Source organism: Pithys albifrons, chromosome 9 (assembly GCF_047495875.1).
Source record: "Pithys albifrons albifrons isolate INPA30051 chromosome 9, PitAlb_v1, whole genome shotgun sequence".
Taxonomy (NCBI): Eukaryota; Metazoa; Chordata; class Aves; order Passeriformes; family Thamnophilidae; genus Pithys; species Pithys albifrons.
In genome coordinates this window covers 35,158,851-35,435,523 of record NC_092466.1, presented here as the reverse complement: position 1 = coordinate 35,435,523, position 276,673 = coordinate 35,158,851, and the positions used below count along the sequence as shown (strand labels likewise).

At 51.4% G+C, this 276,673-nt stretch overlaps 16 protein-coding genes, 1 long non-coding RNA gene and 1 other non-coding gene across 34 annotated transcripts; 8 read left to right on the top strand and 10 right to left on the bottom strand.

Moving 5' to 3' along the window:
• Positions 1-43,206: 43,206 nt before the first annotated feature.
• RNLS (renalase, FAD dependent amine oxidase) lies at positions 43,207-108,894 on the bottom strand. 5 transcript variants are annotated; one of them, XM_071564138.1, is made up of 8 exons: positions 108,726-108,894; positions 108,535-108,631; positions 107,508-107,650; positions 106,006-106,164; positions 57,444-57,617; positions 51,567-51,661; positions 47,117-47,199; positions 43,444-43,529 (listed from the first exon to the last, which is right to left on the bottom strand). In XM_071564138.1, the coding sequence occupies exons 1-7, from the start codon at positions 108,835-108,837 to the stop codon at positions 47,155-47,157; spliced, it is 825 nt and encodes a 274-aa protein (XP_071420239.1). In that variant the 5' UTR covers positions 108,838-108,894; the 3' UTR covers positions 43,444-43,529; positions 47,117-47,154. The 5 variants fall into 5 exon arrangements, with proteins under 5 accessions (XP_071420234.1, XP_071420236.1, XP_071420237.1 ...); XM_071564133.1 differs by lacking the exon at positions 51,567-51,661 and having other exon boundaries at positions 43,207-43,529; positions 47,024-47,199; XM_071564135.1 differs by lacking the exon at positions 51,567-51,661 and having other exon boundaries at positions 43,207-43,529.
• Positions 108,895-114,601: 5,707 nt separating this feature from the next.
• LOC139675625 (lipase member K-like) lies at positions 114,602-123,624 on the top strand. The gene is made up of 10 exons (XM_071563556.1): positions 114,602-114,750; positions 116,885-117,000; positions 117,127-117,244; positions 117,940-118,138; positions 118,410-118,519; positions 118,710-118,846; positions 119,274-119,411; positions 119,514-119,585; positions 121,267-121,335; positions 122,217-123,624. The coding sequence occupies exons 2-10, from the start codon at positions 116,896-116,898 to the stop codon at positions 122,448-122,450; spliced, it is 1,182 nt and encodes a 393-aa protein (XP_071419657.1). The 5' UTR covers positions 114,602-114,750; positions 116,885-116,895; the 3' UTR covers positions 122,451-123,624.
• Positions 123,625-131,823: 8,199 nt separating this feature from the next.
• Positions 131,824-142,887, bottom strand: LOC139675890 (lipase member M-like). Of its 4 annotated transcripts, none has more exons than XM_071564085.1 (10): positions 142,730-142,887; positions 136,091-136,207; positions 135,640-135,757; positions 134,994-135,192; positions 134,776-134,885; positions 134,373-134,479; positions 134,048-134,194; positions 133,530-133,601; positions 133,199-133,264; positions 131,824-132,287 (listed from the first exon to the last, which is right to left on the bottom strand). In XM_071564085.1, the coding sequence occupies exons 1-10, from the start codon at positions 142,733-142,735 to the stop codon at positions 132,054-132,056; spliced, it is 1,176 nt and encodes a 391-aa protein (XP_071420186.1). In that variant the 5' UTR covers positions 142,736-142,887; the 3' UTR covers positions 131,824-132,053. The 4 variants fall into 4 exon arrangements, with proteins under 4 accessions (XP_071420186.1, XP_071420187.1, XP_071420185.1 ...); XM_071564086.1 differs by having other exon boundaries at positions 134,343-134,479; positions 134,994-135,087; XM_071564084.1 differs by having other exon boundaries at positions 134,343-134,479; positions 142,730-142,886.
• Positions 133,689-134,044, bottom strand: LOC139675891 (uncharacterized). Of its 2 annotated transcripts, none has more exons than XR_011698559.1 (2): positions 133,956-134,044; positions 133,689-133,845 (listed from the first exon to the last, which is right to left on the bottom strand). It is a non-coding gene; the product is annotated as an uncharacterized lncRNA (long non-coding RNA). The 2 variants fall into 2 exon arrangements; XR_011698558.1 differs by having other exon boundaries at positions 133,930-134,041.
• A 3,735-nt stretch (positions 142,888-146,622) lies between the features above and the next one.
• On the top strand, positions 146,623-154,963 carry LOC139675823 (lysosomal acid lipase/cholesteryl ester hydrolase-like). Its single transcript, XM_071563957.1, has 10 exons — positions 146,623-146,799; positions 148,695-148,784; positions 149,318-149,483; positions 149,825-150,023; positions 150,265-150,374; positions 150,829-150,965; positions 151,360-151,503; positions 152,460-152,531; positions 153,216-153,281; positions 153,750-154,963. Exons 1-10 carry the CDS (start codon positions 146,647-146,649, stop codon positions 153,981-153,983), a joined length of 1,371 nt encoding a protein of 456 aa, XP_071420058.1. The 5' UTR covers positions 146,623-146,646; the 3' UTR covers positions 153,984-154,963.
• Positions 154,964-162,572: 7,609 nt separating this feature from the next.
• On the top strand, positions 162,573-170,864 carry LOC139675533 (lipase member M-like). 2 transcript variants are annotated; one of them, XM_071563319.1, is made up of 10 exons: positions 162,573-162,676; positions 163,622-163,733; positions 164,700-164,817; positions 165,105-165,303; positions 166,177-166,286; positions 166,657-166,730; positions 167,235-167,381; positions 168,446-168,517; positions 169,495-169,560; positions 169,680-170,864. In XM_071563319.1, exons 2-10 carry the CDS (start codon positions 163,629-163,631, stop codon positions 169,911-169,913), a joined length of 1,125 nt encoding a protein of 374 aa, XP_071419420.1. In that variant the 5' UTR covers positions 162,573-162,676; positions 163,622-163,628; the 3' UTR covers positions 169,914-170,864. The 2 variants fall into 2 exon arrangements, with proteins under 2 accessions (XP_071419420.1, XP_071419419.1); XM_071563318.1 differs by having other exon boundaries at positions 166,585-166,730.
• Positions 170,865-170,928: 64 nt separating this feature from the next.
• PAOX (polyamine oxidase) lies at positions 170,929-174,565 on the top strand. 3 transcript variants are annotated; one of them, XM_071563315.1, is made up of 7 exons: positions 170,929-171,855; positions 172,176-172,668; positions 172,747-172,946; positions 173,182-173,437; positions 173,563-173,675; positions 173,750-173,907; positions 174,169-174,345. In XM_071563315.1, exons 1-7 carry the CDS (start codon positions 171,117-171,119, stop codon positions 174,313-174,315), a joined length of 2,106 nt encoding a protein of 701 aa, XP_071419416.1. In that variant the 5' UTR covers positions 170,929-171,116; the 3' UTR covers positions 174,316-174,345. The 3 variants fall into 3 exon arrangements, with proteins under 3 accessions (XP_071419416.1, XP_071419417.1, XP_071419415.1); XM_071563316.1 differs by having other exon boundaries at positions 173,714-173,907; XM_071563314.1 differs by having other exon boundaries at positions 173,563-173,907; positions 174,169-174,565.
• Positions 174,566-174,646: 81 nt separating this feature from the next.
• MTG1 (mitochondrial ribosome associated GTPase 1) lies at positions 174,647-178,296 on the top strand. Of its 3 annotated transcripts, none has more exons than XM_071564079.1 (11): positions 174,647-174,875; positions 174,961-175,027; positions 175,582-175,684; positions 175,772-175,852; positions 176,043-176,099; positions 176,716-176,806; positions 176,891-176,952; positions 177,142-177,217; positions 177,413-177,494; positions 177,582-177,694; positions 177,792-178,296. In XM_071564079.1, exons 1-11 carry the CDS (start codon positions 174,764-174,766, stop codon positions 177,887-177,889), a joined length of 942 nt encoding a protein of 313 aa, XP_071420180.1. In that variant the 5' UTR covers positions 174,647-174,763; the 3' UTR covers positions 177,890-178,296. The 3 variants fall into 3 exon arrangements, with proteins under 3 accessions (XP_071420180.1, XP_071420179.1, XP_071420178.1); XM_071564078.1 differs by having other exon boundaries at positions 177,142-177,238; XM_071564077.1 differs by having other exon boundaries at positions 176,716-176,952; positions 177,142-177,238.
• SPRN (shadow of prion protein) lies at positions 178,294-179,672 on the bottom strand. Its single transcript, XM_071564080.1, has 2 exons — positions 179,468-179,672; positions 178,294-178,974 (listed from the first exon to the last, which is right to left on the bottom strand). Exon 2 carries the CDS (start codon positions 178,965-178,967, stop codon positions 178,557-178,559), a length of 411 nt encoding a protein of 136 aa, XP_071420181.1. The 5' UTR covers positions 178,968-178,974; positions 179,468-179,672; the 3' UTR covers positions 178,294-178,556.
• Positions 179,673-179,822: 150 nt separating this feature from the next.
• Positions 179,823-182,505, top strand: ECHS1 (enoyl-CoA hydratase, short chain 1). Its single transcript, XM_071563642.1, has 8 exons — positions 179,823-179,966; positions 180,684-180,881; positions 180,968-181,095; positions 181,438-181,537; positions 181,636-181,740; positions 181,818-181,937; positions 182,025-182,092; positions 182,218-182,505. Exons 1-8 carry the CDS (start codon positions 179,861-179,863, stop codon positions 182,281-182,283), a joined length of 891 nt encoding a protein of 296 aa, XP_071419743.1. The 5' UTR covers positions 179,823-179,860; the 3' UTR covers positions 182,284-182,505.
• A 301-nt stretch (positions 182,506-182,806) lies between these two features.
• Positions 182,807-185,779, bottom strand: PRAP1 (proline rich acidic protein 1). 4 transcript variants are annotated; one of them, XM_071563646.1, is made up of 5 exons: positions 185,727-185,779; positions 183,884-184,096; positions 183,691-183,769; positions 183,532-183,590; positions 182,807-183,160 (listed from the first exon to the last, which is right to left on the bottom strand). In XM_071563646.1, exons 2-5 carry the CDS (start codon positions 184,072-184,074, stop codon positions 182,914-182,916), a joined length of 576 nt encoding a protein of 191 aa, XP_071419747.1. In that variant the 5' UTR covers positions 184,075-184,096; positions 185,727-185,779; the 3' UTR covers positions 182,807-182,913. The 4 variants fall into 4 exon arrangements, with proteins under 4 accessions (XP_071419747.1, XP_071419748.1, XP_071419746.1 ...); XM_071563647.1 differs by having other exon boundaries at positions 183,884-184,093; positions 185,727-185,765; XM_071563645.1 differs by lacking the exon at positions 185,727-185,779 and adding an exon at positions 185,228-185,308.
• On the bottom strand, positions 185,199-189,045 carry ZNF511 (zinc finger protein 511). The gene is made up of 6 exons (XM_071563643.1): positions 188,851-189,045; positions 188,700-188,773; positions 187,828-188,029; positions 187,613-187,737; positions 186,329-186,514; positions 185,199-185,798 (listed from the first exon to the last, which is right to left on the bottom strand). Exons 1-6 carry the CDS (start codon positions 189,043-189,045, stop codon positions 185,729-185,731), a joined length of 852 nt encoding a protein of 283 aa, XP_071419744.1. The 3' UTR covers positions 185,199-185,728.
• A 40-nt stretch (positions 189,046-189,085) lies between these two features.
• On the top strand, positions 189,086-215,356 carry TUBGCP2 (tubulin gamma complex component 2). Its single transcript, XM_071563631.1, has 18 exons — positions 189,086-189,147; positions 191,884-192,056; positions 193,710-193,838; positions 194,120-194,296; positions 196,700-196,859; positions 197,809-198,016; positions 199,077-199,276; positions 200,209-200,398; positions 200,913-201,058; positions 201,680-201,860; positions 202,782-202,962; positions 203,165-203,337; positions 205,005-205,133; positions 205,599-205,719; positions 208,126-208,269; positions 208,800-208,928; positions 209,676-209,839; positions 215,027-215,356. The coding sequence occupies exons 2-18, from the start codon at positions 191,907-191,909 to the stop codon at positions 215,130-215,132; spliced, it is 2,688 nt and encodes an 895-aa protein (XP_071419732.1). The 5' UTR covers positions 189,086-189,147; positions 191,884-191,906; the 3' UTR covers positions 215,133-215,356.
• Positions 215,357-216,392: 1,036 nt separating this feature from the next.
• ADAM8 (ADAM metallopeptidase domain 8) lies at positions 216,393-229,410 on the top strand. Its single transcript, XM_071563632.1, has 21 exons — positions 216,393-216,550; positions 217,782-217,891; positions 220,996-221,072; positions 221,316-221,394; positions 221,498-221,574; positions 222,292-222,478; positions 222,894-222,959; positions 223,061-223,129; positions 224,012-224,181; positions 224,268-224,349; positions 224,959-225,107; positions 225,672-225,849; positions 226,548-226,637; positions 227,341-227,536; positions 227,729-227,828; positions 227,909-228,086; positions 228,201-228,278; positions 228,366-228,450; positions 228,586-228,691; positions 228,795-229,041; positions 229,160-229,410. The coding sequence occupies exons 1-21, from the start codon at positions 216,478-216,480 to the stop codon at positions 229,322-229,324; spliced, it is 2,562 nt and encodes an 853-aa protein (XP_071419733.1). The 5' UTR covers positions 216,393-216,477; the 3' UTR covers positions 229,325-229,410.
• A 983-nt stretch (positions 229,411-230,393) lies between these two features.
• ERLIN1 (ER lipid raft associated 1) lies at positions 230,394-247,095 on the bottom strand. Its single transcript, XM_071563637.1, is given in 13 exon segments — positions 230,394-233,359; positions 233,361-233,504; positions 233,682-233,761; positions 234,046-234,135; positions 234,566-234,657; positions 235,174-235,232; positions 236,778-236,851; positions 237,644-237,769; positions 239,179-239,240; positions 243,635-243,681; positions 244,133-244,214; positions 245,696-245,832; positions 247,042-247,095. Coding segments are annotated over 12 exon segments (1,068 nt in total). The 5' UTR covers positions 245,809-245,832; positions 247,042-247,095; the 3' UTR covers positions 230,394-233,260.
• Positions 247,096-247,230: 135 nt separating this feature from the next.
• On the bottom strand, positions 247,231-264,169 carry CHUK (component of inhibitor of nuclear factor kappa B kinase complex). Its single transcript, XM_071563630.1, has 21 exons — positions 264,002-264,169; positions 263,840-263,934; positions 262,356-262,470; positions 261,052-261,121; positions 260,307-260,395; positions 259,948-260,037; positions 259,447-259,571; positions 258,970-259,077; positions 258,347-258,482; positions 257,428-257,622; positions 256,978-257,080; positions 255,103-255,226; positions 254,487-254,638; positions 253,577-253,638; positions 252,620-252,729; positions 251,198-251,247; positions 250,992-251,088; positions 250,399-250,546; positions 249,927-250,066; positions 248,231-248,327; positions 247,231-247,535 (listed from the first exon to the last, which is right to left on the bottom strand). Exons 1-21 carry the CDS (start codon positions 264,149-264,151, stop codon positions 247,509-247,511), a joined length of 2,283 nt encoding a protein of 760 aa, XP_071419731.1. The 5' UTR covers positions 264,152-264,169; the 3' UTR covers positions 247,231-247,508.
• A 25-nt stretch (positions 264,170-264,194) lies between these two features.
• CWF19L1 (CWF19 like cell cycle control factor 1) lies at positions 264,195-276,468 on the bottom strand. Its single transcript, XM_071563636.1, has 14 exons — positions 276,425-276,468; positions 276,236-276,320; positions 276,033-276,111; positions 274,854-274,955; positions 272,097-272,311; positions 271,100-271,218; positions 270,901-270,985; positions 270,133-270,261; positions 268,092-268,203; positions 267,305-267,384; positions 266,266-266,475; positions 265,757-265,876; positions 264,447-264,544; positions 264,195-264,372 (listed from the first exon to the last, which is right to left on the bottom strand). The coding sequence occupies exons 1-14, from the start codon at positions 276,442-276,444 to the stop codon at positions 264,228-264,230; spliced, it is 1,599 nt and encodes a 532-aa protein (XP_071419737.1). The 5' UTR covers positions 276,445-276,468; the 3' UTR covers positions 264,195-264,227.
• LOC139676049 (small nucleolar RNA SNORA12) lies at positions 266,042-266,181 on the bottom strand. The gene has a single exon (XR_011698580.1). It is a non-coding gene; the product is annotated as a small nucleolar RNA SNORA12 (small nucleolar RNA).
• Positions 276,469-276,673: the final 205 nt, after the last annotated feature.

Below are 276,673 nucleotides of genomic sequence, written 5' to 3'. Positions count from 1 at the left end.
GGTTTGTTAGCCCAGGGTGGGAGTTCAGACTCGCAGAGCAGCTCCAGCCCGGCTCTTGCCCACAGTTCCCTCAGAAGGCTGCCCACTTTGGGTTGATCCTAAGCAAGGTCAGTGTCTGGGTATAGAGTTTAAGAGTAAAAATCAAATTATTTTGGTGCTGTAGAGAATAAAGTAAGTAAAGCTAAGAAAATGGAGCGAAGGTTAGGGTTACCTGCAGCCCACCTCTTTTAGCTTAGTGCCTAAATACCTAAAGTGGGGGGAAACACATCCACTGGTCACACAACAGGACTGAAAATCATGACTTGCTTAGTCGTGGGATCCGGGCCTTTTCCTCGCTCCTCCTCTTTTGGCTTTGTGTGCGCTTTTAGGAAAACGTGCTACTGGGCTGCGCTGCGAACGCAGGCTGCGGGTGTGCGGGGCTCTGCTGGAGCTCTCCCCGCGGGAAGCAGAGCGGGAGGACCCGGCCCCGCAGGGATGCGCAGAGCCGAGCGTGTGTCCATCTCCCCGCGGGAAGCAGAGCGGGAGGACCCGGCCCCGCAGGGATTCCCAGAGCCGAGCGTGTGTCCATCTCCCCGCGGGGAGCAGAGCGGGAGGACCCGGCCCCGCAGGGATGCGCAGGGCCGAGAGTGTGTCCATCTCCCCGCGGGGAGCAGAGCGGGAGGACCCGGCCCCGCAGGGATTCCCAGAGCCGAGCGTGTGTCCATCTCCCCGCGGGAAGCAGAGCGGGAGGACCCGGCCCCGCAGGGATTCCCAGAGCCGAGCGTGTGTCCATCTCCCTGCGAGGAGCAGAGCGGGAGGACCCGGCCCCGCAGGGATGCGCAGGACCGAGTGTGTGTCCATCTCCCCGCGGGGAGCAGAGCGGGAGGACCCGGCCCCGCAGGGATGCGCAGAGCCCAGCGTGTGTCCATCTCCCCGCGGGGAGCAGAGCGGGAGGACCCGGCCCCGCAGGGATGCGCAGGGCCGAGCGTGTGTCCATCTCCCCGCGGGAAGCAGAGCGGGAGGACCCGGCCCCGCAGGGATGCGCAGGGCCGAGCGTGTGTCCATCTCCCCGCGGGAAGCAGAGCGGGAGGACCGGCCCCGCAGGGATGCGCAGGGCCGAGCGTGTGTCCATCTCCCCGCGGGGAGCAGAGCGGGAGGACCCGGCCCCGCAGGGATGCGCAGGACCGAGTGTGTCCGTCCCTGCGAGGCTGCTCCTTCCCTCTGGAGCTGCGTCCCGAGGCGAAACTGGAGACGAGTCCCACCACAGCTCCGTGGCACCTCCCGATCCTCCTTTCTCCGCCTGCATCAGCACCACTCCTGCCACCTCTCCAGCGGCTGGAGCCACATCTACTTTGCCCATCAGTGAATGTTCCCTCCCGCCTCCAGCCCGCGCCGCCGCTGCCATCGATTAGCGCCCATTCTCTTCCCCAGGCTGGAAGCGAGAGCGGAATGGGCTGTGTTGGGAGTCCTGGCAACTCTGTGCTCGCCTTGAAGCTGGGATTGCCTTCCCACCCCTTTCCCTCTGAACAGAACCTATTTAATGCCCCTCCGCCTCTGACCCCTAAACGCCGCTCTCTCCTCGCTCCCCATCTCGCTTCACCAGTGACTTCTCTTCCCCGGAGCCACCTCCCCACGCAGCAAAGGCCCTGGAAGAGCCAGGATGTCCCCGCCAGGCTGCTGGACGCAGAGTGTGGTTATTCCTGGAGCCACAAATCCTCGCAGCTCGTTCCGCGCGCGGGGAGCCGGGGCGTGGGGCTGGTGTTAATGACCCTCTGGAAACGGAGTGCTGGAGGCATCTCCTGGCTTAGACACAGCAACCAAACGGATGGTTAGGCGAGAGCTCTGGGGTGGAATGTGCCATCTTTCTCTCTGTTAAGGGCTGCTCTTGAAACCTCTTTTGGGGGTGAAAATCGATGCTGCTCTTGCAAGCATCAATGGACCCTCCTGTGCGGGACTGTGGATGGGCTCCAGCCAAAGCACTGCAGGGTTGGGGGGGGGAAAGGGCAAGAAGATGAAATACCTTGTAGCTGATCACCTGGTAAAAGCCATCACTGCTGCTTCTGCAATCTTTGAACTTGCTATTTCTTACCATTAATTATTAATTATCATTGCTGTGCTGTTTGTATTTTGCAGGAGCCTTCACTGGTATGCCCTGCCATGGAAAACTAATGTTGGTTACACTTCGTGAAACACTTATTTGTCTTTCTGGAAAGAAAGTGAAGTTGTTAAAGTGTAACTGTGGTTGTTCTGGTTTTTTTTTACATAAACAATCTCTTGCACCTTTAAAAATGTTTTTTTTTTTTACCCAGTGTCCCAGATCTGTGACCCCCTAAGTCTCTAGAAAGCCAGTTGTGTTCAGCTGGTTTTTAAATGAGCAAGGAGCCTTGGCACAACCCCTGTGAGGGCTGGAGGGGTGCAGGTCCACAGGCAGGGATGAAGTTTATTCCTCTCTCTGTCTCGGGACTCAACTCCCAGCTCTCCTTAAGGCAGGGATGATGTTGGTCGCTGCTGCTTTTCTTATCACCTGCAGCTGAGCCCTGATGGGATGGGAGGGATGGAGCAGCTCCAGCAGCATCTTGTGCTTCCTTGTCCTCGAGTGCCAACACTCCTGTGATGTTGGCACCTCGTCCATCACTGCAGGGAATGTGTAGGTGAAGATACTCAGGGGGAAGATGGGGCGCAAGGAAGGAGGGAACTGCTCTTGGGGGAAATGATGTGCCTGGAGAGTGTGGGGGTGTGGGATGTCAGCTGGTCTGCTCCTGGACTGACATACAAGGTGTGGCTGTGTGAGGCTGTCTCCAAAACAGGAGCTGAAGAGGAAGCCTCAGTGTAGCAGAGCATTGTGATGTGGAGCCCAAGAGAAGCACCAGAAAACAAGAAGGAATAATCTGGTGGAGTGTGTCGTGGAGGAGAGAGGATGGGGCTTGGGCTCAGAGGAGCCTTCTGGGGATCTCCAGTTCAATCTTTACCCATGCCATGCCAGTTGGGAAGCTACTTCATGCCAGTGCTGCAAGCTTGTGCTTTCCAGTGGCATAATTGGAATCAGGTGGGATGGCTTTCCTGGGATGTCAGACCACTGAGTTCAAAGACCTGCCTAGAAAGGCCCTTGACCTCCAGGATCCTGCCCCTTGCAGACAGTGCCTGTCCCCAAGCCACTGAAAATGTGGAGAGGGAGGGGGAAAATCCCCTTGAGTGCCTGCAGGTCAGTGTCCTTCCAGGAAAAAGAGAGAGGGGGGAATAATAGTGTTTGGCTTAGGCTGGAGAACAAACACAAAACCTCCCCAACTAAACTGCCATCTGCAAGAGAGGGAAAGGGGAGAGCATGTTTACCATGGCAGGCTCAAGGCTGATGCAGGCTGTCAGAATTATAAAATATTCTTGGAATTGCTAAATGTTACAGACAGTAATTCCACCTCGGAAAGTCTCCCAGTGCAAATGAAACCCATTAAACAGCGGCTCGACACCAAGTGAAACTGGGCATGGCTGTAGGAATTAGCTGCTCTTTGGTCCCAGTTTATGGGGAATTGCTCAAGGATGTTCTGCTGGATGGTCCAAAGCCTGGTCAGGAAGGCTGTGCTGGCAAAAAAAAAGGCTGGGCTGGCATGGAGGGGAAGTCAAGAGAGCTTGACTTCCCTTCAAAGTGGAAACCACACGAAGCCTTCAAACAATCTGCAAGGGATGGAAATAGCAAAGAGGGAGCCACGGATGTCAGTGGGAGGCTGGGAGCTGTTCAAAACTGGCAAGGAAGTGGAAGGAAATGAGAAGGAATGTTGGGCCACTGGGATTAAAGGGAGAAGAGAAATACCACCCTCTCCCCTTCCTGCTGCCAGGACAGCTGAGCCTGCAGGCAGGTGGAGCTGGTTCATGCTGGGTGGGGTTAAATAGTTGGGGTTAGACCTTAGAAGACAAACTGCATTGGGAAGAAATTCCTCCCTGGGAGGGTGGGCAGGCCCTGGCATAGGTTGCCCAGAGAAGCTGTGGCTGCCCCATCCCTGGGAGTGTCCCAGGCCAGGTTGGACAGGGCTTGGAGCCACCTGGGCTGGTGGGAGGTGTCCCTGCCCATGGCAGGGGTGGCACTGGATGAGATTTAAGGTCCCTTCCAGCTCAAACCATTCTGGGATTCTGTGAGATAAATTGACCAGGAAGGTGTTAGAGGTTCTTAAAGTCAGAAAAATCTCCCTTGGGACCCTGTGCAAGTAGGAGAGAGGCAAAGCACTGTAATTCCCTCCCATGTCATTATTTGAATGTAAAACTGCCTTAGGCTTTGGATAAGTAGCTCCTGGCAGCTTTGAGGAAGACTGAGGAGCTCTGAGAGCTACCAAGCCCCACTGTGGGGATGTGGCAGCTTCCAGAGAGGCTGCAGCAAGACAGCTCAAGATGCAGAGAGACCCAAGCCCTGGCAGCAACGAGGGGGGATATTAATCCTGCTTGATGGGCAATAATGGGAAAATATCCTCTCTGCTCATGACTGGCAGGTTTTAAGCATTGAGTCTCGTGTGGAGGGGATGTTTGGCACCTATGAAGGCACTACATGTCTCCTTCAAGGCAGTCTGAATGTGGGACACCCAAATGTGTACATGGCATGTATTAACAGGCTGAAAACTGGCTGGTGAGTCAGGACATCCCTCTAACTGAAATGGCCAGAGGGTGTGACTCCCATAGAGAGAGTCTGGCCTGGACTGATTCTTGGCCATGTGCTTTTCTTTTTTTTTTTTTTTAAGAAAAGTACTAAAAGTTTTGGTGGTATTTGCATTGCACTTCTGTGCTGCTCTGGGGGGAGGGAGGAAAGCCTTGCCAGCATCATTTTCAGGCTTTTATGAACTCTCTTTGTGCTGATGAGCTTTTTCCAGTGCTGGCCCCGTGGCAGAAGTGCTGGTTGGTCTCAGTGCTGGGGTTGGCCAGGCTGTGTCCAGCCTTGTGTTGCACAATGGCCACGGGTCCTTGGTCACTGCTCAGGCTCCCTGTCCCCAGGCACAACTTCTTCCCATATCCACACACCACTGGTGGTTGTTGTCACTTCTGTTTCACCCCACTCTGGCAAAGAGTCCTTTGGAAATTGAAAAAAGTGGTAATGTAAATAAGAGGTTCCACAGGAATAAAATTTCAATAGTGCTTGGAAAAGGTGTGGGGGGCAGAATTGGTGTAAACGCTGCTGGGGCTGCCTGGTTTGTCAGCTGCCACTGCTGAGGGCAGCTGTGGAGCTGAATAACAACCCTGGGAGTGAGCCAACCAGATGCTGTTCTTAAAGAAAAAAGTAAAAATGAAAAGAGCAAGAGCAGCCCTGCCAGGGTGCAAAGGGTCCAACATGTGCTGATGGCTGAGGCTGTGACATGGGGAGGAGCAAAGCACAGGCTGCTGCTGTCACAGATACCACCTTGGCTGCTGGAAGCCCATTCTGTGGCCAACCTTGGGGTCCAGCCACAGAATGTCATAAAATTCCAGAATATGCTGAGCTGGAAGGGACCCACAAGGATCATCCAGTCCAACCCTCAGCCCTGCACAGGCCCGTCCCCAAGAGTCACACCCTGTGCCTGAGAGTACCAGGTAAAAAAGCACCCAGGTAATAATAAATCCCGCAGCACAACCATCAACACTTAAATTTGTGGTTTATATTCCATGAAGAGTTTGGAAGTCTTGCTTAAATCTGTTCTCCCTTTGAAAAATCAAATCCTGCTCAGAGGGCGACAGAGTCTGACCTTTCTGAACTGTGACTCCCTATGAGCAATCAAACCACTAATGATGGACACATGGCTATTTTTGGATGTGGAGTTCCTCTTCCTTGGTTTGTTGTCAGTTTTTCTTGGGTGAGTTTGGCCCTGGAGATCTGTGGGGTGTTTTTTTTTTTTCTGAATTTGGTAACGGGGATCAGATTGGGGCACTCCAAATATCAGCCTGGTTTGCTGCCGGATTCAACAGAACACAGAAATGTTTTCTCTCAGAGGGAATTTGGGGCAAAGTAAGGGTTTGCCTTTCAAATATAGTAATGAAAGAGGGTGAAAAGTAACAAAGAGCAACAGGCATACAGATAAAAAGCCCAAAATATTCAGAAAATTTGTAGTAAATCGTGTGCTGGCTGCAGAATTATTTTCTTGCTCAACCCTCTGGTTTGGTTTTGGCAGTGAGGGTGTAGACTGGACTTGCTCTCTGGGAGGCTGTCAGGTCTAAATCCCACAGAGATGCTTCCAAAAAGAGTTTCTCTTTAGTGGGAAAGCTGATGCCACTTCCTGAAGACATGCTGTGGTGATGTGGATAGCCCAGAGGTGGGATAAGCTCATGTGACAAATTTGAGGCATGGGATCCATTTGGGAAGTATGGAAAGGGAAAAAGGGGTGGGACAGGGGTATAAGGAGAACAACGCTGGAAAAGGGATCTGAGGTCCCCCAGTGCAGGGAACTGGTCTGGAGGCAGCAGGGAAGGTCAGCCCTGCCCAAGGCAGGGGAGGGCAGACTCCTGGAGTCACAATGGTTGGGGTTGGGGTTGACCTTAAGGATCATCTCCTTCCACCCTCCTGCCATGGGCAGGGACACCTTCTGTGCTTGTCACTGGGGATCCACCTCTGGCTACTGGGAGCAGTTTGGTGCCCCCAGTACAAGAGAGGCCCCTGCACACTGGAGAGAGTCCAGGGCAGAGTCCCATGGAGACTGGGGAGGGGGAAAGCAGCCCAGGGTCTTCTTTCAAGGGAAGAGTAAATGTCTGGGGGCTTAATTTTCAGGTGGCAGCTTTAAGGTTTTGAAGTGGGCATAAGGCAATCCTCCCTGCAGTGCATGTTTCTCTTCCCCCAAATCTAAAGAAAGCTTTTATCCCCCTTGGCACATCTGCCAGAGGTGCTTGCAAGCATTTGTGCACAGCTGAGGAGCTGAGGTGCTGACTCCAAGCCTGAAGGACTGATTTGATTTGGAAACTTTCAAAGCCACTTACTTTCCAACTGTGCCAGTTGTGCTCATTTATTAACTTCCTTCTCCCCCTCATTTACTGTGTCTCAGATGTTCACACCCAGGAAATGTTTGCTTGCATAACTGAAGCTTTTGCAACTTCAGTGCTCAGTGGTAACTTTGGCTTCTAGTTATTTTATTTTAATTTTTTTTAAAGGTGTGCTCTGCAGCCTCTGCTGTGTGTGGAAACCTATAGTAATAATGTGCTGTTCATTCCTGAGTAAAACAGATCCCTTCTCTTCATCCAACAGTTCTGTGTAGCTTGTCTGGGGTTTTTTTAGCGGGCTGACAAAGCATTTGGAGCAAAAATATGAAGAAATGACTTGGAGCTGGGCTGCTCCATGTTGTTTTCTTGAATTCACCTGTTTCATTTGGGCCATCAGCATTGATTAAAAGCCACAGATAAAATCTGTGGTAGCCAAGTGCTCATTTCAAGATCATTTGCTGCAGGCCATAGGAGAAAAAAGTAATGATCAGGGATTTATACTCAGGGAATTATCCTGCCATGTTCACATAACTTCAGTATGAGGTTTGGAGGGTGCCAAGTGAAGGCTGCAAATGGCATCCTGTAAAAGAAACCCCTCAGTGCTCCCTGTGCAGACAGTGGGACATGAGGGGTCTTGTCTGAGCACTCCGAGGCAAACATTGTCTTTGCATCCAAGTGGGGACACCCAAATTTTGAGCCGATTTGAAGTGCAAATCCCAGAGGCTGGAGGGTCAGGGGGCTCTGCTTCCACCTCTTGGTGAACACGGAGAACAGCCACGGAGCCACAGGTCCGTCAGGCAGATGCTCACCTGGACACGGACAAAAGAGGCTGAGGGAGGTCTTTGTCCCCCTTCAGTGCTGCAGTGGGTGGAAAATGCCACGCCTGCTCTGGTCCTTGGCAGGAGCAGACTCTGGTCATGGGGAGGTTGCCCAAGCCCATCTCAGAGCTCCCAGGCTGGAATTTGCTGCTGCCTGTCCAAGCGGGATTAGCAAGTTGTGGGGGAAGGTGTCATTTCCCAGTGGATCAAGGGAAAGAAGAAATGCCCTGTTGTCTGAACAATGAACACACCGTGGGAGCCACAGAGAGCCACCAGGCAGGACAGCCTCTGCTCCAGAGTGAGCCTGGGGAGCACCAGTGGTCTTCTAATGGAGCCCTGATGTTGTGTTGTCTTGGGCAGCACATGGAGAGAGGGAGATAGGCTGTTGGACTGGTGCTGTCACCATCTGCTACAAGGCTGCCAGCGTGGTTGGCTCCTGAACCCTCTCTAATCCAGGGAGCAGGGCAGATGCTCCACTGTGGGCCTAACTCATTTTGAGACAGTTACAGCTCTTGCAAAATGTTAGAGGAAAATGCCTTCAGGATTGAACAGATCTGAGGTGTCACCCAAAGCACGCAGCTCTTTGCTTTCTGGTTGATTGCAATCTCAAAAGAATTGATGGTACAAAGATATGAGGTGAGTCAGGGGAGATTGGGATCTAATGAGGTGGTGGAACTGATGCACTGCTGAGAGAGTTACTTGGGCTTTGCTGGCTCCTGGTTTAATAGTTGTATTAAACTTACCACCATGTAGTGTGTGGGCAGGCCCTGGCACAGGGTGCCCAGAGAAGCTGTGGCTGCCCCAGCCCTGGAAGGGACCTTAAAACTCATCCAGTGCCACCTCCTGACATGGGCAGGTACATCTCCCACCAGCCCAGGGTGCTCCAAGCCCTGTCCAGCCTGGCCTGGGACACTTCAGGGATGGGGCAGCCACAGCTTCTCTGGGCACCTGTGCCAGGGCCTGCCCACCCTCCCAGGAAACAATTCCTTCCCAGAGTATCCCATCTAACCTTACTGAACCTGGAGGGTCTGGAGCACAAGTCTCATGAGGAGCATCTGAGGGAGCTGGGGGGGCTCAGCCTGGAGAAAAGGAGGCTCAGGGGGCACCTTCTGGCTCTGCAATCCCTGCCAGGAGGGGGGAGCTGGGGAGGGTCGGGCTCTGCTCCAGGGCACAGGGACAGGATGAGAGGAAACAGCCTCAGGCTGGGCCAGGGCAGGGGTAGGTGACAATGTCTGCCTGGAAAGGGTGGTCAGGCCTTGGCAGGGGCTGCCCAGGGAGGTTTGGAGTGCCCAGCCCTGGAGGTGCCCAAGGCAGGACTGGCTGTGGCACTCAGTGCTCTGGGCTGGGGGACAAGGTGGGCATCGGGCTCAGGGGGGGCTCAATCTTGGAGGGCTTTCCCAGCCTTAATGATTCTGTGATTCTTATTTGGTACCTTTTTAAATTTTTAACTTCCCCCTCCTTCCCCCTCCAACCCTTTTCTTTTTATTTGGAAGGAGTCTGGGTTTTTTTCTTTTTCCAGTATCCCTTGGTGTCCACAGCAGAAGGAGCAGCCTCTGTGGCAGCTGCCGAGGGAGCAAGACGTGCAGCCAGAGGAACGCCGTGTCCTTCCTGAGGAACAAAGCTTGGCTCTCGTGGGGCTTCTTTCAGGTGGCTACATGTGTGGTGGAGGTGCCATGAATGACTCACAGATGACTGCAATCCTTAAGGCTTCTTACACGGGGTTGATCTGAGGTGAAAGGAGAGAGAGAGAGAGAGAGAGAGAGAACTCTTACATGACTCTGTGGGCTGGTTCTTGGAGGGTGATAGAGAAGTCACTTGCCTGTGAAATTCTCCCTCTGGCAAAGCTTAGGCTAACAGCAGATTATTCTCAGGAGTTCTTCAGTTCTTAGTGACCAGGGACAGCACCCAGGGAAGGGCTGGAGCTGTGCCAGGGCAGGGACAGCACCCAGGGAAGGGCTGGAGCTGTGCCAGGGCAGGGTCAGGTTGGATCTCAATGAAAGGCTCTTCCCCCAGTGGGTGGTGGGCACTGACCAGGCTCCCCAGGGCAGTGGGCACAGCCCCAAGGCTGCCAGAGCTCCAGGAGGGTTTGGACAACACTCTCAGGAACAGGGTGAGATTGTTGGAGTGTCCTGGGCAGGGCCAGGAGTTGGACTGGATGATCCTTGTGGGCCCCTTCCAACTTCTGTGATTCTAAACCTGAGAAAGCCAAGATGACCAACACACCCAGCCAACTGCACATTTCCTGATGTGTGTTTGAAAGCAACCAAAACCTTTATTTAATGTGCCAAACTGTTGTGGAAACACCTCCAAAACTCCAATGTGGCTTGTGTATCCAGGCCATCCTTCAGCTGCTTCCACAGGAACTTTATGTCTACAGGAGCTCTGTCTTCTAGCTTGCCCTTGTCTGTTGTTCATATTTCTTTTGGAGGACCAGAAGAGTTTCAGAAGAGCTGGCTGTGGTTCCTGTAGTTGTTCGAATCATGGAATCATGGAATGGTTTGAGTTGGAAGGGACCTTAAAGCTCATCCTGTTCCAAACCCACTGCCCTGGGCAGAGACACCTCCCACCAGCCCAGGGTGCTCCAAGCCCTGTCCAACCTGGGCTTGGACACTTCCAGGGTTGGGGCAGCCACAGCTTCTCTGCCCAACCTGTGCCAGGGCCTGCCCACCCTCACAGGTTTCCTTCCCAATATCACCTCTAATCCTCCATCTATCCCAACAATTCCTTCCAAATATCCCATCTAATCCTCCATCTATCCCAACAATTCCTTCCCAAAATCCCATCTAACCCTGCCCTCTGGCAGTGGGAAGCCATTTCCCTTGTCCTGTCTCTCCAGGCCCTTGGAAATAGTCTCTCCCCATCTTTCTTGTGGGCTCCCTTCAGGCACTGCAAGGCCACAGCTGGGTCACCTCTCAGCCTTCTCTTTTTCCAGGCTGAACAATCTCAATTCTCTCAGCTTTCTTTGCAAAACCAGAGTGAAGAAAATGATGCATCAGCTCAAGATTCCTCCGTGTCCTGGGGCAGGAGCTTTGGAGATTCCCAAGGTTTGAGTCTTCCTGAGTTTCCCGAGGTCTAAAATTCACAGCTGCCTTCAGTGACTTGGACTTCACTTTGGTGTGTGATGCCAAAGCTCACTCTGGGTGATGTTGCAATGTCCTTTGGGCTGTGGGAGAAGAGAGCCCTGGAAATAGGCGTGTTTGAGCAAGTCCAGCTTTGCAGCTTGCCTTTGCTGGAGCCTGACTTCCTTCCTTGGACAAAGCCAGAGGTTTGTGGGCTCTCGGAACATGGCAAGGAACCAACTTGGCACACGGGAAGGAGAAGGGCACGTCCCTGCTCCAGTTGCATAAAAAATGTCAGAGCATGTGGAGAGGAGATGGAGGGAGAAGGAAGACACAGTTTATTTGCTTTCCTCCCAAGCGCCTTTTGTTTCTGGTTTCTGAGAATGATTCCAAAACTGCAAGCACGTGGGGGAAATTTCTGGGGTCCAGTGGAGAGTTGGGGTCTGAACCTGTGACATCTGGGGCATGGAGATCTTCTGGTGGCCAAATTTCTTGGTGCTTTAACACAAGGAGCAAAGGCAGTGGGTGTTGGTTGTGGTCATTGGCATTGCTGGTTTCCAGGGTGAAGGAAGTGCCTTTCCTCAGGCAGAGCTGTGCTCACCTGTGCTCATGTGCTGAGGTGCCACAGAGCTGGTGTGTGATGGGTCTTCATCACTGCCAGCCACGTGATGACCTGGCACAAAACTAGTCCAGCGTGGGCTCTGTGTTTTCCAGGTTCTGGCATACTCAGGGTGGTGCTTTTGAGCCGTCACGTGGAGTGGATGTTCCCTTCCAACAGCAAGCATGGAGATTGGTGTAAGCACTGATCTCCAGGAGCAGAGGCTTTAGAACAAATCATCAGAAGCCACAAAATCTGTTGTAAGATGGAGGCTTCATGTTTTCCTTATCCCTGTCATTCCAAATGTGGAAGAGGAGTGATGTCATTGTCATAGAATCATAGAATCATAGAATTAATTGGGTTGGAAAAGACCTCCAAGATCATCGAGTCCAACCCTTGGTCCAACTCCAGTCCCTTTACCAGATCATGGCACTCAGTGCCACGGCCAAGCTCAGTTGAAAAACCTCCAAGGATGGGGAATCCACCCCCTCTCTGGGCAGCCCATTCCAATGCCTCAGCACTCTCTCTGCAAAGAAGTTTTTTCTGCTCTCCAACTTCAATTTCCCCTGGCAGAGCTTGAGCCCATCGTGCCCCCTTGTCCTATTGCTGAGTGCCTGGAAGAATAGACCAACCCCCACCTGGCCAGAACTTCCCTTCAGGCAGTTCCAGACAGTGCTGAGGTCACCTCTGAGCCTCCTCTTCTCCAGGCTGAACACCCCCAGCTCCCTCAGCCTCTCCCCACAGCACTTGTGCTCCAGTCCCTTCTCCAGCCTCGTTGCTCTTCTCTGGCCCCGCTCCAGCCCCTCAATCTCTTGCCTCAACTGAGGGGCCCAGAACTGAACACAACACTCAAGGTGTGGCCTCCCCAAGGCAGAGTCCAGGGGAAGGGTCACTGCCCTGGGCCTGCTGGCCACGCTAGTTTGGATCCAGGCCAGGATCCCATTGTCCTTCTTGGCCACCTGGGCACACTGGTGGCTCCTGTTGAGCTTCCTGTCCCTCAGTCCCCCAGGTCCCTCTGCCTGGCTGCTCTCCAGCCACTCTGTGCCCAGCCTGGAGCACTGCAGGGGTTGGGGTGGCCAAAGGGCAGGACCTGCACTTGGCCTTGTTGAACTTCATCCCATTGCAATCAGCCCATCTCTCCAGTCTCTCCAGATCCCTCTGCAGAGCCCTCCTGCCTTCCAGCAGGTCGACACTCCCTCCCAACTTGGTGTCATCAGTAAATTTGCTGATGATGGACTCAATCCCCTCATCTAAATCATCAATAAAGATGTTAAACAGGACTGGACCCAACACAGACCCCTGGGGAACACCACTGGTGACTGGCCCCCAGCTGGATGCAGCTCCATTCACCAGCACTCTCTGGGCCTGACCCTCCAGCCAGCTCCTAATCCAGGAGAGGGTACACTTGTCTAGGCCATGGGCTACCAGCTTTTCCAGGAGTATATTATGGGAGACAGTGTCACTGTGCTCTTCCCCATGAGGAAGAAACGCCTTCTGTCTGCTGGGAATGGCAAACAATGCTGGCAAAGGGAACATCAACAAGGCTGAAATCCCAACACTTGTGTTTCTAGTTGACTTTACCAAGGCTCCCCTTGCAGATGCAGGGCTCTGCAGGCTCAGGTGCTCTGCAGAAACAGAGCAGAGTAAAACCCCAGCCCCCAAAAGGTTGGAGCCATGTAAGACTCTTGGAGATCATGTCACAGACATGCTGCTTTGAATGGAAAACAAGAAATGTAGAGGCCTCTTTTTCAGCTGCAAATTGAATTTCTTCTGTCTTGTCAACGGCTTCTGGATGGCCACCATGGGAGGATCCCTTTGGTGAGGCAAAAAGGCTGCAAAAGTAATAGGAATGAGCGTCAGCAGCTGAAAGGCTTGACTGAGGCTGGACAAGTTTGCTTTGGGTGGGAGCCAGGTCCTGCTGAGGTCTGCAGGAGTTTTGCTCTTGGCCTTCAGTGGGGCCAAGCCTTCACCCTGGGAGATCATGTCCTGAGGAAGAATTTAGTCTAAAATAATTTTCAAAACTTGTCTTGTTTGACTCACATCCAAGTGGGGTTTTTTGGAGACTGAGCAGCTTTGTGTTTCTGATCGACTCGGGTTGCTCCCCTTGACATCTCCTAAGGATAAGCTCTCAATGGAGGGCCAATGGGAACAGGCCTGAGCCTGAGTTCCTAAACCAACCCATTCTTCGATCATGTGAGTGTAGGACTTGTTGGGTGTGCTCTTAAGTTGTACATTTTTGAAGGGAGCTGTGCCTTGGAACAGCCACATCGGAGCCATGGCCAGGATCTGGAGCATCTTTGGGGGATCCTTCCCTCCCCTCTGCTGGTGTCCTCTCAAGCAGCTTTTTGAAAGAGAAAGAAGAGAATGATGAAGAAGAGTTTGGTTCCTACTGACTGTTCTTACTCTTTGGGATGATTTTCCCCTCTTTTTCCAGAACATGGTGGCAGGAAAAGCAACTTGTTCAATTCACAACCCTAAAACCCCTGGAGATGCAAGGCTGAGTTTTCCCCTTGTTTTTAAGACCTGCTGTGGAATCACACTTAAAGAGTAGATAATTACCAAGATTTAAGGCCTCCAGAAGTCCATTAGTTCCACAGCAGAGCCTGAGAAATTAGATTCATTTTTTCACTAAAAAGAGTGTGAAATCACTTTAACAGGTTCCTTTTGGAAAACTTTGAAAACTGTCTAAGAAATAGATTTTAAAGGTGTGATTTCTGTTGCACTTGGGGCTGTCCAGCATGGAGTGCATGACTGAGAGCTGGAAAATAAATTAATCTGTGAATCAGTGAGTGCAATGCAGGGACTATCAACCACCAAGAGGATCCTTTAAACCTCTTGAACTGGGCTCTCTAAAAATGTGGGTTTGTGTGGGGAAGAATAAGAAAAATAAAAGGAAATCTTGAGAATTTTTTTTTTTAATTTTTAGAAAAATAATTCCTTTTTTCCTAGGAGAACTTTCATTTTCTCTGCCCTAAAATAAAGCAATGATATGGTCCTACTGTGCCTCAGGCTGTCCATTTGCAATAAAGGAAGAGCTAAAAAGCTGGATCATCTGGAAGCCTGTGCAGAAGGAGCATGCCAGGGCACTTTGATGGGGAAGAGCATCCTTTGGATGTATTTCTGAATGCTGGTCAATCCACTGAGAGCTTTTATTTTTATTATTATTATTTTTGGGAGGAGTTGATGGCACCTTCTCAGAGGCTTTTCCTGCGTTCCCCACTCCTGGTTGCTTCCTTCCTGTTTCATTACAGGCTGAAAGGGAGCCCTGGGATCTGGCATTTCTCCCTGGAGTAGCCCATGAGTAGCACCAAAGCCAACTCTGGAGAGCAGAGCGGGGGTTTATTTCAGTGTTGATTCCCTGTCTGGTTTCGGTCTCACCTTCCCCTCGCTCAGCCTGGCAGGGGTGGTGATGGGCTCTGCTGTGGCAGATGATTGCCCAGAGTTTTGGAGCTGAAATTGCAGCTGGGATTGGTATTTATAAATTATATCCATGTGTTACTGCAATTCTAATATTTCTTCCTGCTACCCAACGGATCTCGTGTGTCCCACTTTGGAATTGCTGCTCCGGGCAATGAAAGCACAAAGGCTGATGGCACAACCTTGACCCCACGTGGTTTTTATCAAATCACAGTAAGTTCTTCCTCCTCTTTCCAGTCTCTTGTTTTGAGAGTCCTGGTTCCTGTGATTCCAAAGCATGGAGTGAGAAGTTTTCCATTTTGTTGGAATCTGAAGGCTTTTTTTCAGTGCTGCCTCTGTGATGAGCAGAAATTTGCCTCCCTTACTTGGAAAAGGGATGAATTTCCAGCACATGCAGCATTTCTCTTCTGAGGTTGTGTGCTCAGATGTTCCAATTCCAACCCTGGATGTGCTGATGCATCCACAGGGAAACAAGGCAGCAAATTTTATTCAAGAAATGTTGGAAAAATCCATTTATGTTTTCCTTTTTAATTGTGGTGGTGTTGTCAGTTGGACTTGATGATCTTAAAGCTCTTTTCCAATCTTAAGGATTCTGTTTCTATAATTTTTTGGTGGGAATTTTCATGCCACAAGCAAGACCAACCCCACCTCCTCAAAGACTCTCAATGCTCCATGCAAACTCCATGAGGAGACGATTCTTGAGGCATTTTGGGAGGGTGGTGGAGAGGGACATTCAAAAGCTGTTACAGCTCTTTGAAAAGGGCAAGTGCCATCACTTTTTCTCCTCTCAACATGGCCCATTTAGAAAGTGCTGAAAGACTAATGGGCATCCCAGTGTGGTGGATATTTGTGCTGCTGCTCTCTCCAGCCATACCTTTTTACAGTGCTGCATAAGGCACAATCATCATGGAATTTTGCATGATAATTGATCTGACCTGTATCACTCTGTTCACTTTAGCAGAGCTCGTTCGAACAGCTTGAGATCAGGACTTCAAACATGGTCCAGTCAGCAGAGGGGCCATAGAGAGCCTGACTTCACAGTGGGGGTGAGGCACAGTCTGTCTTGCCCAGTCCAGTTTGTACTATTTATATGCAGCACATGCTCAAGGCTGATACTGGTTTTGTTTCCCTTTGTCTTCCATCAGATGTGATGCAGGGAAAGCAGGTGGCTGTCTCTGTCCACATCAGCATCCTTGTTCCCTCCAGCAAGGCCAGCAGGCCTGGAATGCTGTGGTTAGTGGCTCTGTCCATGTTGTATGGGACTGGAGCTGGACAAGTGGATGCTGAAGGTTTTATGTCATTGGCTGGTCGTGTGCAGGGCTAAGGGTTGGACTCAATGATCCTTGTGGGTCCCTTCCAGCTCAGCACACTCTGTGACTCTGTGATCACCTGCTTAGACTCATACAGAAAACTGTGGCAAACCCTAGTGAAGAAAAACCTGGAACTGCTGTGCTAAGCCTGCTCCTGTATTTAGAGGGGAGAAATCCCCCTTTGTTGGTCTCCAAATCTCCCCTTGTTGAAGCCAGAGCTTTGCTCTTCAGTTCAGGCTCTCCAAGGAAGGCACAGCAGTGACAGGCTGTGGACAATTTGAGAAGATTAGAAACTGTCCTACAAGATTAGGAAGCTGCACAAATGGGCTGTAGCTACTTTCTCTCCCAGTGCTCTCAGCTGCAGCTGAGAATCTAGACCAGACTTTATTTTTGGCAAGGGGGAAAAATAAATCTTCTTTGATACTGTTCAAAAAAAAAAAAAAGAGGAAGAAAAAGAAAGTAAATGTTAAGCCCTGAGCCTTGAGCAAGGATCTTTTCTGCTGTAGAGCAGCAGTGTTTTTAGAGCGGAAATCCACTTGCTTTGATTGCTGATGGGGGAAAAAAAAACAAACCTAAAAGGGATTTATTGTGAAATAATGGATTTGATCCCTGGTAATCCTTTCTTTGGGATTAAACTTGGAATATTATTTTTGTGATCTCTGGAATTAGACGGTGCTGGCGTAACAAACCAAAGCATGTGAGTCTCGCTGCAGGAGGAGGCTGAGCTGTGAACAGAGCCCAGCGAGTGCCTTGCATGGGACAAAGCAGCTGATGAGTTTACAGCTCTATTTTTGATTGCACAAGGCCTACAGGCAAACACAAAACCCAGCAAAAAACCAACCCCAAAGCAGAGAAGACCCCAGACCCTCTCTTCTTTGAAGCTGAAAGCTTGGCCAAGGCATTGGGACCTCTGAGGGCTGTTGGGTACAGCTGCTTACCTGAGTATTTCTCACCCATGGGATTTCAGGAGTTTGTACCCACTCCTGTGGGTGTGACCATGGACTTGAGATGTCAAATATTGGTGCAGATTTGCTTGGTGCAGATCCTCGTGTGTGGCCACAGGAAAGAGATTTGGCAAGCCTGGGTTTCTGTGCCCAGATGGTGCCCACATTCCCAAGCTCAAGGTCTCCCAACACATGGTTCATTTGGCCCAACATGGGCTGAGAAATCTTCCTGGGCACATCATTCCTGGGCCTATTAAAACTGGAGAAGTATGAAATGTGCTGTAAAACCTTGGTATGGAACTTTGAAGTCCCAAACCTTTCGCAGAAAGCTGCTCCAGGGAGATTCTCTCAGTTCCCCTGCCAAATTTCAGTGTTCTGCACTCATGGTGGGGCATGGATGGCTTTGAAATGGGGGGAAAGTTCTTCTGTGTTGTGGTTTGAACCAGGTGATGTTCACAAAAAACCCAGAACACCCCAACAAAAGCTGTGGGAGGGAGAGCAAGCTGTAAGAAGGGGAAAACATTCATTGCTGCCCCTTTCCTGCATTTACTGCTGGACTTCTGGTCCCTTCTGGTTGCAAAGGTCACTGAGCTTTGACCAGGCTCTCAGCCTCACCCTCAGCTGTCACCCTGGAGCAGCACCAAAAGTGGGGGTGAAGAAGCAGCAGGGAAAGGAGCCCTGGAAAGCCCCTCGGGAGCAGGGGCCACATGGGTGTGATGCCCTGTGCCAGCTGCTTCTCCAGGGTCTTGGCAGCCACCTGTGGTGATTGCACTGCTGTGCCAGGGGCAGCCCCTCCTCTGGGAGCTGTGGAGACCCCCAAGACAAACAAGGAGCTTCCCAGGCCTTGTCTTTTCTGGAAAAAAAAATGTTCCTCCTGGAAGCTGTGATGGCTGTGTCTGCTCTCCACATTCAGAAACACAGAGTGCTTGGATTCCCATTAAAGCTCCTGCTGCTGGCTTGGGGATCCTGCCAAAAACCCACTGGTATGGACTTCTTGAACCTGTAATCCTCTAGGAAGCACTCAGTGACCACAGCTCATTTTCCAAAGGCAAAACAGCCTCGTGGTTTTTTGGGGGAAAAAAATTGAAAGGTGAAAAACGTGTTAATCCTTTCCATTTTCGGTGCAGGGAGAGCGAACTACCTTTCCCAGCAGCAGTGTGATATTGAAGGGATACAAGGAACTTGGAATAAATCCTTCTTGGCTGACGTTCGGGAGCTTTTCTGGAGTCCACTGTGTGTGATTGTGGCTGCTGACAGAGCCGTGCATGGGCACAGCGCTCCGGGATGGCACCGCTCCGGGATGGCACCACAGCGGGATGGAACCGCTACGGGATGGCACCACTCCGGGATGGCACCACAGCGGGATGGAACCGCTCTGGGATGGCACCACAGCGGGATGGAACGGCTCCGGGATGGCACCACGCTGGGATGGAACCGTTCCGGGATGGAACTGCTCCGGGATGGTACCACGCTGGGATGGAACCGCTCCGGGATGGCACCACAGCAGGATGGAACTGCTCCGGGATGGCACCGCTCCGGAATGGCACCACAGCGGGATGGCACCGCTCTGGGATGGAACTGCTCTGGGATGGCACCACAGCGGGATGGAACCGCTCTGGGATGCCACCCCTCCGGGAGGGAACTGCTCCAGGATGGCACCGCTCCGGGATGGCACCGCTCCGGGATGGCACCGCTCTGGGATGGAACCGCTCCGGGACGGCACCACTCCAGGATGGCACCACGCTGGGATGGAACCGCTCTGGGATGGCACCACTTCGGGATGGAACCGCTCCGGGATGGCACCGCTCTGGGATGGAACCGCTCCGGGATGGAGCCGCTCCAGGATGGCACCGCTCCGGGATGGCACCACTTCGGGACGAAACCGCTCCGGGATGGCACCGCTCTGGGATGCCACCACTCCAGGATGGAACCGCTCCGAGATGGCACCACTCCAGGATGGCACCACGCTGGGATGGAACCGCTCCGGGATGGCACCGCTCTGGGATGGCACCGCTCCGGGATGGCACCGCTCCGGGATGGAACCGCTCTGGGATGGCACCACTCTGGGATGGAACTGCTCTGGGACGGCACCACTCTGGGATAGAACTGCTCCAGGATGGCACTGCTCCGGGATGGCACCGCTCCGGAATGGCACCGCTCTGGGATGGCACCACTCTGGGATGGCACCGCTCCGGAATGGCACCGCTCTGGGATGGCACCACTCTGGGATGGCACCGCTCCGGGATGGAACCGTTCCAGGATGGAACTGCTCCGGGATGGCACCACTCTGGGATGGCACCACTCTGGGATGGAACCGCTCCGGGATGTCACCACTCCGGGATGGAACCGCTCCGTACCCCTCGGGCACAGCCTCGGCCGGGAGCTCCCGAGAGTCACCGACCGACCGACGGGGTGGTGTCTCCCTTGAAACCCTCGGGAAAGGGCAGGAAGGGAGGCTCAGGTGTCCCCTGCTCTGGGTTGTGTTGGGGCACGGCTTTGCTGAGGTTTGGGCAGAGCTGGTGGCTTTGCTGGTGGTGGGCGCTCAGCAGGACCCCCAGCTCCAGACCCTTCAGCTTTCATCCACTGGCACCTCCCGCTGCTTCCTTCCCTTTCAGCCATGCTGTGGACTTTTTCTGCTGGAAAACGCTGCCGTCGGATATTCCCTGGCCCTGCCTCGCTCCCGCTGCCTTTCCCCGTTCCTCCCACGCGTGCCCTTGGCCGCAGCGCACCCTCGGCAGCTCTGTGGGCAGCGCGGAGCCGAGGGGGAGTGGCTGACGTGCTGGAGAGCAGCGCATCGGCCCCGAGGGACCTGCAGAAACTCGGGGACTCTGCCAACAGAAACTTCCTGGAGCTCGGCAGCGAGACCAGTAGAGCCTGGGGGTGGGAAAACCCCATTCCATAGGTCCAGGCTGGAACCCAACTGGCTGAGCAGCCCTCCCGGGGAAGACCCGGGGGTCACTGCAGATGCTGTGGTGAACATAACCCAAGGTTTGTGCCTACCACAAAGAAGGCAAATCACACCCCGGGCTACCTTTGTCACAGCAGGGGTGGGAGATCAAAGGATATTGTCATTCGCTCTATCCAGTACCGTGGAGGTCACATCTGGATACTGTATCCTGTCTTGGGCATCACCCACTGAGGTGGTGCTGGCAGTAAATCTGCAGAGGCAGAAGGTGCCAAAGGTGCTGATGGTTCCCATGGGCTCAGAAAGAGAGAGGATGAAACCACAGAGGATGGATCTGCTGGGAATACATTCATGGAAGATAAGTCTGCATGGAAAACCTCTAATTATACTGGGATGACCTCAAATTTGGCTAAGGACCTGAGCTCCAAGCTGCTGGAGCTTTCTGGGGATGTACAGCCACCTGCTTGAGATGTTCATCAACCACCAGTACCCCATGGCAGGGGATGGAACTGGCTGATCCTTAAGGATCATCCAAACCATTCTGTTATTTTTTGAAAAAGAAAGAAAAGAGTGTCCTGTGCTTCAGCCAAGTGGCCATTGACTTCTGGTTTTGGAAGCATGGTGGGTGGAAGTATCTTCTCAGTTCAGAAAAGTTAGTTCCTTTCATTCGACTACAAATTAGTCCCAGAGCATTCCTTGCCCAATATTTACTCAATGTGACTAAGCTGGGATGGTATTAAAGAGAGGAACAGGCTGGGGGGTTGAGGCCAGTTGCTGCTGCAAATTGCTTTTCCAATTCCCAGCAGATGTCCAAGTCACTTGGATGTCTGTGAGACGCTTCCATGTGCTCTTATGTGTCCAGGGCCTTCACGTGAGTGTCTCCATGTTCTGGGCATGAGATGCTGAGACACAGGAGGAAGGACTGGAGGTGACCTGGAGTCAAAGCGAGCACAGGTGGGACCCTGACTGATCCCACTCTGGACTGGGATGAGACATTTCTTAAGCCACAGTGGAAGCATCTCAGGTGGAGCTCTGGAAAAGGCCCAAGCTGAAGACCACAACCACTGCCAAGTCCCCACCTCAAACACAGCCCCCTCTGCTTGTTTTTCCCAGCAGAAGAGAATCAGCCCAGTTTGGTTGGCTGAGTATCAGGCAGAACCTTCTTCCTGCTTGTTTAGCCTGCTGAGCATCCATCAGGTTTTGGTAGAGGGATAGTGGGAAGGAGGCCCTCACATGGTAAAGACACAAGAAGACATTTTTAGTTGGGGAAAAATGAGAATATCTCCGTGTTTTTTTCCAGCTCTCTTTCCCCAGTAAGGATTCCTCCTCTCCTTGTGTGCTTTGACTTCAGTGCATAAAAACTGATCCTTTCTATCTTCCTGAGTCTTCCTCAAAGTGTGGCTGTAAGTTTGACTCTATCACCATAAGGAATCACCCCTGAACTGAGGGGAAGACCAGAGGGGCTGTCCTGTCCCTCCTCCAGTGGATCCCTACCATAGAGGTCACTGATCCCACACCCCACCGCCATAAATCAGGAGGTGCCCATGGACATCAGCTGCATGTGCCAACCTGGGTGTGAGGTTTGTGTCTGGAGTTCTTTCCCACCCTAGGCACAGTGTTGGTCTTGAGGTTGGCCCCAGCTTGCAGGAAGGGCTGGATGCTGGGTTTGCCAACAGAAGACCAGGAAACTGGCTGGATGCCAGTTTTGCCAGCTGGCTGTGAGGGCTGAACTCTGAGAGCCTCTTTGGATGGGCTCCCTGCTTCCTTATGGCATGGGAGAGGTGCCAGTGGGAATATCTGTACTCCAAGGGATGTATGTGTTTGGGCTGTTGGTAGACACAGCCTTGCTGAAACCAACCTGTCTCTTGTGCTTTGAGCTCTGGAAAAGTTTTGAGAGCCAAAATCTAGAGAAATATTACTTTGGTTTCCAGAGAAACCTTTATCTTTGGCCTGTATTTCTACCTTCACTTGTTTGGCCCCTCCCACATGAGGCAGTGGTTGTTTGGTCCAGCTTGATGAAAGGAGGAGGAGAAGCAAAATCTCAGTGTTGTTCAAGGAGAAATAACACTTCAGCATCATTATTAGCCCCCTATTGTCTCTGTTTCCCTTTCACTACATCCAGGACAAATAAAATACTATGAGCAGTTGCTTTGCATTCTTTCCATTCTTTTTTCCCCCCTTCATTGTGAGTCAGAGTGCTGAGGTTCTTGGAGAGGCTGGAAAGAGGAGAGTGCCTGATTTCCACGGGCACAAAGAGCATCTGGACAGAGTTACAACAAGCAAAAATTATATGTAGTGTTTATGGTTATGAAGAATCTCCATTTCTTGACCATATGAGGCATTCACAGATTCTGTAAGAGAGAAAAAGGGCTCAGCTTTTTTATTGGATGTGACTGTGATAGAAGAAGAGAACCAGACCAGCAGCTGGAAACATGTCCCCAGTGTTACCATGAGCTCCCTGCCTCAGGCATGTGGACACGTGTCCGGGGCCAGGCATGTCATCTCACATTTCACCTGCCCTGGAAATCACAGGAAAACATGACATTTGGGTGACAGGAGGGGAGCAAAAGCACGGGGATGAAAGGATGACCCTTGGTGGTGGATTATCTCTCCCTCTCAGCTCAGGCTGGAAGAAGATCCCAGGAACAACATGCCTGAGTAAATTGCCTTCCTGGGAGCACTGAGACTCTGCCTGTAAAACTGGGTTTAAACTCCAGCTGGAGATGCCATTGCCACCAGCTAAGGGGAAGGGCACTTCTGTTTTCCAAAGGGAAGGCTCCGTTTCATCCAAGGAAAGACATTTATGGCTCCAACCAAGTGATCTGAGGGGTGCCAACCTTTACCATCTCAGCAAATCTGCTCATGGGCCAGGTCCCAGGGCTCTGTGTGACTGTGATTGGGTGAGCACTACGAAGGCAAATGAATTACGTTGTGAGATGATCATCCTCCTGTTTTATATCCCTCCATCCTGCCAAACAAGGTGCATCAGCCCAGCCAGTGAGAGCCACAACCACTTCCAGCTCAGTCCTTTTTGCCCTGTTCTTGCTGCACACACCAACAGGGAGAGGCCACTGCTGCTCCATCCATGATTCATTTCTTCTGCTATTTGGTGTGAAGGTGCATGGTCTGTCTACAGAAACAGGACTGACCTGTTCCCTTCACTGCTTGAAGGGATCCTTTTGCCCCTTTCTGTGATCAATTACAAAATATCCATTTATTTATTTCCTTTTTCCCACTGCTTATCTGAGTTAGTGCAGTGTTGAGTATTATCCTGTTTCCAGTAGAGGTAGGTGTGGTTTCTACTCTGGAAACACCTAAAAGGAATTGTTTTTAATTAAAAATGACCTAATAGAAAAGGAGTGTGGGCACTGTCCCACCAGCACATCGATGACTGTCCTGATCCTTTGAATGTCTCAAAGCACAGATACCACATCTAAAAATAATAGAGGGAAGCCAAAAAATCCCTGTCAGGAAAACTACATGGCCTTAAGCCAGGGGGGCTCTTGATTTAGAGTCTTTTTTAGCATCAGTTGAAGAAAACACAGGAGAAGAAAACAGGTACTTTCATTGAACTGGTGAGTGGCCCAAACTGTAAGATCCATCTCTAAATTATAAAAAACCCCCAGGGCTGATGGTGTCAGGCTGCAAAATGGCATCAGCTTCTGCAGTGGAGCAGCCAGGAGGAGACCTCCTCCAGTCTCCACAGGCTTTTGGGAAACTGGACCTGAGCCTGCTGACCTCGAGGTGTGTTGTAATCACTGATGTTGTAAACCCTCCATGGAAAGCAGCAGGTGTTGGAAAGCATTTCTTCATTCTCCCAAATTGTCCTCCCTTTTTACAAAGAGTGAGAACCCAAAGAGTCAAGGTTTAGTTTCCATTACTTGTTATTTGAGGTTTACTTAGTCATTTTTCTTGCCTAAATGGAGCTTCTGCTTAACATTGCCTGATAGAGCTCATTTCTTGCTGTGGCCCCCTCACCTTGGAGGCAAGGTCACAACTTGCTGACTCTGCTCTTTCCCCCACCCTCAATCACACATAAAAGAGTTTCTCCAACATACCTGCATCATGAGCTGATTCTGATCATCAGGCTGATTAAAGAGGCTTCACAGAGAGAAGGAGGCAGCCACAGGGAGGTTCTGCTCTTTTCAGCCCCATTAGCACAGGAACAGAACAAACCACAACCTGCCAAGCACTGCAGGCAACCCGAGGGGTGATGTGGAACCCTCAGCCCGTGAAATGTGAAGATACAAACATGGGATAATGGCACAGGGGGAGTAAAACTTCATTTTGAAATGAGCTCCTCCCTTTGGGCTGCAATGGAAGGAACATCGACCTGCCAGGGTAGACCTTGGCATTAAAACAAGCATTCTGGGATGTTTCATGAGTTTGGTAAGGCCAAGTGCTGGTGCTGCACCTGCGTCATTGCAAACTCCAGGATCAGTCCAGGCTGGGATGAGCAGATGGAGCAGCCCTGGGAGAAGGACTTGGGGGGCTTGTGGGGGAAAGGCTGGACATGGCCCAGCCCAGAAACCCCCCGTGCCCTGGGCTGGTCCCACAGCGTGGGCAGCAGGGCAGGACAGGGGGATTCTGCCCCTCTGCCCCCCCAGGTGAGACCCCACCTGCAGAGCTGCTCCAGCCCTGGGGCCAGCACAGCAAGGACATGGAGCTGCTGGAGAGAGTCAAGAGCTGGCACCAGGATGGGCAGAGGCTGGAGCAGCTCTGCTGGGAGGGAAGGCTGGGAGAGCTGGGATTGTTCAGCCTGGAGAGGAGAAGGGTCTGGAGAGATCTTAGAACCCCTTCCAGTGCCTAAAGGGGCTCCAGGAGAGCTGGAGAGGGACTTTGGACAAGGGATGGAGGGACAGGACAGGGGGGAATGGCTTTCCACTGCCAGAGGGCAGGGTTAAATGGGATATTGGGAAGGAATTCTCCCCTGTGAGGGTGGGCAGGCCCTGGCACAGGTTGGGCAGAGAAGCTGTGGCTGCCCCATCCCTGGGAGTGTCCAAGGCCAGGTTGGAGGAACCTGCAATAGTGGAAGGTGTCCCTGAGACCAAACTGCCCCAACACAAAATAGAAGAAACTTGCACAAATGAGGATATTTACCTTATTTGCATTTTAGCTTATTAACTAGAGTAAACCCCTGTGTGTGTATATATATGTATATACATATATGCATGTATACATATATACATATATATACCCATATATATATACAAACACACATACATGTGTATGTCTATGTATATATGTGACCTACAGATTTATTTAACCAGTGTCTCAGAGCATGGTTTCTTCATCATTTCATTCCCTAAATAATTTTTAGGAGTGGTTTCCACTGCAGAAATTTGTCATTATCATTGGATTAGAGCTCACTAATAAATAACATAAGCATCAGAGTGGGACTATCTGGTAAAAACCAACTAATTGTCCTGATGAGTAGATCTAAAGGCTAAAGATGAGTCAGGTCTTGCTACATCCTTGTGCCTGTTTCCAGATACATCCCTCCCTCCTTCCTGGGGCTGGTCTGCCAGCTCATCCCAATGACTAAATTCCCAGGCAAGCCAGTGGTTTCCAAGGCAAAACTCCCATCTGTGAAGTTCACTGGCCCTGTTATACCTGTGGCTAATCCCAATCCAAGCCAGCAGATCCCTAGAAAAGAGGCAACATTCCCCCACTTCTTGCCACGTGCCAAAATGTTAACACAACCCACATGTCTAGACATGGAAGAGAAACAACCTCTCCTGCCAAGCACCTGTCCCTTGGCCAGGAACAGCCTTGGCACTGTCACATGGTTTGAGGGGGTTTAAGTGGGGTGCAAGGTTAATTAAGAAATCCCTGGAGCATCCCCCAAAGGATCACTGTTTTCCAATCAATAATGATTATCAAGAGGATTTCAGATTCCACTTTGATTCACTAGGACGTCTGATGGATTTCATTGATCAAAGCTAAATATCCTTTGGCATCAGACTAAGGGTTTGGGGTTTTATACAGGAAAAAAGTACTGGGATTTCAGTTCCCATTTGCTAAACTTCAACATCTTCCCAGGCATCTTCTAGAAGAGCACAATAACAGGGTGGTTAAGCCCAGGGGTGCTGCCACAAATGTCTCACTGTCCAGTGCTGGGTTTGAGGACACATCTCCTTCAGCACACTGGCTCTAAACTCTGGCTTCATCTCCTTGCACTGCTGTTGCCCCTGTTATTTTAGTCTCAACAAGTTTATAGCCCTCTGAGGGATGGAGATCAAACAGTTCCAGGTGTAAAATAGAAGGCATCCTACACAAATGAGGATGTTCACCTTATTTGCATATTAGCTCATTAACCAGGGTAAACCCCTGGCTTGCTTCCTCTGTGAAAAGGCAAAGCAAGAGATTTCCTCATCATTGCAGAATTTTAGAGCTCCAGGCTCATTCCTCAGGACTTAGGCAATGTTGTAGGTGCCACCATTCCTGTTTCCAGCCCCAGGTGTGTTCCTGCCATGCCTCAGGATCTCCAGCAGCCCCTGGTGACAGTGAAGATCCAGGTAATTCTAGAGAGATCTGGTATTTGGATCCAGGCTCTGCCCAGAGGGGCACAGCGAGAACCCCAGAGGCACCAGCACAAGCTGCAGCACAGGAACCCCCCACTGCTGAAATCCAGGCTGTTCCACACATTCCTTAGCCACCTGGAAAAGAGGAATATTGCTGGTGGTGCTCCCTTCTGCAGAATGGTAAAGCTGAGGGACAACAGAGGAAATCCAGCCTCGCTAACTGGGTGCAAAGCGATGCACAAAGGGAAAATAACCCAAATGCCACGTGTGATGACAAACCCTCCAGAAGGAGATCCCAGTATTCTGATGGATGGTCTCATAAAGAACCAGTCCATGGCTCAGGAGTCTCAGAAAAAGCCACAGGACCATAAGGAATTACCAGGAAAGGAGAAGAGAGCATCATAGTGCTGCAGCACGGATCCAACACGCTCCCATGTCTGGGATGCTGGGTCCAGTTTTAGTCTTCCCATCTCAGGAGCTGGGAAAGCTTCAGGGAGCATGAAAGACCTGGAATGACTTCTGTAAGAAGGACTGTATAAGCCAGATGTGTCTGGTTGGACCTGGTATGACCTGCAATAAGGAATCAAACTGTATCAGACAGCACCAACTTCAGCTGGAGGCCAGTTCAGGGTGGACAAGAGGTGGATGTTGCCTCTCAGGCAGGTTTCTCCTGCAGCGTCTTCTGGTTTTCGGGATGTGAGGAGCTTTTGTGAGTTTCAAAGGGTGACAAACAAGCTCCTGGTTGAGCAATTCCTCCAAGAGTTCTGATGGCTTCCAAAATGACCTATTTTGTGAAGTCCTTGAGCAGCAAAGCACCAGAAGCTGTGAGAGCACCCAGGTGAAATTTCCCTGCACTTTCTTAAACCTTTTCCCAGGTTTTTGACCAGAGTTCAAGATGATCCTGGTTCAGGGAATTTGTGCCAATACAGACATTTTTGTGTCCTTCTGACACAGGAAATCAGAGAGACATTCCCTTGTGAAGATGGATGGAATGGGGAGGGCAACGTGCAGGAGTGATTTCTGGTTCAAGCCAAACATTCACTGATGAAGCCCAGAGGTCAGAGAATGAAAGATGGAAAAACACACCCCCCAGACCACTCTGAGAACATTGGTGTTCTCAGGTTTCTGAGCAGGAGAACTCCAGGCCATCTCAGAGTCCAGTTGTTCCCACACTGCATTGGTGAGCAATATTGGCAGGGCACAAACAGTCACACCAAAATGCTGATTGAGCAAAGAAACCTGCGCCATCTGCAATGTGCTGGTGGCCTCTTTTGCCAGCAGCAAAGGGTCTTCTGGTGATTCACTTGCTGCCGTTTGGCTCCACTTCAGAGGTGAGGGTTTCGAGATTACTCACAGCCCCGTGCTAACGAATCGGAAACTCTGCACATGTCATCAAACTTGTCTGGTAGGTTTGCCCCCTTTGAACCCAGAAGAAACACTGAACAGTTGACTTAGAAAACAGACCTCAACACTTTCTGCTCCCAACTTGATGCAAGTTTTAGTCCAGTTTTGTAGGACTCCTTGTTTTAGCCATGCTGGTGATGGCTGATACCAATGGAAACACAGGGAAACAATCTCAGCTCCTCAGTGTGAACAGACAAGTGGGTTTAATTATTGATGATACGGTCCTCTTAACCTTTACCCAAACATCAGAAAGACTTTTTCCAAACACCAGAGCCCCTCTTTTCTATTCCAACTCATACAAGTAAGGAAGAGGCTTTGGTGCACAGTGCCTGGGGGGCATGGGCATGATCTGGCAGAGATGGGATAAGATGGAGTGAAAGAGCTCAAACATCGAAGTGTTGACTCTATTGATGCTTTTTCCTCCCCTCCCTCAATTTTTTCCCCAGGGAAGAGGGTTAGCAAGTGAGAAGGATGTGTATTTGTTGGTGGGAAAAGGGAAAAGCAATAGTCTCATTCTGGAGGAACTGGACTGCTGTTACCCCGATGGTGTGAGAAACCTCTGCCTCACTGCAGAGCTCAAACCCAAGAGTATTGGTTGCTGGTCAAACCCAAGAGTACCAGAAACACCTCTCTAAGAGATCTGACACTCAGGGGATACAGGGAGGTGTCTCTCCAGCTCTGCAAGGCTGGGAAACCTTGGAGCACAGGGCTGGGATCCAACTCTCCACTGTGCCTGGGCAGCCAAAGCATCATCAATGAGGGCTGGTTTCAGTGGGGGAAAGAGTGGGAAGCCACTGAGTTTAGATTGCTCTAATTGCTCAGGAATTTTTTCCTCATTATGTCTTTAATTGGTCTATCACCTATGTGCCTATCTAGCTGTGACTTTTGCAACGTTGAAACACCTGGAGCCACTGGAAGTGGCACTAATTTTCTGTGATTCCAGCACTTCCAACACAAGCTCAAGGCACATTTGTTGTTGTAGTTGCATTTACATGTGAGTGAGCTGAAACTAGAACTGACACCTGAGGACAAAAGGAAAATCCCCAAGGCCTTGCTCAAGCCATATATCCAAAACTCTTGTAAAGGGAAATTTTGGGAGCCAGACAAAATTGTTTGCTGTTGTGCCAGATACAGGTATTTTCAAAGTCCCCAAGTGCATTCCTTTTCCTTCCATGGATCTGTCACTAGAAAATTACAGTGCATCCTGCATAGACACATTTCTAAAGGTGTCAAGAGTTTCCCACCAAGCTGGAGGGATCACAGGAAATATCATAGTGCTGATCCTGCTGCAGTAGATGCCTCAGCCTGGCTGGGTTGGAGCTGTAGGAGAAAAACCACAGTGGCACCTTGTGTAGACAGATTTTAGGTGGTGACTCTGGTTAGGAAGCCACCTGAGGCTTCCCTACCAAGACAAATTCTGCTTCCAGGGGTGCAGACTGAGCCTGCAGGGGTGTTGTATGAATGCACCTCCAAAGTGTTGACAGCAAAGCAGGAGCATCCAGGTTTTCCCCAAGGGACTCGTGCTCTGCCAGCAGTGAAAGGTGAGGCTTAGGCTGGATGGAACAGACCTGCTGTCCCTCCCACACCTGCCAGCTCCAGGCTGCCAGGGGGCACAGCTCCAGGTCACAGCACGCTCTTCATGCCATCCTCATGGCTGGTACCTCCTGGCCAGGTCCATCCTGACCTCGACAAGGCTGTGCTCCTCTTCACCACAGGTTGCTCCTCTCTGCACCACAGCGATGTCTTGGTGGGCAGAGAGGAGGGAGGGTGGCTCTTGAAAAGCACCACGGGTTTCTCCAGGAGCCGTGGTTTGTCCCAAGCAGGATCACTGTACAGCCTCCCTAGCCCCTGTTTTCCACTGAGGGAAGTCTTGGCTTATTTGTCTCCTCTTTTCAGCTACGTGCCCACCTTTGTTTGCTCTGTGAAGCCTCCTTGGTCAAAAAAATACCTTTATTAATACTCGTCAGCAAAAATATAAACAGATACCGAGTTACATCCACAGGCTCAGCTCTGATTATTTGACCTTTAGTTTCTATTGACAACAGCAAAGTAAACAATTTCTGTGCTGATTTCAGCCAGAAATAAACAAGGACATGAGAAGAACATGGTGAGCTTTAAGTTATTAAACCAGAGACCCAAAGCCATCAAAAATGGCAACTGAACTAGAAGTGTTGATGGCAGTGGAGCAATGATTCTTCTTTGCAAAATGCTGCTCTTCGCTCATCTCTAGGCAGAGGTGGGTTGGATTTGCATGGATCTGTGCAGTGGTGTAGACTGGAGCTAAAGTGCATTTGAGGTGGGCATCTTTCCCCCTGGCTGGTGCTCAGGGCAGGTTTTCAGGAGCCAGTGGCTCCCTTTAGGAGTGGGAATGGGCAGGGAAGTTTCTGTGCACAGTTCTGGAGCCTCCAACACAGGAAGGACATGGAGCTGTTGGAGCAAGTCCAGAGGAGGCCATGAAGTTGCTGAGGGGCTGGAGCACCTCCCCTGTAGGGACAGGCTGGGAGAGCTGGGGGGGGCTCACCTGGAGAGGAGAAGGTTGTGTGGAGACTTCACAGCACCTTCCAGGGTCTGAAGGGGCTACAGGGAAGCTGGAGGGGGGCTGAGCATCAGAGTGACAGGACAAGGGGGAATGGCTTCAAACTGAAAGAGGGGAAATTTAGGTTGGATATACAGAATAAATCCTTCACTGTGAGGGTGGGCAGGCCCTGGCACAGGTTGCCCACAGAAGCTGTGGCTGCCCCATCCCTGGGAGTGTCCAAGGCCAGGTTGGACCAGGCTTGGAGCAACCTGGGCTGGTGGGAGGTGTCCCTGCCCATGGCAGGGGGTGGAGCAAGATGGTCTTTAAGGTCCCTTCTAATCCAAATGATTTTATGATTCTATGGCTCTATAAGGTTAACTCTTGACCTAATCATGGAAATATATTTCGTTGAAATCTTAAGACAGAAATCCCCAAGTTGTGGATTCTTCAGAGAGTTACATGTGTGCTATACTTGAAAAACTTGCCTAAGCTGCACATGTAGATGAGTTTGCAAGATGACAGCCTAAATCCCTGGCAGAGTGCACAGGAGTGGCAACTCTTTGTACAACACAAAGACAACTCTACCTACAACACAAAGACAGTGCCCTCTGCAACGCCAGATTTCAGCCTGTACAAGGTATCTTATGGCAGAGGGAGCTGACTCTGGAGGCTGTGCTGAAGAAACATGGCTCTAAATCCCAATCCTTCAGCAGGTAAATGCAAATCACATGTTCAAACACCCAGCAAGCCACCACCCTTGTGCTGGCCAGTTGTGTTGGTCCTCTTTTTGATCTGGGGCAGCACTTCCCAGTTTATGGTTTGAATCTGTGCCATGGGAGTTGTTTAATTCTCTGCCATCCCAAGCCAGCAACGTTTGCAGCACTTCACAGATTTCCTACAATAAACAGCCTCTTCTAATGCTGAAAGGAGAAAAAAAGTTTGAGGGAGGTGAAGTCTGGAAGCTTAGAGCTCATCTGAGCCAACACCACCCATGGAGAGCCCAGTCCCTATGAGACCTTGTCCTCTACTAACTGGTCTTGAAAGGAGCTGCTCTAGTAACAAACATGAGGTGGGATGAGCAAGAAGTGAGCTGGGTCCTTGCTCCAGCCTCAGAGTGGTCTCTCCAAAAGCAAGAGGCATTATAAAGGTCTCCTGGCAGGATCTTCAGTGCCCAGTGGTGCAAACTCCTCCTGCCAGGCACCTTCTGTGGGATCCTTGGCTGAAATGAGGGACCTTTGTAGGATCTGATGCACCACTTGCCTCAGCTGCAGCTCTCAAGAGCTGTGCCCTAAATATGGTCAGAGGTGCCCTGTGATTTCTGGGAAAAAAACCCTTTTTTAATGGAATCAAAGTCCATTTTCCACTTGTGGCATTGGAAGAGCAAACCCCCTTTGCTCTTTTTCCTTTTGAGATGAAATAATCACTGTTGGCTTTTAAAGAGTCACTGTTAAGGCTGATTTGTTGTCCCACTCCACATGCACCTCTTGAGTTTCTTCCATGTATTTTTTCCAGTTGCCTTTTCAGGCTGCAAGAGGCTGTTTCTGATGTGTAGAACAGTGTTTTGGTCCAGCACAAGCCCTGGTGTAGACTGGAGGAATTTGCTAAAGTGCCATTGGTAGTGAGAAAAGAAACCCCCCAAAACCCAAAGCAGAGCTATCTCAAAAAATGATCCAGCAGAATGACTCAGCTGTGACTCCAGAGGCAGGTCACTGGGAAGGGATTTTCTTCCTTTGGATCCACCAGAGACACTGTTATTGCAGTTTGGTTTCAGGGTGTTATTTAGAACAATTGAAATGGTCAATAATTCACAATTGATCTGAAGAAACCTCCAACACCGAAGAACCTGCAGTGAAAGCAAATGTCTTTGAGGACTGTGCCAAAAGCCCTGGTCTGAGGGTAATTACTGCCAAGAATAAGGTGCCTGTCTCAGTTCAGCATTCTTAGATCTGACCTGGGCAGGCCTAGCCAGGCAGAGAGTTCCGACACAGCCCGATGCAGTCGAAGGGTTACAGGAGCCGCATGTGCCACGCTGACCTTTCGGGAGCTGCGAACTGGCCAGAGCTCCCATCCCTCCCCCACAGGCTGGGACAGCTGTAAACAACCCCATAAGAAAGAGATGATTGTAATATCCTATTTATTTGCCCTTAAAAACCAGCCTGGACCAGGCTTGGGTTGCCCGAGGCGCTGGGCAAGCGGAGCCCATCCGTGTCCTCCTGCCACGACCCGGGCACTGGACCCACTGTGGGCAAACAAAACACCTCTGGTGCTCTCCCTGTGCCCCGTGAGCAGAGTCTGGTGGTGGCATCTCTAGAGGGGATGAAAATAACCACCTTATTCCCTCTTCTGCCCTCACCAGCTCTTCCAATGCTTGATTTTCCCCAGGGTGCAGGAGCAGAGGGTGGGGAGGAGGGCAGGAAGTCGCTGATGTGTGTGGTTGAGCTTGAACATCATCCAGAAAGGAGCACCAAATATTAGTAAACAGGTCAGGAAACATTTCCGTGTTTGGCAATAGCTCTGCTTTCTGTGGCAGCAATCTCCAGTGGTTTTTCCACTAGAGAAAAAGACACCTCTTGGTTAATTAGCTGGAGTAAGATCAATTCCTTGACCATCTTCAGATCCTTCAGACTCAGGTTTCTGGGTACTGCAGCTCTTGACTTTGTGTGTGGAGTCGAGTCCCACCACTCTGGGTCATGCCATGGGGATTTACAGGCCCCTGCTGCCATGCCCAGCATGTCTGGCATGATCTAGACTGAAAAGGAAAGGATCAAGATGATTGGCCTATTTTGGCTTCTGAAAAGAAGATTATGAAGCAGTTTCCCTGCTGAAATTGTGTGTCCTGATGGGCTCCTCAGGGCGATGGCCAAAGGCCTGGTGAGTCCTGGGGGTTCAAGCTGCAGGCAGTCCCATCAGGGAAAACAAGCCCTGAAGAAGGACTTGTTTTTCGCCTCGTTTTACCATTTCTTGATATCCTCAGGTCAAGTCTGGGATGAACCCAAGCTGCTCATCCTGCAACACATGGGGGAAATCTAATGGTCCCTGTTGGTTCCTTCTGGCACCGTGTTGCAAACCCTGTGTCTCTGCTCTCGTCCCTGTGGCTTCCACTCAACAAGCTCAGGTTTAGGTCCTTGGATATGAAGCACGTGGTCATGGACTGGTTTTGGAAGGAAGACCTCACTGTATGCCCAGCACCTCCTACTGCAGGTCCTGATGGGTTTTAATGAGGATGGAGGTGCCACCAGCATCAAGAAGAGCAATTGAGAGGACAAGGGTCAAAAATGAGCTTAGTGAAGGGAGATGATTTCCCATTTCTGAGGCAATCGTGGTCCACACCCACCATCAACCCTATAAGAAAACAAGGAGGAAAAATAAAACAGGATTAGATTGTTTTCATGGTGAAACCATATGATCTGCCACCTCATGTGACTACATGAATCATCCCAAACAAACACACCTCCCTGGCAATGCTAAAGGGGACACTGTGACACCCACAATATGCTTTGCCACTGGTGGTTTTAAATGATGCCACCAGCTCTGCCCACAATAATTAACAAATGGCATGTCCATTTGGGAATTAGGATCTCCAGTGAGATGTCACCACACAAATCATCTTCTGCTCTTGCTGTTTCAGCCTCCTCCCTACACCTTTGTCCCAGTTTTGGCAGTTTGCAAATATAAGGGGTTTTGTGCACGGAGAAACTACTTGGAAATACTTTCTCCCACAAAACACAACTTCCCTCCTGTCCACTGCTTAGGAGAGTGGCTCCCACCCAGCAGGATGCCCTGAACATGGAACTGCCCCTGTAGCCATCCTGCCCACCTTATGTTTGCCCAGTGCATCAGATTGGGCCTTTCCCTGGTGTCTACATCTCTTCCTGGGTTTTTTAACCACCAACCAAGGGAAGAAAAGCAGCACCTGAAGTCTCAGCTGTGCCCAAAAGGTGACACTGCTCCCAAGGTTTTATTCCAGGAGCCCATGGAGCCATCAGCCCATGTGCTACTGAGGAGGGGTTGGACCAAGAGGTGTAATCAAAGAAATTAAAGGGGAAAGCCACCTCTCCTCCATCACTTCTGGGGCTGCAATACCATCCAACACATGGCTGTGGGTTGTATGATAGCCCAAGGGATTCAGTGCCCATCCCACCACACCCAGTGGGGCAGGACTTCTGCCATAGTCACATCCTTACAGGGAGTCTTGGGGAGGTTGTTTTCATTTGCTCTGCAAAAGGTTTCATCCTGTGATCCCAACTCCAAGGGTAAGATCAGGAACAATTCCCATGCACCAGGATTAGACCCCAAATTTCCCTTCTGGGCTCTTTGAACCACAATGAAATGTCCACAGGATTTCCCAGCCCTGCATGTCTTCACTCTTCTGTTGGTATTTGGAGACATTATTGTAGGAAGATGAAAACTCAACCACAGACTCCCAGAATGGTTTGTGTTGTAAGGGACCTTAAAATTAGGTAGGTCCATCCCCCTGGCTTGGGCAGGGACACCTTCCACCAGCCCAGTTTCCTCCAAGCCCTGTCCAGCCTGGCCTTGGACACTTCCAGGGATGGGGCAGCCACAGCTTCTCTGGGCACCTGTGCCAGGACCTGCCCACCCTCACTATCCTCATCCCTGCCCCATCTTGGTCATCCTTCAACCCCAGCAGAGCACAGTGACAAGCAAGTGTGCAGGTCTGGTGTCCCAGGTGAAGCCTGCAGGACCAGCTTTGCCACAGAGTAAATCAAATGGGGAGCAGCAGAGGGAGCTGGGGGGGTTCAGCCTGGAGAAAAGGAGACTCAGGGGGCACCTTCTGGCTCTGCAATCCCTGCCAGGAGGGGGGAGCCGGGACAGGGGATCGGGCTCTGCTCCAGGGCACAGGGACAGGAGGAGAGGGCACGGCCTCAGGCTGGGCCAGGGCAGGGACAGGGGGCACAGCAGCAGGAATTTCTGCCTGGAAAGGGTGGTCAGGCCTTGGCAGGGGCTGCCCAGGGAGGTTTGGAGTGCCCAGCCCTGGAGGTGCCCAAGGCAGGACTGGACGTGGCACTCAGTGCTCTGGGCTGGGGGACAAGGTGGGCATTGGGCACAGGATGGGCTCCATGGGCTGGGAGGGCTTTGCCAAGCTGGGCATTGGGCACAGGGTGGGCTCCAAGGGCTGGGAGGGCTTTGCCAAGCTGGGCATTGGGCACAGAGTGGGCTCCAAGGGCTGGCAGGGCTTTGCCAAGCTGGGCATTGGGCACAGGGTGGGCTCCAAGGGCTGGGAGGGCTTTGCCAAGGTGGACATTGGGCACAGGGTGGGCTCCAAGGGCTGGGAGGGCTTTGCCAAGGTGGGCATTGGGCACAGGGTGGGCTCCAAGGGCTGGGAGGGCTTTGCCAAGGTGGGCATTGGGCACAGGGTGGGCTCCAAGGGCTGGGAGGGCTTTGCCAAGGTGGGCATCGGGCACAGGGTGGGCTCCAGGGGCTGGCAGGGCTTTGCCAACCCTAATGATTCTGTGATCCTACAAATCACCCACAATCAGTGCAGAGCAAACACGTTTCACTTCGGAATCGCCAACCAAAAGCATCCCGAGGAAATTCCTTGTGCAGCCTCCAGCGCAGCTGGGAAGTTAATGCCCAGATTTCAGGGGCTTTGCCGGTAATGGGCTGCAGATTAGCGGAGGACTCGCCTCCTGCAGGGCTCATGGCCAGCTCTCACTCCCCCAGTGAAAGCCCTGAGCGTGCCGGTGAGTTTTAACGAGGTTTCCAAATAATTTCCACCCTCCCACTCTGCGTGTCAGGCCTGCACACAGCGAGCAGAGCTGAGCTGAGGAGCCTGAATCTGCTGCTCGCAGTGGCCAACTGGGAATAAGAGTTACTTCTTTATAGCAGATGTGTAGCTCAAAGTTCACCACAAGTGCACTCGCATCGAGAGCACAGCGTGTATTGTTCTGCAAGAAGGCAAAGCTCAGCCCTTCAAAAGACTCTGGAACAACTAATTTCATTATTCAAAGAATAAAGTGAGGGAGAGGGAGGCAAAATTAACCCTCTGGCTGCTCCCTGGAAGCAGGGATTTCTCCAGTACCCTTGAGCTGAATGCTTGTGCTCACAGATGCAGCAGAAAATCTGCCTTACAGTGCACTGCCTCTGTTTTTCTCACTAGTTTAGGGGTTGAATATCTTATTCCTTTCAAAAATGACTGAGTGGACCGAGGCCAGGCTGAGCCCCCTCACCCCCCTCACATCCTCTGTGTGTGCATTGCATCAGTGAACAAGGCTCAGGAATTTCATCTCCAGTTATGACCTCCAGGGAAAACCAAAAGCAACAAGTCATGTATTTTACTTTATTTTTTTTAAATTATCTGTATAGAAATAGATTGCTCTCTTGCAGACCAAAGTGAAAAATAATGCTTGCAGACAAGAAGGACAAAAGAAGACAAGTCCCACAAGAAAACTTCACCTATTTTTAGGTAGATTTAAGCAAAAAAAAATTACATTCCTGGAGTTGCCAGCAAAACCACTTCAATTAGTGTAGCTTGGCCTATGCTATTTATTTGTTCACAGGAAGAGGTGGATGTAACCCTTTTCTGCAACACTGATTTTAGCCTGGTGTAGTTCCCATTAATTCAGCATGACCAGATTTTTCCCAAAAGCTGACCCTGGCCCTTGTAATTTTTAATAATTGCAGTAACAAAGCCAGTGTCTGCTTTCCCTGCAGCCATGCTCCAGCACCACGCCAGGAAATGGGAATGGGAACGTTCAGCTCTTGGTGTTTTCCCAAGGGAAACCTCCCCAGGCTCTGTAGGACGAGGCCCCCCAGCTTTCACCTTGCTCACAGTGCAATGACAGCCACAAGGGCAGCACATTTCCCCTCCTGCACACCCCATGCATCACCTGGCTGGTGTGTGATATTCCTGAAATCCCCCCTGCCTGACCAAATTCCCTCTCCAGAGCTGAGCTGCTCTGCTCACTCAGCATCAATCCTGCCCTTCCACGGCTGTTTCGCTTCCCGATTCCAGCAACTATGAGGAGCTCTTTTATCTGGAGCAACAGCCAGAAACCATCTCCAGTCACAGTTGGGGTGGAAAACTCAGTTTTGTCCCCAGCTCAGAGCTGTTGTGTCCTGCTCAAAAATCCTTTGGCAAGTTCTTTGGCAAGGGCCAGGGACTGGCTGGAGCACCGAACTGTGGTATGTTACGGGGTTTATTTGTGCTTGTTGCAGTCCTGCTGTGTTTGTGGTTTGCATTCCCAAGCTGGCCTCCAAAACTGCCTTTCCAACAGACGGAAAATGGGATTTGCACTACACAGGTGTGCTGAGGGAGGCAGCAAATCCAAAAGGACCGGGATGCAGGGTGCTGGTAATCCCGGCTGTGGACCGGAATTGCTCCAGCTCTCCCTGTAAAGATCAATGCCCGTGCACAGCCAATGGCTGTTGCTACAACACATCTGTGAGCAGCTGGAGAACAAAAATCCCTTTGTCCCGGAGTGTTCTCGAGACTCCTTCTCCCGCGACGGGGAATGTGCTCGCGCCTGTGCCTCACTGAGCCTTGGGGTGCCGAGCCGGGATTTTCCGTGCCCTGGAAAGGTGGCGAAGGAGAGTGGCTGAGCCTCTCCTCTCCTGCCAGCTCAGCCCCTTTCCCTCTGCTCCGGGTAGGGAAAGCAGCTTCCTGGACACAGGCTGACCTATATTCCAGCGCTGAGCAGCGCCTGACTGCCCACACTATTTTTTTTTCTATTTTTTTTTCGCCCCAATCTGGCCTGAAAAAGGCAAAGGACGGTGAAATCTGCGCCCGGTGCGAGCATCACTTGCATGCCCCGACACACGCCGGGGGAAACCAGCAGGTCCTTGCCCGCAGGGTGTGCTCTGCTTTAAAGACCTTGACGTGCGCGATCATCCTGGAGGAGAGATGTGAGGGGACGATAGCGCTGAGAAAGGAAGGATGTTTCGGCAGCGGCGCAGGTGAGGGAGGAGGTGCCGCTCGGCTCGGCAGGAACCCTGAGCTGACGAGATTAGTTTCACGCCAAACTGCGGTTCACCGCAGCGGTCGGGCAGCAGCAGCGCCGGGCAACGCGCTCGTTTTCCCACAGCAGAGCCTGCACACGCGTGGCAGGGCTCGGCTGGGGCACAGCAGAGGCTTTCGGCTCACCCGTGTGGCGCTGGCTGGCATTAAACCCCCCTGGCAATAAACACTCTCCCCCAGATGTTCAGGGCAGCTGCGGAGAAGGGGGACAGCCAAACACGGCGTGGTGCACAAGGACCTGCTTGGGGGTTTTCGGACCAAGCCCGAAGCACCTGGATATAGTGATGCTCAGCTTTTAGGGCATGAAAACTTGGGAATGACAAGAATCACGAGGTTTTCAAGGATCTCCACGGGTTTCAGCACCATAAACTCCAAGCCAACAGCAACCTGCCCTGCACTGCCTTTGCTCGACACAAAATATCTCCACGTGGATTCAGCAATAACCCTCTGGGGGTTATTTCTTGCCTGTTTCCATTCGTTTACCCCCAGAGGAGAAGTTTCGCTTGGCTCAGAAATGAAAGCCAGTCACTCTCACTCCCCCCGGCAAAGAGCTCTTTCACTGCCATGTGGGGCTGTGTCTTCTACAGCACCTGGAAGTGCTCGGGGGCTGTGGTGTCATCGCTGGCTGATCCTGGAGGTGCCACCCGAATGTGGGAATTAAGCAAAATCCCTAAGGAGGCTAATGGTGAGACGGGCAGAGCAGAGCGGCAGCAGAAGGCTCCGGGATTTCAGGGCTTCAGCTGTGCCCTGCAAAGCGGCTTAAGGCCAGTACATCGAGCCAGAGAGTGGATTAGAGGCAAAACCGGCTCTGGCTCCAGGGAAATCTCTGCACATTGGCTCAAGGAGAGCTCAGAGAGCGCCCTCACCCCTCCACGGTGGAGCTTGGGCTCCTGGTGCCAGTACCAGTGTCCTGATAGGGTGGCACGGGCCACTTTGGAGCTGGTTACATTGGGTTTTGCAGCGTGGAGCAGCCAAGCAAACTGTGCTTGCCCAGACACCCAGGGCTGGGAGTGATGGCCCAGACACGACTGCACAGTCTGGGTGACAAAGAGTCAGGTTCCTCTTTTTTGCATTAACTCCAAGAGGAACTCATTTCTCAGGGTGACACCACGCTCAGTGACATCTGCTCTTTATCTGGTGCCACAGCAGCACAAGGCTGCCCCTCCCTCAAGAAGAATGTGGTCATGGTGGGGGATGGGGATGGCCCAACTCGTCCAGACAGGACTCCAGGCAACCTGTTTTAGCTGTGGTGTTGGCTCTGCTGGGAGCAGAGCTGCACCAGAGACCTCCACACCTTTCTCCGTGGTCACACATGCCTTCTAGGAGAGCCAAATCTGATGATAGTGGCACATCCCAAGGGCAGCAAGATTCCTAGGAAATCCAGGCCTCTAGGAGAGCAGGGCTTGCTCTGGTGGCTTTCACTGGAGGGATGTTTCACAGCTCAGTGCTGTGGAAACCCACCATGTGTTTTCAGCTGAGCAGCACCTCCTTTCAAAAATAAAAAAACAAAAACAACCAAACCCTCCAAGATGGAATGAATCTTTTAATTTATTTTCATGTGCCTGTACAAAAGTACAACCCAGATCTTTGGAGACATGTGGTTTGGGAACTGATGTGGGCCAAGCAGCTGAGTGCCTGTCTCCTCTTCCAAGCTCCTTTCAGAAACAGGTTCAATTCCTACAAACCAAACACACTGAGAGCAGTGCAGGTGATTTTATAGGATCTGTGAGTTATCCCAACCAGCAGCCACCATGTGATGGGCTCCCTGCAGGGTCCTGTGGCTTCCTTTGACACTTGTGCTCTATTTTATCTGCTTTGCAGCACTTTTACTCCATCTCAGGGATCTGCAAGCAGGGGCAGATGCCAGGAGTGGGTAGACAGGTGGCAGGGTTGGATCCTTGCCCACAGGGCCCTAAATTCATGCCAGCAGGATGCCCCTCAGGAGAGGGTGTGCCATGACTTCAAGCCCATCTCTGCCAGGGCCTCCTCCAAAATTCATCCCGGCATGGGACGCAACAGGTGGCAATGACATGAACATACTGTGGGGTGAGACAGCAATTGAAAAGGAAGGATTGGTGCTACAGACATAAAGGTACAGTTAAATCCCTGAGTGCAGGAAAATGCATCTCTTTTGTGGCAGCAGAAGAGACTTCTCTGGTTGATTCTCTGGAACTTTCCCTGGATGGACGTGATTCCCGATTAATTGGCTGTTCCACCCATTACAACCACTACCTCCCTGTTCCCATATTCCCTGATTATACTGGACACTGGAGGGAAGTTACCACAACTGGGAGCTAAAAGGCTTTGAGCATTTATGCCCTTGGCTCTCCTTGTGCTGAGCAAGACAATAACATCGTGGTGTGGGAGCTGAAATGCCCTAATTCAACTCCAGGCATTGGCTGTGGCTCGTGGCATGGTTGAGATCAGTCACAGCCATCACCCTTGTCTGGGAACCAGGAGATAGTGGTTGTAATGCACGGATCTGCCAGTTAGCTGAAAATCACGTCCATCCAGGGAAAATCCCAGGAAATCAAGCAGACAAGTCTCCTCTGTTGCCACCCTTTGGGATACAGTGGCCTCTTTGAAATATCCCCCCTCGTTACCCGCCTTGTGTGGGAAAGTCAACGCCGTGTCTCTCCAGCTCGAAAATGAGACATGGACACAGAGACCTCCACGTGCCCAGTGCCTGGAGCACATCCAGAGGGATCCAGCCATGAGCTTTTCCACTCCACCTTAAAAAAAACCCAGTAGTTTTTGTCTAAATCATCTTAATCTGAAGGGAAGCTACAGGACAGAGGTGTTTTGATAGACTGTTGTGATATTTTCAGGAGGAATTTCTCCATGGAAAGAGTGAGCAGGCACAGGAAGGGGCTGCCCAGGGAGGTTTGGAGTGCCCAGCCCTGGAAGTGCCCAAGGCAGGACTGGCCGTGGCACTCAGTGCTCTGGGCTGGGAAACAAGGTGGGCATCAGGCACAGGGTGGACTCTGTGACCTTGGAGATCTTTTCCAGCCTCAATGATTCTGTGATTCCTTGATATGAGGAAGGATAGGAGCAATTTGAGACTCACTGTGGTTCACGTTCAGAAACCTCTGAATTGAGAATCTCATGATTCAAACAACAAAAAAAAATCTCAAAAAGTAATTTGATTATTAACAGGTATTTTGAGGTCTCAGAATGACCAAAGTCAAGACATTGCTGAAAGGATGGAGCAGAGACATCTCCACTTCTCTGTCACTCGTGGTATTGAAGGCAGCTCCTGATAAAAAGCCCCTGAGAGAGAATCACAGCCCTTTGGAGCACAACCACTTCAGAGGCAGAGAGAGGACCAACACAGTCTTAAGTCAAAGATACCTCACACTCAGTTTTCTGCAAGCTTTTAAAATTAACAAGTTTTAAAGTTCTTGGCTTCACTTTAAATACTGCACTAGAATGGTCAAACACAAATAAATCACAATTCAGCTGCTGTGAATACAGGATGTCACATTTTGGTCAGCTTCAGGGGTATAAAAAAACCTTCCCAAACCCCTGGCTGAAGGGTACTCCTCTAATGGTTAACATTCTGTCTGCTAGATTTTGTTATTTTAGAGCTGTGGTAGAGAGGTACCAAACTTGTAACACATGATTTAAGATGTAGAATAAATAAATGATTTCTTAGTTAATTTTTGAGTCATTTCAAAGCTGACTTCACAGGAACACAGTTTAGTAGCTTAGAAATACTTGAAAGCCTGACAGGTAGTATTTTCAACACAATTATACTTGCTGTTTATTTTTTTTTTTTTACTATTTCAAATCAAATTCCTTGTTCACTCACTCACATATGTATTTATACCCTTCCCTGTTCCCATCCTGCTATTTCTGCACCTGTTCTGCCAAAATAAAGTATCAAACTGTCTAAAACTCACCTCATTTTTAGACTGGCTGTTTACTTAAAGTGAGTTTTTATGGTGGTGATGAGGTAATCCTAAGGCTGAAATGTCAGCACAGTTTTCTTACTAACACACTTCCCCAGACCATGCTTAGATAAATTCCTTTCCCTCCTTCCTCTTGGTATTTGCCAGGCAAAGCAGCTAATCCACCTTCAGTGCTGGCTGCTCTTATCCCAACTCCTCCAGCACCTGGAAGGAGGAAAGGGCTGCTCCTTGCTCAGGGAATCCCAGACCAGCACAGAGCCATGATGAGCCTGTGACTCTCTAACCTGGCCAATAATGAACTATTTTAAGGCATCCACTCTCCTGGCCAGTCTGGTTTGTTGTTTATAGCCCAGATGCCTTTGCTTATTCCCAAAATTACTCTGGGACAGCAGCCCTAAGCCCACAGGGATGTATGAAAGCTCTGGGATAAACTGAGCATGTTCCTTCTGTCGCTTCCCAGGCTCCAAACACTCAGAGAAACAGAATCCCAGAATGGTTTGGGTTGGAAGGGACCTTAAAATCATGTAGGTCCATCCCCCTGCCATGGGCAGGGACACCTCCCACTATCCCAGGTTGCTCCAAGCCCTGTCCAACCTGGCCTTGGACACTTCCAGGGATGGGACAGCCAGACCTTCCCTGGGCAACCTGTGCCAGAGAAGAGTTTCCTCCCAACATCTCATCTAAACCTACTCTGTGAGTCTGAGGTCATTCCCCCTTGTCCTGTCACCTGGACAAGGAGTAAACTCTGTGGCTCCATGGAATTTTGAGCTGTTTCAAGTCAGGCTTCTCTTCTTGACATAATTTTCAGGGGCTGTAAAAGCATCAGGAGACCTGGCAAGGCTGCTGGAGCTCCATGCCCCTGACCAGAGCCAGAAAAAGCTTTACTTCAACCAAAGGAACCACTCACAGCACAGATTCTGGAAAATCCCATTTAATTCTATCCCAATAATTATTACAGCGCATCAATACATCTCCTTTTATTGATTTTTGCCAGATAGAGGCCAGTAATGTTGACATGAAACTCGAATTTGACCCATCACAGGAAAATTCAGCATAAATCTAGACTAAGTTTAGCAGCTTGACTCTGAAACTGCTATAAATGAGACTTCACAGCCTCTGCAAGACTCAGAGCAGACTCTATGCAGCCATCGAAGTTGGAGCGGGTAAATCCATCACCCCCACAGATGAGAAGAGGCTGAGTATGAAGAATCATCTGTCCTGGACAGTTGGGCACAGCTTTTGTAACCTGAAAAAGAAAAGCATCCAGGGAGTTGGAAGAGGAAGTATCTCATTCACCTGAATTTCACACCAGAAAGGTCTGTATTCCTCAGAAAAGCCTTCCTAAGGATCCCAGAATGGTCTGGGTTGGAAGGGAGCTTAAAGATCTTCCCCCCTGGTTGTGTTACACGTTGTTTAGCCCATTTCAAACCTACATCCAAAGGCTGAGTGTGCAGGGTGTGCTGGATCTGTCCATCCCAGAGCAGCACTGGTGGCTCCCAGCATGGAGATCAGGCAGCAGAAAGTCAATGTGAGGGCAAGGCAGGCCCAGGCAGAAGGGATAAAAGAGGGGAAGAAGATCACAGAATGACAGAGAAGCTTGGGTTGAAGGGACCTTAAACATCATCTAATTCCATCCAGGGATCCCACAACATGCAGGAGAAGGTGGGAAGAAGTAGTCTGAGAAAAGGAATGGCAAAACAAGATCCATAAGGATGATATGTTGAAAAGGAGGGGAAAATATCTAGAAAGCCAAAACAGAGAGAGAAAACAAATGAGTAGAAGCACAAGAGATCAAACCATGGGGTCCTAAAGCACGATACAGAGAGGACAGTTTTGTTTTGATCATTTCTTGACTTTCTGCCTTTGATCCAAAGACACGTTTTGGATTCCTGTGCACCAAACAATTGCTGTGCCCCATCGTGGGACTGTCAGCTCCACAGAACAAGCCCTTACATCCAAGGAATCTTGCTAAGTCCACGAGATTTTTCCACTCATTCAAATATCCACTCAGCTGAGCCATTGTCTGCCATTACCAAGTGTGGATCAGCTGCAAAACAGCCACATTTATGTCACTGGCTGCATTTTGTGTTACTGCATCTCTCTAAAGGAGATTTCATCTGAATTAGCTGAAATAGCCAGTTCCAACCCATTATCCACTACTCAACTTACTAGAAGAGTCTACCCAGGTATGGGAAATCCAGCCAGAGATCCTCCCTCTCAGACTGATTTTAAGTCAGTATTTAATTTTTCCCTGAATTTTTCTTACAGATGGAGCTGAGTGTAGAGAATGCAGAAAGGTTTAGCTGAAAAAGGCTTTTTGAGCATCCTTCCTTCTTGGCTGCTGAATTTGATGCTGATTGTACCAAACAGCTCCTGGTTTGTGATGCTGACCACAGGATGGATATTTTCACATCTCAGCCTGCACCTTTTCACCTGCATGACAGGATTGTGTGAGCAATGGATTAAAGACCCTCACTCCAGACAGTGACTGGGGAAGGGAATGATCCTGCCCCTTCCTCACGTTCTTCTGGTGGTGTCCAACATAAATCCCAAATTATCTTCGCTGGTATTCAGTCAAAGGCTGGATTTGATGATCTTGGAGGTGTTTTCCAACCATAATTCCATATAAAGTGCCTCTGTCAAAGACACATGATGGGTTGGGAAGCTGATGGCTCTGAATGCTAATGGTGCATAATTAAAGTAGGGGGTCCAGAACTGCAGCTGTGCTGCTAAGTAGTGTCAGTAGACTTTTGGGAGTCCTAATCCCTCATCTGCCATGGATAATTGTAATGTCTGCATTTTAATCCCAGGATTGTGTTTGGCCCTGTGAAGGATGTTACAGCCGGATTTAATTAACAAGGAGGATAAATCCCATCTAAAAGAGTCCAGGGAAAGATGCACCCATCTTATCAGTTCCCTCTGCCTCTGTGGCAGCAGCTTTATTATAATTGAAAGTAAAGAGAGCTTTAAGAGGGAGCTCTGTCCCAGATATTTAATTTAGGCAGTGATTATTTTATAGGGTGGCATTAGAGATCTCTTTATTAAGACAATGTGTCTGACCTGCCCTGGCTTATTTGCAATCTGAGATATACTGACACTCATCCACCGAATTACAGACCAGTGGTGGCTCCTTCTGTGGCACAGCCACAAAGCACCAGCAGCTTCTGAATCCTGGCTTGGTTTGCAGCAACACAGACAGCAGGTGATGGGGCTTGGAGCAATCTGTGAGAGTTGAAGGTGTCCCTGCCCATGGCAGGGGGTGGAACGAGATGAGCTTTAAGGTCCCTTCCAACCCAAACCATTCTGGGATTCCATAATTGTACAATGAATCCTCTGTTGTCCACAGTTTTGCCAGGATTCAAAAACCACATCAGAATGCAATTGAGATTTTTTGGTCTTAATTCATTAGGAAGAAATCAACTGCCATTCTTGTCTTTTCCTTCATCCATGTTTCCACCCTGATATAAATCCAAATGGGCCACATATGATGCATATGCTTATATGTCACCTTTGCTAAGAGTGTGACTAAAACAAGAAAAAGGCAAGTTAAGCCCTTTCCTTGCACACACAAACAAAGCAGCTGAGCTGGACAAATTTTATGATGTAGATCTGTGACAGCAGCACATTCTGGGGTGTCTTAATCCTGCTTAGATTTACTTCTTACTCTGTTTTGGGACCCCTTTCCAGAGCTGGCCAGCCAAGGGTCTGCCTGCTGGAGACAGATCCAACTCTTCCCCTCCCTACCACCTGCAGCTCTGGGGCTCAAAAGCAGTTTGAAGCAGGAAGGCAACAGGTAATGCAGAAGAAAAGACCAGAAGTCACAACCAGAAAACAATGCCTTGACAGTGACAAAAAAAACCCCAAACAACAACCCTAAACTGATAAGAGGAACATATAAAACAAACCGTGATTTAATATGATTTATATAAATATTAATACCTATGCTAAAGTCACTTGTCCAGTCTAGCAATACCTAAATCATAGGAAAATAAACTCTGTGCTAACGAGACCAGGGTCCTAAACTGGATGCAGACCAAGGGCCATGAGCAGACCTCACAACAATCATCTCCAGCAACTTTTCCAGACTTCATAAAAGGAAAAAAAATTTAGGGGAACTGCTTGAAAAGTAAATATTTTGCAGCAACTTCCACGTTCAAATTCACCAATGTAATTTAACTTGAGAGGCTTTGGGTAAACACGTAGATACTCTCCAATACTTTCGGAAATTGCCAACAATTTCCTTGGATTTTTAAAAGGAGCCTGTAAAATATACACATTTGGTTATTATTACCCTTAGGTAGTTTACTTTAAAATATTTTTTGCGTAACATACTGTTAAATTGACCTGGGCCAAATCAAATAACAACCATTAGTCCATCTGAATGCAAGGACTTCTGCTACTCTGTGGTAGGGTGGGAATTTTGCTAATAATATCACATACTTTTGGATGTGGAGAGATGGATTTGAGTCATGTTTTTAAATACCAGTGAAAATCCCACCAAAGTACATGGGATTTACTTCCTTCCTGCACACTGCTCCTGTCCCTCCTTACAAGGAGAGCTGCAGAACTTAGCACTGGGCCAAGCCCACTATGGAAAAACATGGCTAGAAATGACCTGGGTGTTGTTGGCCAGCCCTGGATGCTGCTCATGGCTACGTGGAGGAATGTACTATGGATGCTGGGCAACAGTCCTGCGCCCTGAGGATGGAAACCACAGCTCCAGACTGATCCCAGGAGCACCTGAGAGTATCTCCATTTGTGACACTTGATGCTGCTTGGTTTAGGCAGGGATGGCACAAGCCTCTGCAGGTGACTGAGGATTATCTGCTGCACCTCTGCAGGGTCTGAATCCAGGTGGTCTCTTCCAAATGTCACAGTCGTGTGGACAACAAGAGAGGGCCCAACTTCAGGAGACTCTGAAATGAAGAAGAGAGATGCTTTTGAAAGATTGCTCATTAGTACTTGCCTTCCCCACGTGCTGACCACTGTGGCTCCAGCCCAGGGGTCAATAAGAATGAAAATATCTGGGGAAAAATCCCACAAGGAATAACAACACAAGTTGTTCACTAAAAGCAAAATGAAGGAGTCAAGGGGGAAAAACTCTGCAACACAGAAATACACAAGACTTGGATCATAGAATGGGTTGGGTTGGAAGGGACCTTAAGGATGACCTAGTTCCAATCCCCTGCCACAGGCAAGGATGTCTTCAGTGAGACCAGGTTGCTCAGAGCTCTATCCAACCTGGGCTTGGACATATCCAGGGATGGGGCATCCACCACCTCTCTGGGCAACCACTGCCAGGGCCTCACCACCCTCCCTGCTCATCTAAATAGACCCTCCTTCACTTTAAAACCATCACCCCTTGACCTATTACAACAGACCTTGCTAAAAAGCTCAGCCCCATCTTCTGAACATGAAATCATCACGAGATGCAAATTATCTTCAAGGCAGAGGACCAAAAAAGAAGCGGGTTTGCTGCATCAGTATGAAAAACATCTGCTCCCTCTATAACTGCTTGTGTCATGTATGAGCAGTTATACAGTTGAAAGGCCAGAATAAAAACAATAGAAACTCACATTTTTGGAGGGGGAGAAGGGGACCAGAACACAGGGCAGGGTTGGCTTGAGAAACCAGCACTTCCTTTTGGCCTGGTGAACTCAAATTTTGCTGCTCTAGCAATTTATAGGAACGTGATGTGCAAATGTCTCCATGAACATTGTGGGGAGTGTGACCCTTCAGCACAACCCCTGTCCTTGGGCAAATACATTTTCAAGTGAGCAAAGCTCAAAAGTTTGTCCCTTAAAACCCCACCAAGCTGCAGTGCCAGGGGAACGAACTGAAGGCAGCTCAAGTGCTGGTGCTCCTCCATCCCAGCAGACTTGGAGATGGCCAAGCTTCCTTAAAGCTGGGGCTGGTTGTGGGTTGTCTATAGGAAGGGACTTCCATCCCTGCTGGCACGTTTGTTTGAATTAGCACATTACTAAAAAAATGTTTTAGTTTCAGCAAATGGGTGTTTTATGACCAAGGAACCCACAAAGAGGCAGCTGAACACCTTCTGACCCGTTCTGGCTGTTAGGTACCAAGCTTGGTAGAAGTCTTCATCTCTGCTGTGTCAGTGAAGGGACCTCCAGCTCCTCAAGCTGGGGATTCCATTTGGAAAGATGATAAATTCCAGCTTGCCAAAGGCAACCGAAATGCCTTTCTCTGAGGAGCTTTCTGTCCTGGGCTGATCACCTCAGAACACACCACTGAGCTGCAGGAGTACCAAGTGTGGCACCCACAGCAAGCATGAAACACACAGCTCTAATTTCGGCTGGAAGAGTCTTTTGGGTGGGCCAGCTCAGCCAACCCTTGCTCTAGAGAACCGGGAAAACACGGCAAAAAGGGTCTCTTCTCCCAGGCATTCACCAATAGGACAAGGGGGCACGATGGGCTCAAGCTCTGCCAGGGGAAATTGAAGTTGGAGAGCAGAAAGAAATTCTTTGCAGAGAGAGTGCTCAGGCATTGGAATGGGCTGCCCAGAGAGGGGGTGGATTCCCCATCCCTGGAGGTTTTTCAGCTGAGCTTGGCCGTGGCACTGAGTGCCATGATCTGGTAAAGGGACTGGAGTTGGACCAAGGGTTGGACTTGATGATCTCAGAGGTCTTTTCCAACCCAATCCATTCTATGATTCTGTGATTCTATGATTCTCTGTTTCCTCTTCTCCACAGAGAATGTGAGTGACAGAAGACCATGTGGGGAAGCCTATTAGGAACCCTGGGATTTATTACAGTGTACATTGTATTTGGGCAAATAGTAACACACAAACTTGGCAAAAAGGCTCCTTAAAAGACATCTAAGCATTTCAATAAAATAAATATTCATTGCTTGCTGTGTCTTGTTACAGCCAATGATTGCACCAATGATTCCAGCCAATGGCCACCTCGTTTCAAATCTCTCATCTCTTCCACAGCATGTACAAAACAAGTTTCTGGAGAACAAGCAGCTCGTTGAGTTTTTAATTCCTCCTCTGAGCTACTGATAGCTTGGAGAGCTTCCAGAGGCCACTGAGTCACAGCCTTCCAGTACTGAAATATGCAGCCTGTGAGGATCAACTTTAGCCTCAAGCCCTGTTCTTTCTTCTGCAAAAATACTGGCTAAAACAGGAGTCTGAAACAGATTTTTCCCTGAAAGCAATGGGGGGATCTCAGCTGTGCTGTTGGGGGAGTAAAACCCATCATCTTCCTCCCAACATGTTTAGACCAGGCTGCAACAGCCTGCTTGAAAACAAGGGCTTCTGGCAGGGCTTCTTAGGAGATTTTAATTTCCTTTACTTGTGGCAGGGATGCAAGCTGGCCATGGCCATGCCAGGAGGGACATCTCTGTCCTGGGGGGCATCAGGACCAGCATCACTGGGTGAGGGAGGGGATTGTCATGCTCTGTTCTGCACTGGGGTGGCCTCACCTGAAATAGTGGGGCAGTTTGGGGGGACACAACAGAAGGAAGAGATTGAGCCATTAGAGAGTGTCCCAAGGAGGGACATGAGGATGGGGAAGGGCCTGAAGGGACAGCATGTGAGGACACTGAGGGCACTTGGTGTGTTCAGATGGAGAAGAGGAGATTGAGGGGAAACCTCATTGCAGGTACAACTTCCTTGGCAGGGGCAGAGGAGGGGCAGGCACTGATCTCTGCTCTGTGGGGACCAGAGACAGCACTCAGGGAAGGGCTGGAGCTGTGCCAGGGCAGGGCCAGCACTCAGGGAATGGCTGGAGCTGTGTCAGGGCAGGGACAGCACCCAGGGCATGGCCTGGAGATGTGTCAGGGCAGGGACAGCACCCAGGGAAGGGCTGGAGCTGTGCCAGGGCAGGGACAGCACCCAGGGAAAGGCTGGAGCTGTGCCAGGGCAGGGACAGCACCCAGGGAAAGGCTGGAGATGTGCCAGGGCAGGGACAGCACCCAGGGAATGGCTGGAGCTGTGTCAGGGCAGGGACAGCACCCTGGGCATGGCCTGGAGATGTGTCAGGGCAGGGACAGCACCCAGGGAATGGCTGTAGTTGTGTCAGGGCAGGGTCAGGTTGGATCACAAGGAAAGGTTCTTCCCCAGAGGGTGGTGGGCACTGAACAGGCTCCCCAGGGCAGTGGGCACAGCCCCAAGGCTGCCAGAGCTCCAGGAGTGTTTGGATGCTCCTCTGGGGCACAGGGTGTGACTCTTGGGGATGGGCCTGTGCAGGGCTGAGGGCTGGACTTGATGATCCTTGTGAGTCCCTTCCACCTCAGCATATTCTGGGATCCTGTGCCAGCCAGTGATGGAGTAGCACAGGAGACATGGAAATCCTGGCACAGAGAAGGTGCAACACTCTCACCCAGGTTTCCTTTGCTTCTGCCTTAACTTTTCCTGGTTTACTGTGAATTCCTTTTGCTCTGCTGCCATGGCACAGAATGGACACAGACACACAGTTAAGTGACTGTGGACAAGCCTGAGGACAAGCACATTCCTTCCAAGACTCGTTTTCCTTCCACGTGAACAGAAAAGAATGTGATGGCTGTGGTATCACCCAGTGCCCTGTCATTCCAACCAGCCTGCAAGGCTGAGCAGAGCAGTAGCAATAACCAAATCCCAAGGGTTTTTTTCTCAAAGTATGAAGTTCCACCAGTCTCCCCCAGACAGGTCTAATCCACAAGGACCTTGTGGGAGGTGCTGAGGCACATCAGACCAAAGTGCAGCTGCACCAGCAGTGTCCTGCCCTCTTAGTGAGTCTCCAGCCACACACATGGAAAAGGAAAATGGATAAATTGAAAAGACAGGAGATTAAATACATGCAGAATTACGTGAGAAGTGAGGATCTAACTGCATCTCACACATGCTGTAGGGAAGGCAACAGAGAAAACAAAACAGAGCCAGGCTTTTCTTGGAAGTTCAAAGCAACAGGACAAGTGCCACTGGGGACAACTGCAGTGAGAGAAAATCCCAAGGGGACATGAGGATGCAGCCCCTTCCTGTGGGAGCAGAGCACCCCTGGGATGGGGCCCTGAGTGCTGGGGGGGGTCTTCATCCTTGGGGACTGCCCTGACTCACCTGGACACCTGCTGTGACATTTGCTGTGCTGGGAGCAGGGGCAGGCCAGAGCCCCTCACCTCACTGCCTCCAGCTGGAACCTGGGAGATTTGTCTAAATCTATGAACACAGAGACAGAAAACCTCCAAGACTGAGCAGCACGAAGCACAAGCTGTCACAGCAAGAGGACAGACCAGCTACCTGGAAGAGGTGTCAAGGACAAAGACCATGAAAGGGATTAGGGCTCACCATACACTGCACTTCAGCCAGTTCCAACCATGAATTAAGCAGGGAAGTCTCCCCCATGCTGAGCTTCCTGTGGAAACTGGAACTTGACCTAGAACCTGGGAATAAGGGGAAAGGTTTTTGGACTGTGAGCAGAAGGCAGCAGCCATCAGCTTTGTAATGTTTTGGGGCTGTCTCAACACTCATCATTAATTCCCAGCTGGAGGAATCACACAGGCTGTGTTAAAAACGAGAAGGACAGATTGATGACAGTGAGAATTTACACAGGATTAAGCCTGTCAGGAGCATTGTCTTCCAGAAACAGGATGGGGCTAATAAAAGATCCCTGGAGAAGAGCACAGAGAACAGAGCTCACTTCCCCAGCACAGTGGCTTGCAGCTCCAGGACATCTGGTGTCAGGAAGGTGGCTCTCAGCCTTGAGGGGCACATCTAGTGTGGAATTGGGGTGGCCATGGGTGAAGCTGCTTGGGCTGTAAACGCAGCTGCCACTGTCACAGTGGGATAAAAAGACTCGTGGGTGAATTCCTCCAGGCACTGTGTACTCCAGGGCAGAGAGACAGTGAACAGCCTGTGGTGCCAAGTCCTCCCATGGGGACCTCCTTCTGCCCTGAGAAGTCCTCAGATGGTATTAAGGATGTAAAGTCAGGACCTGTGGTGGCCACACCCTCCTCACCATAGTCTCAAGGAAGGAAGGGGACAGGGAAATCCCAATAAAATAAAACATATAAAATTATGATGAAAACAAGAGAAAGCCCGTGGTGGATCATCTGTCTGCCAAAACCTGCATTGCAAAATGCAAAGGCTACTTTCCCTGGTGAATCTGTGCCAAGGATAGGGATTTTAGAGATGAGCTGTGATCCCTGGGATCTACCGAGGCCTGAAGTTTCCTTAGAAGAGAGAACACCATCAGAGCCTGAAAGTCATGGGATCCATTTGGCAAATGGTCAGGATGGTGCCTTACCACGTTCTGGGAGCATGACAGGTTGAAATGTGACTGTGAAGAAGGAGGAACTGGAGGGTAACACGGATGTATCCCCAAGAAAAGCAGAAGCCAACTGGATTTTTCCCAAACAATAATATTCTAGGAGAGAGAATCATGTCTAAGGCTGCTGTGGAACATGTTTTGCAGTTGCTCAGCTGAAAGGCTTTGAAGCAAGAAACCCTGGGCCACAAGGGACACAGTGTCCACTGAGGCACCAAGGACAGGGTTCAGAGAGGTGGTGGGGACTGAAGCACTTTTGTGGAGAAGCAGGAGGCAGCATAGGCTGGAATGTGCATGCCCTGGAAGTGGCCTGTGGCTCACAGGCTCTGAAGAGCCCATAAATCCACCATAAATCTCAGTAGAATGAGATCTACTTTCATACAGGCATAAAAGCAAGTAGCCATGACCTGCAGATCAGTTTGCAGGCTCCACAGATGCATCCACTAAACGTCCACAGAGAGGATGGAAAGTTTTTCCTGGTTCAGCTGTGCTGACATTAAAACTTGCTGGACAGCATATGTGGACAGAGCTTGAAGAATTTCCTGTCTCCGCCAACGGGGTTTGCTTAGACTCATTTCCCAGTTCATCTATTAGTGCATTCAGTAAATATTCACCAGAACATTGTCTGCCTCAGTGTCACAGGACCTGGGGAGGGAGGGAGGAACCTCTGAGGACTCCAGTCCAACTCCTGCTCAAAGCTTCAAAGGCAGACCATACTCCTACTGTTGGAGTGCTCAGGGACCGATCCAAGGGTTACAACTTGGGCTCCAGAAGAGAACTGAACATGGATGGGATAGGCACACATCTCCCAAAGGAATGTTTTCCTCCTTCTCAGAGGTACACAACAAGTGTTTTCCTTCTGCTCCTGCCCAAAACCTGGAGTTGTAACAGACACTGATAAAAAAATAAATGGGGTTTTTCCTGCCCCTTGGGATTTTTTCATCATACTGGGGAGACAAGTTTTGCAATCCAGACCCCATCCTGGTCCTGGGTAGCATGAGGGGAAGGGAAAGGGTTTTATTCCACACTAAAAAACCCTGGAAGTTAGGCTGTAAAGGAAATGCTACTGGGGCAGGGTGGAGGGCAGCAGAGGAGCTGGAACTGTATCCCTGCACCCTGGGAGGGATCAGCACATTGCCAAAGGAGAAGTCAATGTGCAGCACTCATAAAACCCGACCTAAAATGAAAAAAAGAGCAGTTATTAACTTTACTACACCTAGAAAATCAGCAAGAGGTTCACCTCCAAAATGCCACACTGCTATTTAGCAGAAGGGCTAGCAAGCTTTTCCAGTTATCCTCGGAAGCTCCCGTGGTTTGTAAGGTCCCATATTCTCCCTGGAATAAAATCTACTCCATCTGACGAGGCACTTTTGGAAGAAAAAGATTCTGAGAGCACTGAGAAGATAAAGGAATCCATATTTTAAAACTCAAAAGGATACTCAAGGATTACACCAATCCTAAAAACCTGTAAGAGGACACTTCCCTTTAAATTATATAACCCTGGAGTGAAGGAAGGGAACCACTTCCATTTTTCTGTGTCATCTATCTTTAGTCCTCCGGAATGCAAAGAGATGCAAAGACTGCGGCATTCCAGAAATAATTTATACTGAAGAATTCCCACTGTCCCCTCTGCGAGTCATACATATTGATGGGGTGTTCAAGGCAGCCAATCACACGAGTAGTTAATATTCACACCCGGGGAATTCAACACACGCTTCTTGTAGGCTCTTCCTTACGTAACGTTCCAGCGCGGTCACCTCTGCGGACGGGGAGGGGGTTCTACAAACAGCAGCTGAGACCCTCAGCTGAGGGAAAAAGCCTTCCTTCCTGAAGCCTCATCGTGCTCCTGATGGCACTGGTTATGGAGAAATGTTGCCTTATCACCGATTCATCCACATAAATCAAGAGGAGAACCGGGGTCACCACCAGTTCTCGGTGAGGAAACAGGGTGTGTCACTATGGAGCCAACTGGAGGAGACTGAGGGGAGATCTCACTGCAGTCACAACTTCCTTGAGAGGGGAAGAGGAGGGGCAGGCACTGATCTCTGCTCTGTGGGGACCAGGGACAGCACCCAGGGAACGGCTGGAACTGCGTCAGGGCAGGGACAGCACCCAGGGAAGGGCTGGAGCTGTGCCAGGGCAGGGACAGCACCCAGGGCATGGCTGGAGCTGTGCCAGGGCAGGGTCAGGGCACAGGGAATGGCTGGAGATGTGCCAGGGCAGGGACAGGGCACAGGGAAGGGCTGGAGCTGTGTCAGGGCAGGGACAGCACCCAGGGAATGGCTGAAGTTGTGTCAGGGTAGGGACAGCACCCAGGGAAGGGCTGGAGTTGTGTCAGGGCAGGGACAGCACCCAGGGAAGGGCTGGAGCTGTGCCAGGGCAGGGACAGCACCCAGGGAAGGGCTGAAGTTGTGTCAGGGCAGGGACAGCACCCAGGGAAGGGCTGGAGCTGTGTGAGGGCAGGGACAGCACCCAGGGAATGGCTGGAGCTGTGTCAGGGCAGGGACAGCACCCAGGGAATGGCTGGAGCTGTGTCAGGGCAGGGACAGCACCCAGGGAAGGGCTGGAGCTGTGCCAGGACAGGGTCAGGTTGGATCTCAGGGAAAAGCTCGTTCCCCAGAGGGTGGTGGGCACTAACCAGGCTCCCCAGGGCAGGTTTTGGTGGATCTCAGGGAAAGGCTCTTCTCCCAGAGGGTGGTGGGCACTGACCAGGCTCCCCAGGGCAGTGGGCACAGCCCCAAGGCTGCCAGAGCTCCAGGAGTGTTTGGATGCTCCTCTGGGGCACAGGATGTGACTCTTGGGGATGGGCCTGTTCAGGGCTGAGGGCTGGACTTGCTGATCCTTGTGGGTCTCTTCCAACTCAGCATATTCTGTGATTCTGTGAGAGTTGTGTTGAACACAAACTTAGGATTCCCACGATATCAGCACACTCTAAATGTCTGAAGAACAGCAAGCCTAGAGCAGTCTGCACAAAGGAATTAAGGAGAAGACAAGAAGAGAGGGGATACTGATTTCTCTCCTAGCAAGAAGAGGTTTTACGAGTTCACAGGTGCCACCCAACAAGCAGCGACTCCAAGCGCTGCCGCTCATCCTGACACAGCTCCTTGGGGAAGGCTGAGATTGCTGGAAAATCACAGCCTGCAGCTCACTGACTGCACTGACAAACCCATCCTACTGTAAATTATACCAAGGATGTTTTGGTATTTCACCGGTAAAATGTGAAATTTGCATAAGTTGTACATCTCTGCTTTACTGAATGAGTCAAAGCAGGGACTGCCACAAATGAAAGGGACAGCTTGGACTTTCATGGAGAGGGCCAGACTTTGCCTTTTGGCCTTTGGAGGGAGATGAGCTTTAAGGTCCCTTCCAACCCAGACCATTCTGGGATTCTGTGACTCTAACTGGCAAAGGCAGCAATAGACCAGGGGGCAACATCCCCAAGCTGAGCCTTGGGGAGTTCAGACTGCAGGTGAAGAAACGCTTCTTCCCCCAGCAGAGGCACAGCCCTGGGACACGTTGATGTGGGGGATCTCCAGCCTGGTGTTTTTAAAGCCTCAGACAGACAAGGCATGGCTGCCCCACTCTTGTGTTCCCAAAGTTTGCTGTGAGTGGAGCTGGAGCAGAGATGTCTGGAGGAAGAGATTTAATTGTGGACTCCAACATCCTCACAAGGGGCAGGGATCAATGTCACTCTTGTGGCCAGTGACAAGACCCAGGAAATGGCTGCAGTGGAGTCAAGGGAGGTTTAGGTTGGATTTCAGGAAAAGCCCCAAGAGAGTGGTTGAGCACTGGAACAGGCTCCCCAGGAAAGTGGTCACAGCACCAAGCCTGAGTTCAAAAAGCATTGAGACAATGCTCTAAGGCACATGGTGAGATTCTGGGGGTGTCCTGTCCAGGGCCAGGAGTTGGATTTGATGATCCTGATGGGTCCCTTCCAGCATATTCTATCACTCCATGGAGGTCCTGGCCACTAACACCACATCACACCATGACACTCCTTCCCAACAGCTGATTCCTTTAAACTGCAGGTACCAAGTGAACTTGGTAATAATTATTACATATTCCATTAAACTGCAGGTACCAAGTGAACTTGGTAATAATTATTACATATTAGGCAGCAGCTGAATAAGAAAACCCTTATTCTGAGGCAATCAGTCACCACAAGGCTGGGCAGGTTTTCCCCCCACAACATGTTTGTGGCTCACCTCGGTCACCGTCACAATGTGAGCAAGTGACAGAATTGGGCAGCAGTTCCAGCTTCTAACAAACTTCATTAAACTCAAATGCTGGTGGTTTCTCTTGAGCTATTCCATGCCAACACACTCTTGGTATATGAAATACATTTAATAAATAAAACATACACTTACTCGACTGCCATCTTCCAGAAATAGATGAGAAGTGTGTGCCTTGTGGGATGTTCTCCAAGCCTTACCGAGCAGTCATCTCAAGGATTCTCCATGATTATAAAAGCACACTGGCTGACTCTGAACAGCCTCAATTATATAACTCATTATTACTTCCAAGCATGCTTAGTGGAAAGAACAGGAGTTGTAGAGTGAGATGATGGGAGACAAATTGGCATGTGCACGAATCAATGTTTAAACAAAGGAACTCCGGCTCTTTCTTGGAATAGCAACATTTTGATGTCTCAAATCCCCCGACAGTGGTTTCATAAACACAGTAACGTAAACCATGTGCTGGGTGGTGATTTTCTGAGGACCTTCCCGCTTTCATTGTGTATTTTATTACAGGCCAAATGTGACATTAAACGCTATCCGCTGCGGCTTGGAGTTAAATGCTTGCTCTGTTCAGAATAGCAACACTCAATTAAACAGCATTTTTCATGATCTACACCCTCCATTGTCGCCGTGTCTAAGGGAAATAATGGAAGCACTGACCTATATTGCGTTTCTTATTATCGATGGAGATGAAGCGTATGCAGGGATTATCAGCGATGTACTGAGCGGCCCAGGGGACAGCAATCCGTGGCCCTGCCTCATAAAAGAGTCCCAGAGCGTAGCGGGAGGAGTAGCTCACACATTCCAGTTGCTGCTTTTGACTTTCATTAATTACTGTGGAAAAAGAAAAAAAAAAAAAAGGAAAAAAAAAAAAAGAAAAATCAGACAATCCCTCTCTCCTCTCAGAACATTAAATATGTGAATGCTGCGGTTAAGCTGATTATTCCTTCCTGAAAATGACCAGACTGCTGAAACTGAGAATTTAATATTAAGCCTGGAGCTTTGTAATATTCTTTTCTGGGACACCTCTTCATGAAGTTTTAATGGTGCATTATGTAGAGTATGTCCTTCACACACAACCCTCCCCCAGCTGCTGGTGGTTCATCTCCCAGCTCTCGCTTAGTTGCCTCGGACTGGAAACTTCAATGACCAGTGACTTTTTACCAAATCTTCCCTCAAAGGGTGAATAAATAGGAATAAGAGGTTTGAATTGCCTCAAACACCCCAAGTAAATGGTTGTATGGCTCAACAAAAAGCCAAATGACTTCACATATCAACAAAATGAACCCAGAGACTCTTCAACCTCTGGGGAAAAAAGCCCCACAACTTCTGTGCTGCAATTCAAATGAATGAAGAAAACTCTGCACTTCAGAACAGAAAGGATTTGTAGTGAAGTTGAGCTCCTTCAGCTGAAGGTATTTTAAAGGAGTTTACAGAGCAAATATGATTCACCTCCCTATGATTCTCTCCTCTGTCTTCCAGTTACAGGAAGATCTGCTTTTGCCTTGATTTCATGACCTTCATAAAAAGCTGCACAAAGTAGCATCAGCCCCAGTGTGCACTCAAATACTATTTAATTTCAAAGAGAAACACAACAGTTTGACTAATTGAGGAGTTGGGTTCCATGTCTGCCTTCCTAGGACTGAATGAACCACCAGTGGTTCTGTGAGCTGGAGCAGGACATGCACAGACAAATGTTCAGCTGACAAAATGAACATGTTAATCACAGAACAGGTGAGCCTGGAAAGGACCATAGTGGGGCACCTGCCTGATGGAGGAAGGCAGAGGACAGGCATGCCCAGGAGGGCAGGATTGGCTGAGCATGATGGGTTTCCCTCTCCAGTCCAACGCTCCCTCGGAGAAGGTGCCGAGGGGTTCACCTCATGCCTGCACCTGGATCTTTCCAAGGAGGATCTACTCCAAGGTCACTCTGCCTTCCCCCAGGGCTCCCCTGGGATCCAGGGCTCCTGGGCACCTAGAGCTCTATGCCAAATGTTCAGAGCAGCCTGGCATGGAGACTACCCCAGGCTGCAGCAGGGCACTGGATTTCATCCCACTTTTCCATGCCATTCAAAGGTTTGGTATTGACCCAGGCACTGCAAGGACTCCCCCAGCTCCACAAGCCTTCAGCATGCTGTCATCATCTTTCTCCATCCCTCCACTCTTCCACAGCTTCTCTCCAGTTTTTGCAGCCCCCAGGACCGGGAGATTCCATGGCCTGGCAAAGCATGGACGATGGGGAGGGAAAGGGAAGGGATTAAGCAGTGCCGTGGGGTGGGACTGCCCTGCAGGAAAGGAGAGCACGGCCAGAGGACCTCGCACATCCCTCCCCACTGGAAACACTCCCTGGCCTGTGCTAAGCTCCCACTCAAGCCATGGATTTCACAGTGCAGGCACACAGTGCCAGCATCTGGGATTCATCTCAGGGCTCTTTTCCAAGTGGGAACACGGCGTTGGCGCTTCCAGTGGCGCTTGTCCCAGTTCCTCCTGGCAGACCACAAGAGCCCAGGCAGGGAACAGAGCTGCTGCTAAACACATTAAGCACAGAGGATGGGACAGACCTCGCCTACAAACCCCTCTGTCCTCATCCAGGTAAGGACAGCTCTGCACAGCTCGGTCCTGAGATGTCCATCACCATCAGGCCCCCTTCCTACACCTTCTGTGAGTAATCACAATGTGTTACACATCCTTGCTGTGCTTCAAAAGAATATTCAAGTCCTATAAACAAGCAAATAAATACGAAGCTGTAACATCCCATCTAAAACACTGCTCTCTATCCAGGTTACTCTGGCAACTCATTTCCCCTTGGGAAAAGAAAAATAAACAAGACCTCCTCTGGCCTGCAAAGCAAATTCCCCCAGCAAAGCTGTGCTGCAGGAACACATCTGGGATGGAGCTGAGCTGCCCAGCTCAGGGCCTGCAGGGGAAGGGACCAGCAGGTTGGAATTTGCTTCAGGTTGACTACACAGAGCCCTTCAGCAGGTACGACCTTCATAACGTTCAGTGTTGTCAAAACCAAGGCAGCCAGTTGGCACTGAAGGGCCTCATTTAAGACTTACCATATCTTTATGGACTTGTCTTCACAAGCTATAAAGTTTTGGGAGGTGTTAGGGGTGACTGGGGATGGATTCCAAGCAGCAGAGCAGTAATCAAAGATAAGCCATGATTTTGTCAGCTGTAACTATCCACCTACCCAGGGAGCTTGGCTGGGTTATGCTGGGGAAAGTGGATGAAGGAAGACAATGAGCCCAGCTGGGAAACCTCCCTCCCAGGAGAGGGGAGAAGAGGGAGGGCTGAGAGCACAAGTGACAGAGCTGTGACTTCACAGATCAAAGGGCTGTAAACAGCCAGGGCAGTCTGTTCACAGCAGCCAGGGAAGAAACAGCTTTGGGAAGGAGTGACTTCTCAAAGCCTTGAGGAGATGGAATAACACACAGCCTGTCACAGTGCCCAGCGCCTGCAGCCATTCTGGGGACAGTGACAGGCTGCTCACTGGTGAGATGTGAGCCCCAGAAACACTGAGGAGTTCACAGAATCACAGAATCAATTAGGCTGGAAAAGACCTCTGAGATCATCAAGTCCAGCCTGTGCCCAATGCCCACCTTGTCCTCCAGCCCAAAACGCTGAGTGCCACGGCCAGTCCTTCCTTGGATACCTCCAGGGCTGGGCACTCCAAACCTCCCTGGGCAGCCCCTTCCAATGCCTAATCACCCTTTTTGTGAGGAGGGTTTCTGTGAAAAAAGGTTCCTCCAGACTCAGCTGGAAGGAACCTGCAGGGTGGGAACAGCAGGGCAGTGCTGTCATGCTGCTCACCCCACGCATGAGTGCACCAGCCAGGCTCAGCTCCAGGCAGCTTCAGCAGGTCACTGGGGCCATGCCTGGGGTATTTGGGGCATCCCAGGGGGATGGGGATCCCCCACCCCTCGGGCCCCACCCCAGGGCTGCCCTGCTTGCCCAGGGATGGGCTGTTCCCTCGGGGCTGGATGGGGTTCCCCTCACTGCAGCTGTGCCGGTGCCTCCGGTCTCCTCCTGACCACACCACAAACCAGAGGTGACTAAAACCCAACAGCCCCAACACTCAGGTTTATATCTCAGCATTTGAAAGTGTGTTAATTCAATTACTGATGTACCAATTTGCTTCATTATCACTTAGGTTTTTCAAAAAATAACAGCTGTGGTTCACCAGGTTCTAAACTTCTGCAAATTCACCAGACCAAGGGAGTTTTTACAGCTTGAGAAGACAGGCAAGAAGGTGGCATCAAGCTTGAAATCCAGCAGTGAGAAAGCTGAGCTCCATGCAAAAACAATGCTAAGAGTTGTAAGATTGAGGTTTTTCCCCCTCTCCATCCATTATGTATTTCAGCACGGCCAACAAGTTGATCTAAGGACATGGAGAGAACCTTCATTTTGAATTTCCATACTTTTATTGCTTGAAATGAAAACCAGACTGTTGTTTTAATGCTGTGGATGAAACCACAAAATAACTATTAATTTTTCCCCTTCCAACAAAAACGGTTAAGATGATTTTAATAACATTTTGGAAGAAAAAACCCAAAACCCTCTAGCATTCAGACCACAGAATTGCCCAGCATACAGGAATCAGCCATAGCAATATTTTTAAAGCAATGTATAAAGACATGAAAACCTTGGATTTTCCACTGAAAAACTCAGCTACAGCTGCACTGAGTGCCACTGAAGTAAGTGTCCTCTGGAGATTTCAGCACATCAAAGCAAGGGGCATGTCTACTTTATTTGCTGTTTCTTCAGACACTGACAGCAGAGTGGATTACTTATCTGTAACACTCAATAAATACAGCCAGGGCCTTTTATCTGCTGTTCCAGTACTTTAATGTCACCTCACTGCCTCACTCATGTTGTGGGAAGGAGAGGACCCAGAGATCCCATTAGGGCTAGCAGGAGAGAGGAGAGCCAAGGCTCGAGCTGGCAGGCTGGGAGCACGGGCACCAGGCCATGCAGGCAGCCAGGACTGAGCCCAGCCTACCACTGCTGAGGCCAGGGAAGCAAAAATAAACCAGCTGCTCCAGTGGCCAAGAATCCACTGGGATGGTCAAGGTTTAATCCTGGATGTTTAGTCTTTTGCCAGCAAGTTCAGGAGGAGATTGCAGTATCATGGACTCATGGAATGGTTTGGGCTGGAAGGGGCCTTAAGCATCATCTTGTTCCTGCCATGGACAGGGACACCTTCCACCAGCCCAGGTTGCTCCAAGCCCTGTCCAACCTGGCCTTGGACACATCCAGGGATGGGGCAGGCACAGCTTCTCTGGGCACCTGTGCCAGGGCCTGCCCACCCTCCCAGGGAAGGATTCCTTCCTAATGTCTCATCTAAACCTACTCTCTTGTCAGTCTGAAGACACCTTTCTCTGCAGAGAGGCACTGCAGGAACCAGGTAGCACCTGGATCCCTCATTTGCCAGAGGCTGCAGCAAAGGCAGGACTTGCAACTGCACTTTTGAGCCAGCAGAGATGGGGAAGAGACAAAATGGGTCAGTACAGGAGTCAGGTCAGTCTGAGAACTGCAGCAAACACGTTACCTGTGACTTCCCACCAAGTTCCATGTACCTACCACTGTGGGTCACAGCTGCTGGGGACAGGGAGAAACCATGGTCAGGACTGCAGAGAAAGGCAGGCACTACCATGTGAGATGCATTTCAAAAATACTTGTTTTGCAAAGTTTCACTATTCCTAATTTAGGTCTTCCATGGATACTTATCTCCCCATCAAGCCACCACATGAAGCCAGAGCTCAGCTGGGATCCTTGTATCCAGCTCCTGCATGACCATAGGGAAGTGTGGGCAAATTTAGGGAAACAAATTGAGTTTCTGGTTAGAAGGACTTCCAGGGAGAAGGAAATCTTATTCTGTCTCACCATCCAGCCTTGCTGAGTGGCACAGGGGATGCTGCATTCTGAAAACAAGCAGCACCCAAGAAAGCAACAAACAGCCAAATACAGCCTGTGCTTTAGTACACACAGTTACTGCCCAATATGTTTAAAATCACTTATTAAGGTATGGCCAAGGTGACTGTAAATCCAGAGACAAGTAGGCATGTCCAGCCACCACAGCAGTAAGGAAATGAAATGCCTAGAGCAGTACTTTTAAGGAATGAAAGTGCTACTAAACCAGCAAAATATGAGGATGCCGGACTTGCAGATTTTTCTTTCAAGAAAAGTTTGTTCTTTTTACTCTTAACTTCTTTTACTGGAAACTTCTTATTCTTCTGATCATCCAGCAGCTTCAGCTTTGGTGGGAATAGTACTTGAGACTGGCTTGAGCTTTGTGACTTTGCCACTGCCCAGCTGCCCTGAAGTTCTCAGAACCTGAGATTCTTCTTCTGGAAACAAATTTAGTCCTGCCCAACTCCCAGTCCCCACTTGCCAAGGGATGGCACAAAGAGAAGTAAAATACCCTGCTCGTTTCTTCCTGCTGGAAAATTGCTTCTGGAAACTTTGTGAGACATCCAGAATTAAGAAAACCTGACAAATGTATAAGGATCTTGGAGGTGTTGCTCATTTCCCACCAGATGGATAAGCTGTTGCACAAGTCCCCCTGTAATCCCCCAGAACTCAACCCAGCCTTTGACTAGGAAGGTTTCCCTCCACCTTCTTCAATTTTTTCCCACCATACTTTACTTCTGTGACCATCCACTTCCCTCACAGCTGTGCCCTCAACAACCCCAGCACTGACCCTACCCCCCCCAGAAAGCTTTTGTGATCTCCTTAGACTGCTTTGCTTACGATTTCACTCGCAGCACCCGACGCCGACAGCAACTCCAAATGCGTCACTCAGACGCTGCCAGAGACAGGGTGTCTGCAAGTGGCAAGTGCCCACCACTATTTCAAAAGTTAGAAAGGAAACTCTGTGGTTAAACGGCAGGAAAGGTATTTTTAACTTGGGTATCAACTCAGAGAGATTCCCATCAGAATGGGCAGCTCGGGGAAGTACCTGGAGGGACAGTTTATTGCCACAGCTGACAGAGCAGGAGATGAATTATTCAGGATGGCACATTATCATAACCTCCTTGGATGGCAGACTCTCCCTCCTCTCAGCAGGCTTGCAGAGACCTTTCCTACTGCTCTCTGGAGTCAGGAGCTGCTGCCCTGAGCTCTCCAGCTGTGTGGTGACAAAGGACAGGCTTTTCAGGCCATCCAAGCCCTGGCCCTCTGCCACCGCGCTGACCGATTCAAGATGCAGCCTGTTCCTGCCTCTGCCCTTGCGTAGGAGGGAGCAGAGGTTATGAGAAAGGCTTAGTCTCAAAGTCCAGCTTCCTTATCAAACAGCTTGGGAGCTTTTTGAAAAGGCAGCATAACAGTTAAATGCAGCCCTGCCTGTATCTGCTCACAGAACACAGATTTCTGTTGGGATATGTTTCTCATTGTTGGGATATATTTCTCATTGCTGGGATAATCCTGTTTGGATCCAACACAGCGCTCACCTCTGTGTGTCTGCAGTGTCCATATGGACTTCAGTAACTATTCCAAATCACTGCAGTCCTGGCTGACTTAGCACAAAGCTTCTTCATCTAAAGATTGTGGCATGCAAAGGAAAGGCATATTCAGAAATGTGGATGATGATGTGGAAAAGAAGAATGCTGGGGGGAAAAGGTGGAACAACTCGTTTTTTAGGAAGTTTATGATTTTGAGAAGTAAGCTTGGATACCTGTCCAGCAGCTGCTCTTGACAAGATTATTAGGAATTCATAGGCTCACAGCATAGCTGGGGTTGGAAGGGACCTCTGGAGACCACCCAGTCCAACCCCCCTGCCCAGCCAGGGTCACCTGGAGCAGGTGACACAGGAACCAGGTAGGTCTGGAATATCTCCAGAAAGGGACACTCCACACCCTCCCTGGGCCAGGGCTCTGCCACCCTCAGTACAAAGAAGTTCTTGCTCATGCTGAGGTGGAACTCCACGTGTTTCAGTTCATGGCCTTGCCCTCAATGTTTCACTCAGTATTAAACTGAAACCTCCAGCAATTTCCACAAGGAACATTGACATGAGCTTCTTGCTGCACCATGTATGCTCAAATCACCTCTTGAATCAACAGAGAAATGGAATTGCACCATTCCTAGGACAGAGGACAAGCTGACACAAGGGCTGAGAACCCCCTACTCCTGTCTGCTGGAGGAAGGGCAGGGATGAGGAACCAGGGGAGATGTTCCATGGGATCTCTGCCACTTCTATGCTCAGGTCACACTTCTAACCAAAAAAACATCTCAGATCCAAAGCACTAATATTTTTTACTTTTAATGTGCAATTCCATTTTTGAATTTAAAAATGGAATTTTTAAAACCTTTATCTTCCTTCCCCAATTCCATGGTTTATTCTCACCCTGCATTCTGTATTATCCACAGCCCAGGAGCTCCATGCTGGTTTCTTCAGCCTGTGTACTCACTCTCCAATCTGCACGTGGGTTTAATACACACACTCATATTTTATTATTTTTTTGTGCTTTTATTAATGGAGAAAACAACTTTTCAGCCTGGCTATTTGGATGTCTGCACTGTGAGTGCAGGAGCTGCCTCTTAACCAAAAAACTCAGTCATGCAACACACAGCACACCACGGAAATGCCACTCCCTGCAGTTCATTGTATCTATGGTTTTGATTCAGAATTAATGACATCTTAGTTTAAAATATGAACCTCTGCTAAGCTTCCACCCTGGGAAGAACAGGATATGACATTTATAAGCAAGTAAAACTAAAAGAGAAGACAATAAGTGATTTTTTTCACGATCCAAACCCTTCCTGTGGTTACAGCACAACCTGCTTGGGGAAAGGAATCCTGTAATGGTTCAAAATGCCTGTATTTTAGGTCAGAAATTTCTTCAAGTTTTAGGCCTTGGAGGGAGCAGAGATAAACACCTCTGTGGAGCCACCAGGACAGAGGTGCCAGCAAGGAATACCCAGAATTTTCCAAAAGATTTTGGACATGCTTGGAAATCAGGTTCACTCAGAAAAAAACCCAAGAAATAGGTCAATAAAGTCCAAATAAAAAATATAATGCACATGGAGACTCCAGTTTTTGCTTTGTAAGCATTTGGAGGCAATGATGTAGAATATCTATATGACAGGACATCATGCAACTCTCATTAGCATGACTGCAAACACAGTTTCCATACTATAAAACATTTTTAATGTATTATTCTCACAAAGCCAAATAGTCTCTGTGGCTGGCACTGAAGTCAACGGAAGCTGAAGACACCTTGGAGAAAATCTGATTGTATTCAGAGACCTCTGTATAGATTTAAGATCTCATCTTCCAGCTAAGAGGCTTGGAAAAGTTTGGCTAAAAAAGAAAAAAAAAAAAAAGCTCATTGTCACATTGCCCCGGATTAATTTGCAAATTAATTTGCAAAAGTTACTCCGTAACTTGATGTAGGAAGGAAGCTCTTCTAAGTCCTCTGTAATGACATGGCACAGCAGGAAGATGAAGCTGGATTAATTTGCAAATTAAGCTTCCTTCCTACATCAAGTTCCAAAGTGCTACACACAGTTCTGTTACTCTCTGGTGCCAGAACGTAAAAGCTCATTACTTACATAATCACCATCATAAAACATTTAGCAAATAACTTATGCACCTACTGTACACAGCACTGAGCTCAATAAGAAAGTCAAGAGGATTTATTTCCTTTAAATATTACACTGGTTGCTGAAATAGCATTAAAAGCTTTTCAAGGCAACGGAGTAAGAGGTTGCCTTGTGGCTCTGTGTTTTGACTCGGACTGAATAAACAGAAGAAATAAATTGAATTAGATCTGCCTGATGTTTGTGGCTTCTGGGCTGCAGCTCCTCACTGATCACGCTGGAGGACCCCAAGGGCTGGTGCACAGCACCTTGTGGGGTTCCCCCAGCACAGACCAACCCCTTGCAATGCTTCCCTGCTTCCAAACTCCCATCCATGCCTGCAAATGCAACAGCAGGCAGTGGGAATGCCAACTCACAGCCTCGAAATGCAGCTTGTCAACAACGGGCACCAAAGTGACTTCGATTTAAGTAAGTGCTGGGGGAGAATGCCTTCAGGCATTAATTACTGAGGGAGGATTCAGCTGGCCACTGCAGATTTCCACTTAAGATCAAAACATTAACATGTTTTCTTCTCTTTTTAAAGTAGTTCATTACCAGGAGGATGCAAAAGGAAGAAATACAGTGTAGAGCTGTGCACATCAAAACGCCACAGGAATTGGATTCAACTTTGACAAACACCCCCCTGGGGTGATTTTTAGGGGATTTTTTCCCCCCATTCAGGCCAGACTAGTTAGGAAGTTCCAGTATTACCTTTATTCAGCCCTCTCTTTTCTTTCATTTTGTGAATCACTCCAAACAGCCTTTCCAGTTCCTGTGCTTGAGGAGAGGTTTATACTTCCAGAGCCTGCTAATACAATGCAGCTGCCTCTTCCAGGCTGAAGAATCCCAGGATACTTAGTCATCCCTTCCATGCCTCTGGCCATCCACCCCCGTGGGCACCTCTGAAGCTTTCTGGATGTTGAACACACAACTGCACGCAACAGAGGAGCTGCAGGCACACCAAGGATGTCTCCAACAGCACCAAGGAATGCACAAATTGGAGGAGCTGGGTCTGATGGAATCTGAACAGCTCATTGTCACATTGCCCAGTTCTGATCACCCTCTCCTTTGACACCGACCTGCAACATGGCCTTGGGCAAGTCATGTAACCTTCCCCTGCACAGGTTCAAACCAAATTATAATGATCTTCCTCCTAATGGTGAGGGAATTATCAATCCCATTCCTTCTTAAACAGCAGATGTGGCAGAAGTGAAGTCCAGAAGATGCAGCCAAGCAGTGCTTTGCTGCCCTCCCCTCCTCCTGTGACTGTGGTTTTTCCTGGTAAGGAAAGCTCCTGTTAAATCCTGGAGGATCCGTCTGCTGCTTTACTTATTGAAGAAAAATGGTTACTGGGGAACTAAATGACCTTACACATCTCTAGGGAATTTCTGGACATCTATTCTGCTGCTAATTCTCAACATTAAGTCTTGCTTTCTCAATTCATCATAAACAGTCTCCCTTTTTTAATGTTATTAATGGCTGTGAATTTCTATCTGCCACACAATTGAGCTCAAATGCTTCCAAGCTGCTTCTCCTCAGTTCATGAGCTTGGCCTGAAGCTGCCTGTAGGTTTTACCCTCCTCAGATGGGTCATCTCAGAGCTCTGCTCATCTCCACTCTCTTCCACTGCAGCAAACCTGGAGCTGAGGAGGACCTCAGTGCATCCTGATGCTTCTCTTGGAAAGGAGAGTACTGGAATTAGTGGGAGTGGTGTTTTCCCAGCACTGCTCTCCTGATGGATGGCCAGACACATCTCCCATCACGCTGTATCTGATTTTGCAATACCTTGAAGGAAGTTGGGCACCTGACTTACCTAAGAGACAGAAATCCTGATGGTACAAACAAGGATATGGATACTGAAATAATTTAGTCTGTTATTTTTTTAAATCTGCAAAGACTCATTCCCTGACAGAGAGGACAGGAATCAGCCACCTGATCTATTCTGCTTCCCCCACAAGAGGCATTGACCAGCATCAGTGCAAACAAGCAAAGAAAATGCAGCACAGAATAAACCCCAAAGTGAAAAGGGTTCTGAAGTCAGTCTTGGTATGGAAGGCTGAAAGAATTGGGATTGTTCAGCCTGGAGAAGAGAAGCTTTGAGGTGACTCAATTGTGGCCTTTCAGTGCCTGAAAGGAGCCAACAGGAAACATGGAGAGAGACTATTTCCAAGGGCCTGGAGGGACAGGACAGAGGGAATGGCTTCTCACTGCCAGAGGGCAGGAACAGATGGGATATTGGGAAGGGATTCTTCCCTGTGAGGGTGGGCAGGACCTGGCACAGGTTGGGCAGAGAAGCTGTGGCTGCCCCATCCCTGGAAGTGTCCAAGACCAGGTTGGACAGGGCTTGGAGTACCCTGGGCTGGTGGGAGGTGTCCCTGCCCATGGCAGGGGATGGAACAAGATGGTCTTTAAGGTCCCTTCCAACCCAGGCCATTCTGTGATTCTGTGACAAGTCCTGAAACCCCTCAGGAGAGCAGAGATGCAGTAAGAAGATGGTTTTGCCCATGTGATAAAAGTTCTGTGCTCTCCCTTGGATGGGTGAGCTGGAAACCCAACAAACAAACACCAAATCCTACTGTTCATGTTGTCATGTGCTGGTGAACACGTCCCCTGATTAAAAGGCAAAAGGATCAGAAAGCCACCAGTGAGAAAACAAGGAATGGCACTGGCACAGGGACATGCCAATATGGAGGTGCCACAAAATTCATGACAAATCACACCCAAATATTTGCAGGGGAAAAAAAAAAAGGACTAAATTATATTTGGAGGAAGTCTGCGATTTTCTGCTGTTGGGAGAAATCTTCTCATCACGAGCTTAAACTCTGAATCCATTTAAATGTAATTTAAACTCCCAATGAGGCTTTCAAGCTGATGTTTCCAAAGGCATACAAATGATTTCAGAGGATAAGCTTGGATTCCACTAAGACAAGGCCAAGGCAACTGTGCTTGGTTTGCCAATACCTTTACCTGTAGGACAAGAAGCAGGAAGGTGCAGTAGGTTTTAAGAAAGGAGGACACAGAGATGTTCAGAAAGGTGACACCAGGCAAAGACATTTGTTTCCCACCCCATTACCAGGGAGAACAAATATTTGCTTAATACAATTCACCCCAGCTGGGCCACTGCAAACACAATGACCCTCAACTACCTGATTAACACCCTTTTGCCTAATCACACATCTAATGGCTCCCTGTCTCTAAAGATTTTTATGAAGCCTTTAATTCACTCCAAATACTTTTTTCAAAGCAGCCTACCTGCCTTACCAGTGCTTTAGGGGGTTATGGGGAAGGAAATAAAACCATAAGCTTTGTTCCTTCAAGAGGAAAATACAGCTTTCCTAAAGAGAACAGTTATTCTCTAACATAATATCTAATGAGAAAGTTTATTTTTAGAAGCTTTCTGCACTGTAATAATTAGTTGAAGAGGATTTGGGGCACACAGCCTCAGGAATCCACATGCTGAGATAAAACTACATAACTCTGGAGCATCACAGGGCTGAGGGTCTTTACAATCATGTCACAAACATCTAGAGATCCTAAGCTGGAGAGAATTTAAAGCTTCACATTCACAATACTGGGTACAAGATGATAACAAAAAAACCAAGTTTACTTCCATTTGAGAACTATCTAAGCAGTTTTGAAAGATAAAGCAAATCCACTTGCTGGGGAAGAAGAGTCTATGGGACAGTGGGAAATGCCACAACCACCTGCCTGGGCAGAAATTCCCATCCACCACATCTTTTACAATTCACATGGACTCATCTTCCCTAAAAATGACCACTCTTCTTTAAACTCACACCAAGTCCTGTTGGCTTTCAGATGAACCACAAGAACTGGGAAATACACAATAAACCTCCTCACATAAAACAAAAGACCCAGGATATAAAATGCCACTTAGAACTACACATGTCTCACTGACATTGCCCATAGACAGAGCACACACGAGATTTGGGGCTTGTTTTTTTAATAAATAGGTCATGACTACATTTTTTTTCTGGTTTTCATTTGCAGGTTTTTTTCCCTTGCAGCTGAACTAGTTCTAGACTTTCTGGGGCTTTCCTCACAGAAGTTCTAATAAAGCAAAGACTGAAAAACTGAAACAAACAGTTTTATCCTTTGACTATTTTTAGAAGCCCATTTGAATTCTTATGTGCATATTTCAGTAACTAAAAGGGCAAGGGAAAGGGGAAAACATAATTTCTGATGTGTTCCAGCACTGCAAATGGAAGAATCTGAAGTGGATAGAAAGGGATAGGCAGGAGAGAAAAGGGAAGAAGCCAGGACTGAATAAAAGAGTAAGGAGAGGGAAGATGAGGTAAGATGAGAATCAAGGTACCCAACAGTATGGACAGAAGGAAGATAACATGAAATACAAGGCCATAGGACAGGAGGAAAATACGATGGAAAACACAGCAGAGGTAACAGATCCACAACAAAATAAAGTTCAAGGAGAATTGCTTTTCAAAAGCAAGATTAACAATGAGAAACCTGAACTGAATGAGGAACGGAACTGAGGTTTGGAGAGAGGCAGAGCAGAAGGAAGGCTCACAGCTGAGACTACCAGACACTTCTGTGCATTCCCATGCCAGATGTTCTGTCTCCCTACATTTAGAAGAGACAATGGGATGAATCCTTATACTGACCTGGCAGGGTACTTTATTTTTGATTATATGGTTTAAGAATTAAAGTTGCCCTGGCCAGTGTTAAATGTCTGAAAGCCCCTTTAAAGATTTCCACTGTAGCTGCTGAAAAGAATCATCTAGAGAGCTGCTGCTCTTCTCCCAAGTATGGTGTGTGTGTAGTGATTGACTCTGCTGAACTGCAGAACCATGGTGGAAAAGATCTCCCCATCATAAAGTACCTCAAAAATTACTATAGTCTATGACTGAATGTGCAGCACCATCACCAGTCCCCAACAAGCTCTGAGTTCATTCTGCCTGTTCAGAAGACAAGCCAAAAGACAATAAATCCCCCAGCCTGGAAAATGATTCAGGCCCACCAGTAGATGCAGTGCTAAAATACACTGAAAATACAACAAATACAGAAACGTTCAGGGCCAGGTTGGATGGGGATTGGAGCAACCTGGTCCAGTGAAAGGTGTCCCTGCCCATGGAATGAGAGGAGCTTTAAGGTCCCTTCCAACACAAACCATTCTGGGATTCTGTGATCCTACAAAGTGGGTGAGGAACTGGTGGGCTGACAGGTCTCAAGGTTTCTGCAGAGACTGCTAAGAAGCTTAAAAGTGTACAAACAATTTGATTGCTGAAAAAAGAAATGGCAGTGAAACTTGCTAATGGCACAAAGTCTGCCTGTGACACGCCAGTGAACAGGCACTGAGCAAATGATCTGCTCGGTCCTTTCAAAGCAACTGTGAGCCTTTGAACACTTTGTGAGAGCTGTGCAAACTCTACCCTGGGATATTGGCAGTGCTCCAGTAGCTAAAGGGGCTACAAGAGAGCTGGAGAGGGACTTTTCACAGTGCATGGAGTGACAAGACAAGGGGTATGGCCTTCAGCTGAAGGAGGGAAGGTTTAGATGAGATTTTAGGAAAAAGGTCTTTACTCAGAGGGTGGGCAGGCCCTGGCACAGGTTGCCCAGAGAAGCTGTGGCTGCCCCATCCCTGGAAGTGTCCAAGGCCAGGTTGGAAGGGGCTTGGAGCAACCTGGGATAGTGGAAGGTGTCCCTGCCCATGGCAGAGTGTTCAACAAGATGAGCTTCGAGGTCCTTTCCAGCCCAAACCACTCCATGATTCTACCATCAATCCAGAGATTTCAACAAGTTTGAGAATTTCATCCTTACTCACCCAGGAATAACCCGCTCCTCACCAGAGCAGGGAGTGAATTATGGGATGGCAAGCACTCAAAGCCTGGCTTTCTTTCCAAAAGCTTGGCTGATTTATGCACTGAGAGCTTGTAAAGAGAGGGAGCTCAGGTGAGGAGCACAGAGGGGTTTGCTGCACTGTCCCATCACACCTTGTACCTCAGACAGACAAGTGCCACCATTACACCCCTGGCACACCTCTGGTGCCTCGTGCTGTCTGACAGAGCAAACACAGAGCTCCTTCCTGGCACAGACAGACAAGATAACAGCCCTGCTGCCCTGGATGAGTGGCTGAGGGGAAGACGGGAGTGCAGAAGCCACCAGGAAGGGAGAGCAGGATGTGGGATGTGCTCTCAGCATGTGCAGGGAGCACTGGCAGCACTGGCAGCACTGGCAGCACTAGGAGCACTGGCAGCACTGGCAGCATAGGGAGCACTGGGAGCACAGGGAGCACTTGGGAGCACTGGCAGCATAGGGAGCACTGGGAGCACAGGGAGCACTTGGGAGCACTGGCAGCACTGGCAGCACTGGGAGCACTGGCAGCACTGGCAGCACTGGCAGCATAGGGAGCACTGGGAGCACAGGGAGCACTTGGGAGCACTGGCAGCACTAGGAGCACTGGCAGCACTGGCAGCACTGGCAGCACTTGGGAGCACTTGGGAGCACTGGCAGCACTGGGAGCACTTGGGAGCACTGGGAGTACTGGGAGCACTGGGAGCACAGGGAGCACAGGGAGCACTGGGAGCACATTTTGCACAGGGAGCACTGGCAGCACTGGGAGCATTGGGAGCACAGGGAGCACAGGGAGCACTTGGGAGCACTGGCAGCACTGGCAGCACTGGCAGCACTTGGGAGCACTGGGAGCACTTGGGAGCACTTGGGAGCACTGGCAGCACTGGCAGCACTGGCAGCACTGGCAGCACTTGGGAGCACTGGGAGCACTTGGGAGCACTGGGAGCACTGGCAGCACTGGCAGCACTGGCAGCATAGGGAGCACTGGGAGCACTGGCAGCACTGCCATCTGCTGCAAGAGAGCTGAATGTCAGTGCTGTCACACAGAGCAGGAACACAGAGCACAGCAGAGACCACCTCCTAGGATGCTCTGGGAAGCCCTGGCACTGGAGGCACTGGGCTTGGCAGTGCTGGGTTAATGCCTGGACTCGATTTTTGGGGGATTTTCCAATCTTAATGATCCAATGATTATTTTGTGGCACACTGACCTGCTGGAGAGAGTCCAGAGGAGAGACCAGGATGGGCAGAGACTGGAGCAGCTCTGCTGGGAGGGAAGGCTGGGAGAGCTGGGACTGTTCAGCCTGGAGAAGTTTTGGGGTGACCTAATTGTGACTTTCCTAGTGCCTGAAGGGAGAAAAGAAAGACACAGAGAGACTATTTCCAAGGGCCCAGAGTGGCAGGACAAGGGGAATGGCTTCCCCCTCCCAGAGGGCAGGGACAGATGGGATACTGGGAAGGAATTCTTCCCTGCGAGGGTGGGCAGGCCCTGGCACAGCTTGGGCAGAGAAGCTGTGGCTGCCCCTGGATCCCTGGGAGTGTCCAAGGCCAGGTTGGACAGGGCTTGGAGCAACTTGGGCTGGTGAGAGGTGTCCCTGCCCATGGCAGGGGGTGGAACTGGATGGTCTTTAAGGTCCCTTCCAACCCAAACCATCCTACAATCATCAGACTCCAGCATCTCCAGTCCCCAGGTCAGGTTCTGAAACTAAACATCTGTTTGCCTTCTGATACATTTATTTTTTGAAAAAAAACTTCTCTCATTGGCTATACAAAGTATAATATTTAATTTTTCAGACAGGGTCAAAGCAGCTTAGAATTTAAGGTGACTCCTTAACTCTGGATTAAAAAAAAACCAACAAAACAAACCAAAACCAAACCCACCAGATGCTGCAGAATAAAAGTGATACCGCTCTAACCACATGAAAAATACTATCAGGATAGTTGCAAAAACAGTATTTCTAGTTCTGAATGGCTGAACCATATAATCAAAGCTCTCTGACAAAAACTGCCAGAGAACAAACTTGTGCAGCCCCTCCCCTGTAACAAACCTATGACTGGGGAAAAAAAACCCCAACAAACAACACAGTATTTGTAGAATTATGTTGGCAGATTAAAAAAAAATCTGTGGAGTAGAATTATATTTTTAAAATGATCAAGTTCCTGACCAAGCACTACAAATTGGGGACTAATTATCTTGATTCACAGCAGAAATCCCATCGATGCCCATGTAAGTCTATCTGGGACAGACTGATTGTGTTTATGGAAAAAATACCCAGGTGGCAAAGCACCCACAAGCAGTAGCACCACTCACTGGGAAAGATGATACAGATCATGTCCTGGGCAGTGTTTAGCTCTGCCCTTTCATTATGTGTTGCATCATTGTTAATTCATGTCTGGTAAGGAACAAAGATTCAAAAGGTCTTCAATTAACACACCTGAAGCACCTTCAGGTTCAATCACTGGGATTGGAAACTAATTTTCCACAAATCCCTTCATTCTGTGCAACTTGGACTTGTCACAAAGGCAACAGAAACCCATCAAGTGAGTGGTCCAGGCTTCCAGGGTATTAGGTCTCTTCCCTGGATCAACTCCTGGATGTTTAAATATAATCCAGAATAAGCAGCTAAATGTTATCACATTAATAGTAAATAACAGCAGTGCTTTTCAACTTAAAACAGCAACCCAAAACAGGAAACATCTTCTGGAGGAGTGAAATCCCCAGGAAAACCTTGTTACATTTCAGAGCACTCTGCTGATATCCTTCTGGCACAGGTTCTGGTCCTACAGAAACCTCTGACTGACCAGTTACTGAAGGGGAAATCAATTATAGCTCAATCCCTTCTGCAGGAACCTGATCTGGTCTTTTCTCCCCCGACTAACCAGAAGTCAGGAAAAAAACCCAACCAACCAACCAAAAATGAAACAACACAACAAACCACAGAAAACCTGCCTGGTTATTTGGAAGCAATTCTTTCCAAAAATCATGCCCTGGACCTCAGCAGATGGTCTGCTCTGTTAGTTCATACATAATGCACCTGCCTCATTAAAACATGTTATTTTAGCTTTCCAGCTTATGCCTTTGGCTGAAAACAGAGCCCAGCAGTGCCAGGGTATCCTCAACACGTGGAAAAGTTGCAGTTGACCTCCATGCTCATTTGCTTGGCATTAGCACATGCCCCTTTCCACGCTCTCCTGCTGTGATTTACAGGAAGAGTATTAACACACAGGAATTCCCTTTTACAGTGTTAGAATTGACTTTAGGTCCCAGCCTTGAATAAGAAATAGATACAACAGCATTCAAATTGTAGAGTGACTATAACGGGTATTTCATGGTTAAAAATATCCTAAAAAACACACTCAACACCAGCCACTTCAACAGGACTGAAAACTCTTTATAAATAAAGATTTCACCTGTATGATGAAGAAAGACACCTTTGCAGCCATCCATTTTCTATTAAAAACCAGCTTTTTAAGTTCAGAAAGGCTGAAGCCTTCCTAGTCCAAGTCTCAGCCTGCAGCAGATTTTTGCAGTTGGGTAATGAAGCCTTTTAAAAGATGGTTTATTATGGAAATACTGTCAGAGCCTTAATTAAAGTAGGCGCCACAACAGCAGAGCTGCTTACACAACAAATGGATTCTGCAGAGAGCACCAGGCCCCCGCTGACCTCTGCACTGAGGGCTTTTATCTCAGCCCCTCCCCGCTTCAAATGATAAAGTCAGGGGGATGAGATCACTCCCCAAATCCTGCTGCACACCCCACGGAGCACCAGGAGAGCTGAAACAGCAGCTCAGGGCCCCGGCAGTGGTTTGAAAGCCCCAGCAGTGGTTTGAAAGCCCCAGCAGTGGTTTGAAAGCCCCAGTTGTGAACATCCCCTGCAGCAGAGCAAGGAATCGCTGCTGGCTGCAAAATGAGAAAGGACCTTAAAACCAGATTGAATTCAGCTCTGCCATGCAGAGCCCAGGGAATTAACAATATTCCTGCCTTTTTGAAATTTTCATAGAGGGTGAAATCCTGGCCTCACTGAAGTCCCCTGGGAAATTCTGTGGTTTCACAGCCCAAGTTTTGCCTGATGGGAATTGGAGTCACCTGCTCATTTAGAGGGAAAAATGGAGGCTTTCAGAAAAACGAAGCTTTACGACAAGAAGTTGTTAAAAGCTGCTGAAATGGATCAAGATGGAGAGAGTCTGATAAACACAGAAACAAGCTCGGTGTCCTTCCATCCGAGAGATTCCAAGTCTGCATGTGAAACACCCTCAGTGTGCCCATCCCCGGCCGGAATGTTCCCAGGGCTCAGTGTCTCCCACCCTTCAGAGCCCTCATTTCAGCATGTGCTCCATGTGTCCAGGTTTAATCCCACAGTTCCTTATCCCGAGGCAAACAGGATTCTTTCCCAGTCAATTATGGTAATTGCAAAAGCACTCGCCTGTCCCTGGGGAAGCTGTGGGAAGATCCTGCAGCCCCACGCCAGGGATTCCGGCCCCGTCCTCGGTGCTGCCCAGGAGGAAGGAGGAAAAGGGGCATCTGCCTCCAGGTTTGAGGGAATCTGACTGTGCCAGCAGCCTGCTCTGAGGAAGAGGCTGAAAGTTCTTTAAATAGATGGTGTCCTTGGACACAGACACCTCTGAAGTGTTTTTTTTTTCTGTTTGTTTTCCTTCCTCAGGCACAGTCTCCCCTCAATTCCTGCAAATGCCACCCGGCCACCAACAAATGTCCCCACTGCCAACTTGCTTTTGCATTTTCTCTTCCACTCCAAAAAAAAAAAAAAGTGTGCAGGACATTGGATAGGTTGTGACAAGAAATGCAGCCTCAAAAAGTATTCCTTTATATGCCTTGAACTGGGGGTTCTGCAGTGAAAGAAATGCAGTGGTAGCACTTTCAAGGACCCCTGTGGAGGAACACGGAGACACAGGATTGAAAACCACGCCTGCAAATGAAAAGCCTCGTGGACTGTGCTCCATCCAGCCCACGCAGACAAGGCCAAGGACCAGTTTAATCCCACAGGGATTGCCTAAGCATGGGAAACAAACATTTGATAGAGGACTTTTCACTCTGGCAGATGCACGACTAGTAAGATCTGGTGGCTGGCTAAAGCTGGGCTCATTTCAAGGCAGGACTTAAAGGGAGAAGTAAATCAATCAGAGGAAAGGAATGGAAGACCTCTTGGCCTTCCCAAAAGCTGCAAAAATCCCAAGCCAGAGCAAACCCCTCTAAAATATACCAAGCATCATTCGGATCATCCATCACTGCAAGTGTTTATGCCAAGACTGGATGTTTCTTTCCAGATTGGCCCCAATTAAAACAAGTCTTATGGCCTGCAGGGGACTGTTTTATCTGGTCATAGTGGTCCCTCTGGGTTTTCTAATCTGTAATCTAATTTCCAAGCATGGAACAGCACTGCTGTGTACTCTCCTTGCTTCCATCCTTGGAAGTGTCATGCGGTGCAGGATGTGGTAAACAAAAGCACATAGCACTTATTTTTAAAGCTGGCTGGGATGAGATAGGGAGGAAAGACTATTTGTGGGTGGCTTAAATGAATGTACTATATTTAATTCACTGCATTCATCAGATGACACGGCAACAGGCACATACCAAGGATCAAACTATTCAGATTTACCCAGAAAATGCACTAATTCTACTTGTTTGGAATGAGGGAGGATGGGCTCTTCCTCAGCCAGCCATTTCATTTTCCATTCATCAGCTTCCCCCTGAAGCCTGGCAGTGAAATACATATTTATTCACATTGGCTTTGGTGACATCACACTTAAGAACATACCAAATCTCTCTGTCCCACTGACAGAGTCTGGTGTGTCAAATGGGAAGAGGACTGAAAAATAACCATGTCAGAGCACAGTCTCTCAGCCCTGAAGTGGCTCCAGCTTGCTTCCCATCACTTTTAATTCTTTGTGGGTTTGCCAGGGTGGAGATGGCCAAGTGGGTCTTTCAAGTGTGACTTCAACACGTGTCACACCTGGCAGGGCAGGGGCCAGGTCTGCCAAAAGCTTGGCTAGATCTCTATAATGAGTAATAATAAATCCACCTGGCCCGAGAATGCAATTTTCAGGAGTGCCCCAGTGTCCCTCCAATTCTCCACACAGACAAAAGATGCTCCTGCGTGTTCCCTCCAAGAGAACCTCTGCAATTAGGCAGAAATTTGACTGGTACAAAGTCAGCTCAGTGGAAAACTGCAGGAGTGGGGAAATGATCAAAGTCATTTGGGAAAACAGACAAAACTAAACATTTGCTCATGTTTATCCAACGGGGCTCCAGAAAACAAACAGTAATGAACGTTTTAATAGTACATTTCACAGCCCAGACAAAAAGCATACCAAAAAAAAAATCTAATTCCAAATCTCGGGCAAGTTATGAGTATAAATGAAAACAGTCAGTACTGCTCTAAAATGAGCAGTCTCCTACTTTTTATATGATAAGCAAATCTCTGTTTATTAAATACCAAGTGGCCAATTTTCATTCCTCAAGAGTTGTGTGGATAATTACTCTGAGTTTTTCTGGAAGGCAGCACTGCAGTGCTTGGGACAGACAGCCACTCTTTTAATCTCTTCTTGTCTGTACTTCATGAGCTTCTGAGTGGGAGCTCCTTTAACATGAACATGAAAGAACTACACACACATAAAGAGCATATTCACAGCCAGACAAACAATAAATAGCTCAGTGAGGACAAATTGTGATGCTACAGCAAAGACTTGTCCGGAGTGTGTGTGCGTGTTATTTAAAAGTTCAAAAAGTCACATACATTTTTAACTGACCAAAACACACACATTATGAGTTCATTGCTGCTGAGCCTTCAGCTCAGTGGACTGCAGTAATAACCCAAGTTGAAGCTGATGACGTTCCATGTGTTTTTCTGCACGACAGATTTAAGCCTCACGCAGTTCTGTGACCAGAATTCTCACCCTTTACTCAGCCTGGGATTCCCATGAACTACAAACTTCCTCTGCCATAACTAAGTGAAACTAAACACCAAAAACTATGCAAATCACTCCCCCAAAACATATATCTGTGTCTCAGAAAAGGAAAATAGTGACTCCACTGCAGTTTAAATTCTACATAATTATTTTCTCTCACTTCACTTGGCACAGGAGAGACAGAAAGAGCCTGACTGCTTTGTGGTTAAGTTGTCATGCATTTAGCAAATTTCCAGTGGATTTAAGGCCCTCTGTTCATGTTAAATATGGAATTCCATAGTTTTGGAAAAAATTAGGAACTCTTGAAAATAGAGAAGGGCAAACAGAGCTGTTTAACTACCCTAAACCCTGTTTAAAATACAATCAGTTTGTTAAGGAAGGAAAGGAAATAGGGATGTCAGCAGCACCCCCAACATATCTCCTCCAGCCAGGCAGTGTCATCAGCCCACGCAGGAACTCAGCTTATTTGCTGCCCCAAAACCTGAGACTCAGCTCAGCCAGGCAGGGCCTGGCCCTGGAAGCCTGACTGGAAAGGGATTTTTTTTTTCTGTGGTCAGAGTGGAGGATTTGGGAAAGGCACTGGAGGAGGATTCCACCATCAGGCTGTTGAACAACCTCCCGGCTGGGCACTGGGTCAGGGCTCATTTGGTCCCTCTGTCTCAGAGAGTTCACACTCCTGGGGTATCTGAGCACAGTGTTGCTGGTCTCAGTGGGGTCTCAGTCCCCACCACGTCCCTGCATCCCGTGTGGAGTCCCTGGAAAATGACCCAAGGAACCCACGCTGTTGGCAACTGGCTGAATTTGGGTGGAGAACCCCTAACAAAACTCTTTCCCCTACACTTGTGAAGGAAAATGACCACCAAAACACAGCATCTGATTTTATCCAGGCCTCCAGGGAGGAAGCAAATAGGGAAAAGTGGGAGTTGCTCCTGGTTTCTCTCAGTGCACACCTTTGGGCCACCTCTGGGAGCAGCATCACAGCTCCCTGGCTGTAGCACAGCCACAGTGGCACCTCCTCTGGAGGATCAGACTCACTGAGATGGGAAAAGCCAAAAAACTCCTTGGCACCACCTCCCCAGCAAGGGAAATGTGCTTCTAATTGAACCAAGTACCTCAGTGGACCAGGTTGCAAAGACAGCTAACTAATATATATATATATATATATACAATCACCAACTTCCAAATCCAAGATATTAAATCCCCCAAGGAAACAAAATAACTGCTGAGTTTTTATAAAACCATCCAGAGAAGTACCCAGTGATGCACAGTTTTAAGAGGTTCCTCTGCTGCCACAGGTGACTGTGTGTCTTACAGAGGGCATGGAGTCATGGAATGGGTTGGGTTGGGAGGGACCTTAAAGCTCAGCCCATCCCACCCCCTGCCATGGGCAGGGACACCTTCCACTATCCCAGGTTGCTCCAAGCCCTGTCCAGCCTGGCCTTGGACACTTCCAGGGATGGAGCAACCACAGCTTCTCTGCCCAACCTGTGCCAGGGACTGCCCACCCTCACAGACAATTCCTTCCCAATCTCCCACCTAACTCTGCCCTCTGGCAGTGGGAAGCCATTCCCCTTGTCCTGTCCCTCCATCCCTTGTCCCAGGTCTCTCTCCAGCTCTCCTGGAGCCCCTTTAGGCACTGGAAGGAGCTCTCAGGTCTCCCTGGAGCCTTCCCTTCTCCAGGTAAACACCTCCAGCTCTCCATCCAGCTTCTCCATCCCTCTCACCATCTTGGTGCCTCCTCTGCTCCAGCAGCTCCACATTTCTTGTGCTGAGGACCCCAGACACAGACAGAGTACTCTGAAAACCACACAAACCTAAAGCATTCCTGAAGCTACTGCAGATCAACCAGGCTTAACAAGAACAGGCCAGAAAAAAATTAAGAGTACTAGAAACTGGGGGTTTTTTGCACAGCTTCCAGAATGCTTAATCCCCTGTACTGCTTGTGCATGTGAAGGAAATACAACATTCTCTTCATCTTTCTAAAGAACACTTTGAGGAAGTCACAAATCATCAAGCAAGCATCTCCCAACCTTGCACAAGACTTCTAATCCAAACACAATCAATGACTCACGATTTGTAGCCTCAGTAAAGTGAAACTGCTGACACCAAACTCAGTGCCAAGGGTGAGCTGGCATGATAATTATGCACACTTACTTTCAGCTGGCCAAATGCCTCCCAAAAATAGAACCAGAGATATGAGGTCTAATTAGAAGTGTCTGAATTGCCAAGGTTCCTGTATTTAATAAGAAAAAAAAGGCTATTGATGAGATTTCAGCAGATGGTTTCCATTCCACTACAAGTATTCTAGGACAATATTCAGATTATTAACACGGAGTTTAATGACTGGCCCCAGGAAGAACTTCCTACCTGGCAGTTTTGTCTTCTGTTCAGAGTGGGAGATTTACAACAAATTAATTAGCTTTTAGGAAAAGATGTTTCAGGTGCACTGCAATGAATGCACACCTCACAGCCACCTCCAAGGAGAATACCCAGCCTGCACTGAGAGGTTTTGGAGCACATTCCAGTGTAGTAATGAACAATTAATTAGCATGCATTTGTAAATGCTGAAATTTAGAGCTGGCCAGATTACTCCACACCTGTGCAGCACTGGCTTACCTCCTACACCACAAAAACAATCCTGAGAAAGGACCCAACTGCACATGAAATCAGCAAAAGAAAGATTTTGGAGTCAACACAAGTCCAAACTAAGTCGTTCAGTGCAAACTCACTTTTTCCTTGTGTCTCTGCTTTGCATCCTTCTGCATTAAAAATGCTGAATTTCATCTCCCTAGTTTTCTTAGATCCTCAGAGCTCCTCTTTCCAGAAGTCCACACCTCTTCAGCTATTGCCTTTCTGATCTGGGCTCACAATGACAGAGAATCAGCTGGCATTTTTCCTGCTTTTTGTGGCATCTCAGAATACTCCAGGATGAGCCACAGGCTGGGATATATCACCCTCCAGTGCCTAAAGAGGACTCACAGGAAAGCTGGGGAGGGACTTGGGACAAGGGCATGTAGTGACAGGACAAGGGGCTAGGGCTAGGCCAGAGGGCAGGGCTAGATGGGATATTGGGGAGAAATCCTTCCCTGTGAGGGTGGGGAGGCCCTGGCACAGGTGCCCAGAGAAGCTGTGGCTGCCCCATCCCTGGGAGTGTCCAAGGCCAGGCTGGACAGGGCTTGGAGCAACCTGGCCTGGTGTGAGGTGTCCCTGCCCATGGCAGGGGGTGGCACTGGATGAGCCTCAAGGTCCTTTCCAACCAAACCCACGCTGTGACTCTCCTGCATTGCTGATTAAAGTTCTGAGCAAAGCCCAAGGCTGTTCAGTGTGTCCTGCTCACCAACACCCCCCCCTTCCCTTTGCTAACCCCTGGCCACGCTGATGCCCACACACAAAGCCACCATAGACCTCTGTGATGCTCAGACTGTGTTTCACACATTGATGGGAACCTCACACAGCAGTGACTGAGAGCCCAAGGCAGCAGTCTGGAGGCTACACAGTTCATTCCTCAAAAAAATTATGAAAATTATGAAGCTGAGAGCAGCAAAAGCTGTTAATCAGCACACCAGCCTTCCCCAGCACTGCCCCTTTCAGACATCCAACTCCTGTTTCAGGAAGAACACCTGGCCAACCATCCAGGAGCCATCCTGCAGGCACCTGCATGCACAGCTTCATCTGAGCCAGACAGCAAGGCAAAAAGGGGAGCACCAAACCTTCCATTCCCTGGAGGGGCTCGTTAAGAGCAGCCCCTGTGCAACACTCAGCTCAGTTCTTCAGGCCCTCCACAGCTCAGGGAGCCCTTTGATTTGATGCTTCCTCATAGATCCCTGTTCCCTACAGCCTAAAATGCTCACAAAGTGCTAAAACCTCATCAAGTGGCAGAAAACAGCATTTGCACTGCCCTGAAATGACCATTTTCACACCCCAAAATGAAGCATTTTTGGTACCTACCGAAAGGGAACGTTCGCTCTGATTTCCCCAAAGGGACCAAAAAAAAAAAAAAAGGCAAGGAAAGACATTTTTAGATCCTACAAAAATACAAAGAGCTGATATAACCAACGAGGAAGTGTGGCTTGTGTGCACTGCTATTAATCTATCTTGACTGAACAATATATATATTTTTTGATTCCACTCTTCCGCCTCCACTTTTTGTTTGCTGGTGAGGACAGATAAGTGCTCCTGGCAGTATCTTGGCACAGGCATTTCACTGAACAGTAGCTATTGTAATAGCAAAAAAAAAACCAACCAAACCTCAGTCCCTCAGCTTTTGAGAATTTTAACTTTGGGCCCATTAAACAGGTTCATGTTGGAAAAAACCAACTATTTGCAGGACAAACAATAAGCATTTCCTCTGTAGAACGTGGCAGTTTAAAATTCTGATTAAATTCTGGAAGCTTCTGCCAATTCCAGGCTATGGAGGCAAATAATAGCCAGGACATAGAATCCCACTCCTGGAAGTGCCAGGGTATGTCTGATGGGAAATGTGGGAGGGTGAGACACAGGGAGTGCCATGGTCAAGCTCAAAGGCTGTGCTGGAGGCTGCTCAAGGGCTGGATATAAAAAGTAGTTTTGCTTCCAGGTGGCATTTGGGAGAAGCACGTTGAGCACACATGAAACATGACCCATGATTCTGACACCAAGCAGCAAAAGCTGATTAAATTTCCTACTTATGGAAAGCTTAGTGGAAGGTGTCCCTGGGTTAGAGCTAGATGGTCTTCAAGATCCCTTTCCAACCCACACCATTCCATGATTTTGCAAATGTGGGGTCCTGGTTGTTCAGAACTGGCAGCATCCAAATCCCCTCCCTGGGAAGGAGGGGCTGGAACAACCCCAGTGCTAAACCATTCCCAGGGTGGCCCAGGCTCTGCTTTACACCTGACCACAGTGGTGCCCAAGAAAGCCAGACTGGCACCTGGGTGAGTCCCCAGGGCAGGGCTGGGAGCCTGGGAGGTCTCAGTCAACTACAGCAATCCATAAAGGAAAAAAAAAAAAAAATAATTAAAAAAAAGGACATTCTACTGGAAACATCTTCCCTGTACCGGAAATCCAGGAGGGACTGAGAGACTGAGAATATGAAGTGGAGGGGGAGATCTTGCCTTACCAAGGTGAAGAATAAAAAAAACCCAATCACCAGCAGCTCCCACATTAGGAATTTTCACATGGAATAAGACAGCAGGACTCACTCATCCTGGTAAATATTCCAAATTAAAGTGTGTATGTTTTCTTTTTAAAGGGATTTTCAAATCACTTCACAGCTATACCATCTTTTGTACCAGTTTTCTCAGGGCTACTAAATTAGCTTTTTTATTTACTCCAAAGTGTCTTTTTAGGGAAGATTTAGAACTGTGCCAAGAAATAAAAGTGCTAAATCTTCTCAGACATGAAGGTATCTTAAATAACTGTGTCGCTGTGCCTTTGATCATTTAAGGGTATTACTGCTGAGAGAAGTCACACCCTCTATTAGTTCAGCAGATCCTGCACAGACAAAACAGACACTTTGAAGCTCACTAACCTTGCCTGCCTTTATCAAGTCTGAAATAGAAGCTGTAATTGGCAAACTAAGCACTAATTGAGAGCAACTGCTCCGACTGTAACTTGATTATGTTAATCAAGTAACAGTTTGAGGGGGGAAAAAAAAGGGCTGGTTGATAGTAATTATCTTTTTCTTCTGCAAGACTAATACAGGCATCACCTTCCTCTGTGTTAAACCACTACATTTTCCTTCCAACTGACTGAAACACAGCTGTGCCTCAGGGGCAGGTTTAGGAGGACACAGCCCCTGGACTGTAATTTAGCTACTTGTTTTCTAGAGGCAAAATAAGAAAAGAGGAAAAAAAATCAGCATCTTTTTCATCCTCACCTTCAGCAGGATTTATTTATTCCCTTACTAGTCTCAGTAGCTCTGTAAAACTCATCTCCTTCATCCTTGCCTGGATAAAGGCAACTGCATCCTTCAACACTCATTATGATTGAAGGCTGAGGCAAAATCTAGTCCTGCTAAAAGAGCCAGTGGAAATTCTGTTATCAGCTTTGAGCTGAACAAACTGCTGGATCCAGGACCCTCTTGCTTTGCTGGTGATCAAGTTGTGACACTCCTGTTTTAAAAGCAAGTTTTGTTTTTCTAAACACTTCTCCAGGACCCTCTTACCCCCCACTCCATCACAGTTCTGGGAAGCCAAGCAGTGCTGCAAATTCCTGTAAATATCCAGCACAAACCGGTAAATCCTTCTGGGTTTTCTCAGATGCTCAAATTTTCCATTAGTTTTAACCAGCAGCATTTTTTCTGCTGACTGCTTCTCGTTTCTTCCTCCTATTCCTGAGTTCAGGGATTCCATATTTTATTTCCTCTTTCTTTCTGCTGGGACTTTTCTTTTTTTTTTTTTTTTTTACATGGATAGTCCCTGAATTTTGGGTTTGGTTTGTTGGGTTTTTTTTCATTTACCAAAGTTCTCACAAGATAATTACCTAACCCCAGGAACTCACAGTTACTCACTCAGAGTTGTCTCCCACCAACTTCCTCTCAAATATTCCCTGTACCACCAAAAGCAACTCAAATTAAAATTAATTTCTGTGTAAAACAAACACCTCAGTTGCAGCTGAACATGTCTCAAACCTTGCAGTGCATTTTTGCAGGGAAGGACATGCTAAAAAGCATGAAGAAGTGACAGAGAGGGAAGGAAAAGTCTCAAAATACCTTCCCACAGAACACACACCTTGGGTTTTTATTGCAGTCCAAAACAGCCCTTGCTTTTTGATTCAAAGAGCTTCAGTCAGCTTGGCCCATCAGTATCATGAGCAATAATTCTTATTAACCCCCACTAATAATGTTAATGGGGGAAAAAAACCTCTCCAAGTGTAGATTTTCCTAGAGCCAAACATATAAATATTCTAAAGCTGCAAGCAGATTGTCACAAAAGAAGGTGAGGGGCCAGAAGTTCTGAAAAGAAATGGATAAAGACCTCAAGACCCCATTAAAATCTCCCCTGGGAATAATTTGCAACCTGCTCTCCTTGCTGCAGACATTGGATGAAGCAGCTGAGTGCAACCCTTAACCCAGGGGTTTATTCCCCATGGGTTTCCCTGTCTCCCTCCCCTTGGCAGGGATTCAGCAGGAGTGCTCTGGAAGGATGTCACTGATCCCATCAGCCCCCAAATTCCACCCCAGCCTGGATGCTGAGGGAGCAGCAGTCAGCACCACGCTCTCCCAGGGCACAGTTTAGAATCATAGAATCCATTGGGTTGGAAAAGACCTCTGAGATCATCAAGTCCAATCCTTGGTCCAACTCCAGTCCCTTTACCAGATCATGGCACTCAGTGCCACGGCCAAGCTCAGCTGAAAAACCTCCAGGGATGGGGAATCCACCCCCTCTCTGGGCAGCCCATTCCAATCTCTGAGCACTCTCTCTGCAAAGAAGTTTTTTCTGCTCTCTAACTTCAATTTCCCCTGGCAGAGCTTGAGCCCATCGTGCCCCCTTGTCCTATTGCTGAGTGCCTGGGAGAAGAGACCAACCCCCACCTGGCCAGAACTTCCCTTCAGGCAGTTCCAGACAGTGCTGAGGTCACCTCTGAGCCTCCTCTTCTCCAGGCTGAACACCCCCAGCTCCCTCAGCCTCTCCCCACAGCACTTGTGCTCCAGTCCCTTCTCCAGCCTCGTTGCTCTTCTCTGGCCCCGCTCCAGCCCCTCAATCTCTTGCCTCAACTGAGGGGCCCAGAACTGAACACAACACTCAAGGTGTGGCCTCCCCAAGGCAGAGTCCAGGGGAAGGGTCACTGCCCTGGGCCTGCTGGCCACACTAGTTTGGATCCAGGCCAGGATCCCCTTGGCCTTCTTGGCCACCTGGGCACACTGTTGGCTCCTGTTGAGCTTCCTGTCCCTCAGTCCCCCCAGGTCCCTCTGCCTGGCTGCTCTCCAGCCACTCTGTGCCCAGCCTGGAGCGCTGCAGGGGGTTGGGGTGGCCAAAGGGCAGGACCTGCACTTGGCCTTGTTGAACTCCATCCCGTTGAAATCAGCCCATCTCTCAAGTCTATCCAGATCCCTCTGCAGAGCCCTCCTGACAGATGGCAGCTTCTCCCATCCCCTGGCAGCTGGATGGCACCCACAGGGTGTCCTCTGCCCCTTCCCTCATTTCATACTCACACACTTTTCCAATCTACTGTAATTGCCCATGGCTTTAATGCCAGGCAACACCACAATCAATTTTTAGCAGCGTTACACAAGATTCCAGTGGTATTTCCTCACACTGGCTCCAGGCACATTGTCACATCCATGTTCTCCAGCCTTTTTCATGGATCATATCCTGTTATTAGCAGAATGCCCTCCTGGCTGCAAACCTGCATCCCTTAAATGTGTTCCACGGAGTTGCCAAGCTGCATTTCCAAGCAATCAGACAGGGAATTAGGCACCTCAAAAATAACACTTTGTTATTACTCATCACCTTGGGAGATGAGACTCTTGGGGCTCGTGAAAGCTGATCATTGTCTTCCACTTCCCTGTTTCACAAAAGCTGCTTTAGGTGCAGGAGACGAAACCTGCAGGCACGTGACAGTCAATGTGATGGCTGAGAGGGAGAACTGCAACAACAGAGCTCAGAAAATGTGTGCAGGAGCATTTGTGCTAAACCATGTTGAAAAAAATCAACCCAGAACAAACCAAAAAAAACCCGCCAAAATCCAACAAAAAAGGGTCCAGGGGAAAACTTCAGAGTCAAAAGTGGAACTGCAAATGGAGAGTATCAACTTTTCTGTAGCTGTGTGTTGTTCTGGAGTGTGACTCAGCAGAACAAAGGCTTTTGCCTTCATGGAGGAATAGAGTCCACATTGCAGAGGAAGTGGCAAAAATCCCTGGAATGGGACCGTAGTTCTATTTGTGTTCATGGGGATACACCAGAGAGAGTCCCTCCTTTTATGGGGATTGCAAATCCTGACCTTGCTCCACATGAGCTGATGAGACCAGGGTAAGACTCCAGTTTTCCTGGAATCATGGAGAGGCAGCCAATGGAAAAAGGGAAATTTATAGGAAAAAAAACCTACATGAGTGAGACGGTCATAGCTGAGACCATTTTGTTTTGTACTGCATTTACTAAATCTGCAAATACCTGGATTTATGAACTGCAATGGAAAGAACACCCTGCAGACACAGGTACATGACAAAGTCTGTGCTACCACCACGACCCAACGCTGTGGAACAGCCCCCACCAAAAAAAGTCAGCAGGTTCAAGACCAACATCTACATCTGAAATGTTTGTACTTCCCTTTTCATACCAGATCTGTCACATGTGTAAATGTTACAGGAGGCTGAAAGGGGAACATGGACAAAGAGTTTTTAAATCATCAATTAAAAAAGAAATAGTTTTAACAGTTCCAAGAGATGCTCTGAATCACTTGGATGTGATCAGAGCAAGAGGCTGCAGTTTGTTAACACTTTGAAGTTAAACATCACACAGCAGAGAAAAACAAGCAGTATGTTCATTCCAGGACAGATTTCTCTGTTCATGTCCACATCACAGTATCTGTGTTTGGACTCATTTTTGCCACTCTTCCTCTCCAGCCTTGCCCATATCTTCAATCATCAGTGAGTTTTCTGATGGAAATTCTACATCCACAAACCACGTGCTACCATGCAAAGCAGCAAACTCATGAAGTGGAGGGGGTTTCTACCATGTAAAAGGTGATTTTCTTTGTTTTGGTGAAGCCATGTTTATCCCCAGCCAGATAAAACAAATCTCCACCCCCTTCCATGCCCCTTTTCTGTCTTCCTTCACATCCTGAGTGCAGAGAGAATGAGCAGGACGGGGGTCCACGAGCAAACCCTGCCTGTGAACATCCCAGCTGTGAAACACATCCCAAATAAACCCAAATGCTCTCAGAAGGGAGTTTCTTCTCTGCCCTTTTGCTGCATGGTGGGAGAGCCCCCAGGGCAGGAGTGAGGGACTACAAACACACCTACACAGAGGTCTGTTGAGAAACTGGTAGAAACCACAATAATTTCTCAAGGTGAAAAGAATTAAGAATTCTGATTCAGCTTTATCTCTTATTTTCTCCCTTTAAACAGTGGTGTCAACTGGTACCTGCCTTTTTTTAGTGTCCAGTACCTCAATGACTTTCACAGCACACACTTCATGATGATGGGGGGGAAAAAACCCAAACAAACACCAAGCCACTGTGCTAGTAAATATAACTTAATTAACAATAGATTTAACCCAGAGCTGGTTAGAAAGGTCTGCAGTTTGTCCCACCAGTTAAAACTATAATGGTGCACACGTGGCACTCCCCAGCTATGAAGCCAAACAAGCCTTTGTAACATTTTGTAAAATATGCCTCTGATGTGCCATGGTAATAAGTTTCTTTTACTGAAACCATGTTCTTCTTTTTCCTTCCTTATTTTCTGCTAAAATATGTGCTTTGGTGACAAAGGAAGGCTAAGACAGACCGTGGTGAACAAAGATAAACTACCTCATTTCTCTCTCGTATCATGACTTCTTTTAGTGATCTAAAACACACCAAAGGGGAAGTACCACAACTTTTCTCAGCTCTGGGTCATAAAATGATTTCTCCCCTGAGCAGTTCTCTTCCCTTGGCTAGTCTTAGGCATTATGCAGACACAGAAAGCCCACTCTGTGTTTCCATCATGGCATTTTTCCTCCTGTGCTTTGGTACCTCACCTGCTGCTCACATTGCTCTTAAAAAAAGGGGCAAAACCAAAAGCAGCACTTTCCAACGTTGCAGTTGGGTAACAATGGAAAAATTAGTATTTGGAATGCAAAGCAGCAAACCTGAGTCAGATTATCAAAAGGTGTGAGAAGGGGAGAGGAAAACACCTCAGGGAGCCTGACAACAAACTGGCACAGCACTACATATGGGGAAGTGCTTCTGCAGATTAATACAAATATATTTAGCAAATGCTAATGAGCTCACAGCATCTTTCATCGTGGGAAGGGGCCCACAAGGAAGCTGGAGAGGGAACGTTCATCGGGTGCTGTGGTGACAGGACAAGGGGAATGGCTTCCCACTGACACAAGGGAGGGTTAGATGGGATGTGGGGAAGGAATTCCTCCCTATGAGGGTGGGCAGGCCCTGGCACAGCTTGGGCAGAGAAGCTGTGGCTGCCCCATCCCTGGGAGTGTCAAGGCCAGGTTGGACAGGGCTTGGAGCACCCTGGGCTCGTGGGAGGTGTCCCTGCCCATGGCAGGGCGTGGCACTGGATGGGCTAGAAAATTTGCTGATGACACCAAGTTGGGAGGGAGTGTCGACCTGCTGGAAGGCAGGAGGGCTCTGCAGAGGGATCTGGAGAGACTTGAGAGATGGGCTGATTCCAGTGGGATGAAGTTCAACAAGGCCAAGTGCAGGTCCTGCCCTTTGGCCACAACAACCCCCTGCAGCACTCCAGGCTGGGCACAGAGTGGCTGGAGAGCAGCCAGGCAGAGGGACCTGGGGGGACTGAGGGACAGGAAGCTCAACAGGAGCCACCAGTGTGCCCAGGTGGCCAAGAAGGCCAAGGGGATCCTGGCCTGGATCCAAACTAGCGTGGCCAGCAGGCCCAGGGCAGTGACCCTTCCCCTGGACTCTGCCTTGGGGAGGCCACACCTTGAGTGTTGTGTTCAGTTCTGGGCCCCTCAGTTGAGGCAAGAGATTGAGGGGCTGGAGCGGGGCCAGAGAAGAGCAACGAGGCTGGAGAAGGGACTGGAGCACAAGTGCTGTGGGGAGAGGCTGAGGGAGCTGGGGGTGTTTAGCCTGGAGAAGAAAAGGCTCAGAGGTGACCTCAGCACTGTCTGGAACTGCCTGAAGGGAAGTTCTGGCCAGGTGGGGGTTGGTCTCTTCTCCCAGGCACTCAGCAATAGGACAAGGGGGCACGATGGGCTCAAGCTCTGCCAGGGGAAATTGAAGTTGGAGAGCAGAAAAAACTTCTTTGCAGAGAGAGTGCTCAGGGATTGGAATGGGCTGCCCAGAGAGGGGGTGGATTCCCCATCCCTGGAGGTTTTTCAGCTGAGCTTGGCCGTGGCACTGAGTGCCATGATCTGGTAAAGGGACTGGAGTTGGACCAAGGGTTGGACTTGATGATCTCGGAGGTCTTTTCCAACCCAATCCATTCTATGATTCCTTCCAACCCAACCAATTCTGTGCTCCACCATCTATAACTGAGCTGGCTGGCAGAGCTGGGCAGCAGAAAAGCACCAGACAGGCTTTCCTGCTCAAAACTGAGTCCTCCTCAGGCCTCCCTGTGCCACCCCCAGAGTTTATCTGTGTGGTCAGCTGTGACTCCCACGGGCACAGCCTGAGATGCTGATAAAGACAAGGTGAGCTTCCCCCTGGGCTGAAACTGTTCTGTACAAACCACAGTCACACTACACACTGCACAGGCACGTGTGTCCTGACAGCTCTGGTTGTTGCATGACTAAGTTTCCATTAATAACAGAGATTTTTGCTTGTTTTTCAAGCAGTTTCCTTGCCCAGTGTTCAGATAAAGCTAAAATACAATCAGCACCAGAAAGGAGTGTGAAATGGCTAAAAAAAATAAAATTAAATTAAAGCTGTGTACATTTGTAATGCCTCACCTACAATCAGTACAGGGGTTTATGTGGCTTCAACTGGATCACAAGTTCTTATCTGGTTTATTTCTTTTGTTTTATCCCACATTCTTTCTTTTTGCATCCTGTCTCTCACCTCACAACTTTCCAAAGGATTTAGACATGCAGAGCACATGTTCTGAATGCACAGATAAATTAAACAAGCTCTACCTGAATGCAAATGACCTCTCTCTGCCCTAATTTATCCAACTTTTATAAATCAGACACACAGTCAAGTACACAACTTAAAAACCTGGTTCTCCAGTCACTTGGTTAACTTGTGAGAAGGTAAATCTCTGCTCAAAATGTGACACAGTTGGGGGGAAAAAATAGTTGAAAGTTATTGACAGATCAGCTGCAACCTACCAGAGGCTGGGGAAAAATACCAGATGGAATAAAAAAAAAAGAAAAACAAAATCCTTGCTATTAGTGCATCATACCAAATGCTGTACTCAAAAGCCAAACTCTCCCCTCCTCCTGCTACAAGACACCATTTCTTGGGCCCTTGTTTATCGATGGTGACTGTGGACTCTAAAAGCTCAATCTGACAAAGACCAAAAAAACCAAAAAAAACCCACAGCAGAAATACTGATGTCATAAAACACTGCCCAGATTTATCTGCCTTGAAAATTCCATTAAAAAAATGCAGGTACTCACTGAAAATTGAAGCTTACAAGCCCCAGGCATTGTCATCAATGCCCAGTGCCTTGACATTTGACTTCACAGCAAAATGCAAACACTGCTGGGATGAGCCAGAAGAAAAGTGGGGAGATGAGATTTCTGTCTAAAAGAACAAACACTGACTCAAAACAAGCCAAATCACGATGTCTCTCACTGCCTATGAACACACACAGATCAGCAGCACAGTTGCATTGCCAGAAGACTTAGGAAGGCTTAAAAAACACAGAGCCAAACCCCTTAAAACCAGGGATGAAGTTCAACAAGGCCAAGTGCAGGTCCTGCCCTTTGGCCACAACAACCCCCTGCAGCGCTCCAGGCTGGGCACAGAGTGGCTGGAGAGCAGCCAGGCAGAGGGACCTGGGGGGACTGAGGGACAGGAAGCTCAACAGGAGCCAACAGTGTGCCCAGGTGGCCAAGAAGGCCAATGGGATCCTGGCCTGGATCCAAACTAGCGTGGCCAGCAGTGACCCTTCCCCTGGACTCTGCCTTGGGGAGGCCACACCTTGAGTGTTGTGTTCAGTTCTGGGCCCCTCAGTTGAGGAAAGAGATTGAGGGGCTGGAGCAGGGCCAGAGAAGAGCAACGAGGCTGGAGAAGGGACTGGAGCACAAGTGCTGTGGGGAGAGGCTGAGGGAGCTGGGGGTGTTCAGCCTGGAGAAGAGGAGGCTCAGAGGTGACCTCAGCACTGTCTGGAACTGCCTGAAGGGAAGTTCTGGCCAGCTGGGGGTTGGTCTCTTCTCCCAGGCACTCAGCAATAGGACAAGGGGGCACGATGGGCTCAAGCTCTGCCAGGGGAAATTGAAGTTGGAGAGCAGAAAAAAATTCTTTATAGAGAGAGTGCTCAGGGATTGGAATGGGCTGCCCAGAGAGGGGGTGGATTCCCCATCCCTGGAGGTTTTTCAGCTGAGCTTGGCTGTGGCACTGAGTGCCATGATCTGGTAAAGGGACTGGAGTTGGACCAAGGGTTGGACTCGATCTCGGAGGTCTTTTCCAACCCAATCCATTCTATGATTCTATGATAAACCCCAGCTCAGGCTTAAAATCCCACTTAGACTGGCTCCCAAAGCCAGGCTACTACACTTTTTGAGCCATTTTCCTTAACAAACCCCCAGCTGGAAGTGCTCACAGGCTTCTTCCCCATGGGATCACTGTGGCATTTTACCAACTCCTAAGGGTTTAAAAAAAGAAAGAATTGATGTGTCACATTTATTTCCCAAATACCTGGTGGTGTTTCAGCAGCTGAAGCAGCAAACAGGGCATCAGAAAGGAGAGCAGGAAAAAACCCCACACTTAAGAACCAAGGGGGACAAACTAGGAAGAGCTGGAGTTTAAAAAGCACTATCTCTTGCTTGCCATAATTATGATTTTCCCCAATATTTTAAGCAGGACACAAACTGAGACCAGAATGCCTCCTTAGGAGCATGTTGACAGCACCAGGGATGTGTCATTTCTTAGTTTACCTCTTTGCAAGGGTACAGATGCTGCTGGTGCCAGGCTCCTGCAGCACAGGCAGGAGGCAAACAGAGTCACACTGACATCTAAAGGTGTCTGTTTGCTCATAGGAAATGTCTGCAAAAGGGGCCAGCACCCTGTACAGTGCTAACCAAGATGAAGAAATGTCAATTTTTACACCCAGAAGGAGACAAATTGTCCCTCTCACTCACACATGGTATCCCTCTAAAAGTTTGGGACTCCACACCCCACCACAAAGGTATGGTAAGCTGCAAATGAAAAGGAATAGCGACATACAAAATACTACAAGTCACCAGAAAATTGTATTTCTGAAGTTTAAGCAAGGATTGGACTTGATAAATGACATGAGCTAAAATATAAATAAGGAAAAGGACACAGAGGGACCAGGAATTTCAGTTTAGTCAGTACTTAATTCTTCCAATGAGTGTCCAAGGCCAGGCTGATGAGGCTCTGAGCAACCTGGGCTAGTGGAAGGTGTCCCTGCCCATGGCAGGGGATTGGTACAAGGAGGTCTTCAAGGTCCCTTCCAACCCAAACCACTCTATGATCCTTTGCAGACAAAACCCAAATTTAAGGCAAATCTCCTTCCTTCAGTGAGAATTACATGGCATTTTCTTCAGAGTAGAAAACTAAGCTCTTACTTAAACAGTCCTATCTTAGAGAAAATGACCCAACTTTTCACTGGAGTCAGGCATAAATTCAGCCATTTGCAAACAAGGGATCATTTCCAAGTCAGTATTTTTTCCTGCTTCTAAGCTACCTTTGAACATAATATACAGTAGAAAATGTGACTGCTGGTTTCCAGCTTCCTTAATTCAGAAGAGATGAAAGGGTTTCTCATTGGTGTTCCAAAATTCACTTCCTACTGTGCCAGACAGAAAGGGACTTGCAAACAGGTAGCAAATCTATTTCTTTCCTGCTTTACAAACTCATCCACCACCTTCTTGTTCTGCAGTCACTTCACAGTCTGCAAGACACTTCAACCATTTGCTGTCTGCACACAGTTCAAGGAATGAAATTTACTTTCCTAAAATTTTCATAGGCATCTACCCTGGTCTCCCTAAAGTATAAATCCAATGAGAAGAGATCCATAAATCCTTCTTTATGCAGAGGGATACACTTCTCCTCTCATACCTGTCTTTACAGAGTTGCACCACTCAGCCACATTTCAGCCCAGCTGCATTTTTAAAGCACGACTTTGGGAATAGAATTGGAGGTTACTGGTGCTCTGGAAAGCTTTATTTGCATGTCCCTTGTTCTTCTGAATAAATCAAGTGAAAAGATAGCTTTAATGCCTTTAAATAAGGCAATATGTTCTTTACTCTTTAAATAATTTGTAGCCACAGAGTCCACTTCTCTAACACAGGGTGATTCAGCAAATGAATCAATAAAGGAGACCAATCACACCTTCATTTCTCACCCAGCCTATTCCATTTCCTGAACTGAACAAGCCTTGGCACCATGAGACTGCCTGTTGACCTGCTGGCCAGCAATGGAATGGCAAAACAGCTACACACATGAGGGTTTCTGAAATATAATCCATGTGGGAGCCCACCAGGATCATCCCAACAAGATAGAATGGCTTCCCACTGCCAGAGGGCAGGGACAGATGGGATTTGGGAAGGAATCCTTCCCTGGGAGGGTGGGCAGGCCCTGGCACAGGGTGCCCAGAGAAGCTGTGGCTGCCCCATCCCTGGAAGTGTCCAAGGCCAGGTTGGAGGAACCTGGGATAGTGGAAGGTGTCCCTGCCCATGGCAGAGGGGTTGGAAGTTCATGATTTTTAAGGCCCCTTCCAATGCAAACCATTCCAGGATTCTATGATTTTGTAATTATCAGTAACTTCTGGGCTACAAAGCCAGACCCTGCCTTGAACTCAGGTGAGAACTGCACCAGTCACTGAACAAAGATCATCAGGGCTTTCTCTTTCTTTAACAATAATCACAGAGCTTTGAGTATCACTAGAAGGGTGGGTATGGCAAGGAATTCAATCCCTAAGGAACAGCAAGGATACTAACAATAAACTCAGGCTTCTAAATCCAAAACAGGTAAACCCAAAACACCACAGAGCTGCAATATTAACAGGACATAGTAATATTCCAGGTGGAAATTAATAATAAGAATGAAAAGATCATTGTTTTCAGTTTCTGGTAAGACAAACCACTGCAAGTGTTTTCTGGTCTTTTCTACCCCTACCTCATTTCAATTGTGCAGCCACACAGGGATTTAGGAGCTCACCCAGGCTTTAATCTGGTAAGGAACAAAGATCCAGGAGAGAGGGGACAGGCAAAACATGCCTGGATCACAGGCAGCTTCAACTGACCCAAGTGCAAGTTCCTAAGCAGAAAGGGGCTCCAGGTCTCTTGGGTTTGCTCAGTTTTAGAGCCCACCCAGGCACAGACCCAACCCACACCTTGTCACTGGGGGATTTTTTCCCCCTCCTCATGTTAGTTTTCAGCCACACCAGGGAGCTGACCCACCTGAGACCTTCAGGGCTGATAATTCTGCAAAATACAAAATCTTTACCATCTACAACACCTGATGGCACAGGAAAAAGAACAGGACTTGGTTTCTGCCAAAGGTATCTGAGGGTTATCCCTGAGGCTTTTTTAAAACAAGAGCATTCTTGGAAGTCATGATGCCAAGTGGGGAAAGCTGACAGCAAGCTCAAGGCAAATTTTAGGCTTGACTCAATGGAGCCAAAAAAAATCTCATTAAGTTTAAAATTAATATTTTTTTTCTTCCTGCTCTAATCCAGATGTGGGCTGCAAAAAGGACTGGCAAGTTTGCAGACATATCATTGGGAGGTAAAGATAATCTTTATAAAGAATGGTCTTAATTACAAGATGTGAAGGGCCAGCAACTATTAAAAAACCCTCTCGAAAGCCACAAAATCCCATCCAGTCTAGAGGCAATGCCTGAGCAATGAGAATACATTTAAAAAACGTGTTCCACTGAAGGCTTCTGTCTGCTCATTTGATTGCAGCACTAACTAAAACTAAATCAATCCCAAAGCAAGCAATTAAATGTTAAGACTCCCTGCAAACCTGCACCAGACTTTTCAAAGGTTTTCAACTGTGCAAAAGCCACAGTTTGAGTTGCAGAGTTCACATCAAAACCGAGGCTATAAAATCCAAGTCAACTCATGGTCACCTTTGCATGTTTTAGTCCCAAGAATGCTGAGCAGGTGTGTGGTAACAGGAAAGGTGGGAGAGCTTTTCCAAACACATTTCCACCACCCTCCACCCCAAAAAAAACCAAGTGAAAAACTTCAAACAGAAAGGGATTTTACTCAGAGGTGACACACACATTGTCACTGTTCCCCAAAAATCAAAACCATCTTAGATTCTGGATCTACAAATTCAAAGCTGAAAATTCCTTCGCTGGACTTACTGAGTAAGTTCTTAGTGGCACATCCAAAGTTCCCACTACACAGAACCCATCAACTCATGTCCAACAAGACAAAAATAAAGAAGTTTCAGAATTGCTCACTTTGGTCACATTTTTTTTGGCAGGGAACTGGTTCCTCCACACACCCCACCCCCCCCTTTAGTCTCATGGCAAAGAGCAGCTTTGGAAAGATTTTTCCATCTAAACAGAGAGAACCAAAGACTGGGAAAAACTGAGAGGTATCTGTGTTTATTGTTGAGATAAACAAATTTCAGAGCATTTATTTGTTCTGTTCCAAGTATGTCCTGTGTTCAAATACCATCACCTTTATTATCTAGAAAAAAATCCCCACTGTGTGCATATGCACATGGGCTCATGTTTGGCTGATCCAACATGCCTGTGGTGCCATTCCCTGTTTTGAGATACAGCACTGGAATGACACAAAGGGGCTAAACCAGCCTTAAATAAAGATCTGTGACCAAATTCCCCTGGTAGTGAAGCTCTCTGCCAAACCAGCACAGGCTGCATGACAGGAAGAGAAGCATGTCCAGGTTGAATTAATTACAAACAGCCAGATCAGGTGCACTTAAACACGTCAACACACAAAAGCAGCCCTGCCTTGCATGTCAGAAATAACTTTTTTCAAACCAGATTAGCTAAATCAGCACGATCTGCTGCCAGTTTAATGTGCAGGTGCTCTGAGTCTCTCCTGGGACTTCACAGCTTAGAAATTCAAACCACAGAAACACGAGCATTGCTGTGCTCAGAGGGCTCAGGCACTGGCAGAGCCCCTGTGCTGCTCTCCTGCCCTGGCTGAAAGAGCACAACGTGCCAGCAGGTCTGCAGGCCACATGGAGAACTGAAGATCACACCACTGATGCTGCTAAAAATAACTGCCCAGCCTTGTTTGGGGGGTGGAAAGGGGTGGGGGCACTGCCTTGCTGTGGTCCCACAGACGGGTGCAGGGAGGGCAGAGCCAGTGCCAGGGGCCGCTGCAAGAAATGCCTCTGGCAACGCTGCCAGGCACTGGAAAGTGATGCTGGGAGGGAGGGAGAGTCACCCACCCCACGTGGTTTCCTTTTAGGAGGTGTCACACTGGTCTGGCCAGAGGATATAAGGTGGGTCCCCCTGGAGTGGGAAGCAGCTGCCCCACTCCCCACAAGTGTTGCTTTTTCCCCTTCTGTTTTACTCTGAGATCTGTCAAATCAAAGTTTCAGCTTCCCACCAAAGGAAGGCAGCCTGGACTGGCAGCCCTAAAAAGCCCCAACAGACACCCTTTTCAAACCTCTGGTGCTCACACACATGGGGTTTAACCCTCACCCCTCCCAGACAAAGAGGGTCACTGCGACTACTGTGGTATCTCTTTAGCCTTTAAGAGGCTTTCAAGGGGCTCAACCAATAATTGCAGAACAAGTCTGCTACAAGCACTCTAAAGAAACACCTAAGACCTGGGTGAGTCAAACACACACTGCAGGATGCACACATCTTGCTTTGACTTTTTTCCCCTGATGTGCAATTCCAGCTCCAACAGCCTTCATTTTTGGAAGTCTTCTCCCAGAGAGGCTGTACCCAACCAGCAGAAGGCAGTGAGAACATCAGGGCTCCACCTGTTTTGAAGGCTGTCCCTGTGGTTTCAGTGGCAGCTGCTCCTCCTCAGACTCTGCTTCCCACAGGCTCAGTCCCACCTTCTCCTCTCTGCCTGTCTCATGCCTGACACACCATTCCATGAGCAAAACCAGCTCCTTGACCAAGAAAAAAACCAGCCTCCCAAAGGAGGGTCACCAAGATGATCAGAGGGATTGAGCACCAATCCTATGGGAAAAGGCTGGAGAATTGGAATTGTTCAGCCTGGAGAAGAGAAGCTTCAGGATGACCTAATTGTGGCCTTTTAGTACCTGAAAGGAGCCTAAAGAAAGATGGAGAGAGCTTGGAGTGACAGGACAAGGGGGAATGATTTCAAACTGACACAGGGCAGGGTTGGATGGAATATTGAGAAAAAATCCTTCCCTGTGAGGGTGGGCAGGCCCTGGCACAGGTTGGGCAGAGAAGCTGTGGCTGCCCCATCCCTGGAAGTGTCCAAGGCCAGGCTGGACAGGGCTTGGAGCAACCTGGGATAGTGGGAGGTGTCCCTGCCCATGGCAGGGGGGTAATGAGATGATCTTTAAGGTCCTTTCCAACCCAAACCATTCTATGATAAATACATAAATCTATACACATATACATACATAGATATAGATATAGATGATATAGATGATATAAATATACATATATAGGTATAGATATAGAGAGATAAATAGAGAGATAGAGATATATAGATTATAGATAGATAGATAGATAGATAGATAGATAGATAGATAGATAGATAGATAGATAGATAGATAGATGGATAGATGGATGGATGGATAGATGGATGGATAGATGGATGGATAGATGGATGGATAGATGGATGGATAGATGGATAGATATAGATAGATATAGATAGATATATCTTCCTGCTGGATTGGTAAGTCAGATCAAGTCCCAGGAGGGCACAGGAGCCCTGGGAGGCAGGGCCAGGATGGCATTCCCTGGATCCCAACAGAGCACAGCTCATCCCATCTGAATCCTGCCCTGCTGACCCCTGCCAACAGCTCTGCCACAGGCAGAGGGTTTCACTACAGAGCAAGATGCCTCATGTTGTCAAATAAGAGACAGGTTTTAAAAGGACCCAAAATAATAACTCCTTGTCCTTCCAGCAAGCACAAATATTTGCACGTTGTGACCTCAGCTCCTGAGGCCTGATAAGCAACCAACAAATCAGTGTACATGTTTACACTGGACATTCTAGATATGTTAGGTAATGAGAGCTCCAAGCTGGATAAGCCCTGCTCAGATTGCCTGGAACTGGAATTACAAAATTCCGAATTTATCGTCATGCTATCCAAAAATAAACACATCTACTCAGCAAGGGCTTGGGAGATGAAAAATTATCAGAGCTGGGCTCCCCTAATTCACATTATAAAGCCTCCCTATGCAAATACAGTCCTATTTTACTTGTATCTCCTCATCAGCTTGTATTATTTAAAACATGTGGGACATTCACACAGATGGAAAAAAAAAATAGGTCAGGCTGGAAACAAAAGCCAAGCCATTCTGTTTTATTAGCAGATTAAAGATGCAGAACTGTAATTTGAAATTCCAAGGGAAGCAGTTTAATGAAAACATTCTGAACACACAGATAAAAAATTACTGTAAATTGCTGCAACCTTTAATTGCCGTGTTGTCAACTGTCTTAAACTAGAAACAGAAGTGATAAAAAGGTTTGTCCACCTGAAAATGCACTGAAATAACTATATGGGGATCACATGGAATCTAGGACATAAACCTAGGAATTTTCTAACATCAGCAGCCAACACAACAGCCCAGTCCCTTTGAAATACTGCAGGACTCTGAACAGTCGCAAAATCTGGCCCTTTCATTTGCAAAGATCCTGCTTTTAAGTAAATTTATTCCTTTCCTGACACCAATTTGACATCACAAGCCTCAGAAACACTTATTCATTTCCCTTTTATCTCCTGCATAACCACACCATTCACTACCAAAAGATGTCAAGCCCAAATACAAATCAGTGTACTCAATTTAATTGAGTTATTCAAGCTGAATGTCCTGACCATCATCTGATTGCTGCCACCTATTGTTGTTCCAAACATGTTGCAAGGAGTTAACCCTTTCTCCAGCAGCTCCTGAAGTCCTGTTGGAAATACAATTTCTGTCTCTGCAATTGCTAAATATGGGCGGCCGGCCACCAGTGGTGTTCCCCAGGGGTCTGTGTTGGGGCCAGTCCTGTTCAACATCTTTATTGATGATTTAGATGAGGGGATTGAGACCATCAGCAGCAAATTTGCTGATGACACCAAGTTGGGAGGGAGTGTCGACCTGCTGGAAGGCAGGAGGGCTCTGCAGAGGGATCTGGAGAGACTGGAGAGATGGGCTGATTCCAATGGGATGAAGTTCAACAAGGCCAAGTGCAGGTCCTGCCCTTTGGCCACCCCAACCCCCTGCAGCGCTCCAGGCTGGGCACAGAGTGGCTGGAGAGCAGCCAGGCAGAGGGACCTGGGGGGACTGAGGGACAGGAAGCTCAACAGGAGCCAACAGTGTGCCCAGGTGGCCAAGAAGGCCAATGGGATCCTGGCCTGGATCCAAACTAGCGTGGCCAGCAGGCCCAGGGCAGTGACCCTTCCCCTGGACTCTGCCTTGGGGAGGCCACACCTTGAGTGTTGTGTTCAGTTCTGGGCCCCTCAGTTGAGGAAAGAGATTGAGGGGCTGGAGCGGGGCCAGAGAAGAGCAACGAGGCTGGAGAAGGGACTGGAGCACAAGTGCTGTGGGGAGAGGCTGAGGGAGCTGGGGGTGTTCAGCCTGGAGAAGAGGAGGCTCAGAGGTGACCTCAGCACTGTCTGGAACTCCCTGAAGGGAAGTTCTGGCCAGGTGGGGGTTGGTCTCTTCTCCCAGGCACTCAGCAATAGGACAAGGGGGCACGATGGGCTCAAGCTCTGCCAGGGGAAATTGAAGTTGGAGAGCAGAAAAAAATTCTTTATAGAGAGAGTGCTCAGGCATTGGAATGGGCTGCCCAGAGAGGGGGTGGATTCACCATCCCTGGAGGTTTTTCAGCTGAGCTTGGCCGTGGCACTGAGTGCCATGATCTGGTAAAGGGACTGGAGTTGGACCAAGGGTTGGACTCGATGATCTGGGAGGTCTTTTCCAACCCAATCCATTCTATGATTCTGTGATTCTATGGGCATGATAACTCTAGAAATTATGAATAAAGGTTGAAAATTAAGGTGCATAAGGATTAATAAATCTAAGGAAATTGGCCACAGGCAAGTCACTTCCATCCCTGTCTCCTTAATTTATCAATAAAGAATTTCATCATCTATCAAGGCTGGCAAAATTCAGAGAGTACAACAAATCAAACAAATGAAGGCAATTAAACAGTACAAAACATGCATATATATATTTTTATATATATATATATATACACACACATATTCACACACATATACATATATACATACATACACATATATATACACATACATACATATATATACACACATATATATACACACACATATATATGTATATATACTATTTGTTTTATATTTATTTTGAAAATTTAGTTGCATATACACACTAACTTCTCCATTAATTTAAGATTTGGCTTGTCACTCACAAGAGTAAGTAAATCTGGAACAGTAATTCTGAAGAGTCATTTCTCACACAGAACATTTAAAATGATAATTCTAGGTTGCCAAAGGTTTAGAAGTTCTACCTCCTCCTAAATGCACAGACCTGCACAATGACATAATGTCCAGGCTCATCTAAAAGGTTAAAGGACACAAAAACTAATCCATCAACCTTTGGTCTGCAGAGCTTGAAGTATTAAAACAACTTTGCCACTGAACATGAAATTTGAGGGCAACGTTATTCCAAAATCTGAATTCCCAGAACAACATCTAAATAAGTGAAAATTATTTTCAAAAAACATGGGAGGGAAAAGACCACCTGTGATTTCCACTGGCAGGAGTCTTCACTCTTAACCACAAGAACTAATAAAGTAAAAGGTATAATTTTGGTTCATTTTCAAATTGATACTTTTCTTTCTGCAACAGGAGGTTAAAGGGGTCTGAATACAGATGCCACTGGACCCAAAGGCATCTGTGAAAGGGAACTCAACAGCCAGCTGATTTTCTTTCCCACACAACAGTCCCCTCCCCAGTGGAACAAAACACAGCCACAGGTGTTTAGCTTTTTTGGGGGGGAAACATACTGCAGTTTATGGCAATCAGCTGTGGGACCACTGCTTGAAAATATAATATTCACACAGTCAAATACTCCCAAGGGAGGGGAAGGGAATGATGTGGCAGAGTCAGCCTGGAGGGTCAAATGGGAAAATGGTGAATCCCTGCAAGGGGTGAATTCCCACCTCTGGTAGTCATTTGAAGTCTCCAACTCAGCCTCTTTTACACACAAATGTCAAAGGGTAATTCCAATGCTTGTTACTGGATCAAAGCATCTCCTCCTGCCCCCCAGGCTGCTCCTTTGCCTCCTCTTCTTTTACAGCCTTTATCTATACATTAATGTTAACACTCCCTCATGAAAATCCATTTAAAACTTCATTTGGCTTTGAACTCATAGATCCAATTACACTTGAGTGGCTAAAATGGGACCTGGCACAGGTCCACACTCAGCAGTTGGGTCTCCAGCAAAACTGATGGGAAAAGGGATCTCAGAGAGCAACCTCAGACAGGAGAAGGGAAGACAATGAGGACATGGAAGATGTTTGAACTAATGCCTCCAATGGAGAAGCTGTCAAAGCAGGGATGTTGAAGCAGAGTACAGGCTAAAAACCAGGACTGATGGAAAGCAGCCAAAGCTCCCTCCTTTAACACTCCTCATCACACGCCCCAACAGTGACTGAGATTAATGTTACAGTGGCATAAACTACAGGCACATCTTTCTTTCAGCTCCAGAGCCCACTTTCTATATAATAAGGGCCTTCAAGACCAGCAGGGAGGGCAGCTGTACCCCCAAATCCTGCCCCCTAAGCCCTGTGCCTGCACTGGCAGAGGAGACACATGTGACATCCATGCTGGCCACGCAGGCTGCTGCTGCCAGGAGGAGGAGGAGGAGGAGGAAGCCCTCCCCTTCCTCCAGCCCTGCACATCCCTCATTCCATCTGCAGCAGCAAGAGGATTCCTCTCACCCACAGTGAAAGCCAGGGGGAAGTTTCCAACAGGGAGCAGGACCCTCCCCTTCCAGGAGCAGCTGGAATCACTGGTTTGTCTACCGGGAACACAGAAATGTGGCTTCTGTTGGAATGTTGGGGTTTGTCGCTGGGTTTGGAAAACCAGAGAGGAGAGAACAACTTTTCCTTTCAGCAGCTGTCCACAACAGCCTTCAGCTTAACATGAAATTGCATCTTAAATCCCAAGTGAGGTGGATCCAGGCAAACCCCCCCTTCTCTGCCAGCAGAACTCGGCTGTTTGACAGGCAGTCAAAATGAGGTTGAGATTTATAGACCCAGTGATGTGCCCTGACCCTCTGCAAGTCAAACCAGACCTGAAACTGCACCCTGTTCAGGCTCCTTACAGTCTCCTCACCTATTTTCCCCTTCAGTTCTCAGCCTAAGGAAACAGCAGTAAAGATGCCAATAGCTGCAATGCTAAGGAACTCCAGGGTATGGGCAGCCAGTCCTGCTGACTGAGATCAAGAATTAACAGTTTGCTGGAAATCTGGAAGCTGATTTTACACAGGGAACAGGCAGAGAGAGGAAGGGAAACAGGAAGAGGTGAAAAAGAGGACAAAACTTTTCTGGATTCCCTGAGATAAAAGTTAATCTTGCAGTTACACAGAAGATGAAGGATGTTGTGGAAAGCATCTGACAGTTCCAGCACTCCCAAGAGCAAATGAAATGAACTGTTCACCTTAATTGCATCTTCTGAAGGGCACCCGACCACTTTCTGCACATGAAAAGATTTGATGATCCCAAGAAAAACAATTTGCAAAGACATCAGTGCCCACTGAGGAAGAACCTCAGGAAAACTGTGGGAAAACAGAACTCCACACTACCTGTTTCTTCTGTACCCAGGACATTCACCATCAACCAGACCACCTTAGCAAGGACAGCAGGGGCCAGACCCTCCACTGCTTTCCCTGTCTGGATGGGGGAAACAAGAGGGCTTATAAAACAGCAAATAGCAGAGAAATCCTGTTCTTACAGAACATTTACCCACTTAGTCACAGAGCCTCAACAAGAGGTTGTAATGAAAATGCTTCTCTTTAAGGAAATGCCCAAGAAAACAGTGATCAAGTATCGATTTTCTCCTTGCTACCATAAGATGCTGTGCTGCAGCTCAACATCCTGCTGCCATCCATCATCTTCTCCCTCACCCAGGTCCTGGTTACTAAGCAGGTTACTCCAGATAGACACTAGAACTGCAACCCTTTGCTCCAATATCCTTTAACAGGCAGTTTCCAAAGCACACTCATGGATTTTAACACGTTAAAACCAAAGATACAGCAGAGCACAAAGAGCCAAGTGTTAAAGTCAGCTCTTCATGATTCACTGGTGATTCTTCTACAAACCAGAGGGCAGGCCTGAACTTCACACTTTTTTCTCAGCATGGAGCTGCTCTTTTTAAGCCTCTGTGGCACTGGAACACACTCACCCCAAGAGATCACCAAAGGATAACTGAGGTTCACTCACATTTGGAGAATAAACCCCCCAGGATGCAGCCAGAAACAGGAGGTGGAGCTGGAGACTCTGATAGGTTTTCATCTTATAAACTTGTGGCCAAAAGAGTTTTCAGCTGGACTTTTTCCTGCCCTGCATTTCACATGATTTCAGGCTCACTGAAATGCCCCAGGGATTCCTCCCCACAGCACAGCTGTTATTCAGGTCTGGGGCATCCCCACTGCACACACACCAAGGGCAGCACTGGAAGTCAGCACTACATGGACAAAGGGGCAGTGACGAGGAAACACCACGTGGGGACCAGCTGAGGGTCTTGTCCAACTCAGTAACTATTTCCAAGTCACATAAAGACAAGTGTTGTTTTAGAAGTCAGCAAAAAATTAAAGGTCAGATTAAAAACTGACTCATCTACATAGATATTTTCGCTATCAAGGTATTACTGGTCACCCACCTCCTATCATTTTCCACCCTGTTCTGGTGGAAATTAAGTAGCTCAGACTGTATAAGATGCTAAATTGCTATTTTAGATTAGATACCTGTGCCTCTGAGGTGTGAACTTACTGTTGACAATGTCACCTTGCAGCTGGAGAATTTGTGGGATGGGAATGGTGAGAATAACTATATCAAACAGTTCTGGTGGCCCCACTTTCCTGGAGACCTCCCATTTCCCATCTCGGAGAGAGATGTGAGTGACATGCTGCTCATAGAGGACATCTGCACCTGTGGGGGGAAAAGAGTGTTTAAATCCATGAGCAGTGAATTCCACAGAGCAAATGTAGAATGGTAATGGTTTCTCTGGAGCCAGGCTGGGAGAGCTGGGGGTGTTCACCTGGAGAAGACTCCAGGGAGACCTCAGAGCCCCTTCGAGTGCCTAAAGGGGCTCCAGGAGAGCTGGAGAGGGACTGGGGACAAGGCATGGAGTGACAGGACAAGGGGAATGGCTTTCCACTGACACAGGGCAGAGTTAGATGGGATACTGGGAAGGAATCCTTTCCTGGGAGGGTGGACAGGCCCTAGCACAGGTTGGGCAGAGAAGCTGTGGCTGCCCCATCCCTGGGAGTGTCCAAGGCCAGGCTGGACAGGGCTTGGAGCAACCTGGGCTGGTGGGAGGTGTCCCTGCCCATGGCAGGGGGTGGGACAGGATGACCTTTAACATCCCTTTCAATCCAAACCATTCTGTGACTCTAAGATACCATAATTCAGCTCAGAAAGCAGATGGAGAACTACCAGCTGCTCTTTTTGCCAGGTTATTTCCCCTGGCTTTAGTGAGCTGAACCCATCCTGAGGGAAATCCATCAGATACAGGAGGTGGCACAGGGCAGGCAATCAAAGCACACCCCCAGGAGCTGAGAAAGACAGCACTGCCCCTGTTAGCAACTGAAGACAGGGACACAGTTATCTGCAAGGTTAGGGTCTAAAAAACCAGGTAATTAAAAATATACAATAACAATCCCATGGAAGGACCAAAGCTTGCATGCTCTTAGAATTCATATTTTTCAAACCAGGGTTAAATTAGTCACTGAACTGCACATCTGGTTCTACCACATGACACATAATGCAATAGTTGCTTGGTTCAAACTAGCAGGTGATCTCCTTTGCCCGTTTCCAAAGGCTCACGCCCTGCATAAGGTCTCCTTTCTCCAAAACACAGGCTGTAGTTCCCCGCTGTGCTCCCAGTTACACAGCAGTTAAGGACATACTCACAAAAAAAACCACCCACACACTCATTTCATTCCAGTTGCAACTCAACCCTCCTCTTAATCATGATCTCTTCCACTGAATTATCTAGTTGTGCTAGGCCTGACTTTCATATGCTAAAGTCATCAGCGTAAACATAAGCTTTGTACAGAGGTTTTGACATGCCAGGCCTGCAGGACTTGGAAACTCACAGAGCTCCCAGACATGTTTATCCATCTAGGCAACTTCCAGACATACAAAAAACAAACAAGGAACTTAAACATCCTCATCAGAGATTTTAAATTTGCAAGGCAGTTCAAGAGGGCCATCAAAACCGTGACCATTAAAAAACCTTTCATTTCACACAAAGGCATCTAAAAAATTACCTGACTGTTTTAAATAGTATTTGACAACAGAGGAGATGCCCTGGGGTGCCACGTAATTGCAGGAGCCTTCTCTCACCACCAATCCTTCCACGGGAGCACTCAGTGGTTTCAGGATGCCGTGAGACAGAAGCTCCTCATAGAAGCTTAAAGAGAGGAAAAATCCACAGAGATGAAAACTCGCTCCATTTGTCACAATTACAGTTAGAGCCAGCCTAACTTTTGAATTTAGAGGACAGTTTTAACAAGCTGCACTTCAAGGCAGTTTATGCACAAACCTTGCTCTAAAACACCAAACCACCCCGGTACTGTGTTGGGCTTGGCCTTTTACCTGACAGCACTGACCCGAAGGCACAGGAACATGTGACAGTCCCCTAAAGCTCTGAGCACCAGCACAAAGCGCAGTATTCCAGCCCTGGACGCGGCTGCCTGACACGCACCTGCCTTCTCCCTGCTTTCCACACCAAGTTTGCCTTTTTACTTCGCTGCCACATCTCCAACCCCTTCCCCAAGACACGGCGAGCTACCCCTGGGGCTTTTATCTCAACCCACGCGTTTTCCAGCTTTTATAGTTCCCCTTTTCTCCCGATTGCGCTGGCGGGGCAGCGCGGGGCTGTTGGCTGCGGTCAAACCACGGCATCTGTGCCCGCAGCGAGCCCGGGCAGCCCCTACTGCGGGTCCTTCCCTGCTCCCACGGCAAAGCCCCCGAGCCCGCACCGCCCACGTGCAGTCCCACGGATGGGAGGGACGAGTGGGACGGGGCGGGATGAGTGGGACGGGGCGGGATGAGTGGGATGGGGCGGGATGAGTGAGGTGGGGCGGGATGAGTGGGACAGGCGGGATGAGTGGGACGGGGTGGGATGAGTGCGATGGGCGGGATGAGTGGGACGGGGCGGGATGAGTGGGACGGGGCGGGATGAGTGGGACGGGCGCGATGACGGAGCACGGGGGGCGGGCGGGGGCCAGTCCAAAGCGCTGGGGCGGGATGGGCGGGATGGAGCAGAATGGGGCGGGAGGGGGCGGGTCTCACCTGCGCCGCGGCCCCGCAAGCTCCGAGTCGTAGGTGACGAACTGCGCGCCCAGGTCGGCGCTGCCCAGGTCGCCGCGGGTCGTGCTCATGCGGCCCCCTGCGCGACAGCCAGTCACACACCGACACGACACACGGCGCGACATCACACGACATGACACGACACAGGACTCGCCCCGCCCCCCCGCACCCACCTGCGCCCCGCGCCTTGTCCCAGACGGCCACGGGTCCCCGCACCCCCCGCGGTAGCAGCGCCGCGCACGCCGCGCCCGTGAGCCCCGCGCCCACCACCAGCACCCGCGACATCGCCGCGGGATACGGGACACGGGACACGGGACACGGGACACGGCCCGGGGCGGGGGCTCGGCGGGGACCCGCCCACGAGCAGCCAGACCCCGCCCGTGGGTGGAGTGGGGGGAGGACACGCCCAGTACCGCCGCGGGAACGCGGAGAGCCCTGGGCGCGGCTGTACATGCACCTGTGCACGCACACCTGTGCACGCACACCTGTACGCACCTGTACGCACACACATCTGTACGCACACACATCTGTACATACACCTGTGCTCGCGGATCTGTGCGTACACACCTGTACACACATATCTGCGTGCACACACATCTGTACACACACACCTGTACATACACCTGTGCACACACACCTGTACGCACAAACCTGTTTACACACACATCTGTGCACACACATCTGTACACACACCTGTACACACACACCTGTACATACACCTGTACACACACACCTGTACATACACCTGTGCACACACACCTGTACGCACAAACCTGTTTACACACACATCTGTACACACACACCTGTACACACACATCTGTACACACACCTGTACATACACCTGTGCACACACACCTGTACGCACAAACCTGTTTACACACACACCTGTACACACACACCTGTACACACACATCTGTACACACACATCTGTGCACACACATCTGTACACACACCTGTACATACACCTGTGCACACACACCTGTATGCACAAACCTGTTTACACACACACCTGTACACACACATCTGTGCACACACATCTGTACACACACCTGTACATACACCTGTGCACACACACCTGTACGCACAAACCTGTTTACACACACACCTGTACACACACACCTGTACACACACCTGTACACACACATCTGTGCACACACAACTGTACATGCACCTCTGCACACAGATCTGTCTTCACACACATCTGTACATGAACATCTGTACACACCCCTGTACATTCATACTTGTACACAAAACACCTGTATAAACACATCTGTACTTACATATCTATACATATATACACATCTTATACATACATACATCTGGACATACACATCTGTCCTGCACACACACAAACATCTGTGTACACGCACACAACTGTGCACACACACACCCTCTTACCTGGACACACACATCTGTGTACACACACAAGCATCTGTGTGCACACATCTGGACACACACCTGTACACACACCTATACACACACCTGTACACACACATCTGTACACACATCTGTACACACACCTATATACACACACCTGTACACACACATCTCTACACACACCTGTACACACACATCTCTACACACACCTGTACACACATCTGGACACACACCTGTACACACATCTGGACACACACCTGCACACACACCTATACACACACACCTGTACACACACATCTCTGCACACACCTGTACACACACATCTATACACACATCTACACACACACACCTATACACACACCTGTACACACACATCTCTACACACACCTGTACACACATACCTGCCCTGTGCACACACCCCTGCCCCCCCACCTGCACACCCACACACCCTCCCTGAACACACACGTGCACACACACACACCTTTGTGCACACCTGTGCTCACACACCCCCTGCACACACATATGTGCACACACATGTGCACACACCCCCTCTGCAGGCACTCATGTCCTTTTGCATTGAAGGCAAACAGTGTCCTGGGCTGCACGAGGAGGAATGTTGCCAACAGGTCGAGGGAGGTGACCCTTTCTTCCCTCCCTGCTCAGCACTGGTGAGGCCAGACCTGCAGTGCTCTGTCTAGTTCTGAGCTACCCAGTACAAGAGAAAGTCCAACTGGTCCCTCCAGCAAGGGACCAGGAGGAAGGTTAGGGCACTAGAAAGTGGGACTGTTCAACCAGGAGAAGGGGAAGGGTCACAGAGGGATCCCATAAATACCCAAGTTCTTCTCAGTGGTGCTCAGGACCAGAGACAATGGGCCAAACCAAACACCAGAGGTTTCCTCTGAACATCAGGAAACATTTGTTTACTATGGTTGTGACCAAGCACCAGTGCAGGCTGGCCCGGATGGAACTTCATCCTTGGAGATATTCTGTAGCCATCTTGACATGACCCTGGGCAAACAGCTTTAGATTGCCTTGTGTGAGCACGGGGGAGTAGAACAAAACAACATCCAGAGTGGATACCTACCTCAACCACTCACTGATTCTGTAATAAGCCATCTCTGCCATCAGACTGACTTCATCCCATTGCCAGTCATCCAGAAATGCTCTGGAACTGGATCTGATCTGCCCTCCTGAACAGCTTCTACCAAAATCAAAACCTGGGCACCTGGAGATGCCACTCAGAAGGAATTGCTGGGAGGTGTGACACCTTCCAGAAAGTGCTGATGGGCCATCTCCAACACCCTGGGGGGTTTGTGTAACCATGCCTGGTACTGGTGTGTAATTTGCAAGAAGCCATTACACACCAGTTCCATGTTAGGTAAGTGGGATCCTGAGAAGCTGAGATTAGATTAGATAGTGCTGAGAGGTGGTGTCATGTGTGCACCACCTCTGCCCGGGGAAAACAAATTCCCATTCTGAGAGCCTTGAGTGTGGGTGACTGGGGGAAGTATTTGGATTGCTATCCTTATCTGATGTGTAGGTGAGAGGAGACATTCCAGAGAACTTCTGATACCACCGTTGTGGTATGGGGGACACCACAACCTGGCACTTTGGTCATGGTGTTTAGCAGGAGATTGGTGTGAAGTCCTTCTGTGGAGCTTGTTGTGTCTAAAGGACAAGAAGGTGTTGGTGATGATCATCTTCAATGGGAGCTCCAAGTTGACTTCATGGCACATATTGTTTAATAGGTGCTTCTTGGTGAAAGGCTGGAGCCCAGCCACCCTCTGAGGGAAGAACCTTGGCCTATTACCAAACCTGTCCATGATGGGTAGTGCTCAAGTTTCCATTGCAATGGAAAGAGCTCTGTGCTCACAGGTGCACACGCCATGGGCCCTGCTAGCAGAGAAAGCAGGAGTGTTGCAAGAGAGGGCTGCATGACTTGGGTGAGAACTCTTGGATGAATGACACGATTCAGGCTGAACACCTACCTGAAGTATGGCCAGTGGCAGGCAGCCCTGGATGAGGGCAGGGCATGGTATCGCTCTGATTAGGAGCTGTGGCACAACAGCCTTACTGGAAATGGTGGCAGGCAGCAAACAACACGAGCCAACAACATGCTCTCCCTGCACAGATGGAGAACCCCAGCATGGGCTACTGGGGCAGACAGGGCTGCCTGGGTTAGGGTTCACCCCTGCTGTTTGGTGCCAGGGAGGTCACATCTGGTTGCTATGTCCAGTTCTGGAATGCCATGTGAGAGGGATGTGTGTGTGTGTCGCTGAGCTTTGTGAACGAAGATTTGGGCAGGGCTGTCCCCACGTGGGTGGGCCCTTCCAGCCTGTCCAGTGGATTCTAGGTGAGGCTCAGCGTGCACAGATCTGGCCCCACCGTTTCAGTCCTGAGGTTCATCTGCCACGGCCGAGCGAGCTTGGACAGTGCCAGTGAAGTCCTCAGGACTAGAACCTACAGCCCCCGGCATTTCCCAGGAGGTCTCCCATCCAAGTACTAATCCGGGGCTGACCCTGCTGAGCTTCTGAGATCTGACGGGATCGGATGTCAGGGAGGCATTTAACTGCCAAGAGGGATGTAGGGGCAACCCATAAATGCTGGAAAACTGGCAGTAACACTGTGACAGGAAGTGGGTGGAGCTGAGTTCATTGGGTCTGGCCATGGGGAGGATGAGAGTGGTCTGAGGGCAGCCTCTGACTCCTCAGGGTGCAAAGGCTGATAGAGCAAAACGCCTCTGAAGCGTCAGGTAGTATGATAGGGGAAAATGTTGTTGCATCTTTGGATGTTGACACTGGAAATGTGGAAATGGAAATGCTTCTTTCTCTGAGAAGTAGGGAGCTGCTGCGGAATGGTCACCACTGACATGGGGGATCTCCATTCTGGGTGATTTCCAAAATTTGGCTACTCAAAGCCAGGGCCAATTTGATCCAGTAGTGGGAACTGGCTTGATTCTAGTGGAACAGTGGAAGGAGATCTCTAAAGGTCCTTTCCCATTAACATTTCTTTGATGTCATGACCATGTAAGTAGGTTCAAGAGGCTCTCCTTGATCCCATTCAGCCTCCATAATGAACATGCTTCACAGAATCACAGAATCAACCAGGTTGGAAGAGACCTCTGAGGTCATCAAGTCCAACCCTCAATCCAACCCCACTGTGATCACCAGACCATGGCACTCAGTGCCACATTCAGTCTCATCTTAAAAACCTCCAGGGTCAGAGAATCCACCACAGCTCTGGGCAGGCCATTCCAAAGCCTGATTACTCTCTCTATAAAGAATTTCCTTCTAATATCCAACCTAAACCTCCCCTGGCACAGCTTAAGCCCACGCCCTTTTGTTCTACTGCTGGTTGCCTGGGAGAAGAGACTGAGCAAGAGCTGCACATCACCTTTGAGAGGCCAGAGCATCTTGCAAGACCTGTGGTAATGTCTCACTCTTCTAGCACTACAGGACTGTTTTGAGAGCAGCCTTGGTCTTGCACCTTTCAGGGAGGACAGTGCCTCCAGATGAGTGTGCCCAGAGCTGCTCTGCCCTTTCCCTGGGGTGCAGACTTCCATTACCTGTTTCCTCAGAAGATGAAAGTCAAAGGTGTCTCACTCAATGAAATGTGGCTTCAGCACTCTAAAACCAAGCCCCTCTTTAACTCCAAATCTACAAATGATGAACCAATGTTCCACTGGGGCTGTGTTTAAAGAGTGCCATAAAACTGCCAAATCTTGGTGTGTGCCTTGGACACATCTCAGATCCATTCCAGCCTGGAGACAACCTTCCTTACTGACCTTTCACCGTGATTTCCGAAGCAAAGCAATCTAGGAAAGCAGGGCAAAGGCAGCCCTAGCCCTGGCAAGGGTGATGGAGAGGGATGCCTCTCCCTGTTGGCAGGGCACGTGTAGGAAAGGGCTCTTGGATACTCTTTGTATTTTCCCTTAAGGGTGTGAAGAACAAGGATGTTGTGGTGGGTTGTCCCCAGCCAATAGCTAAGCACCCACACAGCTGCATGTTTGCTCCAGTCCCCACCCCAGTGTGGGACAGGTGGAGGGAACTGGAAGAACAAAAGTGAGAAAAGTGGGTGGAGAGAAAGAGCATTGCTATGGCAAATTGGCTGCGTCCCATTCCCGTGGTACGAGGAAAGGGAACTCCATCCCAGCCTGACCCAGTACAGATGGTTTTTGTCTGTTGCCTGGGATTTAATCTCCAGCTCACATTTAACATCTCTGTCTATGCGACAAAGGGTCGTAGAGTTCCACAGAAATATCATCATTTCTAACCATCTAAGATCTGCTCCCAGAAATCCATTTTAGACTTTGATCTTCCCTCGTAAGCACTTAATTATGTCACTTGTAATAAATCATCTGATCATTGAAATGGGATGCTGTAAGCTTTCTTCAACAATATCAATTACACCACTTTATCAATGAGCATCACCTCCAAATGTCCAGTTACCTGACTCTGCCCAAACAGGGTTTAACCAACCTCCACAAACAAACGTTGGGAAACTGTACTTTCAAACTATGGTGTTACCCAATGATTTATATGTTCTATATCTCAGTGTGTTTACATTTTAGTCCCCTGTTAGTGCTACCCCACCCTCCAGACAGTTCAAATAGGGCTGTCTCCAGAGAGATGAGCAGCACTGAGTGGTGCGCCGGCAAGAGGTGACCATCAGTCCTCTGCTGCTGCCCTGTGTCCCCTCTCCATCTCCTCTGCATCCCTGCCCTGCACTGCCCATCCCTGCCAGGGCCACACATCCCCCTTCCTCCTTCTGCAGGAGCTGTGCCACCCCTCGGCTGCACCGGTTGCCTTCTCTTGTATAGAGGTGAGTGCAGGACAAGTGTTACTGGAGCTGGGTCTAAGTGGGTGTGAATGGTGCTTGTGACTCCCATCCAGTGGCCCGCAGTTTGTCTGAGAACAGAGGACCAAACTCTGCTTTGCTGGGTCTGTCCAGCTCAGTTTTCTCAGCCCAGTGATCCATCACCTCGTGGTCACTCACATCTACAACCGTTGTTGGAGGGAACAACCCTGCCCAGACCTTCCAGTATCTGTTTATGGACCTATTGCTCCTAACTGTGTGTCAAACCTGCTGTCCCCAAATGCCTTCACCACCTTCTGTGGCAGGTGCACTCTCCAGTGCACAAAGTATTTATTTCAGGTTTGTTAAACACAGTATTGTTAAGTGAGGTCTAGATCTGCTGGATTTACATCGCTCCCAAGAAAGGTGATGCATTTCACACAGAGTTTTGCACTTATATTTATCCTGCTTCATCCTTCTCTGAATGAAATGTAATCAGCTGTAGTCTTTTCCACTATGATCAAGGAGAGTGACAAGTAATTAGTGATTTTCTTTCCATGATTTTATTTCTATTTAGGGAGGGAATGCAGTGTGGGTTCTTGTTCAGCTGAGCAAAATCAGCCTGCTATCCTCCCTGTTCCTCCTAGGCAGGCTTGGACAGTGGTGTCAATGGGTGATGCAAACAGCAGAGTGATGTTACAGAGCTCTGCCTCTCAGCCATCCCCTTTCCTGTAATGCAATGGGAAAGGGAGTGGAAAAGTGGCACTGCCCCATCACTGGTATGATGAGTACCACCCTACACCTTTGTGTATTGGTAACAGGTGGAGCTCTGACCAGCTTGGTCTAGTGAAAGGTGTCTCTATCCACAGCTGAGGGCTTGGAATGATATGACCTTTAAAGTCTCTTCCAACCCAAACCATTCTCTGATTCTGTAAGAGAAAGGCTGGCCTGGGATCTGCAGCTGTGCTGATGACCCTGGGGGTTTCACTGGGCCCCACTGAGCTCCAACACCCGCAGGACTCCTTTGGGCAGGGGAGATGATGCTGTTGGGTCTTCTTTTGCCTCCTTGTCTCTGGCTGAGCAAGCACAGCTCCCAGAGCCTCTCCTGACCTCCACCCCAGTAATGCAGTAGCTCTGCAAAGGAGTCACTCCAGTTTGTCACACAGGTCTTGTACTGAGCAGCCCCTGGAAGTCCCAGCATGTAGCTGTGGCCTTCCCAGTGCCCAACAGAGGCAATAACCCCTTTCCTGGAGCTGCTGCTTGTGCTCTGCCCAGTGCAGCCTTTATCCCTGTCAGGGTGCAGTCTCAGTAATCTTTTTTTGCGCCCTGCAGTTTCCACCTCCTTCTCCTCAAGTCTGCTGTGTTTCTTTTCACCCAGTCTAACCACCTGGTACTGTGTAATGGGTTTTTTTCCCCTCTGATGTAAAGGCCTTCACATTTCTCTCCCTTGTCTGTCTTGCTGAGATGAGAAACCTGCAGATATTTGGTGAAGGGGATGTGGGAGACAGTGTTTGCACAGCCATCAGACTGCTGGGGGAACATGTGGGGAACACTGGAATTTGCCATTTAAAACAGGATGTGCAGCACTGTCATGGCTTGGTTTGAAAGCCATCATTAAATGCTCAGTGATTTCCAGCTTTAAAAACCTTTCTCTGCATTCTGACATTCCTGCAGAAAGCAGGAAAGTTTATCCTTGAGCTCCAGCAGCTGATTGCACTGCAGACTGGGGTGCAAAGGACAGGAGCAGGTACATTAGTCAAAAATAACACAAAAGTAGACCACAAACGTGATGGGCAACCTGGGGTAGTGGAAGGTGTCCCTGCCCTTGGCAGGAGGTGGAATGAGACCACCTTTAAGATCCTTTCCAACCCAAACCCTTCTGTGACTCCTTGATTTGAGTCACAGTGGTCTGCAGAGCATTGCAAGGATTGTTGCCTTACCCCTTACTGGGGTTCCTGGAAGTCTATCCCCTCTCCCTGAACATATCCCAACATGTGTTTCCTGAGCCACTGCACATGTATTAACCCTTTCAGTGCTCCCCCAGCCCACCAGACTGAGTCTGAGTCCTACCTGGGGGGTTCTCCTGCCCACATCTCTCCTTCCTCTGCTGGACATCACCCCTGCTTCCCATGGCACTGACACTGTGGCTGTGCTGTTCCAGGCAAGGTGAGGATGTGGCTGGCTCTGGCTCTGGTGTCCATGTTCCATGGGATGGTATCTGGGCAATGCCTCTCGAATTTTCTGTCTCCCAAGAATCCAGAAGCACGGATGAACCTCGTAAGTACAATGGCACTGGGGCAATGGTGCAGGAAACAGCCAGTATAGAACACTGATAGTTAAATGCTGCATTTAGGGATTGAAGGAGCCTTGAAAATGTTATGATTTGCTTTCTTCTTCTTGCAGAGTGAAATGGTGTCCTACTGGGGATACCCCAGTGAGGAGTATGATGTGGTGACAGAGGATGGCTATATCCTTCAGCTGAACAGAATTCCCCATGGGAGAGGAAATACTGGATGCCAAGGTAAAATTGGTAACACACAGGACACCCACACCTTTTGCTGTTGACTGGGATAGCAGGGCTTGTGCAAGAGGGTTTTCAAGGTTCCCCATGGCTTAGCATCTGTAGTGTCACTTTTGATCCATCAGAATTTGTAGGGAAGGCTGATTCCTTGCAGTGATGTTTTCTCACCCTTTGTGGACACCTGAGGGTGGGTGATGCCCCATGCACCTGCCAGGCTGCAATCCCAGCCATGAGAAGCATCCTGGTTCCTCACACACTCCTTGGATTTCCTCTGGGAGTCTGGATTCCCATATGTGGTCCTGTAGCCATGTGGTGGATCAGCAGACTGGTTTGGTAGCCCTTGAGGAGCTTCCAGAGGATCCTCTGGTCCTGTGAGAAGTGACAGCTGGGGGGGTCTAGACCTGTGAAAAGGCTCTTCCCATCACATCGCCAGGCTCCTCTGTGTTTGCCTACAGAGCTCCCTGGGCAGCCCAAGTTCTGACAACCCTTCCAGAGGCAAAGAAATGATGCACCAGGTACATCTGCTACATAACAAACCTGATTTTGACTGAAATCCAGGGGGAAACTTACTCAAACCTACCTAGACCTTGACTGCCATAATTCGTGAGGATAATGCTTCCTAAACTGTCTCAAATGATAACAGGCAGCAATTAAAAAGAAAAAAAAAACAACTCATCATGACACCTGTCTTCCAGGTGCAAGACCCGTGGTGTTTCTGCAGCATGGTATCTTAGGAGAAGGTAGTCTCTGGGTCACCAATTTGCCCAACAACAGCCTGGGCTTCGTCCTCGCTGATGCTGGCTACGATGTTTGGATTGGGAACAGCAGAGGCAGCACTTGGTCCAAGCGACATCTGCTGCTGTCTCCCAAAGAGGATGAATTCTGGGCTTTCAGGTAAAAACAGGACCTCAGGAGCAACTGGATTCTTTCATCTTGAAAAGGTGGTGCTGCCCTAGCTCGGGGGGAGTGAGCCAGGCTGAACTGAAGCACATCCACTTATTTTTGGTGAAACCCCCATGTGCTGTCCCAAGGACACACTCAGTTAGGATGAAGTGTGTGGGGTGGTCCTGCCCTTCCTCCCTGCTGCTTCTGCAGTTTGGTGGTGGTGGTTGCACAGATGTGGATGCTGCACCTCTCACAAAGATGTCTACTCTTCCTTCTGCAGCTTCGATGAAATGGCTAAATATGACCTCCCAGCATTTATAAACTTCATTGAACAGAAAACAGGACAGAAACAGTTGTACTATATTGGCCATTCACAAGGCACCACTATAGGTGAGTGGGTCTTTCTGACTCATCTTGGTGGCAGTATGGGTTGTCCACATCACCCCTGGGAACTGTAAAATCTGAATTTAAATTTAATCCAAACCTTAAATCCAAATTTAAAATTTACTGAAATTAAACTATGTACATGAGTGTCTTCAAAGAGTAAACCCTTCTTTTGTTCTACTTTCTTTCTCCCCAGGTTTTGTAGCCTTTTCCACAATGCCTCAGCTGGCTCAGAAAATCAAGGTGTTCCTTGCTCTGGCACCCGTGACCACAGTTACATATGCACAGAGCCCATTCAGAAAGCTGGCACTGTTGTCTGACTATGGAATCAAGGTATGTTGGTCCAGATTGTGCTCTGAATGTTGCTTTCCATAGGGATTGTAAAATTACCCACGCAGAGTATTTCAAACCATTTACAGTAAGAGGAACTCTGTGCTCTACCTGTTTTCACACATGTCAGTCCAGAGTCTTTCTGTCCTGATTTCACTCCCCAAAAGGTTCTGACAGAATCAAAGCCAAAATGTTGGCAAATAAAACTGATGCAGAGACTGTGAATTGAGCCCTTCCACTTAATGAACGGAAAATGTCATGCATGTAAAAAACAAGGAAGAGAAGCATTTAATGGGATGCAAGGAAGGCTCCACTTGTGGGCAATCTCATGCCTTGATAAGGGGGGAAAATAGAAGCTGTGAAGAGGTGATGCTTTGGGGCAAAGCATGACCAGACTCTGTGTTTCATGAGCACATGTGCAATTTTACAGGAGATATTTGGCACCAGAGATTTCCTCCCACACACTGCCTTGAGTGAGGTGTTCCTTTCCAAATTCTGTGCCTACTCAAAGATCTGCAAGGGCATCTTGACGATGCTCTTCGGATTTAACTGGAAGAACATGAACATGGTAGGTAGGAGTAAATCTGCAGAGGGCCCTGAGTGTCCTTCAGCAGGACAAAGTCTCGGAGCCAGATGACACCTCTCATGGAATGTGCTTGTGTCCTTCCAGAGCCGAGTGGACGTGTATGCAGCACATATCCCAGCGGGCTCTTCAGTCCAAAACATAATCCACTGGGTGCAGGTAAACCCTCCCAGCTACTTTCCTGAGCAAAGCAGTGTTTTCCTGGTCCTTTGTGGGCACTGTGTTGTGTTGTGTTGGTTGCTGTGATGCCTCCAGATCCCACACCTCTGTGAACAGAGACACTCTGGAGAAAAGTTAATGGAGAAAGACATACAGGTGATTTTTATTAGAAGCTTCCAAGGTTCAAACTCAAGGGGTCTGACCCCTAGATCAGGAAGTTCACCACTTTTATGCCTCTTATTAATGTCCAATCACTACCCTCATTTCCCTTGAATGCCCACCCAAAGGGCCTGTCAATCTGCCCCCTTCTCTATGGGGAGGCAGTAGGGCCTTCTGCTGTTGTTTGTCTCCTGTTATCTTGCAGGTGTCTTCTCAAAAGCATGTGGCCTTGGTTGAGCCTGAGAATAGCACCCAAACTCATGAGAAAGACAGTTAATATGGGCACTCAGAATTCCAGCAATCTAGCAGAGCCTGTATGATTCCAAAACCTACTAAAATGCATTAAATTCTTAGGCATCAGCTGCAAGACACATCTTTGTCATATCTTTGTTGGGTCTTCTTTCACTGCTCCATAAAATGCTCAGCAGCTTCTTGTAGAAGTAGCCAAGTAGAGTGGCTGCAAGGAGTGGATCTGCAAAGAGACACACTTGGGGGTGAGGTCCCTGCATCCACAGCAAGCACATTTTCAGGGGCCTTATTTCAGACTAGCTCCAGCCTTGCCCTGCAGCTGTTAGCACTCAGACTGCGGCAGAGATTCTTCTGGACAGCACCCAGTTAAGCTTATTATCAATTAAGCTGATTATTTCTCCTTCTTCTCACTGTGAGCATGAAAGGAGTCACCACCAGAGCGCCTCTGACACTGCAGTTGTGCTCTGCTGCCCTCATTCTCTCTTCCCAAGGCTAAACATACGTGGCTGGTTGCACAATTCTTCGTGGATCAAGGGTTCAGTCTGAGCACCTTCTGTGAAGGCAAAGCTTCTTCCCAGTGTGGCACTCCTGCCCAGAGACCCAAAAATAACTTGGTGGGCTCTGTAGCAAGAACACACACATCATTTCCTGAAGTGCTGTTGCTCAGTGATGTCAGTCCTCATTAATCCACTGGTTTTTCTTTCCTGTGGATAATTTTGAGTCTTTGCCAGATTTCAGCTTATATGATGAGTAGTGAGTGACTAAGAGCAAAACGAGGGGCAGTGAGCACAAATCCTTCTTGCCCTGGAGAGGGGAACAGCCCTGGGAGAGGTGCCCAAGGACTTGGGGGCTCTCCATCCTGGGAGGGATCAAGCCATGGCCACCCTGACCCTATTGCTGCTTGTCCTGTTCCACTTAGACAAGAGACATTCAGAGGCTCCTTCCAACCAGCACATCTTTGATCACATCATTTCAGGGCAATTCTTCAGCCAACAAGGAATATTTAGAGCCCTAATCCCCTTTTCCAGAACATTTTCATTTTCCCCCCTCCTGGCAGCAACCACAAACCACATAAACACGATCTCTATTCATTTCTCCAAGTTCATGGTAATAATTAATTGCACTGGGCCTGTTGCAGACCTGTGGGATACACTTGAAAAATCTTGGCAGTCCATTGATGAAACCCAACTTTTGAGTTTCCCCTTTTGAACTGGCTGCACCCTCACGGAACTGTGATGTCATTTAGAGCATTGCATGTCTGAATTTGCTGCAGGGAGTTCACAGTGGGGCACTGAGAGCTTTTGACGGGGGGACCATGTACAACAGTCTTCGTTACAGTCAGGTAAGTGCTTCCAATGGCCCTTTGACTAACCCATTCCATTCATGCCTGGTGGGGTTCCTCTGAATTTATTGTCCTCTCCTCACAAATTGGGCATTCAAGTAGCAAGTCAGCAGGATCTCCACTTGGAACGACAGCATTTTCTGCTCTAAATTCTGTTTTGAAAATACCTTTTAAATGGAGTGAAGTGTTCGAGGCTTTCCACTTTTGAAAGGAAATGGTCTCAGGTTGTACCAGGAGAGGTCCAGGTGGAATATCAGGGAAAATTTCTTTGATCAAAGAGTGGATAAGCATTGGAACAGGAAAAAAACCAAACATTTCTTTCTTCCTTAAGAAATAAAACTCAAATTGTTCAGAAAGCAACGTTCTTGTTAACTGGAGTAATCACACTGCAGGGGAAAGGACAAGTTGCTGACAAATCACCTGATGCCAAGTCCTCAGGGTGTTGAGCTAAAACAACCCTCCAGGGTGTTTTAATTTCAAGAACTTGCTTCCAAATCCTTTCCCGAGGGAAAGGCTGGTGCTTGTGTGAGGTGTCACCACAAACCCCGGCTGAGCTGGCTGGAGGCACCTCTAGAGGTCCCCAGTCCAACCTCCTGCCTGAAGCGGGAGGATCCACCTGCATTAAACCAGGGCAGCTGAAGTTTTGCCTGCTTATCAAAACTGTCTGTAGGATCAGAACCAGAATTTCCAGCAGGTCAGAACTGATTTATTAATTACTTTAAATTAAACTGCATCACATTAGGTTCAACACCTTTTTCTTCTTTCCAGAAGAAAACCTTCCCAGTTTTCATTTCCCTCCACTGCCCTTGCACAGGGCATATTTTGTAGCATTCCAGCAATGTCTCTCCTTTGTGAAATTCCCCTTTTCCACCTCTCTCCAGGAGGGTCCACCACTCTACGACGTGAAGGACATGGAAGTGCCCACGGCCATCTGGAATGCTGGGCTGGATAACCTGGGTGACCCCCGGGACACGGACCTGCTGCTCCCCCAGATCAGGAACCTGCTGCACCACAAGTTCATTCCCCACTGGAACCACATAGATTTCATACTGGGGCTCAATGCACCCGAGATTTTGTACCCAGAAGTGCTTGACATCATGAAGAAACACCTGTAGAGATGTTGCTTTGGTTTGATTAGAGTTTGGTTTGCTTTTGTGTCTTGTAAGATTGATGCTATCTCTGAAGCATTTTTAAATTTCTCTCTATTTGGACCACCTGAATAGAGCTGATCAAAGTGCTTATAACTACAGCAGTGACAGGGTGGGGAGAGGAGCCTTTGTGTTATTCCTGGCTGGCACTGCATTTCCTTTATTTTTCCTTATTTTGTTTGGTTTTCCTCCTTTTATCCTCTTTTTTCTTGTTTTGGTTTGAGTTTTTTTGGGATTTGGGGGGTTTTTTTGTTTGTTTTTGTTTGTTTTTTACCTATTTGCAAATTACAGGAAACAAGATGAGGACATTGGGTTTTCAGATGTTTCACTGTGACTGGGATCACAGTTCTCCAGACGTGGTGGATCCTGCACAGCCTTTCCCACACAGTTTGCTGCACAGTGTCTGCAGCTCTGCTGGGAGCTGGGGGTCTGGATCTCCCTTTTAACTCAGATGATTTCTGGCTTCACCAGAGACACAAAGTTCACTATTGCTGTCCCACTGTTATGTTTAAAACTCAGTGTGGGTCAGAAAGAGAACTAATGGGTCTGTGGAGAAAAACCACAGCAGACACAGAATCCCAGAATGGTTTGGGTTGGAAGTCACCTTAAAAACCATCTTATTCCATCCCCTGACACCTCCCACCAGCCCAGGTTGCTCCAAGCCCTGTCCAGCCTGGTCTTGGACACTCCCAGGGATGGGGCAGCCACAGCTTCTCTGCCCAACCTCACAGGGAGAATTCCTTCCCAATATCCCATCTAACCCTCTGGCAGTGGGAAGACATTCCCCTTGTCCTGTCCCTCCAAGCCCTTGCAAATAATTCTCTCCATCTTTCTTGTAGGCTCCCTTCAGGTCATCTCCTTGGAGACAAAACAGTACTAGTGGTTTTGAAATTCAATAAAAATTGTAATTAATCACCCTTTTGATGTGGTTGAATGTGGAGAAAGGATCAAGAAATAAATAAATCCTGAAGAGATATTAGAAGAAGGGAATAAAATCTGAAGAGAAATTACAAAGAGACAGTCCAGCCTGTGATTCTGATGTGGAGTGTGCAAAATCCAAATAAAAAAGGGGCTTTGGGGGGATGTGCAAAATGCCTTTGTGTTGGGGTCTATCTGGGATGTTTCAATAAAAAGACTGAGTCATTCACTCTGTCTTGCCTATTTCCTTACTGGATTGCTTTCAACAACTCCACTACGTTCACATGGGACCAAAAGATCCTCCCTGGCAGTGGATTTGTGCAGCTCCAGCCACAGATGGTTCAGCCCATCCCTGGTATCCCCAAAGTGGTGACCCCAGAGACGTCATGAAGATTTTTTTCTATAAACTGATGCCATGAATGACCCCACCCCCCAAAAACAGGACTCTGAGCACGTTAGTGTAGGGTAAGATAAAAAGTAAAGGTCCTTTAATATCCCAGGCCTACAGCCCACAGGAATACAGGATGACAGGCATGTGTGTCCCAGTTCTTGTTTCCATGGCTTTTATAATAAGATCCCTCCAATCATTGCTTTACACATTTCTCAGTTCAGCCCCAGTCCCATCCCTGGTCCAACCCCTGGAATTGGGTCTGGGGTCGTCAAGACCCTCTGTCTTCATCAGCTCTTCTTCCTCGGGCACACAAAGGTCTCTTGGAGTTCATCCAGTTCTGGCTTTTGGGTCACTCTGACCTGTGTTTATGTTTCATTCTGTGGCCCTTCTGATATCCTTCAGCTCTACCTTGGAAAGGAGTCTAAACAAGATTAATTAACTAAAGGAATTTGAGCTCCCTGTTCTGGGACAGGGGTAGTGATAGAAAGGCATTAAACTGTTAGAAATATTAACCCTCTAAAAATCTACAACTACTGTGTTCCTAAAATCTACAAAATGTGAAAATCAGAACAAAAACCCCTTTGGCATCAACCTAAAAGAAGGAGAGTTATTTTACAGCAACACCCTTGTTTCTGCCAACAAAAATCCCAAGGCTGTGCTGGTTTAAAGGCAAACCAGCAGGGGAAATGAACTCACCACGAGAGAGATTATGAGTCAGACCTAAATTTAATAATAACATTACAATAAAATACTGACACAAAAGGGAAATTGCTTTCAACTCACAAAACCCCAGCAGTATAACCCAGTGTCCTGGGGCACAAACCCAAGGGGGTTTGTTTGCCCTTGTGCTGAGACCCCTGTGGCTCCCCCAAGTCCAGAGCAAAAGGAAATGAAAAACCTGTTGGTGCAGGTGAGGGCTGTGGTCTGGGTGAGAGCAGTGATCTCCTCCTGTCGGGGTCCTGCTGCTGCTCTGGATCCAACAAGAAGTTACCAAAGTCTTCTTACCCACCACTTATGTACCCTCAGGGAGCACCCAGTCCCTCCCCCTGGGCGGGGACTCACACAATGGGTGATTAACTCTGGGAGCCAGGGGGTATTGAACTGTTGATGGCCCATTGGCAGCCACGCCCCCTCAGGCTGGGTGTGAAGGTGCCAATGGCTCCCTGGGCAGCTGCTGCTAATGGCCCATTGTCCTTGGGGAATGAATAGAGGGGGTAGAATACACAGCTTTGATCACCCCCACACAGTGTCAACTGGTCCCTCCTGCTCAACTAGGACAAAGGCTTATCAGAAAAACTTGATAAACACGTTAGTGACCTGCCCATCACATCATTAGTTTCAAGGAGGAAGAATCCAGTTGTGAGGCAAAGCAACATTTCAAGGAGAAATTAATTCCCCAAACCCACGCACGGGGGTGCAGGCAGATTTTCCAGTCTGTTGTTGTCTTGGTTTGAGATAAGCAACTGCCAAACCCCCCCAAGCACAGGGAGAAAAGCCTCCCTCCTAACACCAGGGAAAGGGAGGAAAAAAACCACTTCAACCCACATTTATACTAAAACTACATATATTTTTCACAGAAAGAGAGACAATTAGAAGAGAGTACAAATATACACTCACACAAGTCTGCAACAACAAGTTCCCCACCTCAACTTCATAACGAACACACAAATTCTACTGTCTTAACTACACATTACTTAAGAAGAAGCTTATTCCCCAGGGAGACAAACTCAAGCAGAAAGGAGAGACCCAGAACAACACATTTTACTTTCCTGAGGTACCCTGTGAGCCAGTGGTGGGCCTGGTCTTCTCCATCCCCCCTGGGACAGCATCGTGCGTCCTCTCAAGAGGAGGCTGAGAAGTGACTGCCTTAACCACTCCCACACTGGTTCCTACTTCCCTGGAGATGATGTCATAATGTGGGATGGAATACAAAATTACTGGCTAGGAGAGGTCAGCTGTCAGCTCAGCCCAGCTCAAGTCAGCTGACAGCTTCGGCCTAGTCCAGACTTCAGAGCCCAAATCTAGGCCCACCTGGGTGAACCCATAACAGTTGTGCTCCCTTTAAAATTCCCTGGAAGTTCCGCGTCACCTGGAAGCAGCAAAAGATTGATGAGGGGTTTGTGAAAACAGGAAATAAATTTTGGGGAGAGAAGCCCTTCCAGATGTTGTGGGGGGTATTTTTTGAGGCAGAATCTGTTACTAGGATTTGCTTGGCATGAGTGGATGGCAGTGATTGCTCCCTGATTCCAGATGTCCTTGTGCTGGCCACTGCAGCGTCCTTTGGGAGAAGCTTCCCAGAAGGACCCCCAGTGAAGCCACCCTGGCTTTGTGCTCGTTCCTCTGCTGCTTTCTTCAGAGTTCCTGCTCTAAGCCTTTTTCCTCTGAAGAACAAAGCCAGCAAGCAAACTGAATATTTGATGAAAGTTATTTATGAAAAAAATCTTGCCTTCCTTACAGTTTCCTGATATATCACGATGCTTGCAGTAAATAATTCATGATTTCACTCTTCTTCCCCCCATTTTCTTCCTGAAGATGTTGCTTCTGCCTCATTCCAAGAAGCTTTCTTTAAAACTGTCCTTTCAGGTAATGCTCTTCACCTAATCTGTTTATTCAGTTTGCTCAAGACAGTCGGGTTCCAGTAAATACTTTTTTCTCCACCAAGAAAATGACGTGTAAATTTTATCGGGTGATCAGATTATGGGATTAGGACATTGTTTATTTTTCTGACTTTAAGAATCTCTCTGAGCATCTTTCTGTAGCACAAATTCTTGCTTAAATTAATCCTGTTTAAACACACCTTTTTTTTTAATTTCTCTTTTCAGTTCTGCAGAAACAATTTGCCCCAAAACAAACAAACAAGTAGATAGATAGATAGATAGGTGATAGATAGATAGATGATAGATAGATAGATAGATAGATAGATAGATAGATAGATAGATAGATGCTAGATTAATAAATAAATAAATAAACAAACAAACAAATAAATAAATAAATAGCTTCACTTGGGATTTTGCCACAGGGACAAGATTCCCCTGATTTCTTTGTCTCCTCTGCTGTGTCTAAATATTTTCTTTCTTTTTTAAAACTCTGAAAAAAGGCTGTGACCCAAGTCCTTGCTGAAATAGAACTAAATCAGCTGCCAGCAGTGGGAGATGTTTGCAGATGGGACACGTGGCAGGTGGCTGGACCCAGAAGGCGTATCAATAAATAAGTAAACAAACTCTAAATGCTCCCTCAGGGTTTCCAGAGGGGGTCAGAGATCCTGGGCACAGGAGCTGAGAATGACACAGCATCTCCTGCCTCTGCTGCCACTGGGGTGTGCTTGGTGGGCACTCAGGGAAACAGTGCAGACAAGAATTCCCAAGTCACCAGTCTAGGATGATTTTCCTGAGTGTTGGTCGTCTTTTCCATCAGTGCTCTTCCCTGCAGCTGGATGGTCCACCTCTGCCAAAGGGGCTGTGACTGCCCTGACCCAGGGCTGATCTGCTGACCTCAGGACCTCTTCCCACCACTGCTCCTGTGACAGGCTGTGGGACACCCCAAAGGGTTCCATCACTTCTCCCGTGACAGGCTGTGGGACACCTCAAAGGGTCTCAGCACTGCTCCTGTGACAGGCTGTGGGACACACCAAAGGGTTCCATCACTGCTCCTGTGACAGGCTGTGGGATACACCAAAGGGTCTGCCACCACTGCTCCTGTGACAGGCTGTGGGACACCCCAAAGGATTCCACCACTGCTCCTGTGACAGGCTGTGGGATACACCAAAGGGTCTGCCACCACTGCTCCTGTGACAGGCTGTGGGACACACCAAAGGGTCTCAGCACTGTTCCTGTGACAGGCTGTGGGACACCCCAAAGGATTCCACCACTGTTCCTGTGACAGGCTGTGGGACACCCCAAAGGGTTCCATCACTGCTCCTGTGACAGGCTGTGGGACACCCCAAAGGGTTCCATCACTGCTCCTGTGACAGGCTGTGGGATACACCAAAGGGTCTGCCACCACTGCTCCTGTGACAGGCTGTGGGATACACCAAAGGGTCTGCCACCACTGCTCCTGTGACAGGCTGTGGGACACCCCAAAGGGTTCCATCACTGCACCGGTGACAGGCTGTGGGACACTCCAAAGGGTTCCATCACTGCTCCTGTGACAGGCTGTGGGATACACCAAAGGGTCTGCCACCACTGCTCCTGTGACAGGCTGTGGGACACCCCAAAGGGTTCCATCACTGCTCCTGTGACAAGCTGTGGGACACCCCAAAGGCTCTGCCACCATTGCTCCTGTGACAGGCTGTGGGACACCCCAAAGGGTCTGCCACTGCTGGTCCCGTGACAGGCTGTGGGACACCCCAAAAGCTCTGCCACCACTGCTCCTGTGACAGGCTGTGGGACACCCTGAAGGGTTCCGCCATTCTGCTCCTCCCCAGCTTCCCAGTCTGGCCTGCTTTGCCTCTCTGGGATCACTGGGAAGGCACCAGTGTCCTCCCTACACATCAGCACTGCTGTGAGGCCGTCGCCACTCCAGGGAGAAGACCTCTCTTATCCCGTGCTGTTTGATGGGAAAAGGTGATGGAATCTGTGACGTGCCAGACTCCACCGCCTGTTGAGTCAGCAGGTTGTCCCTTGGCTGATGGGAGAGCACATCCCTAAGGAAAAGGCTGCCAAACAGGTTTTTGCCACAGCGCTCGCGGACTCCTGGAAGAGCAAGTCTCATCTGGCCGAGTTTGAGGTGGCACCGGGGACAGCCAGACCTGCTGGTCCTTGGCTCCGCAGCTTCCCTAATTTGATGCACAGATCGGTTGTCCATGAAAGATCCCACTGGGAAGCAATACCGAACAGTGGTTAGGATTCTCTTCGGGTTCTCCTAATTTTGTGGATGAAATAACACGAGCCTGGCTTTGTTTCACTTGGAAAAGGTCCTCGAAGTGTGTTATATGGAGGTGCAGTTTTAAACAGGTGTGTCCGCCCTCATTATCCTCAGCATTGTGTTGCAAATCGATGACAACAGCCTCCAATCCCGCGGGCTGATGTCTTACTCTTATCAACCTTCCGTCAGGCAACCTGCTGACAGACTGACTACGGCGATCCCTGCAGTGAATTCTCCTCCTTTTACTCTTCAGAAGCAGGTCAGGGATGGGAGACCTTTGCAGACCCTGAGCTGGGTGCCCCGAATGAAGCTCAGGGACTTGCAGATCCCCACGGTGCAGCTGCCGGTGGTGGTGGTGGCACCACGAGATGCCTTACGACAATCTGAGATCAGCTTCCCAACCCCACAAGCTGCTCCACTGACGTCAGCTTGGGTTAGAGAGCAACCCTTTATCCTTTAAACATTTTTATCTCTCTGTTAAAAGGCGGGGGATGCAGAGGTTGCAAATTAATCTCACTGAGTCTTAATCCACCCGGACTGTCAGCATTTTTATTTTCTTTGGATTGGAGGTCCTAAAACCTTCTGCTCTTTGGATCGCTGTGGGTGTCCTTTGTCACGTGCAGGGACTTGCAGGCAGAACCATGCACAGCTCTGCAAACAACTGTGTGACCTGCTGGCACGCACATGTAATAAATAAATGGGGCTGGCAGAAAGAATGTGCAATAAATAGGAGAAATAAATAACATGAATTAAATAGATGGGGCTCTAAGGCTGAGCATGAACATGCTCAGCACACCTGATGAGTGGCTCTGATGGCTGGGCAGTTACCAGGGATGTGGGGACATGCTGGTGAGTGTGCCTTGGAAGCCTTTCTGACCTCTCTGGTCAGGTTTTCACACCGAGGTTTTTCTCTGGAGTCCTGGAGCTGCTGACAAGATAGAAATAGCTCAGTTCTGGTCACTGGGCCACACCAAGGACATCCTGTTGATCCAGATTATCTTCTGTTTTGGTGTCAGCTTATGGCAATACTCTGCCATTCCCACCCCAGCAAGGTGAAAGGCACAGAGGACTCATCCAGACCTGGTGCTGAGTCACTCTGCTCCCACAAGCTGACAGACGAATAGCTTTGGCCACTGCAGGAGTTACCCCTGAACAGTCCCCTCAGCAAGGTAGAATCCAGAAAATGAGATGCTCCTCTACTGTATTTGGTAGGCTCTGGAAAGGCATCCCAGCACTGCATCTGACTTTGTGACATTGCTTGAGACTCCCAGTTTCCACCTATTATTTATCAAATAACATGTAGCTGGTTCTTCTGTTTCTGAAGCTGCTCTCTCCATTGTTTATTACCGAGTTGATGGCAAATTTGCACATGGGCTTGGAACAGCTTTCTGTGCACATGCCCACATGTGTACCTAAAGAAGAGAAAATCCTCCAGCTACACCTGTGTGGATGCCCTGACACACACACAGGCTGCCTTCATGCAACCAGCCTTGTCAGCTGAACCTAAGCCATGGCACCACCAATTCCTGCCCCATTTAATTCAGCACAAATACAAGCAACAAAAAAAATATCATAACCTTGATTCCAAAGGAATCCACTAAGGAGTTAATCCCTCCAGGCTAAACAGAGTTGCTGAAATTTACTCCTCTACTGTTGACTTGATTTTTTTCATTTCAACACTAAGAGGCTAAACAGGATGAGCAAGAAAAGCTTGGCAAGAAACACTGTGATTGGAGAGGGGTGGATGGGTGGATTTGGGAGGTGAGGAAGGGCTCAGCCTCTCCGAGCTTTTCTTGTGCATTTCATCACCAACAAATCACCGGGTTTTGGACCTTCCCTGGTGCAGTGGAGAGGCTCTGCTGAGGACAGTCCCCTCCTACTCTGACCTTTGCCAGCTGTGCCCAGCTCAGATGTGGCTTTTTATCATGCCTCCTGCCTTTGCTCATCCCTTGGTTCCCCTGGAGACCCCCATCTCTCAACACTCACGTGTCAATGTTATTTCCCACTCAGGTGGCTTTGGCTGCAGCTGGAAGATGCTAATGAGGAAGGACAGGCAGTTTGGGAATGTCTCACCAAAATCATCAGTGCTTTTGTGGGTGTGGCTGTCCTGAGCTCCACCAAATTTTGTTTTCAACCCCTGTCTTTTGCTCACAATACTCTTCACAAGCATCTTAGACTTAGATAGACTTCACAGGTGAGCATCATACATCTTTTGGAGGGAGAGATGAAGGGATGGATGGATGGATGGATGGATGGATGGATGGATGGATGGATGGATGGATGGATGGATGGATGGATGGAAGGATGGATGGATTGGCGGATAGATAGATAGATAGATAGATAGATAGATAGATAGATAGATAGATAGATAGATAATTACAGTTTAATATTTTTCAAATATATGTGCTAAGAACAGAGCTTTACTCTTTTAGGTAACACTGCAGGACATGTTAAATTCAACTTCCTATAAAACACAGAATCACAGAGTCATTAATTTTGGAAAAGACCCCCAAAGTCCACCCTGTGCCTGGTCCCCACCTTGTCCCCCAGCCCAAAGCACTGAGTGCCATGGCCAGCACATTCCTTGGACACCTCCAGGGGTGGGGATTCCACCACTCCCTGGGCAGCCCCTTCCAGTGCCTGACCACCCTTTCCATGAAGAAATTCTTCTTGAATCCTTCCAGCTGGGTTTTCATCCCAAGGCATACCCCAGAGGTGATGTGGGACACTGCTCTGGGTGGGTTATCTCCCAGGGAACCCCCAACCTAACCCCAAGGCCAGGATGTTTCCCTTTCTCCACCTCTCAGGCATGTGGTGTGCACTGACCTCTCTGATTTCATTCCTCTGTGAGGTTGGACTCAATGATCTCGGAGGTCTCTTCCAACCCAACTGATTCTATGATTCTGTGATTCTATGATTCAAAGTCTTTTCCCCCTGCATTCTTTGCTCACCTCCTCCAAACTTTCTAGAGCCACAGCCCAGGTCATTTTCCTCCCCTCCTGTACCTAAACCCACAAGCCAAAGCACATGCTCGATTTCTGGAGTGAAATTTTTTGCTTGCAATACTCTGAGGCAGCAAAAGGTTAAAAACAACCCCACCAAAACAACACAGATGTCCTGCAAACCTCACCCCAGTTAGGCCCAGCAAGCAAAGGGCTGGAGTCTGGCCATGATGCAAGAGTTTATTGCAATCCTTATACCCACAGAGCGCAGGCAGAAATCATATCAACGCATTTAAGGCTTTGAATCAGGGTGGAAAAGGGTGACAGGAGACAGTTTTAAGGAGGGAAGAGCCATGTGGCTTCCCTCACACAAGCCCTGTGCCCCCAGAGGGGAGGGAATGGGGTGGCTCCTCCATCCACATGGATGAGGAGCAGCACATGGAGCATATGGAGCACTCATGGATACTGCTCCATGAGGGAGACCATTGGGCTGTACACGCGCTGAGGGGCGTTCAGGCCCCAGTGGTGGTCGAAGTGGTTCCAGTCGGGGAAGTGCTGGTGCAGGACGATGTTGGAGATGCGGGGCAGGAGGCGCTGGGTCTCCTGCGGGGGGTTCACCCAGTCCTGCCCCCCGCTCCACAGCACCACCGGCACCGTCATGTCCTCAATCCTGTAAAAGGGTGGGGAGGACTGGGAGAGGGGAAACACACCGGTTATTGAGGGGCTCTGACACAAACAGCACTCATCACAGAATCAGGGATATGCTGAGCTGGGAGGGACCCACAAGGATCATCGAGTCCAACCCTCAGCCCTGCACAGGACCATCCCCAAGAGTCACACCCTGTCCCCGAGAGGATCATCCAAACACTCCCAGAGCTCTGGCAGCCTTGGGGCTGTGCCCACTGCCCTGGGGAGTCTGGTTAGTGCCCACCACCCTCTGAGGGAAGAATCTCTTTCTAATATCTAACTTAGCCCTGCCCTGACACAACTCCAGGCCATTCTCTGGGTGCTGTCCCTGGCCCCACAGAACAGAGATCAGTGCCTGCCCCTCCTCTGCCCCTCCCAAGGAAGTTGTACCTGCAATGAGGTCTCCTCTCAGTCTCTTCTTCTGCAGCTGAACACAGTAAGTGCCCTCAGTGCCCTCACACACTGCTCCTCCAGGCCCTAAACCATTTCTTTGCCCTCGTTTGGACACTCTCCAGTGGTTCAAGCTCTTCCTTCCTTTGTGTCCCCCCAAACTGCTCCAACATTGAAGATGAGGCCACTCCAGTGCAGAGCAGAGTGGGACAATCCCCTTCCTCACCCAGTGATGCTGGACATGATGCCCCCCAGGACAGGGATGTCCCTCCTGGCTCCAGGGCACTGCTGACTCGTGGCCAGCTGGCCACCAGTGAGAACCCCCAGGCCCTTTCTTGCCACTGCTCTCCAGCATCTCATTCCCTGTTCTGTCCCTACACCCAGGGTTGCCCCATCCAAGGGACAGATTCCAGCATGGATGGGATAGGCTGCCCCTGGCAGCCCAGAGGGCCAGAGGATCCTTCTCCCATGCTGGTCCCAGCCAGCCTCATCCTCTTCTCCTCCTTCCACAACAGCCCATTTACCTGGTTGTACTTCTCCTGGTTCTTCAACCCATAGTCAAACTGCTTGAACTCCCCAGTTTTGGCAGTCTGGAAGGCAGAGGCAAAGAGTTAATCCAGGCAATGCCCTGGGTGGAAGGCAGAGGCAAAGGGCTAATCCAGGTAATGCCCTGGACCAGCCCCACCTGGGCAGCTGTGGCTTCTGAGACACCTTGGTGCAGCAACTTTAAAATCCCTTTTATCTACTGGCTTTGATTCTACCTCCTTACTGTCTCCAGCAGCATTTGAAAATATCATATTCACAGATTAAAAGAAAAAAACTTGGTTTCAGTAATTATACAATGAGAGTCTCTACCTGTCCCCAGTGGAGAAGAGTTTTTACTGATGTATAGTCTGGAAAATGAGCCAGGTACACATCCAGTCGGGTCTGCAGGAAAAAGAGAGCATTTTCTAAATGAGTTGGGAATGATGAAAACCTGTCTAGGAAAAAAAAATCTGTCTTATAACTGCAATATAAAAATGATATGCTCTTTATTCTTCAGCAATTTTTATAGGTAAACCAGTTAACCAACACTTCAGAATGGAAATAAAACTGGTCCAGTCATTTTTTGGTTGTTTTCTTCTGCAAACCTGTTGCATGTCAGCAGAAAACGAGGCAGGAGTTACCTTTCCTAAGAGACAAGACCACAAAGTGATTCATTCTCTCTTGCCAAAGACTCCATCAGGTTTAACATCTCAACACCACTGCAACAAACCTCCAAATAACTGCAGCCTTTCACACCTTATTTTGGGGTTTTATGCTCATTTTTGTAGCTCATTCACCATCTCCACGTGTCCAGGAAAACTGTGACCTGGAGAGCCTGATGCACCCACCAGGTTCAAGTTCTCCCTGTCGTACCCTCCGGTAAGGAAGATCTCATCTTCACAGAATCTATATAACAGCATCCTGCTGCACCTCCCAGCCAAGATGGCTCTCTCCCTTCTCTCCACCAGAACCAGCTCTTTGCTTCCAAGTACTGTCTGCAAGAGCACAAGGAAATGTTAGGAATGATGTTGGTATCTGCAGCACCCACCGCAGGCATGGGATGGGCACGCAGTGGCAATGCAGGGGAGACGAGCTCCACAAGTTCTGGATTTTGGGATAATACCACACCAACACCTCATGTACCTTCAGAACCATGTCTGATAGAAATACCACCTTTAACACAGGGCCCTTGACATGGCGTAAAGTGTACACAGGAGCCAGAGCAAAGAAGAGTTTGATCTTCTCACCCAGGTGTGGAAAGCTGGAAAACGCTATGAAACCTGGGAAGCAGCAAGAGATCACACAACAAGATCCTCAGACACCCTGCCTGAGATGCAGAGTCTGAACAAAACATGCTCCTGGGTGTCAGCACAGCCCAGCATAGATGGGCAAGACGTGGCAAACTTCTCCCATGCAGAAAGACCAAGAAGGCAGGTGGGGAAAGTGGCAGCCTGGGCCAGTGCAACCCTGTTCCCAGCAGTGTCCAGTTTGGGATGGATACTGGTGCTTCTTTCCCATGGCATCCCCATGCCCCACTTCCACCCACCACCTGCTCCTCCTCCTCCTCCTCACTCACCCAGGGAGCTGCCCTGAGCATGGCCAACGTAGAACAGTTTCTCCTGCTCAGTTTGTGTGAGGATGAAGCCCACCATGGCAGGGAGATCGTATATGGCCATCTCATGGAAGCTGTGGAGCAAGAGGAGAGGCTGGAGGAGAGGTCCATCTCCCACCCTCCTGTGGACATCAGGTGGTGACAGCCCAGCATCCCAGGCCCGTCCTTGGTGCCCTCCTCACCTGAAATCCCAAAACTCCTCTTGGTGGACAGAAAGGTTCACATGCCGGCGGGACCAGCTGTTGCCGCGGTTGTTCCCAATCCAGACATCGTATCCTGCATCCGCAAGGATGAAGGCCAGGCTGTTGTTAGGGAGATTGTCCACCCAGTCAGCACCATCCAAAGTGAACCCATGCACTATCAGCACAGGTGACTTGGATGCTGAAAGAGAAGATATCAGAGAGTTGACAGAAGAAGACGCCTTTCCCATGTGGAAATTAACCCCCCCGTGCATCCTGATATTTTTTTCCACAGGCTGCTCATTAAACATTCCCTGACCCCAATATTTCCCTGGTTCTGATGGTGATTTTTTTTGTTTGAAGGGCTTTTGCCACCCCAGCCCCTGAGCTATCAAGCAACCTGGGACCAGGACAAGGGATTTGTTGCAGGGATGGAGCCTCTGGGCCTCGCTGGGTCACGTTGCTCCATCCCGGATGCCAAGCTGCATCCCCAGGGACAGCTCAAGGCATAGGTGCAAAAACTCCTGGTGTCTCTCCAGCTCCCAAAACCACATCTGAAGGCAGGGGCAGGCCCACTGGCTCCCCTTGCACGCTGCCTCAGCCCTGGGCAGGGTCACAGCTGCTTCACCCTGGGTGACACGGAGCCCACCTGAGCGCTCAGCGCCGCCCCTGCCGTGGGGGATCCGGTTGAGGCTGAGGAAGTAGCCGTCCTCTGTCAACACTTCATACTCCTCACTGGGATATCCCTGGAAACGGATCTTCTGGCTCTGCAGGGACAACGGTGCAAGGGGAGAGGGTGACCCATCACCCCCTGCCTGACCTCAGTGACACCCACTCCTGACACCCACATTCTCTGGCATCAACTCCATCTGAAGGGCCCTCTGCATTGGAGGAAGAGCAGGAAGAGACGAAGCTCAAGCTGAGGGCATGAAGTGTGTGACACCCATGTCAATATAGGACCCTTTGATGCCCCAAGCCCACCAGCTGACACCAGGTGCAGTTGTCAGGAACTGGGATGGGGTGAGCCCAGATGGTCCCTCAGGAAGGACTTTGGGGAAGTCTGGATCCCACAGGGGTGTGTGTGTCCTCCTAGAACTTACAATGTTCATGAACCTCTCGGGGTTGAAGAATTCTTCAGAGATGGGGATGGCACTGCCCAGGCCCTGGGACAGGCACAGGGCCACCAGCAGCAGCCACATCTCACCTCTCCACAGCATCTGAGGGGACAATGGAGTGGGCATGAGCAGGGTGGTGGGGGCACTGGCAGCACGAGCAAACTGTGCAGCTCCAGCAGCCAGCAGCCTGATGCTGCAACATGGAGCAATGTGTGCAGTTAGGAACCCATTCCAAGCCTCTTGCTGACCATTCCCATCTAGTCCAGCTGTAACTGCAGTGTGGGACAAGTAGCCTCCCACCACCCCCTCTCTGGAAGAAGACTCAGAGTTGCTTTCAGGGAAAGCATTTCAGTGGAAGCATTGTCCCTCAGACAGGAGGAGTTGTGTCAGAGCCCCATTCTGCAGGAGCTTCCCTGCTCCATCCCTGCCTTGGATGGTTTGTAGCCCATTGCCATGTGCTCCTGGTGGGCCCTGCCATTCCCAGCACAGCAGCCCAAGAAGTTCCAGACTTCAGGGCAGAGCCAGCAAAGTCCATTTCCCTGATGATCCTGTTGCAGGAGCTAAAGACAACTCTCTGCCTCCCAGAGGAGTTGTCAGGGCACATTTTCTGAGCATTCTTACAGCTCAGGAAAACAGCAACACTCACCACTGCACAGCACCATGTGGGCCTCAGAAAGAAGCTCACTGTCACACAGGAAAACAAGTGTTCAAGCCCACTCTGTGTTCAAGCCCACCACCACCATCTCAGTGCCTATATCCCCAAGCAGAGGTGAGGACATCCTGGGATTACACTGCTCTGAAGGAGAGGACGGATTGGTCTGTGATCCTGTAGACAAGCACAACACTAGACCAGGCATCCTCCTGTCCTGTCCAGTGGCCCAACACCAGTGCCCACAACTACAGGACCTGTTGGTGCAAACCACCACTTTAAGATGCTTTTAGTCCTGCAACCTCTCCAACTGCATATGGAAGGAAGATAGGAAGGACAGCAGGAAAACAGGAGTTCCAGCAGCCACCTTCTCGCCCAGCTTAATTGCAAGACATTGCAGGCCAGGCCTGGGGACATCAGAGACTGCCCAAATTGCTGAAATAGGCACTGCAGTAAGCAGTGTGGATTACAGGGACAGAAAGCCAAGCCTCCACAGGGATTAAGAGAGGCCAGGTATAACAAGATGCTCCTCAGGGCTGTTTGCTTGTTGTGAAACCCACACAGAGTTTCATATCCCTTGTGTTTTCTTGTTGAGCTTGTCACTTAGGAAAGAGCTTCTTTCTTCTGGGTCTGTAGCTTCACTGGACAATGCCAGGGCTGGCCTGAGCAGCACTGGGGGTGGTCCTGCTCTGAGTGGGAAGTTGGACCAGAAGTCTGCCTTAAAAAAGCCATGTCTAGGCTGGACTCAGCTGGAGCCTTTCCCCATCCCCTGTCCAGAGAGGGGTCCAACCCCTGCTGAGTTCTGCCCACACAGTCCATCTCCCTTAAATCTGCAGCTGGCCTTGCACTTCACCACGTGCAAGAGGATCATCCACTGCTCCACGAGCAGCAACAGCCACAGGCCTGTGGTTTCTGTAGCTTGAGAACATTTTGTGATGGGAATTTCCTCCTCCCAATGCCCCCTCACCCAGCTCCTGAGCTGGGGCACTAATATTTGTCTTGGGGGTCACCATCAAGCTGAAGGCTCTGCTGCCCACCACAGTGTGATCCAGATATTAAGGGGGCACACAGTGGTGACCATGAAGACCACAGATTCCAGAGAGTGGTCACTGAGAGATGGACATTCAGCAGTTGCAGCAGTGACTCCTCCTGGTGTCCAGAGACATTAAAGCCTTTGTGGCAAAGAGGGAAGGATTAGTCACTGCATTCCTCTGACGTTCTGCAAGCACTGAGAGACTCCTGTGCTGGGATGTGGAAACAGGGTAGGAACACATAAACATGAGCCAAAATGACAGTCCCTACCTCCTGCACACAAGTCTTGGGGTCATGAAAGCCATCAGAGCCGTGCCCATGCCCAGGTACCTGCCACAGTGGAGCTTGCTGCCCCACAAGCCTCACCTCCACAGAGCCCAACCAGGCAGGGGCATCTCAGCCACATGCTGCCACCCTCCAGAGCTTCAGCATCACCTGATGGCACCCTTGGACCCCTGATGGCAGCTGTGGGTCCTCTCACCACTTGTCTCTGGCATCAAGCCAAGGCATACACCAGAGAGCATCAACACACGTGAGAACAGCCCAGCAGTGCCTTTCTCACAACATGTCCCACCATCCAAACCCAGAACCACTAACAGCAAACTGCTGCTCAGCTGGGAGCCCCTGGGCACAGGCAAGCAGGACGAGGGCAGAGATGGTCTCTGCTCCTTCTCTGAGCTGCTGTTCCCTGTGCATCAGCCCTGGGTAATCCAACCAAGACTACATTAGGGGTGCAGAGGCACCCCGTCCCCTTCACACAGCCAAGATAGATGAAGACCCAGGAAAATGCCCAGGAGGACTCACAGTGCTCCCTCAGCTCACTGGGAAGCACCAGAGCTTATGCCTGAAAAAAAAAAAAAAGTTCAGATGCAGAACTGCAGAGCACAGGCTTCAGAGGGTACTTTAACTGTGATGGTGACCTCAGTGCCCAAGTTCTCCATGCATAAAATGAACAGCTGGAGAGATAATAAAGCCTCTTGACTCGGTTGGGATCCTTTCTTTCAGCAGTAGCCTGGCCCAGAAGGAGAACCGGCATTGCCCCTCAACCTGACCTGCTGCTCCAGGCCCGTCCATGCTGTCAGTGGGTTTGGTAGCAAACCCATCCTCTTGGCTTATGAAGACACACAGAGAGGTGGGGACTCATCCATGAAATTCTGAAAGCCCAGTCCCTCTCCAATCACTCTTCCTGGTGCTCCTCCCCAGCACAATTCATACACAGCATCCCAAAGCCCAGGGAGCTCCACAGCAAAGTGCCACATCCTAAAGGGAGGTGGGGTAACACCCCCATCACCAAGAACAGGAAGGTCTTGTGGCATCCTCCAGCTGGGAGTTGAATTTTTGGCGTTCTTCTGCAGAGGAATTCCAGCTGCTTCATCTGTCATAGGAAGGGACATGCTCTGGGGTTGTCAGACAAGCCACTGGCTGCTCATGCTGGGCTATCCCAGGTGTAGGTACCTGTTGGTAACACGTCAGCTCTGCCTGTCAGCATCAGGCACAGGGACAAACAGGCTGCCTAGAGGAGGTGGGGACCTCATGCCCATGTTGAAAAGAAAGAGGCAGAAGGAAAGGAGGAAGAAATACCAGGTTCACATGCCACTGACGGTCTGAGTTTAATCAGAGTGGAAATCCAAAGGGCACAAAGAGCATCTCTCATGGGCAGGCATGAAAATCAGCCCTCCATGATGCCTCTGTATGCACAGACCCCTTCAACCTCAAGTCTTCCAGCCCCTGCCCCTCTCCTCCTCCCAGGAGAGCAATGGTGGTAAGAGGGGACCTCTGGGGTCTCCATCTCCATCCCAGCCTCCCACTCGCAACACAACTGTCACCAGCAGTCCAGCTGAGGTGGGACTGCAGAGCAGCATCCAAGAAAAAGCCAGCTGGAGGGAAACAAGCACAACCAGCCTGGAACTGGGTTAGAAATTGGGTTAGGATTGTCCCTGGAACTGGGACAATCATCCCTGAGGCAGCAACTGATGCATTAATGGTTTCTGGCCGGTGTTTCCCACCTCCTGTGTAGTGGTTGCCAAAACCAAGGGACTGGGGTCCCACCTGGCTGTACCTCTCCAATGTTTCTCATGGTTGAGATACTGGACCTCTCCACTTCTTGCCAGCTGGGGAAAACAGGACAGTCACCACAGGTCATAGCCCAGGAAGGACAACAAGGAGAGCTCCAGCTGAAGGAGCTCAAGGAACAAATGTCCTGGTGGGGAATCAGCCCAGCAGAAGACAGAATGGGCCACAAAGTGCTCATAACTCATTTGGGGTGGTATCAGTGGTGAGTAGAATATCTTCTCTGTCCGTACGAAATACCTGTGGCTTGGATGGACACACACTTATTGTGGTTTTCACCAGCAGAATTATTGTTTGGATTTTTTTCCTAAATTTAAATGCTCACATGAAAGAGCAGGATGTTTGCAAGGGTTTCATTTAATTACAGGGCCCCTGGGTGCTGTTCCCAACACCCAGCCAAGGTCCTGGAGGAAGAAGGCTGGTTCAGTGACAGCCACATACAGGTGGCAAAATACCAGGTTAGGAATTCCCTGTCCTAACCAACCTTTCAGGCAGCACCAGGCATGGACCTAAGGAAAAGTTGGGTGTTCCTACTAGAAAAGAGGGTGAAAAGCATTCTGAGAAGTGCCAGAGAACAAAACAGGCATTTAACCACCAACCTGACCGAGAAATAAATTCAAGGCTTTCTATGTACAAGATGTTGGACCTTGCACTGGAAGCCTCAACCAAAGCACCCATGAAGAATTTAAAGGACTAGTGAAAAGTTAGGAAGTGGCAGGGAAAGCCACCAGCATGAGATCACCAGGGCAGAAGACATGCAAATATTACTGGATTCCAAGCAGGGGAAGATTTGACAACAACTTCACAACAACTTTGGGGCAAGATGCTTTTGTACTTCTATCCAGCCCTAAGGCATTACAGTAATGGTATTTCCTGTACCCACTCTCCTGAAGTGCTGTCCCAAGAAAGACTGACAGAACAAATGACAAAGTTGTCCAACAGCTGGTTGTGCAGAGAAAACATTAAGCTCTGTCTCTTCTTTGTGCCACAAGTTGCAGGCATCGCTCCCATCAAACACACAGCATGGCCAACACTGTCATGTGTGTCTGCATGGAGGTCTGCAAACAGTGAGGGTAGTGCTTTAGGTGGATTGAGGGGTGGCTGTTCCACACATGTCCCCAAAACACACAGGGCAGCCACATCTGCCCAGCAGCTGCATTCAGGTGTCTGTGCCTGCTGAGCCCCCCATTTGGCATCACCGATGCCATCACTCCTCAATCACTCCTTCTGCCCCTGGCCCTGTGTTGACTCATGAGGAAGCTTTGCAAGAGCCTGTGTAAGCACAGAGACCCATCAGCAGTGCTGAGAGCTCTGGGACTCTGTCCCCTCCAGCACATCCTTCATACCACAGCATTCCCACAGCTGGAGCCAGTGTCACTGGTCATGCTTTGATCCAAAGCCCAGCCTTCTGGGCTCTTCAGAACTCTGGGCAGGGCAGGGAGGCCCCTTTCAGTAACCCACTGGTCCATCAAGGGACTATTACAACCCATCTGTCACGGTAAAATGCTGACCACCAGGTCCAAGAGCCATTATTTTTATTCCAGGAACAAAGAGTGGCACCCAAGAAAGTGCAAATCCTGTTGGCTTGAAATCTATAACAGATCAACATTTGAACAAAGAATGGCACCCAAGAAAGTGCAAATCATGTTGGCTTGAAATCTACAACAGATCAACATTTGAACAAAGAATGGCACCCAAGAAAGTGCAAATCATGTTGGCTTGAAATCTACAACAGATCAACAGTTAAGTCTTTGGGTGAGACACTGGTCAGGCATAACTGGTAACTCCCACCTGCCTGGACCAGGTGCCCCTTGGAAGCCTGGCTGTCAGGAAAAGCCCTGGGGAACCCTGGAGCTGCTTCCCACAGAGCAGAAGGTGTTATCAAATAGCAAGAGTCATGCCTGTTGTTTCTGAAGGAACTGCTTCAGTCCCTGTGTAGACATGGTGGAAAGCCCTTGCTTTTCTGGTGGGCAGAGTAGAGGTGAGAAAATTCTCCTTGGAGGGAAGAGGGCAATGGACAAAGACTACAAGAACCACAGCAGAGCCTCTTCAGTCTGGGGTGGCAGTGGCAGCTTCCCCAGTACCCCAACTAGTGGGCTACCAGGTGTTGGAAAGCTGTCCCCAGCTCCAGGGCAGCTCCAGGCAGCTCTGACCATGGTCACAGCTCAAATACATTTCAGACCCATCAGCAGGGGGCAAAAGTTGCATGGCTCCCTCCGAGGCAGACAGCAGGATCAGCAAGAGGAGAAGAGACCAGGACTGGGAATCACCTTGCCCATTGCATAAAGATGGGCTAGAAAGAGCTCTTGCATTTGGTTGTTGTTCAAAGGCTGAACTACTGCATAAAACCTGGATTCCAACCCAAAGCTGCTGTTCCATCACCACTTCCAGCATCAAGGACAGCTTCCACGAGCAGATAAAAGAGCCTTCTCCCTCCTCACCCTCTCTAGCACCACAACTTGAGTATCCAACACTAATCTAGCAACACCTCCAGGTCTAATCTAGCAAAACCCCAAAGGCTGCTCCTTCTCCCCACCCTGGAGCCTGCAATGACTGGGGGGCTGCTCCCCAAAGCCTTCCCCTCTCAAGCCCTGCTCACGACCTTCAGGCTGTGGTTCTCTGCAGTGCTCACACACCATCCCCAGTGCCACCTGCTGCCACCAGAGCAGGTGCAGAGAGGTGGCTCCTGAGGTGCACAGAGCTCTGCAGATGGACCAGCACAGACCTTCTCCTTGTAGGAGCTCCCCAGAACGCTCCAGGTGCAGCAAAGTCAGGACACAGGCAGGGACACTCCCCGCAAGGGCAGCAGGTAGAAAGGAGTTAGACCAGGTCTGCCTGTGTTCTCACAAGCAGCTTCTGGCCTCCAGGCTCACCTTCATCCACCCCAGTGACTTGCAGAAAGCCTGACGAGCCTTCCTCAGTCCTTTGGAGGTCCTTCCTCTCACACCCTGTCCTGAAATGCCTGTTGCCCTCTGTGCCTCTCTGGACAAGCTGTGAGCCCACAACTCTCCCTACACCTACTCCCCTTATTTCTCCAGCCCCTGCCCCACCTCCTTAACCTCTCCCCAGGGACAGGCTTGGCCACTTCCCGGGAGGAATGACTCCACACCTGGCCCTCCGGCTCTCCTCAAGCCAGAGGAGATGTGTTGCACATCTAAGACCTGGAAGGGGATTATTCCCTCTGCTTGGCACTGGGAAGGCTAAATGCTGATGCAGCATCCAGTTTTGGGTTTCCAGGGACTAGTGGGACACCCCAACATGGGTGTGAGGCCAGAGAAGGTGTGTGGAGGCCAAGGTGTGTGAGGAGAGGCTGAGGGAGCTGGGTTTGCTCATCCAGACCCAAAGGCATATTGCCTCTGTCAAGGGCCTATTCCAGGCCAAGGGCATATTCCCTACCAATGCAGGTATCCACTAGCTGGACAGGCTCAGATGTATTTCAGCAGGTTGCCTGGCAGTTCCAGAACTCAACTTCTCCTCTCAGTCAGAGCAGCCACGAGTGAGCACAAGTCCCTCTTGGCACTTGTGAGCACCTCACAACCTTTGCTTTGCTGTTTGGGATGAAAGGCTACTGCCTGTGCCCTGAGAGCACCCAGGACACATGTGATAGGAGTTACCTCCCTGTGGTGACTTGCACAGGACACATGTGACAGGAGTTACCTCCCTGTGGTGACTTGTCCACCCAGGGTTGGGTTCCCGAATACGAGCACCTCACCAAGAGGTTCTCAGAGTTTCGACACCACCCACTCAGGCACCACATGTCTCTGTTGGCACAGTTCAAACAGTGCCTTGTGCCTTCAGCAGGTCAATAATCAGGAAAATCACAGCTGGAGTCAGGATGTGCTTCCCTCACCCAGCAGGAGCTGAGAAACACTGAGGGGACACACGGGTGGGAAGATGCAACTCCAGGGCTGGACACAGGACGCCACGGCCACACCTCCCTCCTCTACCACCCTCAGCCCGGCATCCAAGGGACAACTGCCTCTCCTTGAACCAAGGTGTTCTTCCCACCCCGCTGATGACCTGTGGTCGTTTGCAAAATAGCCTCAGAGGGAGAGTTGGGAGGAGTTTAGTCATGTGAGCAGTGAAATGATAAGGTGGGGACGGAGCTCAGTGCAGGCTGCTCGGAGCTCCGCTTCTCCCCCTGGTGACAAAGGAGGAAGGCAAACCTGAGACATGGGTGCCCTGGGCTTTTGGGGTTGGGTGGGGGTATTTTTCGGTAACAGACTTTAGGCTCTGCTGCTGACAAACCAGAAAAACCTGAGCTCACGTTTCTCGCTAAATTAAACTCAACAGCACCCATGCACAAGCAAAAAGAAATGTCTCTCCTGCTCTGCATCACAAGGAACACCAAAACTCTGTATAATTAGGTCAAAATACAGCAGATTTATGAAGGGGTTTATTTCTCCCCTTCCTGCTCCTCCACGACTGCAGAGAGAAGAAATGCAAAGCCAACCAGGGCACCGTGGTGATGCTGGCTGGCAGCAGCCTCTGGGAATCTGTGGTTCAGCCTTGGCCCCCATTGGGAGCAACCTCACAGGGCCTGAAATAACACCATGGCTTATGGATGCAACTGAAACACCCCTCCCTCTCACCCCGACAAAGCAGAACAAACACAGCTTCTGATGTCACTGTCCCTAACACGGGTGGTGAGAGGGTTGGACCTGGCCAGGCTGCCCTTTCCCACCCTCCCAGCACACAGGGCTCCATCCCCACAGAGCTCCTGCCCTGGCTGGCCATGGCCAGGCTACAGAACCACCTCATGCTCAAGCAGAGGTGGACAACCTTGGTTTGGGTTCAGGTTTTTTTATTAATATGCCAAAAGGCTACACTTGCCATGAGGGTTTGGGCAGGAGATCCTCTCCCTCACCAGCACTTTCACAGCACCCTCTGCTGCCCAAGGTTTCCCATTTCCTTCGGAGGGCACCGTCCCATGGACAACGATCACTCCAAGACCTCAGTGCCTGCACGACCAGACGGCAGCCACTTAAGTGCGGGGAAATTTAGGAAAGAGCACCTGAGATCAAAGCAGCTTGGGGCAAAGAAATGACCAGCTGGTCGTGCTGTCTTTGGTGCACCCCAGGATGAGGTTTTCTCTCTGGGCTGCCCCACACTGAGCCACTGCCAACCAGCATCCCCAGGTCTGTCTCTGCACGGCTGCTCTCCACCCACACATGGGGGATGTTCACCCTCATGACTCACACCAGTCCTGTACCAGCCCTGTGGTTGCTTTCAAGTAATCCCCTACTCTCTCCCTCCCCTTCAGTGGGTGTTTGTTGTTACTAGAGGAAAATAAAATGATTTTTAAAACACATGAAATTAGCTTGTCTCAGAGTTCTTAATTTTTTATCCCAATTTTTTCCACTTTATTCCTTCCTTCATAGTCTGTGTTGTGATTCACCCTGAATTGGGGTCATCCTGGAGGGCTCCCAGCCCCATTTTACCAGTGCTGTGGGAGATGTGGGGAGTATCCCTGGAGGCGAGGTACCAGCTTAGGCTGGTGCAGAGAAGGGTGAGGAATGGGGCTGGTGCACAAAGACCCAGCAGATGTGCTGGTCCTCTCTGGAGAGCCTCCATCCCATGTGATCTGCATGATGGAAATCTCTGAGGACACCTTGCTGAAGGCCCAGCTCCTGCTCTGCTCTCTCTCCATCAGAGTCAGGTAATAAGGGAAGTAGTTGATGTAAGGACCAGGAGCTGCCACAGCTCCACCAGGAGCCTCTCTGATGCCCTGTCCCCAAAAGGAAGACAAGTTTTGTCGGTGTTGATATATGCTGGGAGGAAGGGGGAGTGGTTTCTTGTCTGGGCCTATCTGATCCTGTTTTTCTACCTTACCTCCTCTCCCTGAAGGTTAAAAATCAGGTCCTGCTATAAGCCACTGCTCATTTGAGGGTGAGCCAACTGGGAGGGCTTCTGGCACTGCCTCCAGCTAGTCTGTAGTGAAGACCAGTCATTAGAGCTCCAAATAGAGGTGGAATTATTTAAGCTTCCCCAAGAATGCACGTTTGCATTTCAGCAAGTGTGGCTTAGCCAGACCTGGCAGGTGTGGACACCAGGAGGGCTGCAGGAGCCCACAGGGTGCACAGCCAGCACCGGGGCACGGCAGTGTGGGCACCTTGACAAGGAGTGGAGAAGTGGCCACAAAGGCAGAGCTGCCAAATATGACACCCACAGCTCGTGCCACCCCTCACTGTCCCTGCAGTGACCTCCTCAGGCACCAGGCAGCTCATGGTCAAAGGCACTGCCAGCTGGGAAGCAGTGAAGTCTGGGAAGAATGAAGTTTTCATTCCCAGCTTCTTCCCTCCCCAGGGATGCATTTATTTTTCATTCTTTAAAGAGCACCTGTTGAAGTCACTGTGGGGACTGGGAGGCTCTGCGTTTTCAGGCTCTTGCTCATTACAATCCAGGAGGCAGAGAGGAGACACAAAAAGAGCTGGATGGCTTTCCCAAACAAGCTTGCTGGGATGAGCCAGGCTGGTCCCATGCACCCCACAGCACTGACACCAGCCCCATACACCAACACCAGCAGCAGTCCCGTGCACCAACACCAGTGGCAGTGCAGGTGGGGAGTCCACAGGCTCCATGTCCTCCAGTTCACAGAGGTCATGGGCAATGCCAAGTGACTCCTTCAGGTGGAAATAACCAATTCGGTTCAGCTCTCAGCTCTTCCGTAGTGCCACAAAAACATTCCCAAACAGGCCCAGGTAGGCGGGCTGTCTTCTGCCAGAGCAGACTCCAACCCTCAGGTAAATTACGTGGTCGTAGGAGGAAGGATTAGAGGGAGTGGCAACCCATGACGCTCCCGAATATGTGGAGCAGAGGGAATAATAGCCCGGTGAGTGGTGGGCGAGAGCGACGTGCACGGGCAGCAGGGACCTTCTGCTGGGTGGACATCGGGAAGAAAGGCATCCACACCCCTTCTGCCGCAGCCCCTGGCCTGCCACAGGTAACCCCCCCTCCCCGGGTGCCTCTGCCTTTGCCCCGGCTGCCAGCGAGGGGCCATCCCCGGGGACAGCAGGAGAGAGCTGTAGGGAGCTGAAGATCCCCACGGATGGGACAGCGGGGCTTCCCCGAGAGTCCTTTTTCAAAGGAATGCCGTGTCCGCTCACGGGAGGGGCAGTGGGAGCGCTCGGGGGTCAGGACCGTGCTACCGGTGGAAGAGTTTTCACCCTGCTGCACCTCTCGGAGATCACTGGGGGCTCTCGGGCTCTGCTGAGCTGAGGGACGCGTCGCCAAAGGCAGAACTTTGGCAGGTTGGCAGCCGGGAGGAAAGGGCCATCCCAGGCAAGGCTCTTCCCTGGAATTCGCATGCTCTTCTCCTGACGTTGCGTCACAAAAATACTTTCTGTCTCTGCTCACTTTTTCTAAAGGCTCGGTCTTAAAGCAATGAGTTCTGCTGGGGCCGAGCAGAAGGGCTGTGTTGAGGGTGGGTGGCTGCTGTCCTTGCTGTGCCTCCCACCTCTGCCCGTCTGTCCCAGAGCCCCGTGTTCCCCTCAGGAGCATCCCGGGAATGATCCCTCAGCCGCCTTCTCCCGCTGCAGCACAGGGATGTTGGCCGTGCCAGGCCATGCAATGAGGGATCTTGGCCCCGAATCGCAGCCCAGGGTTGTGGTGGGGAGCTCTTCTTCCCGCAGAGTGGGGAGCAGCGGTGGGAGGTGAGGTGTCACCATTCGGGGAGGGGGTCAGGGCTCTGCTGAGCCATTCACAGCCCCCCGACCTTGCGCTGTGATCAGCAGGGTGTACAAGGGGTGTCCCGAGGTGCCCTCCCGCAGAGCAGGTGTGATCCTCCACACATCCACTCCGGGGACAGCAGAGGGAGCAGGTGACTTTCTCCCCGGCTGCAAAACCACCTCCCGCAGCGTGGGAAGCGGGTTCCTGGGACAGAGGAGAGGGAGTGATGAGGATTAGCCGAGAAGTGGCAGAAACCTGCGCACAGTTCTCCTTCCTTTCACCAGGGACGTGGTGGGGTGGATGCAAAATCCCTGGTGGTGGCATCCAGCTGTGCTCGCTGCTTCCCGCAGCCCGGCATCCAGCGGGATTTTGGCAGCTCCTTCCTAAATTGCTCCACACGATTCGGGTATTTCAGTGAGTCACACAAGAGCTCAGGCAGTAGTTCTGCTGTGAATTTGTTGCCTCCAACAAATGAACCATGGAGGGTCAGCCCTTGGCAGGGGTGGAATGAGGTGATTTTTAACGTCTCTTTCAACCCAAACCATCCTGTGAATCTGTGTTTCTAGGAAATAAAATTATAGTAAGATGTTTTGTGAGAGGAACATGTCAAAACAGATACTTCAAAGCCCTTCCTGGAAAAACAGGGGTCTCCTGAGATAGTGTTTCACTTGGGTTTGCAAAAACAAGTCAAAGGTGTCCCAGGGTCTCTTTCAGCCCAACCAAATCACACTGTTGGATTTCATCTTAAAACTGCAACTTAAAATTGGGTGGTTTACTGCTGATTAGTTCAGCTATCAGTGTAACAAAACAGTCTGCTCTTCCAACTATCCAATGCATCATTCTGATTGAATAATCTATCACCACCCCCTCAAAAACCAGGCTTGCCTGGGCACATATGGCTGTACACATACATGTGCTTGGCTCCAAAAACAAGGCCTGATGGGCAATGTGGGGTTGGTTAAAGTGTGGTGGAATTTGAACTTTGGCATTGCTCAAGATTAGCAAAATAAGCCGGTTTTAGAACCAATTAGAAGGCTTCAAGTCCAAAATTAGTTCTCCCGTTGAGTGGTCAGGTTGCTCTACTGATGGAAGCGTAGTCAAGCATTCCCCAGCTTTTGTGCCAGTGCCATCAAAGCCTCTCACACTCCTCATGTTGATGATGTTTTGCAGAGCACCATGAGGTGGCTGTTCCTGACAATTGCTTATTTACTGTGCACTGCTGAAAAGTCAGATGCAAACCCCGAAGTGTCCATGGATGTTGTAAGTCCTGACTTCTCCCCCTTCTTTTCCTGCTTGGTCATGCAAACCCCCTGGGCTGTCACAGCCTGCGTGAGACCCACAGTCTCTGTATGTCTTCTCCAAGGTTTGATACCAGGGTTTCACTGTCTCTCTCTTCTTATGCACATGCTGATTTATGGCAGATATTTGTGGGGACCTTCATTCCAAGTCAACAGGTTTGGTCAACGCAGCTTTCCCATCGCTGTCATCGCTGCCCTGCTCTTCACAAGCATTGATTGCAACACCGAAAGAGACACTTCTTTTCCAGACCTGCTCAGGTAGCACAGGAAACTCACACCTACCAGAAATTTTAGCTGAAGTCATGACATCGCCGTGGCACTGGTGGAAGGGACACTGGGAGGTCCCTGCTCCACCCTCCCGCTGGCACCAGGAGTCACCACCACCAGCTCAGGGCAGCCACTTTTGCCTTTTCCCAGCCAAGCCCTGCCAGCTTTCAGGACAGAGGCCCTCAGGTCCCTGGGGACCTGTCCCATGCTGTCCTTCCCTTCCCACAGGGTGAAATCGTGCGCTACCACGGGTACCCCTTCGAGGAGCATGAAGTGCTGACAGACGATGGTTACTACCTGACCATGCAGAGGATTCCTCATGGCAGAGACAACCCCGAGAGCATGAGCATCTCCCATGAAGCAGAGGCACAGAGTTCCAGCATGTTCTGTCCCCGTAAGTGCCACAGGAAGGTCTGCCTGGTCTCCATGCTAAGGGCACAGTCCACGTCCAGATATGGACCTTGGTTCCTTTCTTCCTGGGAGCATGATTTATCAAGCTCCATTAAATGTAGAGTCCAACCTTATTTTTCTTCTTCACTATGACAATTTTCTCTGCCTGGGATGACCAAAAAGCCTTCTTTAAAAGCACCTCTCCAAAGAGGCTGAGGACAGAGGGGACCATCTCCCTGCACTGGTGTCACTTCCCCAGGGGGTTGCTGCCAAAGCAACACCTGGATGTGAAAGGTCAGGGTTGCCAGTGGTCAGAGAAAATGATTCCTCCGCTTCTTCCTCCAGCTCCAAAGGCTGCAGTCCTCCTCCAGCATGGCCTGGTGTTGGAGGGAAGCAACTGGGTTACCAACTTGCCCAACAGCAGCCTGGGTTTCATCCTCGCCGACGCCGGCTATGACGTTTGGATCGGGAACAGCCGGGGGAACAGCTGGTCACGAAAACACAAGGAGTTTGAGTTTCACCACCAGGAATACTCAGCTTACAGGTATTTGCTGTGAACCTGAAGGGTAGGCAGGTACCCGGTACCCTCAGAGGGTCCACAGGCTGGAGGAGCAGTGCTGCTGCTGGTGGGCATAAACCAGCACCACCAGGACTCCACAGGGCTGTCTGTACCCACCAGAGCTCTCACTCACTCCCAAGGAGCCCTGGCACTACTTGCCATGTCCTGCCTATTGCTCCTGGAATCAGCAAGAGTGATTTTGTCATATGCCTGTTCTCCACTGCAGCTTTCATGAGATGGCCATGTATGACCTCCCAGCAACGATCAACTACATCCTGCAGAAAACCGGGCAGGAGCAGCTGTACTATGTGGCTTACTCTCAAGGCACCACCACAGGTACTTAGGAGGAGATCAGACTCCTGTCAGAGGTACATTAGCTGCACAACCCCATTTTGGAGTGTTCTTAAAACCTTGGGCAGGGACGGTAACATCCGGGCATGTCCAAACAACAAAGGGAAAAGGGCAGGCAATAATCCCCCTTTGCTTTACCAAAACAGTTTTAAGCAGTGACAGCCCAAACACGGCTGTAGCTGTGGCTTTTAGTCCATCCCATTGTTGCCAGAACCCCAAGAAGGGCTTGTGGGAGCCACAGCCAGGCTGAGCACTCAAGCTGGGAGCTGAAATACATCAGCAGCAAAGGCTTCGGGTGAAGTCACCAACCTGCCAGAGCCACCTCTGAGGGTCTTTCTGATGGACACACACACCTACAACTCCTCCTTGTTTTTGAAGTAGAGTCAACAACTCCTTCAGATATAAAAGGGCAGTGTCTGTTTCCTTCTTCCTCATAAAGGTTTTGTTGCCTTTTCGTCCATTCCTGAACTGGATCGCAAAATCAAGATGTTTTTTGCCTTGGCTCCTATCACTGTAAACTCCCACATGAAGTCACCCCTGGTGAGGGTGTTTGACCTTCCCGAGGTGCTGATTAAGGTATGTCCTCATCACATGTGGGATGTGATGGGGAAGTGGTCTGAGACATGCAGTGTTTGTCCACCACCTCCCTCCCCCTGCCCTCTGGGTGCCCTTTGTGCCTGTGCTCTTCACCCTGCTGGACATTTAACAGTGTAAAACATCTCCCTGTCCAGCCCTAATCAGAGAAGAACTACTTCTAGATGCTGGGTTTGGGTGTCTTCTGGGAGAAGCCTCTCGTAGGAAGATCAGGGCTCTTCTATGGCCATGGCCATTTCTGAAAAGCCAAAGTGACAAAGCACAGCAAAGCTGTGGCAAGAAGTCAGCAGCTTTCAGGGGTGGGCGGAGAGGTGGGGAGCACCTGGAGGCAGAGAGGAACATCAACCACACTGACCAACCCTTCTGGCTTCCACAGCTCATTTTAGGACACACGGTGGTCTTTGATAAGGGCGAGATCTTGAAGCAAGTGATTTCCAGAGTGTGCACCTACCCCATCTTTAAAAGTGTTTGCTCCTTGGTCCTTTACTTGCCTGGGGGGTTTACCAGCAGCTTAAACGTGGTATGTACACTCCAGTTCACCTTTTAAGGGATCCAGTTGCTCATTGCCTGAGCAAGGGTTGTCAATTTGCTGCCTTCACGTGGCCTTTCACATCTTGGATTGGTAGAAACATCTGGGCATTGTGTTGGCTTTTTGCTCTCTGGCATTCACTCCATGCTCCAGGGGCTGCCAAGGTTTCTCTTTCACTGACTGATTTGTAGTTTCACATGTGTTTTAGTAACATAATGGGCTCTTATGGAATCAACTTCCCTTCAGTCCACCTCTAGGAGACCTCTTCAGTCCACTAGCCCTTAGAACATACTTATCCCCAAATCAGAGCCTCTCTCTGTGCTCCACTGCACTGAACACAGAATACTGGAAAAGTTACAGCTGAAGGCACCAAGCTGGGGGTTTTTATCCCAACCCTGCTCCCACCAGGGCCAGCACTCCAGTAGATTACTTGAGGACACATCCTGGCAAACTGGGTAGTCCCAAAGGGAAGGGCTATTTCCTTGGGGCCAGCCAAGATTTCAAGGTCCAATTCCTACCAAAAACTGCTCATGTGAGTGAAATTGGAGACAGGCCCACACAGAGTACCAAAAGGGCCAAAAGCAATAAAAACTTGATCCTGGATGGAGTCAGAACTGGGCCACTGTTTCTCGAGAAAAATGTGGGTGAAATTTCTTGATATTACGAGAAGGAAATACATTAGAAACAACACACGGAGCTCCTGCGAGGAGTTTCACTTTGCCTTTGCAAAAGGATCCTGAGCACAAGATAAGGAGTCTTACTTTGGTTTGAAAACTAGACAGACTCATAACATGGCCCAGCATCCCCTGGGGACTGCTCAGCTCACTGAAGGTTGCTCTACAGCCCTGTGTGAGAGAGACTTGTGTGAGTACTGAACAGGATCAGCTTTACTTCTGGGAGGACTTGCCTCCATGCAGAGAATAAATACCTCCAATGGTTTCTTGCAGAGCCGCATAGACGTGTACCTGTCTCGCTACCCTGACTCAACATCCCTAAAAAACATGCTCCACTGGCGCCAGGTAACACTCCCTGCTGCAGGGGGAGGTGAGCCCGTGCTCTCCTCCCTCAGCTCCCAGACCTCTGCTCAGTGCCTGGGTGTAATCCTCCACTGCTGTCCCTGCAGAGCAGTATTTTAGGGAGAAAGAGCAGAGCTGACCTGAAACACTGGTGCAGGGGAAGTTATTTAGGCCATGGCTTCCAACAAAAGGCATCCAAGGGTCTGTGGAGCTGGTGGGAGGTGGAGATGGAACAAAGACTGGTAATAAACCAGGCCAGGAGATGCCGAGGGTCAGTAAGACAAGTGATATGACTAATTTTTGAAAATATGCACAGACTTACATCTTTCTGCTGTAGACATTGACCATGACAGACAAGGGAAACTTGCCCAAAGGTCTGATTCGTGTCTCCTTTGAGGCTTTTGGTTGCACACCAGGTTCCCTGTGTGGGGTTTTGGGGGCCTCAAACTGCAGACATCAATGTTCTGTGGAGAGGAGGGGAGAGCAAAGCCAGGTGATCTCTCAGGCTGTGCTGAGATCTCCCTGGGGACTGAGCTCTCCTCGCAAAATACAGTGTCAGACATAACAAAGGCTTCCTTGAGCCTTGGTGGCAGGAGGGAGCTGTGCAGTTCCCCAGTCACCTCTTTTATCTTTCTTACAGTCCCCTCCAATACATGGATAATAAACATGGCTCTCCTCCTTTTCCAGCTCTATCAAACAGGGGAATTCAAATATTATGATTATGGCAGTGACAACATGCTCCATTACAACCAGGTAAGAGATGATTATTCTCCTTTGTCAGTTCCAAAAGATTAAAAAAGTGGGGGGATAGTCAAAGAAATATTGCAGTGGTTGAGACTGAATTTTGAGCATTGAGCAACCTGGTCTAGTGGAAGGTGTTCCAGCCCATGGCAGGGGTTTAGAAGCAGATGATCATTGAGGTCCCTTCCAACCCAAACCATTCTGTGATTCCTTGAATTTTATGGTATTTATGGAATTTACTTTATATGAGGAAACAAGTTTGTACCTTTCTTACACAAATAGAGTCTATGATGTCACTCAGTGATGACTTTTTAACCCTCTGGTGAAAATCACAGGAGCCCAAGGCATAGTGAGGCTCCCTGGAGATCTCTCTTGTGATAATGGAGAAATTCCAAACAGCAGTCAGGAATAGTTGGAATTTTTGGCTTGCCCTTGACTTCCCAGGCTTCGCTTTCTCAAGCCACGCTGTTTGTCTTCCAGACCACACCTCCCTTCTACAAGCTGGAGAACATGAAAGCCCCTCTGGCTGCGTGGTACGGGGGCAGGGACTGGATTTCAGCCCCTGAGGATGTGAACATCACACTGCCCCGCATAACCAACGTGGCCTACAAAAAGTACATCCCTGACTTCGTCCACTTTGACTTCCTTTGGGGCAGGCAAGTGTATGAACAAGTCTACAAAGAAATGCTTGAACTCATGGAGAAGAACGCCTAGAGCTGAGGCAGTGGCGTTTCTTGGCTTCTCAAAGACTTCTGGGGCTTCTTTTGTTTGGAAAAAAAAATAAGTGAAGAAAAAAAAAGAGGGGGGAAAAGCTCAATAAACTGCTACGCTTGGTTTGGATTGATATTACTGTGGCAAGCCAGGGAAACAAGCCAATCCAGTGATGGGAATGCACCTGGATTTGGGTTAAATAGGCTGAGGGCCTTGCAGGAATTGGGCATGGCCCTTAGACCCTGAGTCTTCCAGGTGCCTCACCCACATGGGTTTCCAGCAACAACAATTTCAGTGGAATTTGGCTGCTTGTGAGCTCCTTATGCTTGAGTTCCCAGTGACAGAAGGGCCCTCCTGGATGTTGGTGTTTCCCAGGAGTGGCTGTGCTTGGATGGACCCACGTGGTGGGCAAATGATGAATCCTGCCAGTGTTGCTTTGTCCACCTTCTGGTGACTCTTCCACGCCAAGGACCCCAACAACTCAACATCCATTGCTTCACTTTACAGTCAGAAGATAGAAACTTTCTGCCTTGTGACAGCGAAGAGCTGTCATGGGGGTTTTTTCCATAAGAACTGTCCATTTTACTAACACAGGGAACATCTTTCTCAAATCCATGTTGATTTGGATAACACCAGCCTTGCCCACACACAAAACAGTTCTCTTAAATTCTACCAGGAAACAACATTTTGCACCATTTTAAGTAATTCTAAGGCACAAACCCACCTGGAAAGGCCATCGTTTTCTGCCTCTCAGGGAATCCTCATGTGGGAGAGAGAAGAAGAGTCTGGTGGAAGCCAGTAATGAGTCTAAAATCTGTTTTCAGCTTCTGGATTAAATTCTTAATAATTCACTGATCAGGAATTGTGAATTTACCTGTTTGTGTAACCGTGCACTTCTGGGAGCAAGTAGAGCAGAGGTTAAGGTCCTCTTTCCACAAAGATGTACAATACTAGTAATAATAAAATTAGATAGGTCCACTGGGCTCTGTGTGGTTGTACTGTCTTAAACCTCTAGAGAAATCCTTCTCTGTGAGGGTGGGCAGGTCCTGGCACAGGTTGGGCAGAGAAGCTGTGGCTGCCCCATCCCTGGGAGTGTCCAAGGCCAGGTTGGACAGGACTTGGAGCACCCTGGGCTGGTGGAAGGTGTCCACATGGCAGAGGGTGGGACAAGATGAGCTTTAAGGTTCCACCCAGGCAGTTAAATGCCTCCCTGACATCCGATCCCGTCAGATCTCGGAAGCTCAGCAGGGTCAGCCCCGGATTAGTACTTGGATGGGAGACCTCCTGGGAAATGCCGGGTGCTGTAGGTTCTAGTCCTGAGGACTTCACTGGCACCGTCCAAGCTCGCTCGGCCGTGGCAGATGAACCTCAGGACTGAAACGGTGGGGCCAGTTCTGTGCACGCTGAGCCTCACCTAAAATCCACTGCGCAGGCTGGAAGGGCCCACCCACGTGGGGACAGCCCTGCCCAAATCCTCGTTCGCGAAGCCGAGCCACACACACACAAGGTTCCACCCGGGTATCTGGAGATGGTGGGATGGGACTGTTGGTGCCTTGCAGGACAACTGGAATGGGCTCTGCTTGAGGTATCTGTAAAGGTGTTTCACTTTCTAGAACTGACCGCAGAAGAAGAGAGCAGGACAGGGTGAGGGAATGTAAGAATGAGGCTATCAATGAGATATGATCTACCTGGATTGACAGTGATTAGCTGCCTCACTTAGTACCCTTGTAATGACACCTTTTTGGGGGTGATTAGTTGCTCACAGCAGGGCTGTGCCCTGGAGCAGCATTCTTACAGGACTGCACGGTGCTCATGCCACGGATATCACTGTAAATGCAAGAAGACCTTCCTGTCTTTGCAAACAAACACCCAAATCTTAGCAAGATGTTCCCCCAACAGACTTCTGAAAAGCTTACAAGAAACTGGAATCATCAACTCATTAAAGTTGGAAGAGACCTCTAAGATCATCATGTCCAACCTTTAATGTAGCACCATGGTGTTTATCACTGACCCGTGTCCCCACCTGCCACTATTTAAGTTTAGGTGAGAGGTACTAACTTTTAACTTCTGAAAATTCCTAAGAATTTCAGAGTTTAGTCTCTTTCTGTTCAGGTTACACATTGCTGCCACTCCTGGTGCACTGTTTACATCATCTACATCCATTGTCAGTCTCCCAGGAAGGAGCGTTTAGGTGAAGTTTTGGATGTTCTAAGTCAGAATCAGGAAGCGCTCTGGTCCCTGTGACACTGGTCCTTGCTTCTCATTTGCTACTATGGGGTAAACAAGGGATGAAGAGGTGTATTTCCAAAACAAACAGAGCAGTAAATTGAGTTATGCTTGGAGCATAAACATTGTGAAATCATCTGGGATTGCCTTGGTCAATAAATGGATTGAGATACGTGGCAAGCTGAGTTGGTGATGACAGCACTGGAGTCCTTGCATGTCTCAGCTCTGTCAGGAAAGTCAGACATCATCAGACAGATCCATGGTCATTGCAGAGGCTTGGGTATTGGAGAATTATCGAATCACAGACTAGTGAGTTGGGAGAGACCTTAAATACCATCTTGTTCCACCCCCTGCCGTGGCAGGAACACCTTCCACCAACCCAGGTTGCTCCAAGCCCTGTCCAACCTGGCCTGGGACACTTCCAGGGATGGAGCAGCCACAGCTTCTCTGGGCAACCTGTGCCAGGGCCTGCCCACCCTCACTGCCAAGAATTCCTTCCCAATATCCCATCTAACTCTGCCCTCTGGAAGTTTGAACCCATTCCCCTTGTCCTGTCCCTCCAGGCCCTTGGAAATTGTCTCTCTCCATCTTTCCTGTTGGCCCCTTCAGGCCCTGCAAGGCCACAGTTGGGTCACACCAAAGCTCTTCTCCAGGCTGAACAATCCCAGCTCTCCCAGCCTTCCCTCCCAGCAGAGCTGCTCCAGCCTCTGCCCATCCTGGGGCCTCCTCTGGACTCTCCAGCAGCTCCATGTCCTTCCATGTGTGCCAGCCCATGGTGTCGGGGTCCAGAAGAATTAAATCTCTCACCCTTAGCCTTCACAACGCCACACAAAGCCTTCACCACCCTTTTTATTCTCTGTGCCCAGGCAAACCAACCCATCACACACCATCACATGTGGAGGATGTTGCTCACTTGGCCACTTACTTAATTTTCTCCCAGATGTGCTCATGCCAAGCCATTCTTGAGCTGTTGTGTGTGGCAAGGAACGTACTTGGAGGGAACTTGTGCTTTTGGCAGCAATCCTGAGACTGCCCTGGTGTCAGTTTTAAGCAGTGCACTGGCCTGTGGTGTTTAGAAACTGATCTGAGCCAGGGTTGATCTAGGTCAAGGTTTCACCGAGTTATGACAGATGGTGTGATGCATTTTCCTGGGTTTTTTGATCCTTTACAGCAAGCCTGACAACAATTTCCAGTAGCCACCAGCATTGCTGAGTAGATTCAGAGTTCTGTTCAGTTGACACTGGATAAAACACGTTGCTTTCTCATTTCAGGAAATAAGAGCAATTTCTCTGCTACTTCCTATGTAGTTTTCAAATTTTTTTTTGAGATTTCTAGATGAAGGCTTGAGAAAGAGACCATAGCAAGTCTTTGAAACTTGTATTTTCATGTGTTGAGACTTTCAGCAGGTGGGAATGGTATAAGGCCATGGAATGTTATGATTAGCCAAAACCAAGATCAGATATAACTGTCTCCCAAACTCTACACAAGCGTGTGTTGATCTCCATTCCTGACCCTGGACTACGTCATGTGGGGCATGTTCCTGCTCCCTGAAAAGAGGCAAAGCTGAGCCCAATCAGTTTTCCTCCAATACATTGGAAAAAACAGCCCAAGAGAACCATGACACCAAATTTGAAACATTTTAGTATTTCTTCATTGAGGAAATTTGCTGGAGTTGACCCAGGCCTGTTCATTAACAAGCCAGACTCTTTTAGAATCATAGAATGGATTGGGTTGGAAAAGACCTCCGAGATCATCAAGTCCAACCCTTGGTCCAACTCCAGTCCCTTTACCAGATCATGGCACTCAGTGCCACAGCCAATATCAGTTTCAAAACCTCCAGGGACGGGGAATCCACCCCCTCTCTGGGCAGCCCATTCCAATGCCTGAGCACTCTCTCTGCAAAGAATTTTTTTCTGCTCTCCAACTTCAATTTCCCCTGGCAGAGCTTGAGCCCATCGTGCCCCCTTGTCCTATTGCTGAGTGCCTGGGAGAAGAGACCAACCCCCACTTGGCCAGAACTTCCCTTCAGGGAGTTCCAGACAGTGCTGAGGTCACCTCTGAGCCTCCTCTTCTCCAGGCTAAACACCCCCAGCTCCCTCAGCCTCTCCCCACAGCACTTGTGCTCCAGTTTTAGCTGTAAAATACACTTTGAAACCAATTGTACAAGGAAGAGGCATCAGGGAAGAAGTGCAAGAAGTTCAGGTTGTTCTGAGCTCTTCTGGGCAAAGGAATGGGGGAAGAATTAGCTGAGAAAAAACACTGGTGACCTCATTATTTCACAATTGACATTAAGGAATATTTATGCTTTTGTTTATTCGATTTCATTGCTGGGAATGAAGTGATTGCATGAGCAGTTCTGAGAAGGTGTTGTGAAAAGAATCAGCTGGTTCCTCAGGCTTCCCTGTGTTGGTGCAGAAAAATCAAAGGTGAGCAACTCAGATCATACAGACCCTGTGACACTGAAGTCAGCAAAGAATAATCAAGGCCACAGCTGCTGTGGACCAGTAAAGGAGAAATCACTCCCTGGGAGTTCTCAGCAAATCCCCAGAAGTTTCCATGAGAACTCCTCAGATGTTCCTGTAAACAGTCAGGATGAGTTCACCAAACACTGGACTCGTGAGATATGGATTGTAACCAATTAGAATCTGGAGTTAGATGGTGGGAGGTTCAATTTAGCCAATTGAATGCAGCCTTAACCCCATATAAACTGTGCAGTGTGTAATAAATGGCATTCACTTGATCACATTGGTCTGGTGCGTGGTGTCCTTATCCCTCCATGGTATTTATTGTTTACTTCATCCCTGTGCAACTCTAGCATGGGCTAGAGGGGCTTTAAACTAGAAGGGGCACAACCAGAGGACTGTTTCCCTTATCAGGTTCTTTACCTTCATCCAGGTTCTCCAAGGTCATGCAAGGAATCTGGCAGGAATTACAAAAGAGCTGATGTTCTCTTATTGACACAAATCAGACTGATACTCTCTTTCCCAGTTCAGGATGCCAAGGGCAGGTGGCAGATCATCAGGCATTGCCCTGCTTGTGACTGGTTTATCCCTGTGCTGCTTGCACCATGGCCTGCCACGGAGGGGGTGACTCACCAGCAGAAGACTTGAACCTGCTCACAGCAGGACAGCAGTGGAGAAACAGCTGCTTTCATGGGCTGTTTCTCTTCCTGTTGTCCCCATGGCAGGCAGGGTTACAGTCCTGTGATGCCTCAGACAAGAGCATGAAAGACATCCAGCAGCAGTGTTGGCTAAGGACTATGAAGTGTGAAGGTAACAAGATGCAGAAGTGACACATCACACCAGAGGGTGTAACTTTTGACTATTAAAGGACTTTCAAGGCCAAGAAAAACTTGGGGTCTGAGCCTCAAGCAGAACCCAGGAAGCATATGGAGAATTCAGTAGCTGGTAAGGCTGCTCTCCGTGTCACACTTAGGTGACCTTGGCCAGCCCACCTGGATACACACCCCTCTGAGAGTCATAGAGTCCCAGAAGGGTTTGGGTTGGAAGGGACCTTCAAGATCATGTTATTCCAAACCCTTGCAATGGGCAGGAATACCTTCCACTAGCCCAGATTGCTCCAAGCCCCTTCCAACCTGGCCTTGGACACTTCCAGGGATGGGGCAGCCACAGCTTCTCTGGGCAACCTGTGCCAGGGCCTGCCCAATTTCACAGGAACCTCCCCTCCTTCAGGGCCAACAGACTCCTTTACAGCCATTCCCACTGTTCTATCACTAAGTGCCCTCTCCTGTATGAGGGTGTGTATGAGAATGTGTGTGAGAGTCCTGACTGGTACCTGGTTACAAAGTTAAATAAAATACCTCCCTGCTTCTAAACAGTCTGAAGTTTTCTTACATCTGTTCCCACCACAACGCTGTGAAAACATCCCCTGGTTCTACAGCTCCATTTTAAGATGTGATAGTCTATCTAACATTTGGTTGTGCAGCCTCCCATGTATTATGGGGTTCTGACACTGCAGAGGAACACAAGTGCCCACTTACAATGCTGGTAAGTGCACAATCCCAGCAGCATCATGGGGGCATTTCTCCTTAGCACACCTGTATGTCAAAACACCCATCTCTGGTCTCCTAACTCCAAACAACTCAAAGGTCTTCATTCCTTCATTTGAGTGAGCTACACAGGAGATTCTCAGTAAAAACCCAGCTGCTTTTTGTTGGCACCTTCTCTCCTTCCCACCACAGGTAGGATGGCTGTGGGTGCTGAATCACACAACAGCCTCAATGCTGACACACTGGTCCCATAGCCTCATTCCACAGCCTGAGGATGCCAGAGAAGTCCCTGTGGCCTTTCCAACCTCTATCAGCACCTACTTGTACTTAGTACCTCCACTAGACAACTGGCATCCAGTGGAGTTAGCAGGCAGCAGATCGGACAGTGGAGGAAGTAGCCAATCATACAAATAAAAGGTGAGGTCTGTCTTGGTTCTGTTGAAGAAAGCCTGATGGGAGAGTAGAAAAACATAGGCTGGTTTAAGGTTTCTCCATCCATAGGCTGTTAACTCCTCTTGGGATGTACACTGGAATTACTCTCTACGCAACCTGCAAAGTCCATCTCATGCAAACCTCATGAAGTTCAAAAAGGTGAAGTGCAAGGTCCTACACCTGGATGTGGGCAGTCCCCTCACCAACGGGTTGGGTGGGGAAGTAACTGAAGCAGCCCTAAGTTCTCCTCAGGACTTGAGGGTGGTGGTTGATGGAAAACTCAGCAGGAGCCAGCAATGTGTGCTGGCACCCAGAACCCCTCCATGCCCTGGGCTGACCCACAGCATGGGCAGCAGGGGAGGGGAGGGGGCAGTTCTGCCCCTCTGCACCCTCAGGTGAGACCCCACCTGGGTCACTGTGCACAGTTCTGGTGCCCCCAGCACAAGAAGGACCTGGAGCTGTTGGAGTGAGTCCAGAGGAAGCCACCAAGTTGCTGAGGGGATGGAGTACCTCCATATGGAGACAGGCTGGGAGAGCTGGGGCTGCTCAGCCTGGAGAGAAGGTTGGGTGGAGACCCCAAAGCACCTTCCAGAGTCTGAAGGGACTACAAGGAAGCTGGAGAGGGGCTGTGCATCCGAGTGACAGGACAAGGGGGAATGGTTTCAAACTGACAGAGGGCAGAGTTAGATGGGATATTGGGAAGGAATTCTTGGCTGGGAGTGTGGAGAGGCCCTGACAAAGGCTGCCCAGAGAAGCTGTGGATGCCCCATCCCTGGGAGTGTCCAAGGCCATGCTGGACAGGGCTTGGAGCAACCTGGGCTGGTGGAAGATGTCCCTGCCCATGGCAGAGGGTGGCACTGGATGATCTTGAAGGTTCCTTCCAACCTAAACCATTCCAGGATTCTATGATTCTATGTAGTAGGATTTTTGCACTCACAGGAGTGGGAAGACCTTTTCAGGAGCCCAAAGCAGACAAAGGTCCAGCACCAAGGTAAGGAAAGAGTGCAGACCCTGGCCACACCTGCCATCAGGAGAAAGGCGCCCACACACAGTCCCTTTGTGCCAGCAGTGGCAGCGCTGACAGAAAATTACAGAGGGGAGGATGGAGCAACACGTGCATGTTCTGGGAGCTGCATTTCACAACTCACATACCACTCATAGACTATGGCTGGCATGAACATTAGAAGGCAACCTAATCCATGACCACGAGAGCCATCCTCAGGCAGAGCACCTGGTAGCCAACCAAAGGCTTGGGCTTTTAGGTGGCTACCAAGCTATGGAGAGGCGTAGGTTGGACAGTCAGGGGCTGGAGGTGGAGAACAAACACCTCTGCCCTGTGCAATACTTGTCACCTCAGCCAAACAGCGGCATTGCACAAGCTCTCCCCGCGCTGTCATTCATTGAGTTTGGTGCTTCTCCAGAAAGTGTTGCAGAGCTTTCCCAAATTGCCCGTTGCAAATGCGACACCTCTTGGGCATTAGGGCTGTGTGGAGGGCACCTGGGCCACTGTCACTTTTCAAGAGGGGTGGAATGACCAAATGTCTCCCAGTGAAGCCTCACTTGTCCTTGGTACGTCCATGGAGAGGTCAGCACCCTCCCGAGGGCTTGTAAAGCTGGTGGAGCCCAAATTCTGTTGTTGCACCAGGAACAAAATGACCCTGGGCATGAGGAAATGACCCTTTACAAAAAAAATCTTTTGGCTTTTTGTTTTTTTTTTACTCTAGCTATCAAGGGCTTAAGGTGCAACTCCATAGCTGAAATTCCTCACTGCACCACTCCGGCTGCTCTTGGAAACGCAACGCTTTGCAAGCATCAAAGTCATGACCACATGGCTAAGCAGAGGGAGGTACCACAGCTGTGATCAGCTCACATCTGTTAATTGGAGGGCACGTGACGTGGCCCAGCAGGGCTCTGACACAGCATGGTCCTTTTAACCCTGAGGACAACAGAGCCACCACCATTCCCACCACCAGCCTGGGCAGAAACAACAGGGCTCTGTCCGGTAACGAACCTTCCTCCGCAGAGTCAGGTTTGTGTTGAGCTCTCCCGAGGGTGAAAAAGCATTGATTGCTTTTTATAATCTTGATGATACCATAGAGAATTTTGCTGGGAATATTTCAGAGGGCAGGTGTGTCTCATGGTGTGGGAGATTCACTGGGAGGAGAAGAAGGAGGTAGAGAGTAACTTGCAATTCATGCTGCCGGACTGGGGTTATGCTCTGCCTTTTAACAGCCCAGCAAAACATTAGAAATCATATATAATATTAATTGTGTATATTTAAAGTAGATCTCTGCTCAGGTCAGGAGTCTCAAAGGTGATCAAAAGGGTTTCTGTTTATTTCAGGCTACAATTACTTAATAAAATGCCCCCTTATGAGGCTTTAGCAGTTGGCATTTCATAAGATCCTCCTGTTCATAGTGGGCTTGGGTACAAGAGCTAAGCAACAGAGAAAACAGTCACAGCCTGGCCAGCCTAAACCTGGTTCCTCCGTAGCATAAACTCCTCCTTTGGATTAATTCCGTGTGTGTAACAACTGGCCTGATGGTATTTTTCTATCAGTTTAGTTCTTGTATTACAGAGCTGGTTCTCTTCTTTTTACCATTATAAATATAAAGATGGCTCTTGCCTAGTACCAGATCCCATCTGCACAGAGGAGTATGGAAAGTCTTGTGTGGATTGTAATAGAAGCTGAAATTGGGAATCACCTTCCCCAGCCCAGACCTTGATGGTCTTCAGATATATAAGGAACTTAACCCATCAGAACCCAGTGGAAACAGACATATCACTGTTTAATGATAAAAAAAAAAAAAAAAAAAAAAAAAATAAACAGTGGAAACAGACATTTCTATCGATGTTTAATAATAATAATAATCAACAACAACAACATTCATGTTGCTGTTTCTATTGCTGTTGTTGTTGTTCCTATTATTATTACTCTTATTTACTACCATTATTATTGTTGCTATTTACACAGGCACAAGATGTGGCTGTTCATTGCAATCCTGTTTCTCGTACAAGCACCCACCAACTCCGAAGATGATGTCGAGCAGACAAAGGCTCTAAATCCCGAGGCTTTCATGAACGTTGTAAGTCAGGAGAACTTTGACTTGGCACTCGGAAAGTCTGGGGACCTTCAGCTTGGGGACAGAGGGTTGGAGGGTACGGCCGTGGGGAGGGCTGGTGCTGCTGAGCAGCTGTGATGTGGTGCTGCCTCCTCACCGGCATGACCAAGCCCTGCTTCCTGAAGGAGTCCTCTTCCTCCCAGCAGCGTTAAGTGCAATTATCAGCAGGGCAATTGGAGAAGGGGATAATCCCAGCCTGGATTTGGCCAGATGTCTTCCCGGAGGGTAGGGATTTGTGGGTTGCTCCTCTCCTTCAGCTGCAGCAAGTTGCTCAGGGCCATGTCCAGCTGAGCCCTGGAATTCTCTGAAGGTGGGTTTGGGTGGACCCAAGATGTGGGCAGTAAAGTTGCTGCAGTTGATCTCTCCTGCCAACCTTGGGGCACAGCGAGCGTACAGCAGGATCACGGCCGGATTTCACCAGACGGAAACTTCCTGATCTGTGGAGTTTTCAGCATAAATAAAGCTCAGGCAGAGCGTCGGGAGCTTTGCATCAAACGCTGTGGGGTTCATCCTATTGCCCTTCCAGTCCACCCAGCTGGACAGGTTCGATACGCCACTTTATCTGCCCCCCACATCAGCTCAGAGCGCGACGTGCCTCGTCCTGCCGCCAGTGGCAGCCGCCGGTAAATCCTTTCGGTCGGGTTTGGAACCACTTCAAACCCTGCAGCCGCCGCTCCCCTCCCGCTCACAGGCACGAGCCTCTCCCCATCCCTTGGGCATCTTCCCGGCGCGGGAGTGGGATTTGAACGGAGCATCCTCTCTCACAAAAAGCCCTCAGCTGATCAAGGGACACTCCGGGCAAAGCAATGTCCCAGCTGCCACAGCACTTGGGTTTTCCAAAGGCATCCCAGTGGGTGAGGGATGTGCCCTTCAAGCCAGATAAACACCTGGGCTATGGGAATTTTTCTACCTGGGTTTTTCTTTCCCCAGAGCCAAATCATCTGCCACAGAGGGTACCCCAGTGAGGAGTATGAAGTCCTGACTCTTGACGGCTACTATGTCAGACTGAACAGAATTCCTCATGGAAAAGAAAAGCCCAGGAACAGAGGTATGGCTCTGTTTCACTCAAAACCAGTAAAAAAATAACCCTTAACACAGGCAGGTTGAAGGGATGAACCTTACCAGGACAGAAGAGTATTTATTGTTAAAGCCAAAATACCAAATCCACGAGATTTCTCCAATTTACAGTCAAAGCTGTAGCTCCAGGAGACATCATCAAAATGCACATTGTATGTCCTCTGGCAGTGCAAGGAAGAGGCTTTATTGGCCTTAATTGGGGGTGAGTAAATACAGAAATTCTCATTCAGTGAAACATGCTGGTTTTTTTGCACCCAGGGCCCAAGCCGGTCGTGTTTCTCCAGCACGGGGTATTTGGAGAAGGCAGTCACTGGGTGGAAAATCTGGCTAACAACAGCCTTGGCTTCATCCTGGCAGACTCTGGCTATGATGTCTGGCTGGGAAACAGCCGGGGAACAAGCTGGTCCCGCAGACACCAGCACCTTTCAGCGGAGCAGGATGAATTCTGGGATTTCAGGTGAGCTGGAGCACGTTACAAAAGCCTGGTGAACTCCCCTGCCTGTCACTAGGCTCTGGGGAGAGGTGGGTGCCTCCAAGCAGGCAAGTCAGAACACCCAGTCCCTGGGTAGAGCCTCTCCCAGAGCTCCCAGTGGAGTATCCAGGGAGGATGGAGATACCTGTGCAGATCTGCTGCTGGCATGGTGCCAGCACCTGCCTGCAGCTGCCAAGGGCACAGGGCACTGCTGGCCATGTGGGGACACCAATCCTGCACAGACATCAGCCCTGTCTCAGGTGGAAGACCCCACTGAGGTGTCCACAGGCATCATTGCCACTTCCCCTTCTCCTAGACATTGCCATAGAAACTTTGTCCCCAATAAGAGATTTTTTAGCTGCTACTGCCTCTTCAGAGCTGATCTGTGAAACAGTCCTGGATTTTTCAGACTCATAAACATGGTTTTAGAAAAACCCAATAGAGCAGGTCTGTGTTTCACCACATCCCACTAACAGGCTCCTGGGCAGGAACTTCTCCATTCCCTTCTAGGAAAGAGCATCCCTGGAAGCTCCAATCCTGGCAGGAGCCAGCTCTGGGTCCACAAAGTGGCTGTGTGTGGCACTGGAATGCACAGCTGACCAGGCTCTGCACAGCTTATTTATGTTCCCCAGCATTAGGGGAGGACTAAGCCCTTCCAGGGAAGGATGATGCCATGGCAGGAGGGAGGCCTTCAGGTCCTTGCAGATTCCCCCAGCTCTGGGCTCTCTAAGCTCATAGGAATTTTCTCCTGGACAATCAGCCCTGGATGTTAAGCTGGGCAATGCAAGGCAGCCAAAGCTCACAGAGAATCTTGTTCTGGTGCTGCCTTATACCCAACACACCCTTCCTGTGCTGCAGCTTTCATGAGATGGCCATGTATGACCTCCCAGCCATGGTTGACTTTGTGCTGCAGAAGACTGAGCAGAAGCAGCTCTACTATGTTGGCTACTCCCAGGGCTGCACAATTGGTGAGTTCCAAGGGGTTTAACACCATTTTGCCTTGAAAAAGCTCCTTTTGGTGTTTGCCAGGAGAAAGCAGAGAGGTCCATCTTTGTGGGTTTGACATCCACTGAAGTACCTCATCAGCCACTTCTACCACAAGGAGAAAGGTGTTGTCTCCCTTTGGCCAGTAGGAAGGTGGCAAGAGATCTCAGCATTCTATCTGGAGATAATGCCAAGTAAACAGATCTGAGTCCAAGAGAACCCTCAGATTAAGCACCAGAAGAAAGCTGGACCACATCTCAGGGTGTTTTTCTGTTTTCTCAGCATTCATTGCGTTTTCAGCCATGCCTGAACTGGCTCAGAAAATCAAAATGTTCTTTGCCCTGGCTCCTGTAGTGACACCCAAGCATGCCAGAAGTCCCACCATAAAAATGTCCTTCCTGATGGACAAGAATCTCAAGATGATTCCGGTAAGGGATTACTCTGCCCCAAAACTCACCAGTTCTAGGAAAGGGATCATGCCCAGACTCAGCATCCGATGTGGCAGAAAACAGTTCATTCCTGCTGATTTATTGGCACAGACACAGTTCAGGTGCAGATGCAGTCCTGAATGGTCACTTAGCTGAGTCTCTGTCTGCCATCTCTTGGATGAAACTGGTCTTTCTCTGTGGGCACTTGCTGAGTTCTTGGACAACACACGTGGAAAAGAGCAGCTTTGTTTTAACGACAGCAAAAGATGGATCCAGAGCTTGGAGGAGGTGGGGGGCAAAGAGGAGAGTCCTGAATATTATTTTCTCCGGTGTTGTGTTCAATCAGCACCACCTCCTGCAACGAGCTGTACACGTCTCCAGGGGGCAGAAGGGCAGGGGGGACTGGGCTTGAGCCCCACATTTTCCCTCCCCTCGCGGCTGGTGGGTGGGACAGTCCAGGGGCTGGGAGATGCAGGAAATCCACCGTGCCCTCCGCTCCCGCAGCTGCTGCTCGGCAGGACGGACGCGTCGCTGCGGATGAAGGGGCTGTGGAGGTTTCTCCCCCACCTGTGCACGCTCACACTGCTGCACAAGCCCTGTGCCAACCTCCTCTTTCTGCTGGGTGGCTACAACGAGAAGAACCTCAACATGGTGGGTGTGCCGTGCCAGGTGGGGATGAGGGAGCTGGAGTCACAGGGCCACTGGCTCTGCCACCCTGCTGCCTGCTAACACCCTGCCCAGCCTGCTGCAACCACTCGCCCCCTGAGCTCAGGGCAAGCAGACCCTGCAAGGCCAGTGTGGTTTCTTCTGCCAGATCCCTCTCTCACTTCTTCTCCCAGGACAGGAAGAGCCCCCAAGCTCTGCTGGGTGAATGTCAGTGGCCAGGTGGCACTTGCTAACACCTCTGAGTTAGGGCTGCCTGTTGCTATGACCACCTCTGTGCCCCTGGGGTGCAGCCCCTGCTCCTCCCCACCCACCTCCTATGAGGAGCATCTGTGTGATCACAGGTAGTCCCCAAGGTCTTGAGCACAGTCCTATGACAAGTGGCTGAAGGAGCTGGGGGGGGGGGGGCTCAGCTGGAGAAAAGGAAGCTCAGGGGGGACTTTCTCTTGCTCTACAACTGCCTGACAGGAATGGGGATCCAGGGGGCATCAGGGTCTGCTCCCAGGGAACAAGGGACAGAATGAGGACATAGTCCTAAGCTGCACCAGAGGAGGTTTAGGTTGCACATCAGGAAGAATTTCTTCACAGAAAGGGTGATTAGATATTGGAATGGGCTACCCAGGGAGGTGGCGGAGTCACTGTCACTGCAGGTGTTTAAGGAACAACTGAATATGGCACTCAGTGCTCTCATCCACTTGACAAGGTAGTATTGGGTCACAGGTTGGACTTGATGATCTCAGACGTCTTTTCCAACCTAACTGATCTGTGATTCTGCCCCTGAGCCCAGATAAGGTACCTCATAAAGCTAGGAGTGCCTCATCCTTCATCATTCTCCTCCTGGTGCTGTCTCAGAGCAATGGGCTTTTAATGAAAATCATATTCCCAACCCTGACCCAGCTTTTTTTGATGAAAATCATGTTCCTAACCCTGACCCAGCTCTCTAGGCAGCATGACTGAGCCGTGGCTGCTTTGGGAAACACATCATCTGGCAGCTGCTGCCTTCACTGCCATCCACTGGAAAGCAGTGATACCTTGGATACGTTTCCTTGCAGACACGGCTGGATGTGTACACATCCCACTACCCGGATGGGACCTCTGTCAAAAACATCATCCACTGGGCCCAGGTAGGTTCCCTGAAGCACAGATGCTCCACCCTTGGGATGGTCCCTTCATGGAGAGTCTGGTGTGTCCAGGGCAGATCTGAGTTCAGGGATTTTGGACATTAGCAGCTCCTGAGCAAGTCAAGGTAAGAAATCAGGTGTACAGAAGAGGTGCTGGGTGCAGGATGAGCTGACATTGTCCCTCTGGGGACCAGGGCACACTGGGGTGTGCAACCTGGGCTATGCCAGGCAGGACAAGGGAAGGGATGGGAAGGTCATAGTTAGGGGCCCCCAGAGATCTCCAAATCAGAGCAAGCCTGAGGACATCCTGGTGTTGGTGGGTGGAAATCAGGGTGTACAAGGAGAGGCTTGGGGAGCTGGAGAAGGAGGTAAAGAGGGACCCCAGAGCATCTCCCCCTGCCCAAAGGGGTCCTGGACACCCCGAGGCAGGGCTCTGTCAGTCTTGCTGCAGCTGCAGAATTGGCCATGCTGGAAACAGGGTCAGGCTGGAGATCCCCCCACTTTTGTGCCTCCTTGCAGAGCCAAATTGTATGTAACAGGGAAGGCAAAAAAGGATGATCAGGTTGTTTGGGGAAATCCAGCAGCATCCTGCACACACAGCTGGTGATGAGCAGGTTTCAGAGGGAAGAGCATGGCATTGGGGCAGCCAAGGAGTCACATGCAACACAATGGGTCTGTCAAACCAGACAGGCAGGGGGCAGGAGGCCAAAGCATCACCCTGTTAAAGAAAGTGAAAAATCTGGCTTTGCAGGGGTACCACCTCCTCCTGCAATGTCCCCTGGGTGAGGACACTGACACCTTGCCTTGCCTTGTCTGTCCCCAACCAGCTGGTGTGGGGATGGGCAGGTGGAGGGGAGGGCCTTGCCCAAATCCCTTTCAAGCACCCTCTCATCATGTGGGCCCTGAGGAGGTCAGGAGATGCCACATCCACACAGTGGCACTTGCTGGCCTCCTACAGCAGATCTGTCCTCTTTTTCCAGGTGGTGAAATCAGGAGAATTCAAAGCCTTTGACTATGGCAGTGAAAACATGGTCATGTATGACCAGGTAGGAGACTGCAGGGGCAGTGCTGGCTGCTGGAGATGCCAGGGTGGGGCAGGGATGGGCTGGCTTGCAGGGGATGACCATCACAGCTGTTTCTCAGAGCTCCCCCCGTGTCCCTCCAGGATACACCACCCTTGTACCAGGTGGAGGAGATGCTGGTGCCCACAGCAGTGTGGTCAGGAGGGGAGGACTGGGCAGCTGACTGGAGGGATGTCCACCTGCTGCTGCCCCGCATCGCCCACCTCGTCACCTACGTCCACATCCCTGACTGGAACCACTGGGACTTTGTCTGGGGCTTGGATGCCCCTGAGCGCCTCTACAGCAACATCCTGAAGCTCATGGAGGGGTCCCAGTAGAGTGGTGGCTCCCAGGGAGGTGCTGGTGGCCTGGCCCCTCTCTCTCAGCTGGGATAGCCCGAGGATTTGGTGGGACAGTCCCTGTCGTCCCCTCCTTCCTGCTGGCCTGACTTGCTTGTGGTGGTGGTCCTTCCCATGCATCCCTTGGTTGTCAGGGTTTGTCCTCCTTGCTTGAGAGCTCCTCAAGGACCGGTGGCACTGTGGCACAGGGCAGCACTGGGGTCAGCTGAGGTGTCAGGGTGGGCAGGAGCCACCAGCCCTGATGGAAGGGCCACAAGGTGATGGTGGTGATCCTGGGACCCTGCCAAGACACCACTGTGGCTGCCTAGTGAGTTGTGGATTAGAGCACCCAACCCACAAGGAGGTGGGAGGGGGCTGGGCCTGTAGAGTCTGGCTGGGGGGGACAGACTGAGAGCAGCCCCCGACCATAGAACAGACAGGGATGGAGGGGATGGATGAGACCAAACCTTTCTCGGCAGCAACAGGTTATGCAATGAGAGAGTCTGACCCCACGTGGCAGCCCACAGGAGTTCAGGTTGGATGGGGGGAACTCTTCTTCCTCCAGAGAGGTCCCCAGGGAAGCGGAAAGTCTTCATGTGGAGGGGCTTCAGGGTTCCACTAGGACAAGCCAGGGCACTTCCTCGCATTGTTTGGTGCCAGGGACTGAGGGGCCAGAGGTCCCCAGGGGTGGCTGTCTGGCCATCCCTCTGTCATCAGCACTGACACAGTGGGAATGCCTTTTCTCCATCCCTGGGAGCTGGTGATCCCAAATGCCCCGGGGCTGGGTTGCAGGGCCACTGTCCCGCCAGGAAGCTGCTACCAGGCTGAAGTCCCGAGGCGATGCACAGTCCCTGCCACATGTTCTCACCCTGCTGCTTGCTGCAAAACCGAGGCTGGGGAATATCCCTCCAAAATAAATGCCCAAAGGGGATTTCAGGAGCCTGCACCACAGCTCTGACACCCCCGGCTCTTCCTTTCATGTGAACACTTTCTGGGGGCTGCCAGACCAGTAGGAATCTGGTGGGGTGACCCCAGAAGCAGCTGGCAGTGGCCGGGTGGCACGGTGGGTGCTCCAGGGGTCCCAGTTGAGAGCATCCCGGTACCTCACCCTTGCTGGGGGAAGGGGGGGGGACAAGCACCAGGAATGCCCGCTGGCAACAAAAACACCAGACGGCCTTGGGGATAGAGAGCTTTATTGTGTCCATGAGGGTTTGGGAAGCACAGGTGAGTGGGAGCAGTAAAGGCGGCTCTGCCCAGCGCTGCTGGGATGCGCATGAACGGGACAGCGGGACGAGGGGCACCCACTGGCTCCTCCACCTTGTCAGACTGGCTGGCCACGGCATAAGGTGGCTACGGGAGCGGGATGCAGAGGAGGGTGGGGAGATAGTCCCAGGGCTGTCCCCGCCCCAGGAGGGGTCCCCCCCTCCCACCGCAGCCTCTTCCCGGCCTCTATGGGCGCAGGCAGCCTTACAAGGACCCATGTATCCACCTATCAATCCTTCTATCCTTCCTTCCATCTCTTCACCCATCCCTCCATCGATCCATCCATCCCTTCCTCCCTCCATCCTTTCATCTATCCCTCCGTCGATCCTTTCCTCCACCCGCCCCTCTCTCCATCCACCCCTCCCCTCATTCATCCACCGCTTTCCCTACATCACTCCCTCCTTCCATCCATCAATTCCTCCACCCTTCGCTCCCTCCACGCCTCTCTCCCTCCCTCCGGGCCGCTCCCGGGGGCGGTGCGTTTGCACGCGGGCGGTGCCAGCGGTGGGGGCGGTGCCGGCGGGTCCGGAGGCCATGGAGGGCGGCGGGCGGCGGGTGGTGGTGGTGGGCGCGGGGCTGGCGGGGCTGGGGGCTGCGCAGCGGCTCCGCGGACACGGCTCGCTGCGGCTGCTGGAGGCGGCGGCCCGGGCTGGGGGTCGCGTCTGCACCCGCCCCTTCGGTACGGCCGGCGGGGCCCGAGGGACGCCCCGGGAACTGGGGGTGGGCGGCACCGGTGGGCGGGGCGGGCGGCTGTGCCGGGGTGGGGGAGCTGCACCTGACCCCCGGCCCCGCGGGGCGCCTCCGAACCGGGGGACACACGTGGCGGGGGGTGCCGGTGCCGTGGGTGCGCCGGGATCAGACGGGAGCCGGTCACGAGTGGCACAGTGGGAGCTGGGGAGGGTCCGCTGGTTCCAGCTGTTTTGGGGGGCACGTGGGAGTGGGGGTCCTGCCACACGCATGGCTCGAGGTGACCCCATCTCCTTCCGTCCCTCCCGGCAGCGTCGGGACTGGCGGAGATGGGGGCACACTGGATCCACGGCCCCTCGCCGGGGAATCCCGTGTTCTGCCTGGCCTCCCAGTACGGGCTGCTGGGCCCGGAGGCTGCCCTGGAGGAGAACCAGCAGGCAGAGGCGGGGGGCCACCCCCCGCTGCCCTCCGTCACCTACGGCAGCTCGGGGAGGGTACTGAGCCCCAAGGCGGTGAGCGAAGCCCGCGACCTCTTCTACGCCCTCCTGGCCTCCACCCGCGCTTTCCAAGGGTCCAAGGAGCCACCGGCGCCCAGCGTGGGCGAGTACGTGCGGGCAGAGATCGCCCGGAGGGTCCCCACCATGGCGGGGGGCGTGGAGGACGCCCGGCGGCTCCAGCTGGCCGTGCTCGCCGCCTGCCTCAAGCTGGAGTGCTGCATCAGCGGGACCCACAGCATGGACCTGGTGGCCCTGGAGCCCTTCGGGGAGTACGTGTCGCTGCCCGGCCTGGACTGCACCTTCCCAGGGTAAGCGCAGCGCTCTGGAGGGCACGCGGAGCAGCGTTTCGGGGGCCACCCCGTGCCCAGCGGCGCCTCTTCCCGCAGCGGCTACAGCAGCTTGTCCGAGCGCCTCCTCTCGGCTCTGCCCGAGGGCACCGTCCTGCTCAACAAGGCAGTGAGGACCATCCGGTGGCGAGGGTCCTTCCGCGAGGAAGGGGACGATGCCAGGGATTTCCCAGTCCGAGTGGAGTGCGAGGATGGGGATGCCTTTCTCGCCGACCACGTCATCGTCACTGTCCCGCTAGGTGAGGGCACCCACCCCTTTCCTTGTCCTGCCTGTCCCCTCCAGCCAGTCGGTGGAGTTGGAGATGGGCAGGTGGAGGCAAAGAATTGCCCAAACCCCTTCCCAGCCTCCCAGCCGGGAACTCCAGTGGGAGAGGGGAGGCTGGGAAGGAGCTTGGAGAGGGCAATGTATCCCAGATCCCATTTAGGAGTCCAGCTGAGAGCTGCCTGATCTTCTGCCCAATCTTGTGTCTGCAGGTTTCCTCAAGGAACGCCACCAGGAATTCTTCCAGCCTCCCCTTCCCGAGCGGAAAGCTGAGGCCATTCGCAGCCTGGGCTTTGGCACCAACAACAAGATCTTCCTGGAGTTCGAGCAGCCCTTCTGGGAACCCCAGCAGCAGCTCCTGGAAGTGGTGTGGGAGGACGAGTCACCCCTGGAGGAGCCCAGCACTGACCTGGAGGCCAACTGGTTCAAGAAGCTCATCGGATTCGTGATCCTCCAGCCACCGGAGCAGTATGTGATGGGGGTGTTCGGGCATCTCCCAGGCCTTCTCTGGGTGGCTGGTGGCCCATGATGGGAGCAAGGAGGGCCCCACAGCCCCAGTGAGCAGCAGCTCTGAGGCCCATGTCCCTGCCCAGGCACGGGCACGTCCTGTGCGGCTTCATCGCGGGGCAGGAGTCGGAGCACATGGAGACGCTGAGCGACGCCGAGGTGCTCAGCGCCATGACCCACCTCCTCCGCAGGCTCACAGGTGCCTACCCCGCCCTCCCTGCCCACCCCGCTCCCCAGGGATTTCGGGATCCCACCCAGAATGCCGTCCCGCAGGGAATCCCAGCCTGCCGGCCCCCAGGAGCGTGCTCCGGTCCCGCTGGCACAGCGCTCCCTACACCCGCGGCTCCTACAGCTACGTGGCCGTCGGCAGCTCCGGGGACGACATCGACGTGCTGGCACAGCCCCTGCCCGAGGACCCCCAGGACCCCAGGGTGAGGATTCACGGGGTGCAGCGGGACCCCCAGGCGTGGGGACAGACAGACGTGGCCGGGGGCAGGGAGGTGGCACCGCTCTCACCCTATGCAGTGGTCACCAATGCTCAGGTCACCCTGCTGAGCTCCACGGGGGTGGGGGCAACCCCATTTCCATAAGATCCGAGGGCACACTGCTCCTGCCAAGCTCACGGCACAGGGCGGGGGGCGAGGCCGGATCAACACGACCACCCTGCGCTCACCCCGCGCCCTTCCCCGCAGCCCCTGCAGCTCCTCTTCGCCGGCGAGGCCACGCACCGCACCTTCTACTCCACCACGCACGGCGCGCTGCTGTCGGGCTGGCGAGAGGCCGAGCGGCTCACCCAGCATCTCCAGACGCCCGTTCCTCCTCCTTCTCCTCAGCCCTGAGAACAGCCAAATAAACCCGCCCCAGCGCTTTGCTCCTCGGTCTGAATTTATTGCGAAACCTCTGCGCCGGCGGTTCTTCCTCCTCCTCCTCTTCCTCCTCTGCGTGGCGGGGTGAAGGCGCTGCGGTGCTGCTTCAGTACCAGTTGGTGCTGGAGATGGTGAAACGCGGGTCGTCCAGCGGGTCCTGCGTCGGGCCGGGCTGGGGGGCGGGTTGAGGGGCAGAACCAGTGGCATCACTTTGAGGAGCAGAACCGGCAGCACCGGGGGTGCCGAAGCCAGCGGGGGGCACGGCGTGCCCCCCGCTGGCTTCGGCACCCCCGGTGCCGCCGGGAGGTTTTGCCGAGCCCCCCGGACCTCCTTGAGGCGGCGACAGCGGCTCTGCCATCCCTGCGAGTGCCGCCCCTTCCCGGCTGTCCCGGAGGTGACGCGCCGAGGCGGTGCCGGAGCCATGCGGGTTTGTGTCGGGGCACTGCGGGCTGCGGTGCCAGGCGGGCTGCGGGAGCGCTTCGACTTCGGTGGCCGCGATGTGGCCTCCTGGTTCCCTCGGCACATGGCGAAAGGTGAGGGAGGAGAAGGGTGGGAGGGCGGCGGGTTGAGACCCCACTGTGTTCCGCAGAGCCGCTCACCCCCGCGCTGTGTCGGCAGGGATGCGGCAGATGCAGGCAGCGCTGCGCCGCTCCGACTGCCTGCTGGAGGTGCACGACGCTCGGATATCCTTCACGCCTGCTAAAAACCACCTAAATGTGACGAAAGAAACTTGCCCAACACCGGTTTGATGTGAAAGTTACCCAGCTCTGGTTTGACGCGACACTTCTTTATTGCAGCGCTGGGAATGTGCTCCTCCAAAACGTGTTTCCCGGCAACAGAATTCATACAGTTTATATAGATTATTATTACATAAGTTTCCATTCTCCTATTCATTCTTGTCATGTCTAGCTAAGTTCTGTTCTGTTATATAGTAGTCATGGTCCAATTGCCCCACACTCGAATCCAACCTATAAATTGATTGGTCCATTTAGGTATATAGTCTTATTCTATGAGAATCATTGGTTTGTAATAATTGGCTATACTAATTGAGATTAGCAGTGTCCAGGCCATGCTTCTCTATCTTAGTAACAGCTACTTCTTTTATATTACCAAATCTTGATTATTTTATCGAACTATTAGCAACACCCGTGCCCTTCTCCCTCCAGCCCTCCCCCTCTCCAGCCCTATTTCCCCCCTCCCGGTAGCTGTTTGTGGTCCCTGTCCTTAGCGCTGTCACATCCCGCTGTCGGGCCGTAACCCCGCGCTGAAGGAGGCGCTGGGCATCCGCCCGCACGTGCTGGTGCTGAACAAGATGGACCTGGCCGATCCCCGCCGGCAGCCGGTGAGCGCCGGGCTGGGCCGGGCTGGGCTGGGGGCGGCCGTGGTGGCACAGGGAGGTGACAGCAGCGCCTCTTCCCGTGCCCTGCAGGCGGTGTTGGAGCTGCTGAAGCAGCAGGGGTGCCCGCAGGTGGTGTTCACTGACTGCCAGCGCGATGTCGGTGTCAAGAAGGTAATGGGGCTGCAGCCCAGCCCTGCTCCCTGCTGAGCTCGGTGCCCCAGCTGGCTGAGCCGGCGTCATCTTCTTTTCCAGCTGCACCAAGAGCTCTGCTCAGCCCCTGTTTTGCACATCTCTCTGGCACACTGTCCCCCAAGCCAGTGGCTGCTGCAGAGTCACAGCCCCTGTCCCTGTTTCCCTGCAGATTGTCCCCCTGGTTGCCAGGCTGGTGGCTGAGAGCCCACGCTACCACAGGGCCGAGGTGAGACACATGTGCAGGGGGTCATGGAATATCCAGAGCTGGAATGGACCCACAAGGATCATCCAGTCCACCTCCTGGCCTTGCCCAGGACACCCCAACAATCCCAGTCTGTCCCTGTCCTGTCGTCCAGACGCTCCTGGAGCTCTGGCAGCCTTGGGGCCGTAACCACTGATGTGGGGAGCTGTTTAGTGCCCACCACCCTCTGGGGGAAGAACCTTTTCCTAATATCTGGCCTAAACTTCCCCTGACACAGCTCCAGCTCTTTGAGTCCTGTCACTGGTCATCAGAGAGAAGCTGCAGATCCCAATGAGGTCTGACCATAGTCTCCTCCAGCTGAACAGAACAAGTGCCCTCAGGCCCTCCTCATGTGGCCTCCAGGCCCTTCCCTATCCCTATGTTCCTCCACTGGATACTCTCTTTTAAATCTTTTTTATATTGTGGTTCCCAAAACTGCTCCCTGTGCTCAAGGTGAGGCCACCCCAGCACAGAGCATAGGGAGGGTCACCTGCCTCTCCAGCCAAGGGATGAGGCAGCTCTCACTGTGGCTGCTGCCCCTTACTCCTGGGGTGGGTGGCTGATAACCAGCACTCCTTGCCCATATCTCCCTGGCTTCCAGAGCTCTGAGTACAACATACTGGTGATCGGTGTGCCCAACATGGGCAAGTCCTCGCTCATCAACTCCCTGCGGAGGCTGCACCTCAAGAAGGGTATTTCTCTGTGGTGCCAGGGCTCGGGGAGGAGGTGGGGCACAGTGTTCCTTGCTTCCATGACTGTGCCTCTTTTCCCCCCAGGCAAAGCCACCACGGTGGGGGGTGAACCAGGCATCACCAAGGCAGTGCTGAGCAGGATCCAGGTACTGTCTCTGTGGCACAGCTGCCTGGGTGGGCTCTGCCTCCTGCATCCTGGAGAGCACCTAAGGCTGATCCCAGAGGGTTCCTCAAGTCCCCTTTCCAGCAGAACCTTAACACAAGCTCAGCACCTTGCTCGTTAGCCACGTGGGAATCCGTGGTGCTAATTACCAGCCCTGCCTCCCCCACCCCAGGTCAGCGAGAAGCCCCTGATGTACCTGGTGGACACCCCTGGCGTGCTGCCCCCAAAGCTGGGGGATGTGGAGACAGGCATGAAGCTGGCACTATGTGGTGAGGTGGAAGCTGTGGCTGGTGGGGAGTCCCCAGACGTGGCCTTGGGGCCTGGTGTTTGAGGCTGGGGTTGGAGTCTGCTGCTCAGGGCCCCTGGGTGCCATGGGGACAGCAGGAGGGTTGGCCAGGGCCCAGAAGGGCTGGGGGGAGCTGGGGCTTGACCCTCTTTTCCAGGAGCCATCCATGACCACATGGTGGGGGAGAACATCATGGCTGACTACCTGCTGTACACCCTGAACAAGCAGCAGCAGTTTGGGTGAGCCAGGGAGTGATCCCAGGAGGGCTATCCCTAGGGAATGCTGCAGGGAGCAGTGCTGGCAGGTGTGAGCCATCCCTTCTGCAGGTATGTGAAGCGCTATGGGCTGGACCAGCCCTGTGACCACATTGAGTCTGTGCTGAAGAGCGTGGCCCTTGCCCAGGGCCGCACACAGAAGGTGACAGTGCTGACAGGCACAGGTGAGCACTCCAGGCAATCCAGGGGCTGGGAGCCTGGGGATCCCAGAACAGCTCCAGGCTCTGCTGACCCCACTTCTGCACCCACTGCCATCTCCAGGGAATGTCAACGTGACGACACTCAACTACACCGCTGCTGCCTACGAGTTCCTGCGGGACTTCCGAGCGGGACGCCTGGGCAGGGTGACACTGGACTGAGACCTGTCCCGTGGGGGAGAGGCACTGCCTGTGGCTGTGGAGGCAGGGGACACCCCAGTTCCCCAGGGGGCTGGGGGACACCTCGGCAGGGAGATCTGGAGTGTGACTGAAGCAGCTCTGCTGGGGCAGCTCCTCATTTCATGCAAGGGGCTACAAGGATGGGATGCCCGTGGTAGGGGGTGAGGCTGCCCTGTGGTGACACTCCACAGGGAGCTGTGCCCACCCCAGAGGGCATGTGGCAGGCAGGGCTCATGCCTCCAGTCGGGACAAAATCCCTGGAAAGCTACTTCCTCGCTGCTGTGTTGGCCTGCTCAGGGCCCTCCATCCCGAAATAAAGCCTTGTGTGGGCAGGGCGCCGGGCAGCGGCCATCCCAAGGTCCCGCCCAGAGCCCCTCATCCCGCATCCAGCCACACCTGCTTTCGTCCAGCTTTATTGTCGCCTCCTCGTCCTCGCAAGGCCACGGACAGAGGCGCGGTGCGAAGGGGTGCCCGAGCCCGCGGGGTTTGGCACGGCGTGTGGGGAGGTGATGGAGGGGCTCCCGCGGGGGTCCTGCCCCGCTGGCTGTGGGTGGTGGGTACAGCCCCAGGACCTGCTGCTCTCCCGGGGGGCGGCCGATCCTCGCGGCGTCCTGGGTGCTCCGGTCACGGTGGGGTCCCGCGGGCTCCATCAGCGGCGGAGGAGGGCGGCCAGCGGGCAGAGCCAGGGCAGCGCCCGGGCCGGCGCAGTCCCGGCCGGCGCCGCGGAGGTCCAGGCGCTGGCGGCCGCCGTCCAGTTGCCGTCGCGGTACTCGACGCCGTCTCCCGCCTGCAGCTCCCCGGAGAGCCGTGCCCGGCGCAGGGCAGCCCCTGCCGCCACGCCGGCCGCCGCCCCCGCCGCCGCCGCCCCGGCCACGCGCAGGGCCGCCCCGGCCGAGCCGTACCGGGGCACGGCCGCCCTGGGCCGGGCGCGGGCCGCCCCCCGCGCCGCTCCGCGGGCCGCCCCCCGGGCGCCGCCGCGCCCGCCCTTGCCGGCCGCCGTGTCGCAGAAGGCGGCGGCCAGCAGCACCAGCGCCCAGCACGCCGCCGCGCTCCGCCGCATCCCGCACCTGCCGCAGGGACGGGCGGGGAGCCCCGCCCGCGCGTGTCACCGCACACGCGGCCGCGCACGGGTTGCATAAACGCGCTCCCCCCCGCCCGTGGGGATGATGCTCCTGCACATGCTCCTGCACACGCAGCCACGCGCGCTCCCGCACCCCGCGAGAGTGATGCTCCTGCACGCGCAGCCACGCGCGCTCCCGCACGCCTCTGTGGACGCGGACCCTTGACCCGTATAGATGATGCTTCTGCACATTCCCGCACACTCGTGTGGATGATGCTCCTGTACGTTCCCGCACATCCGTCTGGATGATGCTCCCGCACATTCCCGCACATGCACTCCCGCATATCCCTGTGGATGATGCTCCCGCACATTCCCGCACATGCACTCCCGCATATCCCTGTGGATGATGCTCCGCACATTCCCGCACACCCGTGTGGATGATGCTCCGCACACTCGCGCCCCGGGGCAAACTCACACCCATCCCCGCCCGGGCGACTCACCGGCTCGGGGCACCGCCGGCTCGCTCCGCTCCCCTCCGCTCCTCCCGGCCGCGCTCCCGTCGCCGCCGCGCTCCCGCCGCGCCCCCCCGCACCCCACGCGCGGGGGGCGGCGGGGGAACCCCCCCCTCCCGTCCCCCGCGGGGCTCTAAACCCCGCTAATCCCGGCGGCCGCGGCCCCACTGGCGCCCGGTGCGGACAGCGGGACCCCCCCCGGCCCGGCCCGGGGGTCTGGGCGGGCCCCGCGCCCCCGCCCCGGTACCGCGCCCCGCCCCGCGGCCCGGCTTCCACCAATGAGAACAGCGCTCTGCGGGGCGGGGCCGCCTCGGCCAATGGGCGACAGCGGTGGCAGGGGCGTGGCCGCGGGGGGGCGTGGCCAGCCCGCCGCGCTCCGCCATGGCCGCCGCGCTGCGAGCGCTCCTGCGCCCCGCCGGGGCCGCGCTGCCCCGGGCGCGCCTCCCGCCGCCGTCCTGCACCGCCCCCGCCCGGGGTTGCAGCGCCGGTGAGCACCGGGCCACCACCGGGAGGGCAACGCGGGTGGGCAGGGGGCTTGGCGCGGCCCCGCGCTCCGCTCCGGGCACCGGGTCCCCGCACCGGGCCCGGTGCCAGCACCGGGCATGTGCCCAACAACTTGCGCGTGGTCCCGCGCTGCACACCAGGACCGGGTGTCTGCTCCATGTACGGCCCCAGCGCCGCGCACGGGGGCTCTGAGCTGTGCCCCAGCGCCCAGCGCCGCGCACGGGGCTCCCGGGCCGCGCCCCGGTGCCGGTGGCACACGGCGTGAGCGGGGCTGCAACTGCCCGGGTCGGGGTGGCACCGGGAGCTCCCCCGAGCTGAGCCCCGCGGCGACGTCCCGCCGGCTGCCGGTGACCGCTGGCGTGAAGGTCGCCTTAAAACAGTGCGGGGCGGTGGCCGGGACGGGCTGGGAGGTGCCGGGGCTGGCCGGGGGGCTCGGAGGACCCCGCAGCCGGGGAGCTCACTGGGAGGTGCCGGGGCCGGTCGGGGGCTCACGGGGCGGTGCCGGGGGTGGTCCGGGGGCTCACGGGGCGGTGCCGGGGGTGGTCCAGGGGCTCACGGGGCGGTGCCGGGGCTGGCCGGGGGCTCACGGGGCGGTGCCGGGGGTGGTCCGGAGGCTCACGGGGCGGTGCCGGGGCTGGCCGGGGTCTCGAAGGGCCCCGCAGCTGGTGGGCTCACCGGGCCGTGCTGGCGTCCCGGGCAGGGTCCGCGTTCCAGTACCTGCTGGTGCAGAAGACGGGGGCGCAGAAGAACGTGGGGCTGATCCAGCTGAACCGGCCACAGGCGCTCAACGCGCTCTGCGAGGGGCTGATGGCAGAGCTGCGGCGGGCGCTGGAGGCCATGGAGAGCGACCCGCAGGTGGGAGCCATCGTCCTCACCGGCAGCCAGAAAGCCTTCGCAGGTAGGGCGGGGTCTCTGCCCACCCCGGAGTTTTTTGGGGACGGCTTGGTCGTGTCCCACCCCGTCCCACCCCGCTTCCCTTTGCAGCTGGCGCGGACATCAAGGAGATGCAGAATAAAACCTTCCAGGAGTGCTACAACGGCGGCTTCCTGGGCGGGTGGGACAAGGTCTCCGTGGTCCGCAAACCCATCATCGCCGCCGTCAATGGCTACGCTGTGAGTGCCCCACACCCCTCTCCTCACCCCCTGACTCCCCCCGTGCCATCCCCCGACCCTCCCCCCCCGTGCCATCCCCCGACCCTCCCCCCCCGTGCCATCCCCCGACCCTCCCCCCCCGTGCCATCCCCCGACTCTCCCCCCCCCGTGCCATCCCCCGACCCTCCCCCCCCCGTGCCATCCCCCGACCCTCCCCCCCCCGTGCCATCCCCCGACCCTCCCCCCCCCGTGCCATCCCCCGACCCTCCCCCCCCCGTGCCATCCCCCGACCCTCCCCCCCCCCGTGCCATCCCCTGGCCGCCCCGTGCCACCCCCTGACCCCCCATGCCTGCCCTGTCCCAGCTGGGTGGCGGGTGTGAGCTGGCCATGATGTGCGACATCATCTATGCCGGGGAGAAGGCGCAGTTCGGGCAACCCGAAATCCTGCTGGGAACCATCCCAGGTGAGCGGCGGGCACTGACCAGGGGCTTCCATCCTGGCTCGAGTGGGGAACACCCAGGTATCCCTCTCTGGACCTTGCCCTTCCCTAAATGTGCCCAGGCGCTGGTGGGACCCAGAGGCTCACCCGAGCGGTGGGGAAGTCGCTGGCCATGGAGATGGTCCTCACCGGGGACAGGATTTCGGCAGCAGAGGCCAAGGAGGCAGGTAGGGGTGTGGGCCAGCCCTGGTGCTGCAGGGGACAAGCAGGGAGCCATCTCCCCACTTCCCACCACCCATCCTAGGTCTGGTCAGCAAGGTCTTCCCTGTGGACAAGCTGCTGGACGCAGCCATTGCCTGCGCTGAGAAGATCGCCAGCAACTCCAAGCTGGTGGCTGCCATGGCAAAGGAGTCAGTCAACGCTGGTAGGGGCTGGGGGGCCAATTGGGAACATTTTGGGGGGACTGTGGGGCCAGGCAGAGGGATCTTCCCAACTTCTGCCTTGCTTTCAGCCTTCGAGACGACGCTGACGGAGGGGAACAGGACAGAGAAGCGTCTGTTTTATGCCACCTTTGCCACTGTGAGTGGGGGAATTGACCCCATTGCAGGGGGGATTGGCACCATTGCAGGGGGGATTGGCCCCACCGCAGGGGCATAGCAGGGCTGCCACAGGCCCCCTAAACCTCACCTCTGTGCTCCTCCCAGGATGACCGCAAGGAGGGGATGACGGCCTTTGTGGAGAAGCGCAAGGCGAAATTCACTGACAGCTGAGCTTGGGGAGCTGCAGGTCCCAGCAGATGAGCAGGTCCCCAGGATGAGCAGGTCCCTGGGATGGTGCAGGTCCCCACAGCCACCTGCTGCCCATCTGGCCCCTGCCTTACCCCGTGGAGGGGACTGGGACCCATCGGCGAGCGATGCCTGGGGTGGGTGACAACCAGCAGTGGGGACCACCTCTGCCTTTGCTATTAAAACATTTTCTAGGTGCTGCCGGGACATGGGGCGTCCTTGCTCTGAGGTTCTGCCTCAGATGGGAAATGTTGGGGTTCACTGAGACCCCCTCCACTCTGTCATGCTGCTCTCTGGTGCTGGGCTGGACAAGAGCACACTTGTGGAGCCATAGGTCCATGTGTCCCCCAGGGAGGGGACAGCCTGTGGCACTGAGTCCCTCATCCCAGGGCATCATCCTCACCCTGCTCAGGATCTTGGGGCAACCCCAAGGAGAGGGATCCCTCAGGTTTGAGGGCCCTGCTCTTAGCATCAGGTTTCTGGCAGCAATGAGGAGCCCACCAGGACGTGGAGCAGACAGCGGGTTTATTGGGGGATGCTCAAAGGAGCTTTCCCCCAGGAAGCCCCAGGAAGGGGAGTCCCAGCCCTCATTTCACAGCCTGGGCACATCTGCACTCAGCTATGGTAGAGATAATCACGGTCCTCCTCTGGGCCATTCTGCACCTCCACGGACAGCATCCAGGGTGGGTTACGGGCATCAGCCTCCCTGGCATCGTCCTGGGGGTGGTAGAGGTGGTCACGATCCTCCTCTGGCTCTGCCTGGACTTGCAGGGGTTTCCAGGCCTTTCTGGACATGACCTTTCTACCTGGTTTCACCTCTTCAGAATGCTCACGCTCCTCCAGCACTTCTACATCCAGGATGCTGGAAGAGAGCAGCAAAATCAGCAAGGAAAGGTTGCTAAATACCACCCTGCCCCAGGGGAATTCCACTCCATGGGGAGACAGGGACCATGGCAAGATTCCCCCCCACCTCAGGAAGCAGAAATTGGGATCTTGGGGAGCAAGTGGTCTAATTTAGCCAAAGGAATAAGGAAACCAGCAGGGGCTTGATGCTTGGGGAGTTTGGGCAATGGGGTGTGGGGGAGACAAAGGTGGAGCCTCTTAATTTTGGGGGGCCACAAAGCAACAAGGGGGATTTGTTCTCCTTGGAACACTTTCCATTTTGGGGTGTCACTCTGTTGTTTGTACAAGTCAGATGTGTCCAAAGGTGCAGGGAGTGCAGCCTCCTCTTACATTTCCTTGTCCAAATCCTGGTCTGTGGGCAGGCCCTTGTGCATGGGGTTGCTCAGAGCCTGCAGGGAGAGAGGGGGGTGCCAAGGGGGTGGCACCGGTCAGGGGTGTGTGTCCCCAGCAGAGGGGGCAGCAGGAGGGTGAGGCAGAGGGAGGTCTCACCTGGGTGCTGCTGGGTGCCAGGAGGAGGAGGGCAGTGCCCAGCAGGACGGTGATGCTGCAGAGCCCCATGGCCCTCAGGCTGGAGCAGAGGAGGCACAGTGGCAGGAGCCGTGTGGCCACTGCTGGCCCACCCCCTGCCCCTAGCACCCACCCTGCCCACCCCCTGTGCCCACCAGAGCTGGCAGGGACCTACCCCTCCATGGCTGCCTCTCTCCACACCTGCCTGTGCACTTTGCCCGCCCCGTGGCTGCCCATCCCACACAGCCCTCGTGGCCCTGGGTGGTGCCAGTTCCTGCTGCTCGGGGTGACTGGGTGTCCCTGGCTCGGCTGTGACCCTTCCCCTTCCTTCTCCTCCATGTCTGGCATCATGGGATCCACGTCCATCACACCAGTGCCTTCACCTCTGCTGCAATAGAAGTGAAATGGGTGTTTTGGGGGCTTTCATCCCAAAAATGTTACCTCAAGCATTTTTTTCCCCCAGAAGCTGGAAGCATGTGTGAGTCCAAAGCTTCCCCCCAGGGTTACACCTGTTTTCCATGCATGGATTGTCAGTGTGTGTCTTTAAAAAAAAAAAAAAGGAAAATTCAAGTTTAGGCTTGAAAGGTTTTTGAAAGCCACTGGCCAGCTGGGAAAGACTTCATTGCCCAAGGACTCTGGGAAAAGCTGGTGGCCCAGACAAACACCAGCTGTGAGCCCAGAGGCTGTAACTGCAAGTTTAATTTATTTTCCAGTAGCAAGGGAGCTGGACTCTGGGAAAAAGGAATTCCCAGGTCAAAACTTGTGGACCTGAACCTGTAAGGGAGAGCAGGTTGGGCTGCTCCTGCCTGACCTTTGTACCATCACGTGCCAAAGCCTGCAGGGATCTCCAGCAAGGTGGGTTCTGCTTCCCACTCCCAGCTATCCCAGTGCGGGCAAAAAAGCCTCATTAGGGGCTCCCAGCATTGGAAAGTGATTTTTGGTCCCTGCTGCAGATGTCCCTTAGCAGATGTGGGATCCTGGCTGGGGGTTTGCCTGCTGGACACAGCACTCCTGGAGCAGGGATTAAGGCTGGACAAGCTGGCTGAGTTTTAAAGAGAGTGAAGCTTTTTAAAACTCCCTGGGAAATCTCCTACATCTCCATAAACATTATTCCCTGCTCCCATCTGCAAGGATTTTTCAAAGCCCCTTTTATCCTCTGTTCCTCACAGAGAGGGGGAAGAGAAAAATGCAATTATAGACCCTAAGCTTCTTGGATAAACATCATTCCAGCAACCTCTTTTTATCCTTTATGGACTATTTTTGAGTGTCAGGGTTCACCAGGACCCCAAGACCAGTGGCAGCAACCTAAGCCTGGCTCTGTGTTTCCAGTTTTTCTGAGAAGGATGAGATTACAAGGGAAAGGAAAGGTATGAGGGGAAAAAACCCTCCATCTCAACCTGATTTTGGGATTTTTGGAGCGAAGGGAGGGAGGTTCATTCTGCACATCTGACTCTGCTTTCAAAATACCATTTAAACTCTCAATGAACCAGTTTTATAAAAAATCCATTTATTTATTCACCTGATTGGAAGTCACTTTCTTTTAACTCCCTGTGGAAAAGCTTCTCCTGGCCCAGACAAACCTTTCATGTGGGTTCCACAAGAGCTGGAGTGCAGAGAGGACTTCAGAGAGATGGAAAAGGACCAACTTTTTTTTGCCCTCTTTTCTTTTTTTCACAGCCTCCATACAGTCAGCAGACTTTGTCCTGGAATTTCTAGAATCTATTTTTACTTCCAAAAGGCAAAAATATAAAGCATCCAGTGCTGTGCAGTCTCAGCTGCAGGGCAGTTTGCTTAACACCTCGCTGCACATTTTGGGTTCCCCTTGAGGGTTCTTCACTCAGTCAGGTTGTACCAATTCTGCTGGACATCACCCGTGTTCAAATGCTGGCAGAGCCTTAACTGGTTTGGGTGGTTTATTCCCAGTGTGGAGTGGGAACTGGAAACATCCCTGCTCAGCCATGGCGTGGGCAGCAGTGGTCCCACATCTGCTCATCTTGCACAACATCTGCTGCTCTGACCTTCAGACTTTCTTCCTTGGTCCTTTAAATCCTCGGGTGGCACCTTGTCCAAAGCAAATTGTGGATGGGATCCTGGAAAGGGAGACAGGCTTTAATCCACATTAACAGCCCAGCCCTTGCAGGATCCCCAGGATGCTTTATGCTCTGTGTGGCATTTTAAGCAACCAGAGTGGGAAGAACAAGGTATAGGAGGAGCAGGATATCTAAATCACCAAAGTTATTAAAAAGACAGGTGATGTACTGGTCAGCTTTCCTGTGTATTCTGCACATTCCCAATCTGGAACCCTTTTTACAACCAGGTGTAAGTGATACCAAATGTACTATTTTGGGGCAGTTGCAGTGGCTGATTGTGAGGAGCAGGAGAGGAGAAACAGCAATACCCTGGGAGATGATCTCAGGTGAACAGACCAACAGGACCTTGCCAACACTTCAATGTTCTGCCCTTCTACACTCTCCTCTTTTAAAAATGCCTTTGGAAACACACATGGAATTCCTGCCTCTTTCACCTTCAGCACAGGAGCACACTGGGCACTGCAAAGGGCTGGTAAGATGGAATGGTCCCACCCCCAGAGTCTTCTGCCCATGGAGGCCAAAGAACAGACCTGGACTTGTAGAGCCGTTTCTCTGGCAGTGAGGGGCTGGGGCTGGCAGCAGGCTGAGGGATTTCCATGTCCTCCCCAGGACCTGTTTCCATGGAGTCCACCTGGAACTGCTCCGCTGTCTCCACGCTCACTTCCATGGGCACGCCAGGGCCCTGCTCTGCAGGACAGCTCGTGTGGTTGGGGACACTGCAGGGACGCAATTTTACCCATGTAAGCCCAAACAAGCCCAGCTGGGATGAGTCAGAGCATGGAGGCACAGGCATTTGGCTTCAAAAGGCTGCTGGAGAGCTACACCAGAGGCTTGTATGAGTTTCTATTTAAGCAGTCACTACTTAATGAATACACAGCACCGTCCCCAGGTTCTCCTCTTCACTGCACAAAGTCTAACTCATTCCATGGGCTGAGTTCCCTGAGGACTGTCCTTTAGCTGGCCTACTGATGCCACAGGTGACTGTTGTCTTTTCGTGCCCAGCTGAGATGAAATCCCTAAGGGGTTGGCAGGTTCTTTCTTCCCCCAAAACCAAGTCACTTTGCTCACCCCTCCTCGGCCTGCTGCCCCCCTCCTCGGCCTGCTGCCCCCCTCCTCGGCCTGCTGCCCCCCTCCTCGGCCTGCTGCACCCCTCCTCGGCCTGCTGCACCCCTCCTCGGCCTGCTGCCCCCCTCCTCGGCCTGCTGCCCCCCCCTCCTCGGCCTGCTGCCCCCCCCTCCTCGGCCTGCTGCCCCCCCCTCCTCGGCCTGCTGCCCCCCCCTCCTCGGCCTGCTGCCCCCCTCCTCGGCCTGCTGCCCCCCTCCTCGGCCTGCTGCCCCCCTCCTCAGCCTGCTGCACCCTCCAGTGCTGGAGGCACGACATGTTTCACTTAGAATCACAGAATGGTTTGGGTTGGAATTAAAGCCCATCCAGTCCCACCCCCTGCCAAGGGCAGGGACACCTCCCACCAAGGGCAGGGACACCTCCCACCAAGCCCAGGTTGCTCCAAGCCCTGTCCAGCCTGGCCTTGGACACTTCCAGGGATGGAGCAGCCACAGCTTCTCTGGGCACCCTGTGCCAGGGCCTGCCCACCCTCACAGGGAAGGATTCCTCCCAATATCCCATCTAACCCTGTCCTCTGACAGTCTGAAGCTCTTCCCTCCTATCCTGGCACTCCAGACCCTTGTAAATAGTCTCTCTCCATCTTTCTTGTCAGCTCCCTTCAGGCACTGAAAGACCACAATTAGGTCCCCCCAAAGAACAATCCCAATTCTCTCAGCCTTTCCTCACAGGAAAGAGGAAATTTCTGCAGTTACCTTTTCACTTTCTTGGGTCTGTCAAACCGAAAGTCAGCAGGATAAAGGTGCACAGTCACCAAATGATCCTTCCTGTCCTTGCTGCTCCTGAACTTCTCCATGCAGCCTTCCACCAAACACTTGTACTGAAAGGCAGGGAGAGAAAAAAAAAAGACACAACTAGAAAAGGCAAATGCACAGCAGGCACGAGCCGAGGGCTGGGCACAGCAACTCACCATGTTCTGCTTCTCAGCCATGATCTGGAAGAGCGAGTCGTGCCACTCGGAGATGTGGATGTCCAGGAGGGTCCCCGAGGGGAAGGAGCGCTTGCAGAAGGAGCAGACATTCCTGTGCAGGGAGTTGTAGTGGTGCTCAAAGCCTTCCAGCGTGTCAAACACCTGGCAGCACCCGGAGATGTGGCAGCTGAACTCCGACACCCTGCGGGGAGGTCGGGACAGCCAGGCCTTTAGTGAATTAGAGCCTTAATGACAGCTGAGAACATCCCTCTGGATTACTACCAAAAAATCCCAGCATGGCTTGGGTTGGAGAGGAGCATAAGGCCCATCTAGTCTGACCTCCCTGCCCCACTAGACCACCGGTGGCATTTTTTGTGAGTAAAAATTAAATTAAATGCCAAGATCACGATGGTGCTGGCAACAGGAAAGCTGTTTGCCATTGGAAATTTATTTGCCACTATGGCTTCAGGACCATCTATATTATCATCCTGTAAAGTGGTGCTTTGATAAACAAGCCAGTAGTGTGATAAACAAGCTGTTTGACATCGAAGTTGCAGTTGTGGACACTGTACCAATTTTAACCACAGTAAAACCTCACACGGCACTCAAAGTGATTCCTCGGTTTTGTAGAGAGGAGCAACCAAAGAGTCCGTCCCAGGCTCAGCCTTCCCAGTCACAGCTACCCCAGCTGCAGTTCCCAGAGAGGCTGTTCAAGGCCAGGCTGGACGGGGCTTGGAGCACCCTGGGCTGGTGGAAGGTGTCCCTGCCCACGGCAGGGGGTGGAATGGGCTGAGCTTTAAGGTCCTTTCCAACCCAAATCATCGCTCGGTTCTGCCACACCGAGCCCGGGGCTCGCCCGCAGCCTCACTTACTTGGGTCTCTCGGTCACCTCCTCGAGGCTGGTGAGCACGCCCTGCAGGAAGAGGTGCCTGTGCACATCCCCGTCCTAGAGAGGAGCAGAGAGCGGCTGAGGGCGGGCGGGCACAGCGCGGGCACAGCGCAGGCCCCGCGGCCCCGCCTCACCTCCAGCAGCGGGTGCTGCGGGCCCAGGCGGAGGCGGCGGGGCGCGAAGGTGAAGGGCGGCTGAGGGGGGTCCCGGGGGGTGTTCCCGGGGGGATTCCCGGGGGTGTTCCCGGGGCTGTTCCCGCGGGGCCCATCCCGGAGTCGAAGGCGCAGCCCCGGCGGCAGCGGCAGCATGGCGGGGGTGGAACTGCGCATGCGCGGGGGCGTGCCGCGCACACCGCCCCGTGACACCCGTGGGGAGTGCGCATGCGCGGGACGCGCTTCCCGGCGCCGGCGGCGGCACTTCCGGGCGGGCAGGTAGGGATGGGATGGGACGGGACGGGACGGGACGGGACGGGACGGGGTGGGATGGGATGGGATGGGACGGGATGGGGAGGACGGGACGGGACGGGACGGGACGGGACGGAGTGGGGTGGGGTGGGGTGGGATGGGACGGGACGGGACGCGACGGGACGCGATGGGATGGGGTGGGATAGAATGGAATGGACGGGATAGGATAGGATAGGATAGGATAGGATAGGATAGGATAGGATAGGATAGGATAGGATAGGATAGGATAGGATAGGATAGGATAGGATAGGATAGGATAGGACATGGAGCGGGACGGAACAGGATATAGGAGAGGACTGGATATGGAACGGGACGGGATAGAGCATGACAGGATAGGATGGGATGGAGCGGGACAGGATGGGATAAGCGGGATAGGATGGAGCGGGCCGGGATGGGATGGGATGGAGCGGGACAGGATGAAGGAGGACAGGATGGGATTGCGGGCCGGGATGGGATGGAGGAGGACGGGATGGGATGGAGCAGACCGGGATGGGATGGAACGGACGGGGATGGGATGGAGGAGGCCGGGATGGGATGGAGCGGGCCGGGATGGGATGCCGGGCCGGGATGGGATGGAGCGGGCTGGGACGGGTGAGGCGCTCCCGGCCCCGGGGCCGCTCCGGGCGATCCGCAGTGGGATGCAGCGGGACCCGCCCGGCGCCATCCCGATTCCCATCCATATCCCGATCCCGATCCTGATCCCGGGGCTGTGCTGGGGCCAGTCGGGGCGGCCCTCGGGATGGGCGTTCCCGCTCCCTGCACTGGTATCCCTGTGTGTCCAGGACCCCCCGCTGGGGTCCCTTTGCCTCCCCCAGCCTCTCCTCATTCCCTACACCCCGGATCCTCAGCAGCCCCCGCGGGATCTGGAGCCAGAGCCGAGGACGTGGAGGGGGATCCGAGGGCATCTCCCCCTGCCCCAGGAGGTCCTGCAGATCCTGGTGCTGGAGGCACAAGAGCCCCAGAGTCACCAGCACAAGCAGCAGCACAGGAAATCCCAGCTGGATATTAGGAAGGGGTGTTTGCCAGTGAGAGCCCGAGCCATGAGTGGTGGGGAATATGGATCTTTGGAGATATTTAAGCTTGGACTGGACCTTGCCCTGCACAGTCTGCTCTTATTTGAGTCATTTTTGGGTGGGAGGTTGGACCAAGGCTGGCAGAGACCCATTCCAGCCTAAACACTTCCATGGTTCCAGAGAAGAGCAACGAGGCTGGAGAAGGGACTGGAGCACAAGTGCTGTGGGGAGAGGCTGAGGGAGCTGGGGGTGTTCAGCCTGGAGAAGAGGAGGCTCAGAGGTGACCTCAGCACTGTCTGGAACTCCCTGAAGGGAAGTTCTGGCCAGGTGGGGGTTGGTCTCTTCTCCCAGGCACTCAGCAATAGGACAAGGGGGCACGATGGGCTCAAGCTCTGCCAGGGGAAATTGAAGTTGGAGAGCAGAAAAAAATTCTTTGCAGAGAGAGTGCTCAGGCATTGGAATGGGCTGCCCAGAGAGGGGGTGGATTCACCATCCCTGGAGGTTTTTCAGCTGAGCTTGGCCGTGGCACTGAGTGCCATGATCTGGTAAAGGGACTGGAGTTGGACCAAGGGTTGGACTTGATGATCTCAGAGGTCTTTTCCAACCCAACTGAATCTGTGATTCTGTGATTCTATGGTCTTCTCAAACCTAAGGTGTGTCCCTGTGCTTGGCACATGGATCTGCATTGTGTCTGCTTGGTGCAATCTGTGCAGTGTTACCTTAAACCCCTGATTTGTTGTTGTGGGGCCCTACTTGGACTCTTCTGTGTCACCATTAAAGTTATTATATGAGTAACTGCAGAATTTGATGCTTGACTGTTAATAAATTGGGCAGTGGGATATAAAGACCCTAAATGGGGAAAAACTGCTTCTGAGTGACTTGAGAAGCAGGAGCTGAAAGCAGCAGTGCCAGCTCTCAGGGCACAAACAGGGCTTCCTGTCTCCACTCAGTGACTTTCCTCTAGAGGTGGGAGAACCCTCTGCTGGCCCACCCCTGTTTAAGGTGGGGTTTGTGGCAGTGTGGCTGAGTCAGGCACCACAAGGGTTTGTGTGCTTCCTCTAGGTGCATTCCTTTATCCCAGCCATCTCCACACCAGCTGTGTTTCCATTTGCTCATACAGTGAAATAACAACTCCCTGCAGGAGCAGGGCAGTGATTCTGCCCCTGTGCTCAGCACTGGGGAGGCCACACCTTGAGTGCTGTGTCCAGTTCTGGGCTCCTCAGTTTAGGAGGGATATTGAGTTGCTGGAGTGTGTCCTGAGAAGGGTCTGGAGCACAAGTCCTGTGAGGAGCAGCTGGCGGGGCTCAGCCTGGAGAGGAGGAGGCTCAGGGGGGACGTTCTCACTGTCTGCAACTCCCTGCCAGGAGGTTGTAGCCAGATGGGAGTCAGGCTCTGCTCCCGGGGAACCAGCCATGGGACAAGAGGGCACAGTCATGAGCTGTGCCAGAGGAGTTTAGGTTGGGCATGAGGAAGAAGTTCTTTACAGAGAGAGTGACTGGCCATTGGAATGGGCTGCCCAGGGAGGTGATGGAGGCACCATCCCTGGAGGTGTTTAAGAAGAGTCCTGATGTGACACTCAGTGCCATGGTCTGGTTGACAAGGTGGTGTTGGGTCCCAGTTGGACTCTGATCTCAGCGGTCTCTGTTCCCAGCTGATTCTTTGCCTCTGCTGTCCCCTCTGTGTCCCACAGGGCTGGTGGGCCGAGGTGGGAGCATGAACGAGTTCAGGATCCACCACGATGTGAACGAGCTGCTGAGCCTGCTGCGGGTGCACGGCGGGGACGGCGCCGAGGTCTACATCGACCTGCTGCAGAAGAACCGCACGCCCTACGTCACCACCACCGTGTCTGCCCACAGCGCCAAGGTGAGCACATCCCACTGCCCCTGGGCAGTGACCTGCCATCCCGGTGGCACCTGGAAGAGAAAAGAGACCAAAAAACCTCCTAGTTTTGTGAAATTTCTGATACTGCTTTGCAAAATGCTGTTTGCACAGCAGGGATTCTGAACAGAATGAAGTGCTGAGTCTCTTTGTTCTGGTACAGACCATCCAGCAATTACAGAAACCAGAGTACCACAGATCAGAAGTCACACATTAAACTAAGCTGGACATTTCAGTAGGATGAAATGTAAAGATCCCAGATTTTGGAGAGTTAGAGACAAGGTTTCACAAGTTTGACAGGTCATGTCACTGAACAAAGAAAAGGCAGAAGTCCAACAGTGATGAAGACGCTTCAAGACCACCCCAAGGGATGAAGTCAAGAGACCACCACCCAAATTCAAAGCCAAAAGAAAAGCTCCACTTAAGATTTTGCCCAGTCATTAATATGGAAATTAGAAGGTGTTAACTATGAACTTAAGACTTTAAATGGCTCATTTTACACAAACAAGTTAGACAAGTTTTTGCCCAGCATGAACTGGCTGTGCCTCCAGTGCTGTCAATAAATAATTTGCTGCTATTAGAATATAAAACTTTCTCTTAGCAGTTCTTTTTTATGGCATTTTTGCCTAACACATCCAACAGGAAAAAACCCAGGCTGGTCTCATCTGGAATCTCAGTGTCCAGTGGGAAGTGGGAAGACTGTCAGGAAAGCATAAAATCCTTGGTGGGAGAGCTTGAGGAGCATTAGGACTGGGGTGGGAAGAGGTTGAGGGAAAGAGGTTATTTTGTGTCAGTGATGGTGTTTAGAATTTTAATTACAAGAGGTTGTGCTCTACACGGATCAAACATCCCTGGAAGGTGTTCCTGGTTGGATGTGACTTGGAGGAATCTGGTCCTGTGGAAGGTGTTCCTGGTTGGATGTGGCTTGGAGGAATCTGGTCCTGTGGAAGGTGTTCCTGGTTGGATGTGGCTTGGAGGAATCTGGTCCTGTGGAAGGTGTTCCTGGTTGGACGTGGCTTGGAGGAATCTGGTCCTGTGGAACGTGTTCCTGGTTGGATGTGGCTTGGAGGAATCTGGTCCTGTGGAAGGTGTTCCTGGTTGGATGTGGCATGGAGGAATCTGGTCCTTTGGAAGGTGTTCCTGGTTGGATGTGGCTTGGAGGAATCTGGTCCTGTGGAAGGTGCTCCTGGTTGGATGTGGCTTGGAGGAATCTGGTCCTGTGGAAGGTGTTCCTGGTTGGATGTGGCTTGGAGGAATCTGGTCCTTTGGAAGGTGTTCCTGGGTGGAACTAGATAAGCTTTAAGGTCCCTTCCAACCCAAACAATTCTGTGATTCCATGATTAAATGAAAATTGTGTAAAATGCACTTTTATGAATAACACCTGATGGGTTTTTCTCTGAGTATCACTCGAATATTAGAGATTAAAACCCAGCACTCATGACCAGACATACTTTTATGGTCATAATACTGCTTTTTACTGGTTTTTTTTAAATTAAATTATTTTTTAAACCAGTCAAGCTTTAAGTGCTAGAAAACCTTTGACTGTCTGAAAGTTCACACCTTTGTAGCCTGAGCTGCATGTTTGCTCTAATTCAATTTAACTTTAATTGTAATTAATACTAATGTGGTTTTCTACAGGTAAAAATAGCAGAGTTTACTCGAACTCCTGAGGATTTTTTAAAGAAGTATGATGAGCTGAAGTCTAAGAACACAAGACATCTGGATTCTTTAGTTTATCTGCTGTCAAAACTCACTGAAGACAAAGAGGTTGGTGTGTCCTTTTAAACTGGATGTTGAACAACAAAGCAGTGATTTTAAGCACAGCTGATGGTGAAATCTGTAGATATCAACAAATAACCAGTTCTAGCATTTAAAGAATTATTAAAGCACTACTGAGAATTAAACTCCTCTTGATATAATCCATGGAAAACTGGGACAGAGAGATCTGTGGTCAGATTCAGCACAACCAGCTTGTGGTCATGTGTTTTTTGCTTTAGTGTGAGCTGACCAGCACTCACAGAGTCTTGTCTTTTTTTGTGTGTGTACAGACACTCCACTATCTGCAACAAAATGCTAAAGAAAGGGCAGAACTCGCAGCAAATGCAGCAACCAGCAGCACCACAAATTTTTCCATCCCCCCATCTACTTCCAAGATCTCCCTGCAGGAGCTGGAGGAGCTACGGAAGCAGCTGGGCAGTGTCACAGCCAGCTCCACTGCACAGCAGGTACAAAGCTCTTCTCCAGCTCTGGCCACAAAATCTTCCTCTTTTGTAGTCACATCATGTTAAATCTTGGTGCTGTTCTTAATAACAAGTGGCCTTTTCCTGTTTCAGACAGTTAAGGATAAATTCTTTAGGGTTATTCTAAGTTTAATTTCACAGTTAAACTCTCCCCTGGGAGGGTGGGCAGGCCCTGGCACAGGTTGGGCAGAGCAGCTGTGGCTGTCCCATCCCTGGGAGTGTCCAAGGCCAGGCTGGACAGGGCTTGGAGCACCCTGGGCTGGTGGGAGTTGTCCCTGCCCATGGCAGGGGGTGGAATGGGATGATTTTTAAGGTCCCTTCCAACCCAAACCAGTCTGTGATCCTGAGCTTAGGCAAGTTTAGGCCTCAACAGTTCTACCTGGTTGAGGTGAACGGAGTTTCATTTTCCCATTTCAGCTTTAAGCTGTGCTGACATTTCCTTTTCTGCCTGTTGGCAGTGTTTGCTCAGGAGCTCAGCAGCCTTGTGGTGTGTTCCCACCCTTCCTGGCAGCTCTGGAATTGGTGTTCCCTGGGATGTGTGGGTCACAGCCAGGGGGATTGAAATGGCAGAGCAAGCCAGTTGAAAAGATTCATCCCTCCCTGCGGCTCCATCTGTGCTTTCTGCAGATTTTGAGAGCTGAAACTCTGCTCAAAGGCCCTGGTGGGCAGGTGCTTGAGCCAATGAGTCATTAAGGGCCGGGACAGGAGGGCATTCCTTGGAAGGAATTCTGCCCAGCTGGTGCCATGGGAAAGATCTCCAGTCTGTGAGGATCACAAGGGCATTGACTGAGCACAATGCTGGGCTCATCCTCTACCTTGATGGATGTTGGCACTGTCAGTGCTTAAGATGTCAGGTACAGGCTCATCAACATGACAGTGGCAAACTGCCAGTCTGTCCCATGGGCACTGAGGTGCCACCTGAGGGCCATGTTTCCAGTCCTGGGAGTTTTATCCAGTTATGTCAATGACCTAAATTTCAGGTTGCAGAGAGAAGGTAATTCATGCCCCACGTGCTTTGTCACCAGTGCCACGAGTGCTGTGCCATCTGCCCTGGGACTGCTTGGCACTGTCAAAGAGATCATTCAGTCATTGGAGTTACTGCTTGGACCAGTTTTGGTCCAGGAATCACCGAGGTGGGAAGAGTTAGGTGTTCCCTTTCAGGCAGCTGTGTCCTTTGTAGACAAAACTGTGTCAACTTTTTTCACCTCTGCCTATTAACAAAGTCACCCTAGAGCTGGTTGAACTGCAGCAGGAGTGCCCTGCCTCTTGTCACAGAAGAGAATCACAGAATCACTAAGGTTGGAAAAGACCTCCAAGGTCATCAGGTCCAACCTTGGATTAAATACCACCATGTCCACTAAAACATGTCCCCCAGTGCCACATCTGCTCGTTTTTGGGCACTTGCAGAGGTGATGACACCACCATTTCCCTGGGGAGCCTGTTCCAATGCTTAACCACTCTCAGTGAAGAAATTTTCCTAATATCCAGCCTAAACCTCCCATGGCACAGCTTGAGGCCATTCCCCTTGGGATTTCTCTAGTTGCCTGGGAGAAGAGGTCCCACCCAACCCATACTTGATATTTCTCCATATGAAAGTCCTGTTTCTGTTAGAGGAGAAGAGGAAAGTGAGTTCCTTCCAGCTGTTCACCCACACAGGCTGTAAGTAGGGAAGTAAATTGAGCCTGTGCATATCCCATTTCACACACCCATCTGTGGAGTTTAAGAAATGGCCTTCATAAGCCCTGTGTCTGTGCTCTTGAGGCTCTAAATGTTCATGTAGTTTGTGCATCTCACAAGCCTCTCCAGCTGAGAACTGATCTTGCACTCCATTTCTTTTAGAGTCAGAGACCCAGAGCTGGGGGTGGAAAGTCTTTCAGGCTTTAAGAGCTCACTTCCTTCACTGACTCCTACTCAGAGTAAAAAACTCCATCATTTTCTCTGTGGGTGGATTGTCTGGGTTGCCTTTGGCACTGAGTTCAGAGGTGTTCAGTGCCCCTGGAATAGGATGTTTGTGCTGACTGCTTCTGGAAGGGGTTTGCTGCTTCCCTATAAGCACTGCCTGGTGCATGTGCATGTCCCCATCCTGCTCCCCTGTGTGTGCCCTCCCACCCAGGCTATGGGGAGGGGTGCAGAAAGGCATTATTTGATGCAACCCCCCCAAAAAAAGGCCAAATGTATTAAAAAAAAATCACCTCTGCAGCACTGAGACCAGTAGACTAAATGATACTTGGAAACTAAACCCTACACCGTGCTACTGAAACAGCAGCTATTCTACTTTCTATTCTCAAGCCCATCAGTTTACAGTTTGCTTGAAATTAAAAATTTCTTAGCCTTCTGAAAGTCTCCTGGTTTTTTTCCTTCTTTCTCTCCCTCTCTGTTTTCCAACAGCCTCTTGAGCTTACAAGAAAAATCCTCCGAGATAAGCAGAACAAGAAGAATTCTGGTCAGCCCATCCCAATGTTTCCATCCTGGGTGTATGAGAGACCTGCACTTCTTGGGGATTTCTTAATTGGCACCAGTTTAAGCACTGACACAACAGTACCAATAGGTATGTGATACACAGAGGAAATTGCATTAATTTGTAGTGTTTTGTGCTCATTCAGAAGCTGCTCAGATGTTCACACTCAGGATGAAAGCAAAACTTGGCCCCTTGCACTCTTTGCTCCTTCAAAAAAACCAAGAATTGACTTTGTTCACAGTGGTTTTGCCCTGTGCTGAGTTCCAGCCCCACTGTTGATCCATAGGATCTAATCCTTTTCCCCTCTTGATTCACAGCCTCCATAAAATCCAACTGTAGGAGTATCACATCTGTATTCTCAGCTGAAAAATCTGACAAGGGAGTATTCATGAATCCACAGAACTGCACTAAGACTATAAAACCCTCCCTGATTGTTGCCTGTTTCATGAGATGAGCTTTGCTGTAGTTGGAGCCACTCTGATCTTCTGATGCTCTTGATTATGTATATTAAAGGACTCGAGTCCTTTATGCTTCTTGCAGCTGGTTTGTAGTTGGCTGCACCATTCAGAGCCTCCACAGTTTGTAGCTCCCCTGCAGCTTTTGCTGGGCTGACATTTCTTTGTGTCTGTATTTGAGCTGTTTTCTTGATATTTGAATATTTCAGTGGGAAGTTGTTGGTGAGTTTGGAACCCCTTGGGTCCAGTATAGCTGAGGCCTTTAGGGTGGGAGGCTCAGCAGCACAAGCTGTGGGTGACGTTCTCTTGGCCACAGATTTTGTCTGTGTAGCCCTGTCTATGTGATTTGCTTTGGGTATAAATGAGCAAAGAATTCTGTTTTCCAAAAGCAAAGCAGATGATTTTGGAGTCAATCCTCACTCAGTTTTATTTCTCTACATCTCCATTTGGCTTTGTGTGGTGTTCCTTTGCTCTCTTTGGTGATGTGTCTCCCTTCCAAGCTTCAGGTCCGAGACTGAAATGAGTGGCTGATCAGGTTGGTACGTTCTGACTGTGTCCCTTTTTTGTCTCCTCTTTGGGAACAGGTACTTTGCCATTGGCCTCCCAGGAGTCCATGATTGTGGAGGACCTGCTGTATGTTCTGATTGGTGTGGATGGGAGGTACATCACAGCCCAGCCCCTCGTGGGCAGGCAGAACAGAGCCTTCTCAGTTGATCCCAACCTGGACTTGTCCATCAAGGAGCTGGTGACCAGGATTCTCCCTGTGGCAGCGAGTTACTCTGCTGTCACCAGGTACCAGGCTGCTTTCTGGCAGAGGAGGGGGTTCTCCTTTGAGACTGGAGAATCTGTCATTGTGCAAATCTTTAATTCCAAGCTTAATTTAAACCTATGGGGATATAAGACAAGCGACAATTTATTTGAGTTGCTTTTAGCCCTGTTTTGTTTTGCTGGATTTTTCCTTTGTGCTGCTGTGCTGCCAGTTCATTTTTTCATTCACACACCTTTGTTTTTCCCAGACTTGGTCTTGTAGGGTCAGGCAAAGTGTAATTTGGATATGTTCAACTGTTCTGGCTTCTCTCTTCCCATTAATTTCTCCATGTTTCCTGCTTTTTGATCTCCTCTGAGCATCCAGGACTAGACAACCTTTGTGGGCTTCTGAGCAGGAGAACTGGCTGCTGCCTAGTTTCTTGTAGCTACCTGAAGTAATTATGGAAAGGTCCTGGCCCAAGATGCACCTCCTTAACAGCAGATGTTTGTTATGTGGTTTCTACATTTGCTTCAGAGTCCCTAAAAGATCAGCAAAGAAAAAGAAGTATTTTTAGGATGTGATTCATCCAACCTCTTCCACACATCTCCCTGCAGATGATATGACTTGTGTTCAGAGACATCTGTGTCCCTCCACTGACGCGTCTGGAGCCATCTAGATCTGGTCAGATGCATCCCTGCTGTGACATGTGGTGTCAGAATCCAGCACCAGTGCTTTCCCCACACCTCTGGGTGCACATTCCTGACACTTGGGATCCTTTCCTGGCCTCTGATGTGTTGCTTATGCAAAGACAGTCACCTTGAAGATCTTGGCTCTCACTTTCTACACAGTGGTTTTGCAAATGCTTCCAGTTCCCCTGCAACTGGAGAGGAAACATCTTCCCACAGCTTTCCCTGCTAGGAAGTGTAGTGATGTATTTCCCATTCCTAGTAGGAATGGGAAATAGGGAGAGGGACTCAAGCTGAAGACCACTTTGTTTTCCAGCACATGATCTACTTGTGTGCTTTTACAGTGTCCTGAAGGTAAAATCCCTCACAATGGTAGAAGTTGCTTTGCCTGAAGGAGTTTCCATTTTGCTCTCAACAGGTTTATAGAGGAGAAGTCTTCCTTTGAGTATGGACAGGTGAATCATGCCCTGGCTGCTGCCATGAGGACTCTGATCAAGGAGTACATGATCCTAATTACCCAGCTGGAACACCTTCAGAGGCAGGGACTTCTGTCACTGCAAAAGCTGTGGTTTTATATCCAGCCCACAATGAGGACCCTGGAGATTCTGTCTTCCCTTGGTGAGTTCCCAAAGTACAGTCATGACAGTTTGGCAGCTTCTGAGCACTGCACAGAGTAGCAATACAGGCAGGGCATGTCTCATTTTAATTTTCTATTTTATTAAAGGAGAAAGCCAAGGGGAATTGTGCCTGTCAGGGCATTGCTCTGTTTTTGGAGAGCTCCAGGGCTGATTCTGCCCTTTGGAGCTGCCCAGAGGCATGTCCATGTCTTTTACCTTCACAGCCCCTGCCCTTCCCATCAGTTGTTGTCTCTACTCAGCTTCTTTGCAAACTCCTCTCCAGCTGTGTGTGGATGTATAACCACACATTTATCCCACCAGAAGTAATCCCTGGAAGTTCCTGGTCCACCCCCTTGCTTGCAGCTACAGCAGGTTGCTCGGGGCCACATCCAGGCGACTCTGGACAGTCCCCCACCACTCTGGACCCCTTCCCATGGCTTCACCACCCTTTTTGTGAACATTTCTTCTCTGTCTCTCCAACTGGACTTGCCCTTCTGCTAACTTTTGCCCTTTTGATGTTGTGCAGTCCTGGCCTGTGCCATTGCATGGTGTTGGTCACAGAGGTGAGGACACCTGTGCATGACTCAGCCCAGAGAATTCATGTGGGCCTAAATATCTTCAGATTTCACTGTTACTTACCTAAATCCTGATGGTTGAGCCACATGCATGGCAGTGTTACAGTCAAGAAAAGAAGGGGTTTTAAGATCAGAGGGTTTCCAGGTCACTGGGCTGTGTGTTTCATCCATTCCCACCTGGAAAGTGGATCTCTACAGGTGGTCCCCTCAGCATAAGAGGCTTTAAGCCACTGTGTATCTTGTGTCCACCTGAGTTCAGTTCTGCCCTGGAGATTCCTTTACTCTGAGGACCATTTGGGGTTTTGTTCCAGGACATTTCAGGATATAAGTGTCTTATATTTCCATTTTTAAATTCCAGCTACTTCTGTGGATAAGGGTGAGTGTATGGGAGGATCAACCCTGAGCTTACTCCACGACAAGACTTTCAATTACACGGGGGACAGCCAAGCCCAGGAGCTGTGCCTGTATTTAACCAAGGCAGCCAGTGTGCCTTACTTTGAAATCCTGGAGAAGTGGATATATCGAGGCATCATTAATGATCCCTACAGGTAAAGAACAGAGGAATGAAAAGGAAATGTGGAAAGGAAGGAATACTGATCTGCTCAGTTGGGTCTGCGTAGCCTGGGGGCTGGAACAACCCTCTCTGAAGGTTTTTTTTGGCTTTTGGAGAATCATTTGAAGCATTTTGCTGTGTTCAATAGTTTATGCTGCATTTCAGAATCCAAAGCAGGGACAAACTCAAGTTAAAATAGCTGAAATTAATACCTAAATTAATTAAGGCGGATAAAGACCAGTTTCCTCACCTCTGCCCTGACAACCAGATACTGTTTAGACTTGGTTTGTGAAGCCTATAAAATTCTGATTCTGTTATAATTGATTGTAGATTAGCAGAGACACTGCCTAATGCTTCTCTTGCTTCAAATGCAGACTCATTCCAGCTCTGGACTGGAATGTGTTCTCCTGAGACCTTATTTTTGATAGACCATGATACCAGTTCAGAGGTGAAAAAAAACTAATCACTGCACCACTTCCTGCTTCTAAACATCTGCTTTAACTGTTCAGTGAGTTCATGGTGGAGGAGCATGAGCTGCAGAAGGAGAAGATTCAGGAGGACTATAATGACAAGTACTGGGATCAAAGATACACTGTTGTTCAGCAACAGATTCCCTCATTCCTGCAGAAAATGGCTGACAAAATCCTGAGCACAGGTAGGTACAGACCCACTTCTGGTGGAAGAGGAGTCTTGAGACAGGCATTGCCATCATTTGTGTGAAGGTAACACAAATGACATCGTGCCTTGCCAGTCTGTGGGCTTGTCCAGCTGAATTTGGAGGAATAGAAGACTCAGATTTGAAAAAACCCCAAACCCTGTAGATAAAACAGCCCATGGGAAGGAGTCCAGCAGCAAGAGGAGCTGTCTTACTGATGTTTTGTGGGTAGATGGAGCTGGGCAGCTGAGGTTTGACATCTGAGTGCTAATTTCTGGGTTTAAATGAAACCTGCAACCTGATGGCCACGACTGTGCACAAGTACAAACCCCTCCAAAAGCAACTTCTGAAGGGCAGCAGCACATCTGCAAAGTGTCAGGCCATCTGCAGAGATGTGTTGTCACCCCTGGGAAACAAAACCATTCCTCAGTCTCCTTAGATGTGGTAGTGGGTGCCTGACTGAAACTTCTGTATCGTCTTTTGAGAGTTGTGTAAATCCTGCCCAGCAGAACTCGGTGGGAACATGTCACAGTGTGTCTGACAGGTGGTGGTGGTGGTGTGGAAGTTTCCCTGTGTCTGTACAGTGGGGATCAATGTGGGTCATTTTTCTTTTCTATTTAGGGAAATACTTAAATGTTGTGAGGGAGTGTGGGCGAGATGTCACCTGCCCTGTGGCCAAGGAGATCATCTATACCTTGAAAGAGAGAGCATATGTGGAACAAATAGAAAAAGCATATAATTATGCTAGCAAAGTTCTCCTGGACTTCCTAATGGAGGAGAAAGAGCTGGTGGCTCACCTAAGGTTTGATTTATTTTACTAAATGCATGATAAATAGATTGCTTCTGGTAGGGGATGTAAATTTTTTGTAGGTTACTCTCTTCTCTTGGGGTATTATCAGTATGTTCTCTATTTCCATAGAAAGTTTGACTTAAAAAATAAGATTTGTTTTTTTCCCTGAAGAGAGGGGAAAAAAGAGAAGCCTAAAATCATGAGTGGGGAGGATGTCTGAGGGTCTCTGGTCCAAATTCCTTGGAAGGCTGTTGTCAAAACTAGGTGAGGGCTTTGGGGAGTCTGCATCCACATTGTGTTAAGGCTGTGAGGGTCCTGGTTTTGCTCCAAAACCTGCAGCTCTCCTGTGTGATCACTGGCCAGGCTCTGGGTTAATCCTCACACTCAGCTTAGAGCTATCTCCAAGTTCCAGGCCCAGTGCATTAACTCTCCCTGCTGCAAGTGAAAATTAAAAGTTTTTGCATCCTGTTACAGCAAAAGTCTGCTGGACTTAAAAAAATCTACACAGATACTTGTTCATGAGAGGAGTCCAAGATTGTGCTATGAACTGGGAGCTGCCCCTCAGCTGGATGTGCACACCATGGAGATTTGGGATGTGTTCAGGATAGCAGCAGCCTGTGCCCAGCAATGTGGTGCATGTAGAGGGTTTTTTTCCTGAGTCACATTTTTTTCAAGGCAAATAAAGAACAGCAGCAGCCCTGATCTGACTGCACAAAAGCATCCTGACTGAGGGGGTAGGGAGGAGGAGACATCCATAAAAGACTAGTCTCCAAATTGGTTATTTATGGCTGTGTGTTCTCTAGGAAAAAGGAACATTTTGTGATCCAACCCAGCGGGCTGGTTGAATCAATTGCTTTTGTTCCTGTAGGTTTCATATGGATTAACTTGGGCTTTAAAGGAAATAATCAATTGTCCCTTGATTTTCTTGGGCAGATCAATAAAACACTATTTCCTGATGGATCAAGGGGACTTTTTTGTTCACTTCATGGACCTCACAGAGGAGGAGCTCAAGAAGCCGGTAGACGACATCATCATCACCAGGCTGGAGGCCCTGCTGGAGCTGGCCCTGAGAATGAGCACAGCCAACACTGACCCTTTCAAGGACGATTTGAAGGTAAGGACTGATGGAAGCAGAAGAATCATCTCTGAGCAGAAGGCCTGCCATGCTTTGGGAAGATCTGTGTGCCTGTGAGAACCTGCTGCTTCCCAGGTTGGTCTGAGGACTGGAGAGTGGCTCTGATCACGGGCACTCCGTTGCCATACAGTAATTGTGAACATCCCGTGGGTTCATCCTCATTCCTGCTCTTCCTTTGTAGATTGACTTGATGCCCCATGACCTCATCACGCAGCTGTTGAGAGTGCTGGCCATAGAGACCAAGCAGGAGAAGGCCATCATCAGTGCAGATCCCACAGAGCTCACCCTCAGCGGCCTGGAAGCGTTTTCCTTTGACTACATCGTGAAGTGGCCTCTGTCCCTCATCATAAACAGGTGAGGCCTCAGTCCACTGTAGGAAAGAAGACATGGGGCTGAAGCTCCTTTGCACATGGCACAGTTCTGTAAGTCCTGTCTCTTTAAAGTGGTGGTGTGAGTTGCTGACAAGTTGGGAATGCTTTGGGATTGCTGAGCCCTGCTTGTCTCACTTGGATACTGTGGATTATGGATTGTCTCTTCACTGGAGCTCCATGTCTAAGGCATACTTGGAAAGTCAAACCTTCATCTGAAGTAGGAAGACATAGATCATAATATCTTAGAATGGTTTGGGTTGGAAGGGACCTTAAAAATCATCTCATTCCACCCTCATGGACAGGGACACCTCCCACCAGCCCAGGTTGCTCCAAGCCCTGTCCAGCCTGGCCTTGGACACTCCCAGGGATGGGGCAGCCACAGCTTCTCTGGGCAACCTGTGCCAGGGCCTGCCCACCCTCAGAGGGAAGGATTCTTCCTGATATCTAAACCTCCTCTCTTTCAATTTGAAGCATTCCCCCTTGTCCTGTCACTCCAGGCCTTTGTGAATAGTCTCTCTCCATGTTTCCTGCAGGTTCCCTTCAGACACTGGAAGGTCACCCCAAAGCTTCTCTTCTCCCAGTTCTCTTAGGGATGCTTTCCCAGTTCTACTTGTGACTGGTCACCCACATTTCATGTGCCCTTGTATTTCTGAGGCATCTCCCCTGAGAATCTGAACTCTCAAAAGAGGCTTTCCATGCAAGAATCAAACATTCCTCAAACCTGGAGAACAGAAAAAAACCCACTTTCTGGTATCCCTGGTTTCAAACTCGTAGGGTACAGGCTGTTGGTAGAGTTACTACAGCAAACTATTTTGCATTTAATTGAGTTGTGAGAGGATGGCTCATTTTTCCAAGGGGATGAATGGTTTGCCTGGAGAAACAGTGGCAGAGCCAGTGCTGTGGGACAAGCAGCTTTGCATGAGCAGAGTGACAGATGTCCAATTGCTCAATGCCAGCAATTAATTCATCCCTTAATTTCCCCTCTAAACATTCAGTGGAATCAGTGGCACTTCTATAACGACGTGATGCTTTTGGAATGATGGCTCTTTCTTTCCCATGGAGTGTGTTAGCTCTGATGGGAGCTCTGGAAGTGAAAATAGGATTTGGTGAGGTTTCCTGAACTGTCTCGACTGGAGCTCTGCAGACACCTACGCTCAAGAGTCTGAGCACAGACCTGAATCCAGTCCCCAGAGCTATAAATAAGCAGCCCCATCTGCTTGTGACAGTGCTGTGCTGCTGGGGTAATGCTGCCTGTAGCTTGGTTACAGCTTTTTATCCCTTTTTTTGGAAGATCCTGTTGAGTTCTTGGGTGATCACAGCAGCCTTAGCACGGTGGGTACAAGACCACACAAGGCTTTCAGCCCCTCTGGGAGTGACCTCTGTGTGTGGAGCTCGAGAGAGGTGAAGGAGCTTGGTAATGTACCCACTGGCAGGAAATACGGAGGAGGGACTCCTTGGAGAGACATTCTTTGGGCTGGTTACAAATGGGATTTTTTTTTTTCCTTTGGTTCAGATTGTTTCAGTGAGGATTTGTGTGCGTCTGAGGGCGTGAGGAACATATTGTGTAAAGTCTCTTTACCTTTGAGCAGCCTCAGCCTTCACAGCTTAGTCTGTCAATCAGAACTGGATGGGTTTCTCCTTTCTTTCCAGGAAAGCACTGACAAGGTACCAGATGCTTTTCAGACACATGTTCTATTGCAAACATGTGGAAAGGCAGCTGTGCAACGTGTGGATCAGCAATAAGACAGCCAAGCAGTTCTCCCTGCATTCAGCTAAGTGGTATGGCCTTTTTTTTTTCCTCACCTGGATCAATTTTGGGTTTCCTTCTTGCTGTTTAGGAACATCATGAGATGGCTTAGATAATACCAGCATTAAAAAAATCCTTACAGTTTTTTACGGGCTCAGGGACATCAAATATAACATTTTAGGTTTTACTCAATAGTTACACCAGTAAGTTTGCTTGAATATTTATTATTAAAATTTTAGTTGAATATAGGAAACTATTCAAAGTCATTGTCCAGTCTACAAGAGGCTCAAAACTGACTCTGGTAATTGAGGGAAGGCTGTTGGGATATGTGGGAAGTAATCAGAGGTGGTTTGCATTGACTTTATAATCCCTCTCACACTGCAGCAGGGAATTTGCTAGGACAGGAATATTTAGCTCTGCCTGGCTGTGCAAGCCTGGTGATGGTTCTGGGTGGCATTTGCTAACTCTGAGCTGTGTGGGTGTGATTTCTCCCCTAGGTTTGCTGGTGCCTTCACACTGCGGCAGCGGATGCTGAATTTTGTGCAGAATATCCAGTATTACATGATGTTTGAAGTGATGGAGCCAACATGGCACATTCTGGAGAAGAACCTGAAGCTGGTGAGTGTGGGGGCTTGAGGGAAGTTGGAATGGAGGTCTTAACAAATTTAATACAGGGCAAAAAAAACACCTAAAAAAATACCTAATTCCAGTTTGTGCAGGTGGCTGTTGATTTTGTTGGAGGCACTTGGAGTGCTGCTGTTCAGCATCACCTTTCTGCTTTTCCTGTCCTGTATCCTCCTGTCTCTGCCCAGCTCACACTCTGCACCCTGTTATGTAAAGGCTGTCCTGCTGAACATTCCCATCCACAGAAGAAAGAGAACTATGAAAAGGGAAGAAGGATGCACAGTGCAAAGATCATAAACGACTACAGGCACCTCCTTGGCTGACTTACAGTGCTCTTGAAAGTGGAGTCTGTGCTTTCTCTTCCATGAAACTGCCAAGAACTGGGGTGTTAGGACTGTCCAGTATTAAACAGGGCCTTCCTTGCTCAGGTGGCTGTTCCACATGTCTGTTCCCACTGCAGATGGGCAAGGCCAGAGACCTTTCCCACTGCAGTGGTCTCTGGGAGGGGCTAAGCCCCCTTCCCACTGGATTTTGTGCCTGTTGATGGGGCTTCTGGGCAAGGCATCATTTTGGTTCCTTCCACAGAGATGTAACATTCTGACCTGTGGGGGTTTCCAGATGTGTCTCACAATATTTCTGGTTCACTAATCCAAGTCAGTGACTTCCCCAGAAGTTATTTTTTCCCCCTACCAAAACACTGCAAAAGTCAGTCACTAACAGATCTGGGGCTGTTCTCAGCCTGTCTAGAGCAAGCCCTTCCCTCTTGGTGTTCAGATGCCTCAGCTGCTGTGAGGAAACAGGAGGCAGATGTGCATCACGTTATTATTCCCTCTGAGTATCCTGGGATCAGACACTTCTGGGATGCACATCTTTTTCCTCTTACAGCCCAACATCCCTGCAATCTGCATTAAGCCACAGCAGCTCTCTGGTGACCCTTGTGGATCATCAACTGACCTTTTTCAGTTGTTACTGTGCACTGGGGAGTGGTTTTGGGGTCAGCCAACCAACATTTTTTGATGCCCTGTCATCCTTTTTTCCTGGAGAATTCACAGGAGATGGCAGGTCTAGGATTGTGAGCATCTCTGCCTGTTTTTGGAGAGAACTTCTGAATGAGAAGAGGTCATATGTCAGTCTCCTGGATGACTTGAGAATTGTACTTACTTCTTCCTTTTGTTGTGAGTTTAGGTTTGCAGAACATAATAGTTTACTTGCATAGGAGCAGTTGCTCAGGTTATCCTGTCCCTGTTTCTTTCTCTGTCCATGAAGGGCTTCTCCAAGTACCAGTGTGATGTGACACAAGTCATCACTTGGAAGTTTTTTTTGGCAAGTTAGCAAAGTGTTTGAGACAAAATCCAAATATATGTTTACCTCCCACCCTCATCAGTGTCCCTCAAGGCTTTTAAATCTCTGGGAGAGAACTGCCTCTTTCACTTCTGTTAAAGACTGCAGTAGTTTTTATCTTCCCCTTTCATTTTAGGAGGGAAAAGGATGATCCTCCCTGGTCCCAGGTGGTGCCTTATGATGTTTTTAATTTGTCACACTTCTCTCTTGTGCTCTTTCACTTGAAGATAAGGTGCTTTATTCCTAAAAATATAAATGGGATCGTCACAGCATCATTGTCTTCTTCATCATCTTCATTGCATTAGAAAGCTGCATTTGTCCCTGTTCTGTAGTAGTGTGAAAGGATATGAGAGGTTTTTTTTGGCACTGACCCTGATGGACCAGTGTGGATACCTTGGCAGTTTTAGTCCTGTGGTTTTCTCCAAACCTGACTTGTGTTCTGAGCTTCAGCACATGAGCACATCCCAAAACTGTACAGAGTGAGAGGAGGGGGTTCATCCATCATTTAAAACTCAAGACTGAAACAGCAGAGCTGGACAAAAATCTTGCAGAATCCTTGCAGCACTGCATGTCCCAGTTCCTCATTGGCTCCTGAAGCACATTTCTGAATAACCTGTATGTTTCAAGCCTTATATGTTTATTGACATTTAGGGTTCTTTGATTTGTTTTTCTCTTTTCCACTTGTTTTCGCAGGCTTGGCTGAGATTGTGAAGGTGGGAGTGGGCATGACAAGCAGATTTAAAAGCAAAGGAAGTGCCTGTTCATAAAGCACATAACTCCATCCTTTCCAGTGGAGGGGTTGAGTGATTAAAGAAAGCCTAATTTGGTTGAGAAGGTGATGTGACAAATCAAAGGGTAAAAGCCTTTTGAAGGGCTGTTGAAGGCAGTAATGCATATTCAGTCTCCATCTCAGGGTGGTTCTGGAAGGTGCATGAGGAGTTTCTCCCCAGCATATCTGAGAGGTGCCTGTCAGAGCAGGTTGCTGGGTTAGAGCTTTGGAACTACAGCACATCAGCCCTTGTATGGTTTGTCATTTTGTCCTGTCCTGTCCTGTCCCAGGCATCCAACATCGACGACGTCCTGAGCCACCACACGAGCTTCCTGGACAACTGCCTGAAGGACTGCATGCTGACCAACCCAGAGCTGCTCAAGATCTTCTCCAAGCTCATGTCTGTCTGTGTCATGTTCACAAACTGCATGCAGGTGTGTATAGCCCTGCCAGCTGCTCTGGGACAGTCCCTCCTGTTACCCCTCTTGTCCTCAGCGCCCATGGATGAGTCTTTGTCCCCTCTGTCAGCAGGCTTTGGAGCTTGATGGCTCACAGCCTTTCCCAAATGGTTTCTGTGGCTTCTTACTCCACAAAAATCTCTATGCTCTCCTTTTTCCACATGGACAATCAGGTTCATATCAACAGAATTCCCTCTCTTCAGCCAGTCCTGCAGCAGAATTTGGGGTGTAAGTTGTAGGGCTCTGTAGAGATGCCCAGTTGAGGGTGAGGTGGTTGGACTCCTGGAGGTTGGGCACATTCCAGCCAGCACCAGGGAGCCCATAGATTTAAAAAATCCCACCTTCCTTTGGTTTTAGGGAGATTTATGTATCAGCATAGGGAATTTAAATCAGAGTTGGCTTCCCTAGGAGTTCATGGGCTGCAGGGTGAGCAGAACTGAGCCCTGTGCTTTGCCATGATTGAAAAATGGGCTCTGACCACTTCCCCAATGCTGTGCCCGTGCCAGAGGTTCACCCAGAGCATGAAGCTGGACAGTGAGCTGGAGAGGCTGACCCTGGAGCACGGCACGATGCTGGGCCCCCCCACGGAGGAGGAGCGTGCTGAGGAGGCTGCCAAGAAGAAGCTGACCAACAAGGTGGGACAGGGCATGGATGGCTGGGCCCTTCCCTCTGCCTGCTGGCAGTGTGGTCAGGGTAGTGCCCCACCTCTTGCAGCAAGACACCTTACTAGTTCTTGGAGCACCCCAAAAGGAGTTGTTGCAGAACTGTGGGTGGTGGTGGAGCACTGATGGTGTTCTCAGAGTCTGCTTTGAACGCCCCACAGCAGTCCCTGCTCTATTTTGAAGTTCTTTGTTGTGTTTCCAGCTGTGCAGTGGGTACCCACAGAGAGGCTTTCTGCAGCTCCACAACTGTCTTATTTCCAGAGCTGTGGTGGGGTGTGAGGTGGGCTCTTTGCAGCCCACTGATTTCACACCTGGGTATTTATCTTGTCCATATTTCCCTCTCTGGATAGACACAGGATTTGCTTGGTGTGCTCTGTGGTTGGCAGAGCCTCCTGTCCCTCTGGAAGCCCCTCTGGCTCACAGTTGGGAGGATCCACCCCCACTGCACTCAGAGTGCTCCTGTCTCAGGCAACACACACTTTCTGCCTACTGGCTTTTCCTCCTGCTTGAAAATAAACAGTGGCAGCAAATATTTGAGAATAACTCCACTGGGATCTACTCCAGGGTCTCCCAGGCTGGGCACAGCAGGGGTTTTAGCTACCAGGGACTTTTTTGGAAGTTTCCTGGCAGTCTTTTTGAGCAGGTTAGGAAATGGAGGGAATAATTGCAGCTCCTTGGCAAGTGCAGATCATCAAACACGTGGGGCCTTTGTCTCTGCAGCTTTTAGCAGAACATGCTGACAACCTCCACCTCACATCTGGCTTTGAAGCCACAATCAACAAGTTTGATAGCAATTTCTCCACACATCTGCTGGACCTGCTGGACAAACTGAGTGTGTACAGCACCAATGACTGCGAGCACAGCATGCTCAACATCATCTACAGGTGAGCCTCTCCTGTCCTGGTGGTAACTGCCCCTCCTGTGGGTCCCAAAGTCAGCTCAGGAGTTGCTGATTATAACTGTGCATCAATGAAAACACTGGAATCACGAGAAATATTTCTATTTAGAAGCTCTGAGTAGCAGAGTCTAGTGCAAGATGTTGCAGCCCAGAGCAGAGGGTTAGAACCAGTTGAGCTTTAAGGTCTCTTCCAACCCAGTCCATTCTATCATTATACACTGCTTTGCATTTCAACCTGAGGCTTTTTAAAAAACCCAGAACACATTCCTTTGAATTATGTGGATTTTGTCTATTAATATTTTAAATGTGGTGTTAGTTTTTCTGGGGCTTGTCTCACTGTGGAGACAGTGAACAAACTGATTCCTGAACACAGCACGAGTATTCCAACATGAGAAAGCTGTGCAAGGCTTTGATCATAAAGTGGCTGTTTTAAGTTCCCATACTGCATTTACTTAAATAAGCAGCCTCTTGGAAATCAAAATTCCTCCAGAAATACCTGCAAGTCAGGTACACAAGATACAAGAGACAGAGGAGATGGAGGTTTTGCTGCTGGTTTTATAACCTCTGTGTTTCCAGTTAAAAAAGTGGAAGTTCTGTTCACTGCCCTTCTGTTCTGGTTGGCTGATAACCCTCACCCCTCTGCTGAGATGTGCTGCACCTCAAAGCAGAGGGAGAAAAGGGTTCAGCAATGTTTTCTTAAGGAGGTTGTCCCCTCCTCGTCCCATGTCTCTTGGAGCTTCCACTGTCCTTTTCCAACAGCATCTGACAGGGCTGTCAGGAATTCCTGGTACCAACCTTGGCAAACACTGTTTGGTGAAGTATTCCCATGGGAAACTGCCCTTCCAGTTGTCCTTCTCAGAACTTCTTGCCCAGCAGCCACCACAGCTTTACACACAGCCCGTGGCCTCCTGCTCGAGCTGAGGGGTGGCCACACAGCTGAGGCCAAGGCTGAGCACTAAACCCTGTCATCTCTGTTACCTTGGGGCTTCCAGGAGTGGAGCCCAGCCCACCAGCTCCCACAGCAATGTAGAGAATTATGTCTTGTCTTCTTCCTTGTAGGATTGTGTTCCTTATTTAAGGATACCCACAGGTGCCAGAAAGGACGTGCAGTGCCACAGGGCTGCTCAGTGCTCTGAGCTCTCCTGTTTCCAGCCCCTGTCAGGGCAGGGGCTTCCCATGTCCAGGGCTGCCCCTGTGGGTCTGTGCTGAGCCCCTGGAATGGGAAGGTAGGTGAGGAGACGCCTTCTCTACAGCCCTGAGAACTCTGATTTGCTCCATCTCTGAACTGACCAGAGTCAGAGGTCTCCTCCTCATCTTGGAAATTCTTCAAAGACTTCCAGGAATTCCTGGACTTGTTTTTTGTGGCTGTGAGTGCAGGCCCCAACTATGCAAGATTGCTGTTCCTTTCAGTTCTAACCAGGACAGCCAAGTCTCTTCAAATCGTTTTGGGAAATGCTGGTGCAGCTTATCAAGGCCTTCTCAACATTTTCTATCACCCTTCATCTGCTTGGGCATCCCTGTCAGGCTGTTGTAGATCACAGGCAGGATCCGTCTGGAGGAAAAGGCCACAGGGATTAAGCTCTCACTCTTCCCTGGATGCCATCACTGCTGGATGTCACAGGAGCATCCAGAGTCAGGCTGGATTCAGGGGTGGGGACCACAAGCAGTTGAGTCATCCAGGCAAGAACATTTACTCCTCCTCAGTGCTCCAGCTCTGCCTCCTTTATCCAGCACTTACATTTTTATCATTTCCAGAACAAGTTCTAATGGATGAGCTTGTTCATGGTGCTCCATCCAGGAGATCTCCATGGCAACTCACTCCATGGTCCAGCTGCTTGGGCATCATTGCAGGGTGCACAGGGCATGGCCTACACAGTGTTGAAGACCAAATTACCTGCTCTTGTCACAGAAGAGCCTTGTGTCCACATCACAACCTGCCAGGTCAGTGGGACAAGCACCATGGAGCCTGGCTGTGTGTCCTGCCCATGCTGCCATGGCCAGGAACTGTCCTCCACCCTCTTGTCACACAGCCCACAGGTGCCAGCTGGGGCTGGCAGGTGTCTCCTGAGCTGGGAAACCTCTAGAGCCAGTTCTCTCAAAAAAGGAGATGTTGGTTTTGCAAGCAGTACTTCCTGCTTTAGGGAAAGGAGAAGTGTGGCGATTCAGGGAGTTATAAGGAAACCAAGTTAGTGGTTTACATGGAGAACATGATCTAAGCTGCACCCAGTGGCTCAGAAGAGGCCCTTGGTCCTTTGCCCCGTGTTATTTCCATGCCCCAGTTCCACTGAGGAAATGCTGAGTCCATTCCATCAGGATTGTCATCGCTATCAAGTTCCCCATTCCATTTGACCTGTCTGGAACCACTTGAGTCTTCACCAAGGTGTTGAACATAGCTGGACCTTTCCTGACAAACATTCCCTTAGTGGAAATCCTGGATGTTAGTGGGCCATGGGACATGTCTTTCCATCCCTATAGGCTGAGCTGAAGAGTGGAAGCCCCAGGATGAATGCCCAGAGGTGACACTGAGCTCTCATTCAGCCTGTAGGGATTATTGGCTCGAGGCCTGGGCTCTATGGCAACAGGAACCTGAGAACCAGAGCAGAGACAGTTGCCATCTGAAGTAACATATTTGACAGAGAGATGGAAGAGTTTATGAGACAAGCCAGTCTTTTTTTATAAATTATAACCTCTACAGGAGTGCTTTTCAAGGGTGATCATCAGCATGTCAGGTAGATAACAAAATAGCCCTTTATTCACAGTTCTGGTATTTGCTCATCATTTGTTTGATCCTGGTTAATGTTTTATTCAGTTTTTAGTACTGAGTAACTGAGGTACAACTGTTTATGTTTTTTGTGGCATCAAACAACAAATGATGGAGATCCAGAGGGTTTCCTTAAGAGCTCACAGGTGACTTGCAGATCTCTGGTGTGCCCAAGTCCTGGTCAGGTGTCTCATAGAATCACAGAATATCCAGAGCTGGAAGGCACCCACAGGGATGATCCAGTCCAACCCCTGTCCCTGCACAGACACCCCAACAATCACACCCTGTCCCTGAGAGCATTGTCCAAATGCTCCTGGAGCTCTGGCAGCCTTGGGGCTGTGGCCACTGCCCTGGGGAGCCTGGTCAGTGCCCACCACCCTCTGGGGGAAGAACCTTTTCCTGAGATCCAGCCTTAACTTTCACAGCTTCCTGCTGTTCCCTTGGGAGCCTTTACTCCATCAGCAGCAGTGCTGACAGAGGGCTGGCAACTGCAGGAACTCTCCAGTCACTCCTTCACACCTCAGGTGTGAAAAGGAGAAGAATTAGAGCATAGAGGGCTTTGTCAGAAGGATTAAGACCACATTCTTAGAAATCTTACCATCAGTGGGGTTCAGACATCCTTCCTTCCTCAGTCTGGAGGAAACTGAGCTCAGAGTAAGTCACTAGGACATGTGCAGTGATGCAAACCCCAGCCACAGAGCAAGAAACTGCAGTGTGAGCACATTTTGAGGAAGCACCACGCAAATTCTTAAGAAATAGTTATCACAGATCATTTAAACCTGAAAACAGCTGAAAGGGAAGTCAGGCAAAATCTGCAGCTCACCAAAAAAACAACTTTAGAAATGGAACAGGTCCTCAAAGCAGAGATGTAGGTGAGTCCTGGCCTCATGTTTGAATCAAAGCTTGGTCAGTGTCAGGTTTCCCTGGTACCATTCCTAAAGGATGGAAGCAATGTGAGCTTTTCAACCAGGAGAGAGAGCAACAGATAAATTCCATCTGTCGAGCCTCTGTTTTCTGCAGGCACCAAAAAATGTCAAGGAACAATTTGTTGCCATTTGTGTGAGGTTGTTAAGCAACATGAAACTCAAATATTGTGCCCATTCAGTTGGTATTGGAGCAGCCTAATTTGAGAAATGGAGAGAGTAACTTTGGAGTGATTCACAGGCTTGCGTTGACTCAGCGTCCCAGGGCACACGAGGGGAAGAGCTGCACATGGCCTGGTTGCTTTGGGATCTGCCCTGGGAAGGTCACAGCAGGCTGGCTGGTTCTGTGGCATCATTTAGGGTTATCAAGGAGGCAGGATTACAGAATCCCTGATTTTGCAGAGGTGTTTGCTGGTGTCAGCAGCACTTGTGGTTGTGGCCAAGCACCTTCCAAGCAGTTGCTCATCTTGGATCTGTGTGAAACATCCTAGTGTTAGCAAGGTGGTAGGGATGGAATCCACAGCATTCTGTGGTGGTTGCAGGGGTCAATATGTGGATTTCTCATGGGAGTTAGCACTGGAGTTCAGTGGTGCCAGACTCTGGTCATGGTCAGGCACTGAACAGGTCATGGCCCAAAGGCTGCCAGAGCTCCAGGACCATTTGGGCAACACTCAGGGAGAGAGTGGGATTGTTGAGGTGTCCTGGGCAGGGTCAGGAGTTGGACCGGATGAGCCTCATAGATCCGTTCCCACCCAGGATGTTCTGTGATTCTCTGGTGTTCAGGAGTGGTGGGAAGTGTCCAGGAAAGTGCTGAGGCCGAGGTGTCCTCACGCTGCCACCTTGTCCCCACATGACCCTTCAACAGGGTTGTGAAGTCAAGCTGTGGCTCCTGGGAGGAGCTGGGAGCATTTGGTCCTTCCCAATGTGTTTGGATGTATTTCCCTGTAAAGAACAGGTGACACTGAGCCTGCTGCCAAGGGCTGAGCACACAGGAGGTGTCACCAACACATGGACATCACCACCCAGACATCCCCATGTCGGGGTACGGTTGATTTACGGTGGTCAGAGGAGATCAAGACAGACTCGGGCAACTACAGAACAAAAGGCTTGAATCAAAGACAGAGAACTTGAGTTAAAGCTTTACTCTTATCTACTTTCTTCCACAGCATGTCATCACATAATTGGTTAGTCTGCTTCTTCCCCAAGCACAGATGGACACATTCTATAGGCCCAAAGGTCTCCTGCATTCTGCAGGTGGTTCCTTCCTCCCTAAGGGTTCACTCCAAGCTGCTTTCCTTGAAGGCTACACTCTGAACTGCTCCATATCAATCTCTTAATCAATTACCTCAGGCATTAGGGCATCCACAGGCTGTCAACCCCTACATTCCCACCTCACTGGGCAGGGATGGCGGGGCCAGAGCTCGCTGGGGGTGCTCTGGGGGAGATTCCTCCACATCACCCTCCACCTCTGGTGTGTTCTGTCTCCCAGGCTGGACTTCAACGGGTTCTACACGGAGCGCCTGGAGCACATGTCGGCCGAGCGCAGCCAGAAGGCAGCGCCGCTGCTGCCCCGCCTGGCCGTGCCCGCGCAGTGAGCCGGGACCCTCCCCTCGGCCGGGGGGCACAGCCCTCCACAGCCACGGGCAGGGGTGGAAACCAGCCCTCAGGGCTGTCCCAGAGACACGGGGGAACGTTCAGTCTCCTGAGATGGATGTAATGAAACTTCGCTTCCGACGGGCTTTTGTTAAGTCTTTTTCTTTTTTTTACTGTGTTGTACAATGATGTATCTGTGTGTTGTAAAATAAATTAAACAACAGAAACAAAAATCAGGGTTATTTTGTCTGTTAACAGAACCCAGGGTGAAAGTTACTGGGGATGTCCCATCTCTGGAAGTGTCCAAGGCCAGGTTGAACAAGGCTCTGAGCAGCCTGGGATAGTGGCAGGGGGTGGAATGAGATGAGTTTCAAGGGCCTTTCCAACCCCAATATTGTATGGGCTGAGCCCTCAGCAGAGGAGTTTCAGGGAATCTCAGCAAGAGTTGTGCAGCTCTAAACATTGCCCAAGCCAGTTTGGGAGAAGGTGAGGTAGAGGGTGAAAGAGAAGTGTCTCCCAGGGACAAGGGGTGACTGAGACACGTGCCAGGGGCCAAGAGGCCTCAGGGGTAAGAGTGGGAACCTGGGGACATGTGGGAGGGCTGTGGGGACAGGGCTGAATACTCCTGGTGGTGACCTGCCTTTCCTCTCCCTCACTCTGTCACAAGGACCTTCTGGAGGGCGTTGGAGGGAAAATCCAGGTTCTCTGTGCTCCACAGTCTAGAGCTGGTCCTGCAGCTTGGCAAAGGGAGAGATCGAGAGGGTGGAGGCCATCAGCAAGCACCGAGTCTCAGCAGAAGTCAGAGATAGTTCTGAAATACTCTTTTCTTAAATCAGTGCCCCATGGCCCCCCATGATGCCCCACGACACCCCTCAGGTGTCACGTGAACCCTTCCCCCATATCCTGGAAATCCTCCCTGGTGCACTGGATCCTTCCCAATTCCCCTCGGGCGCCCATGATGTCCTGTGGGCCATCCCCAGTGCCCCACGGACCCTCCCCGAAGCCACATGCGCCCTCCTCAATGCCCTACAGACCCCCACGCCGCCCCGCAGATGCTCAGTGGACAGCCCCCTAGTGCCCCACGGACATTCCCCCGATTCCCCGTGGACAGCCCGCCGTGCTCCCCGGACCCCTGTGATGCCCCACACCACGCCCCGCGATGCTCCGTGGCCCCTGTCCAAGACCCCACGGCCCCCGGTGATGTCCCGTGGTCAGCCCCCGGTCCCCCCCGCCGTGGGCGGCCCGTCCCGCCGCCCCGCCCCGTCCCGTCCGCGGGTGTCGGTGAGTCACGACGGGCGGGGGCTGCCGGCGGCGCGGCGAGCGGGGGCACGGCGGGACCTCCGAGCCATGGCCCCGCCGCTCCTCCTGCCGCTGCCGCTGATGGTGATGCTGCCGGCGCTGCTGCTGCCGCCGGCCCGAGGTGAGCGGGGGGTCTGCCGGGGAGGTGGCAGCCACGGGACGGGGCGGGCGGGGAGTTTTTGGAAGCGTGCGGCAGGAGCCGGGTACCGGTGGGATCCTCGGCGAGGGGCAGGGCTGGAGGCAGCGGGATGGAGGCAGCGAGATGGAGGTACCGGGATGGAGGCAGCGGGGTGGAGGTACCGGGATGGAGGTACCGGCGGATGGGGATGCTTTCCCCCGCGAGAACGAAGGGGACGCGCGGGGTGGCTCTCGGAGGGGAGAGGTCTCGGCAGGGCACCGCTGTTCTTACCGCCCCGAGGGGAGGGATGATGGGTAAGGGGCTCTCGGGGCCAGGCCCGCCCGCACGGGGACACACCCGGTGCCCCCCGGCCCCGCCGGTCCGTGATGCACCTCGAGGAGCCGAGGGGGGTTCGCCACCGGCGGCCCGTGGCGAGCTGGGGGTCACCCGTGACTCAGCCGGTGAGGGGGCGTCTGGTTCCCACCCGCGGGCGAGCGCCGTGGGCACCCCCAGCCCGAGCAGCGTCCGAGCCCGAGGGTTGGGAGCTCGCGGGGAAGGCGAAGAGTTTACGGCAGAAATTCTCCGTTCCGGCATCCAAGGAGAGGCTGGGAGGGGGCTGAGCCATCCAGGCACCAGCCGCTCTCCCAAACAGCCCCCACAGCCGCCAGACGCCGAGTCACACGCGGTGGCATCACGATGGGGAGCTGGAAAACCTCCCTCTGTATTGGCGCACCGGGGGCTCAGGGAGGGTTTCCAGCCCCAAAGGGACTTGCCCTCCCCCAGGTGATGCTGAGCTGTCTGTGGGCGCCGGGCTGGGTGTGGGGTCGCTTGGCACATCCCTGGACCCGTCAGGGAGTTGTGCTCTCAGCAGGCACTTCGGGACTTGCTATTTGGGCTCTTCCCTGTGCCTTCATTTTGGCCACTTCCATTGCCCCCAGGCTTCAGACTCAAGGGAACAGCTGGAGCTGTGCCAGGGCAGGGTCAGGTGGGATCTCAGGGAAAGGGTCTTCCCCCAGAGAGGGCACTGACCAGGCTCCCCAGTGCAGTGGGCACAGTCCCAAGGCTGCCAGAGCTCCAGGAGGGTTTGGACAATGGGACAGGGTGGGATTTTTGGGATGTCTGTGCAGGACCAGGAGTTGTGGTGGATGATTCCTGTAGATCCCTTCCAGCTCTGGATATTCTGTGACTCGGTTGTTCCTGGGCATGCAGCTCAAAGCCCTTTGGCTTTTCCCAGGTGCCACTGCCAGGCTGGAGGACACACTTGCCCATGTTGAGAAGTATGAGACGGTGACACCACGTGAGGTGCCGGTGCCTCGGGGAAAGAGGGACCTCTCTGCCCCTCCAGTGAGTAGCATCGATCAGACCAGCTTTTCCGGGCTGGTTTGGGTCCAACAAGGACCTGCAGAGAGCAGGGTGGACTCTTGGAGAGTGGGGGCAGCTTTCTCCAGCACTTTCTTCAGAGATGTGACCCAGCAGTGTCACCCCTTGCAGCCTTGCAGTGATCTTGTGACATTTGGTCTTTCCTCAAGGAAGGGTTTGCAAAGCCTGGTGGAGCTGTAAGCACTTTTCTTGCTGTGTTTGCTGAAGTTGGGGGTTTTCTGTCCTTTGGGAGAGAGAAATAAGAATCAGAAAGTCACAGAAATCCACATGAAAGCAAGCCAGTGCTGTTTTTCTTGGGAAACCTGGCAATTTGGGGGAAGGAATGGGGTTTGAGTCAGGAGTTTGGAGTGCTTGGTGTTGACGTCTGTAGGATGATGGGCTTGACCTCAAAGATACTTTCCTCGTTGCCTTAAAGGGAAATTGAGCCAATTTTTTTTATTCATTTTCTAGACATGAAAAGCGCTGATTTTAGCGCCTGAAGGGACGGACGAGCTGGGGACATGTATTCCCTAGTGCCATACAGCACGTTCCTCTGTGATTCAGACCCTTCCTGATAAACCAGCTTCAAAAACACTCCCCGAAAGCATCTGTTTTCCATGCTCTAGAAACCTAAACTTGTCCACGAGATAAACATTCCCCAGGCTATTTAGAGACGCCATCTGTGCCGGGCGCGCCGGGCGGCTCTGCACCGATCCCCCCGGAAAAGGGAGCTCGCCCAGCTCGGGATCCCTCTGGAGAAGACATCTGCCTTGAGCTGTGTGCTTTGGGACTGCCATGGGGCTGTCTGCTCAGTGGCCCCTGCATGTGGACTTGGCTTGGGTGGTCCTTGGAGCTCCCAGACCTGCTGTGTTGAGGGAATGAGGTCTCCTGCCTTCCAAGCCGCTTTCCTCCTCTTGGAGAAAAGTGGAGTTTGTCCTCCTGGTAACCTGGGTAGGGAAGAGGTTCTCAGCATGGTTTGACCACCACCAAGCCCCTCTTTGATGTGAAGGTGGGTGCTCTCTGTGCCTGCTCCTCCTGTAGTCATATCTGGCTGGGCCAGGAGCTGATTCCTGGTTCGGAGCAGACAGGACAGGTGGGTTTGGTCCATCAGAGCACCTGCCCAGGTGAGGGTTGAAGTACACTAGCTCTGGTTTTGATTCAATTCAAATGTTCATCCCTGCAGACAGGGTGGACACCTGGGTCCTGCAGAGCAGGATCCCCTGGATAGCAGCCTTCCCACGAGCTTCTCAGCAGGGGCACATGTGGCAAACCTGAGTTCTTAATGGAAAGAAACCTGAAAAAGTGGCCCCTGTCCCTACTGCAAGGCCCATTGCCCCTTCCCACCCAGGGAAGAAACACCCCATGCTGGGGTGGACGGGACATCCTGTCCCCATCCCCTGAAAGGTCTCTGGGTCTCTTGCTGAGGGCAGCTGGAAGAGATCCCTCCTCTCTGTGCACGTGGCCGTGGCTCTGCTGTGCTGGCTCAGCATGACACGGGGCTCGCAGGGCTGCTCCCAAAGCCTTCCCATCTGGAGCCCTTGCACAGCCCATGCTAATGAGGAAGGGGGTGATTCAGAGCAGCTTTATCAGAGCTTTTTGCTTTAAACTTGCCCTGCGGTTGTCTCCAAGAGACGGTCCCTGACCCACCACCCCCTTCCAAGTGCTTTCCTACCATTCCTTAAGACCTCTTCTGGCCCTGGCTTTGCCAACAATAACAAAGGCTCTCTTTGTTGGCAGACGTGGCCACATCAGGGGGAGACGCTGTTCATAAGAGAAGAATTTTCCAGGGACCTGGGAGTGCACTGGCACACCGCAGGGTTGGGAATGCAGACCAGGTAGAATCGAGGGCAGCTGAATGACAGGCAAACCCTCTCACCTGGCGCCACTGGCGCTGAGTCAGCCGCAGCTCCTTGCAGGATGCACATCATCCCCCTGGGAGTGCTGAGCCACAGGATGACGGCGGGTGCTGTCATCCTCCCGGGGAGAGGCAGCACACCTCATCCCTGAGGAATGCTGGCCCCGTGGGAAAAGCTGGCTTTGCCTTTGGCTCGGCTCTCCACACTTGGATGCTGTAAGAGCTGAGGATGTGCCCTCCGGAAAGGTGGATGTGCCCTCAGGAGAGGTGAATGTGTACTCACAGGAGAGGTGGATGAGTCCTCAGGAGAGGTGGATGTGCATTCACAGGAGAGGTGCATGTGTCCTCAGGAGAGGTGGATGTGCATTCACAGGAGAGGTGGATATGCCCTCAGGAGAGGTAGATGTGCCCTCAGGAGAGGTCTCAAGGGGGCTGAGAAGGTCCCTGGTGTCAAGCCTGACATGAGACGCTATGTAAGGGACTCAGTCTCTCCCAGGGACCCCGAGGGACAGGACCTCTGGAGGTCTGTGTCCCAGCCCCTGCAGGTGGAGATCATTAGGTATCCCAGAGGGAAATATTTTTCTGTAGAAACATCTTCATTCTGAGGGCTGAGGGCTCAGCTGGCTGAGCCACAGCCACCCTGTCCCAGCCACAGTGACAGGAGGTTGGGCCTGAGATGCCTTGTGGTCCCTTCCACCTGCACGTGGGGATCTGGGTCACAGTGATTTGCAAATCTGCTCTCAGAGGGTGAGGAGAACCAGGGGAAGGTTGCTCTGTAACTGTGGCATGTTAAATTAGTCAGAGAGGAGGAAGTCACTCCTGATAAGATCCATAGGGGTCTTTTGTGGTTCAACTGGTGAGTAAGAGCTGAACTCAGCCCCCAAAAAAGGAGCTCTATGACTGATGAGTAGGAAACCTCAGCCCCTGGCATGGCCAGCTGCAGCCATGTGTCAGACACGGGAAATCAGGCTTTGCTGACTCCATCTCTTTGCGGGTGACCTGTTCTTCATCTCAGGATGTGCTGGGGATTTGCACTGTTGCCCACATGCTTTCTTCCTTCTCCTCTGATTTCCTGTGTCTTTGCTGGATGCCTGCAGGGTGAGCAGCCAGGCTCCCAGTCCCACAGCTGCCCTCAGCAGGGCACATGCACACCCCGTGGGGGCCAAGGGGCCTCTCCTGTGTAGCTCTTGCTCCTGGTGGTGGGGGGTCTCTGATGACATTCTGTTCCATGCAGAGCATCTACCCAGACCGTGTGCTCTACAGCGTCCATGCCGAAGGCAGGGAGTACCTCCTGTGGCTGGAGAAGAACAGGTGAGTGTAGGTGGGCACAGCAGGTAGGCTGGAGGGGGTGCTTTCATCCCAGCCTTGCCATGAACATCCATTCTTTCAGCTCTGGTGTCACTGCACCAGTGACCTGAGCCTCAGCCCAGGGCAAATTTTCCCTCACTGCCAAACCCATGCAGAGAGGTCATGGTCCCACCAAGCTCACCCCAAAGCTTTCTATCCTGTCCCCAAAAGCAGAGTCACTGCTGACACCCCTTCTCCATCCTGCAGGGCACTGCTGGGGCAACACTACACTGAGACACACTACTCTGCCAACGGCACGGAGATCACGGAGAAGCCAGACACTCAGGTACAGGCTGGTTCAGGGAAAGCAGCTTTCCCACTCCTGTGGGGGCTCATCCTGCCCACAGCTGGTGCAAACCCCCTACACCTCTGCTCTCTCCCGGTGGCAGGATCACTGCTTCTACCAGGGCCACGTGCGGGGCCACACCGGCTCAGCAGCGAGCATCAGCACCTGCCATGGGCTCAGGTAGGACCCCTGGCCCCAGGGCACTGCCCCAGGCTGCAGGACAGCCCCCAGCCCGGCCTTGGCACATAGCCATGGTGAGCTGGTGTGGCTGAGCACAGCCAGAGCGGTGCTGATGGAGGGAGAGCTCAACCTTCCCTGGCGGAAGAGGAGAAGACATCCCTTTTCCTGCTGGAGGTGCTGACCCTGGCTTGGTGCCCAGCAGGAAGGGCACATGGAGCTTTGGGGGCTGACTCACGGCCATGGGGTGAGACTGGAGACCTGAGCAGCACAGGAGCTCCAGGCAGGAGTGCCCTCCCTGGGCAGCAAGGCACAGCTTATCCCTGATCCATCGTGAACAGTTCAGCCCCTGCACCCCGGGACATTCCTGCTGCCCGAAGTACCAGATACTCCCTGTGCTACCAGCCATGGGTGCTGTGCCACAGTTTGCCCCCTCCCAGCCCATCAGCCAGTTTGGCAGCTGTGTTTTCATAGAATCATCAAATCCCAGAATGGTTTGGGTTGGAAAAGGCCTTAAAGATCATGTAATTCCACCCACCCTACCATGGGCAGGGACACCTTCCAGTAGCCCAGGCTGCTTCAATCCCCAGCCAACCTGGCTTGGAACGCTCCCAGGGATGGGGCACAGCTCGCAGGCACTTGGCAGGGCTGTGTGTAGGGGCTGCCTGCGTCCTGTTGGATATCTCCCCAACCTGAGGCCCTCCCTGTCTCTCCCTGCAGTGGGTTTTTCCGGGTAAATGAGACCCTGTTCCTGCTGGAGCCGCTGGAGGAGGCTGTGTCGGGCCGGCACGCGGTGTACCGAGCCGCTCACCTGCGGGGCAAGCGCCGCACCTGCCGCGAGTCCGGGGACATCCTGCAGTACGACCGGGAGCCAAAAATTCCTGCAGCCATGAAGCTCTACCGCTGGGTGAGGGGTTGCCTTTTTCCTCCTTCCTGAAGCTGAGTTTGCAGGAATTTGGGTCCTGTGGAGTCCAGTGGGGGTTCCATGCCTTTGGAGATGCTCCTCTGTGTTGTTGGTTGGACACCCAAACACAGGTGGCTCCTGATGGGAAGAGGTCCTTGGATCCTGTGCCATCAGCAGGAGCAGGAGCTGTGTGATGTCTGCAGAGCCTGTCTTGTGCCTTGTCCCAGTGGCAGGCTTGGGTTTTCCAGCACATAAGCTGGAAGATGTCTGAAACACCCAGCAAAGCAACATCAGATTGCCGAGCAAGGAGACCTGCTAGCCTTGGAAAATACCCCAGGATCCAACATATCCCATGGCAAGGTCAACTGCCTGGCTGGGCAAGCTGCAAGCTGAACACCACTTTCCTCTTTCCTCGCAGAAATCAAGGCCGATACACAAAAGTCCCCGCTATGTGGAGCTGGTCCTGGTGGCAGATAATGAGGAGGTAAATGGGGTGGGGCCGAGCTGGCTCTGTGGGTTCACTGTCATCCTCTGCAGCGAGGAGCTCAAAGCCAGCCTGGAAATCCACCTGTGTCCTTCCCACAGTTCAGGAAGCACAAGGACTTGCGCACCGTGCAGAACCGCATGAAGGAGATCGTGAACCACGTGGACAAGGTGAGCCCAGGGCTCTGGGCCTGCTGTCCCAGCTCCCACACACATCCCACAGTGCCAGCGTGGACAGAGGTGGCAGAGCAGAGGCTGGCGTGGGTGTGTGGTGGAGCTGCAGCTGCTCTCAGTCCCATGAGTGAGCTGCTGCAGGGTGACCACATCCCTTGGCCAGGGGGATGTGCAGGGTGGACATGACGACAGGTTCAGCTCTGTCCATAAGGGAAGGGAGCGAAATTTTGTCCTGTAACCTTTGGGAGCACATCCCATGGCCACTCTCAGGGTGTAGTGGGTGCTACCAAGGAGAGGGATGTGTTGGGCCATGGTGGGGTTCCTGCTTGCCTCCCTTGTTGGCTGGCAGCGTGGGAGCAGCATCCCAGCCTTCACCAGTCAAGAGGGAACCCAGAGGTCCCGTGCAAACCCTGCCTACATGTTCACCCCTTGTGGTATTTATTGAGGGTGCCAGAGCTGATACTATGCAGTGAGGGGGTTTCTGGGCTTGGCTGTGGTTCCCTGGGGATGTGGGACCAGCTGATATTGTGCAGTGAGGGGGTTCCTGGGCTTGACTGTGGTTCCCTGAGGGACGTGGAACTGATACTGTGCAGTGAGGGGGTTCCTGGGCTTGACTGTGGTTCCCTGAGGGACGTGGAACTGATACTGTGCAGTGAGGGGGTTCCTGGGCTTGACTGTGGTTCCCTGAGGGACGTGGAACTGATATTGTGCAGTGAGGGGGTTCCTGGGCTTGGCTGTGGTTCCCTGAGGGACGTGGAACTGATATTGTGCAGTGAGGGGGTTTCTGGGCTTGGCTGTGGTTCCCTGCGGGACGTTGGACCTTCCCCCACTGCTGCAGCTCAAATCCAAACGCTCTCTCTGGGCTGTCTCCCACCCCAGCTCTACCAGCCTCTCCGCCTGCGGGTGGCCTTGATTGGCCTGGAGGTGTGGAACCACAAGGACAAAATCATAGTCAGCCCCAAACCAGAGGTGACCCTGGACAACTTCCTGCACTGGCGGGAGTCGGAGCTGCTGCGCAAGAAGCCACACGACAATGCTCAGCTGATCACGTGAGGACAGGGGCCACCACCTCGCTGCCCTCCGAGCCCTGCTACCCCCCAGGGCATGTGGCCACCTTGGCATCTCAATCCCACAGGGGCATCGACTTCCACGGCAAAACTGTTGGACTGGCCAAGAAGATGGTGATGTGCACCAGGGACTCGGGTGCTGTCAGCCAGGTGGGTCCCAATGGGAAGGGCAACAGAAGCCCCACAAACTGCCCTTCCTGCATTGTGTTTTCCAGAGCCACTCTTCCCTCCACTTTTCCAGCTTTCCCCCTCTTGCAGCCTTAGGGCTGGATTTGGTCCCTGGCATCTCCAAACCTTGAGTGACTGACCCCCAGAGAAGTGTCAGGGCTGTGGACACCCAGCTGGGTACCTGTGGATGGCTCTGATATACCTGCAGAGCCTCCCACAGCAGCTCTGTGGACACAGGGCTTCTCCCATTGCCTGTCAGGTGGTTAGGACTTGGTTTGCAGCTGTCCTGGCTGTGCTCCTCCTCCCTCCCCAGATCTGTGGGAGCAGGAGTGGACAGCTGTGGGACCTGTGGCAGTCCAGGCCCTCCAAAAATGATTGTTTGGGAGCAGCTGCTTTGTCAGAGCTCACTGACAGCCCTGACAGCCCAGCCTGGGGTTCTTCAGAGGCCGTGAGACCACGTCCAGCTTTTGTCTTCCCTTACCTGAGCATCACAGTGTGAGGGACCCGGCACCAAGCCCTGGTGGGTGCCATTGAGATGCCATAGAGAAACCATGACAGCATTTGAGCCACACTGCTCTCCTTGTCCCACAGGATCACAGCACGAATCCCATCGGTGCCGCATCCACCATGGCTCACGAGATGGGACACAACCTGGGCATGTCCCACGATGAAGAAGTTCCCGGCTGCCACTGCCCTGTCTCCAAAGCTGACGGAGGGTGTGTCATGGCAGGGAGTGTTGGGTGAGTGAAGGAGAGACGGGAACGTCGAGGTGTCCTTGGCACTGTCCCAGTGGGGTGAAACCCGTGAGATGGGTCAGGTCTCCACTCCACTCCACTCCACCCCACTCCGCCCCACACCACTCCACACCACTCCGCTCTACTCCACTCCACTCCACTCCACTCCACTCAACTCAACTCAACTCCACACCATTCCATCCCACCCCACTCCACACCATTCCATTTCACTCCACTCCACACCATTCCACTCCACTCCATTCCATCCCACCCCACTCCACTCCACTCCACTCCACTCCACTCCACTCCACTCCACTCCACTCCGCTCTGCTCCACTCCACTCCACTCCCCATTCCACTCCACCCCACTCCGCACCATTCCATTTCACTCCACTCCACACCATTCCACTCCCCTCCATTCCATCCCACCCCACTCCAGTCCACTCCAGTCCACTCCACTCCGCTCCACTCCACTGTAGTTGCCTCTGAGCCTCCTGAAGGCCCTCCAGCTTCCCCTTGGGCTGGTGGGCGCCAATCTCTGCTCACGACCACCTGGTTTGTGCCTTTCCAGCCTGGTTTACCCCAAGCTCTTCAGCCGCTGCAGCGAGCAGGACATGTGGCAGTTCCTCGGGGACCCTCGGACCAGCTGCCTGCTGAACGCCCCCCGGGCAGACGAGCTGTACGGGGGGCCCGTGTGCGGGAACCTGTTTGTGGAGCGGGGAGAGCAGTGTGACTGTGGCACACCAGAGGTAGGGGTGCCCCCCAGGAAGCTGGGAAGGAAGCTGGGTGGCAGGGACCTGAGACCTGTCCATCAGACTCTTTCCTTGCTTTGCAAGGCTCATCTTCCTTGTGTTCCTGATGCTTCTGCTGAAAAATAACTTGTGGGGGATATTCACTAAGCAGGCTCTGTGCCCCCCTGTATGTAGGCTGGGATTTTAGCCTAGGAAAGCTGGATGTTCCCCCTACATTTATTTCAAAGAGATGGCCCAGGAGGGGACATCATGGCATGTTGTCTTTTCAAGGGCTGCTCGCAGCTGTTCCTCATACCTGTCATGGGAAGGATTTGAGACAAACAGCCGGGTGATGCCTCTGGGGGATATCCCTGGTCACAGCCCTGTGCTGGGACCTGAAGGAATGCTCCCCTAAATCAGAGAGGACAGAGATCCTTCTGTTTTCTCCTTCCTGGAGATGTGCCAGGAGGCCCAGGTCAGGTCTCATCCTCGGAAAAATCCCTTCTGGTCCTTTGGTTTGGTGTTGGTGATGGGGGCAAAGAGGGAGCAGGAATTGTTCCCACCTGGAATGATGTTGTGGTTTTGCCCTGGCCTTCAGCCCATGGTGGCTACACTGCTGTTGGCATCCAATGACATGGCAACCTGGTCCCCTAGAAGGGAAAGAAGGGTCTTCTGGGAGTCTCACGGGAGGTTTTCAGTCCATCTCTGTCTTGCAGGAGTGCTCGGACCGCTGCTGCAATGCCACCACGTGCCAGCTGAGAGAGGGAGCCGAGTGTGCCCAGGGGGAATGCTGCCAGGACTGCAAGGTACTGCTGCCCATGGGGGACCAGCTCAGCAGGGAAGGGAGCTGGTGGGTGCACACTCCTGCCCCAAGCTCTGGCAGTGCTTCCCAGCACAGGTGAGGTGTGTCCATAGCCCACCACAGAGCCTCAGCAGCAGCCTGCCCAGAGCCAGGCACCTAATGGTTTGGTTGGGAATCCTGCTTTCCACTGGCTGCTCTCACATGGACAGTCAGCATCTGGGGTGGGAAGTGGCTGGGAAGGTGAAGGACCCTCTGTTGTGGCATCCCAGGTGTTCTGACTCTGGTAGGTCAGGGGCAGGGTGAAGGGAGTTGAAGGACTGGGCAATATTCAGTAAGAGATCACCATGGCCCATTCCTGACCCAGGGAACCAACCAGCCTCTTCTGCTCCACTTGTCCAAGGGAGAGCTCCTGCATTGTTTCCAACAGGAGGCGTAAGATACGCCTTGATGTGAAGAGACAAGGATGGAGGAAGAAACTTGGGCAAGCCCAGACTAAAGGCAAAGGAGGGACTTAACCATGAGGCCTGGGAGTGTCTCTCTGCTGTGCAGCAGCTCAGTCAGTAGCAAATATCTTTGGATCAGAGTGTCTGGATCCATGGGATGCTGGGAGACGTTTTCCAGTCTGGGGTACAGCTGTGTGCGGTGCCTGAGTAGCTCAGGAGACATGAGAGCACCCAGGCAGCGCTGAGTTCCCCTTCTCCGTGCAGGTGAAGGCTGCAGGTGTGCTCTGCCGCGCCAGCAAGAACGACTGCGACCTGCCCGAGCACTGCAGCGGCCTCAGCGCCGAGTGCCCGGAGGATGTGTTCCAGGAGAACGGCGTCTCCTGCCAGAATGGCAACGGATACTGCTACAACGGGGGCTGCCCCTCGCACGGCGAGCAGTGCCGCGCTCTCTGGGGTGCAGGTAGAGGCCCCCCCTCCTCACCCCAAGTGTCGGAGGATGTGCCCGCAGCCCCTCGGGCCGGGACATCGCCCGACTGTGGTTCCCTCCTGCATCCCGAGCTGGGGCGCTGCTGCTGATCCTGAAGCGTGTCCCGCTGTGCCAGCGCCGCCAGCTTGCTGCGTGTCCGTGTGACCCTTTCCATGTGTCCCGCAGAGGCCCAGGTGGCTCCCGATGTCTGCTTTAAGCACAACAGCGAGCATCACCTCCACCTGCACTGCCTCACCGAGCACGGGAAGCAGCCCTGCAGCCCCAAGTGAGGACCGGGGGGCGCGGGGGGTGTCCCTGCCCGCCCGACCCCCGCGCCGCCGGTGCTCAGGGCTGCGTGTCCCGCAGGGACGTGAAGTGCGGGACGCTGCTGTGCCTGAGCGACAACTCGAAACCCATCCTCGGCAGCGGCTACTTCTCCTTCGGCCACTACTCCTTCGGCCGCTTCAATTGCAAGGCGGTCATTGGCGAGGTGTCCGCGGAGCTCCGGCTGGTGCCCACCGGGGCCAAGTGCGGGGAGGAGATGGTGAGCGCTCTGGCCGCCGTGCCAAGGCGAAGGGGGGTGGGTGGCGGACCCAGGGAAACTCAGAGGTCCCCAGCCTGCTCCGGGACAGCCTCCGAGCCCCCTGCCTGCCCCCAGGTCTGCTACGCCGGGCGCTGCCAGAACCTGCTGGTCTACGGCGACAAGAACTGCTCGGCCAAGTGCAACAACCACGGGGTACGCGGGGCGATCGCCCTCTCCCAGAGCTCAGCCTCGGAGCCTCCAGCATGTCCATCACCCTGACGCTCTCCTCCTTCACCCCAGGTGTGCAACCACAGGCGGGAATGCCACTGCGACCCTGGCTGGGCAGCGCCCTACTGCGAGCAGGAGATTTCGGGGATCGCCACAGGTAGGAGCGGGCTCGCCGTGCCCGGTGCGTGTCCCCAGGAGGGAGCCGGGGACGGGGCCAGCCCTGCCGCGGTGCCGGCGGGTGCTGCTCCATCCCCACGGCGTGTCCCGACTCCAAGCGCCCCGGTGCCCACAGGGAGCAGCAGCGTGGTCCTGGCGGTCGTGCTGGCCGTGCTGGCGCTGGCCGGCACCCTGCTGGCCATCGGCGTGGTGCTCCTCCGAGCCAGGAGCTCCCAGAAAGGGTAATTCCCTCCTCTTCCGGCCCGCTCGGGGCTGAGCCCCGGCCGCACAGGCTGAGCCCGACGTGGCGCAGCCCCGCAGCCACCCCGACCCTGTGCCCCGCAGCAGCTCCAGCGGCACCGCCACCGGCCTCGCCAACCCGCTGTTCCAGGAGGGTGGGCGCACAAAGGGGTCCCGCCGCCAGCTGTCCCGCCACGACATCGGCCAGCCCAGCCTGGTCAGCAGCACGGTGGCCCCACGGGGAGCCCGGACGCTGAGGCTGGGCCACTCCCCCAGCCCCGCGCTGGCTCCGCAGCCACCGGCACCTGCCCTCCAGGTGACACCTCCTGCCTCGCCGCGATGGCCCCTGCAGGTAACCACCCCCCGGGCTGGCCCAGGCTGGCGGCTTGGGGGGCCCTTTCTCTGCCTCCCGTCCTCCTCCGGGTCCCCTCGGTGCCCAGGTGAGGGACTCGAGTGTCTCCTCCCAACAGGTGAAGCCGAAGCCGCCCAGCAAACCTCTCCCGGCGCTGAAGGGCAGGGTGCTGTGCCACGACGAGGGGCTGTCGGGGCCGCCCCTCCCACCGGCACCCCCCTCGGCCTTTCAGAGAGGCGTCCCCCCAAAGGTGGCCCTGAAACCGCCACCAGCCAGGAGGTGACCAAGGACGCCGAGGAGTGGCACAGCCGGGCGGGTGACACGGCTGGGCAGCCACGGTCTCACTTCCACCCTTACTTGAATTGCTGGCCGGACCCTCCCCCGGGGGGACACCAGTGTTTACAGATCCTTGACGTGCCTTACTGGGCTCTGCAGCCTCGTGGCTGTCCCGGGGAGAGCCGCCAGCCAGGGCTTCCCAAGGAAACCAGGAGCGGGGACAATGCCAGCTCTGGTTTGGATGCCAGCTCTGATTTGGATGCCAGCCCCACGCTGGTCCAGACTCTCCTGCGCCCTGCGAGCCGCTGCCTTCTCTCCTGACGTCCTGAATGTGTCCTGCTCCTCCTGCCCCTTCCCTGCTGGGGTCATGGCAAGGAGCTCCTGGAATCCCGGGCACGAGGAGCACAGCTCTGTGGAGACCATAACCTGGAGCACTGCCCAGGCTGGGGACATCACACAGGGAAATGTCACCAGGGGCTTTGGCAGAACCAAGCCAGGCCTGGCTTCCCCACAGGGCTTTTATCTCTCAAGTCATTCCTTGGAGTTACTGAAAGGGAATTTCCTGGGAACCTTTTTACTGCAGCCATTAATTTATCACCCTTATGTGACCATTTTGAGCCACCTGCTGTGAAAACAGGCTTCCCATTTTTGATATAACTAAGGTTGAAGGCTTTTATACCAATAAAGACTGAAAGTAGTGGTGTCACAGGGTGTCTCTGGGCAGGAGGGGACAACAGGGTGGTGACAGCCAGGGAGCTATGTGGGAATCAGGCAAGAAGAGGGAGGATTGGAGATGAGTTCCCCAATCCTGGGCCAGAGCAAAGGGAGCCAAAAAGCAGCACGTTCTGCCAGTCACACAGAGCAAGGCTGTCCCAGGGGCTGCAGGATGCTCCAGGGAGTCCCCCCGTGCTCAGCACCATCCTGGCTGTGGTTTGCTTTGAGCAGAGCCTGCTCAGGGTGGCCAGCACTGCAGCTGAGGACACCCACACACTGCAGCACCACTGCAGGGTGAGAGGTGGAGGAGGACCCCTCTCCACTGTGACACCAGCCCTAGGACACATTAAGTCATCCAAAAATGGTAACAAAATAATTTTATTCTGCTTTATCAAAAGAACTTAACACTGTGAATGTAAACCTGACCATATGTATCGTGTTTCCTTAAGGAGATGCAGATCCAGGGGCAGACCCCTTTAGTCACAGGCCCACACAGGCCGTGGGAACGGAGAGAAAAGCCAGTTCTATCCCATGATCCCGAGTCCCTGCTCACAGCTGGGGCTCAGAGAGAAGCACGGCCCAACCCGGGGTGCTAAAGCTGTGGCAACCCCCTCCTGCACAATTACTGGGGCTTCTGCAGCAGCTGCTGGGCAAGCAGGGAGAGAAGGAGGAGGCTTTTGCAGAAGGCACTGAGCATCACACAGGCTGCTGCAGCACTTGGGACTGGGAGCATCCCCTGGGGTCCCTCAGACCAGAGCAGGAGGACACTGAGCCAGTGACAGCCACTCAGGGTAAAGCCATGCACCCTCATGGGTACTGCAAAGCTCAGATCCAAAGGGAAGCAGCCCTTCCTGCGCTGGCCTGAGGGTTTTACTGCTCCCTGCACAGACACCTTGCTCTGACGGCTGGAGCGCTGTGAGCTGCCTGGTCATTGCACCCAGCAGTTCCCCTTGTGCCCTTGTCACCTCCCAGCTGGCAGAACCTACCCTGTCCACCCATTGCTGATGCCCAGTGTCCAACCCCAGGAACACACAGGGACAAGCCCATATCCCTGCCAGGACCCCCCAGCAGTGCCTCTGCTCTGTAAGGCCTGTCCTTATCCCAAAATCCAAATGATGTGGGTGCTGCCGGGGTGAGGAGAGGCTGTGCCCCTGTGCCAAGGGCCTGCTGCACCACTGAGGAGGTGCAGGGCAGAGATGGGACTACACTGTGTTCCCAAAGCCCTTCCCATGGCAGAAAGGGGACCCTGCAAGTCAAACAGCACTTCTAAGAGACATTTCAAACACCACAGCTACAGAATACGTTGCCACCCCCTCTGTGCCCTGGTGTCCTGGGTCCCTGGCTCCTGCCACAGCTGGGTTGGAATAGGAGCTGGTGCCTTGGAGCAGAGCACCAACTGAGCCTTGGGAGTCTGCAGGCAGATAAGAGGACAGAGTCCACCTGAAAGTGCCGCAAAGTCTCATACTCAGGTACTACTACTCAGGCCAACACATCCCTGTGCTGCCCCAGACATGCAGGAGAGGGAGCCAGGGCAGGAGCTGAGACAGCACGAGGCACCAAGTGTTACCAAAATTCCTCCAGGAGACACTGCCATCCTCCAGGCCAAGCCACACGTGGTGGGAACACAGCACTGCAAAGCCCGAAGCCCACACAACTCATCTGGGGACATCACCAAGCACAGGTAAAGCTCAGGCCGCTTGTTCTGGGTCAAAGGTTTCGCTATGGCAGAAGCTGAACATGTCCCTCCTGTTGCCATGAGGCTGCAGAGGGTGCCAGGGCCAAATCTCAACAGGCAGAGTGCCTGGAGTGCCACCACTGGCTGCCCCCAGGGACAGGACAGGATGCGTGCACAGGTAGCCTGGCTGGCAGAGGAGAGGAGGGCTCTGAACACACGGCCGGCAATGCTGTGCTGCTCCCAGCTGGAGAATGGCATTCCAGATCAGGCTCTTGCCAGCTGCTTCCCCAGCCATCGCACCTGGACGGTCACAGAGCAGGAGAAGGAGGTCCTAGAAAGAAGCACATCCTCACAGGCAGAGGGGAGGAAGGAGGAAAAGAGGAAAGCAGGTTGTACCAGCAGATTCCTCCCTTCCTGGGCACGTCTCTCCCTCACCCTGCAGTGGCACACCAGGAGCAGGGGTCGGATATATTACAACCCACACTGAGACAGAAGATCCTCCTCTCAGCACTGCTTGGGAGCAGCCTGAAGTCCTGCACTGCAGCAAACCTGGCCAGGGATGAGAGGACGAGGGACACACTCCCACCATGGCTGTCCAAGGACACACGGGGCAGGTCCCGCTCCTTGGAGCAGTGGATTTTGCATGGGGGAGCAGCTGAGGTGTCAAACATCTGATCTGCTGCACAGCAGGGTCCCTTGACTCCTCTTCCCCTTCAGTTTGCCAGCACGGCAGAACAGCAGAAATTCAGGCCCCTTTCCCTGCTGAATGACCTACAGGGAGGTTGGAATCAGAGCAGAGATGTCCCAAACTCTTTTTCCAACCAGCTGCTCCAAAGTGCTCCTGAAATCTGGTTTAGGATGCAAGGTGAGCCCCAGCCACCCAGCTGAAATCCCTTATCAGTCACAGGCAGCCAGGGCGAGGCTCTTGCTTGGAGAGAGGAGTTGCACAATCCTGTCAGAGATCACTTGCTCCAAGTTGTTATCTAGTGCTGCTGTCTACAGGAGTATTATGGCTATGCAGATCCGATTCCAGTAACCTATTCCACACCAAACCACTCCTTGCCCTGAGCAGGAACACGCTGGCCAAGGAGAGCCCCCTCCACTGGAGTCCTCGAGGAGAGTGAGAGAGCACTGGCAGAAAACAGCCTGGAGTCCATAATGGGAAGCTTCATTGGCAGGACGAAGGAAACCTCCTCTTCGCTCGGCCTCAGCCAGGAGCACTGGGGAATGATCAGTGTGCAGCAACACAGCACTCAAAGCCACATCTCCTGCCTCCAGTGCAATGCCTGCTAAATAACTGTACCTACTCCAGAAGGCTTTCCCGGCGTCTCTGTCTTTTAATATTCCAGTATAGGTATGTTAGTACAGGATTATCCCTCCTTTGGAAGCACCAATTTAACAGGGGAAGAAACGGAAGAGGCAGAGCCCTTGCAATCTGTTGCTAGAAGAAAATCAACCCAACTGCCACCTATACACAAGATGTCCAGGCATGTGCTGCATCCGCCCCGGTGGCACCGGACACGTCCCCGATCACAGCCGGGCTCTGCTGCTGAGCTACACCGGGATCCCTCTGCCTCCCTCAGCCAGTGCTCTCCTTGGCTCTGAGGTGGCTTTCTCCAGAGGTCTCTGGGGCCTCCTGTGCAGGAAGGCTGGTTTCTTGGGCAGTCCTCAGGTTGGCCTGCTGGAAGGCACAGGAATCCAGGAACATGCCGGGGATGCGGTCACCGAAATAGAGTTTGCTGTTGGCGGCTATCGCCTGGTACTTCATCAGCTCCAGGTACTCGGGGGTCAGCTTCAGCTGCAAAAACAGACACCAGGGGCTGTAACACACAACTGTCTGGGCCCTGCACCACTGAATATCACATCAGGCAGCTGCCTCCTGGGATGCAGGCTGCTGCACCAAGGGTTTTTCCAGTGCTGCCTCCTGTGCAGAGGGAAAGAGTGGTCCTATTCTGACCAGCTTTCCCGTGCTCACCTTGTTGGCATCAGCCAGTTTCCGAGCAGTGTAGTACTCAGCATCAGCTTTGGCCTTCTCCCTTGCCAGGAATGCAGCATCTAACATGGCAGCAGGGGATGGACAGGAGAAAAAGTGTTAGGAGTGAGCAGTCCCACCACACTGAGCGCCTGAGCCCTCATCCCACGGGGATCAGCAAACCCAGCAGTGCCCTTGACAGCCTGGCTGGCCCTGTGCCTGCCCTGTGGCTTCCTGCAGAGCTCCCAGTGCACAGCCTTGCACTGGTGCAGCCTTGCTGACCTTTGCAGGACAGCCTGAGCCCAGTCCTGAGGGTCCTCTACCTGCCACCACCCCCAGCTGCAAAGTGACCCCCCAGTGCAGTTACCTTCAATCTCAGAAATCCGCTTCTCCGTTTCCTTCTCCATAATCTTCTGTTGGTAGTGAATCCTGGCCACCTGTGCAGCCTTCTCAGCCTCTGCAATCACAATGGGTTTGGCTCAGGAATTTGCCTCCCAGGACTTGAGCACCAGCACCCTGATGCCAGCACCTCACTGCAGGATCTGCCACAGCAGGAGCTTGTTCCCTGGTCCCTCCCTTCCCACCTGGATCCCACAGTGACAGCCTGTACCCCAGTTACAGGAAGAGAACACAGAGCTGATGTCTCTGGAGTTGGTATCCTGATTATAAAGGTGATCCCCCTGCCACACTGAGCTCCAAGCCAAATTCCAGCAGAGTGGCTGCAGGACAGAGGTGCTCACTGCTCTGCTGCCATGGGAGGGAGGTGGGACACAGATACAGCACCAAAGATACTCAGATTTTCCAAATGACTGCTGGTGCAGCCTGGCCATGCCCCCTCAGTTTCCAGGGAATGCAGGAACGGGAGCTCAGCCTGTCCTGTCACGTACCAATGAGCGCTTTCTTCCGGTCTGTCTCTGCCTCCTTCTCCACCACCTTCTGCCTCTGGGCTGCAATCAGCAGCTTGGTCTTCTCAGCCTCCCTGCAGGGAGAGAAACGTTATCCTGGGGAGAAGGGGATGAGAGCAGCTCAGCACCCCAGGGCAGCAGGGACAGGAAGCCAAGCAGCTGCCAGCACCCTGTTCACAGCCCCAGGGCTGGCTCTGCCTGCAGCTGTGTGAGCACAGGCACAGCCCGTGGGCCACAGCATCACCCCCCTCCACATCTGGCACTGGGGAGGCCACATCTGGATGCAGGTACAGTCTGAGGCACTCAGGACAGGGAGTGGGCCTGGTGCAAGGCTACTGGGAACTGGCTTGGCTCAGCCAGAGACAAGGAGCTGCAGGGACATCCAACAGCACCTCCCCTTGCCCCAGGAGGTCCCAGAGACCCTGGAGGGCAACTCATGGGCATGACATCAAGAGCCCTGATTTCAGTTTGGAAATGGAGAAACAGAATCCACAAGTACCCGTGGCCAAGCACACACTGCCCAGGGCTCACCTCTCACCTGTGCTGGACCCTCAAAAGTAATTCCCACAGTTTTATGTCCAGCTACTCACATCAGCTCGAAATTTCTTCGGATGGCCTCTGGAATTTTGGGTTTTGTGACACGCACAGCCTAGGAAAGAAAAAAAGGGAGCACATTTGAAACCACACATTTCGATGCAGAGCCAGGAAAGGGCTTTGCAAAGCAGCTGTGGGAAATGGTGCCCAATCCTCCTGTGTAACACTCTCACACAGGAGTCCTACCCTTGTGTTTCCTGACATCCACTCCAACCCATTCCCAGATCCAAGCCCTGTCCAACCTGGCCTTGGACACTCCCAGGGATGGGGCAGCCAGAGGTTCTCTGGGCACCTGTGCCAGGGCCTGCCCACCCTTGGTGGAAAACATTCCTCTTTCAGTTTAAAACCATTGTCCCTCGACCTGTCACTGCAGGCCTTGGTAAAAAGTCTTTCTCTGCATTTTTATAACCCCTCTTTATAGGCTGAAAGGCCAGAAATAAGGTCTCCCTGGAGCCTTCTCTTCTCCAGTCTGAACAATCCCAACTCTGCTGCTTCTCTGGACAAGCAAAGAAAGCAGATTTATGGGTCATCAGACCAGAACATCCTTCAGTGAAGGGACTGTTCTAAGGAGCAAAACCTCTCCAAGTTCCTACAAAGCACCATGTGGACAATGCCCACCTCACCAGCACCGCAGGGTGCACAGGACTCCTGTACCACCTGCTTGACTCCCCACACTTTGGAGTGTCCTTGGCAGTGAAGTGGGGCCTCCTGGCCTCTTTTCCTGACCCCAACAGTCTCCCACAGGACCCTGACAGGCACATCTCACACAGCCCAAGTCCAGGCCTGCAATTCTCCTCCTCACCTCACCTCTCCAAGGAGCTCAGAAACAGCCCCTCACAGCTCCAGCTCGCACTGCTTCCGGACTTCACCTCTCAACCACTTCTCCCTTGGTCCCAAAAGGTCCAGCACAGCATCTCCCCCAGCCAGCTTTGCTCACTAGAGCCAAAATTCTGTGTTCAGCAATATATCCAACCACACTGGCACAGGTTGTCCAGAGAAGTCCCTGGAAGTGTCCCAGGCCAGGCTGGATGGGGCTTGCAGCAACCTGGTCTAGTGGAGAGTGTCCCTGCCCATGGCAAGGGGTGGAATGGGATGGGTTTTAAGGTCCTGACAAGAGACCCAGCACATGACAGAGCTCTGTGCTAAGGCACCATTTTACTGGAGACAAGAGTTTCCAGCTCTGTTTTGCCAGGGAACAACAGGAATGTGAGGGCAGGATCATACTCTCTGAGATGTTAGAGATGAACCACTTTCCTCACTCCCTCAGACTGGTCTCTGGTGAGTTCAGAAAGACATGGTTAAATTACCCATGATTTTCTAACATTAAAATGAAGCAGAAAATCCCTAAAACCATTCCCTTGCTCTTTGCAGTTTAAAGCCAATACCTGCAGGTCTGCCACCTAAAAGGTTCTTTTCTCTCTTCTGCAGGTCCTCCCCTTATACAAACCCAGAGTTTAGAAGCCATCACTGACATTTGGACAGTCTTCAGCTGCCAAACCTCAAAAGGCTCAACTATTATGTGGAAATGGAGGCAAGAAACCTACTCAGTCTAGGAAAAGAGGTGAAAAAAAGAATAATCTTTATTAGGGAATGAACCCACCTGGATAGTGAGACCTGGTGCCATGACATTGAGATCTTTCTGCAGGGCCAGCTTCAAGTTCTCATCTATCTGATCTGTGTTTGGATGACAAGAGAGAGACCATTTAGCTTACCACCTTTCCTCCTACAGCTTGTGTGGCAGAGTCAGCACATTGTTTCCCTTCCTGTGCTCCCTGGAAAATATTCCCAAAAGGAGAGTCACATGCTACTGTCTAGAAAAGTTCAGTTATTGATAAATCTGTGGTATCTGAGCTAATGGCAAATGGATTTCAGCATCTAAGCAAGAATGCCCAGAGCTTTTGGTATAAGCCCATCCCATCTACAGGATTCAGAGTATCTTAATATTAAAATTCTGACACCTTTTATCTTCCATAACCCCACCTTCCCCTGCTCAGCCACTCCAGAAGAACACAATGCTCTCATGTCTTTGGGGCACAGATAAATACCAAGAAGAACATGACCTGTGCTAATTCCTGAAGCACTGCTACCTCCCTAAAAAACTTTCCAGCTCTCACTTGTTAAAAAGAGCCAGCAGAAAGCTGTGAAAGTACAAAAGTGAATCCAGCAACAGAACAGGGAAGACAAACCCATCATCAGAGGAAAGGCAGTGAGTATCACTGCACACACAGGAGCAGAGTGGCTCCTCTGTGCACCCAGAACAGGTGGGAAAGGACTGAAATCAAACTCCCACGTGCAGATGGGGAAAGACAAAGAAACCTGAAGCATTAAAGCCACAGGGGCAGTGGCACATGGATGTAAAAGGAGCTGCAGCTGCAGCACAGGGGCCGTGTGCTCCCAGGGGGTGGCTGCAGGATATTCCAGAGCACAACAGGGAGATTGCACAGCCCTCAGCTGCCATCCACTCACCAAACAGCTCGATGTACACCTCCTGCAGGGTGTGGGCACTGCAGAACTGGTTCAGCTCATGATGAATTTTGTTGAAGATCAAGGTCTTGTCGTAGTCCGCGGTGTAGTTCCTCACGATGTCGTACACTGGGGAAGGAACAGAGTTATCAGGGCCCACCATGGACACACAGGGCTTCCTGCACCACCATCCCCCAGAGTGCCAGGAAAGGAGCAGGGCACTGGGACAGGCCATGGGGGATCTCCACCCCTGGGAGTTTTCAGGACTGCCCTGCCCAGCTGTGAGAGGGAGTGAGCTCAGAGGAGCCCCAGCCAGTGCTGCTGGGATTATGTGACTCCCAGGAGCAGTGTAACCATGGAAAGGTGCACTCCACAGCCCTGCATTAACACCTGCAGGGACAAATGAAACATCAAAGCCTGTGCAGGACCTGCATGCACTGGAGCAAGTAATACTATATAGTGAAACCAAGGATCTAATTTAAGCCAACTGTGTCCTGGGCAGCACCTCAAGGGAGGGGATTCTCCCCCTTCACTCCACTCAGATGAAACCCCACCTGGAACACTGTGCACCGTTCTGGTGTCCCCAGCACAGGAAGGACATGGAACTGTTGGAGCAAGTCCAAAATATGCTGAGGGGACTAAAGCACCTCCCCTATGGAGATAGGCTGAGAAAGCTGGGGCTGTTCACCCCGGAGAAGGAAAGGTTGTGTGGAGACCCCACAGCACCTTCCAGAATCCAAAGGAGCTACAGGGAAGCTGGAGAGGGGCTGTTCATCAGGAACTAGAATGACAGGACAAGGGGGAATGGGCTCATACTGATGGAGAGGAAATTTAGGTTGGATATATGGAAAAATCCTTCTCTCTGAGGGTGGGCAGGCCCTGGCACAGGGTGCCCAGAGCAGCTGTGGCTGCCCCATCCCTGGGAGTGTCCAAGGCCAGGCTGGACAGGGCTTGGAGCAACCTGAGCTGGTGGAAGGTGTCCCTGCCCATGGAAGGGGGTGGGACTGGATGATCTTGAAGGTCCCTTTGAGCCAAAACCCTTCCATGATTCTGTAACACGAATTCACCCTTCAGTGCCTCAGCATTCTGCATTAAGCTGTGCTGCTGAAAAAACCAGCTGGCTGGGTCCTCTGCCCAGCTGCTGGTGCAATAACAAGGTAAGAGGCTCCTACATGGGTTTTGCCTTTGCAATTTTCCCAGGAGCCAAGCTGGCAAGCACCTGGGATTAGTTCCACAGTTGGTCTCCCCTTCAGCAGCAAGAGAGGATTCTTGAGCACCTGTCACATTTCTGAACAGACAGGGGAGAGGCAAGCCTAGAATTTGCCTTCATCTTTGCAAACCCTTGGTCCTGAACCATGCAGGCACATGCATGGAACCAAGTGCTGCAGCACTGGGAGCCATAAGGGTAACAAGAAATGGGAAGAGACATGGAAATTTTCCAGACATGGGTAATGGAAGCCCTGCAGACCAAGGCAGAGCTGCTGCAGGATGAGTGAAGGCAGTCACAGTGCTGCTTGCTGAGACAGGATGGGAAATACCTGCATAGGGGGCCAGCTTATTCACGACTTCTATTCGGTCAATGTAGATCATAACACCACCACTGCAAGGGAAAAAGAGAATCCATCAACCACCACTGCAGCTGTTAATAGTGAACATAAAAGCAAAGTCATCTTTAGCCCAGTTTTACTCAGTTGTACAGAATTCACCCAGAACAATCTGGGCATTTTGCAGTGAGGTGGCAGCAAACCCCAGCTTTGCACAGACCAGTCCCTCTCTCTGCACAAATCACACACGTGCTCCAGCAACCCTGCAAAGCACCTTCCCTTCCCTTTGTGATCTCCCACTTAGCCAGCCAAAGGAAAATGCCTCTCAACAGGAATGTGGCTGCAACTATCAGGGAGTCCAACACGAGGAGGACAGCAGGGGACACCTGCCAGCAGCAGAGCACACACGGACTCCAGATGCACCACAGCTCTTCTAGGCAGTAAAACATTTTAAATAGGAAAGCCCTGAGTTTAATTCACACACTCACTACCTCCAGCAGCAGCTTGGCAAGGCCACTGGTAGACAGGAAGAAACAAAGCAGGTGGCAGACTTCAATCCACAGTCTCTGCTTCAGTGTCACCGTGCCAATGGCTCTCCAGTAGCACCACAACCAGGCACACACACTCCAGCTTCCAGGAGGAAGCCTGCAGGCAGTGCTCTCCCCAGGGGATTACGTGCTGCCAGACTGGCAGGGGAAAGAGGGAATCAGAGGCTGGGCTTGTCCCCAGGCTCTGCTCTTACTGGTGTGGCTTTCAGTGGGTCATGCCCACCTCTGGGTACCTGTGACATGGGAGAAACCAACTCTACAGTGAAGAAAAGAGACTTAATTTTCAACAGCTCATAAGTCTCTTGAGAGTGTAATTTTAAAGCAGGATATTCTTGTGATGGTGTACTCAGGACAAAGGCAAAGCAGACAAGAAGCTTCAGCAGGAACTGTTTGGAGACAGCTGAGCCCTGGCAGTGCATCCTGATGTTTTAACTCAAATGTATCCCCCGTGACAAACTCCATTTGTTACTTTGCAGATCTTGATGTCTGGCAGCTGAAGGCCAGGTCTGCAGGAAAAACACCTGAACTTTCCTGTGTCTGTGCTCTTTTGGAAAAGGTCTCATTCCAAACCAGCCTCACCACAACTATGAGCTAAAAACTTTGGAGATGGACAGAACTTGTCTGCTGGGAGGGACAAGCCAGCAGGGAAAACATCTGTGGCCAAAGAGGGACTTATTTCCCAGTGAGATACTACTCTTAAGAGCATTCTCTCCCTTCAGAACCACTCCTATTATTTTTAAATCCTTTCTAGGCCTGCCAGGCTGCACAAGGAGTTATGATGCTACAGTGTATGTGTTTTCTCCACCTGCTCTGCACTCTGTCCCACCACGGCAAATAAAACCACTATTTATCACTGCAAGTGACACCCAACAGCATTCCTCAGGATCTCCTGAGCCCTCTCTCATCCTCCTGATTTGTTCCAGTCACCTCATGACATCTCTACCAGGACTGGGAAGCCCAGCTACCTCCTTGGGGTATGTCCTACATACCCTGTGAGGACTCAGAGCAGAGCATCTGGGCTTCTTCCACTGGGATCTCCTCCACTGCCCATCGTTAACTTGGGGTCCTTGGGGCATTTCAATTTTAAGGGGATGTTAGAAGGAAAGGGACAGTGCCTGCAACACCCTGGATCCCATGCAGGACTCACCCACGGCCCCACATCCCTTCCCATGCAGGAAAGGCTCTGGAATGGCACCTCAGACTGGACAGGACTGTCTGCTGCCTCTCTGACTCCACCATCACCTCCCACAGCAATCCTGCCACGATCTCAGCCCGTGTGGGACAGAAAGTGGATTATTATCCATGATTATTCCATTATTATTATTATTATTACCCAGTGTGGTGGGGGATAAGTGAACTTTATCAGTCCTGTTGGTCATGCACTGGCTTTGCTGTGCCACTCGGAGCCCACACTGGCTGGGGCCAGAGGAACAGGGAGAAATCCACAGGAATTCTGAGAGGAGGATCAACACACAGACTTGTGTGCCTGGGAGAGGCTTTAGCACAGTTAGGCAGCAATACTGCCCAACCTGACAGGACAAGGTGACAGTGCACAGGGAATGCCACAGCAGATGGGCACAGGTGTTTGGGCAGATCTCAGACAACTCAGGATCTCAGCTTAGCTCAGCAGAAGACAAGGTGAGGGACACTGCCATGAAACAAGGCAAAGGTTCAGCACTCACAGCCAGAGCTGCACAAACAGGAACACACCAGGACAGGCAGAGCACCTAAAACTGGGCTCAAAGGTCAGGTCTGGCGTGACCAGACACACAGGGATTAACACCATACATCCACCTGGAATATTCATGGCATGTTTTTCCCCATGACTGGCTAACAAACAGGGATCTGGCCCAGCAGAGCATTCCTTGGCTCTGTCTGCCTCCTGACAATGATCTGCAGCACGAGCACAGGATGACTCTCACACCTCTGCAAAGTAATGCTTGAGCAACTGCTGGGGAAAGCCAGAAATCCCACACACCAGAGGCAGATGCACCTTCTCCCTGCTGGAATGAAATGGTTTTCATCTCTGAGCTGACAGCTGGCTTGTGAAAACAGTCCTCTGCTGCCAAAGTATTTTAAAATCTGTATTTAATGTATTCACTTAATGCTGGGCAGTTATAAACAGGACAGGACAGGCAGAACCTGGGGATGGGACACCCACAAAGACATTCCAAAGCTTCCTGATGCAGATGAGGACACAGGGAAGAGGAATATAAATCTGGTGAAAAAGAAACTCAGCCTTTAAAGTCTGTTGGTTTAATACACCATAACAGAAATTTAAACTGCTCAGGATCTGCTTTTGTGATGGACTTTGAACGAGGACAACAACATTTCAGGTTTGACCCACGTGTATTCATAAGCTAATGTTTTACTATGGAAATGTGGATTCAAAGCTTTGGCATCAAGTAGCTGCAGCCTTTGGATTCCAACTGCAGCAAACTGAGAGGCTCCTGCAGCAACACCTCAAAAATGGACAGGGCTGCTGGGACCTTTGGACTGAAGTGTACTCAATTATTAACCAGGAACTGCTTCACCAGCTGCTTGGGGGTTCAAAGCACATTTACTGCCTGTCCCTTCACAGCCACCTGCACTGCACAACTGAGCCCCACAGAGCTGAAATGCAACTTTGGGGACTCACAGAATTAAACAGAGTATTTTGCTCCTAAATCACAGCAGCACAGAATGGCCAAGGCTGGAAGGGAATTTCTGCTTGGCCTAAAGAATGTTCACCTCACCACAAAGGGACTTTGGACAAGGGGCTGGGGGGACAGGACAAGGGGAATGGCTTCCCACTGACACAGGGAGGGATAGATGGGAGATTGGGAAGCAATTCCTCCCCCATGAGGGTGGGCAGGCCCTGGCACAGGTGCCCAGAGAAGCTGTGGCTGCCCCATCCCTGGGAATGTCCCAGACCAGGTTGGACAGGGCTTGGAGCACCCTGGGCTGGTGGGAGGTGTCCCTGCCCATGGCAGGAGGTGGCACTGGATGAGCTTTAAGGTCCTTCCCAGTGATCCTACAAAAGCTGCAGCACTGAATATTAACATTATTTACTCCTAAAAGTCTCTGAGATGTAAAACTAAACCCATGAGAACTTTATGTTAATATTTAAACCCACATGATGCTCTAGGAGTAACTCCAAGAACTCATTTCAGTATGGATTAAACATGATCAAAATTAACTCTGCTTTATTAATGCTGCCATTAACACCCAACTTTTAATTTCAGCCTGGTCACTGAGTGTCATCACTCAAGTCACAGAGGGTTTTCTGAACAGAAATTTTGTTGAGGACACTGCAGCTAAATGACAAGGAGAATCCCCACGGGGTTTTTATCCTGAAGAAAGAGATTCAGTCACCACTTTAACTTGTGGATGAACCAACACAACAGGATCTGCAACTCAACTCAACCAGCCCACTCCTTCCTCCTGCTACTGCTCTGCTTTTTGCAACCAAGCAGATCTGTGCTGACAAAAGAATCAGCTCAACCATGAAGGAGGCATTTCATGCAGATATAAACCCTCTCCCACCAGAAGGATTCCCATTCACTATTTGCCTTTTCCCTCTGGAGGAGTCAGTACTTTTATCAGCTACAAAATCCAGACTAGAACTATCTGAGGGCAGACCAAGGCACAAGCAACAGGGTGTCAGAGTAACCAAGGGGAGAAACCAAGACAAATGAAGGTAATATCACCATGAATGCAGACACCCTCTGAACAGCAGCTGCAGCACAAGCCAAAGTGCTCCCTCACATACCTCCTGTTCTGTTATGTCCATATTCTGTTACAGTGGGACATATGGGTGTGTTTGGGGACAATTCCAGGGCATGTGCCTGTACTTCCCAGCCCCTGTGTCCCCACAGAGCACACCTGCCCTGCACCAGGAGAAATGCAAATCCAAGCCATACCTTGTCCCACAAGGCACGTTTTTCACTTCATCAGTCTGCAAGGTGGTCTGAAACACAGAACAAGCAGTGCTCACAAACTGCTCTGCTCCCTGGAAGGGGCTGCTGTGCCTGGACTCTCCCACTGGGAACACGGAGCCCAACCATGTCCTCTGCCTGCCTCAGGTGTGGGCAGAGCACGTGGATTCTTCCCACCTGGATGGACAGGCAGCTGTGCCTGCTTCCCCACTCCCAGCTCCCATGGCATGAGATCTGTGGCTTTCCTGGGAAACAGTGATGGCCACAGACATGGACTGTCCCCCCAGAGCAGGACATCTGTCCCCAGCACTCACACACAGGCTGGGCAGACTCTCCCCAGAGGCCAAGTCCTTCCAAGGGCAGGAGGAACATGGGGATTCCAAGGGGCTGCTGACCTGACCTCCCCATCACAGAGCCCCTCTGCAAACATCCAGGGCATTCCCACCCTCCCAGCACCCTCTTCCCAGAGGAGAGGGCACCAACCTGCACAGATTTGAAGGTGGTGATGAAGGGGAGCATGATGTGGTAGCCGGGTCCGCTCGGGCTGGTCAGCAACGCGCCACCCCTACGGAGAGGGAGGAAAACAGGGAGAGGCTCAGGCAAGCCTGGCTTGGAGAGCAAGCAGGGACACTCAGACTGCCAGAGGTCACAGCTGCAGGAGAGAACCACAGTGATGGCCCAAATTTGCCAGCAGTGCCCCTACAAAAGGGCTGAGGGCACGTCATATTTGCCTGCTGAACCACAGTGATGGCCCAAATTTGCCAGCAGTGCCCCTACCAAAGGGCTGAGGGCACGTGGTGTTTGCCTGTTGCAGCTGGACAATCACTCCCTGTGAGGGAACCCTCAGGAAAGGCAGCTATTGCTGGGGCCTCCCAGTGTTGCAACATTGCAGAGAGCTGCAAGAACACAGATCCTTCCTCTCGAAATAGTTTGCTGGTAACCATGGAAAAATCCAGCAGTGGACGTGATGCTGCCAGTTTGGATTTCCAGCAACCCCAAAGCATCAAGGAAACCCCCAGGCTCTTGTGCTCAGCACAGGGGTGAGAGGGAAGGGTGGGGAAAACATTCCAGAGCACCAACAAAACAGGCTGGGAGACACTTTGGGACAGAGGGAGAGATCAACAGATGTCAGAAGATGGGATGGACCAAGAGATTTGCTCCTCTGAGTTCAGAAATCTAAACCATGAAAAGGGATGGGAGGAAGGTGAGGGAGGAAAAGCAGGGGAGGATTCAGAGTGACCCAAACCCCCAGGGGCTGTGCACAGAGCAGGATGGCAGGGGGGGAAGCAGCAGAGAAAACAGGGAACATGGGGAAGGGAGCAGAGACAACAGGGGGAACATGGGGAAGGAGTGGAGACAACAGGGGGAGCAAAGGGATGGGAGCAGAGACAAGGAGGGACACGGGGAAGAAGGAGAGACAAGGAGGGAACACGGGGAAGGAGCAGAAACAAGAAGGGAACATGGGGAAGGAGCAGAAACAAGAAGGGAACATGGGGAAGGGAGCAGAGAAAACAGAAGGAACACGGGGAAGGGAGCAGAGACAGCAGGGGGAACATGGGGAAGGAGCAGAGACAGGGAGGGAACACAGGGAAGAAGAGACAAGGAAGGGAACACAGGGAAGAGAGCAGAGAGGAGGGAACACAGGAAAAGGAGCAGAGAGGAGAGAACACAGGGAAGGGAGGAGAGACAAGGAGGGAACATGGGGAAGGGAGCAGAGACAACAGGGGGAACACGGGGAAGGAGCAGAGACAGGGAGGGAAAACGGGAACAGAGACAAGGAGGGAACACGGGGAAGGAGCAAAGAAAACAGGGAAGGGAGTAGAGACAAGGAGGGGAACATGGGGAAGGGAGCAGAGACAAGGAGGGAATATGGGGAAAGGAGCAGGACAAGGAAGGGTACATGGGGAAGGGAGCAGAGACAAGGAGGGAAAACAGGAGCAGAGACAAGGAGGGAACACGGGGAAGGAGCAGAGAGGAGGGAACACGGGGAAGGGCAGGCAGGAGGGCCCCTCTCGGGGCCGGTCTGGCCCAGCGGGCAGTCCGTACCTGTAGTACACGGCCAGGTGTCCCTCCTCGACCCTGTGGATGGCGGAGTAGAGCAGGAACACGAGGAGCGCCGTGGCCGCCGCCGCCGCGGCCCCCGCCTGGGCCATGGCCATGCTCGCATCCCCCCGGGCCCGGCCCTGCAACGGCACGGCCCGGTATGGCACGGCACGGCCCGGTATGGCACGGTACGGCTCAGCCCAGCCCGGCACGGCTCGGTCCGGCACGGCACCGCCCCGGGACACGCACGGGCACACCCTGGGGACACACACGGTGTCCCGCCCCTGTCCCTGTGCCCGCCCCCATCTCTGCCCCGTCCCTGTTTCCATCCCTATTCCGCCCTTTTCCACTGTCCCGTTCCCATCTCTGCCCTTATCCAGTGCCTGTCACATCCCTATCAATCCTGCCCCGTACCTATCCCTACCTCAATCCCTATTCCCATCCCATTCCCAGCCCCATCCCAATCCAATCCCGTAACTGTCCCTATCCCATCCCTGTTCAGTACCTATTCCCAATCTCAGCCCTATCGCATTACTGATCCCATCCCGTACCTGTCCCTATTCCCTATCCCATCCCAATCCCATCCCAATCCCACCCCGTACCTGTCTCTATTCCCTATCCCATCCCAATCCCACCCCGTACCTGTCCCTATTCCCTATCCCATCCCAATCCCACCCCGTACCTGTCCTTATTCCCTATCCCATCCCAATCCCACCCCGTACCTGCCCCTATTCCCAATCCCATTTCCAATCCCACCCCGTACCTGCCCCTATTCCCTATCCCATCCCAATCCCACCCCGTACCTGTCCCTATTCCCTATCCCATCCCAATCCCACCCCGTACCTGTCCCTATTCCCTATCCCATCCCAATCCCACCCCGTACCTGTCCCTTATTCCCTATCCCATTCCCAATCCCATTCCCGATCCCACCCCGTACCTGTCCCTATTCCCTATCCCATTCCCAATCCCATTCCCGATCCCACCCCGTACCTGTCCCTATTCCCTATCCCAATCCCATTCCCGATCCCACCCCGTACCTGTCCCTATTCCCTATCCCAATCCCATTCCCAATCCCACCCGTACCTGTCCCCATTCCCAATCCCATTCCCAATCCCACCCCGTACCTGTCCCTATTCCCTATCCCATTCCCGATCCCACCCCGTACCTGTCCCTATTCCCTATCCCATTCCCAATCCCACCCCGTACCTGTCCCTATTCCCTATCCCATCCCAATCCCATTCCCGACCCCACCCCGTACCTGTCCCTATTCCCAATCCCATTCCCGATCCCACCCGTACCTGTCCCTATTCCCTATCCCATCCCAATCCCATTCCCGATCCCACCCGTACCTGTCCCGTTCCCCACGTGCTGCCGAGGCCGCGCTCCCGCCCCCTCCGCGCACGCGCGGCTGCGCAGGGCAGCATGGGGGGGGGTGACACCGGCGCATACCGATGACGTCACAGCCGCCCGCCCCGTTGCCAGGCAACAGCGTCAGGGCGATGGCGGCGGGGAGCGAGCAGGCCTCGAGTGCGTCCGTCTGTCTGTCTGCACAGTTTATTACATACACACGCGCTATACATTCACGCGACACGCGGCAGCGGCGGCCCCGGCCCGCGCCCCCCGCCCTGAGAGGGCTCCGCGGGCCCGACCCTCGCCGCTGCCCCGCAGGCACGGCCGGTGCGTGAGGCACTGAGGTGAAATCCCCGCCCGGGCTGTGTCGGCACCTCCGGAAGCAGCTCGGCAGAGGCTGCAGCACACACGGGCACCGACGGGCCGGGCCCCGCACGGAAGGCACTTGGGAGATGCAGCCCCTCGGCTACTTCAGCCAGCTCCAGTCAAAGCTCTGCAAGAGGACAGCAGGGACACAGCTGAGGGCTGGGGGGTGACACAGCAGTAACTGCCCTCCAAAAGGATGCCCCCAGGAGTTAACAAAATGCAGCTTATCCTACATTGCAGCAGCGCAGAATGGCCAAGGCTGGCAGGGACTTTCTGTGTGGCATAAAGATGTTCACCTCACCACAAAGGGGCTTTGGACAAGGGCACAGGGAATGAATGGCTTCCCACTGACACAGGGTTAGATGGGATATTGGGAAGGAATTCCTCCCTGTGAGGGTGGGCAGGCCCTGGCACAGGTGCCCAGAGAAGCTGTGGCTGCCCCATCCCTGGGAGTGTCCAAGGCCAGGTTGGACAAGGCTTGGAGCAACCTGGGCTGGTGGGAGGTGTCCCTGCCCATGGCAGGGGGTGGGATGGGATGGGCTTTAAGGTCCTTCCAACCCAAACCATTCCATGACTCTCAGTACTCTCCCACCTCTGCCTAAGAAGAGTTTTGTTTCATCACCCAAGAGGGCTCTGGAAATGTGACCCCAGTGCTGGGACACAAACCAGGACTCTCCAGCTGGGAGTGCAACCAGCATTCCAAGTGAGGAAGGAGTCCCACAGAAGAGCTGACCCCAGCCCCAGGTGCCACCTCCTCCTGCTCAGGGACTCCTCCCCAAGCCCAGAGCACCCCGATGTGGCTCCTCCCAAGCAGGTCCTTACCATCAGGCTGTTCTGCTCCTGCCTCACCTCCTGCAAGATGCTGCCAAAGAGCTCGAGGTAATTCACATTCTCCTGTATCACAGTGGCAAAATTTTCCCTGCAGGGAAAAAACACCAGAAGATGAGAGATTTCAAGCACCAAAAGATGAAAAAAAACCCCAAACCTACATCCAAACAACAACCCAATAAGATGATTTGTAATTCCCTGCAATGGTACCTTGGTGGGATAAGCAAATGCAGCCCCAGGGAAGAACAACATGACATGCAGGAAAGGAACAGCACAGAGATTCAGCTGACAGTGCTGGGTGGAACATGCTCAGAAAAAGAGGGTGGAGGTTTCTGGATAAAGAGTTCAACCAAATTCCTGATTTTTTTAGAGCACTGGTAACATATGAGCTCCTGAAGCTCACTTTGGAAGGATAAAACCCCTCTGGATACTGAACCAGATGGATTGTTTAGTACTGACCCCAACTTCAGACCTCCATTTGAATTAAGACTTTTAAAAATCACAGAAGTTTTAAGAAGGACTAAACACCCCTGATTTATCTGGGACTTGCACCAGAGCCCAGGCATGAAAAAAGCCCTTTATTTGGGCTCAAATCTCATTGCACATTGCAGGGGTGGGGAACTGTAGAATCATGGAATGGATTGGGTTGGAAAAGACCTCTGAGATCATCAAGTCCAACCCTTGATCCAACCCCACTGTGATCACCAGCCCAGGGCACTCTGTGCCCTGGGCTGGTGATCACAGTAGGGTTGGATCAAGATGTGGTGGATTCTCACTCAGTGCCACATCCATAGAATCACAGAATGGATTGGGTTGGAAAAGACCTCTGAGATCATCAAGTCCAACCCTTGGGCCAACTCCAGTCCCTTTACCAGATCATGGCACTCAGTGCCACGGCCAAGCTCAGCTGAAAAACCTCCAGGAATGGGGAATCCACCCCCTCTCTGGGCAGCCCATTCCAATGCCTGAGCACTCTCTCTGCAAAGAAGTTTTTTCTGCTCTCCAACTTCAATTTCCCCTGGCAGAGCTTGAGCCCATTGTGCCCCCTTGTCCTATTGCTGAGTGCCTGGGAGAAGAGACCAACCCCCAGCTGGCCAGAACTTCCCTTCAGGGAACTGCACTCAGGTGATGCCTAAGAATTTAATGTAATTTTAAAAGGTTTTAGAACCATACAGGCTCTGTTAAGTTACTCTAAGTGTGCATATTAAGTGCCTTTCTCACGAGTTTAGGAGCTGCTTTCAGGCTCAATCAAGGCTACCATGTTTTTAAGGAGCCACCTGCAAGGTAACAGGAGACAAACAACAGGAGGCCTGACTGGCCCCCATGAAGAAGGGGGCAGATTGACAGGCCCTTTGGGTGGGCATTCAAGAGAAATAAGAGAACTGATTGGATGTTAATGAAGAGTATAAAACCTGTGAATTCCTGACCTCGGGTCAGACCCCTCGGGTTTGAAGCATGGAAGCTTCCAGTAATAACCCCGTGTATCTTTCTCCATTAACTTGTCTCCAGAGTGTCTCTGTTCACAGGGTACGAGATCTGAAGGCAACACAGGAACGGTGCAGCCTCTGGATCTGGCCTGGGATGTGGAGCTGTCCCTCCCCAGCACACCCCACCCCTCAGCAGCAGGGGCCGGGCTTTGGGAGGGTGTGCCCACAGCACAGGCAGGCAGAGCCCCCTGCAGCCCCCTCACCCTTCCTGGGGCGCCGCCAGCGAGGACAGAGGGTGGGCAGGGGCGCTCCCGGGGCAGCTCTGCGGGAGCCACGAGGCTGGCGGGGCCGAGGCCGTCCCTTCCAGGCTGGAGCCGACCAGGGATCGGGAGGAGCTCTGAGTCTGCAAGACACAAATGCAGCGGCTGTGATGGACAAAGGTGGGATTTTGGATCAATTGTTTTGTAGGCAAGACTTGTGATGGCACAGGAGCACTGCATGTGACAGACACAGCCCTCACCGGGGCAATGCAGCTGGAGAGTCACTGTAACCAATGCAAAATGAGCACCCAAACTAAGCAGGAAGGCACCTATTTAGCTTTGCTTTTACCATCTCTGCCCTTCCCTGCAGAAAAAACCCAACCATGGCGTGGTAGTTATCCCTTTTTGGCCTCTCCCAAGTCCCCTTTGATGCCTCCTGGAAGGACAAGCAAACCAATAGTCCAACAGCACTTACACAAGCGATTTTCAGCAAATGCCATATCTCCCTCTGTCTCTTCCCCTGCATCTGCATCACTGAGTTATCAGCTTCCTTGATGTTATTCAGAGCCACTTCAATCTCGGGAAGCAAGTCAATGATCTTCTGCTTACAGCCCAGGAGCTTGCTGGAAAAAAACCCAAACACAAAGTCACTTCCAGCTGGTGTGGCAAAACCAAAATCCTCACCTTGGAATTCCAGATACCCAAAGAATTAATGGACAAAACTCTGTGACATCTCAGCTCCTACACTATACATTTTTTCCCTTAAGATTTGAATCCCAGCCTGAACACTGACAGAATTTGTCTCATTTTAAAGTGCTGGATCAGAACAGTCCAAGCCATTCCATTCTCATCCCCTGCCCTGTTATCAATACACATTAGTTTAAGCATCTACACACAGAAGTTTTTAAAAAGCAAGTGGACATGCAATAAAAACACAGAGAAGAATTAATATTGGCATAAGAAACATGGATGGAGCTTTTGGGTCTGACCTCCATGGGTTTCACTCTCTACAAAGCTACAAATGCTGCAAAGTTGCATTTTTTGGGGGTTTTTGTCTGCATAAAGTACCTGAGGTGGCCAAAGAGCTCCTTGAGGACTCGGTCTTGGCTCTGTACTGTCTGCACAATGATCTTCACCATGTCTGTGCTGTCACTGTAGGCATGGTCTGAAAGGGCCAGCAACCACCACATTAGTAAAATCAAACACTATTTTCTGGGTCTGAGTTCAGAGAAACTAATCATGGAATAGGAGTGTGAAACCATGTCCTTCCATACCTGGAGGTCTTGTTTTTAATTGCTTGTACAAGTCTATGGCTCTCTGTTCCCTTTAAAAAAAAAAGAATATGATTCAGACATGTGTCAAAAAGCAGGGCACTCAAGAGAAAAAGCATTGCAATGAATGATGCTTTTCTGAACCTCAGACACTGGAGCTGCCACCTTGTACAGCTCATGACTTCTGGGACTTCTGTGATGGAATCCAACACCTCCCTAAAAACTGTCTCTCTCTTCTCTGAATTACGTGTTTTCTTCTCAGAAAACCACACCAAGTGAAGGTTATTTTCAGTTTCAAATTTTCACATGCCCCAGCTGTGTTTTCTTTCCCTGGTATCCTTAATTATCAAACTTCACTTTTGTAACTGTAACTGCACAACTGCCTGAGAAATTCTCGTTTCTGTTCTGCATTTTTTGCCTGAATCTTCGTGATATTCTGCAAATGGAAAGAGACAGTTGTGTCACAGACAAGAGGACACTGTTTCTCTTCTTTCCATTAAATAAATGTTCCTTCTTTCAAGTATTTCAAAAGCTGCCTTACACAAACTTCCAGCGCTGACTGGTCTAAATCACAGTCTGTCAGACACAAGCAGCAGTTTCCCAGCTCTAACCTTGCTCTGCAGTGGTGAAATTGCTTAAACCCCACTGTTTTAGGAGGCAGGTTCATGATTAGTTTGAGCTGCTCTGAATGTGGGCTCTGCTGCTGCTGCTGCTGCAAGAGGTGGCTTCTCCCTTCCACCACTTCCTCCCCTGTGCCCCAGTTCTGCTGCTCCTGCAGCTACACATGGATGAAAAGCAACTTAGGCCTGAGGGAGGGGGAAGAACATGCCAGAACAGGCATGTTTTCTCCCAGGACACTCAGAGTCCTTCCAAAGAGCTCTTACGAACCACAGATTTAGTGGCTATTCAGCTCCTCCCTTCCAGACACCACTTGTGCTCTCAGCAGCAACCCAGTAACTGCTTCCTGTGTCTTCTCAAGATCAGTAATACCACTTGCTCTTTGATATTTTAATACTTTTTTGAAAAAAGTCGATTCTCCAAATATTCAAGTACCCAGGAGTTATTCACCCTTGCTCTGAAAACACACTGAAGATGTTTAGCAGGGTTTTACAATGATCTTGTGGTTTTCTGAATCAACACTACAAAAGTCACTCCTCTAAGGCCAAAGGAAATCCTGAGTTGTGACCAAGATGTATCTTTGGCACAGCCTCTTGTAAATGAGGTTTTGTAGACCAGGGACAGAGAAGTGTCCCACAAGTGGTGGGATCTTAAATGGTCTCAAACCAACCACACACCGCTCTGCACTTGCAGTTTGCATTTCCAAAGCACTGAAGGAACCAGCAACAGAGGGGGGAAAAAGCCCCTCAGACAGTGAAATAGATAAAATCCCTTTCTGTGCCATAAAACAAGAAGCCAAGGACTTACAGGCTCTCCATGACCTCTCCTTGGCGCCTGGCGTACGGACTCTTCTGCAGCTCAACAATTTCCGTGTGCAGGGCCATGATCTGCTCATCCAGATACCCAATATCTTCAGCCTAATGGCAGAGTAGGGACACATCAGACTGAGGGAGGAGAGCAATCAGGTAGACAAAGATGCCCAGAACACTTGTGTGGGTAACAGGCTCCCTCCATGGAAAGTTTAGGAGAAAAAAACCTCTTGGACACAATGGCCGCTACAATAATTGAGGTTATTTCTCAGTACGTGGTATGACCCAGAGCCAAATTTCTGTCCACCACACTGGATGAGAAAGATCAGTTTCTTCATAAATCATCTCTCTTTGTGTCTGGAGTTCACACAAGTTAAGCTGCCTGCTGGCAGACTGAGATACCCCTGTGTGTCAGAAACATTTTCCATGCCTGATAAACAGACATGGTGTGAATGACAGAACATAGTTCTGATGGCCTGCAAAGTAAATATTTGTTGAGGTTCCTGGTTGTCTGGAAACAGCCAGAGACAGCTTTGAATTATTCCACTAGAAGCAGCCTCCCTTTTATCTTTCTTACTTCCTGACAAGGAGAAACAAGATTTAAAGAGCTAATGGGGTAAATTTAGGTGTTAGTCCCAATTCTCCCATCTCCATCACATGAACAAGGAATAATCAAGGATCCAGGAACCTTCTGACTTAGGTGAGGCAGGTGATGGAACCCAGAACCTGAACCACCCAGCCTGTTCCTTCTCAGAGGGAAGAAACAGACAATGTGAGTTATAGTGTTTCTAATGGTGTCTGGGATTCTCATGTATTAATCACTGAGCTCTGTATTACTATGAGAGACAATGCAAAAACTCCAGTTTGGCTCTAACTTTCTTAAGGATGACTTTTATTAAAAACTATTTTGCATATTCACTTACAGAATGCCAGACACTTCTGTCTGTGCTCCTACCTGTGCACACTGAGAGGCTTTCTCTTCCATCTCCTTCCAGGCTTTGAGCATCTTTTCTGAAGCTTAAGAGAAAGCAGATGTTAACAAGACACAGATACAACAGTAAAGCAAGACCTGGACTTTAGGTGTATCCACTGAATTTGAACACAAAGAGCACATGCTGAATCTCCAAGCAGGAGCCACAACCCAGAGATCACAGACAGCAAAGCTGCAACTCTGTGCTTGACCTTGACTCACACACAAACCCCTTGGGAGGATTTCAATGTTTGCAATCACTGGCCTAATGAACCTGAATCTTTAAACTCCACCATTAAGCTCAATAACTGCCACTTTTGACTGAACACAGACAGTCCAAAACCAGATCCCCAAGTCTTTCCATTTTCCATCATCATCCTTCAGCCCTGTCATCATTTCTGGCTCAAGCTGCAGTTTTTAGCCATATATCCAAACTATGTGTAAATCTTGCTATTCTCCCCTCAACAGTATTTGTAAGATCCAGATGTTTCTGGGACATTAAAACTGTAGCTGGTGCTTTTTCAGCCCATCCCTCATCCTGAGAAATGGTACCTTTGAACATCAAGCACAGCTGCCTTTCCACTGCCAGCAGCTCTGCCCTGCACTTGATGTCCAGTGACAACCCCAAAGGAATCAGACTCCCAGGGAATAAATAGCAAACATTTACGTCACCAGTACTATTTATGCTCCCATGTGCTTGTTCTCAGTGGGGAACAGCTGAACACCTGTCTCACTGTCACTGAAGGCCTCTGAAAACATTTATTTTTTTATCCTCCTGCCTTTGCTTCTGCCAAACCCTTCTCCTGCTCTACCCAAGCTAAAATAACACCCACAAAGAGCTCCATTGTCAGCCAGGATCACACAGACTCCCAGGCAGGTGTTCCCCAAAACCTACATATGCCATAAGCCATCTGGTCACTGTATCTCTCCAGGTCGAGGCGAATGCTCTGGCGAAAGAACTCCAGCTTTGCTTTCAGCTGCTGGGACGCTGACACCATGTTGTTCTTCATCTTGATCAGGTTGGCGTTGTACCGAAGGAGGCTGAGCCTAACAGGTGGAACAAGAGCAGCACACCTTAGCTGAATGGCCCACCTGATCTTAAAAGAGGAAACTGCTTCTGTGAGGGTGACTGAGCACTGGCACAAGAGAGGCTGTGGAGTCTCCATCCTTGGAGATATTTAAAAGCTGTCTGGATGTGGTCCTGGGCAACCAGCTCTAAGTGACCCACCCTGAGCATGGATTGGGCTGGAGGACCTCCAGAAGTCCCTGTCAGCCTCAGCCAGGCTGTGAGTCTCTGAGCATTCTCCAGTTTTGTCAGTCTGAGCATTCTCCAGTTTTAGTAATGTCAGGCACAGTAAAATTCCTACAGTGGAATCCACTCCCAGGCCGAGTATGTGCTATAATGTAAAGGTATAAAACTTTGGGGAAACAGAACTCCCCGAGACATCCCTTTCCCCACCAACAGGCTGTGCTGGCACCACAGTGACTCTGCTGGCTGTGTGGGAACTCACATGGCAGCTCTCTGGCCCTGGAAGAGCCTGCTGTAATCCTCCTTGAGCCCGATGACGTAGTGAACAGCCTCTGCCCACACCTTGCGCAGCTGCGGGATCGGCAGCTGGATTTTACTGTCCTGCACTGGACACAGGAGAAACAAACAGTGAAACAGCAACTCCAGGCAAGGACTTCAGTGCCTACAACACTCCTCATTCCTGCTGCTAAGGGATCAAGCCAGGAAAGCTCTGCTCAATTTTTAAGTGATGCTGCCTAAGTGTTTGCAAACTTTCCATGTCACAGCTCCCCAGGTATGTGACAACCCCCCTGGGGGTTTCATCCAGAAAACTCTAAGCAAATTTATTCACTCCATTTAATCATTCATTTCATCAATTGATACTGGTCACTGTCCTGACATGTCTTTCACCTGAAAATGCCTTCAAATCTTTTGTACATTTCCCCCCAGATTTCTGATGTAGATGTTCAAAGGGAAAAGGTGCAGGACTTTGTGTGTTTCCCGATAGAGATGGGAACTGTCAGTCCATTGGGATATCAGTAAACATGTTGTAAAAAGCCTTTGCTCCAAGAGATTCAGCACAATGGTGGCATTCAATGAGATTCACCAGAATAAAAGAGCCCAGAACACAGGAAAAAAACAATCAGAATAAACCTGAGTGACACTAAAAGGAGATGAGGAAAACCAACTCAGACAGGTCAATGAAAATAAAGCTACTTAACAGTCACTGCATGTCACAGGGCATTTCTTTACATGCAGTATCTGCTGTCCCCTGTCACCACTTTTCCTTCCATAGAGGTACACAGGGTCCTTCATACAGATACATTTGGGGTATCTAAACCTTCAGAGAGGTGTATTAGGTCCTGCAGATGACTGCTGTCATCTCAGGAGACATGTGAGAGAAGCAGCAAGCAGAGAAGCAGCTTCCATAGGTGGATAAAAGCACACCCTGGTGATGCCAAGGCTCTGTCACCAGGACAAGACAGAATTCCTCACACAGGGCTGGAATGAGCAGCAGCAAAGAGTGAGGGACCTGTTGTGTTGCTTTGGCAAGACACCAGAGGTGGGTCACAGCTATCACAGACAGCACTGGGCAAAGAGGTGATCTGTACCCTCAGGATGCTGGGATGGGGGTTGGAAGCACAGACGCAGAAGAGCTGGAGCAGAGCAACTGGTCCTCCAAAGCACCCAGCCTCGGGAGACAGGACTGCAAGGAGCTGAACCTGTTTGAGCCTGTGCACAGGGAGGAGGGGAAGGGACACCTGCACAACTTCTACAGGTGCTAAATCCTAAGGGCAGAAGGTCCCTGACCTTGGGACCACCAGAGGAGGTTTGTGTGGGCTACCACTCCAGCTCTGCAAGCAACTCCCAGCACTGCCACTATCTGGGCATGAAGGGGCAAGACCCTTTAGCAGAGCGGATGGTTGTGCAAATGAAGTCACAGTCCCCAGCTCAGGATCTTATTTCCAGGATGTTATGTGCAGATATAACCAAAAATTTCCCTCCCTAGGCTACCAGAGCAGGTTGGACATTTATCTCCCAGCCCTCACTCATGCCATGGGTCTGTGGGTGGGGCACTGCCTGGGTTTGGATGTTTGGGTGGGGGAGATGCTGTTCAGTGCACAGAACTGGGCAAAAACCTTAAATTAGTTCTTCAGCTGCTCTATAGGAGAGTTCCCAAGGGTGTGCAATAATGTCTCTGACCTGTTATATCTACAAAATGCAGAGATACAGCACTGTAGATGGAAATCTGTGAGGCTGCTTCAGGTTAAGTGGTTCTCTGTGAATCACACAGTGCCCTCCAAGACAACATGCAGGGATTTGTAAGGCAGATATTCTTTCATTTCCACGAGGAACAGCCCTGCTCCATCACACTCACCAATGTAATTCACACAGTCAGACAGACTCCGGGAGGCAAAGGGGCCATCGTAGACACTTCTGCTTTTATCAAACAAATAGACCATGTAGCTGTCCCAGCCCCTCTGGGGAGAAAAAGACAGGAAAATATAAACACAAATAGCTCCTCCTAACCCAGAGAGTCCGGGTTACATCATGAACTAATTATTGTGGGCACTCTCTTATTAACAAGTGCCTTAAAAAACTGATTTTACAGATCCCACAGAAACACAGGACCCTTTGCTAGCAATTACTTAAATATTTAGGCAGAGTATAACCATAGAAATCTGCTCACATTACCCAATAAAAGGCCTTGAGAGTTACTACATTTACAGAGCAAACCATCTCCTGTGGGAGAATGTTAAGGCAATTCCCTAAGATTTTCAGTTTCCTGAGACTGTGACAGGCATGAAATGAACAGAATGGTTCTTACCACGCCATCAATGACACACTGGGAAGCAGGTTTGCGAGGGTCCAGGCAAATCCCTGTTTCCAACAGCAGCTCTTGATTTCCAGTGCTTATCCCAGTTTCAAACTCAATCCGGTTCTGAAGGGAGTGAAGGCTTTCCTCGGGGTGCAAAAGGAAGGACACGATCTTGGCAGAGGTCATGTTTAGGATGTGTACTATCTGTAAAAAGAGCACAAGGAGATTCCAAGTCCCTGGACATCAGAGACAAGGGCACAAAGACCTGGGAAGGAGCACAGGGCAATTTTGTGAAGAAGCACATAGCAAATACGACGTCAGAACAAGAGCATCCTTCGAGTTTTACTGACTACAATAATCAATTCAGGAGTAAAGCCCCACAAAAACCTCAGAGCCTGAGCCTGTAACTTCTGATGTCAGAGAAAATGACAAACAGCCTTCCAAAGCCATGCTGCAGCTTAATGACATCAAAAGAATGGGAACAAAATTATCCTGCTGCTTCTACACATGCTTGCCTTGGTTAGTCTCAGTCCAGCAGAGCTCCACTAGTTACTCAAAGGGGCAAAGTCAGGTGAAAGTCACTGCTGTTCTACTACAGGTAGTACTACTATAGTACGTTAGTACCCCTGGAGGTCATGGCATCAATAGAGAAGTTATTAGTAAATACTAAACCTTGATTTGATCTCCTTTCCCAGATGACAGACAGTAATACAGGGTCATCCTTCTACTCCAAGTGTAAAGCCAGAGGTTAATACTGCAGGTGATTATTTTGCCATCCAATATGTACTGCACAGGCTGTTTCACTTCCTGAAAAACATCCCTCATGGCCCTGCAGCTGGATCACTACAGCTTTGCTGCACTGAACACACTTTCTGTCCTCGGGGATGCTTTCAGAAGGCCTTTAAACCCAGCAACAACCCTCACTCACCTTCAGATTCAGGATGTGATCCATTATTAGGAAACACCCTGGCCGACTGGTCTCAGGATCGAAACCTCCACCCCTCTGCTGTGGGTCCCAATTCAGCATCAGCTGCAGCCAATTTTCCATGGGTTCTACAATCAAACTAAAGCAGAAGGGCTGTAAGAAAGGGAAGGCAGACATTCCCTTCACCAGGCTGAAGCAGCCCAGCTTCCTGGGCCTGTCCCTCTGTGCTCTGTTCAACAGATTGCCCATCTTTGTGGCCTCCCCTGGACTTGCAGTTTTCCCAACACAGTTTCTGCTTCCATGGAGAAACTAACTCCAGTACCTGGTTCATGAGGCTCAACACCATCACGTTACCAGGTAGATGTTACTCACTGGCCTGGTGGTAAAGGGTGGAAAGCAGACACAGAGTTCTGAACTGCTATCAACCCTTGAGCTGAACACCACAGAGGCCAAAGTACTGAAAAAAGAGCCATGTGGACTATTTCTTAACAGCAAACAGCAGCTTGCCAGGAGCTTGAAACACTCCTGAGGAGAAAGATGGAGGAGACTTCAATGCTTGGGAGAAGGGAGGAAGAACCCTCAGTTTAAAGAACCAAAATGCTCACCTGAGGGAAGCACACACTTACCTGCAGAGGCTGTGGGGCTGTGGCAGGTGGGTGCTGAACCGAACCTCCCCATTCATCTCCTCGAAAGCAAAGATGTGCTTTGGGTCCTTCTTCTTGATTTTTTCATGCCTGGAAAACAAAATCCGTTGTGGATACACTGCCAGTGTTGCTTTTGTGAGGGGGCAATTGAATATGACAGCAGCAAAAAGTGCCAGCATCCAGCAGCTTTAGAAAACAAACTCAGCTACAAAAAATGAGCACATTTACCAACAATTCACCCACAGCATCTCCAAGTGGAAGAGGAAAGCCCTTGCAATTAACTCTGGAAACATTCACCTCTCTAGTTATTATTTTCAGGCTGCCAGGAACCCAAGTTTCCTATTTTCTGCCACTGATACACAAAGACAGGTTTATAATTATATTTTTTGATTCAAATTTTGCTTGTGAAGGAATTACCACAGGCACTTACAAGCACCTCGTGAAGAGCAAGTGTCTTACCAGGTGAATGGCTGGAGATTATGTAAGAAAGGTCGAAATCCTGCAATGCACTCAAACACCATCGTCCCAAAGCTCCAGTAATCAACAGTAACCGAGTAGGATTTATTCTCAAAGAGTTCTGGAGCCTAAAAAGGATCATGAAAAGACATTTTGACAGTGGTGTTTTCTCTCATTTCTGCAGAGGCAAAGCTGTGTTCAGGTGTGGCTCCAGCTGCCCACTGGGTCAGGGCACGGAGCACCCGGGGGGAGATGGGAGGGAGCTGGACTGGCTGGGTGTGGCTGTGGGGACAGGCTGAGGGCAGCCCCAACCATGGCACCAGCAGGGATGGATGGGATCAAACTCCCCTGGAAGCAGCAGGTGATACCACGAGGGGATTGCCTGGGAGGTTCAGATGGACATGAGGAAAGGACACCCTTGGGACAGCTCCCTGGGATCTCATTTTTGGAGGTTTCAGGGCTTGGCTGCTCTAGAGCTGGTGACACTGAAATCCAAAGTCTTACCAAATACTGTAATGTTCCAACAAATGAAGTGCATAAACTTCCTTGATCCAGATCCTTTGCATATCCCAGGTCTATTATTTTGTGGACAATCTGCAGACAGTTGTAACAGATCATCAGAAGAGCAAATGCCAAGAAAAAACCCACCAAACAACCCAAAACCTGCATGGTGACATCCACAGCATACACTCAAGAAGAGGAAAGCCAGAATGAAAATCCTGGAGAAAGTCCATGGCAAGGCTTCAACACCTGACAGTGTCAAAGCTTACAGTAAATTCACAGCTGAGTTTTCAGTCCAGTTCAACGTGACAAGTTCCAGAAATGACAGTGGGAACATCACTGACAGAGGCCACCTGACTTACCTTCCCACCTTCATCCTGAAGAACAATATTTTCAGGCTTTAAATCTCTGTGTATAATTCTGTTTTCATGCAAATACTGGATACCAGAGCCTGAAAGACACATGTTTGAATTAATAGAAAATAAACTCACATGGATTAAAGACACATCTGATAAAATGTAACACTGGAGAGCAAGTCCCCAACCTTCAATGATTTACCACCACTCATTTACACATTTAACAGCTTCAGACTTACATTTCTTCTCCACTGCATTTTCACACTTTTACAAAATCCCAAATCCAGGTTGCATCAGATGTTTGTCACTCTGAACACACAACATTTCCCTCCCATTAAGCCAATCCTACACAGAGATGCCACAGGACAACTCTGGCACTTCTCACTCCAAGTACTGCTTTTTGGCTTGTAAAATCACATTCCTTCAGCAGACATGTGGTTTGGCATCACCAAGAAGTGAGGTTTGAACAGAAAACTGTGACCTTATCAAGACAAAACATTAAGGTCACAGTCACCTACAACTGACCACAGCTTTTCCAACCCCACTCCACAGACACCTCACTAGTGCAACGTGGTCTCTGGGAACTACAGGGACACCAAGTGCTTCCTCTGGAATAGGAACCTGGTTTGTTTTAACACCCTGTTCTTGTCAGTCTCCTTTTCAGGGGGGGGGAAGGAAAATGCCACTACACATTAAAAAGAAACAAAAAAAAACCAGAAACAAAACACAAGAAAGGCACTGGACTACACACCGATGTCACTAAGCAGGGAAAGGATCTGACTTTCCTTAAGTCCACAGCAGTTTTCTGGTTTGTTTAGCAACTACAACAAAGAAAAAGATGTTTAGACCCACAGTGAGAAGAACATTTTCCATCCCCAGCTGACACAATCCAGCAAACAGCACAGATCCAATATCACTCCAGTTGAATGAGGCCATTGATTTGCAACAAAAGCATGGCCAAAAAGAAAACAACTAAGACAAAATGAAAATTCTTTGCACAGAAAAGAAGATTTGGACTGCTAGAATAAAGCATGAAAGTCACCAGAAAGCAAAGGGGCAAGAGACACAGAGAGGGCTGCAGGCAAGGGAGGCTCCCCCACAACCACTGTCTCAGTGAGTGTCAATAAGCAGCAATTTCTGACTTTTATGGCACTTGAGGCTTTGGGAGATGACTTGAGGTACCTCTGCCCTCATGATACATCCATGATGAGAAATTATTAGTAATGTGAAACACCAATGATGCCAAACAAGAGAAAGATTTAAAGAACATGATCAGAAATTTTTTTTAAAAAGGCCTTTTTTTTTGTTTAATGACCACAGCATTACAGGGAATCAAATTAAATAAAGCACATTAATTCCTGAATTGTTCCAGCATCTATGCAACTCCTAAGGATTCATGAGAAATTAAATGGTCAAACACTGGATTGCAAGTTAAAACTAATGTACACCCCAAGTTCCTGATCATGTGGATGAGGCAAATTCCAAGCAGATTGTGACAGGGATTTGCTGCTTCACCCCTATAGAAACTGCTGCTTCCTGAATGCAGCTGCAGTGGAGAGGGAGCCTGAACTCTACTGAGCCAGGCACCCACTGTCTGGGGAGCTACTGAAAGGCTCCTTTAGTCTTGGGTGTTGCCAGTTTGCAGAATGGCAGTTCCCAGGCAGCAGGAACAGCAAAGGTGTGGAAGCCCTGGAGGCCCCAGTGCAGTGCTAACAGGATCCCTCCCTGTGGATACAGAGAATCCAAACCAGAGCAGACTCCCAGCAGATGGAGAGACACTGCAGCAAAGCCAGACACGGTGTGTGAAAGCACCCAGGCTATGGGAAGTTGTGTCAGTGCAAGGACACACTCCACCGGAGTAAGAGTATCTGCCCTTGGACTGCCCTCTGGCTCCATGAACACAAGCCTGATTTCCCACGAGGGTTTTTTTCCCACTTTACACTTCCTTCCTCACACCTGCGCCTGGAAAGCAAAGCACCACAGAGCAGCCCTGGCCACAGACACAGCGTTATTGCCACGTGTTTGGGGGCACACTGAAAGCCAAGCAGCCCTTACCTTCCGGAGGTCACCCCCCGAGCAATACTCCATGGCCAGAAGGGGCACATCATTAACCAGAAAGTTCATCTCCTCGGGAACTTCACAGGCTTTTACTACGTTGGGATGGTTCAACCTAAGCACATGGAAAGCTGGATGAAAGCTCTGCCTCCGCTTTGGGAAGAACAAGACAACAGACTGCAAACCAATGATGTTTAATGTTCCCGGGACAGCGTCTGCTCCCCAAGTGTATCCCTGCTGAGGAGTGCACTGTTCAGCTGGTACCCACTGCCATCCAAATGCATAAAATCCATCCTTTGGGAACACACCAACCAGCAATGAGCACAAACGATGTCTCAAAGTCAAGGCAAAGGACTTTGATGATGGAGATCCAGGTTTAAGTTCTGGATTTTTGCACATTTCTGGCAGAGTCATTACATATGTGTGTCTGCTTTTGCATATGGGCACAGACTCCCCCTGGCCCAAGGGTTTGTACCAATCTGTGCAACAGCACCAGGCAGGTGAAATCCACGTACAGAGGGAAGGACTAATTAATTTCTGCTACTGAATTCAAACAGCTATTTCCTGACTGTCTATAACATATACTGCTCTTAGGAACAGGTGACATATCCAGATGGACAAGGAGAGAAATTACATTTGTGCACACCCACAGGAGCAGCTCTAGCTGTGTGGCTCAGTCCTTGTTTCCAGCAACCAGAAAAGGGATCAACAAGTCCTGACTTACAAACTCAGGTTCCCTGCGAGGGGTTTTCCCCAATGCCAGGACACACAGGGAGCAGGGGAGGGTGACAAAGTGACAGCAGGAGCTCAGTAATGCCCTAAGCAGCAGACACTGCAGTCCTTGGGTAGGACATCTCAGGGCATCCCTGCGCCCAGAGGTGGGACAGAGCATTTCCTGCTCCAGGACCTCCCTCAAAAGGAAAGAGGAAGTCACAGGAGGAAGGAACAATTCTGTGGGATCCCAACACCCAGAGCTACCGCTCATTTCATGAGGCCCCGCCTGGCCAGCCCTGGTTCACAGGTACCTCAGTGAGACACGCTGCAGAGAGGGACAGTGGGCAGCACAGAGGACGAGAGAGCGCAAGCAGAGTTTATTCTTTACATTCAGGAGCATGACAGTAAAAAAGCAATTCGAGGATCCCCGGCTGCTCAGTTAAACGTACTGCAGGGTATGGGCACCTCTCCCAGGCCGATCCCCTCTTCCGACCGGTCCAACAGCTCAGCCCCCGGCTGTCCCCACGCCCTGGCTGTCCCCTGTCCCGGTCAGTTCATGGGCTGACCCCGACCTGTCCCGGGGCTGTCTGTTCCCCGGCTGTGCCCTGTCTCGGTCTGTCCCGGGGCTGTGCCCTCTCCCGGCCGGCCCCTGGGCTGTCTGTTCCCCGGCTGTGCCCTGTCCCGGCTACGCCGGGGGCTGTCAGTGCCCTGCGCCGGCCGGTCCGGTGCCGCCGTGCCGTGCCATGCCGTGCCGGCCCGCCCGCACTCACTTCTTCATGATCTCGATCTCATGGCACCAGCGGTCCTTGTTCTTGACGCTGAGCTCCAGCCGGCACGACTTGATGGCCACGCGGTCGCCCGAGTCCTGCGGGACACAGCTCGGTGAGCCGCCCCGGCCCGGCCCGGCCCCCCCTCCGCCCCGCCGGCCCCACCTGGTGCTGGTACAGGCACACGTTGCCGAAGCCGCCGGTGCCCAGGCGGTCGCGCATCTCCCAGGGCCCGCAGCCGCCGGCCGGCTGCCCGCGCAGCGCCGCCCCGCACGGGGCCCGCTCGGCCCCGCCGGGCCCGGGGCCCCGCTCCATGGCACAGCCGCTGCTCCCGCTCTCCGCCCTTATTGCCGCGTCACCGCCCGGCCCCGGCCCCGCCGGCAGCGCCGCCTCAGTCCCGGAGGGAGAAGTCGAAGGGCTGGAAGTCGCGGCGGAAGGCGCGGGCCTGCGCCGCCTCCTCGGGCTGCGGGGCCGCGCACTGGCGCCAATCCGCGCGCTGCGGCAGCGCCAGCACCGCCTCGCTCGCCAGCACCGCCCTGCAACACAGTGACGTCACACCGCCGCCCGTGACGTCACGCCGCCCGCGGGGAGGGAGGGGAGCGGCACCCACCTGCCGAACTGCAGCGGGAACCGGCCGCGGATGCGGTGGAACAGCTTCTCCCCCGTGTCCAGCTCCACGTAGAAATAGGGCATGCCCGGCTGCGCTACCTGCGGGGACAGCGGGACGGGCTGGGAATGGGGGAATGGGGGAATGGGGCACGGGGCGGGCTGGGAATGGGGCAATGGGGGAACGGGGCACGGGGCGGGCTGGGAATGGGGGAATGGGGCACCGGGCGGGCTGGGAATGGGGGAATGGGGCACGGGGCGGGCTGGGAATGGGGAAATGGGGGAACGGGGCACGGGGCAGGCTGGGAATGGGGCACCGGGCGGGCTGGGAATCGCTGAATCAATCTGGCTGCAAAAGGCCTCCTGGAGCATCGAGTCCAACCTGTGACCCATCACCACCCAGAGCACTGAGTGCCACGGCCAGTCCTGCCTTGGACACTTCCAGGGGTGGAGACTCCAAACCTCCCCTGGCAGCCCCTTCCAAAGCCTGACCACTCTTCCTGGGGGAAGAGACATCAGCTCTGAGAAGAGAGCAGATGTGTGTCCCAACTGCCCTCTCTTTAGGGAGGAAAGGTGTCTCAGACCTGTGCAGAGATGGTGGGAGCTCACACAGTACCTTCAACAGCAGGAAGGAGTGATGGGTCGCTTCCTGCCGGGAGCACCAGTGGGTGATGCACCCTGGGCACTACTGTAGTTTTGTTGTGGTTTAATTCTGCAGCAGTGACCACAGTTACTAAAGGATGGAACCAGCAGGTCTGGTCATCCTGACCCTCGGCACCCCAGACTAGCACAGCACAGTTTTAGAGGAAGAAAAGCCTGTGAAAAGGCTACACTCACACATTTCAGCTGAGAAATCAGCCTGCCAACATCAGCTTGCCAACAGCTACAGTGGCTTAGAAAGAGACCAAGGGCACAGCTGCTGCTTCTGGCTCCTGCTGCAGGTCAGGTCTCTCTGTGACCACAGCACAAACAACCCCTGTGACACTGCAGACTCACTGCTCTGACAGAACAGGAAGATTTCTTTCCAGTTCTTACTCAAGGGAACTTAAAACTACCTGATGTACTGAAAAGAGGGTTGGGGTTTGGTACCAGAAGAAATTAATTCAGCAAGCCCTACACATAACTTGGACTAATATTCAGCTAAATACATCTGTTGTCCATGGGAACTTCCCTCAGAACAGAATCCACCTGGCACATCCCCAGATAAAGTCTCTGCCTCCAACAGCTTAACCCTACCCTACAAAGTGACCTCAGAGGAAATCAGGAGCCTGAGCAGGACAGGGGGAAAGGAACAGGTGAAATCTGCCCTCATACTTGCGTGATATCCGAGTGCTCTGGGATCTCTAACAATTCAATCTGTTGTTCCTGTGCTTGTGTAATAAAAGACTCTTTAATGTCTTCAGAAGTACAGAGGTCCAGTGGGATGGGAATCACCTGGAGAGAGAAGGTATTTTCATAAAGAGAAGACAAGACAAAGCAGGCACTTGCAGAAAGCCATCAGTGCATCACTGGAGCTGTGTGCTCCTCAGTACAGCTCAGCCTCATCACACAAGACAGGTGAGCACCCATCTCTACAGGCTTAAACTCATGAGATTTTGTTTCTGTAGGAGCTGAACAAATTGCTGAAAACTGAAAGCTTGAAGTTCTCAGCACTGCCTTCTCCTTTCTGATCTCTGTGGTAGTTCTGGTACAGTTCTGATGCACTCACAGATCTGCCACATACAGAAACCACCACAATAAACCCCTAAATGTCCCTTCCACTTCATCAGGGCTTTATATTCAGTGTGAGTTTACACTCTCCCAGCATGACACCCAAACCATACCTGTAGCTGCAGATGTTGACTCCTATAGTTTCTTTCAAATAGGACATATCTCTTTCCCTTGCTTCTGAAAAATTCCTTTAGGGCAGCCTTGTACTTGGTCACTTCTTCCAGCACCTCTGAGGACAAGTCCACCACTGACTGATAGTGCCCAATAGGCAAAATCAGAACGTGGTCAGGCAACAAGCCCCCTTTGGCCAGGGCAAGGTAGCACTAGGGTGAAACAATACACACCAGTTACTCACTGCAAGCAGCACACACCCACCATGCTGTGGGAATTCACTCTCTGACTACTCATTCCAAGCCTCAGGAACAGGAGAGTCTTCTCCTCTATGTTGCTTAGCAGAGATTGTTTATTAGCAATTTTATTGGAGTTTATTTTTATCCCGAATTTATTAATTACTAGAGGAATGAGAAAAAGAGAGGGACTGCCAAAGAACAAACAACCAGTATCTCTGGAATGCTAGAGTATGTCTTGTCTGCAGGAAAGCAGCTGAGTGGACTTCACTGTGGCCAGAATTTCTTAACTCTGACACGACATTCCATTTAAAATTATAAACAAAGCCTGTGGACAAACCTGTCCCTGTAGCAGTTTGAAGTGGATTGTGCTACAGAGGAGCAATAGCTTTAAGCAAAGTGCAGTGAATTAACCTCCAAGATGTACTTCAAGATGTTGACTTGGAAGGTGTCTTATCTTCTGTTTCATCTGCATATAACCAACCTGGGACCAATCATCCCAGGGAGATCCTGCACAACTCCAGACAGTGCATCCTGCTGCCAAAGCAGGTCCCAGTTTACACTGAGCTCCAGCTGGAAAAGTTCTGCCAGATGGTAACACAGGGCTGGCACAGCAAAAGTGTTCTGACACCAGAATCCAGCTTTGCTGCTGGGGCAAAACTGAGCCATGCTCCACCTTTAAGAGTTTATGTCTGAAAACAAACCCAAGAGCCAGCTGCAAATAAAGTTTGGTTAGTGTTTTACATTTAAAATTGGAGGCTGGTACTTTACCATGTCTTGGCAGGATTCTGACACAGGTACTTACGTGTGTGCCAATGCTGACCACCAGGTGCTTCTCCACCTCGGGGCTGGCCAGGCAGAACCAGCAGGGCCCCGTGGGCTGTGCTTTTTGGGAAAGGAAACAAGGATTAGCACAAGGAATATCTGCCAGAACACAGAAGACCTGTTGTTTTCCATCCACCCTTCCCAGCTGATGCAGTGCTGAAGGAGCTGGAAGGACACAGCTCCTGGAAGCAGGTCTGGTCAGGAGACTGGTGCCTCTGGGAAATTCCAGCAAGGAAGGAGGTGGAACTCACACCCTGCTGACTGCCATTCTCACTGAGTGCTCTATCCTAATGAAAGAGCACTAATTCCAAGAGCTCAGTAGTTACAGCTCACTAATAAGAAAGCACCAGCAAATTTAAACAACAAATCAAACTGAGGTAAAATCACTGCTTAGGCACAGACACTGTCAAACACTTCTCAGTTCTGGCCTATTCACACATTCATAACACAGGGACTCACACCTAAACTGATTCCTGGGCTGAGCTTTGTGACACTGCCACTGTCACACTGAGAGGCCAGTCTAGTTCAGAGGGTGAACAGCAGCAGCCCAACCAAAACCACCACAGACCCAACAAGCTTTTAAACTATTGCCTTTGACTCCTCTTTAACCTATTGAAACCTCCATCCTTCTGCACTGCCCTGGTGCCTGGCACAGTGACAGAGCTCCCTGGCAAGCTGACACATCCAGCTCCACAGTCTGAGGAAGGTGGAGAGACAATCCAATGGCTCCAGGGAAGAGCTCAGGAAAAAAACAGCCACATACTTACGGGGTTTTTTGGCTTGCTTAGGCTGGGACTCCCCTCTCTCCTTCCCTTCTGAGGGACGTTTTTTTCCCTGCTGCTTGTTCAAGTCAAAGAAAAATTGAGAAGCTGGTTCTTCCTGTTCAGGAAATGAAAAGTGAAGCCCATTGGAACAGCATCACAGAGAGTGACAGGACATACAGGAACTTGATTTTTCCTGAATAGGTGTGAACCATCTTTGAAAAGCATCAATATCACCCCAACAGCAAGGTTGGAAACCCCCCCTCCAAGATCATCAAGTTCAACCTGTGACCCATCACTATCCTGTCCCCCAGCCCAGAGCACTGAGTGCCACAGCCAGTCTTGGACACCTCAAGGGATGGGGACTCCAAACCTCCCTGGGCAGCCCCTTCCAACAACAACCCTCTCTGTGAAGAAATTCTTTCTTCATATCCTGGAAAAGAATGAACTGAGCTCCCCAAGCAGCAGACTTGACACTTTGTCCTGTTGCTACAGGCCCTACTTAAAAATCTGTCCCCATCTTTCCTACAGTCCTCCTTTAGGACTGAAAGGCCACAATAAGGTCTTCCCAGAGCCTTCTCATCCCCAGGTGATCCCCCAACTCTCCCAGCCTGTCTGCACAGCAGAGGGGCTCCAGCCCTTGAACATCTCTGTGGCCTCCTTTGGATCTGCTCTAACAGTTCCACATCTTTCCTGTGCTGAGGACCCCAGACCAGCACTGCAGGTGGGGTCTCACCAGAGCAGAGCAGAGGTGCAGAATTAGCTCCCCTGACCTGCCCACGCTGTGGGATGAGCCCAGGACACGACTGGCTTGAGAATCATGGAATCACAGAATTGATTGGGTTGGAAAAGACCTCTGAGATCATCAAGTCCAACCCTTGGGCCAACTCCAGTCCCTTTACCAGATCATGGCACTCAGTGCCACGGCCAAGCTCAGTTGAAAAACCTCCAGGGATGCGGAATCCACCCCCTCTCTGGGCAGCCCATTCCAATGCCTGAGCACTCTCTCTGCAAAGAATTTTTTCTGCTCTCCAACTTCAATTTCCCCTGGCAGAGCTTGAGCCCATCGTGCCCCTTTGTCCTATTGCTGAGTGCCTGGGAGAAGAGACCAACCCCCACCTGGCCAGAACTTCCCTTCAGGCAGTTCCAGACAGTGCTGAGGTCACCTCTGAGCCTCCTCTTCTCCAGGCTAAACACCCCCAGCTCCCTCAGCCTCTCCCCACAGCACTTGTGCTCCAGTCCCTTCTCCAGCCTCGTTGCTCTTCTCTGGCCCCGCTCCAGCCCCTCAATCTCTTGCCTCAGCTGAGGGGCCCAGAACTGAACACAACACTCAAGGTGTGACCTCCCCAAGGCAGAGTCCAGGGGAAGGGTCACTGCGCCCTGGGCCTGCTGGCCACACTATTTTTGATACAGGCCAGGATCCCACTGGCCTTCTTGGCCACCTGGGCACACTGTTGGCTCCTGTTGAGCTTCCTGTCCCTCAGTCCCCCCAAGTCCCTTTCTGCCTGGCTGCTCTCCAGCCACTCTGTGCCTAGCCTGGAGCACTGCAGGGGGTTGGTGTGGCCAAAGGGCAGGACCTGCACTTGGCCTTGTTGAACTTCATCCCATTGGAATCAGCCCATCTCTCAAGTCTATCCAGATCCCTCTGCAGAGCCCTCCTGCCTTCCAGCAGGTTGACATTCCCTCCCAACTTGGTGTCAGCAGCAAATTTGCTGATGATGGACTCAATCCCCTTATCTAAATCATCAATAAAGATGTTAAACAGGACTGGACCCAACACAGACCCCTGGGGAACACCACTAGTGACCAGCCCCCAGCTGGATGCAGCTCCATTCACCAGCAATCTCTGGGCCCGGCCCTCCAGCCAGCTCCTAATCCAGGAGAGGGTACACTTGTCCCAGCCATGGGCACACCAACCCACCACACAATCTGGTTGATGCAAACAGCTCACACAGAACCCTGAGGTGCTTCAGACAGAGACACCCAAAGGGAAAGCCCAGCAGTGCTCTGGGCTCCCTGAGCACAGAGGGAGCACAGGGAGCAGTACCTCAGCCCTGGCCTTGGCGGCCTCCCTGCGCAGTTTGCGGTACGGATTCTCAGTGACATCCTGCGGCTGCTTCACCAGCTCCGCGGGCTCCATGGCGCTCATGGGCACGATGCTGAAGGCGTACAGGTACTGGGGCAAGCACAGGGGGCTCAGGGGCAGCAGCTGCCAGGGCTGCACCCTGGGCACATCACACACCAGCCCCACCACCCCGGACAGCCCCACACAGCTCAGCAGATCAGGGAATGGCAAAACACCCCCCCCAGAGCCACCAGGTGTTTGTGGAGTGCTCCCAAGGGCTCACTGCTTTCACTTTAAAGAAAGATCCCTTTGAAAAGCACCAGTGTATCCCACATGGTGAAGAAACAACCTTGATCCTTGCCCCTTTCCAGGCCACCTTTCTGTCCAGAACCATTTTTGTTACCAGGTCTGGACCCTGTGCATTTTTAACCACTACCAACCCATCCTTTTGTACCAATATTCAGTAACTTTAGCGAGGGGAGAAGAGAAACAGGTTAAAAAAAAACACAAAACCCAGCCCCTTCCCATCCCAGAAGTTTGTTACTTTCAGTGATTTGTGCCTCAGAACTCATCTTGCATCACTCACCCTTCTGACACAACAGGCAAATGGTACCTATTACTCAAGTAATAGATACTTCCACTTGAGCCAAGCCTTTAAGTCCTGATGCTGTCCTTTACCTGGCCAAAGCTGGACTTGTTGCCCTACCACCTCTACTTGAGAAAAGAAGAAAGATTCAAGGATATCAGTACCTTTTTCTTGCTTGTGTTGCCAACATCAGCAAGTGCAATAAACCTGGTCACATGCTGTGGGGTCTCCTGTAGCACTGTGTGATTTCTGTAAGGAAGCAAAGCACAAAAAGACACTCAGACAGCACTTCAGTCTTCCTGTGTTCTCTAAAAACTGAACTCTTACTAGAAAACAAATGAGATTCCACATGAGCTCACAAACCTGTAAGGAAGTCTTTCGTAATAGGCCTTCTCCAGGGCAGCAAAGTGGTACCTTGGCTTGAGACTTGCAGCCAGATCTGATACCAGCTTGGAGCCACACTTCTTGGTGTCTATTTCTCCCTACAAAACACAAGCCAAGTTTTATTTAAACCTGTTAGAGTGCAGGGAAAAGAAAATTTTATACAGAACTCCATGTTGGATGTGTCGTATAGTGATTGCCATTCCTTGGAAGTGGGGAAGAAAAACCCCAAGGGGTTTGAGCTTTTATTTCGAACCAGAGCCTACTCAGTTATTCAAAGTTGCATCCACTTGTGTCATCAATCCAAGTCTGTGAGGATCTCAGTGCATAAGGGACTCTTTAAAAAACCAAGATCAGGGAAGGTTCTTCATGCTTTTAGACTGAGCATCGTATCTCTTTTTGGATGTTGGGAGAAACTGAGAGGAAGCTTTTGCCATGTGTGCAGCCTTGCTCTCCAGGGAAGTTTCAGATCATCCGAACTTGCAACTGGAAAATCACTTCTGTTGAGGAATATTAACAACACAAAACTGGGCACAAATGAAAAAACATCCTCAAAGTCCAGACAGAGAGGAAGAACCAGACCAGATGAGCTGAGAAAATAAACACCAAAATGCTTTAAAAGTCTGGAAAGGGGGGAAAAAGAACATCAATGTCTAGTGGTAATGGAGATGCTTAGGGAACAGCATTCCTTCTTGGAGAGCAGCAGCTTCATCCCACAGCAACTGCAACTGACTGAACCTGGAGCAACATTTGTGATGCCACTCACTTGGATTTTCCAGGCAGGGACAGATAAAACCCCCTGAAGTTTCAAACCATCCCCTTCCCTTCAGTCCTTCTTTTCTGAACAACCAGAACTGTCCCTTTTTTAACTCCCAGCTTTCTGAAGCACTCGGACACAACCCAAGAGCCCAAACCACCACTGTGAACAAGGACAATCCTTCATCCAATCCAGCTGGAAACCAGGACCCACCACACTCACCGCGCTGTTGGCAAAGGTGCCCACGTCTCTGGGCCAGGGGGAGGTCAGCAGTATATCCACTCCTCTGAAGTTTGGGCTGGACAACAAGGATGCCTTGAGCTCTGCCACGTCCTTGGCACTGAAGCTGTGGGCGGGCGCCGGCTGCTCCTGCGCCTCCGTCCCGCTCAGGTAGGCGACCTGCAGCCCCGAGCAGCCAGTGAACAGGCCCCGGCGCCCTGCGGGGACAGGGGACACTGCTGTGGGACATGGGGACACTGGGACACTGCTGTGGGGACATGGGGACACTGCTGTGGGGACATGGGGACACTGCTGTGGGGACACGGGGACATGGGGACACTGCTGTGGGGACAGGGGACACTGCTGCGGGGACATGGGGACACTGGGACACTGCTGTGGGGACATGGGGACACAGGGACACTGCTGTGGGGACATGGGGACAGTGCTGTGGGGACACGGGGACATGGGGACACTGCTGTGGGGACATGGGGGCACTGCTGTGGGGACATGGGGACACTGGGACACTGCTGTGGGGACACGGGGACATGGGGACACTGCTGTGGGGACAGGGGACAGTGCTGTGGGGACATGGGGACACTGGGACACTGCTGTGGGGACATGGGGACCTGCTGTGGGGACATGGGGACACTGGGACACTGCTGTGGGGACAGGGACAGTGCTGTGGGGACAGGGGACAGTGCTGTGGGGACATGGGGACACTGCTGTGGGGACAGGGGACACTGGGACACTGCTGTGGGGACACGGGGACATGGGGACACTGCTGTGGGGACAGGGGACAGTGCTGTGGGGACATGGGGACATGGGGACAGTGCTGCGGGGACATGGGGACACTGGTACACTGCTGTGGGGACATGGGGACACTGCTGTGGGGACATGGGGACACTGCTGCGAGGACACGGGGACACTGCTGCGAGGACACGGGGACACAGGGGACAGTGCTGCGGGGACATGGGGACACTGCTGCGGGGACATGGGGACACTGCTGCGGGGACACTGCTGTGGGGACACATGGGACACGGGGGACACTGCTGTGGGGACACATGGGACACGGGGGACACTGCTGTGGGGACATGGGGACAGGGGACAGTGCTGTGGGGACACAGGGGACACTGCTGTGGGGACACTGCTGTGGGGACACGGGGACACTGCTGCTGAACAGGCCCCAGCGCCCTGCAGGGACAGGGGACACTGCTGTCGGGACACAGGGGACACTGCTGTGGGGACATGGGGACACTGCTGTGGGGACACGGGGACAGTGCTGCGGGGACACGGGGACACAGGGGACAGTGCTGCGGGGACATGGGGACACTGCTGCGAGGACACGGGGACACTGCTGCGAGGACACGGGGACACTGCTGCGAGGACACGGGGACACAGGGGACAGTGCTGCGGGGACATGGGGACACTGCTGCGGGGACATGGGGACACTGCTGCGGGGACACGGGGATACAGGGGACACTGCTGTGGGGACACATGGGACACGGGGGACACTGCTGTGGAGACATGGGGACAGGGGACAGTGCTGTGGGGACACAGGGGACACTGCTGTGGGGACACTGCTGTGGGGACATGGGGACATGGGGACACTGCTGCTGAACAGGCCCCAGCGCCCTGCAGGGACAGGGGACACTGCTGTCAGGACACAGGGGACACTGCTGTGGGGACATGGGGACACTGCTGTGGGGACACGGGGACACTGCTGCGGGGACACGGGGACACTGCTGCGGGGACAGTGCTGCGGGGACATGGGGACACTGCTGCGGGGACATGGGGACACTGCTGCGGGGACACGGGGACACTGCTGCGGGGACACGGGGACACTGCTGCGGGGACATGGGGACACTGCTGCGGGGACACGGGGACACTGCTGCGGGGACACGGGGACATGGGGACACTGCTGCGGGGACAGGGGACACTGCTGCGGGGACACAGGGATAGTGCTGCGGGGACACAGGGACAGGGGTCACGGGGGGCACTGCTGTGGGGACATGGGGGACAGTGCTGTGGAGACACGGGGGACAGACAACCCCATCTTCTCTGTTCCCAGAAACATCAGCACAACCCCATTCTCTGCTCCCTGAAACATCAGCACAACCCCCTTCTCTGCTCCCTGTAACATCAGCACAACCCCCTTCTCTGCTCCCTGTAACATCAGCACAACCCCCTTCTCTGCTCCCTGTCTGTTCAGACAATCCCCTGTCTTCTCTCTCCTCCCTCCCATCTTGCTTCCCAGAAATCCACCCAAAGCTTGACAGGAAGGCTGAGTGACAGAAGCCAGTGCAAGAGCATCTACTTTTGTCCTGGTGATCAGGTGGCACTGTGAAAAAATGTTTTTTCCCCTCAGCTCTGGTGTGGTTTCATCACCTGTAGCTGACACTTGTGGCTGTACTGGAGCAGCAGAGGGAACACAGCTAAGTCATGTTCAAGGACAAACCCTTCCCCACACAGACAGGGAATAAGGTGCCCTCAAAGCAGGGCAACCAATACTCCTTTCAAACATTATTCCTTTTTGTTGGAAGCTCAGTGTTAGAGAAACAAAAAAACCCAAAACCAGCAGGGTTTTCTTTCACATTTTACACAGACTGTATCGAGTTCAACTCCAGTCTAAACCACAGGAAAAAAATGCCACCTTAAAATTTCCAGGAAAAGGAAAGCAGTGAAGTGGGAAGATCAGAAAATACCCATGGAAGCCCCAGGAGGCAAATGCAGCTCCCTGAGGCCAGACTCCCCCAGCCTTACCCAGGTAGGTGATGTTCTCAGCCAGCTCACAGCCACTGACATCAGGAAAGTAGCTCAGGGTGTCCTGGTTGTTGGCACCGAGCACGTAGGTCGGGATTGGAGCTGAGGGAAAAAGCCTCGAGCAGTCAGGCAGCTCTGATCCCACATTTCCCAGGAATCACGGCAGGAAACCCAGCCAGCCAGACCCCCCACACCTCTGCAATGCCAAGGAGCAGGGAGTGCAGGACAAGGAACCTCCCTGCAGAGGAAGGTCCCGCAGCTGCAGGCAGAGAACACCCCCTGCTCTGACCACACTCCCTGCCTGGGTAAGATCAGCTCCAAAGTGATTCCCAGCCCCAAAAACAGGGATGTTCCCTGGCAATGCCAAGGAACACCAGACACAGAGGCAGTGAAAGCCACATCAGTGAGGTTTGTTTCCAAACAAATCCCTCTTTGCCTTTGGTGTGGGGCTGCCCTGCTGGAGGGTGACTGGTTTAACACCATCCACGTGCTGCTCCTGAACTCCAGAGTGGGCTGGGAAGCAGTGCCAGCATCCCAAGGGACGCCAGCATTCCTAAGGATATCGGCATTCCCGGGGGGCAGCAGTATCCCAAGGGACACCAGCGTTCCCGGGGCACTCCAGTGTTCCCAAGGGACACCAGCGTTCCCAGGGCACACCAGCATTCCAAGGGACACCGGCATTCCCGAGGGACACCGGCATTCCCGGGGCACACCGGCATTCCCGGGGCACATCAGAATTCCAAGGGACACCAGAATTCCCGGGGCACATCAGAATTCCCGGGGCACACCAGAATTCCAAGGGAAACCAGAATTCCCGGGGCACACCAGAATTCCCGGGGCACACCAGAATTCCCGGGGCACACCAGAATTCCCGGGGCACACCAAAATTCCAAGGGACACCAGAATTCCCGGGGCACACCAAAATTCCAAGGGACACCAGAATTCCCGGGGCACACCAGAATTCCAAGGGACACCAGAATTCCCGGGGCACACCAAAATTCCAAGGGACACCGGCATTCCCGGGGCACACCGGCATTCCCGGGGCACACCGGCATTCCCGGGGCACACCGGCATTCCCGGGGCACACCGGCATTCCCGGGGCACACCGGCATTCCCGGGGCACACCGGCATTCCCGGGGCACACCGGCATTCCCGAGGGGACACCACCGCCCTCCTCACCTTTCTTGGCCCCCGTACGGTACTCAGCCCACTCTGCCTCGGAGGACGAGCCGAAGAAATTCCCGACGCACAGGAGCATCTGCGAACACCGGGAAAAGCAACATGTGCGCACAGACCCAACACGCACAACGCTGTGCCCGCTCCCGGGACGGGAACGGGAGCCCCGGGGGAACGGGAGCCCCCCGGTGTCTCCCCAGCCTTACGTCGAAGCGGCCGCTCTTGGCCTGCACGGCGCGGACCCGTCCGAAGATGGTCTCCAGCCGGCCCTCCACGTCGCCACACGCCAGCCTGCGGGACACCGCGCGTCAGCACCGGCCCCGCGGCCACCCCCGTCCCAATCCCGCTCCATCCCATCCCATCCCATCCCATCGCGGCCCGGCCCGGTCCCTCACACGCGCAGCGGCGCCGCCATGATGCTCGTCCCGAACCTCCCGCCACTTCCGGGCGCTCCGCCCTCAAGGTTCCGCCCGCCCCGGAGCGCCGCCCTCAAGGTTCCGCCCGCCCCGGAGCGCCGCCCAAAGCGCTCCGCAGGTTCCCACCGAATCCCGGGGAATGAGCGGGAGCACCGGGAATAGGGAATGCCGCTGTTCCAGCCCGCCCCCGGGAACAGCCCGATTGGAACGTGCGTTTAGTGGTGTTAC

Bases quoted from the DNA above. Each gene is read 5' to 3' on its own strand.
- RNLS (XM_071564133.1), bottom strand. From the start codon at position 108,837: ATGTCGCGGGTGCTGGTGGTGGGCGCGGGGCTCACGGGCGCGGCGTGC. The intron at 107,651-108,534 runs GTGAGACCCGCC...CCTCTCTTTAAG, and splicing joins CTTGCGGGGCCGCGGCGCAG to CTTCTATGAGGAGCTTCTGT. The intron at 47,200-57,443 runs GTCAGTGCTTCC...TCTTCATTTCAG, and splicing joins TAATAAGAAACGCAATATAG to AGTCTCCTGAAGTTGGGCCC.
- LOC139675625 (XM_071563556.1), top strand. From the start codon at position 116,896: ATGTGGCTGGCTCTGGCTCTGGTGTCCATGTTCCATGGGATGGTATCT. The intron at 117,245-117,939 runs GTAAAATTGGTA...CCTGTCTTCCAG, and splicing joins AGGAAATACTGGATGCCAAG to GTGCAAGACCCGTGGTGTTT. The intron at 119,586-121,266 runs GTAAACCCTCCC...AATTTGCTGCAG, and splicing joins ACATAATCCACTGGGTGCAG to GGAGTTCACAGTGGGGCACT.
- LOC139675890 (XM_071564084.1), bottom strand. The intron at 134,886-134,993 runs GTGAGGAGGGCA...CTTGCTCCACAG, and splicing joins GAGGAGTTTTGGGATTTCAG to CTTCCATGAGATGGCCATAT. The intron at 134,480-134,775 runs GTGAGTGAGGAG...GCTGCTTCCCAG, and splicing joins TGCTCAGGGCAGCTCCCTGG to GTTTCATAGCGTTTTCCAGC.
- LOC139675823 (XM_071563957.1), top strand. From the start codon at position 146,647: ATGACGCTCCCGAATATGTGGAGCAGAGGGAATAATAGCCCGGTGAGT. The intron at 149,484-149,824 runs GTAAGTGCCACA...TTCTTCCTCCAG, and splicing joins TTCCAGCATGTTCTGTCCCC to CTCCAAAGGCTGCAGTCCTC. The intron at 150,024-150,264 runs GTATTTGCTGTG...TCTCCACTGCAG, and splicing joins CAGGAATACTCAGCTTACAG to CTTTCATGAGATGGCCATGT.
- LOC139675533 (XM_071563318.1), top strand. From the start codon at position 163,629: ATGTGGCTGTTCATTGCAATCCTGTTTCTCGTACAAGCACCCACCAAC. The intron at 165,304-166,176 runs GTGAGCTGGAGC...CCTGTGCTGCAG, and splicing joins GATGAATTCTGGGATTTCAG to CTTTCATGAGATGGCCATGT. The intron at 167,382-168,445 runs GTGGGTGTGCCG...GTTTCCTTGCAG, and splicing joins ACGAGAAGAACCTCAACATG to ACACGGCTGGATGTGTACAC.
- PAOX (XM_071563314.1), top strand. From the start codon at position 171,117: ATGAGGGTTTGGGAAGCACAGGTGAGTGGGAGCAGTAAAGGCGGCTCT. The intron at 171,856-172,175 runs GTACGGCCGGCG...CCCTCCCGGCAG, and splicing joins CGTCTGCACCCGCCCCTTCG to CGTCGGGACTGGCGGAGATG. The intron at 173,438-173,562 runs GTATGTGATGGG...GTCCCTGCCCAG, and splicing joins ATCCTCCAGCCACCGGAGCA to GCACGGGCACGTCCTGTGCG.
- MTG1 (XM_071564077.1), top strand. From the start codon at position 174,764: ATGCGGGTTTGTGTCGGGGCACTGCGGGCTGCGGTGCCAGGCGGGCTG. The intron at 177,239-177,412 runs GTGAGGTGGAAG...CCTCTTTTCCAG, and splicing joins CATGAAGCTGGCACTATGTG to GAGCCATCCATGACCACATG. The intron at 177,695-177,791 runs GTGAGCACTCCA...TGCCATCTCCAG, and splicing joins GACAGTGCTGACAGGCACAG to GGAATGTCAACGTGACGACA.
- SPRN (XM_071564080.1), bottom strand. From the start codon at position 178,967: ATGCGGCGGAGCGCGGCGGCGTGCTGGGCGCTGGTGCTGCTGGCCGCC.
- ECHS1 (XM_071563642.1), top strand. From the start codon at position 179,861: ATGGCCGCCGCGCTGCGAGCGCTCCTGCGCCCCGCCGGGGCCGCGCTG. The intron at 180,882-180,967 runs GTAGGGCGGGGT...TTCCCTTTGCAG, and splicing joins CAGCCAGAAAGCCTTCGCAG to CTGGCGCGGACATCAAGGAG. The intron at 181,538-181,635 runs GTGAGCGGCGGG...AAATGTGCCCAG, and splicing joins CCTGCTGGGAACCATCCCAG to GCGCTGGTGGGACCCAGAGG.
- PRAP1 (XM_071563646.1), bottom strand. From the start codon at position 184,074: ATGGACGTGGATCCCATGATGCCAGACATGGAGGAGAAGGAAGGGGAA. The intron at 183,770-183,883 runs GTAGGTCCCTGC...CCTCTGCTCCAG, and splicing joins AGAGAGGCAGCCATGGAGGG to CCTGAGGGCCATGGGGCTCT. The intron at 183,591-183,690 runs GTGAGACCTCCC...CTCTCCCTGCAG, and splicing joins TGGCACCCAGCAGCACCCAG to GCTCTGAGCAACCCCATGCA.
- ZNF511 (XM_071563643.1), bottom strand. From the start codon at position 189,045: ATGCGCAGTTCCACCCCCGCCATGCTGCCGCTGCCGCCGGGGCTGCGC. The intron at 186,515-187,612 runs GTAACTGCAGAA...GCGTCCCTGCAG, and splicing joins AGACCCAAGAAAGTGAAAAG to TGTCCCCAACCACACGAGCT. The intron at 185,799-186,328 runs GTCTGTTCTTTG...CTCCCTTTCCAG, and splicing joins AAACGGCTCTACAAGTCCAG to GATCCCATCCACAATTTGCT.
- TUBGCP2 (XM_071563631.1), top strand. From the start codon at position 191,907: ATGAACGAGTTCAGGATCCACCACGATGTGAACGAGCTGCTGAGCCTG. The intron at 198,017-199,076 runs GTACCAGGCTGC...TGCTCTCAACAG, and splicing joins AGTTACTCTGCTGTCACCAG to GTTTATAGAGGAGAAGTCTT. The intron at 205,720-208,125 runs GTGAGTGTGGGG...GTCCTGTCCCAG, and splicing joins TGGAGAAGAACCTGAAGCTG to GCATCCAACATCGACGACGT.
- ADAM8 (XM_071563632.1), top strand. From the start codon at position 216,478: ATGGCCCCGCCGCTCCTCCTGCCGCTGCCGCTGATGGTGATGCTGCCG. The intron at 224,350-224,958 runs GTGGGTCCCAAT...CTTGTCCCACAG, and splicing joins ACTCGGGTGCTGTCAGCCAG to GATCACAGCACGAATCCCAT. The intron at 228,279-228,365 runs GTACGCGGGGCG...CCTTCACCCCAG, and splicing joins CCAAGTGCAACAACCACGGG to GTGTGCAACCACAGGCGGGA.
- CHUK (XM_071563630.1), bottom strand. From the start codon at position 264,151: ATGGAGCGGGGCCCCGGGCCCGGCGGGGCCGAGCGGGCCCCGTGCGGG. The intron at 257,623-258,346 runs GTGAGTGAGGGT...CTCTTTTTACAG, and splicing joins ATCACATCCTGAATCTGAAG to ATAGTACACATCCTAAACAT. The intron at 255,227-256,977 runs GTGAGTGTGATG...TCCTGTGTCCAG, and splicing joins TGACTGTGTGAATTACATTG to TGCAGGACAGTAAAATCCAG.
- CWF19L1 (XM_071563636.1), bottom strand. From the start codon at position 276,444: ATGGCGGCGCCGCTGCGCGT. The intron at 267,385-268,091 runs GTAAGTATGTGG...TTTCCCAAAAAG, and splicing joins TAAGCAAGCCAAAAAACCCC to CACAGCCCACGGGGCCCTGC. The intron at 264,545-265,756 runs GTATGAGGGCAG...CTGTCCCCGCAG, and splicing joins AGCACTCGGATATCACGCAA to GTAGCGCAGCCGGGCATGCC.